General features: G+C 50.4%; 4 protein-coding genes across 7 annotated transcripts; 3 read left to right on the plus strand and 1 right to left on the minus strand.

The window, feature by feature from the left end:
• Positions 1 to 48,564: 48,564 nt before the first annotated feature.
• LOC142002476 (uncharacterized) lies at positions 48,565 to 50,566 on the minus strand. Its single transcript, XM_074978617.1, has 2 exons — positions 50,028 to 50,566; positions 48,565 to 49,211 (listed from the first exon to the last, which is right to left on the minus strand). The coding sequence occupies exons 1-2, from the start codon at positions 50,506 to 50,508 to the stop codon at positions 48,634 to 48,636; spliced, it is 1,059 nt and encodes a 352-aa protein (XP_074834718.1). The 5' UTR covers positions 50,509 to 50,566; the 3' UTR covers positions 48,565 to 48,633.
• Positions 50,567 to 54,068: 3,502 nt separating this feature from the next.
• Positions 54,069 to 66,469, plus strand: ANGPTL4 (angiopoietin like 4). Its single transcript, XM_074978503.1, has 7 exons — positions 54,069 to 54,907; positions 55,173 to 55,283; positions 55,720 to 55,852; positions 62,523 to 62,636; positions 62,733 to 62,828; positions 63,118 to 63,393; positions 64,621 to 66,469. Exons 1-7 carry the CDS (start codon positions 54,419 to 54,421, stop codon positions 64,800 to 64,802), a joined length of 1,401 nt encoding a protein of 466 aa, XP_074834604.1. The 5' UTR covers positions 54,069 to 54,418; the 3' UTR covers positions 64,803 to 66,469.
• A 6,173-nt stretch (positions 66,470 to 72,642) lies between these two features.
• Positions 72,643 to 110,199, plus strand: RAB11B (RAB11B, member RAS oncogene family). The gene is made up of 5 exons (XM_074978050.1): positions 72,643 to 72,795; positions 85,709 to 85,904; positions 88,273 to 88,466; positions 89,714 to 89,794; positions 105,205 to 110,199. Exons 1-5 carry the CDS (start codon positions 72,756 to 72,758, stop codon positions 105,348 to 105,350), a joined length of 657 nt encoding a protein of 218 aa, XP_074834151.1. The 5' UTR covers positions 72,643 to 72,755; the 3' UTR covers positions 105,351 to 110,199.
• Positions 110,200 to 117,343: 7,144 nt separating this feature from the next.
• MARCHF2 (membrane associated ring-CH-type finger 2) lies at positions 117,344 to 218,857 on the plus strand. Of its 4 annotated transcripts, none has more exons than XM_074978151.1 (6): positions 117,344 to 117,484; positions 118,132 to 118,208; positions 151,869 to 152,098; positions 170,483 to 170,678; positions 208,606 to 208,815; positions 217,924 to 218,857. In XM_074978151.1, the coding sequence occupies exons 3-6, from the start codon at positions 151,908 to 151,910 to the stop codon at positions 218,080 to 218,082; spliced, it is 756 nt and encodes a 251-aa protein (XP_074834252.1). In that variant the 5' UTR covers positions 117,344 to 117,484; positions 118,132 to 118,208; positions 151,869 to 151,907; the 3' UTR covers positions 218,083 to 218,857. The 4 variants fall into 4 exon arrangements, with proteins under 4 accessions (XP_074834252.1, XP_074834254.1, XP_074834253.1 ...); XM_074978153.1 differs by having other exon boundaries at positions 118,132 to 118,191; XM_074978152.1 differs by lacking the exon at positions 117,344 to 117,484 and adding an exon at positions 117,505 to 117,531.
• The last annotated feature ends 24,936 nt before the right edge of the window (positions 218,858 to 243,793 follow it).

A 243,793-nucleotide genomic window follows, 5' to 3' on the forward strand; every position in this document is an offset into this window, starting at 1 on the left:
AGGCCTCTGCTCTAACCAATTCCCACCCCCACAGCCAGGCACCCCCAGGCTCCTGCTCTAACCCAATTCCCTCCCCTACAGCCAGGCACCCCCAGGCCCCCCCTCTAACCCAATTCCCTCCCCTACAGCCAGGCACCCCCAGGCCCCCTCTCTAACCCAATTCCCTCCCCCACAGCCAGGCACCCCCAGGCCCCGCTCTAACCCAATTCCCTCCCCCACAGCCAGGCACCCCCAGGCCCCCTCTCTAACCCAATTCCCTCCCCCACAGCCAGGCACCCGCAGGCCTCTGCTCTAACCCAATTCCCACCCCCACAGCCAAGCACCCCCAGGCTCCTGCTCTAACCCAATTCCCTCCCTCACAGCCAGGCACCCCCAGACCCCCCTCTAACCCAATTCCCTCCCCCATAGCCAGGCACCCCCAGGCTCCTGCTCTAACCCAATTCCCTCCCTCACAGCCAGGCACCCCCAGACCCCCCTCTAACCCAATTCCCTCCCCTACAGCCAGGCACCCCCAGACCCCCCCTCTAACCCAATTCCCTCCCCCACAGCCAGGCAGCCCCAGGCCCCCTCTCTAACCCAATTCCCTCCCCCACAGCCAGGCAGCCCCAGACCCCCCGTCTAACCCAATTCCCTCCCCCACAGCCAGGCACCCCCAGACCCCCCCTCTAACCCAATTCCCTCCCCCACAGCCAGGCAGCCCCAGACCCCCTCTCTAACCCAATTCCCTCCCCTACAGCCAGGCACCCCCAGACCCCCTCTCTAACCCAATTCCCTCCCCCACAGCCAGGCACCCCCAGGCCCCCTCTCTAACCCAATTCCCTCCCCTACAGCCAGGCACCCCCAAGCCTCTGCTCTAACCCAATTCCCTCCCCTACAGCTAGACACCCCCAGGCCACTTCTCTAACCCACTTCCCACCCCCACAGCCAGGCACCCCCAGACCACCCTCTAACCCAATTCACTCCCCCACAGCCAGGCAGCCCCAGGCCCCGCTCTAACCCAATTCCCTCCCCCACAGCCAGGCACCCCCAGGCCTCTGCTCTAACCCAATTCCCTCCCCCACAGCCAGGCACCCCCAGGCCCCCTGCTCTAACCCAATTCCCACCCCCACAGCCAGGCACCCCCAGGCACCCCCTCTAACCCAATTCCCACCCCCACAGCCAGGCACCCCCAGGCCCCCGCTCTAACCCAATTCCCTCCCCTACAGCCAGGCACCCCCAGGCCCCGCTCTAACCCAATTCCCTCCCCCACAGCCAGGCACCCCCAGGCCCCTGCTCTAACCCAATTCCCTCCCCCACAGCCAGGCAGCCCCAGGCCCCCTCTCTAACCCAATTCCCACCCCCACAGCCAGGCACCCCCAGACCCCTGCTCTAACCCAATTCCCACCCCCACAGCCAGGCACCCCCAGGCCCCCGCTCTAACCCAATTCCCTCCCCCACAGCCAGGCACCCCCAGGCCCCCTCTCTAACCCAATTCCCTCCCCCACGGCCAGGCACCCCCAGGCCCCCCCTCTAACCCAATTCCCTCCCCCACAGCCAGGCACCCCCAGGCCCCTGCTCTAACCCAATTCCCTCCCCTACAGCCAGGCACCCCCAGACCCCCCCTCTAACCCAATTCCCTCCCCCACAGCCAGGCAGCCCCAGGCCCCCTCTCTAACCCAATTCCCTCCCCCACAGCCAGGCAGCCCCAGACCCCGCCTCTAACCCAATTCCCTCCCCCACAGCCAGGCACCACCAGACCCCCCCTCTAACCCAATTCCCTCCCCCACAGCCAGGCAGCCCCAGACCCCCTCTCTAACCCAATTCCCTCCCCTACAGCAAGGCATCCCCAGACCCCCTCTCTAACCCAATTCCCTCCCCCACAGCCAGGCACCCCCAGGCCCCCTCTCTAACCCAATTCCCTCCCCTACAGCCAGGCACCCCCAGGCCCCCCTCTAACCCAATTCCCTCCCCCACAGCCAGGCACCCCCAGGCCCCCTCTCTAACCCAATTCCCTCCCCTACAGCCAGGCACCCCGAGGCCCCCCTCTACCCCAATTCCCTCCCCCACAGCCAGGCACCCCCAGGCCCCTGCTCTAACCCAATTCCCTCCCCCACAGCCAGGCACCCCCAGGCCCCTGCTCTAACCCAATTCCCTCCCCCACAGCCAGACACCCCCAGGCTCCTGCTCTAACCCAGTTCCCTCCCCCACAGCCAGGCACCCCCAGGCCCCCCTCTAACCCAATTCCCTCCCCCACAGCCAGGCAGCCCCAGACCCCCCCTCTAACCCAATTCCCTCCCCCACAGCCAGGCACCCCGAGGCCCCCCTCTAACCCAATTCCCTCCCCCACAGCCAGGCACCCCCAGGCCCCTGCTCTAACCCAATTCCCTCCCCCACAGCCAGACACCCCCAGGCTCCTGCTCTAACCCAGTTCCCTCCCCCACAGCCAGGCACCCCCAGGCCCCCCTCTAACCCAATTCCCTCCCCCACAGCCAGGCACCCCCAGACCCCCCCTCTAACCCAATTCCCTCCCCCACAGCCAGGCAGCCCCAGGTCCCCTCTCTAACCCAATTCCCTCCCCTACAGCCAGGCACCCCCAGACCCCCTCTCTAACCCAATTCCCTCCCCCACAGCCAGGCACCCCCAGGCCCCCTCTCTAACCCAATTCCCTCCCCTACAGCCAGGCACCCCCAAGCCTCTGCTCTAACCCAATTCCCTCCCCTACAGCTAGACACCCCCAGGCCACTTCTCTCACCCAATTCCCACCCCCACAGCCAGGCACCCCCAGACCCCCCTCTAACCCAATTCCCTCCCCCACAGCCAGGCAGCCCCAGGCCCCGCTCTAACCCAATTCCCTCCCCCACAGCCAGGCACCCCCAGGCCTCTGCTCTAACCCAATTCCCTCCCCCACAGCCAGGCACCCCCAGACCCCCTCTCTAACCCAATTCCCTCCCCCAAAGCCAGGCACCCCCAGGCCTCTGCTCTAACCCAATTCCCTCCCCTACAGCTAGACACCCCCAGGCCACTTCTCTAACCCAATTCCCTCCCCCACAGCCAGGCACCCCCAGGCCCCGCTCTAACCCAATTCCCTTCCCCACAGCCAGGCACTCCCAGGCCTCTGCTCTAACCCAATTCCCACCCCCACAGCCAGGCACCCCCAGGCCCCCTCTCTAACCCAATTCCCTCCCCCACAGCCAGGCACCCCCAGGCCCCCTCTCTAACCCAATTCCCTCCCCCACAGCCAGGCACCCGCAGGCCTCTGCTCTAACCCAATTCCCTCCCCCACAGCCGGGCACCCCCAGGCCTCTGCTCTAACCCAATTCCCTCCCCCACAGCCAGGCACGCCCAGACCCCCCTCTAACCTAATTCCCTCCCCCACAGCCAGGCACCCCCAGGCCTCTGCTCTAACCCAATTCCCTTCCCCACAGCCAGGCACCCCCAGGCCTCTGCTCTAACCCAATTCCCTCCCCCACAGCCAGGCACCCCCAGGCCCCCTCTCTAACCCAATTCCCTCCCCCACAGCCAGGCACCCCCAGGCCTCTGCTCTAACCCAATTCCCTCCCCCACAGCCAGGCACCCCCAGGCCCCCTCTCTAACCCAATTCCCTCCCCCACAGCCAGGCACCCCCAGGCCTCTGCTCTAACCCAATTCCCTCCCCCACAGCCAGGCACCCGCAGGCCCCCTCTCTAAACCAATTCCCACCCCCAAAGCCAGGCACCCCCAGGCCTCTGCTCTAACCCAATTCCCTCCCCTACAGCTAGACACCCACAGGCCACTTCTCTAACCCAATTCCCTCCCCCACAGCCAGGCACCCCCAGGCCCCCTCTCTAACCCAATTCCCTCCCCCACAGCCAGGCACCCGCAGGCCTCTGCTCTAACCCAATTCCCACCGCCACAGCCAGGCACCCCGAGGCCCCTGCTCTAACCCAATTCCCTCCCCCACAGCCAGGCAGCCCCAGGCCCCCTCTCTAACCCAATTCCCTCCCCCACAGCCAGGCAGCCCCAGGCCCCCCCTCTAACCCAATTCCCTCCCCCACAGCCAGGCACCCCCAGGCCCCCCTCTAACCCAATTCCCTCCCCCACAGCCAGGCACCCCCAGGCCCCCGCTCTAACCCAATTCCCTCCCCTACAGCCAGGCACCCCCAGGCCCCCCTCTAACCCAATTCCCACCCCCACAGCCAGGCACCCCCAGGCCCCCTGCTCTAGCCCAATTCCCACCCCCACAGCCAGGCACCCCCATGTCCCCCCTCTAACCCAAATCCCACCCCCACAGCCAGGCACCCCCAGGCCCCCGCTCTAACCCAATTCCCTCCCCTACAGCCAGGCACCCCCAGGCCCCGCTCTAACCCAATTCCCTCCCCCACAGCCAGGCACCCCCAGGCCCCTGCTCTAACCCAATTCCCTCCCCCACAGCCAGGCACCCCCAGACCCCCTCTCTAACCCAATTCCCTCCCCTACAGCTAGACACCCCCAGGCCACTTCTCTAACCCAATTCCCTCCCCCACAGCCAGGCACCCCCAGGCCCCCTCTCTAACCCAATTCCCTCCCCTACAGCCAGGCACCCCCAGACCCCCTCTCTAACCCAATTCCCTCCCCCACAGCCAGGCACCCCCGGGCCCCTGCTCTAACCCAATTCCCACCCCCACAGCCAGGCACCCCCGGGCCCCTGCTCTAACCCAATTCCCACCCCCACAGCCAGGCACCCCGAGGCCCCTGCTCTAACCCAATTCCCTCCCCCACAGCCAGGCAGCCCCAGGCCCCCTCTCTAACCCAATTCCCTCCCCCACAGCCAGGCAGCCCCAGGCCCCCCCTCTAACCCAATTCCCTCCCCCACAGCCAGGCACCCCCAGGCCCCCCTCTAACCCAATTCCCTCCCCCACAGCCAGGCACCCCCAGGCCCCCGCTCTAACCCAATTCCCTCCCCTACAGCCAGGCACCCCCAGGCCCCCCTCTAACCCAATTCCCACCCCCACAGCCAGGCACCCCCAGGCCCCCTGCTCTAGCCCAATTCCCACCCCCACAGCCAGGCACCCCCATGTCCCCCCTCTAACCCAATTCCCACCCCCACAGCCAGGCACCCCCAGGCCCCCGCTCTAACCCAATTCCCTCCCCTACAGCCAGGCACCCCCAGGCCCCGCTCTAACCCAATTCCCTCCCCCACAGCCAGGCACCCCCAGGCCCCTGCTCTAACCCAATTCCCTCCCCCACAGCCAGGCAGCCCCAGGCCCCCCCTCTAACCCAATTCCCTCCCCCACAGCCAGGCAGCCCCAGGCCCCTCCTCTAACCCAATTCCCTCCCCCACAGCCAGGCACCCCCAGGCCCCCCTCTAACCCAATTCCCTCCTCCACAGCCAGGCACCCCCAGGCCCCTGCTCTAACCCAATTCCCTCCCCTACAGCCAGGCACCCCCAGACCCCCCCTCTAACCCAATTCCCTCCCCCACAGCCAGGCAGCCCCAGGCCCCCTCTCTAACCCAATTCCCTCCCCCACAGCCAGGCAGCCCCAGACCCCCCCTCTAACCCAATTCCCTCCCCCACAGCCAGGCACCCCCAGACCCCCCCTCTAACCCAATTCCCTCCCCCACAGCCAGGCAGCCCCAGACCCCCTCTCTAACCCAATTCCCTCCCCTACAGCCAGGCACCCCCAGACCCCCTCTCTAACCCAATTCCCTCCCCCACAGCCAGGCACCCCCAGGCCCCCTCTCTAACCCAATTCCCTCCCCTACAGCCAGGCACCCCCAGGCCCCCCTCTAACCCAATTTCCTCCCCCACAGCCAGGCACCCCCAGGCCCCCTCTCTAACCCAACTCCCTCCCCTACAGCCAGGCACCCCCAGGCCCCCCTCTAACCCAATTCCCTCCCCCACAGCCAGGCACCCCCAGGCCCCCTCTCTAACCCAATTCCCTCCCCCACAGCCAGGCACCCCCAGGCCCCCTCTCTAACCCAATTCCCTCCCCCACAGCCAGGCACCCCCAGGCCCCTGCTCTAACCCAATTCCCTCCCCTACAGCCAGGCACCCCGAGGCCCCCCTCTAACCCAATTCCCTCCCCCACAGCCAGGCACCCCCAGGCTCCTGCTCTAACCCAATTCCCTCCCCCACAGCCAGGCACCCCCAGCCCCCTCTCTAACCCAATTCCCTCCCCCACAGCCAGGCACCCCCAGGCTCCTGCTCTAACCCAATTCCCTCCCCCACAGCCAGGCACCCCCTCCCCCTCTCTAACCCAATTCCCTCCCCCACAGCCAGGCACCCCCAGGCCCCTGCTCTAACCCAATTCCCTCCCCCACAGCCAGGCACCCCCAGGCCCCCCCTCTAACCCAATTCCCTCCCCCACAGCCAGGCAGCCCCAGGCCCCCTCTCTAACCCAATTCCCTCCCCCACAGCCAGGCAGCCCCACACCCCGCCTCTAACCCAATTCCCTCCCCCACAGCCAGGCACCACCAGACCCCCCCTCTAACCCAATTCCCTCCCCCACAGCCAGGCAGCCCCAGACCCCCTCTCTAACCCAATTCCCTCCCCTACAGCAAGGCACCCCCAGACCCCCTCTCTAACCCAATTCCCTCCCCCACAGTCAGGCACCCCCAGGCCCCCTCTCTAACCCAATTCCCTCCCCTACAGCCAGGCACCCCCAGGCCCCCCTCTAACCCAATTCCCTCCCCCACAGCCAGGCACCCCCAGGCCCCCTCTCTAACCCAATTCCCTCCCCTACAGCCAGGCACCCCCAGGCCCCCCTCTAACCCAATTCCCTCCCCCACAGCCAGGCACCCCCAGGCCCCCTCTCTAACCCAATTCCCTCCCCCACAGCCAGGCACCCCCAGGCCCCCGCTCTAACCCAATTCCCTCCCCTACAGCCAGGCACCCCCAGGCCCCCCTCTAACCCAATTCCCACCCCCACAGCCAGGCACCCCCAGGCCCCCTGCTCTAACCCAATTCCCACCCCCACAGCCAGGCACCCCCAGGCCCCCGCTCTAACCCAATTCCCTCCCCCACAGCCAGGCACCCCCAGGCCCCTGCTCTAACCCAATTCCCTCCCCCACAGCCAGACACCCCCAGGCTCCTGCTCTAACCCAGTTCCCTCCCCCACAGCCAGGCACCCCCAGGCCCCCCTCTAACCCAATTCCCTCCCCCACAGCCAGGCAGCCCCAGACCCCCCCTCTAACCCAATTCCCTCCCCCACAGCCAGGCACCCCCAGGCCCCCCTCTAACCCAATTCCCTCCCCCACAGCCAGGCACCCCCAGGCCCCTGCTCTAACCCAATTCCCTCCCCTACAGCCAGGCACCCCCAGACCCCCCCTCTAACCCAATTCCCTCCCCCACAGCCAGGCAGCCCCAGGTCCCCTCTCTAACCCAATTCCCTCCCCTACAGCCAGGCACCCCCAGACCCCCTCTCTAACCCAATTCCCTCCCCCACAGCCAGGCACCCCCAGGCCCCCTCTCTAACCCAATTCCCTCCCCTACAGCCAGGCACCCCCAGGCCCCCCTCTAACCCAATTTCCTCCCCCACAGCCAGGCACCCCCAGGCCCCCTCTCTAACCCAACTCCCTCCCCTACAGCCAGGCACCCCCAGGCCCCCCTCTAACCCAATTCCCTCCCCCACAGCCAGGCACCCCCAGGCCCCCTCTCTAACCCAATTCCCTCCCCCACAGCCAGGCACCCCCAGGCCCCCTCTCTAACCCAATTCCCTCCCCCACAGCCAGGCACCCCCAGGCCCCTGCTCTAACCCAATTCCCTCCCCTACAGCCAGGCACCCCGAGGCCCCCCTCTAACCCAATTCCCTCCCCCACAGCCAGGCACCCCCAGGCTCCTGCTCTAACCCAATTCCCTCCCCCACAGCCAGGCACCCCCAGCCCCCTCTCTAACCCAATTCCCTCCCCCACAGCCAGGCACCCCCAGGCTCCTGCTCTAACCCAATTCCCTCCCCCACAGCCAGGCACCCCCTCCCCCTCTCTAACCCAATTCCCTCCCCCACAGCCAGGCACCCCCAGGCCCCTGCTCTAACCCAATTCCCTCCCCCACAGCCAGGCACCCCCAGGCCCCCCCTCTAACCCAATTCCCTCCCCCACAGCCAGGCAGCCCCAGGCCCCCTCTCTAACCCAATTCCCTCCCCCACAGCCAGGCAGCCCCACACCCCGCCTCTAACCCAATTCCCTCCCCCACAGCCAGGCACCACCAGACCCCCCCTCTAACCCAATTCCCTCCCCCACAGCCAGGCAGCCCCAGACCCCCTCTCTAACCCAATTCCCTCCCCTACAGCAAGGCACCCCCAGACCCCCTCTCTAACCCAATTCCCTCCCCCACAGTCAGGCACCCCCAGGCCCCCTCTCTAACCCAATTCCCTCCCCTACAGCCAGGCACCCCCAGGCCCCCCTCTAACCCAATTCCCTCCCCCACAGCCAGGCACCCCCAGGCCCCCTCTCTAACCCAATTCCCTCCCCTACAGCCAGGCACCCCCAGGCCCCCCTCTAACCCAATTCCCTCCCCCACAGCCAGGCACCCCCAGGCCCCCTCTCTAACCCAATTCCCTCCCCCACAGCCAGGCACCCCCAGGCCCCCGCTCTAACCCAATTCCCTCCCCTACAGCCAGGCACCCCCAGGCCCCCCTCTAACCCAATTCCCACCCCCACAGCCAGGCACCCCCAGGCCCCCTGCTCTAACCCAATTCCCACCCCCACAGCCAGGCACCCCCAGGCCCCCGCTCTAACCCAATTCCCTCCCCCACAGCCAGGCACCCCCAGGCCCCTGCTCTAACCCAATTCCCTCCCCCACAGCCAGACACCCCCAGGCTCCTGCTCTAACCCAGTTCCCTCCCCCACAGCCAGGCACCCCCAGGCCCCCCTCTAACCCAATTCCCTCCCCCACAGCCAGGCAGCCCCAGACCCCCCCTCTAACCCAATTCCCTCCCCCACAGCCAGGCACCCCCAGGCCCCCCTCTAACCCAATTCCCTCCCCCACAGCCAGGCACCCCCAGGCCCCTGCTCTAACCCAATTCCCTCCCCTACAGCCAGGCACCCCCAGACCCCCCCTCTAACCCAATTCCCTCCCCCACAGCCAGGCAGCCCCAGGTCCCCTCTCTAACCCAATTCCCTCCCCTACAGCCAGGCACCCCCAGACCCCCTCTCTAACCCAATTCCCTCCCCCACAGCCAGGCACCCCCAGGCCCCCTCTCTAACCCAATTCCCTCCCCCACAGCCAGGCACCCGCAGGCCTCTGCTCTAACCCAATTCCCACCCCCACAGCCGGGCACCCCCGGGCCCCTGCTCTAACCCAATTCCCTCCCCCACAGCCAGGCACCCCCAGGCCTCTGCTCTAACCCAATTCCCTCCCCCACAGCCAGGCACCCCCAGACCCCCCTCTAACCCAATTCCCTCCCCCACAGCCAGGCACCCCCAGGCCTCTGCTCTAACCCAATTCCCTTCCCCACAGCCAGGCACCCCCAGGCCTCTGCTCTAACCCAATTCCCTCCCCCACAGCCAGGCACCCCCAGGCCCCCTCTCTAACCCAATTCCCTCCCCCACAGCCAGGCACCCCCAGGCCTCTGCTCTAACTCAATTCCCTCCCCCACAGCCAGGCACCCCCAGGCCCCTGCTCTAACCCAATTCCCTCCCCCACAGCCAGGCACCCCCAGGCCTCTGCTCTAACCCAATTCCCTCCCCCACAGCCAGGCACCCCCAGGCCTCTGCTCTAACCCAATTCCCTCCCCCACAGCCAGGCACCCCCAGGCCACTTCTCTAACCCAATTCCCTCCCCCACAGCCAGGCACCCCCAGGCCCCCTCTCTAACCCAATTCCCTCCCCCACAGCCAGGCACCCGCAGGCCTCTGCTCTAACCTAATTCCCACCCCCACAGCCAGGCACCCCCGGGCCCCTGCTCTAACCCAATTCCCACCCCCACAGCCAGGCACCCCCAGGCCACTTCTCTAACCCAATTCCCTCCCCCACAGCCAGGCAGCCCCAGGCCCCCCCTCTAAACCAATTCCCTCCCCCACAGCCAGGCACCCCCAGGCCCCCTCTCTAACCCAATTCCCTCCCCCACAGCCAGGCACCCGCAGGCCTCTGCTCTAACCCAATTCCCTCCCCCACAGCCAGGCAGCCCCAGACCCCCCCTCTAACCCAATTCCCTCCCCCACAGCCAGGCACCCCCAGACCCCCCCTCTAACCCAATTCCCTCCCCCACAGCCAGGCAGCCCCAGACCCCCTCTCTAACCCAATTCCCTCCCCTACAGCCAGGCACCCCCAGACCCCCTCTCTAACCCAATTCCCTCCCCCACAGCCAGGCACCCCCAGGCCCCCTCTCTAACCCAATTCCCTCCCCTACAGCCAGGCACCCCCAGGCCCCCCTCTAACCCAATTCCCTCCCCCACAGCCAGGCACCCCCAGGCCCCCTCTCTAACCCAACTCCCTCCCCTACAGCCAGGCACCCCCAGGCCCCCCTCTAACCCAATTCCCTCCCCCACAGCCAGGCACCCCCAGGCCCCCCTCTAACCCAATTCCCTCCCCCACAGCCAGGCAGCCCCAGACCCCCCCTCTAACCCAATTCCCTCCCCCACAGCCAGGCACCCCCAGGCCCCCCTCTAACCCAATTCCCTCCCCCACAGCCAGGCACCCCCAGGCCCCTGCTCTAACCCAATTCCCTCCCCTACAGCCAGGCACCCCCAGACCCCCCCTCTAACCCAATTCCCTCCCCCACAGCCAGGCAGCCCCAGGTCCCCTCTCTAACCCAATTCCCTCCCCTACAGCCAGGCACCCCCAGACCCCCTCTCTAACCCAATTCCCTCCCCCACAGCCAGGCACCCCCAGGCCTCTGCTCTAACCCAATTCCCTGCCCCACAGCCAGGCACCCCCAGACCCCCTCTCTAACCCAATTCCCTCCCCCAAAGCCAGGCACCCCCAGGCCTCTGCTCTAACCCAATTCCCTCCCCTACAGCTAGACACCCCCAGGCCACTTCTCTAACCCAATTCCCTCCTCCACAGCCAGGCACTCCCAGGCCTCTGCTCTAACCCAATTCCCACCCCCACAGCCAGGCACCCCCAGGCCCCTGCTCTAACCCAATTCCCTCCCCCACAGCCAGGCACCCCCAGACCCCCCTCTAACCCAATTCCCTCCCCCACAGCCAGGCACCCCCAGGCCTCTGCTCTAACTCAATTCCCTCCCCCACAGCCAGGCACCCCCAGGCCCCCTCTCTAACCCAATTCCCACCCCCAAAGCCAGGCACCCCCAGGCCTCTGCTCTAACCCAATTCCCTCCCCTACAGCTAGGCACCCCCAGGCCTCTGCTCTAACCCAATTCCCTCCCCCACAGCCAGGCAACCCCAGGCCCCCTCTCTAACCCAATTCCCTCCCCCACAGCCAGGCACCCGCAGGCCTCTGCTCTAACCTAATTCCCACCCCCACAGCCAGGCACCCCCGGGCCCCTGCTCTAACCCAATTCCCACCCCCACAGCCAGGCACCCCGAGGCCCCTGCTCTAACCCAATTCCCTCCCCCACAGCCAGGCAGCCCCAGGCCCCCTCTCTAACCCAATTCCCTCCCCCACAGCCAGGCAGCCCCAGGCCCCCCCTCTAACCCAATTCCCTCCCCCACAGCCAGGCACCCCCAGGCCCCCCTCTAACCCAATTCCCTCCCCCACAGCCAGGCACCCCCAGGCCCCCGCTCTAACCCAATTCCCTCCCCTACAGCCAGGCACCCCCAGGCCCCCCTCTAACCCAATTCCCACCCCCACAGCCAGGCACCCCCAGGCCCCCTGCTCTAGCCCAATTCCCACCCCCACAGCCAGGCACCCCCATGTCCCCCCTCTAACCCAATTCCCACCCCCACAGCCAGGCACCCCCAGGCCCCCGCTCTAACCCAATTCCCTCCCCTACAGCCAGGCACCCCCAGGCCCCGCTCTAACCCAATTCCCTCCCCCACAGCCAGGCACCCCCAGGCCCCTGCTCTAACCCAATTCCCTCCCCCACAGGCAGGCAGCCCCAGGCCCCCTCTCTAACCCAATTCCCTCCCCCACAGCCAGGCAGCCCCAGGCCCCTCCTCTAACCCAATTCCCTCCCCCACAGCCAGGCACCCCCAGGCCCCCCTCTAACCCAATTCCCTCCTCCACAGCCAGGCACCCCCAGGCCCCTGCTCTAACCCAATTCCCTCCCCTACAGCCAGGCACCCCCAGACCCCCCCTCTAACCCAATTCCCTCCCCCACAGCCAGGCAGCCCCAGGCCCCCTCTCTAACCCAATTCCCTCCCCCACAGCCAGGCAGCCCCAGACCCCCCCTCTAACCCAATTCCCTCCCCCACAGCCAGGCAGCCCCAGACCCCCTCTCTAACCCAATTCCCTCCCCTACAGCCAGGCACCCCCAGACCCCCTCTCTAACCCAATTCCCTCCCCCACAGCCAGGCACCCCCAGGCCCCCTCTCTAACCCAATTCCCTCCCCTACAGCCAGGCACCCCCAGGCCCCCCTCTAACCCAATTCCCTCCCCCACAGCCAGGCACCCCCAGGCCCCCTCTCTAACCCAACTCCCTCCCCTACAGCCAGGCACCCCCAGGCCCCCCTCTAACCCAATTCCCTCCCCCACAGCCAGGCACCCCCAGGCCCCCTCTCTAACCCAATTCCATCCCCCACAGCCAGGCACCCCCAGGCCCCCTCTCTAACCCAATTCCCTCCCCCACAGCCAGGCACCCCCAGGCCCCTGCTCTAACCCAATTCCCTCCCCTACAGCCAGGCACCCCGAGGCCCCCCTCTAACCCAATTCCCTCCCCCACAGCCAGGCACCCCCAGGCTCCTGCTCTAACCCAATTCCCTCCCCCACAGCCAGGCACCCCCAGCCCCCTCTCTAACCCAATTCCCTCCCCCACAGCCAGGCACCCCCAGGCTCCTGCTCTAACCCAATTCCCTCCCCCACAGCCAGGCACCCCCAGCCCCCTCTCTAACCCAATTCCCTCCCCCACAGCCAGGCACCCCCAGGCCCCTGCTCTAACCCAATTCCCTCCCCCACAGCCAGGCACCCCCAGGCCCCCTCTCTAACCCAATTCCCTCCCCCACAGCCAGGCACCCCCAGGCTCCTGCTCTAACCCAATTCCCTCCCCCACAGCCAGGCAGCCCCAGGCCCCCCCTCTAACCCAATTCCCTCCCCCACAGCCAGGCCCCCCCAGGCCCCCCCTCTAACCCAATTCCCTCCCCCACAGTCAGGCACCCCCAGGCCCCCGCTCTAACCCAATTTCCTCCCCTACAGCCAGGCACCCCCAGACCCCCCCTCTAACCCAATTCCCTCCCCTACAGCCAGGCACCCCCAGGCCCCCTCTCTAACCCAATTCCCTCCCCCACAGCCAGGCACCCCCAGGCCCCCCTCTAACCCAATTCCCTCCCCCACAGCCAGGCACCCCCAGGCCCCCGCTCTAACCCAATTCCCTCCCCTACAGCCAGGCACCCCCAGACCCCCCCTCTAACCCAATTCCCTCCCCTACAGCCTGGCACCCCCAGGCCCCCGCTCTAACCCAATTCCCTCCCCTACAGCCAGGCACCCCCAGACCCCCCCTCTAACCCAATTCCCTCCCCCACAGCCAGGGAGCCCCAGGCCCCCCCTCTAACCCAATTCCCTCCCCTACAGCCAGGCACCCCCAGACCCCCCCTCTAACCCAATTCCCTCCCCCACAGCCAGGCACCCCCAGGCCCCCCCTCTAACCCAATTCCCTCCCCCACAGCCAGGCACCCCCAGTCCCCCGCTCTAACCCAATTCCCTCCCCTACAGCCAGGCACCCCCAGGCCCCCCCTCTAACCCAATTTCCACCCCCACAGCCAGGCACCCCCAGCCCACCCCTCAGCTGTATATTCTGGTGACTCACCAGAGCTGCTGCCAGTGCAGTTGGGGACAGAGCACCAGCCCTGGCCACAGCCACTCAGGCACAGGCAGCATCGGGCTGCAGGAGTCGTGTCAGGGAAACAGCAGCAACAGGGGCCTCTTCCTCTGCTGCCACCTCCCCCCCGTGTCCCCCCCGTGGTGGGATGCAAGTGCGGAGCAGTGGGAAGGTGTCCCACCTGTGCAGCTCTTCCTGCACCGTGCACCTGAGGCCAGGGCTGGCACGCTGCTGAGAGGCACCAGGCTGTGCTGCATCCGCTGCCTGTCCCCAGCCCAGCCGGGGCCTGCCGCATGGCCCAGGACTCGGGGTGAGGGGCGTAAGGCGGGTGAGGGCAGGCGAAGCCCTTGTCTGTGCCCCCTCAGTCCTGCGCCTGAGGCAAGTACCTCACTTGCCCCTCCCTTGTTACAACCCTGGAAAAGGGGGGTCCCCTACTCCCCTGCCAAAAGGCAGATCAGCACAGCCCCCTCCCCAGCAGCTACAACTCCCAGCAAAGGCCCCCGGGGGCGGGGTGGGCAGCAGCCAGCAGGAGAGCATGGGAACAGGACCTGGCCCAGAAGAAGATCACCAAGGCTCCACACACCTTGGAGCAGAGGGGAAGGGAACGTGCCACAGGATCAAGCTATAGGAGAGTGGCAGAGGCAGGTATATTCAGCCTCAGATTAAACGGATCCCTTTTCCCTGGGTAAGGTACAAAGGGCTAACCCAGAACAGTCAAGAACATGCTAGAGCCAATTCCAACATGCTGATCAGGACACCTGCCACCAATTGAAAACCAGCTGGTGCTGGTTAAAAAGCTTCCCCTCCTGCTAGCTCCCGGCGTGAGAGATGAGGGTGGGGGTAAGAGTGTGCTGGCTGCCCTGGGCAGTACAAATGGTATCAGCTCTCAGGTGGCAAAGCTGTTGGGAGGAGCTGTGGAGAAGTGGCCCAGGGAATCATGGCTACCATGCAGCTGACGCAGGGAATGTTACTGCTATGCACAGCCTCCCTGGGATGGGCTCTGCTGGGGCTGGGTTCTCTCCATTCCCCCTATTCCCTGTGTGCCACAGAAGAGCTGATCTGCAGCGAGCCACACCAGAGGGGAAAGGCTATTTTGGAAAGGAGTCTGGTCTGTCCCTGCCCACTCAGAGGGCAGCAGAGACCAGGGGGTTTGGTTGTCTTGCTTCCCCCCATGCTGGCCAATGATGAAGGTGGCTCAGTAAGTGACAAGTCTGTGGCCATGGGAAAAATGCCTAAACTGGGAATTCCTGTAAGGCTATTTCTACAGGGGCACAAATCTTCAAAAGAGCTGTATTTTGAAGATTACTAATGAGATGCTGAATTGAATATTCAGTGCCTCATTAGCATTAGGACGCTTCTGGCCCTGACGCTTTGGAAAGCGCATGGCTTGGCACGGCTACACAGGCTCCTTTTTGAAAGGATCCTGCACCTTTTGAACTCCCCTTATTCTGATCAGTGATCGGAATAGGGGGATTTTGGAAGGTGAGGGTCTTTTTCAAAAGGACCCTGTGTAGCTGTGCCAAGCCACAGGAGTCGAAAAGGGGCGCTTTCAAAGTGCTGCGGCTGGCAGCGTGCAAATGCTAATGACATGCTGAATTGAATATTCAGCACCTCATTAGTATTCTTCAATTTGGCCATCAGCATGGCCATTTTGAAGTTTCGGCCAAGTGTGGCCACAGCCCACTTGTGCTCCGTATTTCTTGACCTTCCTTTCTAGGGTTACGTAATCCACCATGATCTCATCAAGGTTGCTCTTGGCTGTATCATTGGTTCCTACATGGAGATGTAGGTAGGGGTAATAGTCTACAGGTTTAACCATTTTTGACAGAGACTCTGTAACACCCCAGATTCTAGCTCCCAGCAAGCAGCAAACTTGCCAGGATTGTAGGTATGGGTGGCAGATGGATGACTCCATCTCCCTTAGGAGGGAGTCCCCCACCACCACCACCACATGTCTTCTTCTCTTACAGGTGGTGGTCACAGAACCCCCATCCCTGAGACTGTTCATCCCATGCCTTAGAAACCATGGGGTCTCTTTCTGATCCAATCCCCGTGAGGTATCAGGCCCAGCTCACTTCACCGTATCACCTGTGCAGACAAGCAGTTACTTAACTCCACTGGAATTGGAGAGACCCAAACTGGTTTTCTCCTCCTTGTTTTGAGCAGCCTGCTGTTCCTGCAGTGCCTTCTATCCGGAAAGTCTTCACCACCTCTGATGGACCTGAGGGTTGATATTCGTGTCTCAAGTCCTCTAACCTTCTCTTCCAAAATGGCTCCCAGCTTGCATTTAGTACATAGAAAATCCTTTTTATCGTCTGGGAGGAAGACAAACACGGCACATACCGTGCAGGTCACAACAGCAGACTTCTCACTAATCATGTCACTGTCCATTTTTTCCCTTTTCAGAGAGATCCCTTAGATGTTTCTAGTGCTGCCTTGAAGGGCACAAGAGAAACAAATTATAAGAAAGGGAAAATAGATATGGGGCTCCCCCATAAGGCCCCTCTCCTGAAAACACATGCTCAGGCACACAGGCAGCTATTCAAACTGCCCCTCCCTGCAAAACCAAACAAATGCTCAGGCACACAGGCAGACAGTCAACCCACCAGCTCACAATGCAGCCCCCAAATGCCACACTCACATGAGCTCTTCTAGGTGCTTTCCCAGGCAAACTCCCTGCTAGCTGCTCCTATTCACTGCTCACAGTGGCTACGTCTACATGTGCAGCCAACATCGAAATAGCTTATTTCGAAGTAGTGACATCGAAATAGACTATTTCGATGAATAATGTCTACACGTCCTCCAGGGCTGGCAACGTCGATGTTCAATTTCGACATTGCTCAGCTCAACATCGAAATAGGCACAGCGAGGGAACGTCTACACGCCCAAGTAGCACACATCGAAATAGGGATGCCAGGCACAGCTGCAGACAGGGTCAACGGGCGGACTAGCGCTTCCGGGGCAACAGCTAGCCGCTCCCTTAAAGGGCGCCTCCCACATACACTCAGCCTGCACAGCACGCGGTCTGAGGAGCCATATAGGAACACAGACCCCGAGCGCCGCAGTCATGGACCCCCAGCAGCAGGAGCAGCAGCAGCAGCAGCAGCAACAGCAGCTACAGGTCCACCCAGCCCTCCCGGCAGGAGCAGGGCTTGCCCTGGCTCATGCCATGTTGGGGGCAGCTAAGCACCTTCTTGCCCCAGGGGAGGAGATGCCCCCAGGGCAGCAGGGCTCAGCCCCTACCCCTGCAGCACCCTGCCCCCCCCCGCCTCACACGCCGGCGGCTGTGGAGCTACCCCACCAGCACCGACTGGTGGGAGCGGCTGGTGCTTGGGGAGTGGGACGACGACCACTGGGTCAGGAACTTCAGGATGACCCGCCAGACATTCCTGGAGCTGTGCCAGTGGCTCACCCCCGCACTCAGGCACCGGGACACTGCTGTGCGGCGTGCCCTCCCTGTGGAGAAACGGGTCGGCATCGCTGTCTGGAAGCTGGCCACTCCGGACAGCTACCGATCCGTGGGGCAGCAGTTTGGTGTCGGAAAGGCCACCGTCGGGGCTGTCTTCATGGAGGTAAGAGAACCCACAGGGGGAGGCCAGGGCAGGGCAGGGGGGCCAGAGCAGGGCAGGGGGGCCAGGGCAGGGCAGGGCAGAGCAGGGCAGGGAAGGGCAGAGCAGGGGGACCAGGGCAGGGCAGGGCAGGGCAGGGGGGCCAGGGCAGGCCAGGGTAGGCCAGGGCAGGGCAGGGGGGCCAGGGCAGGGCAGGGCAGGGCAGGGGGGCCAGAGCAGAGCAGGGCAGAGCAGGGCAGGGCAGGCCAGGGCAGGGCAGGGCAGGGGGGCCAGGGCAGGGCAGGGCAGGGCAGGGGGGGCAGGGCAGGCCAGGGCAGGGGAGGGCAGGCCAGGGCAGGGCCACGCACACCCTGCTCACCCCTCATTGGGGCTGTCCCATGTGCTTTCTCTGCAGGTCGTGCGTGCCATCAACGCCATGCTCCTGCACAGGCTCGTGAGGCTGGGGGACCCACAGGCCACTGTCGCTGCCTTTGCCACCCTGGGCTTCCCCAACTGCTTCAGGGCTCTGGATGGGACTCACATCCCCATCCGCGCCCCGGACCACAGTGGAGGCCGATACCTCAATCGGAAGGGCTACCATGCAGTCGTCCTGCAGGCCTTGGTGGACAGCCGGGGACGGTTCCAGGACATTTACGTGGGCTGGCCTGGCAGCACCCACGACGCCCGGGTTTTCCGCAACTCGGGCCTGTGCCGCCGGCTGGAGGCGGGGACCTACATCCCCCAGCGGGAGATCCCTCTGGGGGACACCACCATGCCCTTCTGCATCATCGCGGATGCGGCCTACCCCCTCCGGCCGTGGCTCATGCGCCCCTACATGGGCCACCTCTCCGCCAGCCAGGAGCGCTTCAACGAGCGCCTGAACCGTGCACGCCAGGTGGTGGAGCACTCATTTGGCCGCCTCAAGGGACGCTGGCGATGTCTCCTGACCCACCTGGATGCCAGCCCCAACAACATCCCCCAGATTGTGGGTGCCTGCTGCGCCCTGCACAACCTCGTGGAGAGCAAGGGGGAGAGCTTTCTTCAGAGCTGGGCCGCCGAGGCCGACAGGACACACGTGCAGCCACCTGCTGCCCCCAGTCGGCAGGTGGACCCAGAGGGGACCCGGGTCCGGGAGGCCCTGTGGGCCCACTTCGAGCAACAGGCCGCGGGGTGAACTCTGCCCAGGCCCCCTACTGCCCGCCCCTTCCTCCCCCACACTCCTGCCCCAACGCCCACACCATGGAGCACCCCACCGCCCCCCCGCACTTGTCCAGGAGAAATGACAGCACAAACTTGTGGGTGAACGTAAAAGTCTTTTTTGTCTTAACGAATAATTTTTTTTTTTGTACATAAATAAATATCTGACACAGAAACCAAAAAGGAGGGACAAACGTTCAACCAAATCAAGATGGGCAAAAATAAAACAATACAACCACAAAGCAAATAAAAGTGTGCACCATCAACAAAAAAGAAAAGCAGGGAGGAGAACGGGGCGAACTATTTACAGAGGGGGGACGGGGCAAACAGGGGAACCCAAAATAAACCAGTCCCTAAAGTCTGTCCAACAAGGGGGGGGGGCCACGTCCCGGGCCCCTCGCCCCTACAGCCCAGCAGTGGGCGTGCCCGGCTGGGAGCTCCGCCGGGCCTGCAGTCTGGTCCGCGACTGGGTGGGAGCGGGCTGGACTGGAAGGTAACGGCGCCGGCGAGTCTCGGGTGGCTCCAGGGGTCCCTCGGCGTGGTGGCCCTCGCGGGGAGGTGGTGGGGTGACGGCGGACGGCCCGGCAACGGCTGGAGCAGCTGGTGGTGGGGCTGCAGGAGCGGGCATGGCGGGCGGTGGCTCGTCCGGCGCGGCATGGGGGGCCAGGTAGTCAACCAGCCGGTTGATGGTCTGCATATAGGCCCCCCATGCCTCCCTGCACCAGGCCAGCGCCTGCTCCTGCAGCCGGAGGTGCTGCTCCGACACCTCCAGCTGCCGGCGGAGGATGGCCAGCAGCTGGGGGTCCGTGGCCGCCGCTGGTAGCAGGCGCAGGGTCCGCCTTCTGGCCCTCCGCGGGGCCGGTGGTTCCTCGGCCGAGGGGCTGCCCTGGAGCAAGGGTCCCGGAGGGGTCTCCAGGACGACCAATGCCTCGCCGGCGCTCTCTTCCGGTCCTTCGGATGGTGCAGGTGCAGGTGCAGGACACAGGAGAGGAGGGGGGAAAGAAGAATGGAGACAGGCGTTAGTGTGGGCCCCGAGCCGTGGCCTCTGTCCTCGCCTCCCTGTGCTGCAGGTTCCCCATCCCCGTCCCCGGGAGATGCTGCTGTGATGGATGGGGTTCAGGGGTCCCCCTGCCCTGCAGCCCGTCCCCTGGTGGGAGCGACTCTCACTTCACCCCGCAGGGTCTGAGAGCAGGAGAGGTTTCTTAGGCCACAGATGCCCAGTTTCTGGCAGGAGTGACAGCACCAGCTGTCGGAAGAGACAGTCCTTCCAACCCGTCGTGGGGAGAAGACCCCAAGGGGGGCCCCTCTAGGATGCAGCTTTCCCCCTCCTCAGGCTGGCTGCCTACCAGCTCTCCCTTCCCCTAGCCTCTACCTGTGGCCCCCGCCCTCGTCCCCCAATTCCAAGCCAGCTCGGCTCCTCCCTCCTGTTTGCTCAGGGCAGAGGTGTCACCTGCCAGCTGTAGCGCCAGGATCCTCCTTTGGCCCTGGGAGCTCCTCGGCTCGGGTGGCTCATATGTAGGCTGAGCCTCCCTTTGGCACTCCCCCCACTCCATCACATGCTGCTGCTGCGGGGTGTCCCACCCCCTCTGCCCGGGGGCCCCTCGAGGTTCCACTTCCCCCTGGCCCGGGGATGGGGCATGGCACTGTCATGCAGGGTTGGGGGGACAGGGGCTGATGGCTGCAGTGGTGTGAGGGCCATGGCCCTGGTGTCCTTGGGGCCATGGCCATGTGAGCATGTGGGGGGCCCTGGACACATCTCTGTTACCCCCGCCCCTCCAGCCCCGGGGTGTCCACCAGAGAGGGGTACCTACCTGTGGGTCTGCTCCCAAGGTCCGGAGATCCCCGGGGGTCGGAGGCCCTGCTGCTGCTCCGGGATGGCAGGAGGAGGATCTGCAGGCTGGATTCTGTGGAGGAGGAGCCCCCCTCCTCCTCCTCCTCCTCCTCCTGCCGCGATGTCCCAGGGATGGCCTCCGGGGGGGGACCCCGGGGTGCGGGGCTTGCCTCCGGGTCGGACTCCGGCTGCAGGGCCAGCTGGGGCTCGTCAGCCGAGGTGTCAAGGGTGGCCGGAGGGGAGGAGGTGTGCCGGGAGCCCAGGATGTCCCTGAGCTCCCTGTAAAAGGGGCAAGTGACGGGGGCGGCCCCAGATCGGCTGGCCGCATCCCGGGCCCGGGAGTAACCCTGCCGCAGCTCCTTGACCTTACTGCGCACATGGTCAGGAGTGCGGGCAGGGTGACCCCGGGCAGCCAGGCCGTCGGCCAGCCGAGCGAACGCATCCGCGTTCTGCCTCTTGCTCCCCATTACCTGGAGCACCTCCTCCTCGCTCCAGAGCCCCAGCAGGTCCCGCATCTCGGCCTCCATCCAGGAGGGGCCCCGCTGCCGCTTCCCAGACTGGCTGGTCCTCTGGCTGGGCTGGCTGCCCTGGTCCCCTTGGGGGGGGTCCCCTGGGGGCGCTGGGGGGGCTGCTGGGCAGCCATGGCCGGTGTCAGGGGCTGAGGGCTGTGCAGGCTCACCGTGTGTGCAGGCAGGAGCCTGCAGGTTGCCTCAGCCTCCTGCAGTCAGGGCGGGGGAGGGGACCTTTAAGGGGCCGCTCCACGCGGCCACCAGTGAGCTGAGGGGCTGGAGAGAGCCTCTCTCAACCCCCCAGCTGATGGCCGCCATGGAGGACCCGGCAATTTCGACGTTGCGGGACGCGGATCGTCTACACTGTCCCTACTTCGACGTTGAACATCGAAGTAGGGCGCTATTCCTATCTCCTCATGAGGTTAGCGGCTTCGACGTCTCGCCGCCTAACGTCAAAGTTAACTTCAAAATAGCGCCCGACGCGTGTAGACATGACGGGCACTATTTCGAAGTTGGTGCCGCTACTTCGAAGTAGCGTGCACGTGTAGACGCAGCCAGTGTTTGCTATGTTGTTGTTAACTAATTGTTCTTCATGTTGTTACTTACAGATTGTGATAGTCACCCTTAAACTTCTCTGCCCTGCTCAGTCTCTGCAGCTGAGTTTCTGACTGCAGAGCGAGTTTTGATTCACCCTGCCTGGTAGAGGGACTGCTTTCCAGCCATGCCCAGTGGAGGACACAAAATGGGCTCAGAAGAATGGGAACTGGTCAGTGCAACCAGTGCCTGCTGCGAATGTTCCTGAGTTAATGTGGATGGCGTAGGACAGTTGTGGCTGGTATTACAGGCAAAGACGGGAAAATCAACTGTGCAAATGGGTCCAGACTCCAAGCTCTCTTAGAAAGGCATGTCGGGTCTTAAGCTCGGGCCTCAGCTGGGGAGGATTTTGCTGCATGCCTTTGTTTACTGATGACTGAAGGGCTGCAACAAATTAAGGGTTGCAAAGAATTTTCTCTTGGTCCCTTAAATGGTTCAGCTGAACAAATCATTGCTGAGCTGAGCAGCTCCTGTGTGGAGTAGCGGGCTAAGGGAGATGCTGTCAGAGTAGATTTATAGATGGTGAGTGGAGGCTGTGTGCAGAAGGGATACAAGCTGCTGCTCTCTCTGGCAAGGCAACATTCCTGCCCTGTGGTTGCAATTCCACATCCAGCTGGCTTCCTGCAGCTTCAGCAGGTGTCTCACAGGGAGTGACCCTCTGCACGCTAGGGCAGGTGCTTCCAGCCCCCTGGGGGCACAGTGCAGGGTTTCCTCCCCAGCACCAGATACCTGGGACCTGCACCCAGATTTCTGCTCAAGGGAATTTCCTTCTGCAGTTTGTTCCCACTCTGTGCAGGACGGTGGGGCCTGTGTGCCACAGAAGTACCTGCCACTTGCTGGGCGCTGCTTTCCACTCCTAACAGCAACAGCCCTGCCAGGATATCGCTGACCACTTGCACTGTGCTAGGGAGCTCCTGGGCGCATATCCTGATGTCTTCTGTGATGTGACAGACAAGAGCTGTTCTTGACTTGGGGCTCCGCTCTTGGCCTTGGCCCAGGGCTCTGTGGCTGCCTCCAGCTCTGGCTGGGTTGCCAAGTCACTCAGACTGGGTGTATCAGAGGACATTTTCAGCAATGGCATCTGCTCCGTCTGGTCTGGGAGAGTTGGCAGTCCTAGGTATGACCTCAGCCTGGGGCAGTGAAGGGGCGCAGCCCAGCACCTCCAAGCTAAAAATCATTTCCATGCTACTCGATTCTGGGGTGGGGCAGGAGATGGTACAAGAAGCTGGGGTGTAGGAGGAGGTTTGGGGTGCAGGAGGGGTCTTAGGCTTGGGTGTGGGGTCTAGGGAGGGAGTATCCTATGTATCAGGTCTGCAAAGAACAGCTCTGGTTTTGGTTCTGAGCATTTCCTCAGGGCTCTCCACCCAGGTTTCTCTCAAGAGCTCAGGGAAGATCTGACTTTGCTAAATAGAGGGGGGAGAAAAAAAAGAGGTGGGGGCATCAGTGGCACATTTGATCTCAAAGCCACTTAGGTCACTGGGTCTACAAGAGGAGATTTCAAGTGATGCAACCTCAGCAAAGCTCCGTGAGGGAAGGTTCTGATGTAAATACTCATGTTTCGCACACCAGATGTCACCTGACTACCCTGCAGTAGTCCCAGGAAAGTCACTGTTTTTCTGTAGACTCACTGGCTAGAATATTCATGCAAAGGGAATGAGACAGGGCTGTGAACACAGGCGACACAAAGCAAGTCTTGATCACAGGGAATATTTGCTAGATGTTGTTTGAAAGATTTACCCTCCCGCTCCAGGGAACGCTCTGAAAAGAAAGGGATTCACCAGCTAGCAGTTGTGTTGTGCTTTCTTCTACACTTTAAAAACAAAACCTACTTTGAACCAGTCTATCGTCTATTGTATGTCTATTATTTAAGGAAATGGATACAGCTCCCGCTTGGTATGGACTGTAGATGCAATGGTGCTGAGAGCCACAGGAATGCCTGGGGAGGGAGAACAAGGTTGTTTTGTTGGGAGTTCAGATTTTTATGTCCTCATGATGCTAAAATCATCTAATCTACATTGCTCAGCTGATCATGCTTGTTGGTTTTTTTTGTTTTTTGTGCTGTTTTTTGCATATAAGCCAATGCACAGTGGGATTAGCACTTTGTCGGCTCTTCACTTTGTCAAAAGTGCATGTGCTTTACCTGGCAGAGCTGTGCTGAGCCACACTTGAGACTGGTTTGGGGTTTTGCATTTCTTGGGCATTGCACTTAACACTCCCTTCTGGGCAGAGCCTATCTCCACTCAGCCGCTCAAAAGATGGGAAACTTCTCCCTTCAGCACAAGTCCGTGTTGGTGCTGAGCCTTGATTAATTGCGCTCCATTGGTTTAACATAAAATAAATCCTCCTGAATCGTCTGGCAAGGCTATATGGGTTCAGCCAGGGCTGGGCTCTAAGCTTCGGCCATTTCTTTTCACAGGCTGCTTCCCGCTGCTCTTGCTTGATCCTTACAGTGTATTTGGCCCAAACTGCCTAGCCATGGGTAGGAGCCTTGCCTCAGCAGGTGTCGTCAGCATCACACATCTTCACTTGGCGAGAGGTTCAGAGAGCGCCCCAGGGGTATGATTTCTATCATCTGGCATGTGTGACTGCCACTAATATTCACAAGAGTTTGTGAATAGCTCCTGTTCTCACTGCCCTGGAGCGTGCACCTTCACTCAGGGTTTTAGGAGGGGGCAGATGGGCTCTGACCTTCCCGTGACCTGAGCTCTGCCCTGTTTTCTGCAACTCAGCTAATGGGCTGTCCTTGCGCACGTCTCCAACACCTTGCTCAGCGCTGCAACCCTCACTGTGTACAGCACATACACGTCAGCCTGCGTAGGGAAGGGCAGGGAGAGGATGTGAGTCAGCCTCAGTACTCTGTGCAGGGTCACAGCCTCCCTTGCAGGACATGCATTCATTCACACCCATGTCGGGCGCGAACGCCAGTGCTGTCAGGCATCACCAGGCTGTGAATATTGGTGTGCCTGGGTGTGAGCCAGACAGTGTGGCAGAGGATAGCTCACTGGCCCCCAGCGCAATGGACCAGAAGTGACCTCACAGGACTTGTCCATCTGCAGCTGCCGGGGCTCCACAAGAGCCGAGACAAAGCAGCCCCTGATGTCCCCCTCTGAGCACCTAACGCCCTCCCCTAACCACTTTCCCTGCTCCATCCGCCACTTGCAGCTCCAGGCTCAATAATTCAGCAGCCTGGTTTCTGGTTACTGCTCCATTTTGGCTCTTGGCTGAATTTCACAGTCACCATTTTCCAGGTCAGGGCCAGCAAGAAGTTTACGCAACGAATCTGGACGAGGGGATCCCAAAGCCCAGTCCCCCCGCGTACCTGCTTTTAAATTCCAGCACTTGGGTAATATTCTGTGTGTTTTGAGCGCAGACAGAGAACAAATATGGGCCAAGTGCCAAATGCCACTGACTGATATTGCTAGTAGGGGTGGGTGAGGTAGCAGCCAACTCCCACATGCAGCTAGACTGCCGTGGCACTGTGCTGCCTTCAGCCCCTGGACAGACACAGGAGGGGTTACCAGTTGTGGAGAAAGGATCATTCAGAAGTTGATGCCTTTTGTCATATTGTCATGAGACAAGGGGAAAAACACCCCAAAATCAAGCACTGTAATGTAAGTGTGGGAGCTGGCAGCGGTGGAAGAAGGCCATGCCCAGCTCAGGCCCCCTTGTTCAGCCTATGCATTATTCTTCTGCTGTTTGTATGCTTGGTTTCGATTTCCAACCTTGCAACTGGATCTCATGAACAGACCCTCAAGCCTGCCCAGAGCCCCGCTGATGTCTCTGGGCATGTTCCTGGGCTGCTATGGCTCTTATTGCAGGCCTGGGGCCCAAGTATTAGTCATTTCTTTCTTATAATCATTTTCACTCATGTACTATCACAAATGGAGCAGTTCCAAGACACACAGGGTCAGGGCTTTCAGGGGCTCACCTTAGGCTCTGATTCACTGTTTCTTTCATCATCACAATCCAGCGCCAGGCAAAGTCCAACAGACCGAAAAATCTATTTACAATTAAAAAATGCAGCACAATTCCTTTTCCAAGAAATGTAAAATAAACAAAACATCTCTATTTTTAGTGCATATCCAACCAGCGTGACTTTGTCTCCTTGTGTCACCTCTCAGCTGTGCATCAGAGTAACAACCCCCCTCAGAGCTGGGCACTTTCCTTTATTAATAAGGATTTCTAGGAAGGTGTCTCACAAAGGCTCCAGACAGGATTGAAGGCATATTGTGCTTGGTGCTGAACAAGATGGAGTGGGTCAGTCTCTACCCCGGAGGCCTTACACTCTGAATTGTGTGACTGACAACATAGTGGTGTACAATCCAAGCTACAAAATGGGACTGTCTTCACTGCTAGCACCTTAGAAATAGGACAGGGAAAATCCATGTTTGCCATACAGAAAAGGTCTAGAGAGATGGGGAGCAGCTGCAATTTTAATGTTAAGGGTCTCAAGGGTGGGGGTGGGGTTGGGGTTGGTTAGCTCCAAGCACCAAAAGGCAAGGGAAGGGTCTCTGAGAAATTAGGATCCTGAGACTGACAGCCCCCAGGGACAATGGGAAGATACCAGTCCTCCAGGTCAGCCTGATTGCCAGGGCAGACAAGCCAATAAGGGAGTAAGGAGTCTGGGGAGAGTCCCATCCTCTGGCTCAGCTAAATTTCCTGGGTCAGACTGAGTGGGGCAGCTAAGGAGACCAGGTGTGCCTGAGCTGAGCTGAGCTGAGCTGGGAACAGAGTCATAGCAGTCAGAGGGAGCCGGAGCCAGAGCCACAGCCCAGAGCAGATCCATGCTGGGAGGAAAGCTGCAGCTGGAGATCCTGAGACAGCGCAGAGGGCCAAACCTGGGACAGATCCTGAGACACGCACTCCAGCACCACCCCACCAACACCCTGTGGGCATTGTGCCACTTCCGATGAGGCTGAGGGCAGTCCGGAAGCACCATTCCGAGGCCCCGCCACTCGGTGGAGGGTTGCACCCCATGCCCCGGGACCGGTGCAGCACTTCCATGGGAAGAAGTGGGAGCAGAACAGGGGTGGGACATGGGCTGGACAGGGGTTAGCGGGGGAGGGACATGGGCAGGAAAGAGGTGCAGGGGCACATGGCCAGCACCCTCCCCCCGAATCTCTGCACGGAGCCAGAGGGGCTAGAGAAACAGCCCAGAAGCTGGAGAAAGTGCAGCAGAGAGTGGAGCTGGGGCTGGACCCTGCTGGAGCTGGGTGCAGCGGAGAGTTGAGGGGAGGACCCTGCTCAGGGAACTTCCACCAATCATTCCTTGCAGGTCAGACTGGAGAGGGGCTGATACTGCCACCCAGAACAAGTGACTAACCGGCAGCACAGCCAGACCTTGAGAAGGAGGCCTGGGAGCTGCAGTGATCAGGCTGTGACCTGTCCTGAGAGTCCAGAGACACTTTGTGAGGTCTCCACACCATGGAGCAGAGTGATGTGTTTTCCCATTAACTTCTTCCATTTGTCCTTATTCCCTTTTTAAATGATTTTTGTTTAACAAATTGTATTTGCTCTGAAGTGTGTGTAACCATCTGTGGGTCAGAGAAGTGGTCAGTGTGAAGAGCTCCCCTGCCCCCTGCCCTAGGTGACCACAACAAGATTGAGGGTTGAGCCCTCAGGGATCCTGGGCCTTGTTGAGGTTATACGGACTCTGCCACACAGGAGAGTGGAAGAGGAGCCCTCAGGGTCAGGGCTCCTCCACTGAGTCAAGCATGGCCCTACCTGCCCCAGCCTTCACCCTCACCCCTCAGAGCCAGCACCAACCGCATCCTGCACTCCTGGCCCAGCTCTGACCCCACTCCAAGAACCAGGATCCACACCCCTCCCGCTCCCCAATCCTATGCCAGTGCCCAGTGAAAGTAAGTCGGGGCGGGGACACTGAGCAACCAAGGCGGCAGAATGGAGTGAATGGGCAGGGCTTGGGGAGAGGGCAGGGCCTTGGAGAGTGGCAGGGTGGGGCCTGGCTTACCTTTAAAATCTGAAACTGATCTTGTGCATACCAAGGTTGGGAACCACTGCCGGGGCTCCATCAGAGCTCCTCTGGGCATGTCTCCGAGAGCCGGAGGCACCCCCCAGGTCCAAGGGCAGGCAGAGCCCGAGGGGACATCCACCCCAAGTGCTGCACTGGTGCCGCTCTAGCACACTGATGAAGATACATTAAGCTGACAGGTGAGCTTTCTCCCAGTGGAGGAGCTAAGCCCTGCCCAGAGAGGAGGAAGTGAGGTTGTGGAGAGACGCTTGCCTGGTGACTGCTCTGTTCACACCGGGGTGGTGGGGCAGGGCCTGGGTAACATAATCTGGAGGGGAGAAACTTTTCACCTCCACTAGATCAATGCAATGATGCTGTAGTGCAGACCAGACTTCAGTGGTTTTCGATGGGTATATGTGCAGAGTGAGGTCCATCTCAGTGCAAGCGAGAGGGGATTTGATCAGGCCTTTGCGCAGAGGCATTCTGCACCAGCTGGAGTCCCCAGCCATCCCAAAGGGTGGCTCATTCAGAGTGTGCTGCGGTAGCTGAGCTGGAGGCAAGAGCAGCAGGGAAAATCATGCCCTCCTAGCCACCTCTGGAAGGAAAAAACGCCTGCTGCAGTTAGCGATCTCATATGAGCCTGATATGCCTCCCTGCTGGAGCAAGGGCAGACTCACCAGCCAGCCGGCATAGCCACAGGGCACTGCTTCCACCAGCTCACTCCCTTCCATGCCCTGTCATAGCCATGCACTGGCAAAGCAAAGGGACTGCGGTGCACATGCAAGGTGAGACAGGGATCTAGGGTGAGGTTCTGTGGTGGTGGAGAGGGAAGGCAGACCCTGACACCTGTGAGCAGCTACCCAGCAAGGCTTCTCCAGAGGGTTACGTAGACTTGTGGAGATAAACTACAGAGGCAGATGCCTCTTGCAAGGGCCCATCAGTTTTCCTCACGGCCTGTGATTGGTCCAGGTGCCCTAGTTAACCCCAGGAGGAGTTACAGGAAGTGTCTGTGCAGTAAGGGAGATACCCCCACCAGCTGTCCTGATAGATCTGCCCCTAGGATCACTCATGGCCTCCTGATCCCACTCTCACCCTTTTCTCCGGCTCCTGATTCTTGATCCTGGACCCTCCAGCCACTAGACCTGACCACCCAAGCCCCCATCAAGACACCTAGAAGTGTACTTCCCCAGCTATACTGATGTGACTGCAACCTCAGCCACCGGCAGTGGAACACCCTGTGTGGGACAGACTGAAAGCAAATGAGCAGTTGTCTATGAAAGGCCCTGGAATCTGTCAAAGAGCAAACACAGAGTCCCTGCAGGGCAGCTCCAGTCTCTCTTCCCAAAGTGCACAGGTGAGTCCAGAACCTGCTTGGCCTGCAGGGGTGAAGGCTGGTCGGGGCCTTGTAAAACTTAGCATAGGCAAGGGACCTTTCTCCATGCTCAGAGGAGCTCACTGACCAATGGACCCAGCCCTTGAGCTACAGTAAACACCAGAGTGAACAGGATCTGGGACAAAGAGCTCCTTTGCTACGACTCGCTGTCACCCACACAGAAAAAAGAATCTTGTGGGATGCTTAATAACAGTCTTATATATGGAGCTTAAAAAGTAGACCACAAATAAGTAAGGATAATAATAAACAAATGCTAAACAAGATCATGTAATCAACATTTAGTTTAATTACACATATTTAAAAACAAAAATCACATACTGGCTGCGTCTACACGTGCACGCTACTTCGAAGTAGCGGCAGTAACTTCGAAATAGTGCCCGTCGCGGCTACACGTGTTGGGCGCTATTTCGAAGTTGAAATCGACGTTAGGCGGCGAGACGTCGAAGTCGCTAACCCCATGAGGGGATGGGAATAGCGCCCTACTTCGACGTTCAACATCGAAGTAGGGACGTGTAGACGATCCGCGTCCCGCAACATCGAAATAGCGGGGTCCTCCATGGCGGCCATCAGCTGGGGGGTTGAGAGATACTCTCTCTCCAGCCCTTGCGGGGCTCTGTGGTCACCGTGGGCAGCAGCCCTTAGCCCAGGGCTTCTGGCTGCTGCTGCTGCAGCTGGGGGTCCGTGCTGCATATACAGGGTCTGCAACTAGTTGTTGGCTCTGTGTATCTTGCACTGTTTAATGAAAGTGTGTCTGGGAGGGGCCCTTTAAGGGAGCGACTTGCTGTTGAGTCCGCCCCGTGACCCTGTCTGCAGCTGTGCCTGGCTCCCTTATTTCGATGTGTGCTACTTTGGCGTGTAGACGTTCCCTTGCTGCGCCTATTTCGATGTTGGGCTGAGCAACGTCGAAGTTGAACACCGACGTTGCCAGCCCTGGAGGACGTGTAGACGTTATTCATCGAAATAGGCTATGTCGATGTCGCTACTTCGAAATTAGCTATTTCGATGTAGCGTGCATGTGTAGACGTAGCCTTAATGTGTACAAAAATAAAGCGCAAAAATGAATAGGCATTATATTGGCAGTTTTCAAAGCAAAGAGTGTTTTTTCTTCTTTTCTTGGCAAATTCTCTTTATATGTGGTTTAATACTGGAAAGTTGGATTCACATAACTGGCGCAGCATTCAGTTGATTTCTGTATTTTGTTTTTGTTGCTGTGTAATTCGAGAACGCAGTTTCACACAAGTATGTACAGGCGAAGGGTAACAACTGACAAACTGCATGTCTTTATAAAGCTGAATATTCTTGACATGGTATCAGAGAGGTAGCTATGTCAGTCTGTATCTTCAAAAACAATAAGAAGTCTGGTGGCACCTTCTAGACGAACAGACATTTTGGAGCATACGCTTTCATGGGCAAAGACCTGCTTTGTCAGATGCGTGAATCATGAAGTGGGTCTTTGCCCACGAAAGCTTATGCTCCAAAATATCTGTTCATCTAGAAGGTGCCACAGGACTTCTTGTTGTTCTCGACATAAGCTGCCCCAAAAGGTAATCAGAGAAGCTGCTTCAAATGTTTGTATTGTCACAATCACATTTTTAAATCCACCAAATCATGTGAGCATGCTGTGTTTGTGTTCAGTCACTCATGTAATCCACGCTCCCTGTGAGCGAGTCGGGGGATTTCCAGCGATCGCACCACTGACTGACTGCACATGCAGCACTGAGTAGTGACATCATCGTCCCCACTCTGGCTAAGCCGGCATTACACAGGCACCCTTACCGTGGCAAACACAAAGGAAAACTGTTTTTACTAAAATTCATAAATTCTCAAATATTATTTTTAATCATGAAATGTAATGCAATTTTCTCACAGACCCTTATTTTCACTCCTCAGAACACCACTTGGGAAACACTAATACATGGCCAGGAGCGGGGCAGACATCTTGCTGTCCAATAGTCTCTGGAGAAATCTGAGACCCTTCCAAATCCGTCATTCTCTAGGGGTGAAGCCCAAATGAACCCTGACCTGCGTCTGGAAAAAACAGTGCCAGAATGACATTTGGATCCCCAGGCAGCCATTCGCCAAGCCAGCCCAAATGCTAAATGCGCTGCATCCTCTGAGCTCTTGGAATGGTTTGCAGACAGGTGTTTTGTGGCAGTGGTGTCAATAACGCTACAATTCTGTGGTATTTGTGACAGGGAGACAAGTTGGAAAAAGCATTTCTTTAAAAGAAAGATTCATCCTCAAAGGTCCACTGGTGCTCAACCTGGCTCCTGGAAATGAATCATGTTTACACCAGAAATACAGAACTTTCTCTTTACCCTCTGTCCTGCTTGGAATTAATTCCAAGTCCTTCTCGGTTGCAACAACAGATCTGGTGGAGAAGAAGTCAAGGCTATGGAAGGGCTGATCACGCACTTTTAGGGTGGCACTCACAAATGCCAGCAGAATACAACTGTTTCCTTACAAAAATCAGCAAACAAACAGGATCGAGTGGCATTGAGTTCCATCTGTAATGTAACCGAATTAAATGGAGGGCTGGTGATTCTGATATGGCATTTCCTCCTTGCGGGGCCTCGAGATCTCTGCATCTGTGAACCATGAGCTCCAGCTCAGCAGGGGTCCGTAATGTGAAACGCATGTTGTTTAAATTGCAAGAAGATTGTAAAAATAAGGGACTAAATTCTCGAGCTGCCAAGCCTCCCACGTCCACTGAAGACCTCAGTTTGTCTGTCTTCCGGATAAACACAACCTTTCACACAGTAACCTTAGAGTCCCAAAGTGAGTCCAAAGAGAAAAGGGCAGGAAGAATAAAGAGTAGCAAAGAACTGCATAATTTCCATTCAATCCAGCCAAGAAAATACGGGTGAATTGATGTAAATGGCCCTTCTCTATAGTCTTTTATCTCAGCTTTCAGCTTTTGCCACATAACCTAGGGTTCTTGTTTCAGATTATTGTCAATAGAACTTATTATGTGCAGCCGAAGAGGAACCTTATAAATATGTCATTGCATGGCAAAGAGTGTACTCCACGTCTATCCTCCCAGGACCCCTCAGAGAACAGCAGTGTCTAGATTATAAAAAAACACAATTAAATGGCCCTGGGAATAGATATCTGATAGGGTGGCAGGTACAGTAGGCACAGAGCAGACACTAATGACAAAGATGCTTGATGAGTCAGGTACCTCTAACTAGCACAATGCTCGAGGGTCTGATTTTCATTTACCCTGAGGCAGCTTTATGCCCTGTGGCATATGCCCACTTATAGATCCTTGTACACTGGCAGAGTGCTTTAAAACAGTCTCAGTACAAATGAGAGTCAGCTCCTTGAGAATTTCTCATCGGGCCTGCATGGGCTGGCCATCCAGTAGAGCTGGGAAGTCTGCATGAGAGCAAGTCCTTCCCAATCAGCCCAGTGGACATTTTAGTGACATCTTTTAGCACCAGAGGGAGAGAAATCAGCCTCGCAAGTGCCCAGTTTAACAGAGGAGAGGGGGAAGGATAATCAAGTGGTTAGGATCTGCAGAAACCCAACTCCAATTCCTGCTCCACCACAGGCACCCTGTGTGACTTGGAGCTAGTCAGTAAGAGTTAAATTTCAGAAGCACCTAAGTGACTTCAGAGCACTGAAAATCACTAGGACCTAATCTATGAAGTGCCTAAATCCCCTCTGACAAGGTGGTTCTGTGCTTTTGAAAGTTTTATCCTTATTCTGTCCGGGATTCAGTTCCCATGCGGCTAGGGGAGTTGGGCCATTCCCTGCAGAGGAGAGGAGAGCTCAGCATTACTGTAATGGTACCCACCCTGACAGGAATGGCCTCCTGGGCTTGTGCAAATCATGGAAGCAGACTAGGGATAGGAACTCAGAGTTAAAGAGCTGCAAAGTCACAGTACAGCTGACTTCCACAATCATTGGCCTCTAAGTAAGCTGAGTGGCTGACTAATGAAATCCCCTTTCTCTGTTCTAGATTTATGCACAGTTCTCAAAGGAACATTGCAAAATATCAGCCCTTATTATTTAAATAGCAGTCCAAGTGCCGTGAGAAACTGGGTGTTCTGCTCATTCACCCTTGGGTCCCTCTGCCTGCAGAAGGCAGCTTTGATACAGGAGTATGGGGGAGGGGTAAAAATCAGAATCTGGCCATTACCCGTTCGGTTGCAGTCAGTGAGATGTGCTGGACCCACCTGCACCATTTAGAATCTCATTTGACACTAGAGCCTGCTTACGAGTGATGTGCATGTGTTGTGTCCCCGCTGCACTTGCGCGCAAACAATGCAGCTCTCCCACGTGGTTTGTTCTCTTGAAATCAGAATCACAAATCATAGAATCCTGGGGCTGGAGGGGACCTCAGGAGGTCATCTAGTCCAGCCCCCCTGCCTAAAGCAGGATCAACCCCAGCTATGTCATCCCAGCCAGGACTATGGCAAGCTGGGACTTAAAAACCTCTAGCGATGGAGATCCCACCTCCTCTCTAGGTAACACATTCCAGTGCTTCACCACCCTCCTGGTGACATAGATTTCCCTAATATCCAACCTACTCCTCTCCCTCTGTAACTTCAGACGATTGCTCCTCGTTCTGCCATCTGTCACCACTAAGAACAGTTTCTCTCCATCCTCTTTAGAGCTCCTGTTCAGGAAGTTGAAGGCTGCTATTAAATCACCCCTCAGTCTTCTCTTCTGCAAACTAAACAAGCCCAAATCCCTCAGCCTCTCCCCACAGGTCATGTGCTCCAGCCCCTTAATCATTTTTGTTGCCCTCTACTGAACCTGCTCCAATGCATCCACATCCTTTTTATACTGGGGGCCACTGAACTGGATGCAATACTCCAGATGAGGCCTCACCAGTGCCAAATAGAGGAGAATAATAACTTCTCTAGATCTGCTGGAAATGCTTCTCCTAATGCACCCCAGTATGCCGTTAGCCTTCTTGGCTACAAGGGCACATTGTTGACTCATATCCAGCCTCTCATCCACTGTAATTCCCAGGTCCTTTTCTGCTGCACTGCTACTTAGTCAGTTGGTCCCCAGCCTGTAACAATGCTTGGGATTCTTCTGTCCCAAGTGCAGGACTCTGCAGCTGTCATTGTTGTACCTTATCAGATTGCTTTTATCCCATTCCTCCCATTTATTTAGGTCGTTCTGGACTCTATCCCTACCCTCCATTGTATCTACCACTCCTGCATCTTAGTGTCAGCTGCAACAGTACTGGCCCTAGAACTGCTCCTTGGGGCACTCCACTTGAAACCGACTGTCAACCAGTCATTGAGCCATTGATCACTCCACATTGGGCCTGACCATCTAGCCGGCTTTCTATCCATTTTACAGCCCATGTATCCAATCCATACTTCCTTAATTTATCAGCAAGAATGTTGTGGGAGATTATATCAAAAACTTTTCTAAAGTTGAGGTATATCACATCCATTGACTTCCCCATGTCCACAGAGCCAGTTACCTCATCATAGAAACTAATCAGATTGAAATCAAATTGAAACAAAAAATGTTCATTGACCTGAATCGTTTGGTTTGGTTAGTTTTGGGGGGTTTTTTTGGGGGGGGGGGCGGAGGAGAGGGGATGGGTGGCAGTGCAAAAGTTTCTGAGATATTTTTTCCCAAACCAGGAAGGGAAATATTTTGTAGGACGGGAAAGCAAGTTTCCTGGTCTGCTCTGGTGGTAAGGGTTGGGGTGGGCCTGGCTTCCTGCAGGACTCCATCCTCCCGTCCTCCCCCCAGACTACCAGCATCCTTCATCCTGAGCTGGATGACACAGCTTTTTCTAGGACCAAGTGGGGAGGCCAGTCTCTAGGTCCATTGGTTCATCTATGGGATGCCTGAATGGGTTGCTAAAAGCTGAGGTATGTGCTATGGGGATTCCCAACCCATTTGATGCAGGAGGCCCCAAAGGGACCATATGGCAACACCTTCCAGTCACAGCTAACCTGGGCTAGATTTGAACCACTGCAAGTTTGTTAGTGCACAAATATTGCATCATGTTACCTCCACTGGTCTAAACTGATACAATTCCCTAGCGTAGACACAGTAACATGGTTATAAGGTGCACATATCAATATCGCTTCCTCCTGTCATTGTAGGAGACTAAACTAATTCGGTACACGGTGCCTTTGCTCCCATATAACCATGTCCTTTCTGCAGTTTGTACCAGTATTGCTACACCCCTTACCAACAGCGTTCCCAGCTTTCCACTGGCAGAAAACCAAACACCTTTGTCTGCCCGAGGCTCTGCCCACGCCACGCTCCTTCTCCTTCCTTCCCCTGCTTACGCCATCCCCCACTCCATCCTCTCTCACTTGCTCTCTCACTGGCTCAAACAGCCGAGGTACAGGAGGGGGTGCAGGCTCTGGCTGTGGTATTTGCTCTGGGGTGGGGCTGGAGATGAGGAGATGGGCTGGAGGCTCTGGTCAACACTTACTTCAAGCAGCTCCCAGAAGCAGGGACAGCTCCCGCTTCTTGCTCCTAGGCAGAGGCACGGCCAGGCAGCTCTGTGCACTTTCCCATCTACAAGCACCACCCCTACAGCTCCTGTTGGTCACAGTTCCTGGCCTGTGGGCATGTTGCCAGTGGTGCTTAAGTTGGCGACAGCATGCAGAGCGTCCTGGCTGCCCCACATGTAGGAGCCACTGCTTCTGGGAGTCACATGGTGCAGCAGCTAGCGGGGAGCCTGCCAGCCCCTCTGTGTGGGGCTCCCTTCTTGACTGGTTGTTCCAGATGAAAACAAGGCAAGTCATCACTCTACTGGCCTGAAAAACTTGTGTAGAGCTGGACTTGAGCTGAGTCAACCCTGCTTAGTTTCTGCTGGGCCTGGCCATGAAGCATGTGTTTGGAAGCTTCTCTGAGCCCATATTAGGCAGCCCAGTTTCAGGAGCATTTTTTCTTGAGAAAGATCTGAATTTATCCTCCATACCCAAAATGCCCTCTTCCCTGGTTTATTTTAATCTTCTCCGTTACATGTGCCTGTTGCTAACAATAAAGTAGTATTGTGATTAGCCTTCCTCTAAATCAGCATGTTTCCCGGCTCACTCAGTGACGTGAATAAGCAGTCACCAGGCTTGGCGGCTGCACAAATTCACTCAAGTTCAGATCATGCTGAACTCTTACACAACAACCACTAGAGTCAGCAGAGGAAGGAACTGTATGGAGAAAATATCAGAACAAAGACAATAACCCCTGACCACTTCTCCTGCCCTCCATGGCACACAGGCAGAACCAGCTCTGCACAGAGAGACCTACTGCAATATTACCATGTGCAACATGAGGGTGCCAATGGTGTTTAACATAGGCTGGCTACCCCGGCAGTTAGTTATATTTAGGGTCCTACCAAATTCACTGCCATGAAAAGTGCATTAGGGAACGAGGTATCTCATGTGCCTCCAGGAAATCAGGTCTTTTGTGTGCTTTTACCATATCAGATACAGATTTGACAGCGTCCAATTTGTCTCCAGTTGGGGTTCCTGACCCAAAAGGGAGTTTCTGGTGGGGGAGAGTCATGAAGTCATAGGGGGTTGCAGGATTATCAGCCTTACTTCTGTTCTGAGTGGCCAGACAGCAGCAGCTTTTGACTGGGGGCCCAGCTCTGAAGGTGCCACCACACCAGCAACAGCTCAGAAGTAAGGCTGGCAATAACATATTATGCCTTTTCTCTGCTCCACTCCCTTCAGAGCTGGGCAGCTAGAGAGTGGCTACCGTTGACCTAGAGCCCATCTGTGCCGACAGCAGAGCAGAAGAATGGCAATGCCATGCCAAGCCATCCTGACTTCTGTGGTGCTACTGGTGACAACTTTGCTTTCCGAGCTGGCTTCTAGCCAGCAGCCACTGCTCTCCAGCTGCCCAGCTCTGAAGGCAGCACTGCTGCCAGCAGCGGCACAGAAGTAAGGGTAGAAGTACTGCAATCCTCCACTTGCCCCTCTCCACACTATAATTTTGCAACCCCCTCAACTCCTTTTTGGATCAGGACTTAGCACCACTTGTGGAGCAAGCGCTTCTTGCTCCGGACTGCCACTCTCCTCTCTTGTGGCTCTGCATGTTGCACAGGCGCCTCTGTCTGGTTAAGGACAGGTGCAGAAGCAGAGAGGAGACAGGGCATGTCCAGGGGAAGAGTGTGCAGGTCAGAGGTATGATCAAGGTTGCACATATTTATTCCCCTGAATCCCCTTCCTCCCCATGCCAATCAACACCCAGGCCTCCGAAAATTGTCAGCAGAATATATCACATCCCCAGATTTATTAAATCCCCACAAAGTCTCTGGCATATGGGGTGGAATCCTTGGCTCTCTGGGAATCAGGAAACCCCAAGAGGTGGTGCCAGGGGCCAGCACTAATGAAAGGCACTTGACTACTGCCTGGGTAGCACCAGCTGTCTGAGAACTCTCAGGGGTTGGGGTAGGGCTCTCGGCCTCCACCACAAGGCCAAACCAGGACAGTGGGATGGGGAAGACCCTTGCTGGTGATCTCCTTCCCCAGGATCCTTGCCCCTGACTCACACTGGGAAGAGCCTAACTCCAGGGGTAACTCTGTGGGGGTGAAGGATCACCCTCTGTCCACTGGATGTGTCCTAGCCACAAGTCCCTGTTCTTTTGGGGGCAGCTCTGGGCAGCCCTTCTTCATGTCCATCATCAACATGAGGATGAGGTACCAGCGGCCTACCCAGCCCATGCCAGGCCAAGTAGGAGAGCACCAGTGGCTGTTCTGGCACAGCTCCTCCAGGGATACATGCTGAGGAGCCAAAGTTGGGAAACTTTTCCCCCTTTCTCTTCACCACCAGGTTTTGGGACAGAACTAGCCAGCTTCGTCCAGAGAGGTGTGTGGGTCTGGTCTGGGAGTGGGGATGTACTCCTCAGTACTGGGTAGCTCTGGGAAGTGTGGGGCACCAGGTCTCCACAGGACCCCTGGTGCTGGCCCAGCACAATGCAGCTCTAAATGTTCTCTGAATAATTAGGGCCCTGCCAAATTAATAGTTCATTTTAGTCAATTTCAAAGTCACAGGATTTTAAAAACCATAAATTTCATGGTTTCATCTATTTAAATGTGAGAGTTCTTGGTGTTGTAACTATAGGGTCCAGACTCAGAAAGGAGCCTGGGTGGGGGTTGTAGGGATATTGTAGGGATGTTGAAGTATGGCAACACTTCTGCGCTGCTGCTGGCAGTGGTGCTGCTTTCAGAGCCAGGCAGCTAGAGAGGCGAGGCCGTTGCCTGGAAAGCCAGCTCTGAAGGCAGAGCGACCACCTGCAGCAGCACAGAAGTAAGGATGGCCTGGTGCGGTATTGCCATCTGTACTTCTGCTGCATGCAGAGCCGGATCATCAGACAGCAGCACCCCAATCTCTGGCCATCCAGGCAATAATGCATGTGTGCTATTGCCACCCCCACTTCCACACTGCTACTTGTGGGGCACTGCCTTCGAAGCTGGGCACCCAACCAACAGCTGCTGCTCTCTGGCCAGCTGCTGGGTCTCAAGACTGTGCAGAAGTCAGGGTGGCAATACTGCAATTCCCCTCCAATTACTTGGAAATCCCCCTACAGCTCCCTTTTAGTCAAGGACCCCCACCTGAGAAAGGCTGGTCTCCCCAGTGGAACCTATGTAGCATGGGGTAAACACACACAAAAGACCCAATTTCATGATCTATGAGGCATTGTTCACAGCCATGAACTTCGTAGGGCCCTACGTACAACATACTCACGTTGCTGATGCACCTAGAATATCCTTCATCCACTGGGTGAGAAGAGACCCGCATGGAAGAACCCATCCCAGATACATCATTCAGGCACCTTTGCTGCTCAGCGCCCCGTCTCTCTGTTGTGACAGTCACTGTCAAGGTTGAGGGTGGATAATGGGAGGGGCTGTTGCTCTGTACATCATAACTGCTGCTTGCACACCCTGGCTACGTCTACACGTGCACCCAACTTCGAAATAGCTTATTTCGATGTTGCGACATCGAAATAGGCTATTTCGATGAATAACGTCTACACGTCCTCCAGGGCTGGCAACGTCGATGTTCAACTTCGACGTTGCTCAGCCCAACATCGAAATAGGCACAGCGAGGGAACGTCTACACGCCAAAGTAGCACACATCGAAATAAGGGAGCCAGGCACAGCTGCAGACAGGGTCACAGGGCGGACTCAACAGCAAGTCGCTCCCTTAAAGGGCCCCTCCCAGACACACTTTCATTAAACAGTGCAAGATACACAGAGCCAACAACTAGTTGCAGACCCTGTATATGCAGCACGGACCCCCAGCTGCAGCAGCAGCAGCCAGAAGCCCTGGGCTAAGGGCTGCTGCCCACGGTGACCACAGAGCCCCGCAAGGGCTGGAGAGAGAGTATCTCTCAACCCCCCAGCTGATGGCCGCCATGGAGGACCCCGCTATTTCGATGTTGCGGGACGCGGATCGTCTACACGTCCCTACTTCGATGTTGAACGTCGAAGTAGGGCGCTATTCCCATCCCCTCATGGGGTTAGCGACTTCGACGTCTCGCCGCCTAACGTCGATTTCAACTTCGAAATAGCGCCCGACGCGTGTAGACGTGACGGGCGCTATTTCGAAGTTAGTGCCGCTACTTCGAAGTAGCGTGCACGTGTAGACGCAGCTCCTGTGTGCTGAGTCGTGTTTTTCCACTGAGAAGATCGGAGCATTCACAGACAGCAACTGCTTAAGCTACAGTGGAAGTAAGGACAAGTCTACTCATTTCTAAGAGCAGAGTGAACGTAGAGGAAGACCACAGCTGCCAGGGCTAAAGTTTGGCCAAGACTCTGTGGCTAACACTGAAAAGCACCATGGGCTTTTAAGTGACCCCCCAGTTACTGAGACCTCCATTTTATAACTCCTCTAAAAGGTAGCATCCCCAGCTGCATGGCCACACACTGCTGAATCTGTTCCTCCTTACTTGGAAGAAGACTCCCAGTTACATTTCTTCTTTCAGCATCTGAGACCTTCCCACGTAGAAGGATTTTGGAGGATCATAGCTCAGGTGGCTTTCAGACAGTCTGAGCCCTGCAATTTCAGCCATGACTGTTTGCCTCTGTGAAAGAATGGAGAAGAAACCAGACCTGTATTGACAGCCATGTAAAAGTATATAGTAGGCAACAAGATGCACACAGAAGCTACGTTTACACGTGAAGCCTACATCGAAGTAGCTTATTTCGATTTGGAGACATCGAAATAGGCTATTTCGATGAATAACGTCTACACGTCCTCCAGGGCTGGCAACGTCGACGTTCAACTTTGACATTGGGCAGCACCACATCGAAATAGGCGCTGCGAGGGAACGTCTACACACCAAAGTAGCACACATCAAAATAAGGGTGCCAGGAACAGCTGCAGATAGGGTCACAGGGTGGACTCAACAGCAAGCTGCTCCCGTAAAGGGCCCCTCCCAGACACAGTTGCACTAAACAACACAAGATCCACAGAGCCGACAACTGGTTGCAGACCCTGTGCATGCAGCATGGATCCCCAGCTGCAGCAGCAGCAGCCAGAAGCCCTGGGCTAAGGGCTGCTGCACACAGTGACCATAAAGCCCCGCAGGGGCTGGAGAGAGAGCGTCTCTCAACCCCCCAGCTGATGGCCACCATGGCGGACCCCGCTATTTCGATGTTGCGGGACGCGGATTGGCTACACGTGCCCTACTTCGATGTTCAACTTCGAAGTAGGGCGCTATTCCGATCCCCTCATGAGGTTAGTGGCTTCGACATCTCGCCGCCTAACGTTGATTTCAACTTCGAAATAGCGCCCAACACGTGTAGCCTTGACGGGTGCTATTTCGAAGTTGGCGCTGCTACTTCGAAGTAGCGTGCACATCTAGACACAGCCCTACACGCCAAAGTAGCACACATCGAAATAGGGATGCCAGGCACAGCTGCAGACAGGGTCACAGGGCGGACTAGCACTTCCGGGGCAACAGCTAGCCGCTCCCTTAAAGGGCCCCTCCCAGACACACACAGCCTGCACAGCACGCGGTCTGAGGAGCCATAGGCACACAGACCCCGGGCGACGCAGGCATGGACCCCCAGCAGCAGCAGCAGCAGCCAGAGGTCCACCCAGTCCTCCCGACAGGAGCAGGGCTCACCCTGATCCATGCCATGCAGGAGGCAGCTGAGCACCTCCTTGCTACACCGGAGGAGGAGCTGCCCCCAGGGCAGCAGGGCTCAACCCCGCAACCCTGCAGCACCCCGCCCCCCCCCGCCTCACACACCGCTGCCTGTGGAGCTACCCCACCAGCACCGACTGGTGGGAGCGGCTGGTGCTTGAGGAGTGAGACGACGACTGCTGGCTCAGGAACTTCAGGATGAGCCGGCAGACATTTATGGAGCTGTGCCAGTGGCTCACCCCCGCACTCAGGCACCAGGACACCGCCATGCGGCGTGCCCTCCCTGTGGAGAAACAGGTCGGCATCGCTGTCTGGAACCTGGCCACTCCAGACAACTACCGATCCGTGGGACAGCAGTTTGGTGTCGGCAAGGCCACCGTCGGGGCTGTCCTCATGGAGGTAAGAGGACCCACGGGGGGAGGGCAGGGCAGGGGAGGGGGGCCCGGGCAGAGGAGGGCAGGGCAGGGGAGGGCAGAGGAGGGCAGGGTGGGGTAGGGCAGGGCAGGGCAGGGTGGGGGAGGGCAGGGCAGGGCAGGGCAGGGGAGGGCAGAGGAGGGCAGGGCAGAGGAGGGCAGGGCAGGGGAGGGCAGGGCCACGCACACCCTGCTCACCCCTCATTGGTGCTCTCCCATGTGCTTTCCCTGCAGGTTGTGCACGCCATCAACGCCATGCTCCTGCACAGGCTCGTGAGGCTGGGGGACCCAGACGCCACCATCGCGGCCTTTGCCACGCTGGGCTTCCCCAGTTGCTTCGGGGCTCTGGATGGGACTCACATCCCCATCCGCGCCCCGCATCACAGTGGAGGACGCTACATCAATCGCAAGGGCTACCATTCTGTGGTCCTCCAGGCCTTGGTGGACAGCCGGGGCCGTTTCCAGGACATTTATGTGGGCTGGCCTGGCAGCACCCACGACGCCCGGGTTTTCCGGAACTCGGGCCTGTGCCGCCGGCTGGAGCGGGGACCTACATCCCCCAGCGGGAGATCCCTGTGGGGGACACCACCATGCCCCTCTGCATCATCGCAGATGCGGCGTACCCATTCCGGCCCTGGCTCATGCACCCGTACACGGGCCATCTCTCTGCCAGCCAGGAGTGCTTCAACCAGCACCTGAACCACGTGCGCCAGGTGGTGGAGCGCTCATTTGGCCGCCTGAAAGGACGCTGGAGATGTCTCCTCACCCGCCTGGATGCAGGCCCCAACAACATCCCCCAGATTGTGGGTGCCTACTGCGCCCTGCACAATTTGGTGGAGAGCAAGGGGGAGACCTTTTATCAGGGCTGGGCTGTGGAGGCCGGCAGGGCCGACCTGCAGCCACCCGCTGCCCCCAGTCGGCAGGTGGACCCTGAAGGGACCCGGGTCCGGGAGGCCCTGCGGACCCACTTCGATGATGAGGCCGCGGGGTGAACTCTGCCAGGCCCCCCACTGCCCACCCCTTCCTCCACAACACTTCCTGCCCCTACGCCCACACCACGGAGCACCCAACCGCACCCCCCCACCACTTTTCCTGGACAAATGACAGCACGCACTTGTGGCTGAACTTAAACTGCTTTTTCTTTTAGAACTTTTTTTTTTTAACTATAATTAAAACAAGAACAAACTATATACAAGACCTCTTCTAACAAAAGCATTCTGTACAAATAAAACAATAATAAAAAGTATTGCATGTAACGGATACATTGGTCAATAAAAAGAAAACCAGGGATGACAAGGTGTGATGAAGTGGGGGGAGTGCATGTGTGAGTCAGGCTGGATGTCTGAGGCAAGCAGCAGCTCCCAGTGACTAAGGATGACCCTGGGGATACAACTGGCAGGTAACACCTCTGCCCTGAACAAAGAGAAGGGAGGAGCCGAGCTGGGTTTTGAATCGGGGGCGGCAGTTAGGAAGCTGGGGAAAGAGGAGCTGGAAGGCAGCCAGCCTGAGGAGGGGGAAAACTACACCCCAGAGGGGCACCCCTCGGGGTCTTCTCCCCAGGACGGGTTGGAAGGACTGTCTCTGGCTGCTGTGCTGTCGCTTCTGGGAGAAACTGGGCATCTGTTGCCTAATAAACCTTCTGTTGTACCTGCTGAGTAAAAGTCAATCCTGCCAGCAAACGGGGTGCAGTGCAGGGGGACCCCTGAACCCCATCACACTGGTGTCAGGAGTGGGATGCACTGCACCCATGGATGAGCTCCCAGCAGTGGCTGTCTGAGCACAAGAGAAAGAAGAAGCCTCACAAAAGCCAGAGGGGGAGCAAAGCAATTCCTGCAGCTGCTGCTGGTGAGTGGATACCCCAGGAGGCAGCGGGGAGATGGATTATACCCAACTCCTAAAGGCAGAGCTAGTGGGGCTGTGCAGAGAGAGGGGCCTGACCGTGGGGAAGGCAACCAAGGCCCAGCTGATTGCCCAGCTGGAAGAGAATGACCGATCCGGGGGGGCAGACCCTGTCCCGGCAAAAAGTGGCTGGTCAGCCTCGGGAAGCGTTTCAAATTCTCCAACAGGAGCAGGGGCTCGACGCTGTCAGACAGACGCGGTACCCGCCAGGTCGCGCTCAGCTAGCGGTGGTCCATCGCGGGCAGAGTCCCCCGCCGCAAAGCTGCGACGGCTGGAGCTCAAGGTGAAATTAAAGGAACTGGAGCGCCAGGAACGGGAAAGAGAGCGTGAGCACAAGCGCCAGGAACAAGAAAGAGAGCGTGAGCACGAGCGCCAGCTACAAGAGAAACAGCAGGAGGAAAGAGAGCAAGAGCGGGAGGAGAAAGAACAAAAACGGACGGAGAAAGAGCAAGAGCGGGAGCATGAGCGGGCAATGGCAGAGGCGAGACGCCAAGAGGCCCCAGCTGCAGTAAGCAGGGAGAGGGCCAGACGGCTTGGGGTGGCCAGTCACTTGAAAACGCATGTGCTGGCCCAGTGTCAGGACCCAGGGGACATGGACGAGTTCCTTACCGCCTTTGAGCGAGCCTGTGAGTTGCATGAGGTTCCCCCAAATAAGTGGCTCCGGCACCTCACCCCCTTGCTGGGCCAGAAGGCCGCAGCAGTGCTCAGCCAGCTGGAGGGGCTGCAGCCTGGGGACTATAAACGGTTCAAACAGGCCCTGCTGCATAAGTTCGGGCTGACTCCGGAGATGTACAAAAAAAAGTTCCAGGAGGCGCAAAAAAGGCCAGAGGAAACCCACGTAAATACAACCGCCCGCCTGAAGCAATACTACCAGAAGTGGGCGTTTGGAATGGGAGTCTAGTCCGTAGAGGACCTGATCGAGCTGGCGGTCATGAAGAAATTCTACAAGATGTGCGCACCTGACCTGAGGGTGTGGTTCGTGGACCGGAAGCCAAAGAATTCACACAATGCAGAAAAACTGCCAAATAACTTCACAAACAGCCGGGCCAGGTTTGAAAGTAAGCCCCACAAAAAAAGTGAGCCCCGGGGAGAGAGGGAGTCCCGGAGAGACCGAAAATCTCAAAAAAACCGGTCCCTAACTGTACGACAAAGGGGACCACCTCTTGGGCGAGCCCAGGAAAGAGGGGCCAGCCACCTACCCCCCAGAGAGCCAAACAGAGCCCGGACAGAGCAGCCGGCCCAAGGGACACAACAAGACCCAGGCTGTTATCGCTGTGGGCGAAAGGGGCATAGAGCAGCCCAGTGCCCCAGGCTCCCAGACAGGTTGAGCAGGCCGGGGGGTCGTGGAGTCAGCTGGGTGAAGTCCCAGAAGCCAAAAAGGCTGGCGGCCAAGGCGGGTGGTGCTGACAATAGGCACTTGGATTGGGCTAAGTCCGCCCCACAAACCAGCTCACCAGGGGGACCAAATGCTCAGAGGCCAGTTTACAGAGTGGGGGCAGCGCTACCTCTGTGGAGCAAACGGCTCAAACACCTCAAGGTAAACGGGAAAAAGGTCACGGGGTTCTGGGACACAGGCACTGACGTGATGCTGGCCCGACCCGGGGTGGTGGCACCGGGCTGCATGATACCCAATTCCCACCTGACAATAACAGGAATTAATGGAACCCCTTTCAAGCTGCCCATGGCGAGGGTGCACCTGAAATGGGGGAAGAAGGAAGGCCCGAAGGAGGTGGGCGTGCACAGCCATTTGCCGGCGGATGTACTGATGGGGGCTGACCTGGAGAACTGGCAAGGTAAACGCCCTCGTGCCCTGGTCCTAACCCGTAGCCAAAAAAAACGAGGGGTACGCTCCCCAGATTCAGGGGTACAAGCCCAGCCAAAGTCACAGGAGACACAGGGGCCAACCCTGAAAAAAGGGGGCCCCCAAAAACCAAATCTCACAGGCCAGGGGTGCTGAAGCCAAACAGGGATGGGAAAGTAGCATCCGCCCCTGCCCCAGCCAAAAAATTTCAGGCAAAGCAGCAAAAAGACCCCTCCTTGCAAAAGCTGAGGGAACTGGCCAGTCTCAGCTCAGCTCCCCAGCTGGGGGAGGGCTGCAGGGAAAAATTCCTGTGGGAAAAGGGATTCCTGTACCGGGAATGGGCTCCCAGACGCAAAGCGGAGCCATGGAAAGTCCAGAGGCAACTGGTGGTTCCCCAAAAGTACCGGCGCAGGTTGCTGTACCTAGCCCATGATGTCCTGCTCGCAGGACAAAAGGGGATCCACTGCACCAAAAGAAGGTTGTTACAAAACTTTTTTTGGCCAGGAATCTTTGCAGCTGTCCGTCTGTATTGCCTGTCCTGCGATCCCTGCCAGAGGGTGGGAAAAACCCGGGACAAGGGGAAAGCTCCCCTAAGGCCACTGCCCATCATAAAGAAGCCTTTCCAAAAAGTGGCTATAAACATAGTGGAACCCTTCAGCAAGGTAACGCGTTCGGAGAAGAAATATACTTTAGTAGTGGTAGATTTTGCCACGCGATACCCCAAAGCAGTGGCCTTAACCTCTATCAACACTGACACCGTGGCGGATGCACTGCTGTCCATTTTCAGCAGAGTGGGGTTCCCCAAGGAGGTCCTCACAGATCAGGGGTCCAACTTCATGTCAGCCCTACTGCAAAGCTTGTGGGTCAAGTGTGGGGTCCAGCACACCTGGGCCACAGCCTACCACCCGCAGACCAATGAACTGGTGGAAAGGTTCAATGGGACTCTGAAGCAAATGCTAAAAACCTTCATAAATCAATACCCCCATAACTGGGACAAGTACTTACCCCACCTGCTGTTTGCATACAGGGAGGTGCCCCAGGAATCCACGGGGTTCTCCCCGTTTGAGCTGCTGTATGAAAGGAGGGTACGGGACCCCTTGGACTTGCTCAAAGACGAGTGGAAGGGGACGGACTCTCCTGAAGGGGAGTCAGTGGTACAGTATGTACTGTCCTTCCGGGAAAAACTCACCAAGCTCATGGGCCTGGCCAGGAAAAACCTCTCCATGGCCCAAAGGAAGCAAAAGGTCTGGTATAACCGTAACGCCAGGGCCCGAGCCTGTGCCACCGGGGACCAAGTGATGGTCCTTGTACCTGTGCAGCGGAACAAGCTGCAAGCGGCCTGGAATGGGCCCTTCAAGGTCGTCAAACAGCTAAATGACGTAAATTATGTGGTGGAACTGTCAAACCGGGCCCACAGCCATCGGGTCTATCATGTAAACATAATAAAACCTTACTAAAACAGAAAAAACTTGGTGCTGGCCGTGTGCAAACACTAGAAGGGGCAGGAAAATGATCCCTTGGTGAATTTACTCACAAGGGCTGAAGCCAGCTCCTTGCTGGAGTCTATTCCCCTCTCAAACCAGCTAACCTCTGCCCAGCAAACGGAAATCAAGGAGGTGCTGCATTCGCATCAACAGCTGTTCTCTAACAAACGTGGACGCACTAACCTAGCTGTCCACCGAATAGAAACAGGCACCCATGCCCCTATCAAGTGTGTGCCATTCAAAATCACAGGAAAGACGGCTCAGGACATAGAGCAGAAGGTTAAAGACATGCTGGCTCTGGGGGTAATCCAACCCTCGTCCAGCCCCTGGGCCTCTCCCATGGTGTTAGTCCCTAAAAAAAATGGGTCTGTTCGGTTTTGTGTGGACTATCGCAAGCTTAATGCCATCACTGTATCGGACGCCTGCCCCATACCCAGGCCTAATAACCTTTTAAACAAGCTGGGGGAAGCCCGTTACCTCACCACGGGGTACTGGCAAGTGCCATTAGACGACGATGCCCAGCTCAAGTCAGCTTTCATCACCCCTGTGGGGCTCTACAAGTTCCTGGTCATGCCCTTTGGCCTCAAGGGGGCACCTGGTACCTTCCAGTGTCTGGTGGACCAGCTACTGAAAGGGATGGAGAGCTTTGCCCTGGCGTACATGGACAACGTTTGCATCTTCAGCCAAACGTGGGAGGACCATGTGTCCCAGGTCAAGCAGGTGCTGAACCAACCCCAAAAGGCTGGTCTAACTATCAAGGCAGGAAAGTGCAAGGTGGGAATGGCTAAGGTAACCTACCTGGGCCACAAGGTGGGCAGCGGCTGCTTAAAGCCAGAGCCAGCTAAAGTGGAGGCTGTCAAAAATTGGCCCATACCCCAGACTAAGAAGCAGGTCCAGGCCTTCATTGGAATGGCGGGGTACTACCAGAGGTTTGTGCCCCACTTTAGCTCCATCGCAGCCCCCCTCATGGAGCTGTGTAAAAAGGAAAAGCCTAACAAGGTGGTCTGAACTGAGCAGTTCCAAGAGGCCCTCTGCGCGCTGAAGAAGGCTCTGGTCAGGGCCCCAGTGCTGGAAAATCCAGACTTCAACAAACCCTTCCTGGTGTTCACCAATGCCTCAGACGTGGGGCTGGGGGCTGTGCTAATGCAGGTAAATAACCAAGGGGAAAAACACCCAATCGTGTACCTAAGTAAGAAGCTGCTGCCCTGAAAGCAAAACTACGCAGCCATAAAAAAAAAATGTCTGGCCATTGTGTGGGCGCTGGGGAAGCTGCAGCCGTACCTGTTTGGACGGCGTTTCACCGTGTACACCAATCACTCACCCCTAACCTGGCTGCATCACATAAAAGGGGCCAACGTCAAGCTCCTGCGGTGAAGTCTGCTCCTGCAGAACTACAACATGGAGGTGGTCCACATAAAGGGAAACAACAACACCATAGCCAATGCCCTGTCACGCAGGGAGGGCCCCGAACTTCCCCAGGTCACTGGCTAAGTAACCCCGCTCAGTTCAGTCTGGAAGCGGGGAGAGATGTGATGAAGTGCGGGGAGTGCATGTGTGAGTCAGGCTGGATGTCTGAGGCAAGCAGCAGCTCCCAGTGGCTAAGGATAACCCTGGGGCTACAACTGGCAGGTAACACCTCTGCCCTGAATAAAGAGAAGGAAAAAGCCAAGCTGAGTTTTAAATTGGGGGCGGCAGTTAGGAAGCTGGGGAAAGAGGAGCTGGAAGGCAGCCAGCCTGAGGAGGGGGAAAGCTACACCCCAGAGGGGCACCCCTCGGGGTCTTCTCCCCAGGACGGGTTGGAAGAACTGTCTCTGGCTGCTGTGCTGTCGCTTCTGGAAGAAACTGGGCATCTGTTGCCTAATAAACCTTCTGTTGTACCTGCTAAGTAAAAGTCAATCCTGCCAGCAAACGGGGTGCAGTGCAGGGGGACCCCTAAACCCCATCACATAAGGAAGGGGAGAACTATTTACATGGGGGGACGGGGCAAAGGGGGGGCACAAATATAAATGAAATGGGTCAATAAAACAATCCTCTTTTCGGACATATATAACTATATACAAGGGGTGGGCACGTCCCGGGCCCCACTCCCCTAAAGTCCGGCACTGGGGGTGGGCGGCCGGGAGCCCCGCCTCGGCTGCAGCCCTGTCCGGGGCTGGCTGGGGGCCGGGCGGACCAGACGATATGACTGGCGAGTCTCAGCTGGCCCCAGGTGTCCCTCGGCGGTCCGGCCCACGGTGGTGGGTGGCGGGGCGACGGCGGACGGGACGGCGACTTGCGGAGCAGCAGGTGGTGCGGCGGATGGAGCAGGCAGGGCGGGCGCTGCGGCGGCTGGCATGGCGTGGGGGGCCAGGTAGTCCACAAGATGGTTGAATGTCTCCATGTAGGCCCCCCATGCCTCTTGGCACCAGGCCAGCGCCCACTCCGGCAGGTCCAGGCCGTGTTGGTCCACCCGCAGGCGCTGCTCCGCGACCTCCAGCTGCCGACGATGGATGGCCAGCAGCTGGGGGTCCGTCGCCGTCGGGTGCTGTTGCGGGGTCCGCTGTCTAGCCCGCCGTGGGGCTGGCCGGTCCTCCGTCGAGGGGCTGGCCTGGAGCGATGGCCCCGGAGAGGATTCCAGGACCACTGATGCCTCGCCGGCGCTCTCTTCCGGTCTTTCCGATGGTGCAGCTGCGGAACACAGGAGGATGGGGGGAAGAAGAATGGAGACAGGCGTTAGTGTGGGCCCCGAGCAGTGACCCTTGTCCCCCCACCCCTGTGCTGCAGGTTCCCCATCCCCGTCCCCGTGAGATGCTACTGGGATGGATGGGGTTCAGGGGTCCCCGTGCACTGCACCCCGTCCCCTGGCGGGAGTGACTCTCACTTCACTCAGCAGGGTCTGACAGGAGAGGTTTCTTAGGCCACAGATGCCCGGTTTCTCTCGGGAGTGACCGCACAGCAGTCAGAGACAGTCCTTCCAACCCGTCCTGGGGAGAAGACCCCAAGGGGTGCCCCTCGGGGTGTGGCTTTCCCCCTCCTCAGGCTGGCTGCCTTCCAGCTCTCCCTTCCCCTAGCCTCTACCTGCGGCCTCCGCCCCGATTCAAAGCCAGCTCGGCTCCTCCCTCCTCTTTGTTCAGGGCAGAGATGTCATCTGCCAGCTGTAGCCCCAGGATCATCCTTTGCCCCGGGAGCTATTCAGCTTGTTGCTCATATCTAGCCTGAGTCTCCCTTTTGCACTCCCCCCACTCCATCACATGCTGCTGCTGTGGGCTGTCCCACCCCCTCCTCCCGGGGGACCCTCGAGGTTCTGCTCCCCCCTGGCCTGGGGATGGGCCATGGCACTGTCGTGCGGGGGGCGGGGGGGGCAGGGGCTGATGCACTGCTGTGAGGGACATGGCCCTGCTGTCCTTGGGGCCATGGCCATGTGGGCATGTGGGGGGGCCTGGGCACATATCTATTACCCCCGCCCCTCAACCCCGGGGGTTTACACCAGAGGGGGGTACATACCTGTCGGTCCACTCCCACGGTCCGGAGATCCCCGGGGGGCGGACGCCCGGCTGCTGCTCCGGGAGGGCAGGAGGAGGATCTGCAGCCCGGACTCTGCAGAGGAGGAGCCCCCCTCCTCCTCCTCCTCCTGCCACGATGGCCCGGGGGTGGGCTCCAGGGGGGGCCCCCGGGGTGCGGGACTTACCTCCGGGATGGACTCCGGCTGCAGGGCCTGCTGGGGCTCGTTGGCCGAGGTATCAAGGGTGGCTGGAGGGGAGGAGGTGTGCCGGGGGCCCAGGATGTCCCTGAGCTCCCTGTAAAAGGGGCAAGTGATGGGGGTGGCCCCAGATCGGCTGGCCGCATCCCAGGCCCGGGCGTAACCCTGCCGCAGCTCCTTAACCTTACTCCTGACATGGTCAAGAGTGCGGGCAGGGTGACCCTGGGCGGCCAGGCCCTCGGCCAGCCGAGCGAACGCATCTGCGTTCCGCCTCTTGCTCCCCATTACCTGGAGCACCTACTCCTCGCTCCAGAGCCCCAGCAGGTCCTGCAGCTCGGCCTCCGTCAAGGAGGGGCCCCGCTGCCGCTTCCCAGCCTGGCTGCCGGGCTGGCTGGCCTGGCTGCTCTGGCTCCCCTGGGGGGGCTGCCAGGCAGCCATGGCAGGTGCTGGCCCTGTTCTGGGTGGCTGAGGGACGTGCAGGCTGGCCGCGTGTCTAGGCTGCCGCCTGCACGTTCCCTCAGCTTCCTGCACAGGAAGGGAGGGGGAGGGGACCTTTAAGGGGCCACTCCACGCGGCCACCATTGAGCTGAGGGACTGGAGAGAGCATCTCTCAACCCCTCAGCTGATGGCCGCCATGGAGGACCCCGCAATTTTGACGTTGCGAGACGCGCAACGACTACACGGTCCCTACTTCGACGTTGAACGTCGAAGTAGGGAGCTATTCCTATCTCCTGATGAGGATAGCGGCTTCGACGTCTCGCCGCCTAACGTCGAAGTTAACTTCGAAATAGCGCCCGACATGTGTAGCCGTGACGGGTGCTATTTCAAAGTTAGTGCCGCTACTTCGAATTAGCGTGCATGTGTAGACACGGCTAGAGGTCCACAACTGGGCAAAATAATAAGCTGTGCTCGCCCAATGCTCAGAAATTTCATTCCCATGCAGATAATGGACAGAGCAATAAGCAAAGGGCAGAATCTGCAGATCTTTGGCTGGAGCTCAGAGTCAATACATTTATGTGTATTTCTCTACAAAAGGACAGAAGTGAAGTGGACTCTGAGAAACCTAGGATCCTAGAGAAATACATTGAAAAACAGAACAGCTTCTGACACTCCTGATAAGCGTATCTGACTTTACAAAGACCAAGGATCTACAAACCTCCGTGATTTACAGCTTGAGAGCCTTGGGCAGGGGGTTCATTCTTGTTAAAATGTTTCTCTTGGCATATCAAAGATTTTTCAAGAGAAAAATCTCAATGATCTTCAGAAATCTGCATAATACAAGAACTAGGGGTCACCAAATGAAATTAATAGGTAGCAGGTTTAAACCAAATAAAAGGAAATTCTTCACACAACCTGTGGAACTCCTTGCCAGAGGATGTTGTGAAGGCCAAGGCTATAACAGGGTTCAAAAAGCACTAGTTAAATTGGTGGTGGATAGGTCCATCAATGGCTATTAGCCAAGATGGGTGGGGATGGTGCCCCTCAACTCTCTTTGTCAGAAGTGCGGAATGGGTGAAAGGGGATGGATCACCTGATTCCCTGCTCTGTTCACTCCCTCTGGGGCAGCTGGCATTGACCCCTGCTAGAAGACACGACACTGGGCTGGGTGGACTTTTGGTCTGACCCAGTAGGGTGGTTCTTATGTTTCAAAACACACACAAAGTAAAATGCTGAACTTTTGTGCTTTCTAAACAGTATTTTGTATCTTCTATTATCTTGCCTTTATTTCAGATCCAGCACTAAAAATACAGAAAGAAACTAGAGGGAAAAATAAGTCTGACTAAATACATGAACCAAATTGACTCATAAGGGAACTCCAGTAAGTCAGTGGAGTTACCCCAGGAATTCATTTACTTAATGGCTACAACCAGATACGATAAAGAAACTTTCTCTGTTTGTCCCATTCGACACCCCCCCATGTATTCTCTGATTCCTATTTTAACAAGCTCTCAAGAGGTTGCTGAGAGGCTAAACCAAATCTTAAAGGCATTTCAACATCAAATGCACTCTCAAAAGGAGCACACTTTTGCACGCCTGGTGGCACTCCTCCGCAAGAACACCGTTTCTCCAACAAGCCCAGGCTCCTTCTTCCTCCCATTTCCACGTCCCTGACTCAGCCCTTCCCCTCACCCACCCCAGTCTTATGTGCATGTGGCTGGCTGTTGGCAGCAGCAGGAGGGGAGCAGACTACGTGGCTCAGAGCTCCCACTCCTCAGACAACTGCCCCCCAAAGGAAACCAGGGACCAGTCCAAAGTAGGGTGGAGACTGGAATGGGCACCTGCCCCTGTACTTCTCTTCCTATTCCCAGGCCAAGCCCCTTCATCCTGTTTCTCTCCAGCCCACGCCCATCCATCCTGCTCTGGGGCATTTGTTTCCTGTTCCCTTCTACCTGCCTTCTCTCTTTATCCATCTCCTCCCTTAGGTCCTCCAAGGTTTCCAGGGACCTGGAGAGAGAGGTTTTGAAGGCACTAGGTCACATGGCAAGGACTCAGCAAGAATTAACCCTGCAGGAATCAACAGGATTTCCCAGGGCTGATGGAACATGGAGGGATAGGGAAGGTGCTGGTTGTGGCTGCGTCCCCCCGCAGGTGTGACAGAGACAGAGGAAAGCAAGCAAAGCAGCTGTTAGTGTGGTCCTGGAGAAAGTGGAGGGAGAAAGAGCTGCTTTTGCCAAGGGGACTCCATGCAGAGTCAGATTGTGACCATGGAAACTGCTCCTGCTGCTGCTATTTGTTTCTGCCGTGCTCAGGGAACTAGAGCTAGGTGGACCTCCCTTGTGAACGAAGAGGGCCACACCAAAGCAAGGCCTTACTCACCCATTCCTCTTCCCCACAAACAGCCAAGCAACGCCCTCCAAAGAGGCTAATGCAAGTGGTTTGCAGCTGTCCCTCCCCAACCCCTCTGAGTAGCCACGTTTGGTCGCCCACACCCCGACGCAAAGCAATGACACCTGCCCCTCCCCACACAGGCTCTCGGGGTGGGGAGAGGCACCTGCGCTGCTCGCGGGGGGGGAGGAGGGCAGAGCCTGGGCTGGTCACGGAGGCTGCCGGGAATGGAAATCCGCAGGCCCATGGTGGGTGCTGACGCTGAGCCCCGGGCTGGGACGCTCCCTACCGAGCTCCAGCCTCGTATGGCCACTCCCGCCACCCCGACTGTTCCTCCCCACATCGGAGGGGCAGCCCCAGGCCTGGATCCCTGGGCCCAGCTGCGAGCCGCTTCCCCTCCCCTAAGGCCTGTGGCTTAGTGCAGGACCGGGCGGACACCAAGGCGAGTGCGAGGGGTTTGCTCTTGGGGGACAGGACTCCGCCAGCGCACACGCGTCCTGCCGCTCTTAGCAGGCCAAGGGGCTGTTCCCTGCCTCCTGCCGGGGGCGGCTCCAGGGGACCTTCCTCTGCGGCTGCCCTGGGGGAAGGAGCCGGGGGTCCTGGGCTGCTGGGGGGCGCTGCCGATGGCACGTCGGGCCTCCAGCGGGGACCTCTGCCTCTTCCAGCACCCGCACCGTTCACCCACTGCCCCCTTCGGACCAGCTCCGAGTTCGTCAGGGGCAGCGGGCAGGGCCGGGACGCCCCAGCGCTTCCAGCCTCGCAACCGAATCAGGGCCCGGCCCCGGAGCTCCTGCGGCCCGGGAGATCGCAGCTCCAGCCTGACGAGACACGCTGAAGCGGAGTTTCGTCACCCTCGCCGGGCCGGGCCGGAGGGGAAACCGGAGACTCTCCCTGGCCCCCTCCCCCGGGCACTCCCCCGCCATTATGCAAAACGAAGAGGCGAGGTGCGCTGGGAGGCTATAAAAGGGGAGTGGCGGCGACCGGGAGCCCAGGCTGAGCCAGCTCTGCATCCGGCCGGCTGCGCTGCGCTCCCCCGAGCCAGGCACCGGGCTGCGCTGCGCCCCGTTCCGCAGCGCTGCGCCCCCCCGAGCCAGGCACCGGGCTGCGCTGCGCCCCCCCGAGCCAGGCACCGGGCTGCGCTGCGCCCCCCCGAGCCAGGCACCGGGCTGCGCTGCGCCCCGTTCCGCAGCGCTGCGCCCCCCCGAGCCAGGCACCGGGCTGCGCTGCGCTCCCCCGAGCCAGGCACCGGGCTGCGCTGCGCCCCCCCGAGCCAGGCACCGGGCTGCGCTGCGCCCCGTTCCGCAGCGCTGCGCCCCCCCGAGCCAGGCACCGGGCTGCGCTGCGCCCCGTTCCGCCCGCGCCGGGTGCCATGCGGCTGGCGGGGACAGCCCTGCTGCTGTGCGCGGCCACCTGGCTGGCGCCCCGGGCGGGCGGCTTGCCGGCCAGCAGCAAGGAGCGCAAGGCGCAGTTCGCCTCCTGGGACGAGGTGAACGTGATCGCGCACGGGCTGCTGCAGCTGGGCCACGGGCTCAAGGAGCACGTGGACAAGACCAAGGGGCAGTTGCGCGAGCTGGGCAGCCGGCTGGGCGCGCACAACGGCTCGCTGGGGCAGCTGCTGCTCCAGGCCCGCGAGGAGCAGGAGCAGGGCGCGCAGCTGAGCGCTGCCGTGCGGGAGCTGCAGGGCGCTGACCAGCAGCTATTCAACCTCTCCGCGGCGCTGCGCCACCGGCTGCGGGAGCTGGCCGGGGACAAGGCGGAGCTGCAGGCCCGGCTGGAGCGACTCGAGGGCCGGGTCCGGCAGGTGCTGGAGGGGCGGCCCGCGGAGAACCAGAGCGCCAAGGAGCTAGACACGCTGCAGGTGAGCGGCCGGCTGCTTGCTGCCCTCCTGGGGCTGCGGCGGCGCCCGGTCCCGGGTAAGCGGGCAGCGCGGGTTGGGCGTGGTGCTGCCGGGAAGCGGGGGCCGCCCCGGGGCGCCGGGCTGCGCTGTCAGCAGAGGGCTCCTGCGCTACGTGCCGGACGAGCCGCCGAGAGTCGGCTGGGAAATTCCAGCCCGCGTTTGTGGAGCGGGGGACCGGGGCCTCGCCTCCCCTCCCCTCCCGCTCAGCCGTGTCTCTGCCTTGCAGTCCCTGGTGGATGCTCAGAGCGCGCGGATCGAGGCGCTGGTGCAGAAGCTGAAGCAGCAGCAGTACAAACTGGACAAGCAGAACCTGCAGATCAAAAGCCTGCAGAGCAAAGTGAGTTCCCACCTGCTCCGCGCGATGCCGGGAGGGAGGGCGCAGAGCGGGACCCCGCGGCCCTCCCTGCAGGCCGGGGCCTCGGGCTGACCTCGCACTTCACAGCCCAGCCGGCGCGCTGGAGGAGGAACCCGCCAGCTTCAAATGCAGGGAAGGGGCCTGCAGCCGCGCAGCCTTTGAAACAGGTCGGTGGATGCGCTGCTCCACCCCCTTTCTGTGTTTGCAAACTAAACACCTACCTGACAGGCGTTCAATAGCGCAGTCACACCTGGCTCCAGCCAGCCTGTCCAGATGACTTCAGCCATGGCTGAGGGCTGAGCCCCTGGCAGGCAGTGTCCCCACCAACTGTGTTGCCCTTTCAGACCAGCTCACCTCTGGGGCTGGGTTCAGAGTCTGCTGCCTGCTTTGTGCTAAGCTGTCTGTGTTTTTGGCCCAGGTCAATCTGTTGATCCCTCTGCATCTTAAGGACAATAAAACTCAGAGTCTAAAATGGAGGCTAAGCCCCAAGAAAAGCATCAGACCCACCAGCCAAAGTCAAAACACCAGTGTGGAGCCTGCACAGCCAGAGAGTGAGTAATCTACCAAGTCATTTCCTCCACCCTGTTCCTTACCCGTACACAGAATACACAGCTACATGGGGCCCCAGAGGTACCGAAGAGGTACTGAAGCCATTAGTAAATAGGCAGTTTCAGAATTTACTGTTCTGTCTACAGGACCTCTGTTTTAAAAGAACAGTATGTTCCTGAAGATCATCAAATCACATGTTTAAAATCCCCCCACCCCGCCTGCCATTGGGCGTAGTGGCACCCGTTCCATAGTACTGCATAGGGGCCCCATAAATCTTCCCTCTCCCCATCTCCCCTAGCAAAGTTGTCCTGTCAGCAATTTCAGATACAGCCCAGAAACAAAAGGGTCAGTTGTCCTAACTCTGCATGTGAAAGTGACTCCCAGGGAAGTTGCATGGAGCTGGAAGGATGTGCTGTGTGGCAGGCCTTGCCCTCCAGGACCTAGCATTAGTAAGCCAGGAATCTAAGGATTTTGCAGGAGTGTTTCCAGCTCATACGGAGAATGTCCGTGGGAAGCAGCTGAATGCTGCCCAAAGGTGTGTGGCTCAACTGGTAAAGTGGGTGAATGAGGCTGGCAGGTTGGGGGGAAGCACTTGGTCACTAGTTTTGTGCAGAGAAGACTTGTTTATCTATCTAGGGGTTGAAATGCAGCAGGCATCTCTTCCCATATCCTGTGCCTGTCAGTGTGGACCTGGGGCTTGTTGTCTTTTGCTAATGGCCAACAAATCGATGGGAAGCTGTGGGTCTCTCCCAGGACATACTGTGGTGCCTGAGCACCTCACCATCCAGCACCGCCAGGAACAGGGCAGTGGTGTGGCTGTCTCCACTGTACAAGAGGGAGTATGGTGCAGGGAGCCAGTAGCTGAGCAGGGATCTGAATTCAGGGCCATGCCCTGAAAGCTGGACAATTTCCCTGCATGTGCACACGCTTTCACTGGCCTGTGACCCTTGGATCATCCCCCTTCAGGCTGTATGAAGACCCTGGCTCTGCTCCTATCACACAGGGGGCTCCCGCAGAGTTCTGGGAAAGCAGGCCCAGAGTGAGTGGGCTGAGGGGCCCCCTGGGTGGGAGCTCTGGGTATATAGACTCAGCTGCGGTGACTGGGCTGTGCAGCTGGCTGTGTAGTATCTCATTCAAATAGGAACTGTCAAGCAGAGGAGGCTCTCCAGGTAGAAAGGGTGCGGGGGGTGGTTAGCTATCATGTGGAAAGACTGAACCAAGAAAGTGCTGTTACCTGGCTGCTGCTGCTGCTGCTGCTGCTGCCGCCACTGCAAAAACAAAACAAAGGGCAGGGGCCTGGGCAGAGAACAGAGGATACCAGACCAATCCAGACAGGGAGAGACAGAAATATAGCAAACCTCACATGGGGGACTTCCAGTTAGCTTTCAGCTGCTCCTTGTGGGGCCACGCTGGGTTAGCCATCACTCTCTCTGGGCTCTTGCAACCAGCATCCTCTATACAAGAACATTTGGGAGCAAACTAGAGAGCCACATTCCTAGAAACTTTTTCCAAGTTCTCCTCCTTCCCTGGCTGGCATGAAACTGGTCAGAGACAGTGTCCCTGGCCTCTGTTTACCAGCGCTGGGAATGGGGAACTGATTAGATCACTTGATTGCCTGTTCTGTTCATTCTCTCTGGGGCACCTGGCACTGGCCACTGTCAGAAGACAGGACTAGGCTACATGGACTTTTGGTCTGACCAACATGTCCGCTCTCATGAGGCCATCATCTCCCCTTGCCTGTCTCAGTGCTGGTGGCAAAGACTGCTCGGCAGAACTCAGAGTGGCAGAATCTTGGGTCTCTTCGCTGTGGAGCAGGCCAGGGCCCTGCTGTTGCTGCTAGTGGCAGTTCCCCTTTCAGGCTAAACGTCAAGTTCCTCTTCATTTGTGTAATCACTTTTGTTGAGAGGAAACTGCAATTCAATTTCCAACCTGGTCAGCAAGGCAAGCAAGCCTTCTTGCAAGTGTTGGCCCCACGGCCCTCTCTGAGCTGTTTGCTCGCTGGTGGGCCAATGCTCAGAGCTGCTCCCCGCCTGCAGACAGCCAGCCTCGCAGTGCTGTTGTGCTGGGGGTCGTGTGGGTAACAACCCCCGTAAGCAGCTTCCTCAGAATGGGCCTTTTATTCTACTGCCACAAGGACAAGTTAACAGACTTCAGTGTGGCACTCGGCCAATTGTGCGAGAGGTGAAGTCTTGAAACAACCTCAAGAGCAAGAGGTTTAATCACTTGCAGAGGGCGAATCATGTCTTTAGACGCTGCAGACGCTTTCCTCCTGGCAGCTCGCCAAGTAGGCGAAAGTTAAACCCTAGTCTCCCAACAGAGCTGGGATTCCAAAATAATTTGGTTGGGGAGGGTGGAGCGAGGGAAGCAAATCAAACAGTTCCTAGTGGGAGGAAAAGGAACACTTGAACAACTGAGCCTGGAATGCAGCCCTGTGTTCAAGGAACAGTGTTTACTCTCAGGTGGGTGGTGGTGACCTTCGCGTTCCATAAATACACAGCAATCCAAGGGGTAATTCTGCTGGGCCCTGTTCTTTTAATGTGCCTTTATGCATTTCTTGTTTAAAATAAACACGTTTGCACTTAATTTTTAGCAGCCTGTGGGCTTGTGCACTTCCACTGATGATTTAAAGTTGCACAACTAACAACGCTGAAAAGGGACGGCAGAACTACCCTTTGCATTTTTCTAAAGCAAAATGAGCTAGAGTTACGGAGCCAGTTGCATCTCACTTGTTTAGTTGGAACATGGCTGCTACAGTTGGAGGTGCAGAGCAGTGTATCTGGCAAAGCCGAGCAAGAAGGAGCTGTTCAACAAGAGCTGCTTAGGGATTCTTGGCCCCAGCAAATGACACCGTTTTGGAGGCAGATGATGAGCTCTACCTGACTCACAGTTTGGCATGTGATCCAGGCATCATTCCTGCAGAGACTTACGCTAGATTAGAGAAGGCAGCAGTAAGGAGTCCTGAGAAAATGAGTGTATAATCTCTTCTGGCCTCTGGTTCTGTGTCCCAGAGTGGGAGGCAAGCCCACCCTGCTGGAATTTCTGCTGGCTCACCTGAGGTGTGGCCCTGTGAAAGAGACACATCTACTAGCCTGCTGGTCAGAAGCTTTAGGATAACTTTTGCTATATTGCAGAACACTGTGACAGTCCGGGCTTGCACGCAGCCCCACGATGAACTGAAGTAATGGATAACTCTAAGAACCCTGGCTGGGAGCAGCCTGGTCCAATTTGGACTAGTCTGCAATGATTTGGTGGGACTCTGACCTGTTCTGAAAGCACCGATGTCATAGCCCAAGTGCTAGCCCTAATACAAGAGGGCCAAGCAGGAATGGCCACTTGTTCTAACGATGGTGTCTGTGCAGGCTTGAGTCCCGTGAGTGGGAGAGGTGACCCTGCTGCGTCTGCTGTATCTCTGGGGTAGATAGCGATTTAACCCACCACCTTGCCGCGCTCAGTGCATCTAGTTTCATGGTGGTGTGGGGGGGCAGCAACGTGCCCAGTGCCAAGTAGGTAAAAGTTCAGCCCTTAGCTAGAAAGCAGTTATTATGACAAAGTCAGTGTGCAGCCCACGCTGGTTGGGGGATGGGGGAGCCTGGCTGATCTGAATGCAGCATGGTGATTGGCTGGAAGGAAATGAGGTGAAAGTTAACAGTCCCATCTAACTACCCCTCCCTCTCCTGGAGCAGCCTTGGCTTCTTTGTCTTGGGAAGAAACCCCTCCCCCAGCGCATTCCCAGGCTGGGCTCACCTTTTCCCTACTTCAGACTCAGACACTGATGTCAGAGCAGGAACCGTGGAGGAGAGGTGTCAGCCTTTCCTGAAGGGTGGTGCTTAGAGCCTGGCTTCCGTCCCTGCAGCATCTCCATGTCACTGGCTTTGGAGTCCAAGCAACCCCTGGTGTGACCCAGTGGGGAGTGTGGGGCTTGTCTGCCTGCTGGCCTGGGACACATGGCAGCATGTGGCTGGCATGGAGTGCCACTCGCTGTGCTTCCCATTGGATCTGCTGCCCAGACACAAGTGAGAGGCCTTAGCAATACTCTGTACCATCCATTCTGCTCAGGGGGCACGGGAAGTAGGAGCATAGGGGATGCTGCTGCACCCACAGTTTTTGTGCAAGTTCCATTCCAGGCCTGGGGCTCTGCTCCCAGCTCTGCGCATGGGCTGTGAAGACAGAGTTGTCATCCCCAGGCTTGGGGCTTTATTCCTGGCAGGTGGGGTTCCAGCCGCCTCCAACCCCACACCCAGGGTCTGCTCCTGGCCTTGCACTCAGGGGCTCAGCTCCTGGCTCCTACCAGCTCTATGCCCAGGAACTCTGCTCCCGGCCCCACACACAGGGACCCAGCCCTGGCCTCTTTAACAATGTCTGTGCCCCACCTCCTGAGTCACAGCCCTGCTCCTGTCCCAGTTCTGGGGGAGGCTTGGACAGACCTAAGGGGGTGAGGTAAAAAGTTGGGACTGGGGAGCACTGGCACAAATGTTCCAGCGCCACTGATTCTGCTTGAGCTCTGAGAGCAGGAGCTCAGCCTGGCTCAGGGGCAGCTCCACCCCAGGAGCCAGTGCTGGGCAGAGCTGAGCAAACAGATGCTGTGTGTGTGGCGGCGGGAGTGTTCTTGGAAACCTCACTCCTGTGGGGGCAGCAACAGAAGAGTCTCACCAGCACCACTGTGAGATGGAAATTGAGACGGGCCCCCTGATTCCCCACCATTGGCGGGGAGAGAGAGTACCATCCTTCCCACCCAGCAAGGGGACAGCCACTCCTGCTTTCCTTCTTTGCACAGCAGCTGGGAGGGGCGAGTGGCTGGGGCTGTGTCAGCAGGTCTGGGGCTGAAGTGAAGGTTTCCTGGCATCACGCCCTTTTCAGCTAGCTCCAGTGTTCAGAGGCCACCCAGCCCAGTGCCATCATGGTGCTGTCTGAGCGGGGCCCCAGGGTGATTTCTGAGCCCTCAGCATGGGGCCAGCTTCCTGTTGCAACCCAAGATCCTCTGTGAACCGCTGCCCGCATCCCCAGGAGTTCATCTGCTCTGCATGATGCAAGGCATACTGTGTTTGCTTTGCAGTAAAGCTCCCGGAGGCATGGAACTCAGTGCTGAGCACAAGGGGCTGTCTGCGGCTGTGTCTTCCCTGTGCTCCCCAGTGGAGGCACAAGGCATTGGAAGCGGGGGGGCAGTTCATGTTTACTCTCAAGTCTCAGCAGTTGCTCCTGAACTCATGCTTATGGCAGCTGCACAAGAATCCAAGCTAGAGTGAGCCAAACCCAGAGGAAGGGGTTGCCTGAGTCACAGACGTATGTGTTTCCCAGCAGCTCCAAGGAACAGAGACAACATGTTTCAAAGCAAAATGCAAAGGGCACTGTCCCAGCTTCCCCCGGCCAGCTCTGTTCAGAACAGACCTTGCTTTGTTTGGGGGAGATGCCAGGAAAGGGGCTTTTGCCACCTGTTGCAGGCAGACAAAGAGCTGCTTGACTTTTGCGTCTGTTCCTTGATGCTCTGCAAAACTGGGTAAAGTCCTTACACATCCTGACGTGTTCCTGGCCTTTCAGTGTAGGCTTTTCCTTTGGCTGGTGGATTGTTCCGAATGGACTTTTACCCATTCTGTGGAAGTAGTGCCTTGCTGGCACTTACAGTAAAGTTGAGGGCAAAGTCTAAGCATCTGGGGGGAGGGGGAGCAGCCCTTTCCTTCCTTTTACTATTAAGTCTTGCTCATTCTATGCACAGAATGATCAGAGCCTTTTTCTTTAGTGGCAGCCAGGGGCTGGTGACTTCCAATAAGCACTGGCAGTGCAGCTCCTTGGTTCCTGAGCTACTCCTGGCCTGCAACTGGGAGTCCCAAAGAGTTGTGCCTGGTCCTTCACTCCCCTTCCCCATGAGGCACTAGTCTTACGGGGCTCTGGGCAAAGTGGCCACCATATGCTGATGGAACTCAGCTCTGCATCTGCTTTAGTGTCAGTCAGCAAGCAGTCTGCCCGTCTGTATGGCAGTACATCTTTTCACTAACACTGGGAATAGCTGGCTCAGGTGATGATTGAAATCCAGGTTGAGAGCTAGAGAGAACTTGCAAGGGGTTGGTGCATTACTGGCAGTCAGGGGGTGAGTTAGGATGGTATTCTGCAGCTGTTGCCCTCTGCAGAGGAGGGGAGGAAAGGGCATTACCTCTTTTCCTGTTTACCTTCATCATGTCCTGACTTAGCTTTCCCGTAGCTAGTGTCTCGAAGCTGCACTGTGTTGTTGCCTGTTTGCTCCTGGTCTGCCCAATTTTATCTGACCTGTCTTGCCAGGTCTGCCACCTGGCTTACCTCTTGGCCTGCTTTTCTGGTATGATATTAGCTGCCTGTTATTATCTGTTATGATATTAGCTGCCTTGGCTCTTTGAGTCCAGCATTAACTTCTGTACAAAATAAGGCAGAAGCCCAAGGTCTAGAGATGGGTGTCCCGGAATATTACAGGGCTTTATTTTTTATTACTTATTTATATTGTCATAGCACCTCTGAGTGCCAGTCATGGACCAGGGCCCATTGTGCTAGGAGCAGTATAAGCTGTTTCTAGCGTTAGTAAACTGGTGATTAAGCAGGGACTGTTTTAGAAATGTGTAGCCACAGGGATTGTGGTGTGAACAAGCTTGCTTAGAGAGCAGCATGCCCACGCGGCTTCTTTTAAATTCCCAATCTGCTTTTCTGCAGAGCTCCTGTTGGACTGCCAGCAGCTCTTCCTAGCAGGGGAGAGAAGCAGTGGTGTGTTCCAGATCCAGCCCATGAGATCTGAGCCATTCCAAGTCTACTGCGACATGACTGCTGGTAAGCGAGGGGTGCACCATGGGCCATTCTGAGCTCTGCAGACTAGATCTTGCAGATAACAGAACTGAAAAGTTGAACACTCTCTCCCACCCATAGAAGGTGGATGGACAGTGATCCAGAGGCGTGTGGATGGCTCTGTGGACTTTGACCAGCTTTGGGACGCCTACAAGAATGGCTTTGGAGACCTTAGTGGTAAGCAGGTGGTGGAAGGCTTTTCTTTTTATTCTGACTTTCCCAAACTGGCAAGTAAAATATGTTTCCACACTGAGCCATTCCCCAGGCAGATGTCTCCAGACAGCACATGGCTGGACTGGTGGTCACAGCTGGTCTGAGAGGGGACTAAGGAAGTTCATCTGATGGGTGGACACACACTGACTCCCTAGGCATTTTGTGTATACCAGAGAATCTGGAGTGCTCCTACTATTGGCTTGCATAGACGTGTGTGTGATTTCCAACTAATTCAAAGCGCTTTGTGTTTCAGGTGACTTCTGGTTGGGCCTGGAGAAAATATATCACATTGTCCAAGAGAGAAGGTACAATCTTTTGATTGAGCTGCAAGACTGGGAAGGAAATTCACAGCATATTCAGTTTCTCTTTAGCTTGGATGGCGAGAACACAGCCTACACACTCAGTCTCTTAGGACCTCTGTCAGGAGAGCTGGAAAATGCCCTTGGGGACTTCAGACAGCTGCCTTTCTCCACTCGAGATCAGGACAACGATCTCAAAGCTGACACTAACTGTGCCAAGCACCTCTCAGGTCAGTACTGGCAAAGGCATGATGTTGTCTTCCTAATGAAGAGTCAGGCCCTTCTCACAGGCAGGAGCTAGCTTGTAGCAGGCTTTCTCCATCTGCCCCAGGCAGTCTGAAGTCCAGTTCTCCATTTCCAGCAGCTCTTTGCTGTGTAAACAAAACATCTTCAGACATCTTGGGGCTGACAGCACTGCTGGAAAAGGTTCATTTGGGTATTCTGATGCTGACCTTGTCCCCTGCTTCACCCTCCTGCTCTATGGGATGGGGCTGTGTGATCCACAGCAGGAGCTGTGCAAGCAACTCTAATCAGACATGACATCTGGCGAAGTTCTCATGGTTCTAGGTTCTGTTACAAAGTCAAGGTTTGGCCCAGCTTTTCCAGCTTGTTCCCCATGACTCAAACTTCCCAGGCAAAGGAGGAGGCCAGATCATGGCTTCATCATGGAAACCAGAGGAATTCACCTGTGTCTGAAAATTTGGCTTGTTTGAACATTAAGCTGACTATAAACAAAACAGCTAACTTGTGTAAACCCAAACAAGGCATTTCCTGCTGTGCTAGCAGTGTAAAGACCCACGTTGTCTCTGGAAGAGTCTATTCCTGTCTCTTGGTGCCACTCCTTATCTTCAGCTGTTGCATGTGTTCAGCTTTTGTACCCTGTAGTGACCAGAGACCACATATATGGAGCTTGTGCTCTCGGATGGGAGGGGAATGATCCTGAGGTCACAGCACTGGAGTGGGACATGTGGTGTCAATTCCAAGTGTGCATGCATGCATGGGCCCCCAGCATCCTGGGTGATACTGGGCAAGTTGCTGTACTTCAACCTCCTTTCCCGAAGTGTAAAATGACACTCATAGCATGTTGTATCACGAGTGGGTCTGCCCTAACCCTGTATGACAGCATGGTGCTACAGAAGTATTTGCACTCATTTGGCCTCTTTGATAGCCATGGTGGCCTTGCTGCCTACATGGCTTGATCTTGCAACCTGGAAGTTGGACTGGAGTTTCTTGGAGCATGGGACCCTCTGAAACCCTGTCACATATGCACTTCAGGTCTTTTAAATTTCAAGAGCTCTGAGAGGGAGGGTGGTGGTGAAGAGACTGTGCTCAGAAGGAGGAAAGGAGGTTGCAGCAATAGCTCTGAATACAGGGTGATTTTCTTATTGTGTCATGGGACTTTCTAATTGTGAAAATTCCCATTGGCTGAAATCTGCCTCTTCCTTCCTTCTTTCTAGGAGGCTGGTGGTTCAGCACTTGTGGCCACACCAACCTCAATGGAAAGTATTTCCACTCCATTCCTCGCCAGAGGCATGAGCGAAAACAAGGCATCTTCTGGAAGACATGGAAAGGAAGGTATTACCCACTGAAATCTACCACCCTGAAAATCCAACCCGCAGATCTGGAAACAGAATCCTAAATTAGCTGCCACATGAAAGGTTTGATGAACTTTGCTCCCTCCAAGGAGCCCAGATTTGCATCTCTGTCACTTGGTATTTACAGGAACCAGAAATGCAGCCCTCCCAGTGACTGGTCAGAGGGAAACTTTTCTTCACATTAGCAGCTCTTTAGCTGGCACAGCAATGCAGCAACTGGCTGTTCTTGAAGGTATAACCACTTTGTGTTACTGGGGTCCAGCGAACTCAAAAGGATGGGAGCTCCCAGAATGGGAGAAGGATCACTCTGGAACATAGAAGCTGGGGGAGCAGTCATAGACCATCTCTGCTGCTGCCTGAGTCAATGCTGTACAAAGTTTTCTGTCCTGAGTCTTGGCTGATCAGTTAACTCTGCTGTTTGTGTTCTCAAAGGACTTTCTTGGTCCCAGGCACTGAAGCCAGGAAGAGGTGAGGGATATGCAGTGCTCTTTCATCTTACTTAGAAGAGCTGCATGCTAGGTCCATAGGTCACCACCTTCTCCTCTCACTGGGATTCCCACCTGGAGGAGGCTCACTAAGCCCCTATGAGCTGTGAGTCTGCTGACACGGTCTGCTGCTCAGCTCTGATGTTTGGAACCTCAGTAAGGTGCTGCTGCCAACACCCCATCCCATTCCCTCCAGAACAGCTGACCACAGACCCTGCTTTCCTGCCCCCATCCCCAGCCATGGTAGGTCAGTTACACAGAAGCACCAATAAAGGTAGGCAGCAAATGTAACTCATCTGATCCCTTGTTTCTCCTGGTCCATAGCTGGGGCCCTCTCTTGAGGAATAGAGACTGAGGTCCTTCCAGCTTTCTACACCTTCAGCGTTTACATTGTAAATTTGCCTTCCTGGCCTCCTCACCTGGGAAGAACACTTTCCTCCTCAGGATTCAACCCAGCAGTTTCTCTGATTGCCTGTGCTGCCAGGAGGCCAGATTAGATTGTTGATATCCATTTTGGCTCTGACTCTAGAACAGCCTGTCAAATGGAATGATGTGAGTCCTGCTTCCACCTGAGGTCCACAGCAAGTGCTGTGCTTCTCTGCCATCACTTTATCCTGAAGGTTTAGTTCCTTCATGAGAGATTCCAAAATCCCAGTGTGGAGAAGAGCTTGTTCCTTGGCTGCAGCCTGAAACTGAAAAAAATCTACTCTGAAAGGTGAGGTACTGAAGTGTTCCATCAAGATGCTGGGATACAGGGTATCTGCCCCTAAATACTACAGATTATACTGTTCTCTTCAGAGACTGCACTGGGGGATTTCCTGGTGTCCGAGAAGAGGAGTGCATGGTTGGTGGGATGCATTTGATCTTTGGGGAGACCATGGATAAGGTGGTAATCACCAAAAAACTGTTACAGGCCAAGTTTCCCTCTTGGGTGTTCCCAAGTATCCTGCCTTATTTAAGTCATATTGACTGACTTGCTAGAGCTCTTAGCTGCTGGATACTGTAAATAGTCATTTGTAGAATGCTGGATCTTTTTAATAAATTTACTGTTTAATTTGTGTCTGTATTTAAATGCAGTGTTAATAACAATGTGGTGTAATTTATAAATGTTGGGTTTGAAAGAGCTCATCAGTAGTTTGTATATTTTTAGCTCTAATGTTTTTGTACTGATATCTGACTTTCTGCAGATATTACCTTTTAATAAAAAACGACCACCAAACCTGTAACTATTGCTTGTATGTTCCAATATAAGAATAGCCACACTGGGTTAGATCAAAGGTCCATCTAGACCTGTATCCTGTCTTCCGACAGTGGCCAATGTCAGATGCTCCACAAGGAGTGAACAGAACAGGTCATCCCTCCAAGTCTGTGCTAATGAGTTAGTGGTGGGCACAGCTACGTAAGGGTCTTGCCTCTTCGTCCTAGCTACGCTAGGTCATTTCTGGTGTTCACATATTAAAGAATGTCAGGCAAAACTGGGGAGGGCTCAGAAGGACTGCAAGAATGATCTGAGATCTGGAAGACAGGCCCTGCAGTAAAACGAAAGAAGCTCAATCTTTTTAGCTTATTGGACAGAACGTTGGCACTTAATGTTACTCCTAGGAGCATTCAGTGCCAAAAATTAAAAATTCTGCACACAAGATTGTAACATTGTGCAAGTCTTATTTGTCAATAAATAAAGGTGGAGGTGCCAACATAGCAGTGGGGAACACAGGTCACTGGCTGCACTAAGGTTGAAGATCCCCTTGCAGCACCCCATACCCAAGGACATGGACTCATATGTGAGGCTTCACCTAACCCTGACAGCACAGGGTCTGGGCCCTGCCCCTCTGTGCCAGGTGCACCATGTGTGGGGTAGGCAAAACCCAGTCAGGAAGGTGCATGTGTGGAGGGGTTCTGTGGGTGAGAAGGTTCTGTGTGGGACAGTCTGGGTGCTGGCAGCTCAGTGTGGGGTCTAGAAATGGAGGGATCTGGATACACAGAGGCCGGGTTCAGGGGCTTCCAGATGAAGGCTGTTGTGGCTCAGCAGAAGGAGGTAGTCTGGGTACTGGGGAACTGGAACTTGTGGGGGGTGGGGAATCTGGTTTCAGCCATTTTCTGGTCAATGATAGGAGGATCTATATGTGGAGGCTCTAGGTGGGGCAGTGGGTGGAGGGTTGAGTGTGGGGTGCTCTGGGTGCAGGGGTGGGGATCCTGAGACGGGGTTCTGGGTGCAGAGAGGCTCTAGTGGCAGTGATTGAGATTCAGTGGAGTGGGGTTGGGTATGGAGGGCTAGGGGAGGTGTTCTGGATGTACCAGGTGACACCCAGCTAGGGAGTCTGGGTCTGGGAGGTCTGAAAGCATAGAAATTGGGTGGATGGGGGAGGAGCTCTCCTTATACCGACTCCACCCTCCCACAGGTGAGAAGTGATGGGGAAAGGAAGCAGCGGAGGATGCTGAGTTTCCTGCAGATGGGGGAGGTTTCTGGGGGTTTGTCTGACACAGTCCCAGCCTCTTCTTTTCGGGAGAAGAGGAAAGTCCTGCTCTCTCCTACCTCCAGCCCAGCTGGGAATAGCAGGAGATCCTCGGCTCAAGGTAGGAGCCACTGGTGGGTTATCCCGAGCCCTGTGGAGATTTACCTCTCTGCCAGCTGTGCTAGGTGTCTAAAACATTGCACCTGCACTGCTAGGGAATAGTGCATGATTTTTCTCACAGCTTCCGTCAGTCATTTTCTGCAGGGAAGCAAAAAAATCGGTGGGAGAGATTAATTCTGCCCTTCTTGTTTGGGCCTGTCTGGTTAAGCCAACCAGCCCTGCACCTGGCATGGAGGGGCATGGCTCTAGGGTGTTTTTGGGGCAGGCCCAGACTTTGTGCTATGAGGATTAGGTGCAGCCTCACATATGAGAGTGTGGGGTGCTGCAGGTGATCTTCCTCCTTCGTGCAGCCATGGGCCTGTGCTCCCCCCACCATGCTGAAGCCTCAACTTTTATTTGTTGGTAAATAAAACTTGAAGAATTTTAAAAGATTGTGTGCAGAATTTAATATTTTGGTTCCAAATGCCCTCAGGAGTGTACAAACTGCAACATGCACCTCCCCACCCACCTTAGCTATACCCACTGTGTTTTGAAATAATACTTTATTGGGCAGATAGAGGGAAAAACCCATGGTGCTAGTTTCATTCAAAAGCAATTTCATGCCAGGGTGGGTTATGATGTCAGGCCACATGCTTTGTGCTGTGCACTATGTTGATGAAAGTAAGCTACTCATACAAGTAAAGAGCAATGAAATGGCCACACCCTTACCTGTTTCTTTCTGGGTTTTCATTCTGTGGCAATTGGAATACATTTTCTAGTTTTATTATCCACTGATTCTCAATCTTTATTTCCAGCGCCAGCCAGAAATAGCTCCTGGCATGGCAGGCCTAATGTGCAGAAACTGGCTTTCTGGAAGACCCCAGCCAAAAGTGCAAAGTAAGCAGACAGTCCAGCTGTTTACAAAAGACTAGCATTAGGAAGGTTGCCCACTAGCCAAAGGAGCTGATGCCTGACCAGCTGGAGAGCTATGCCTGCCATTTTCACTTAGTCCTTAGTCCTGAAATACCCTATGGTGCAGTTCCACCTCCTGCTGTGAAGGATGAGGCCTCACAGGCAGAGACCATTTGCAAACTGAACGTGCAACTGGACTTCTCAGTGATTTTTCTCTGGGAAAGTTAGCTATTCTGACATACCTTAGTGAGGAAGGGAAAGTACTGTACTTGAAGTCGTAACTGGAATGCCCTCTGACACCCCCACCCCACAAACCTATTTTCCAATGGATGCTTTGAATTATGAGCTTGGTTTTAGTTCAAATGAAAGAAGAAAGCTCCCTCTAGTGAGGAGAGAAAGGACACTCCATGTAGTGCTACTAGGAACGGGCAGTTGTAAGTATGCCTGTTCAACTGTGGCTGTGAAATGCCCCCTTCCCAGGAAGTGGGCCAGCACCAACTTACCACATTACTGCAACCACTATCTGATGTTGTGGCCTTATGGCAATTCATAATTACAAGCACTTATGTAGCAGCTTCTGTCCACAGATTGCAGTGAGTTTGTTATTTGTGCAGCACAAGTGTGTCCTGAGCCCTAGCACACAGTTCCACAGAAGGGCATGAAGCTCCACAGCATTGCTGGAAAAAGTTGACCATTTTCTCACCCAGCCTTGCGAATGGACTGTTACTCCTTCAGAACAGGTCCTCTGCCGTGGCTATCTGAATGGCAGCTCTGCTTAAAACCCTCCAGCATTTGAAAGTGGTAAGAGAATCTAGGCCCAGCTTTACACAGACTGGCACAGTGTAAGGAAGCTGTGCAGCCTTAAAATCCTTGTCTTTACTGAGAGAGACACACAAACCCAGGTCTCCACCCAAGAGATGTGACAACTGTGGGCCAGAAACCTGAAGTGGGTGCCCTTGAAGAATAAGAGAGCAAACTGCAGGTACAGTTACCCTGAGACTGTGACAGGACCTAAACTCTGCTACAGTTTTCTTCAAAAATCATGTTTTAAGGCATGAGGTTTCTTCTCCCAGGGTAGACAGGGTCTGAGACTGAGAGGGAAGAAGTGATGTGTTTGTTTGATCCGTGAGGAGGGGAGGCAGAAGTACAGCAGACAAGTGAATTTATCATTGTTTACTTATTTCTCTCTTAAAGGATACCCCAGCTGAGTTCTTTTCCAGCTCCCCTTAGCAAAACAGCTCCTCATTTTGCAGCATCTGTGTCCCTAGGACAGAGGTGCCAAACACTTGCTCCCATTAGCTTCACATTCACAACAGTCACTAATTAGTCACATAACTGTTGCTTCCTTTGCACAGTCCTTTACCAGGGCTAGTGATGACACACAGGTTGTACAGAGATCCCTCAGTGAGAAGATTAACAGGTAAGTGATTTTTCTTTTTTTTTGCTAGCCAACTTGAATGTAGGACTTTTGGGTCCCCATCATTCTCTGAGCAGGCCTCGCTGGGCTTCTGGGCAAAATGTGGTGAGAGGGAGCTGTTCTGCACTCCTGGAAAGTTAGGCCCTCTGGTAGAAGGGGCATGCCCGGGGACAGCCAGCCCTCAGAGCCTCCTGGACTGTGCCCCCCCACCAAACTCCAGAACTGTTGAGAGCATGCCACACAGCATTCCAGCAGCAATGTAAAGGTCCCATGGCTCCCGCTGCTACTGCAGTAGCAGCACCAGTAGATGGGAATTCTGGGCCTTTTTGTATCACCAGAACCTGGGTGGGGGGACTGCCCCCTTTGCCTCCCCTTCCCCCTTCCACTAGCAGGCTTGCATTCTCTCAGTGGCTACATCTACACTAGCCCCAAACTTCGAAATGGCCACGCAAATGGCCATTTCGAAGTTTACTAATGAAGCACTATATTCAGCGCTTCATTAGCATGTGGGCGGCCGCAACACTTCGAAATTGATGCGCCTCGCCGCTGTGCAGCTCGTCCTGACGGGGCTCCTTTTTGAAAGGACCCCACCTACTTCGAAGTCCCCTTATTCCCAAGACTGAGGGGTGATTTAATAGCAACCTTCAACTTCCTGAACTGGAGCTCTGAAAAGTATGGAGAGAAACTGTTCTTAGTTGTGACAGATGGCAGATCAAGGAGCAGTGGTCTGAAGTTACAGAGGGAGAGGAGTAGGTTGGATATTAGGAAAAACTACTTCACCAGGAGGGTGATGAAGCCCTGGAATGCGTTGCGAGAGAGGTGGTGGAATCTCCATCCCTAGAGGTTTTTAAGTTCTGGCTTGACATAGTCCTGGCTGGGATGACTTAGTTGGAGTTGATCCTGCTTGGGCCAGGCGGCTGGACTCAATGACCTCTTGAGGTCCCTTCCAGCTCTGTAATTCTATGATTCTGGCAAGCTCAAAGAAGGAACAGAGCAGAGGTGGTGGGGGAAGGGGTGGGCTGGGCTGGGGTGGGGTGGGGTGGGGTGGGGGCAGGCCTGGGACAGAATACCCGTTGGCACTTTGGAAAGTCAGCATCTATAATCAGAAAGCAGTGAAAGGGAAGTAATGGTGGTTGGCAAGCTTCATAAAAAGCCCTCAACACAAGAGCTCAAGAACTCTGTGTGCAGGCCCACTACATAGACACTGCTGGCCAAACGAGTCTGAACTGTAGCACGTGAATACAACTATAGCAACCAAAGCAGGAATGGTCTTGTTGAAAATCAGCCTGTATCAGCTCAACCCTTCTTGGATGGTACTGGGAAGCAGAGGGCTGACTTTTGAGTTCCGAGGCAGTGCTTGACCCTGGCTCCACTCGAGGCCTGACCCCCATTCAACCCTTGCCCCAAGTCTTGCCCTGCCCCTTTCTGCCCCCACTCCAAATCATGATCTACTTTCATTGCACTCTCTGCTTCCCACTGCTGCCTGCACACTATAACAGCTGATACCAGCTGGGTATCCTCTGGTGCCTGCCCACTCTGAGGATTGGGCAGTTCTCAGCTGGATACCTCAGGGCCAGCATTTCCTCTAATTTTTTACATCCACGTGCAGTATAAATGTTATGTGCACCAAGGCATGTGCAGATGTGCACCCCCAATAGAAACACAGGGTGGCTCTGGGCACTCTGTTAATAAACTGGGTGGTACCTGGGTGGCTGCCCGTGTACTCAGGTTACAGTGAACGCTACTCAGGGCCTGTCAAGAGTGGGGGTTGGACAGCTGGTCCCCAGCTGGGTGTCTCTGGGCCTGGCCAGGGTCCAGCAGTTCCCCACTGGGTACCTTGGGACTGGCCTGGCCAGGGTGGGGTTGGGGCAATTCCCAGCAGGGTACCTCGGGCCTGGCTGGGGAAGGGGTTGGGGGGGTTCCCCACGGGGTACATCAGGGGCTTGGCTGGGGGGGTTGGGCGGTTCCCAGCGGGGTACCTCAGGCCTGACTGGGGAGGGGGTTGGGGGGTTCCCCGCGGGGTATATCAGGGGCTTGGCCGCGGGGCACCTCGGGCCTGGCTGGGGGGGTTCCCCGCAGGGTGTCCTAGGCCTGACTGCGAGGGTTGGCGTACATCGGGACTTGGCCGGGGGGTGGGGCGGTTCCCCGCGGGGTACCTCAGGCCCGGCCCGGCGGTTGGGGCTCGGGGGTGGGGCACCACTGTCCCACCCCCTGAACGCTCTCAGGCTGTGTCCGGGGGCAGGCGGGCCCATAGGGCCGTACTATGTGAGCCAGGCTGGCGCGCGGCGCTACGTCACACACCGGGCCGTGCCCACGGGCCGTGCCCCGGGGGCTCCGCCAGGCAGGTGGTGGGCTGCTGAGGGCAGCTACTCCCGGGCTGACGCGAGGTCTCCCTCTTTTCCCAGGGTCCAGGACGGTTCGCCCCCATTGTCCTCGACTGATTGGTTCGTTCGCCTGTCAGTCGTCGTGACGGAGTCTCCCATTGGGTGGTGTTGGAGGAGGTCGCTCTGTGGCCAGCCCCCGGCGTCTCTGGCGGCCGCTGATAGGCGGCGACGGGCGTTGTTCTCTCCCCACCCCCGCCGTCCAGCGTCGGTGCTTGGCAGCGAGAGCATCGGCCCCGCCGCCATCGCCATGGGCACCCGGGACGACGAGTACGACTATCTCTTCAAAGGTACCCCGGGGCGGGGGGCGCCGGCCTGGCTCGGCCCCGGCCCTCCAGCGTCTGTGGCCTCCGCTCCGGGCGGCGGGCCTCGGCCCTGCTGACACCGTGGTTCGCCTGCTGGGCGGTGCGGGTCTGAGCCGCTGGGCCTGTGTTGAGGGGCGGGTGGCTGTGGGCCGCGGCCTGCTGGGAGGAGACGGAGCCCGCTGGGCTTGGGTGCCGGCGGCGGGGCGGGATACGCGGTCCGCCGTAGGCCCTGAGCGCTTCGCCTGCCCAAGGCTTCGGGACTCCCGCTGGGCCGCGGATGGCCGGAGCGTGTCGGCTTTGTTTTGCCCAAGGCTGGGGCGGGGGCACAGAGCGCCCATGTCACTCTCCTGTGGGGATCTCGGGCCCCTTGGCAAACTCAATACCGTGAATTTACTGACCCTCCTGTGCCTCGTTGAGAGCTTGTGGGTGGAGAAAAAACGAAAGTGTTGTGTCTGTTTGTGTTCACACCTAACAACCTCCGTCTATTGCTTGGCTGACTTCGCAAGAACGGGTTCTGTTAGGGGTGTGTGTGTTAATGTAAATTTTAAAAACAAACACTCAAGCTGTCTTTGGGTGAGACCAAGCACAAACAACTTAAACTCAAATGCAGAACTTTTTCTTGAAAATCTCTAAATGGAAGTGGGGTTTTGAATAGAAGACCCCTATCATAACTCTTGAAACAATAATTTTGGCCTAGTACAGTTATCTGGACAGTTCTGCAACTTTCTAACTTCTTGACAGCATTATACTGGGATTGCTCATTATGTACTTAATCTCAGCATGAAATGAATCCTAATGTTCTCTAACCCAGTTGCTAAACATCTGCACAAGTCTTTTTACATCATTGTTGCATCTTTGCTGGCAGCATCAGTGATGGTTGAACTGGTGCTGACAGCTGTCCTTAGCTGTGACACTGGCAACAACAGCACTCTGGCTTTTGTTACCACCAGTTGAGTTGCAATAGTGGGCTATTCTAGGAGAATAAGCTTGGGGGTTGATGCCATCTAGGCATGTAACTCAGTTGTGACTTTTCTCTGGTGTAAACCTTCCAAAAGATTTAAGGTTGATGATGTGTATTGTAGGGCAGTTGTAGATAGCAGAACTGCAAGTGGTGCTCTAGGACTCTATACTGTAGAGCAGTTGTGTCCACAGGCTGCCCCTCCCTCAGCCAGGCGTTCCCTGGAAACTGCTGGTGACTCACTGGAGCCACCCACTGTGTGAGCTGCACTGGGAGCCACAGGAGCAACAACCTCTATCTCTGCCACCATGTGCTTGTCCCACCAAATGGTGGGGCATGTGTGTGGAGCAGGTGGAGTGTCATCATAGCGAGTTGTTGTGCAACAAGTCTGACTGACTTGCCATTCTGGGGCTCAGTATATAAACAAAGCCCTTGTTCCATTCATTGCTGCTCGTGCATATATTGGGCTTGCTGGGGAAATAAATTCCAGCCCCCTGAACTTAAATTAGACTTCATGTTTTCAGGGAAGGACTATGCTTTTGTATGTGTTTACTTAGCTATAGCCCCAGCAATTTAAAACAAAACCATTGCGCTGTTCCCCTTCTAGCTGCAGGTTCTTGATTCTGGCACAGAAAGAGATGAGGCTGCTGTGTAGACTGTGCCCCTAAAAGTAGTAAGGCAGTGGGTGAGACCAGCTCCAATCTCTACCTTCTTGTTGTATTAAGTTTCATGCAGCCACTGAGGAAATGGTTGGTGTCAGAGAGAATTTTTTGGCAGTATTCTGATCTGCCCTTATTTTTGTCTGTGCACTGGCTTCTTGAGTTATCTTTACCTCTGTTGCAGCATCTACACCATGGTCTGAGCAGGAAGGAGAACTGCATTTCAGGATTTTTTTTAAATTTGTCTGTACAGTAGACCCCTGATTTATGCAGAGGTTGTATTATTGTGCAGCCCCACAAAAGTCAAATTTCACATAACTTGGGGAGCTGGGAAACTGACCAGGGCTACTGTGCTGATCAGTTTCCCCACCCCTGTCAGTGGTGGGCAGCTCAGGCAGCCTGATTCTCATTGGCCCTGACAGGAGCAGGGAAATGGCTCCCAATAGAGGCGTCAAGAATCAGGCTACTGCCCCTGACAGCTGCTGTTCTGATTCTCTCTCTGAATGGCAGGGAGCTGGTGCCTGGCTCCAGGCTGCCCACCATTCCTGTGAGCCAGGAAACTGACCAGGGCTGCTTCACTGGTCAGTTGCCCAGCTCCCCTGAGTGACAGAGAGCCCTGAGGCAGGCACAAGCTCTCAGTTGTGCTAACCTGAGATATGTGCTCTCAAGCTGCATGTATCTTGGGGTTCTACTGTATATGTAAAGGATACAGAACACACACAAATTTTTCTCTGAAAGGGATCTGGTATTTATCTCCTGGTGCATTTTTAGGGTACAACTTAGCTTTAATTTTAGTATTACAAACACATTTTGCCAAGGAAGGATATGTACGAGTATCTTCCCAATTCACATAGAAATGACTCTTAATAAACCCAAGGAGGTTTAAAAACTTCAGAATCACACTCAATTGTTAAGATATTCACTGCTCTAGAACTTTCTTTGTGTAAAATCTTGACTTTACTAACTTTTTTGTTAGCAGAAAGATACTCAGCAGCTTTAAGAAAAATGATTTATTTAGGTTTAAGAACTTTAAATTGGGCTTTTCTCTCTCTAACACCCTGATGGTCACCCTACTGGTCAAAAGAAAAATAACATTAATGAGAAATTTTTGCATAATCCTACTGTTCAGAATTTGAATATGGCTAAAACTTGAGCATGGATTGTTGCTACAGCCAGTTCAGTCTTTTATTGTTTCCTCACACAAGAATTGGCCATCTCGTGTATATGGGAGTGGGTGTTTCAGTAAAATGACTATAATAGATGGACTCAGAGGGGTAGTCTGTAGCTTCACAAATAGCAAGCAGTCCTCTAGCTCCTTAAAGCCTAACAAATTTATTAAGCCATGTGCTTTCATGGGTAAGACTCACTTCTTCAGATGATTGTAGTAGACACTTTAGATCCAGGGTTTGTATAACAGGAAGGGAGTGGGGGCAGGGTTACCTGTCACTAGTAGGACTGGCAGAGGAATCAAATTAATTTAGAATGTGTCTCATTCCTGAGAACATCAAAAGTGGGGAAATTGCCCTTGTAATGCTTAAGATAACTGAGATTTCTGTTAAGGACTAATTTAAATGTGTCAAATTTGCAAAAAGAATTCCAATTTGGCTGTGTGGTAATGAAGAATGGGTGTTTCTAAATCCATTATTGAACTTCCACAGAGGTAAAAGTGTATTCCTGTTCCCATTGTCAGTTTTCTGTCCATTCATCCTTTGGTGCCGAGAGTGTCTGGTTTGCCCAATGTATGTGACAGAAGGGCATTCCTTGCACATGCTGGCATGTCTCATCAGTAGATGTGCAGGTGCCTGAGCTCTGATGGTTAGGGATGTTAAAGGTTAACCAGAAAGCCTCATCATAAATGGATTAGAGCAGCTCCCTGCCTGCTGTGGGCAGAGGATTGCTCTAGCCCTGTGAGGCTGCAGCAGGCTGGGTGCTCCATCCATGTCGGAGTAGCCCTGGTGGCTGTAGCCCTGGGGGAGGGGTAGCTGGGAATGTCACTCCCCACCAGCTGGGTGGGAGCAGCTCCCTGCCCTGAACAGGGGCTACTCTGGCTCTGCTGGAGTGCTCTTCCCTCCACCCCCCCCACCCCATGGCAGCAGCAGCACTGTATGCGGGCATGCTTCAGCCATCCCACTTAATTGGTTAACCCCAGTCCACTTAAGTGGTTAACCCAAGGGTTGGCAACCCCATCATGTGTTCCATGATTGAATGCTGTATGACCTCAGTTCTCCTCCTCCTCCCACTCCCCCCATACAGCTGGGGAGTAGAGAGGGGTGGGTGAGCCCCACCCCTGAGCCAGCTGAAGGGGCAGGCATAGCACCTGCAGTGCCAGCCTCACTTCCTGTTTCCTCCATGTGGAGCCTGGTAAGTTGGGGTGTGGGGGAGTTCTGGGGGTGCTGCTACAGGACTGCCAGCGGGGTGGGGGGTGTTTTGGAGAGGTGGAGCTGCAGAGCTTGCTGGGCAGTGGAGGGAGGTTCTGGGGTGCAGCTGTGGGGCTGCTGCAGGGCTCTGTGCACTATCTGGCTCCCTGACTTGGGGCTGCTGGCAGGGCACCCCTAGACCTGGCTGGGGACTGTGGGCCTGCTCTGGCCCAGCTTTGGGGCCTGGCCTTGGACCTGGGACTCCCCAGAGTGAGCTGCCAGTGAGGATACCTGCCACCAGCCAGGCTCCGCTGTGCCCTGCATAGCTGGAGCACTCTGGTCCAGCAACATCCATTGTCCTGCCAGCCAAGGTGTGTTGCTGGATGAGAGCATTTCAGCCTGTACTTGAACAGTGTTTTCCCCCCTGTGTCTCACACTTCCTTCCTGTTTGCTGACTCAGTCTACAGTAGGAAAGTAAGAGAGGGGGGTGAGGGCAAAGAGGCTCACCTTGATCTTTTTTTCTGATTTGTCCTCCTTGATTACTGTTTTTGTTCTGTGCCTTAAACAGTGAGTCGGTTCTGGTCTGGCTATGGTCTGAAGAAGTGGGTCTGTCCCATGAAAGCTCACCTAATAAATTATTTTGTTAGTCTTTAAAGTGCTACTTGACTTCTTTTTTCTTTTTATAAGTTCTGTTTCTGAAACTGGTCATGGGAAATGTCCTCTGCATGTTCAAAATACAACAGGCAAAAAGTTAACAGATGTTAATGAAATGTATGGATGAATTCCAAAGCCAGACAGGATCATTTGTAATCATCTGGTCCAAACTTACATATTGGGAGCCTTCTGTATTCACAGCCATGAAATCTGGTCTTTTTGTGCTTTTATGCTATACTATACACATTTCCCCCCCACCCCCTGCCATTTCTAAATATATTGGAATGTTGTTCTGTTTAACAGCATAATAGTGATTCTTTTAATCACTTGGCAGCTTTAGTTTCAATGTAAGCAGTGTATCCAGAAACACACTCCCCCATTGTGTAAGTCTGGTTTGTCTGTGAAGCATGGATTCTGAAAAAGGTTTGGGGTGAAGATGGATAATCAGCTGAATCTTGAGTTCTCAGTATGGTGCTGTGACCAAACCAGCCAGTGCAACTTTGTGCTGCAGCATCTTTGCAGTTAGGAGACTGTCCTCTGTAATGTTTAGAAATTCCAAGGATAGTGTAATACTGGCAGCATGAGACTTCCAGCATATGCTGCTCTAATTCAAGTCCCCTATGATCATGCAACTTTTTCCCCCCTATACATTTATAGATAGGTGCGTAAGGAGGTCATTATCAAATTCCTTAGTGGGATGTGGTAGTTTGTAGAAAACACCAATACCCCATCTTGTGCTTTATCTGTTAAGGCAAGGGTCTGCAACCGAAATAGTGAGAAGAGCCATTTTTTTTTTCAAATTCAGGTACAAAATCAACACTTCAGGAGCCTCGATTTGTGCATGAATACAAGACACTACTTAATAACATCAAATGGTACTTTCTTTCACCCCTATTTTAAGAACAGTGCACACACAATAGTTTTTGTATCAGTTAGAAAGTTTTTAAATAACTCCCCCAATCTCCAGGCTTAACTGCTTCAGGCCCCAGATCCACTCTTATCCTCAAGCTTTACCCCTGCATCCCGCAAACTGTCCCCTATCCCCAGGCTTAACCCCTGTCAGTCCCAAACCAGCCCCTTGTGCCCCCCCCAGGATTTACCTTCCTGAGATGACTGTTTGTCCTGCTGCTCCCCCCTGCCGCTTGGGTGTTTTTGTTTTAAGGGCTGTTGGAAGGGAAGTGACTGATTTCAACTGGGAGGAGCAGAAAGCCCAGGGTGGGGCATGCACACACAGCAGTGCCCTGGTTTTGCGCTGGTTTGAGCAGGGTGGGAGGGTTGAGCAGCCCTTCTCATTGGACAGCAGCTTCTATGTGACTGGGAGGCAGAGCCTTCTCACCCTCCCTCTGTCTCCTGGTAGCTGCCCAGCCTCTTCTTCCTCTTCCCCAGTGCGGCTCCAGCGGGGCAGGCTTGGCTGCCCCTCTGCCCTGCTCTCCTTCCCCTGTGTGCAGCACATGGGCAGCTGCTGGCTTCTGTTTCCAGGGCTCCCTGCTGCCACTGACTCCACTTGCTGCTCTGGAGGCTGCTGCTGCTTAAACAAAAAAGCCTAAAGCCTGTTTTAATGGCGGGTATTGTCTTAAGCAGCGTCAGCTTCCGAAGCAGCAAGTGGCTCCTTCAAGAGTCGCAAGTTGCCAACCCCTGTGTTTAAAGCATTGATCTATAAGCATTTGAGATCATTTTCTTCGGAGCTGTCCATGGGTCTAAAACATGTAATGTGACTTTTTTGACGTTGTTTCCTTATGCCCACTTGATCCTTCCTAACTAAGTAGTAACCTGTAATGATGACATTGCAGTAATGAGTATCGGAGAGGTAGCTGTGTTAGTCTGTAGCTTCGAGAACAACGAGAAGTCTTGTGGCACCTTGTATCTGTTAGTCTATAAGGTGCCACAAGACTTCTTATTACAGTAATAGGAACCATCCCACTAGGCTTTAAAATTGGTTGATTCCAATTCTTGTTTGTTACCCAGACACCTAATATTGGTGCACAGGGAATTTAAGGCTAGTGAATGTCTCCAAGTTCTTTGGTTCATTTGTTAATTTTATTCTCGACATCTCAATTTTTGTGCTGAGTGTTCATATCTTACTGCTCTTTATCCATCACTTTTATTATCATAACCCCTCCTGCCTACTCTAGCCAGACTGTCTCCAAGGAGCCTGGTCTGCCTTTTACTAAGATGGCAGGCATCCAAACCATATAGTCCCTTCTTATAGAAAATGGACCAATGTTCCACAAAAGCAAAACCTCATACACTTCTTGCCTATCCAATGGTTTGCTTCTTGACTCTTGTGATTGCGGGGCAGGAAGGATCTCTGCTTGAACTCTTGTTTTCAAACTTCTTAATGTGCTTGCTTTTTCTCAACTCGTATGCTATCTCTGTGAGTGAGTCCATGATGGTGGCATTAGTGTCAATTTCAGCTGCTCTACTGTAAGGAAATCAAGTTTGTCTTAGTATTTGAATTTTTTAATTTAGTTGTCCATCCTTTCTCGTCTAGCTCTGTTAGGAGATGTGTGTTTTTAAAGTCAGTATATCTGTTTTATATTTGATCCTTAGTGGCTGAATTTTGACCTTGATACTTCCATTATCTGGAAGTGAGTATGAGACTTGACATTTAGAAGAGATTATGATACAGATGAAGTGCCATTCCTCCTAGCAGGACTAGTCAAGACCACAGAACTACATAAGATTTTAGGAGGTCCCTGAAGTCTCTCATTGTGAGGGTTGTATGCAGTGATCTTCTCTCTCACGCACGTTGTCTGTGCTTCTGTTACCTAAAAATGTTGACATATCTAGATCAGTGTGTTAATTGCCTAGGAACAGGGCAAATTCCATTAATGGATTGTGTGGGCTAATCAGTTTTAAGTTTCTCCAGAGGAGAGCGTAACTTCCCTGGGACTCAGTGGGAGGTTTGGACAATGACGAAAGTTACAGTTACCCATTATGTATTGACTAAACTGCAAGGGCTGCATGAAGCTGACTTGGTGTCTAACACACCTGTTTTTATTTATCCAAACAAATCACAGCTAAATATACATGTAAGAAGCTTTTGTAACTTTAACCAGTCTTCCCCTTCACTGCTTGGGTCTTACTGTGCATCCCAGCTATTGAGAATATTTCCTATAGGCAATGACTTAAATCCTTGAAACCAATCAGAGCAAACTTTTTATGAAGCTTTTTTTTCTTTTACATCCAAGCTTTCAGAAAATAATGTATCAATTCTTGTTCAAGTCAATTAAATAGAACTTGGAATTTTTAGACAAAATCACTTTTCAGTGTTCTAGTAAAATGTTGTGTACATAACTTTATTTCCATCCTTCCCACTTCAAATTTCTAAACAGGTTTTCCTCAGAGGATCACTTGGGGAAAACATCAGGCAGACTAGTGCTAAGTTTTGGCACTGGTTTTTTGTGGGATAGCCTCAGAATAGGATTTTACAGTCATTGATTTGTTAAATCTTTAAGGTAAGAGGAGACCACTAGGTCACTTAGTAATTTGACCTTGCATATAAGGTAGATTTTTGGGCAATTTGATAGCAGCCTTCAACTTCCTGAAGGGGAGCTCTAAAGAGGATGGAGTGAGATTGTTCTCCGTGATAAGACAGGAGAACAAGGATCAATGGTATGAAGTTAGAGGGAGAGGTGTAGGTTGGATATTAGGAAAAAGTACTTCACCAGGAGTGTGGTGAGGCACTGGAATGCTTTACTGAACGAGGTGATGGAATCTCCATCCCTAGAAGCTTTTAAGTCCGGGCTTGACATAGTCACGGTTGGGATGATTTTAGTTGGGGTTGATCTTGCTTTAGACAGGGGGCTGGACTAGATGACCTCCTGAGGTCTCTTCTATCACAGAATCCTAGTGCTAGATCATAGAATTTCACTCAGTTACTCCTGCGTTGCCTCTAATAACTTAGTTCAGATTGTGACTGATTCTTCATTCTACTTCCATACGTATACCGATAGAATGTTAGGGCATGCATAACATACCAGGTTAAGCCTACTTAATTTAGGCAATTCTAACTATATTGTTCATGTAGCTTGAGTCAGTGTCATTTAAGCTGACTTATTGCGCTGTCTATGCCACATTGGGTTGACAAACTCTTCTGTCAACTTACCTTATATTTCTTGTCCTGGCAGCATCAGTAATTTTTTTTCTTTAAACGGGTCCTGCAACCTGTTAAAATAGACCTCCACTGGATCAGTCTCTGCAGCATCAATTTCCTGGTAGTGGAGACAAGCCTCAAATGTCACAGTTGGGCACTTGGATTAGGAAATGCCAAAGCTAAGGTTGTATACATCCTTAACTCTGCCCCTTTTTGCATGTGTAAAGGCAGTCATAAATATATGGTCTCATTTCTCAAATAACAAATCTATAGTATACAATCACAGAAATTTATCATCTTGGAATATCTCGCCATTCTTTGACTTCTGTGGCGCATAGCAGAGTGGTGAACAGTGTTTCTACGAGGCTCTTCGGAGCACTAAAACCTTCTTTCTTATAATTTCTTTATCAGAATACTGGAGGAATAGGCCTTCTCGCATCATGCAAACTACATCAGCCAATGAGCTATGCCTCTCCAGGACGTGGAGTTTCATTTGGGCAATGAGCAGCTTATATTGGTATTGTATTGTAGACAAGCTACGTTAGTGCAAGCTGCCTTATGTCCCCTTCTGGATACATATAAAAGCTTTACTTTACTAACAGTGTGTTTTTGTTTATAAATGTCTTGTGCATTTTTAATTTGAATTTACCGTCCAAATGCAGATGGTACAGAAAAATGAATCTTAAAAATAAAAATTCCCATTTTAACAATGTAAAAATTAAGTGTATGCCAAGCAATATGATGGCTAAAATGTGTATAGATTTGGTGTATGCTCCTGGATAGCTAGTGGAAATGCTGCCTTTGGTGAAGAGGAAGTCTGAGTCCACCTAAGACCCACCCATTATAATTCATCCTTGTTGCAGTAATGGGATGTCCCACATGTAGTCTGTCCTGTGCCTTTCTGGATGATTTTTGTTGGTTTGACCGCAGATCTCCATTTATTAATTACTTGCTAACTTGCACATTCCCTAATATAAAGTTCTAAACAAAACAGAACCTGTATTTCCTGCTCAAGTTCTCACGAGAATATCATCAGCCAGCACCTCTTTTTGGACTGAGATCTGCATCTTTGTCCCTCTTCATCAGGGCTTATCCAGACTGTACAGTAAACCCTTGAAGCGCAAATCAACATCGCTCTTCAACTTGCATTAACGCAAGTTAAGTGCAAATCAAAACTGCCTTGACAGTCTGTGGCTGCCCCAAATGGAAGAGCCTGGCGGACACACAGCTGCTTGCGATGTGGTTTCTCCCAGCTGGGAGAAATGGTGTCCCAAGCAGCTGTGTGCCCCTGCAGCTGGGAGAAGCCGCATTGCCCCCACCACAACTTCCCCCAGCCAGGGGAATTCTGGGGATCTCCCCAATCCCCCCATCAATTTATATGAATTTGATTTATGTGGAGGTTACCCAGGACGCAACCTCTGTATAAATCGAGGGATTACTTTATAGTTTTTGCCTGCACTGGGAGTTGCTTCAGAAAGGCAGGCTGCCTACACAGGCCCATAACTGCACTTTTCCACCTCCTTAGACTATCCCCACTCCAATTTAACCTTTTTTTTAAAATGTCAGGGAGCCAGTGAGCTACAGAAAAATCAGCTGGGGTCATGTGAAAGTGTGGTTTTTTGATTTCTGTTTTGTTTTTGCTTCACAAGTGCATCAGTGTGGCCCTCACCCATCCCAACTGAAAAGCAGATATAAGAGCCATTCACCTCTGGTTTTCAAGCTCCACCCCAGAAGGAGAGAGTGCAGGGTCTGGGGAGGAAATAGGGATCAGGAGGGGGCTGGGGATGTTTGGGGCGGGGGAGGGAGGATACATGGGTGGGTTTGGGTTCAGGAGTGGAGGAGGTGCTGGGAAATGGGTGTGGAACAGGGTGTGGGAGCATGGGGGTCTAAGTGGGCAGGAGGTTGAGGGGAGGTTTGTGTGCTGGGTCTAGAAGGAAGAGATGCAGGAGCAGAGGGTGGTGGGGGTTCTGGGTGTGAGGGGACAAGAGATGGGGGTGCAAGTGCTTACCTGACTCAGCAGTAGATGGGGGCAAAGGGTCTGGAAGGTGGATGCAAGAGCAGGTGGCAGGGGAGTCTGGGCAGGCAGGAGGGTTCAGGAGGGGTTTGGGGGTGAAGGGTTGGGAAAGGAAAGGGATATGGGTGCCTACCTGGTAATTAAATGTTTACATCCCTGGCTGATTGCACCCTAAATGGATGAGGCTTACTGGTTACAGTTAACACCAGGAGTTGGAGCAGCCCCCATCCTTCAAGGACAGGGTGTGATCCTCTGGTGTGGGGGTGCTCCATCGGGGCCCAAACAGCCCCCTGTCCATACTGGGCCTGACCTGGGAGTGCTGTAGGTGGGGCTGCTCCAGTCTGCTCCTTCCTGTTCCCATTTAACTGGTTAAATGTGATATCAATGGGTTTTAAGGACAGAGGCCCTCCCCTTGGACAGAAGTCTGATCCTGTCATTTGCTGGATCAAAGCCAACTGAGTCAGTTTAAACTCATGCTCTTTAGTCATTCCTTTGTCTGTGTGGTCTGTGGAATCTGATGATGTGGGTCTAGGATTACCATAGTAGAGGACACCCCTGAGAAGCAGTGTCTCTATACCCATACCTACCAACTCACGTTGTAGTAATGAACCATATGTGCTGTAACACATTACTACCATGTGAATTGGTAGATAGGGTTACAGAGACACTCCTTCTCAGGGGTGTCCTCTTTTTCTGAAAGGTCAAATATGGGAACTCTGTCACAAAAATGCATGACCTGATAAATAAAACTGTTAGTCTTTAAGGTGCTACAGGGACTGTTTTTTGAAGCTGTAGACTAAGGCGGCTACCCCTCTGAGACTGTTTGGAGAATCCAGTTTGAATTAGTATGGGGAGCCTCTCTGGAGGTGTTACAACCTGAATGAATTTGTTTCATTAACCCTTGTGGCTCATAGTTCCTAAAGGGGATGTTTTGTCTCCTCCGTGTCCTGTTAGGATAAGATCTCATAAAGAGATTGCAACTGCTAAAAGGTCTGTCAAAGTTCCTGTAACTTTTCTTTTTAGAACCTTGTGTGACAGCACTTGCCAAGGGTACATCTTCACTACAGGGAAGATAGACCTCAGCAGGGTTATCTTCCCTGTAGTGAAGATCAGCCCTGCCATGGTCAGTCTTCCTGAGTTTGGTTAGCGTGTCTGGTAAGGATGTGTTAAATCAAACTTAAAAGGTGCCTGCTCTGCTGCCTCTCATTACGAGTAAGAGAAGCTGTCATCTCCCTTAGTGGAGGTGGTGCTGAAGCCCGAATTGAGGTACATTGACTCCAGTTACATCATTAACATAGTTGGAATTGAGTACTTAAATTTGACCTTCCACTGTAGTGTAGACTTGCCCTGAGAAAGTAAGCAGTTGTTCTGGGGAAGGGGAGATTGCATTGGGAGCCCAGCGATTGACCAAAGAATAAAGGGAGCAACGTTTTATCAGTTTGGAGTTAGAGCAGGGCAAGGCTTGTATCAGACTACAAAAATGTGGCTGGTTCCAGATGCAGGAAGTGGCGCTGGTACCTGGCATTCATTTGATTGTCATCTAACTGCAAGTATTGTGTTAAAACTGGTAGGACTTCGCAGTAAAGATCTCTTCAGTTCTGCTTATACCAGCAGTGCTCAAACTGTTGTGGGCACGTGTTTTATGGGCTGCATTCAGTATTACCCATGTGGTTATGATGATGTCATGTGGGCTGCAGCTGTTGGCTGATTGGGTCCTGTGTTGAGAACCTTTCCATGTTCAGGTGGAGTCTTCCTAATGGTCCCTTACCAACAGTGATGTAACCTATGAGAAACTAACTGGATGAACTAGAAGTTTTATTCTAGGAAATGTTGATTTCTTTCAGATATTAATCATAATGATAAATGTTTGACTATCTACTTTGTGAATCTTTCTTATGCTTAGCAGGAAAAAACTTGTTAAAATGAAACCTCTACTGAAGGGATTACAAACAGTTGTTTTCTTCTAGGAGTCTTGTACTCCACATGTGGGCAGGCCTGTGACCTGATAAAATTGTGTTGATTTGGGGACTCTGAAGTAGGGAAGAGTAATCTTCCACCACATTTCACGTGCAATGAATTGAAATTTTCCAAGTCATAAAATACAATTGTTAATTCCCTCTATAAATCTCAAGATAAAGGATTGATTCTGATTTCTTCCAGTTGTGTTGATTGGAGACTCTGGGGTAGGAAAGAGTAATCTTCTGTCACGCTTCACGCGGAATGAGTTCAACCTTGAGAGTAAGAGCACCATTGGGGTGGAATTTGCCACCAGGAGCATCCAAGTGGATGGGAAGACAATAAAAGCTCAGATTTGGGACACTGCAGGGCAGGAACGATATCGTGCCATAACCTCAGCGTGAGTATTGTCCAGCACCACTCTTCTGTTGGTGGAGATGCACGAGAGAGAAACCAGTTTTATTCTGTGCTCCCAGGTTAATCTGCACAGTAGAGCAGTGGTTCTCAGCCTTTATATGCTACTTGTACCTCCTTTCAGAAGTCAGCTTTGTCTTGTGTACCCCAAGTTTCACCTCAGTTGAAAACTAGTTGGTTATAAAAGTGCAAACATCACAACACATGCAGTGACAAATTGCTTGCTTGTGCGTTTTTGTCTGTATGAAACTTTTTTTTTTTTTTTTTTTTTTTTAGTTTTTTACTGGCTTTTTCCATTAGAGCTTTCATGTAGCCTGTTGCAAAACTGCAAATATCTAGATTTGCTGATGCAACCCTGGAAGACCCATACACACTCTCTTTCCCCCCCCCCGCCATCTGCTTCCCTCCTCCCAGGTTGCTGTTTGCACACTGGAGCACTATGCTTTCCCACCTCCCTTCTCCGCAAGTGCCACCTATTAATCTGCTTCATATTTTGTCCCCTTTCCTTCCCCCACACCCCACTTTGAAGAGCTGCAAACAGCTGACTTACAGTGTTCCAGCTGTGTGGGAGGGAGGGGCGGGGGGGGGGAAACTGGAATTGACCTCCAATCAGCCAATTTTGTGGTGCTCCAAAAGTGCTGGGAAAGAGGCGGAGTAGGAAATGTGGGGCTCTAGTGCCCCAGTGCTAGAGATCTGTGTGGGGGGCAGGGCAGCTGAGAGTGGGTATATGGGCTGATAGTGAAGCCCCAGTGGGCTGCATGTTAACTGCCTCTGTTCTAGGTGTGGGAGTTAAACCACATCACGCAAAGCATCATGCTTGTATGTGTACCTCCTTCCCTCCAAAAGATGGTCCCTTCATCGCTGAGCTTACCACCAGTTCAGGCCACTAAAAGAGGAATTGCATCAGCTGTCCGTGAAACTTAACGGTAGCCAGAAAGTCTGAAACCCCTGCAGGCAGGCAGCAATCTTTTTTTCTGTTGCATTTTAAAAAGAGGATAATTTAAAAACTGCAGTGTACATGGACTCTTTCCTTGTAGTGGTGTGTACTAACATGCCCCAAACTAATACAATCTGCATGCCTTGCTCTAGAAACTAGGTCCTGACTGCCGCAGAAAGTGCTACACCTTAGAGTAGGAGTGCAGTACTGTTTTCAGATGCAGTGTGAGATGCAGGTAGAGTCAACCAGAAGACTTCAGCGTGAATATAATGTTCTGTTTTACAGAGTACACCATAGAGATTGGAATCTCAATTTGTCATGTACAAGCAGAATTCTGACATCCCTAAAGACAGGGCCTGGGTCTACATGTGCCCCTTCTTTTCGAAAGGGGCATGTTAATGAGCAGGTTTGAAATATGCTAGAGGCACTGCAATGAGTATGCAGCACCTCATTAGCATAGCGGCGGCAGCAATTCGAAAGTGCAGCTTTTTGAATTGTGCGCCGCCCGTGGAGACGGGACCTTCCGAAAGGACACCCCCCTCCCGCAGTTTTCAAAAGCCCTTCTTCCTGTCTGGTGATCGCAAGAAGGGCTTTCGAAAACTGGGGGGGGGGGGGGAGGGCGGCTGTCATTTCAGGGGATCCCATCTCCATGGGTGGCGTGTGATTCGAATCGCTGCAGCTGCCGTTATGCTAACGAGGCACTGCATATTCATTGCAGAGCCTCATTAGCATACTTGAACCTACACATTAACATGCCCCTTTCAAAAGGAAGGGGCAGGTGTAGATCCAGCCAGGATTTTCTTCTTTTTAGAGGAAGATAGTTAATGTGGTTGGGAGACTGATTATCCAAAACCATATTCTGATTAGGTGGTTGAGCCTTTCTACTGTCATTAATGGAGTTTGTCCCTGAATTGTGGACAAAAAGCTTCCATGTCCATTGTGTAAAATTGGATGGGTGTGGGGATGAAATGTTGACTTTTGAGAGTTGATGGCATTCTTTGGGGGTGTACATGAAGAGGAAGTTTGTGGGAGCAAAGAGAAAGCAAGAAGGAGTGACTTTTTTTAAAAACCACTTTCCCTTGACGAGGGATTAGTCATGTCCATATTTGGTCTCTTCCCACCCTTCCTCCTCCTGCCAGGGTCATCACTTTTGATAGTGGAAAGAAACAATAGTGAGTTTCCCTTTTTGCTGCTAATGTCCTGTGTGAAATATCCACCAGCATAGTTGGGGTTTTTTTTACTGAATACATTTTTTTTTTGAAAATCCCATTTTTAAAGTTGAAACTTTTTTCTCTTTAAAAGAAGCAAACAAACTTGATTCTCTTTCTTTAGATGATATTAAAGTAGGAAAATGGTGAAATTTCTCTGTAGATCTGAGTGAATTCCTTCTAACACAGCGTGTTCATTGTGGTTTCAGCTATTACCGTGGTGCCGTTGGAGCCCTTCTTGTCTATGACATTGCCAAACATCTGACCTATGAGAATGTTGAGCGTTGGTTAAAGGAGCTCAGGGATCATGCAGACAACAACATTGTCATTATGCTGGTAGGAAACAAGAGTGACCTGCGCCACCTGAGAGCTGTGCCCACTGATGAGGCCCGGGCTTTTGCAGGTTTGGAGTGCATGTTACATGGAAGGGTTGTGTGTGTGGGTTCAACTCCTGCTGTGTAGGAGACTAAAGTACCCTGTCAGACAAGGGCAGCCTTCCATTTGGAAAGTTTGACTAGAAGTGAGATGTACAGAAAACCCTCCACAATGGAAAAAGTTCACTTGAAGGTTAAACAGCTGTGTTTGGTGAAATTTTTAAGACTCAGAGTTAGGATCTTAAAAGTCAATGATGATCCTGTCACTGGGCTTCCTGGTATCTGAGGCACAGACCCTTCTCGTGTCTCTTATCAGGCTACGAAAAAACCTGGATGGCTTCAAAATGTTGCTGCTATAAAATCAGTTCCAAAGGATCTTGAAGCATGAATAAAGCATTACACAAAACGCCAAAAAACTAACATTTCTCTTAATGTTCCATTCACTAAAGAGTGAAACGTTTGGGCTGAACAGAGCTTAATTTTTGGCTGTGGAAACTTTTGAAACCCTTCCCGCCTTGAAGTTGGGTAACAACATGATGTGCCTAAATAAGTCACAAATCTTGGTAGTCAGAATGTGCTTCTGAAACCTGCTGCAGTTTCTATCTCGGCTGTTCAGCCATAGTGATGGGGCAGGGTCTGCAGTGTGAACTCCCAACTGAAGGTCTTGCCTTTTAGCAGTTAGTACTGTACCTTGTGCATTTTAACATGTGGGATGGCAGTGAGACATGGTCTCTGAAGGGAAGGCACTCCTTTTTCATTGTTTCCTGCCCTTTCTAGTGTGCTGGTTCCAAGTCATTATTTGATACGGGATCATAGGAGTCGCACTCTTCCAAGTCAGTCTCTGTGGGAGTGGAATGAGGGTGAATCCTGAAGCTACCCATCTCCATGACTGTACCTGTGTCTCTTTCGTCAGAGGCACTTCTGTGTTTCTGGAAGCTGCATCAAACTGGTAGTTTCAAGCTGCTGTTAGTGACTATAGTCAGGAATAATAATGTGCAGGACAGGGGACTCTGCATTGCAGAAGAGGGAATGAAAGAAGGGGAGTGGGCTCAGGCTCTGGGGATTTCTACCACTGATAGGACTAATAGTTAAATAAATAAAATGGGGTGCCAAATCCATTTGAACAAGTAGTGTAGCTTCTCCTCTAGCTCAGAAAACAAGACTGAGGTCCTGGCCATTTAAACCAAGAAATCCAAGTTAAGGTCTATAGCAGCACTTTTTTTTTTTTTTTTTTCCTTAATTTGTCTTTAACAGAATGACCTCTTCCTTTTTACAGAAAAGAATAACTTATCTTTCATTGAAACTTCTGCCCTGGATTCCACAAATGTAGAAGAAGCCTTCAAGAATATCCTCACAGGTATGGCATTACTTTCTGATGTGCCTGTCTGCAGTATGGCACACTAAAGGATTTTATGGGCGGGGGAGCCAATGAGAACCTCTCATAGGAAGGGGACCTACCAGCTTGGATAAGTCTGGAGTTTTAAAAACCTAAAGATGGCTACAGTGGAGACACAACATTAAGGATAACAGTGGCATTTCTGCAGACTTTTTGCTGGTTTGTGAAGCCAAGACTATCTTTGTGCTCTTGCAAATCCTACTGAGGGATACAAATAAACAGAAGTTCTCCACTTTTGTTTTACTCCCTGGGTTCTAAGGATTAGATTTGTTTTGCTGGAACTCAAGCATGTGATGATCTCTTGGCCCTGTAGTGTATTGATGCCCAAATTTCTTAAGGAATACACCAACTGTATTTTCTCTTTTTGGAGGCCCACTATTTTATATCTCTCTGACACGCGCGTGCACGCACGCACGCGCACACACACACACACACACACACACACACACTCTCTGTGTGCGCGCATGTGCGCTGATACGGACACACACCGCTTTCTTTCAATTCAATTAGCTCAAATTTCACTTTTATTTATTTTTTTTTAAATGTCTTTGAATTCAAACTCAACTCCCTTTCTCTTGTTATGTGTTATCCATGTTAGCAATGTAGGTGGTGGTATAGGGCTGTGGAGCCCCATGTAAAGGGCTCAGCGGGCCTGCTCAGCCCTCCTTTACTGTGTGAGCTCTGCTCCCTTTTGTGGGTAGAGAACTCTAATGCAGCTTTTCTGCAGTTTGTCATCACAGTTTTCTTTATGGGGGAGTGAAGGACAGGATATGTACAATAAAACAAAGGGAAATGAAGAACATTCTATAGGATGGCCTTGTTCTGGCAGAGAATTAGCCTCGCAAAGATCCTTCTGTATCTGGGGGACCCAGCTGAAGCAGACGCCAAACAAGTATCCCATCCCAGTGACTGGGGGCTTGGGGGAGAGTGGCACCTAGTGCCAGACTTCTCACAGTGATGAGAAGAATGCTCTGATGCCTTGCTCCCAGACTTCGTGGGTGGCTCCTGCAATGCTTTGCTCTTGTTCTCCCAGCCCTTCCCCTTTCTGTGGCTCCTGTCACCACCACTGGCTTTGTGGATGGGCCATGATCACCACTGACTGTCTGCTTGTTGGCTCTGGCTGCATGTGCCACACTGCTGTCTGAATACCACTGCCCAGTTCACTTCTGTTGCCTTGGTAGAGTGGTGATGGTGGTGACAGCAGCATGGCCAGAGCTGTCCAGCTGACAGTCAGCAGCCTATGCATGTTATGAAGGCACTTCCTGTGCTGTAGCTGCTGCTGTCCCTATTCTGCACGCTGTTGCCCAAGGGCTGCAAGAATGCAGTGAGGGTATGCTGCTGAGGCACGTGCAACCCACGTAGATCTTTCCTGAAACCCAGTGGCAAATTGAGAAGTTTTCGGTAAGATTCTCTTGGAGAGAATGAAGATAGAAATTGATAGACTGCTGAGGGAAGAACATGCAAGTGAGAGATCTTGTACTGACCAAATAGCAACTCTGATCGTAGAATAGTCGCTTGAGTGGAGCTACCCCCGTATGTAACCTTCATAGACTTCAAAAAAAAGTCTTCAACAGCATTCATAGAGACACTTAGGAAACTACTGCAACGCTGTGGCATCCCATCCAAAATTAACCTGATTTGTTCAGTGTACGAACCCTCGACATGCCAAGTTGTTCACAATGGTGTCTTGTCAGAACCCTTCAGCATGCTCTCAGGAGTGCGACAAGGATGCCTATTGTCATCTTTTCTATTCTTGATCACAATGGACTGGATTATGAGCAGGATAACAGATGGCCGTCAATGGAACATTCAGTGGACACTTCTCAAACAGCTGGGGACATTGATTTTGCTGCTGATGTCGCCCTCATTTCACACTGACATGAAAGCATGGAAGAAAAGATCACAACACTAGACAAAACTGCCTCAGTGACTGGACTGAGCATTAACAAATCACAAGCTACGGGACATTTAATAACCAGAAGTATGAGGTGCATCCTTCACATCAAATGACAAGACTTTGTCGCAAATGAGGAGCTTTGGAACAGAGCAGGACAAGAACCACCTGATCTTCAGATCAAGAGAAGAAAGTGTGGGGATGGACAGGCCCCAGTGTCTGAAAACCATAATCCTGCATTAGTCCATCAAGCTGTCAGATGGAACCCACAAGGAAAATGGAAAAGAGGAAGACCTCTGTCATAGTGGAGAAGATCTACTGAGACTGAAGGACAGTCCACTATAAGTTTGTTTTTGTTTTTGTTTTTGTTTTTGTTTTTTTGTTTTGTGTGTTTTGTCCTGAGATGGAGTGAAGTGGAGGCTTGTAGATGACCTATGCTCCACTTGGAGTACAAGGGTTTCATTCAAGTCACCCTAGTGAAAGGGTGGTAGTGTTGAATCTTAGATCAACCTATGATCTTGACTTCACTGGTTTGGGCCAAAGTAATGTATGAAGTTGATGCATTTAGAACCAGATACATTGCAGGAGTTGTCCATACAGGGGAGATCTTCCACTTATGTTTTTGAGGCTCCACTTCTAAATTTGGTTATCAGCCAGAACTGGAGGGCCTGGTCTGTCATGTGTGGATGCTGTTGGCAAAAATGCTGAGTGAATCTGCTATTCTACTTTTTGATGGCATGTCCACCAGCAAGAGTTCCATTTACCAGCCACTCGGCAGCTTGAAGACATTGGTGCTTCTTGAGGCTTCTGGGTTAATTAACCAGCAGTCAGCATTGACTAATACAGATTGTACCGCTTACGGTCGTAGTGATACCTCCTTCACTATTCTGACCTGCCACTCCTTGATTATTCGCAAAAGCTACTTAGTAAGCCCAAAATCAATGCTCTTAACACCTGTAACCAGAGAAAATTTCAGAAGTTTCTGAAGGTCTTTGAACTTCAATGATTTCCTAAAATTCTTCTGCCTTCTTAGTAGGGATGGGAAGACTTAAAAGCACAAATACATGAAACAGCTTTTGCAGTCTCTTTTCCCCAAATGTAGCCAAAGGACTAGTTTGAAGAAAATGAAGCAGAACTGCTACCTCTCCAACATTAAGAACATGGTCTGGCTGGAACACAAGAAGCCTGCAGATAACATCAAAGTGAAACTTTGACATGCAAAAACAGAGAGGTATAGTTAGCAAGCACATGCTTTACAAATCATTAGTAGATCAAACTCTGTTACAGAAAGCCTGAAACATAGGAAGCCTTGGTGCTATGTACTCCAACCTGAAGAAAGCTCTAGGTCCCACTGCAACAAAGTTGCTCTTCTCAAATTGCACAGTGGTGAAATTAAAGTAAGCAGTTGTCTCAGTTGTGCTGAACACTGTTTAGAGCTATATGCAGAAGAAACATCACCAGCAGATTACTCAACCAAATGCCAACTTCACAGGTCATGCCGGTGCTAGATGTGAAGCCCACTGTGGGAAAGCTAAGCAAGACCATGGACATGCTATCTAGTGGCAAGGCTTCTGAAAAAAGATGGCATCTCAGCAGAAATCCAAGTGCAGGAAAGACAGACTGTTACCATAACTTCATCTGTCACTGCTCAAATACTGGAAAGAGGATGTGGTACTGCAAAAAAGTGTGATACAGACATCACTTTGCTTTTATGCGGCTTCAACAACTATAGGGCTATCTTGCTCATAAGTGTAGCAGGATAAGCTAGACATAAGAATGGCCATACTGGGTCAGACCAAAGGTCCATCCAGCCCAGCATCCCATCTGCCGACGGTGGCCAATGCCAGGTGCCCCAGAGAAGGAGAACAGAAGACAGTGATCAAGTGATTTATCTCCTGCCCTTGTTCTGAAGGCTAGGGCACCATACTTTATCCCTGGCTAATAGCCATTTATGGACCTAACCTGCAAAAATTTATCAAGCTCTTTTTTAAACCCTAATAGAGTCCTGGCCTTCACAGCCTCCTCGGGCGAGGAGTTCCACAGGTTGACTGTGCGCTGTGTGAAGAAAAATTTCCTTTTATTAGTTTTGAACCTACTACCCATCAATTTCATTTGGTGTCCCCTAGTTCTTGTATTATGGGAAAAGGTAAATAATTTTTCTATATTCACTTTCTCCACACCATTCATGATTTTATATACCTCTATCATATCGCCCCTCAATCGCCTCTTTTCCAAACTGAAAAGTCCCAGTCTCTCTAGCCTCTCCCCATATGGGACCCGTTCCAAGCCCCTAATCATCTTAGTCGCCCTTTTCTGAACCTTTTCTAATGCCAATATATCTTTTTGGAGGTGAGGAGACCACATCTGCACGCAGTACTCAAGATGTGGGCGTACCATAGTTTTATATAGGGGAAGTATGATATCTTTTGTCTTATTATCGATCCCTTTTTTTTTTTTTAATAATTCCTAACATCCTATTTGCCTTACTAACTGCCGCTGCACACTGCATGGATGTCTTCAGAGAACTATCCACTATAACTCCAAGATCCGTTTCCTGATCTGTCGTAGCTAAATTTGACCCCATCATGTAGTACGTGTAATTTGGGTTATTTTTTCCAACATGCATTACCTTACACTTACCCACATTAAATTTCATTTGCCATTTTGCTGCCCAATCACTCAGTTTGCTAAGATCTTTTTGTAGTTCTTCACAATCTGTTTTGGTTTTGACTGTCCTGAACAACTTGGTGTCATCTGCAAACTTTGCCACCTCACTGCTTACCTCATTTTCTAGATCATTGATGAACAAGTTGAACAGGATCAGTCCCAGGACTGACCCCTGGGGAACACCACTAGTTACCCTCCTCCATTGTGAAAATTTACCATTTATTCCCACCCTTTGTTTTCTGTCTTTTAACCAATTCCCGATCCATGAAAGGATCTTTCATCCTATCCCATGACCGCCTAATTTACATAAAAGCCTTTGGTGTGGGACCGTGTCAAAGGCTTTCTGGAAATCTAGGTATATTATGTCCACTGGGTGCCCCTTGTCCGCATGTTTATTAACCCCTTCAAAGAATTCTAATAGATTAGTTAGAAACGACTTCCCTCTGCAGAAACCATGCTGACTTTTGCCCAACAATTCGTGCTCTTCTACGTGCCTTGCAATTTTATTCTTTACTAGTGTTTCTACTAATTTGCCTGGTACTGATGTTAAACTTATCAGTCTATAATTGCCAGGGTCTCCTCTAGAGCCTTTTTTAAATATTGGTGTTATATTGGCCGTCTTCCAGTCATTTGGTACCAAAGTGGATTTAAAGGATATGTTACAAACCACTGTTAATAACTCCGCAATTTCACATTTGAGTTCTTTCAGAACCCTTGGGTGAATGCCGTCTGGTCCTGGAGACTTGTTACTATTCAGCTTATCAATTAACTCCAAAACCTCCTCTAATGTCTTTTGCAAAAGTAGGTGCACTAAGGTGACAACAGCTGGTGAATCATGTCTATCCTGAACCGCAGGATGGATTAGTGTCTGGAAGGTCAGCCTATTTGCATCAATTGCAAGAAAAGTGTAGAGAGTAAAACTGACCACTGTATGTTTGTGAACCTAACCAAAAAGCATTTAGCAGAGATGATCTGTTTGAAATACAGTAATCCCCCAAGGTACACGAGGGTTGTGTTCCTCATAACCCTTGTGTACCCTGAAATTTGCGTAAGTCAGGGGCTTGGGTGGTGGGTTGGCGTGTGGGAGAGGCTGGTGGTGGGGTTTAAGCCTGGGCTGGGTTAGGGCTGCAGGGGAGGGTGGGGGTGGAGTTGAGCTGGGTCTGCAGGGATTGGAGCTGGGGAACATGGTGGTGACTGGAGCCCCTTGCCCCTGGCAGCACTCAGGGGAATGATCGCCTTTGACAGGGGGATCTCCTCCCCACCTCACACCTGGGCATATCTGGAGGGTTTACTCTATAAAGCATGAATTTAGGGATTAGCTGTGTAAGAGCGGGTCACATACTCTAGATTCACATACTGAGACCTTAATGTACTAGAAAAGAGGGGATGCCAACCAACCCATTTTAGTCTTTTATAAGTTTATTCCATAACATGAGAACAGTAACAGAGAGGTAGCCGTATTAGTCTGTACTCCAACAAAACGAAGCAGCAGAAATGTAGCACTTTAACGACTAACCAAATGATTTATTCGGTGATGAGCTTTCGCGGGACAGACCCACTTCTTCAGAGCAATCTCGCTTTCAATATAGGCTGTAAATGTCAGTCTGTATTGGAAATGAAATTCATCTGAAGAAGTGGGTTTGTTCCACGAAAGCTCATCACCGAATAAATCATTCGCTTAGTTGTTAAAGCGCTACATTTCTGCTGCTTTGTTTTGCTAACATGAGAACAGATACCCAGTTTGAAGGCTGCATGCGAGACTGCTTTGAGAGGAACAGTGCTATGAAGCCCCTACAATCTCTAGAATCTTCTCAGTACTCTTGAACTGCCTACTTAAGAACATGAAAGATGGCCTGTATCCCTGCACAAGATTGGATGGGAAACTTTTTTTTTTTTTTTTTCAACCTGTCCTGACTTTTGTCAGAAAGGTGCTCATCGGGGCACTTTTCTTTGCTTATAATGCTGTCCTTCTAATCCAAGTAGAAGACTTATTACAAGAACTCATGGACTTTTGTTCAAGTTCTTAGGCATTTGCACTCACCATCAGCATTTAAGAACTTGGTTTCCACAAGATCCTTCATTTACTTTACTGGAAGTAGTCCAAAAGGTTCAGCTATTTTGGTTCTATGGTGACTCCCAGCCTCTCACTGGATGAAGAGCTAAATGTTTGCTGAAGGTGGAGACAGCCTTTCCAATGCAATCTAACTAAAAGCCTACCATTAAAAACAAAAATGCTAGGATACCAACCTTGCATCCTCTGCACACACGTGGGGAGGGAAACGCCTTTTTCTCTTGATGAGCATAGGTTAAACAGTTTTTCCTTCTATGTTGTTTGATGCATACTCAACATCCCTGGCAAGAGAGTTGCCAAGACAGATTCTTCAAAGGGCAAATCTACCAAGTGTGATAGCCCTGCTGAAAGAAAGACAGCTGCATGCTGGGCCATCTGAGTAGGTTGGACATGCTATACAGGAAGCTCTTGGAGGACGAGAACAAGACATCTCAAGCTTTGCTGTAAAGACGCATGCAAGTGAGATATGAAAGAATGTGAAGCTAATCCTGACCTGTGGAAAATCCTGACAAATAATGGTCAGAAGTGGGACCGCTATCTCCAGTGGGGTATAAAAGCCTAGGATAGAAGCTTCTTGCTACAGCTTGAAGAGAGAAGTGCCTGTGGGAAGCAAGCTGCTCCCAGCCAAGATGCATACATTTTGCAATAACTGCCAAAGACCATGCAAATATTGGATTTGATTATTGTCTTAGTTGAGGTTGATCCTGTTTTTGAAGCAGCGGGCTGGACTAGATGACCTCCTGAGGTCCTTTCAGCCCTATGATTCTATGAGAACCCATGGGAAACAAGTGTTAAAAGGAAAAACTATTGAAGACAGTGTCTGTTCCTCTCCCCCTTCCCCTCCCCCCACCAGAGTTTGCTCTTGTATGCTTAAATAATGTCTATCACGCCATATAGGAAAGATAGGAAGTATGGCAAGAGACCATGCTGATTTAATCAGGACATCTTGAATATCTAAACATTGAAGGAGTCCCACAAGAAGGTGGAAACTAAGTTAATTTACAAAGGCTAAATATAAACAAAATGCAAGCAGGGCAAATTTAGAAAGGCCATGGCACAAAACAAAATTAAATTAGCTACAGACATAAAGGATAACAAGAAAACAACATTCTACAAATACATTGGAAGTAAGAGAAAAGCCAAGGACAGGATAAGCTTGTTAATCAATGAATAGGGAAGAATAACGGAAAATGCCAGAGTGGCAAAAATGCCTAATGACTTTGTTTTGGTTTTCCACAAGAAGGCTAGTGGCAGTTGGGTGCCTAACATCATACTGAATGCCAGTGAAAGTGGGGTAGGTTCAGAAACTAAAAGAACCAGTTTAAAAATTGCTTAGAATGCCTTCAAATCATGAGGGCCTCATGAAATGCATCCTAGAATACTCAAGGTGTTGACTAAGGAGCTATCTGAGACACTAGAAATTATCTTTTGAAAAGACACACAGAATACAGGAGAGATTCCAGCACATAGGAAAAGGGCAAATATAGTGCAAATTGCATACCATTCAATTTAACTTCTGTATCGGGAAAGATAAGGGAAAACATAAGTTATGGAAGGTTTGTAGACATCTGGAACATAATGTGATAAATAACTGTCAGCTTAGATTTGTCAAGAACAAATTGCGTCAAACCAACCAACTAGCTTTCTTTGATGTGATAACAAGCATGGATGGGAGGGAAGCAGTAGATGTGCTGCATCTTGACTTCATGGACAAGATTGTATTAAATGCCTTACTGAAGACAGATACAAAAAAAAAACCTGAGTACTTCAGCTCCTGCTACTCTCAGACTGAGAGGAATTGGTAGGGAAGGTACATGTGGGTGGACGCCTGGGCAGCTTCAGTCCTAAAATGGCCAAGTGTAGGATCTTGACCAAAGGAAGAGGAGAGCAGTAAAATCAGACCCTGGGCTTCAGAAGAGCAGACTTGGCTCCCTGAGGGAGCTAATGGGCGCAGGATCCCTTGGGACACTCACATGAGAGGAAATGGAGTCCAGGAGAGCTGGCTGTATTTTAAAGAACCCTAGAAGGTGCAGGAGCACACCATCCCAGTGTGCTGTGAGGAAAAGCAAATGTGGTTGGTGACCACTGTTAAGCCAGACTGAAGCCTTTTTAAGTTTCCTTTTTGTGTTTAAGCTCACCAAGAAGTGTAAACTTAGACAGATTACTAGGGAAGAGTATGAATATATTGTTTGAGTATGCAGGGGTGTGTGTAATCAGGAAGGCCAAAGTGCAATTGGAATTTAATTACCTTGTACATCCCTTGCCAGTTCTGAGGTTTATATGGCTCTGTTAGCAATAAGGTGGTGGTCAGGGCAGGTGAGGGACCCTCAATGAATGGGGGAGGTAACCTAGTGACAGGTGATGTAGAAAACACTGAAGTATTCAATGCTTGCTTTTTTTTTTTTTTTTTGCCTCTGTCTTCACACACAATGTAAGCTCTCACGCTGCTGCAGTAGACAGCCCAGTATAGTGGGGAGATGTGAGCAGCCTTTGGTGGTGAAAGAACAGGTTAAGAACTATTTAAAAAAGCTGGACATGTACAAATCCATGGGGCCGGCCAGATTTAATGCATCTAAGAATGCTGAGGTAGTTGGCTGATGTGATTGTAGAGCCATTGGCTGTTATCTTTGGAAAACATGTGGTATTCAGGAAAGTCCTGGGCACCTGGAAAAAGGCAAATGTAGTGAGATGCCCAAAGGGACTGCATCTCTCCCCACTGTATAGACGCTTCAAAATATTGCCAGGGATGTAGTCTGGTGGGGTCTTTAAAAAAAAAAAAAAAAAAAAAAAAAAAAAAAAGGATTTTGATAGCCCTTATTGAACTACACTCTGCTCCTGTATGCAGCTTCTTATGGACTATTTGCATTGGTTAAGACTCCTAATATAGCCAACTTAGAGACCCAGGTAGGCTGCATGCTCCAGAGCATTTCAAAAATTCAGCTGGTTCTGGAGATGCTTGCAGATGGACTCTCCCAGCTATTGCCACTGGGAAGGTGATGGCCCTCGGGACAGACCAATAGGTAGTAAAGACTGACTGCAAAGCAGACTCTTTCTTTGTCTGTCCAACTGGCACAATGAAAGGGTTTTTAAAGACCTTTAATTCAAATATTTTACTCTGCAGGGTTCAGTCTGAGTCTGGTTCTGTTCAATATCTTCATCAGTTATTCAGATAACTGCATAGAGAGTACACTTGTAAAGTTTACAGATGGTCTGAAGATGGGTGGGGTTGTAAGTATTTTGGGAGGATAGGATCAAAATTCAAAATTATCTAGGCAAACTGGAGAAATGATCTGACATATAGATGAAATTCAGTAAGGACATATGCAAAGTACTTCACTTGGGAAGGAACGATCAGTTGCACGCATACAAAATAAGAAATGATTGCCTAGGAAGGAGTACTTCAGAAAGGGATCTAGGAATCTTAATCAGAGGCTAAATATAAGTCAACAGTGTAACTCTTTGGCTATGTCGACTATGCAGCACCTCATTAGCATATCCCAAAGTGTCTCATTAGTGTGCCCCTTTTTGAAAGTGGGGGCTTGTGTAGATAAGCCTTTGTGTGGTTGTCCTCCATCTCAACACTACCCCCCCCAGTCTCAGTCTGGGATGTATTACCAGACTGTTGTGAACAAGACCTAGGAGTAATTTTTCCATTCCACTCTCGTGTTGAGTAGGCCTCAGCTGGCATATAGTGTTTAGCTCTGGGCGCTACATTTCTGGAAAGGTATGGACAAATTGGGGGGGGGGAAAAGTCTGGAGGAGAACAACAAAATGATCTAATGATTTAGAAAACATGACCTATGACAGAGAACTGAGGGGGCACACATCTTCAAGTACTTAAGTTTTTACAGCCCCACTGCCTTGTGGGTTATCCTGGGAAGGAGCAAGGCTAAGGGAGTAAACCCTGACAGAAAATCCGGAGGGGAGTCCAAAGGCGGTTCTGTGCCAGCTTCTGGCATTGACCCAGCAACTCCTGCAGCTGAGCTGGTTATCCTCTCCTTTGGACTATAGCGGTAAAGCCAAGAGGGGAACACTGGTGTCTGGGCAGCTCAGGGTCCCAAAAAATTGCCCAGGCTCACACCTGGAGAGGTATTCCAGCATTGCTTAACAGCGTTGAACCAACACAGGAGGTAACAGATACTGGTTATAAACGCTCGGTCAATTGTCGTAGAGAACGAGTGCCAGGGGTCGCCTTTGACGGTGGGAGAGAGCATCGCATCTTGCTGGGCAGCCCCCAGCCAGAAGGGTACTGTCCCTCCACGGTTCACCTGCCACACTGGGTGCGTGAGGCTTAAGGTTCCCAAACCTGACAAGTGACTGAAATTTGAGCACCAGGCAAACCGATAAGAAAATCAACAAGAAAAAGAAACCATCAAAGTTTTAAGCTTGCTTGCTGGAATGTGCGGACCATGCTGACCGGTTTGACTGAAGATCTTCAGGACATCAGCGACACCCACGACACCCGAAAGACTGCTGTCATCAATGAGGAACTGAAGAGGCTCCAAGTTGACATTGCTGCTCCACAAGAGATGCGACTCACAGATTTGGGATCCCTAAAGGAAAAGGACTACACCTTTTTCTGGCAGGGTAAAGCCCAAGAAGAACCCAGGGAGCATGGTGTTGGCTTCGCCATCAGAAACACGCTTCTACAAATGGTGGAATTAGTCATGGGCAGATCAGAAAGACTCCTTCAGGTCATACTTCAAACTTGCGCAGGTCCTGTCCACCTGATCAGCGCTTATGCTCCAACCCTGTACGCCACACCGGAAGTAAAACAAGTTTTATGATGTGCTTAATGCTGCCATAGTGCAAATACCTGCTCGCGGACAACTGTACATTTTGGGTGACTTCAGTGCACGAGTTGGAGCCGATCGTGACTCATGGCCTTCCTGCTTAGGCCACTTCGGTGTGGGGAAAAATGAATGAAAATGGACAGTATCTTCTCGAACTTTGCACGTACCACAATCTGTGTATCACAAATACATTTTTCCAAACCAAGCCACAGCACAGTGTCATGGAGACACCCACGCTCAAAACACTGGCATCAACTAGACGTGGTCATTGCTAGACTTGATAACCTCAAATGTCCTTCTGACACACAGCTATAAAGTGCCGACTGTGATACAGATCACTCGCTAGTTTGCTCCAAACTCAAGGTGATTCCCAAGAAGCTGTACCGCTCTAAACCAACTGGAAGGCCCTGCAGTGATGCCAGAAAGACAGCAAACTGGGAGAGAGCCGAAACACTCGGAGACCCTCAGAGAATCTGTGCAGCAGCCCTGGGGGTGCCGATGTGACATCCAGATGGCAGCATCTGAGGGGTACAATTTACAACACGGCCTTGTCGGTGTTTGGAAGAAGAGCTAGAAACACAAATGATTGGTTTGAACCAAACTGCAATAAGATGATTCCAGCCATCAAAAGAAGCATGCTGCACCCCCTGGAGTACAAACGTTTACTGAGCCAGAGTACCCTGCAAGCACTCAGAGCATCCAGAAAAACAGTACAGCAGACGGTCAGGCGCTGTGCCAACAACTACTGGCTCGAGCTATGCAGCAGCATCCAGACCAGTGCTGACTTAAGTAATCTCAGGGGAATGTACGAGGGCATCAGGAAGGCATTAGGACCCACCCAGAACAAGATGGCACCTCTGAAATCCAAATCTGCTGAAGTCATCGCTGACAAAGCCAAACAGATGGAGCGCTGGGTCGAGCACTACTCCGAGCTGTACTTACACGAGAACGTTGTGGTTGATACAGCCCTTGATGCCGTTGAGCTCCTACCACTAATGGATGAACTGGACCAGGAACCAACTGTGGATGAACTGAAGAAAGCCATCAACAGCACTGCAGTAGGAAAGGCCCCTGGCCAGGATGGTATACCACCAGAGGTAATCAAGTGTGCCACGGAGACCCTCCTGGAACCCCTACATGAGCTACTGTGCCTGTGCTGGAGAGAGGGAGATATTCCACAGGATATGTGCGACGCTAACATCGTAACCTTGTATAAGAACAAAGGAGACAGAAGCGACTGCAAGAATTACTGTGGAATCTCCCTCTAAGCATCACTGGTAAACTGTTCGCTGGTGTCATCCTCGGCAGACTCCAGAAGATTGCTGAGAGGGTGTATCCCGAATCACAGTGCAGATTTCACGCAGAGAGCTCTACTGTTAACATGGTCTTTTCTCCTGAGGCAGCTGCAGGAGAAATGCAGGGAGCAGAGGAAGCCACTCTATATATAGCCTTCATCAGCCTGACCAAGGCCTTTGACTTGGTCAGCAGGGATGGACTGTTCAAACTGCTCCAAGATAGGCTGTCCTCCACGGTTACTCAAGATGATCCAGTCTTTCCACGAAGACATGAGAGGAACCATCCAATATGGGAGCACGTTATCAGATGTTTTCAGCATCAGGAGCAGCATCAAACAAGGATGTGTCCTTGCTCCGACATTGTTTGGGATCTCCTTCATGCTCCTCCAGGAGCATGCCTTTGGATCTTCAACAGAGGGCATCTTTTTGCACACGAGATCTGATGGGAAACTGTTTAATCTTGCAAGGCTGAAAGCTAAATCTAAGGTACAGGAAGTCCTCGTCAGAGAGATGGTGGTCTCAGATGACACTGCTGTAGTGTCACACACAGAAGACCAGCTTTAGAAACTGCTGGATCAGTTCCCCAAAGCATGCAAGGACTTCAGGCTTTCCATCAGCCTAAAGAAGACAAATGTACTTCCTCAGGACAGTGCTGAACCTCCATCAATCAGCATTGACAACTATGCGTTAGAGGTCGTCCACGAGTTTGTTTACTTCCGGGTCCACCGTCACTGACACCCTGTCATTGGAGTCTGAGCTAAATAGGAGGATTGGAAAAGCAGCCACAACTCTGTCCAGACTGAGCGAGAGAGTGTGGAATGACATCAAGTTGTACACCCACACCAAAATGCAAGTCTACAGAGCCTGTATCCTCGGCACCCTCCTTTATGGCAGCGAGTCTTGGATCGTGTACGCCTGCCAGGAAAACAGGCTGAATGTCTTCCACTCGTGCTGCCTCAGGTGCATCCTTGGAATATCATGGAAGGACAGAGTGCCCAACACCGCTGTCCTTGAGCAAGCTGGAATCCCAACCATGCATACCCTCCTCAGGCAGTGTCTGCTCCACTGGCTTGGCCACGTCCACCAGATGAATGATGGAAGGATCCCAAAAGACATCCTGTATGGCGAGCTAGCCTCTGGCAAAAGACTTCCCAGACACCCCCAGTTGTGCTACAAAGATGTTTGCAAGAGGGACCTCGGGGAGGTAGACATTGAGCCAGACAGCTGGGAGGAGCTGGCAGATGATCTGAGCAAATGGAGGCAGGAACTACACGAGGGCCTTCAGAAGGGTGAGATGAGGATCAGACAGCTAGCAGAGGAGAAGCGAGCCCACAGTAAGGACCTGCCAGACACCCATTACACATGCAACAGATGCAGCAAGGACTGTCACTCTCGTGTGGGCCTTCACAGTCAGTCAGCGCTGCAAATGATGATCCCAAATGGAACTAACAAGGGCGCGATCCATAGCCTATGTAGACTGAAGGATGCTGCTGCTGTTACTACTACTACTACTACTACTACTACGTTTTTACAGGGATGAGGGGGAGAAACTTCTTTTTAATCTCTGATGATAGGACAAGAAGCAACAGTCTTAAACTGCTGCAAGAGAGGTTTAGGCTGAACATTTGGAAAAGCTTTCTAACTGTCAGGGTGATTAAGCACTGGAAGAAATTTCTTAGGGAGATTGTGGAATCTCACTTTTTAAGAGCTGGTCGGACAAATATCTGTCAAGAATGGCCTAGAGGATAACACTTCCTGCCACCAGTGCAAGAGACTGGATTAATGATCTCTTGACACCTGTTCCAGTGTTAGCTACAATTCTGATTCTAACAACACAAGCAAAGAAGTATATTTCTGAAACAGGCTCAAGTTTCCTCTGAAGTGTCACAAGATCATTAATGCTCTCACTTCACAGTCTAGTTGATTAGTTTGAATAGGAAAGAAATAATTTTGCTTTATGATGTAGTATTGCACTGTTATGGGACGCTCTTGCTTCCACTAATGTATCTGCTCTAGACCACCATGGGGGAGACAATGGCTGTTACAATGCAGCTGTAACAACATGATGATGATCTTGTAGCAGTTGACTAGAGTTGAAGTGTCCAGGAAGCTTTGGAAAGAACTGCTGGTTGCATAAGTGAAAAGTTATCAAATGTCCTGTTGAACAATAGTGCTTCTAGAAGGTGACTCCTTTTTAATTTAGGACAAGCCCTTAAACAAAGAGCTCACTTGCAGGGAATTAATCTTTCTTCCTGTACCCTACTAAAACCCCATCCACCATATCCACTGCAAATTGGTGGAAAGCAGGATTTTGGAGGAGGAGTTGGCAGCAAGAGCAGATTAAACAAAGAGCTAGTTTCCATTATGCCCTTATTAACAGAGCATGGCAGAAGGATACAGCTATACAACTGATGAGGAAGCTGTTAAAAATAATGGTTTTCTGAGGTGTCCAAAGGGTCTGCTATGGGAAGCACCAGAGTACATCAGACTAGCTACCTTTTTAATAAGCCATTGATTTACTCTTGAAATTCTTCAGCACTCATTTTATCTGGAGTCCTTTGGAGGTTTATTCTGTGGAATGTGCAGATAACTTGTTGGAGCAAATGTGCATGAGTCTCGGCCCTTGGTAACACTTCTGTTCTCACTTACAGAAATCTACCGCATTGTGTCTCAGAAGCAGATTGCTGATCGATCTGCACACGATGAGTCTCCTGGCAACAATGTAGTTGATATCAGCGTCCCACCAACCACCGATGGACAGAAATCCAACAAACTCCAGTGCTGTCAGAATCTGTGACCTCCTGTAGAAGCTGTCTGTGCCCCTCCCATTGTCTGTGCTTCAGTTAGAAACTTATATGGGCTCATTTCAAATATTTCCTGTGATTCAGTGACTCCCTGTGTCCCTCTTCTCCACACCTGTCCCCAAACCCGTTCTTTCATCTTAGAGCTTTAACTGTAGGGCTAATATTCCCATTCCTCTGAAATTCCCTCTTGAATGTGATGACTTCTGGGCTTGAAGTGTAGGCACTGATCTGGTAAACGTATTTGTTGTGGAACATCTGCTGCTGGCTATTATCCCATGAAGCACTCTCCTCAAATGTATATTTCTATTTTTGTGTGGGAGAGAAAGCATGGGGACTTGGTTATAATGGCTGAAGAAATAACTAAATTTAGGCTTTAATTTTCCTGTCAGACTTTCTCACAGCCCTTTGTTTATGTAAACCTGGGGGAGAAATTTAAAAGAAAATATCTATTCTACTAAAAATGTTCTGTTTTTCTGTCCAGATGAAGCATCATGGTGAGGTTTTTAGTGGCTGCACACAAGTGGTATTGAAAATAACCTTACTTGTCATGTAATTCCCTTGAAATGAGAGTTAGTGTGGCCTGTGCAGTTTTACTGTTTTCCTGCCTGGGAAGTCTTTTTACTCTTCATTTTGTTTTTCTTGGGATCAATGAAGTATGTCTGTATTGCATTATTTGCCATGATGGTTGCCTGTCAGATGTGTGCAGGCAGTATGAAGTGGCTTAATATTTATTCTTGGCTTATGTTAATTAACATTAATGTACAGTAAGTGCCAGCATATTAATTTTAAGGTCGTCTTGCAAGCTGTAGAACTAAGTTCATTTTATACTGTAGATCAGTGTCTGGAGGAGAAATCCTTCCTAGTCCTAGAATTTTTTTGCATGCTGCTTTCTCACTAGGTCTGTCCCTAAATCTGTGAGGTGAGAGTAAAGCAATATTTTCATGTCATGTACATACCTGCACTTGTTAAGGTTTTTGGTTATTGTAGAGAAACACAATACTTTCTATATTTTGTAAAGCTTAAGCAGAATCCCAGCATCTTGGATTTTCTTTCCATTATCATTCACTATTGACCTTGTGCTTAATGTTTTCGTTGACTTCTACTAAACTATAGAAGATTCTGCATAATGCACAGTCTTGCCAGTTCACTCATAGCCTGTTCTCCAAATTGCAGGCTCTAACTTCCAAATGATTGTAATTCACATACTATGGCTGATTCTGTCGTCATTAGGACTAACAACTATAAAACTTACTTGTTAGTTGCTTGCTAGTTTGTGAAAAACCTTTTGAGTAAGGCTTCATCAGTCACCAGCTCTGCTATTGTTGCACCTTTGCAATAAACAGTATTGTGTTTGAAAGAGAATACCAAGTGAAATGAGGAGGTGGGAGCATCAGCTGTTCTCTAAGTTAGCTAAAGCAACTTCCAGCGATTTTCTTCCCCCCCCCCCAAGTATATTTTCAAATTCTGAGTTCGTGCCTCATTTGACACCCGCTGCCTTGCATGTCAGTGAAGGGATTTTATGATTATGAAGTGAATCTGAAACTGTATGTTGTGTGCTTGGGTGGGATTGGCATTCCAGTCTCAACTGTTTTGTATCTGGTTATGTAATAAAATCAAGGGCAATTAATTTTGATGGATTTTCTTTGTACAATATCCAGCCAAATGTATTGAATTTTTCATACAGAAAACCTAAGTGGTCACATAGTCTTAGCACTTTGTAGTTTATCATAAATTCTTTAAATTTAACCTGTTTTCTAGTACATTCACCAGTCACTTGCAGGATTCATTACAGGCTGTGGTATTAGCTTTTAGCTGAAAGGTCCCTGTCTGATGGTGAAGGTATTTATCCTCCTAGGAAATGAAGTATACTGTCCCTGCAAATTCCCAGCACTAGTATACTCAAAGAGCGATTCAACACTCTCACTAATAACATCCTGAGAACAGCACTCTTAGCAAGACCTGAGCTGGAACCTTCTCCTTTCTGGTGTGTCTGAGCTGTTGTGTGGAGGGTGGCCAGATCATAGTATACTGAAAATTCTTACAGCGTTTTGAAAATGCCCCTTTCATGAGCAGGCATCCACTCTTCTAGCTGGAGTCGACTTTTTAAAGCTCATTCAACAGAACACTGTATGAAGGACTGAGGAGCAATCAGAGAGTAGTTTGTGTTATGACAGAGAATTGTGCTGCTAAGAAAGAGACCTTAGTCCAAAGTAACTTACTAATGTGGTGATTTACCCTGCAAAGCCTTTGTTTCTAAAGGTGAACTTCACCACCCTCTCGTTAGGTGATGAGATTTTTCTGCAGGCTAATTTGAGAAGAATGGAGAGAAGCAGGAAGTGCCATGCTATACTCAAATTCATAGGCTCTGGAATAAACTTTTTACTTTTGTGATTTGTCCAGATTGCTAGGATTTGGCTCAGTGTCCTAATAGGACCCAAGCACATCTGTCTCATTACTGAAGAGATCCTGGGCTACTTCCTGTGCAAACTGGTCCTAGCATAATCTGCTGAATTGTGGACGCACTGATCCCATCCCCAGTACTGAGAGTTGTGGAGGGAGATACTTCTGAGAACTCATCTGTGATGTATGGAAGATACAGAATCCCCCAATACAATCTGAATGCCATGCTCCTCTTCTGCTGCAGAATTGTGGTGATTTGATCCCTTTAGGAATCACTGTGCTCAGGCCTGGGAGCAGTGTGGATGAAGGATTTGCCTTTTACTTTTCTGGCGCACTTCATTCCGCATTTGACATGATGTTTTTGTTTTGCCTTGGTTTGTTGCTTCATTAGACTGTCTGGATTGTTTCCCACCTGCTGTTCTGCAATTGCTTGCAAAGTCAGCAAAGCACAAACCTTTCCCCTTCCTGTGGGGATGAGATGATTTTGCCAAAGGTATTCCAGAGGCCATTAGCACTAGAAAGGACACTTAGGCTATGTCTGCGCTTACCAGGAATGTCAACAGCTGCTCCGCACTTTTAGGTATGCCAGTTGCATACCTAAAATCAATTTTGTAGCTGTTGACTTTGGTCTCTGGTTTCACTGCAGAATGTCGACTAATAACTAGCTAATAGCTATGTATTGAAGCTGTTTTGGAGAGGAGGCAAAAGACCAAAATTGATAAACACTGGCTGCGTTACTGAATGTATGCACAATGGAACCTTGTTAAATTGGCTTATCCTATTCTGAGTAGGGTTCTTTATTCAGTCTTACATTCTTTTCTGTCTCAGATGAGGATGTTGCAGTAAATACCCAGATATCTGTGCGTTCAGTGAAACGTACTCTGACTGCCTGTGGAGTTCATCTCTGGCATGTAAAGCAGGAAAGTGTAACAATTTTAATGATTTACTGGAAAAACTCCACAAATGACTGTCTGCTGTAACTGTTAAATCTGTTAAGAGGACTCTGTTTTGCCATCACTTGGCAGAGAAGAAATGAATATGATTTCCCATCCTTCCTCCCCCTCATCCCCTGTTCATCAGAGCTATATCAGAGGCAGCTGACTATACTTGGTACGCCTACAGAACTCCCAGCCTGTAAGAAAGAGACCTAGGCTATGTCTAGAGTACAGTGATTTGTTGACAGTTTTTTTTTTTGTCAGAAGGTATCTTCCAACAAAACTTCTGTTGACCAGATCACGTCCAAACTGCTGAATGGATCACAAGATTCTGGCTGCGCACTCAACAAAATGGCACAGTAGAGAGGGCTGCCCAGTGTCCCAGAAACTCTGTCGACAGAGGGTCCCCTAGAACATCCAGATCGGCTTTCTGTCAAGAGGTGTTATGCCTCGTGGGGAGTGGGATAAGGCTGTCGACAGCAGTGTTGTGTTCTATCGATTTTACTGTTGACAGAACACCTTGGGAATCTGACACTCTAGTGTAGACGCAGCCCTTGTGGTTTTTTTGTTTTTTTGTTAAGTCATTGAGAAATATCTGTACATTAAGAGGTATCCTCATGCTGAAGGACAACTGCTCTTTCAACTGAGAATTGTTAGGTTGCTATTGTTAGGTTAGGTTGTTAGTTTTTTGTGTTTTTTTTTTTTTTTTTTTTAAAAAAGATGGCCTGTTTTTTGCTGTCTGCACAGATCACCCATTGAACAACTTATTTGAAATCAGCCTTTCTATTTGGCCAGCAAGATTTCTCAATTGTGTATCCTCAAATCTTTGAGTGCTAGCTCTGTGGGCACAGAACACTGAAACAGCCTTGATCTGTCAGCAGTGTAAAAGTGTTGTTGCGTTCATCTCTGCCCTCTGATTGTCACCTTGTGAGCATGAAGTATAGGCTCTCTATACATTTTTTGATCTGTTTGAAAACAACATAATAAAACGCAGACCTAATGAGGTATTTCATAGGCACCTACTTGGGCTTCTCTTTTTTTCCCCTTCATAACGTTAAAAGAGACTATGCTAATTAAGGGCCTGCTTCCCCCCGCCCCCAAAGGGGCAAAAGTCAGGCAACTTCTCATGAAGGCTGAAATCTGTACTTACCTGGGTTACAGTGTTTTAGAGGTGAGCCTGAACTCCCATAGCTTCTAGAACAGACCCTTACCAGGACTGTAAATGTAGAATTTTGTAGTTCAGAATGGTGAGCAGTGGTATTTCCAGACAAATGTTGTGAGCTCTAAAGCTGCTTTATTGCAGTTATTTACATTCTTTTTTTGTTATCTATTGGGTTTTGTGGACTATAGCACTGGACATTTATGCAACTGAGAAGAGGTTTCTTTCACTTTTACTCATGGTTCCTGTGTTCAGTTAAGTGCAATTCACTTTGTAAATATATGTATTCATCACTTGATTTTGTGCATGGTTATTACGTACTGTGGCTATAAAGATTGCCAAACCAAATGGGGAGTATGTGTGAATTATTTTGTTCTAAGCATTCTTAAACTAAGAGGGGAATCTGTTGCTTTTGGAATTGGCAAGATAAGAGGACAGCTACCAAAACTGAGTGTGATGGAGTGGGGGGAGTGCATGTGTAAGTCAAGCTGGATGTGAGAGGCAAGCAGAGCAGCTCCCCATGGCTAAGGATGACCCTGGGGCTACAACTGGCAGGTAACACCTCTGCCCTGAACAAAGAGGAGGGAGGAGCCGAGCCGGTTTTTGAATGGGGGGAGGGCAGTTAGAAGCTAGGGGAAGAGAGAGCTAGAAGGCAGCCAGCCAGAGGAGGGGGAAAGCTACATCCCAGAGGGGCACCCCTCGGGGTCTTCTCCCCAGGACGTGTTGGAAGGACTGTCTAACTGCTGTACTGACGCTCTGTGAGAAACTGGGCATCTGTTGCCTAATAAACCTCCTGTTGTACCTGCTGAGTGAGTGTCACTCCTGCCAGCGGACAGGGTGCAGTGCAGAGGGACCCCTGAACCCCATCACACTTAGGTTAATAGATGTTCTGCTGACTTGGCCAGTAATAGGAACAGTTTGGAGGATGTCATATTAGCATTTGATGTTGAGTCAATAGGAGTTCAGACACACAGCTATTAATGACCAATGGCATTTGTGGAGCAGCCATTGGATTGACCCTTTCCCCAATGCTCCAAGGATCCACTCACTCTCTACTTTGCACCACAACCTTTCCAGCTGAACATTTGGAACCTATTCTGACCCCTTCTTGCTCAGCCTATTGGGGCTGCTGAACAACACCAGACACTTCATCTTAATGAGGAGCTGAGTGTGTTAACATCCAATGATGACCGGGTGTGGGTAAGAGGGAATCCACCTGAAGATGTGCAGAGCCCTGAAGTCACTGGGAAGGTGTTCCTCTCTCTTTCGGATCAGATCGTTTTTTAGTTAGTTCTGCTGCTGCAACCATGACTTCACATGGAATGTGTGTGCTTTATACAGAGCTCTTGTAGAGCCAGTGAGATTCTACCTTGAATAGACCTGTTGGGATTTTGTGCTCTTTTTCTACCACTCCCTACTTCTTCTCCAAGATGATGCTTTCAGGTCCCCTTTTACCTTGAGACTTTTTTCTTCTTTTGAGTGAGCTTACTGTCATACACATGCTGACATTTACAGATGATTATGCACCCCACCAATCAGCTTTGTCCCCCTAAGCCTGTCATTTTTGCCCCAGACCATCATCAAGCATATCTTTACACTCCCATGTCAACTTGTGTACACATACATCCCCAACATGCCCTGTAGCACACCTGCATGCTTTCAGGAACTGTGAAAGCTCTTAGCCCTGTGTGAGGGGGGGGTGGTACTTTCAGGATTCTTTGCACATTTCTCCTAGGCCCTAAGTGGCGGTCAGCTCTAGTGGGAGGTTAATCTTTGGTTTCCCAGGCTTGATGCCATGAAGCAAGGGAAGGGAACTGAAAATAGTTTTTGTATGTGCTCTCCTGGACAGAATTTCTACAGGCCCTTGATGAGTGCTCTGTTAGTCTCGGGTAGTGGCTATCATTGTCTCTCTTCCTCTTTAAGTAGGATAGCCAGCTAAAGGTGGCTTCTCTTTCAAGTCTGAAATTGGCATGAAGGGCTGGAGCTCCTTGTGGCACAAGACAGACTGCAGTAGGGGCCAAAAATCAGAGATGACAATAAACACTTGCTGCATTCTGAGTGTTTAAAGTTCCTTTTTAAGAGTTACTCTTCCTTTGTGGTGGTAAAACCAAAGTAGTTTGAACTTTTCCTTAGTGTCTCTTCCTTGTTCAATTCCATTGTTGCAACAAACTTGGAAACTCGGAAGATGAGAGCCACTATTGTAATGAGGAGAAAAATGGCTTCTATTGTGTTTGTTGCAAGATAATTTCTTTGCAGAAAGTGTGGGCATCTTGCATATTAAGGCGTGTGTAATTTCTGCCTGGAACCGTTAGTTTTTAAGGGAGATTAGCAGTAACTGTTGCCGGACTGTAGTTGGTCACCAAGCCATGGCCCCATCACTTTTTATGGGCTATAAGGATGAGCAAGTGAGAGGATGACTTCTGGAGCCTCAGAGCTGGCTCCAGTGATGAGATCTCTATGAAGAAGCAGCCCATCTCATCTAGAAGGAGGCATAGCTCACCTTAGTGAACCAACTCTTGGGAAACCTCAGATCCTGTAATGCATTCCACTGAGACTCTAGCTGATACCAGTATTAAAGCTTTGTTACAGGTTCAGCCTCCCTGGTCTAGCGCCTCTGGGACCTGAGTGGTCCTGAACCAGGGAATTTGCCAGATCAGAGGTGGTAAATTCTGCTCCCACCTCCTCTCCCCTGCTTCTGGGCTCCCTGCCTACAGCTTCCCAGCCTTCTCCCTCTCCCCCTGTGCAGGCTCCCCAGCTGCCAGCTTTCAGCCCCAGCCACCCCTCCCTAGCTGCAGTTTCCCACAGCTGCGGCTTCCCACATGGCTCTGGCCATGGCTTCCCTGGGCCACAGCTTCCTGCACAGCCCTGGCACTGAGCTGCCAGCTTACCAGTCCAGACCACTGCTCCTAGCCCAGGCTCCCAGGTTGCTGCTAGTTTCTTCTCGCAGCCATATCAGCTGTGGCTGCCCTCTTTGGGCTCCTGCCACTGGTCTGATTGGCTCCTCCTCTTCCCAGCGCTGGGACAACAAATGTTGCCAGATGAGAGAGTGCTGGATTTGGGAATTTTAACTCATACCTAAGAGATCCTACGCAGAGAAGCCTTCATCTAAGCAGCATCAAGAAGCCCCTTCCTCAGAAGCATTTCATGTCTCTTGGCATCAAGGTGGGTCTAAAACTGGAAACCATCCAAACTGGCACTTGGCCCCCCCAGTACCATTTTTTTTGAATCTTCACTGCTCCATATTCAGAGACATTCTTGTCAGAATCTCCAGTATAGCAGAGATGCAGATGGTGCATGCACCAATTCCCCCTTCTGTGTCCCTTTACCAGCTCAGACTAGAACTCTAAGATATGATAGACCTCCACCACTCTTCAGAGTCTTCTCTCCTGGGGAGATCCTCCTCTTGAAGGCCCATTTCCTGGTTCTACCTTGTCAGTTAACAACTTGCTTCTGCATCATATCATCTCTCCACATCCCTTTTCAGCTCAGTGATGACATCTTCACATTCAGTCTCAGATCTTCATACAGAGCTTTGTTTTTGGTGTCATCTATCTATATTCCTCAAGGAACCTACGCTTCCCAGAGCCCATCACATCTTAGGTCCCTTGTACACTAGTACCATTGCAGACCCATTAACCACCTCCTCACTGATATTACTGGAACCCCTGGGCATACAAGAGACCAGTTTTGTATTATTTCTTCCAATCTAGTGTTCTTTCACGGTCACTGGAACCACAAGATGACTTGCAATATTATATGCTCCCTTGCTATCTGGTGAGATTCAAGAAGACCAAGAGGCACCAAAGGAAGGCTTAACCCCTTTGGACAAGTCCTCATTTCCTGAAGAGGTAGTAATGCTGCCACCGCCCACCCACACTGATGCCTTTGGGGTTTTGCAGGACTTAATGAAGCATCTAGTGAAATCCCTCCTGATTTGCTTGAGAGGAGATCCAGGAGTATCAATATTCCCGGGTGGATGTATTATGCAATATGACCATCTGCCAGAGTAAGATCATATTGTTCATTAATGAGTCACTGTTATCACCTGTATTCAAGGTAACCACCTGCCAGCATTTCAGTCACTTGGAAAGGGGCAGATAAAAAAAAGTTACACTCCAGCCAAGAGAATGGGATACTTCTTTTCCCATCCTTGATTATAAACACAGTCACTGAAAAGGAATTGTCAAGCATGCGTCATTCAACAAGGACTCCCAGTCTAGATGCTTAGATCTTCTGGGTAGGAAGAGCTGCGTGGTGTTGACTCTTCAATTTTGAGTCCTAAATTATCAGGCCTCGATAGCAAATTGTGTTCACAGTTGTTCATCGTTCACTTTTTATTGAATATTTGCCACAAGATCAAAGGGAATATTTTCAAGCCCTCCTTTTTGGAGGGTCCCTTAATCACCAAAGCTGCCCTACTGGCTACCCTTGATGCTTCCAATATCACTTCATGGTTTGTAGCCACAGGTGGCGCTACAGTGAGCACGCTGGCTCTAGTGCTCTGGCCTCTTGAAAAAGGTGCAAAATGCTCTGTGCACCTCTCACTTGAAGTGTCCAAGTTCTTTAGAAGTGACGAGTCCTTGTCCCACCCTTTCCAGCCTCAAGGGCAAGACTGGTTCCTAGGAATATATATACCTGCAGTAGAGACACTTCAGGAAGTCCCAAACATCACAGCCCTTCTGACCATTTCAGTAGAAACCACAACAGGCCTATCACGCAGATTTTCAGAGCCTCCTAAGGAAATGTCCAGGCTCCAAAAAGCTTCTCCACCCAGTTCACCAACCTGGTCTCTTTAGTGGGAGGTACAATCTGGTCAAGGGTCTCAAACAACTTCTACTGCACAACTGCTCTCTTTCTCCCTGTGGGAGACCACTTGTCCTACTTGAATACCTAATTAGGAGCACATCACCTCAGACAAATGGATACTGAGGCGGCTGCTAAGGGATACTGTATTAATTTTCAAAGTTCCTCCCTTCCCCCTACCACTTCATATCATTGGTCATCACAGAACCCTCTTAAGCGGATTTCCTAAACCAAGAAGTCTAGTTCTTCCTATACTTAGGGGTAATGGAGCTGGGTTCCTTCAAATGTGTCCAGAGAGGGTTCTTTGGTTACCAAAAGAAGGAGCAACTGCAGGGTGATTTTTGGATCTCGGAAACTGTAACATCTATGTCTTACTGCAGCGGTTCAAGGTGATTAATATCCACCATAATCTCATCCTTACCTCCAAGGGATGGGTTTGTTTCCATTGACCTCCAGACCATCTGTTTTCGTATAGGTAGCCTTCTCTCCCACAAGTGCATTCTATGCTTTGCCATTGACTTGGAACAATAACAGTACTGTGTCCACCCCTCTAGGCACTCTGTGCTTTATGAAGGCTTTCTCAGAAGAAGTTACGTCACTTGGTAGGGTATAGCTGGTTAACTTGTTTAAGGGCTGCTCTACTGGAGGGTCAGTCAGCAACCAACAAGGCACAGTCTCTGAGCTTTTGTATCTATCGAAATTGACATGCCTCGCTCATGGGAATAAGGGGACTTCAAAGTAGGCGGGGTCCTTTTGAAAAGGAGCCCTCTGGGGACAAGACACGCGGTGGCGAGGCGTGTCAATTTCGAAGGGCCGTGGCCGCCTGCATGCTAATGAAGTGCTGAATATGCATTTCAGCGCTTCATTAGTAAACTTCAAAATGGCCATTTGCGGGGCTATTTTGAAGTTTGGGGCTTGTGTAGACACGGCCCATGAGTGAGATCACTCCACAACAGTGTCTTTGAACTAAGGGTAGTCAACAAAGTCTGTGATCACTTCCTTCAGGACTGAGAGGGCTGCTCTGGTGGGACTGACAAAAACCATCATGACCTGTAACAGCAACAAAGAGTCCTGTGGCACCTTATAGACTAACAGAAAAGTTTTGAGCATGAGCTTTCAGGAGCACAGACTGGTAGGACAGCTGGTCACTGTTGTCTGCGGCCCCTCCTACGGGCTGCCTGCCTGCCATCATTGCTCCCAACCCCACTGCTTGGGATTGCCCTGAAGCAGAGCCTTGTGATTTCAGCTCTGTGTCTCTAGTGGGGGGTTTCACAACCACCCTCATATCCAGCTCTATTTTTCAACATAGGGGAGAGTTAGTCAAATCAGTCTTACAGTTATATGGCCGAGGCATAGGCAGGACCAAGACACTGAGCAAGCTGGCTCAACCAGCATCCCTCTCCTTCACAGTACTTTAAACCAGGGAGCCCTGTGTAATCAATGTCTTATGCAGGTATGGTGACTGCCCTCTCTCCCACAACAACCCAGAGCATTGGTGAAATCTCACAACTCTGCTTAAATTGTGATTTTACAACTACATGTTTACAATAGACCAAATCTCATGGTTTACTTGCTACCCATTAGGCTTTGCCTGAAAAGGTATCAGACATGAACACCTTTTCATTCTTATGCACGTGATCTCTGGGAGACACATTCCTCCCGGCCTTAGCATCACACCTGCAGCCCTTTGCACTCTCGTGCAGATAGCCACTTTTGGAAGCTGCCTGAGAAAAGCACTGTCACCCCTTGCTTCCGGTGAGCTGATGCTATACGCGCTCATCACATCGAGCTGGAAGGGACCTCGGGAGGTTGTCGAGTTCACTCTCCTGCCCCCTTGGCAGGGCGAAGCACCTTCCCTTTAGAAATCTATCAGCCCCAGATCTCGAAATGGCCCCCTCCAGGCTCGAGCCCACAACCCTGGGTTTAGCGGGCCAAGGCACAAGCCGGTGCGTTATTCCCCCACCCAATCGTATCCCGATCTCCTGTCCTAAGCACTGTGCCCGGAGGCCACGCCCAACCCCCTCCCGCCTTCACCTCTAGCCCTGCCCGGAGCCCCCACCCCGCCTGCTAAAAGCGAGGCGGGGGCAGCGCTCAGGCGAAGCGGCGCTGCCGGAGACGGGCCAAGTCTTGAGGCTGCTGCGGGGCGGTGGGAGCCTGACGCTGCCAGAGAGCCTTGCCGGGCCCGCGCGGGAAACCCGTCCGCCGGCTGCCTTGCCCCGCCCCGCCGCGGGGCCTAGCGCGCACTGGCCACTCACGTGCTGAGCTCCGGCCAAGGGCGCCCTCAGGCAGCCCCTCCCCCCCGGCTAGGGACAGGGCTCGCGGGGGAGCAGCGGCTGCACGCGATGACCCCCTGAGGTCCCTTCCAGCCCTCGGAGTCTACGATTCTGTGGGGGAGGGGATCAGCCCCTGCCCCTGGCTCTAGGTCCCGCCATCTCTATCCCTGGGCGGGCCGATCCTGACCTGTCCCTGCCCCTCAGTACTCTGCAGATCAATGGCCGGATTGCGCTGTTTCCCAGGTTGCTATTGGCTGTTGGTTGTGTCCATCAGGTCTGTACCATGACGTCTACAGTGAGCTGTGGCAGACGATTGGGTGCTATATCCTGCCGTGTGTGTACTTCCGTGTCCTGATTGGCTAGTACGGGCGCAGGTGGCCCTCCGCCTGCGTTGTTCCGTCTGCCGTGACAGCGGGGGGGAGGTAGCGGTAGCGGTAGGCGGCGCCCGGCGGCCGCAGAAGCCGGGATATGGGGCGGCTGAGGCCCCGCTGAGGCTCAGCCCGGGGCACCGGGACCGGCCGGGAGTCACGTGGCAGGCCCCGGGGGCGCCTGGGATGGTGAGGGGGGTGCAGTGCCGGGGAGGAAGCGTGCGGGGCCCCCGGGGGTGAGTGGGCTCGTGGGGAGGAGCGGGGCTGGCGGGCCGTGCCGCGGGGTGGTGAAGTAGCAGAGCTGTGCGCGGGGCGGGGCGGGGGACCTGGGATTGGCGGGGTGCTGACAGGGCCCCGAGGGGGCTTAGAGTGTTCTGGGGAGCTGAGGGGAGCCTGGGTGGGTTCCCCCCGGATGGAAACGGGAGAGCTGAGAGGGGAGGGCTGGTCTAGAGGGCTCTGGAGCCCCAGACTGGTGTTGGAGAAGCTGCTGCTATTCTATACGCTATTTGAGGTGCTTCCTGGCCTGGAGTAGCTGGTGGGGGTAATGTCAAGTCAGTTGTATCTCAACTAGATACTTCCAGCCTTGAACGTCCTTAGGCTAAGGCAGATTTTCTGGGAGGCACAATACAAGAGCTGGTTGTGCTAGCATTGCCCCCAGGTTGCTAGGTTGTTAATCTGTCCAGTTGTCCAGTGAAATTTGGGATTCCTATCTGCTTGGTAGAGCATTTAATGCGTTGTTTTCCAGCTGTAGTTGTTCCCCATCCATTTAAGGTTCTGGTATTCTGTCTTTAATGCTGCCATTGATCTGAATGCTGCTTCTTGGTCTGAATTTTAAGGTTCCCGCTTTGGCATGCTGGATAAGATTTCACGCCTCTCCTCTTCAAAACATCTACAAAGTCAGTAGTGGGTTGTTGTAAGTATATTTAGTTCCATGATTAAAATGTGTAATATAGTGCTTAACTCTTACAATTCTTTTCATTAGATCTCAAGGCACTTCACTCTTTAATGTATTTCTCTTCCCAACATTCCTGTGAGCTATGGAAATAAAACCCATAGGTTCCTCCAAGTGTCACTTTTAGATTAGACCTTTTGATGTTTGTCCTCTAGTGTTCTGTGTTTTGGGGTTTTTTTTTTTAATTGTAAGACTCTGGGGGTGGGGAGCACTAGGATCTTATTTTCTTTGCAGTCTGTGAAACCCAGCATAGTCTAAATTAATTGCGTGCACCCTCAAACTTCTCTGGGGTTCTGTCGCCAAATAGAGTAAGATTGTTCTTGTTCTCCATAGTGAACCCTGCTCTTCAGCTGTAGCCTGTGGTCAATGTGAACAAATCTCCTTTTGTCTAGGTGTTGACTTCACATAGGCACTTTAAGGTTCCACCAGACTCCTTGTTGTTTTTGCTGAAACAAACTAAAATGGCTACATCTGAAACATACAAGCAGTGTGGCACCTGGTGGTGTTGAGTCTATAACCTTTGCTGAGGAGATACAAGACTAGGTGGTATTACATTATTGATAGTTGAGCCTATGTTTCCTTGCAACTTATCCATGAGCTCTCGTACTGGAGTGGAAGGAAGCAGAGGCAGTACTGGTTACTGCAGATATGTGCATGTGCATACTCTTGGAGATGGGCAGTAGCTACAATCTATAAGAGAAATTGCAGCCACGATAATGCTGCACCGTCCACACAGGATAAGCCTTGTAAGATCTACATCATCTTGTAATTGACTACCTTGAATACTGCAAAGTGATTGGATGGCATCAGTTTCAAGGTTTGTTCTTTCAGTTGCCATAATGAGGTTGTTGACTAGCTTTTAGGGCTTGTCTCTGTGTCGCATCATAGATTGAAACCTGATTGTGGAGATTGCACATCAGCAAGGCTAAATGGGGGAAAGTTGGAGACAGGGCACTAGTAGAAAGTGTGTGTTGGTATCAAGGTATGGCTTCTTAAGACCTTGTGGACTGTTTCATTCTCCAGGAACCTCATAGGTTGCCTACTCTGAAGAGGCTGTATTATTTGTTGTATGGATCCATTGTTGTTGACTGGCTTTGCCTACTCAGAAGGAACAAGGATCTCTTTCTGAAGTAGGATCCAGATGTGTTTCAGAGCAATCTAAAGTGTGTATGTGCTTAATAGGACTGAATTTATTCAGTGGTGTCAGAATGAATACTGCTGTCTCTTCTAATCAGATCCTGTTATGTCCTCCAAAATGCACACCCCTGAGCAATATGGCTAATACTGCTTCTACACTAGCACTTTTGTTGGAAAAACTTTTGTCAGTTGGGATGTGGAAAAACACCACCAATGTACATAATTTTCACCTACAAAAGCACCAGTGAGGATAGCGCCGTCAGCAAGAGCCAAAATAAACCATACTACTCCCAATAAGAAGTAGTTATGCTGGAAGCAGAGCAGCTGCACAGCAGACCTTGTAGCAGCTCAGTAGTGACACAGTAAGGTCTCTAGTGTAGACATATGAAAACAAAAAAGCAGCCCAGTAGCACTTTGAAGACTAACAAAATAATTTATTTAGGTGAGCTTTCGTAGGACAGACCCGCTTCTTCGGACCACAGCCATACCAGAACAGACTCAATATTTAAGACACAGAGAACCAAAAATAGTGGTCATGGTTGACAAAAATTTGATTAGTCAACTATGACTACTATTTTTGGTTCTCTGTGTCTTAAATATTGAGTCTGTTCTGGTATGGCTGTGGTCCGAAGAAGCGGGTCTGTCCTACGAAAGCTCACCTAATTATTTTGTTAGTCTTCAAACTGCTACTGGGCTGCTTTTTTGTTTTCATAGTATATAGACTAGCACAGCTATCTGTCTGGCTATGTCTACATTAGTAACAGACTTAACCTCACCCCCAGTGCAGACAGCACTAGGTTAATGGAACAATAGGGTTTAAATACAGCAATGGGAGAACCCCTCTATCATTTAAAATGATACAGCAACAGAACTGTACCACTGCACAGTTTAACAGGCTTCAAAGAGAGCCTCAGAAATGTGAGCCAAGTATAACCAATGCAGAGAACATATGAGTGGCCAGACTGGGTCAGACCAAAGGTCCATCTAGCTCATTATCCTGCCTTCTGAGAGTAGCCAGTGCCAGATGTCCCAGAGGGAGTAAACAGAACAGGCAATCATCTAGTGATCCCTTTCCTGTTACCTATTCCCAGCCTCTGTTTGTCAGAAGCTGGAAACGCCATTTCTATGCATCCTGGCTGATAGCCATTGATGGATCTTACCTTCATGAATTTATCTTGTTCTTTTTTGAGCCCTGTTGAAGTTCTGGTCTTAATAACATTCTCTGGCAAGGAGTTCCACAGGCCTACTGGGCTCTGCATGGGGGAGTTGGGACGACTTCCTTTTGTTAGTTTTAAACCCATTGCCCACTAATTTCATGTAGTGAGCCCTAGTTTCTGTGTTATGGGAACAAATAAATTATATTTTCCTTACCTGCTTTTTCCACACCAGCATCTATCATTTCCACCCCCTTAGCTGCCTCTCTTCTAAGCTGAAAAACTCTTATTTACTGGTTATGATGTTAGACTTACGGGTCTGTAATTGCCAGGATCACCTCTACAGCACTTTTTTAAATATTGGCATCATATTAGCTGTCTTCCAGTCATTAAGTATAGAAGAGGATTTGAAGGATAGGTTACAAACCACAGTTAATAGTTGTGCAGTTTCACATTTGAGTTCTTTCAGAAGTCTTGGTGAAGGCCATCTCATTCAGTCCCAGTGACTTGTTACTATTATGTTTATCAATTTGTTCTAAAACCTCCTTTTAATGACACCTCAATCTGCAACAGTTCCTCAGATTTGTCACCTAAAAAGAATGGCTCAGGTTTGGGATTCTCCTTTAGACACATAACTTATTTAGTTTCTCTGCAATGACCTTTATCATCTTTGAGTGGTTCTTTAGCATCTCGTTCTAGTGGCCCCCCGGCTATTTACCATGCTTCGTGCTTCTCATTTACACTCATTCCCTCATTAAACAGTACTTTTATTTACGAGTACTCACCTAAATAAGGGACACACATACCTCCCTTAGTTCACTTGACCAGTGAACTCCCCACCACTAATATGAACATAACCCACCCCCGTGGCCCCGTACTGCAGCAGCCTGAAAGCTCTGTGGCTCCACAGCCCCAAACTGCGGCAGCCAGACCCTCTTGCAGCCCGACCACCCTGCTGGACCCAAACCATGGCAGCTTGACACCCTGCAGGCCCTGCGGCCAGACCCCTCTGCCGCCTGTATCCTCCCCCGTGGCTCCAAAACATGGCAGGCAGACCCCCTTACCGGCCCTGCAGCCTGACCGCCGCCCCCGCCCCGCCCGTGGCTCTGCAGTCAGATCCCCCTGCTGCCTGTACCCCCCATGGCCCTCCACCCAGACCTCTCCCGTAGCCTGACCCCCCCCCGCCCCCGTGGCCGTGCCGCCAGACTCCCCTGCTGCCTGTGCGCCCCCCAGACCGCAGCAGCCAGACCCCCTTATCAGCCCCACAGCCTGACCCCCTCACAGCTTGACTCCTCTGCGGCCCCACAGCCTGATGCCCCCCGCGGCCCCAACCTGCGTCAGCCAGATCCCCCTCCCCCACTGGCCTCACAGCCAGACCCCCCCTAGGCTCTGCAGCCTGACTTCCCCCTGCCCTCCCACTGCCTGTACCCTACCCGCAGCCTGACCCTCCCACCAACCCCGCAACCCCGAGCTGTGGCAGCCAGACCCCCTTACTGGCCCTGCTGCCTGTACCCTGCTGCTGCCTGTACCGCCCCACCACCTGACCTCCCTCCCCACAGCCTGACCCTCCCTCAACCTCTGTACCCCCTGCAGCCTGATCCTCCTCCTCTCCCCCCCACCCACGGCCCCAGACCACAGCAGCCTGAACTGCCCCCCCCCATGGACCCAACCCAAGTTTTTCACTCTCCCTCCCGCTTACAGCCCCAAACTACCCCCAGCCTTTAACCCTCTCCAACCCAAGGTTCACTCACCTTTCAAAAGCACTGCCACCTGCTGCCACTCCTTTTGGGCGTTAGGAGCCCTAGGAACCAATCAGAGACCTTTACATGTATTTTAATAGGAAGTTAGTGTTCCTCTTATGAGTTTTTGCCTATGAGCAGAAATTTGGGAACCAACCGCACTCGTACAGTGAGGGATGAGTGTACTTAAAAATGTTCTGCTGTTACTTTTTAAATTTTTGACTGTTTTTCAGACTCCATTTTGCATTCCTTATTATATTTTTACTCTTCATTTGACAGCATTTATCCCTGCCCATCTCACCCCAGTGCTCACCCTGTTCACTGACCCACACTCCCCTTCCAGGTTGCTTTCTATTTTCCTTAATAGGATTTAACTTCCACTTTTTAAAACAAAGCCTTTTTATCTCAGTTGTTAAGCCGTGGTGGTGGTGGTGGTGGTGGTGGTGGTGGTATCTGGGACAAATTTCCATGAAGCTTGCAGGAATTTTGGCAGTGTACCTTTTTAATTTCTGTTTAACCTCCTCATTTTTCTGTCATTTCCCTTTCTGAAACTAAATGCCACAGTGTTAGGTTGCTATGGTGTCTTTCCCACCACAGGGATGTTAAATTTTATTGCATTATTAGCAGATGTACCTGTCTTTGCTTGGGTCCTTAACTGAAGTGGGGTTTTTGTTTTTGTTTTGTTTCCTGTTCATGGGCTCCCCTTGCTTGTTCTCAGAGTGGTGGTGGGTCAGGCTGCAGATCCCAGCCCCCGACACCTGTCCTTGTAGGGTGGGGGCGCAGTTTGGGATGTGGCTACCAGGACCCTTGCCTGTCCAGGAGTGGAGGCTGGCTTGGGCTTCAGCTCCTGGCCCCCCTCGCCTGTCCCACAGTTGGGGGAAAGAGTCAGACTGTGGCTCCCCCCTCCCCCAGCGCCTTGCCTGTCTCTGGTTTGGGGTTTCGGTCACTAGTCCTAGCCCTTCCTGCTTGCCCTTAGTTGGGGGAGGACAGTTTGGGGTATGGTTTCCTTTTTACTATTAAGTGCCAACAGTCTGGTTCCATGTTGGTTTAGGTGGAACCCATCCTTCCTCTATGCGCTCCAACTTCCTAAAAAGTTTCCCCAGTTCCTAATGAATCTAAACTCCTCCTCCCTGCATCATAGTCTTATCTGCACATCGAGACTCTGCAGTTCTGCCTGTCTACCTGGCCCTGCAATGGAACTGGAATAATTTTGGAGGAAGCTACCATGGAAGTCCTGGATTTCAGTCTCTTTACTCGCACCCTAAATTTGGCCTTCAAGACCTCTCTTTTTATCCTTCCTTTTGTCATTGGTACCTATATGTACCATGACCACTGGTCCCTCCCCAGTACTACGCATAAATCTATCTAGATGTCTTGAGAGATCTGCAACATTCACATCAGGAAGGCAAGTCACCATATGGTCCTCCTGGTCACTGCAAACCCAGGTGTCTAAGTTTCTAATGATCAAGTCCCTATTACTAACACCTGTCCTTTCCTAATGACTGGAGCTCCCTCCCCCAGAGAGGTATCATCAGTGTGAGAGGATATCCCAATGTCATCTGTAAGGCAGGTCCCAGCTATAGGATTATTTCCCTTTGCTCCAGATGAGTTTTCTCCTTTCCTGAGCCTTTCACTCCTCCTCAACAGCACAGAGCCTGTGTGACCAAAGGTGGAACTTTTGTGGTGTCCTGGAAAGCCTCATTGACAGAAGTCTGCAGAGTGCCTGCAACAGTAGCTCTGAGATGTGACCTGTACCCATTACCCTTCATATTTTAAAAGACTTCTTTTTTTAACCATTTCATGGCTCTTGTGAGAAAAGAGTATTTCATGGTAAAAGACCGCCTTGACTTAGCCAGGAGATCTTGCATGATCTCAAAATCAAAAAGACATCATATAAAAAGTAGAAATTAGGACAGATTACGAAAGATGAATATAAGCAAACGATACCTGTACACAAGATTAGAAAGGCACAAAGCAAGCTCAAACTAACTAGAGACATAAAGAGTAACAAGAAGACATTCTATAAATATATTAGAAACAAGAGGAAGACCAAGGACAGGGTAGGCCCCCACCACTTGTGAGGAGAGAAACAATATCAGGAAGCTTGGAAATGGAAGAGATGCTTAATGACTTCTTTGTTCGGTCTTCACCAAGAAGTCTGATGAAGCAGTGCCTAACATAGTGAATGCTAGTGGGAAGGGGGTAGCTTTAGAAGATTTAAAAACAAAAAAAAAAACTACTTAGAAAAATTAGATCTCTGCAAGTCGCCTGGGCCTGATAAAATGCATCCTAGAATACTCAAGGAGCTGATAGAGAAGTTTTCTGAGCCTTTACCTATCATCTTTGAAAAGTACTGGAAGTCGAGACAGATTTCAGAAGACTGAAAAAGGGCAAATACAGAGCCCATCTATAAAAAGGGAAATAAGAACAACCCAGAAAACTACAGATCAGTCAATTTAACTTTGATATTGGAAAACACAGAATCATAGAATCCTAGGGCTGGAAAGGACCTTAGGAGATCATCTAGTCCACCCCCTGTCTAAAGCAGGATCACACCTAACTAAATCATCCCAGCCAGGACTTTGTCAAGCTGGGACTTAAAAACCTCCAGGGGTGGAGGTTCAACCACCTCTCTAGGTAAAGAATTCTAGTACTTCGCCGCTCTACTGAAAGTTTCCTAATATCCAGCCTCCCTCTCTGTAACTTCAGACCATTGCTGCTTGTTCTGCCATCCGTCACTACTGAGAACAGCCTCTCTCCATCTTCTTTAGAGCCTCCCTTCAGGAAGTTTGAAGGCTGCTGTCAAATTGCCCCTCACTCACTCCTATGCAAATTAAATCAGCCCATATCTCTCAGCCTCTCATAAGTCATGTGCTCCAGCCACCTAATCACTTACGTTGTCCTCTGCTGGACCTGCTTAAAGCATCCACATCCTTTCTATACTGGGGGGCCCAGAACTGGATGCAGTACTCCAGATGAGGCCTCAGCAGTGCTGAATAAAGGAGAATAGTAACGTCTTTAGGGGTGCTGGAAACGTTTCCCCTAATGCACCCCACTATGCCGTTAGCCTTCTTTGCTACCAGAGCATACTATTGACTCATCTCCAGCTTCTTATCCACCGTAATCCTCAGGTCCTTTTCTGCTGCACTGCTGTTTAGCCAGTTGGTCTCCAGCAGCATGTAACAATGCTTGGGATTCTTCTGTCTCAAGTGCAGGACTCTGCACTCGTTGTCCTTTTTGAACCTCATCAGATTTCTTTTGGCTCAATCCTCCAATTTATTGAGGTCACTCTGGACCATATCCCTACCCTCCAACATATCCACCTCTCCCCTTTGTGTCATCTGCAAATTTGCTGATGGTGTAATCCATCCCCTCATCCAGGTCATTAATAAAGATGTTGAACATTATCAGTCCTTGACCCGATCCTTGAAACACTCCACTTGAAAATGATTGCCAACCAGACATTCACCCATTGATCACTACCTGCTGGGCCCAACTGCTTAGGCAGCTTTCTGTCCATGTTACAGTCCATTTATCCAATCCATGCTTCCTTCAATTATGGGCAAGAATGTTGTGGGAGATTATATCAAAAGTTTTGCTAAAATCAGGGTATATCCCATCCATTGACTTCCCCATGTCTACAGAGCCAGTTTCCCCATCATAGAAGCTAATCAGATTGGTTGGGCATAACTTGCCCTTGGTGAATCTATGTTGACTACTCTTGATCATTTTCCTCTCTTCCAAGTTCTTCAAAATGGATTCCTTGAGATCTCCCCCATGATTTTTACAGTGACTGAGGTAAGGCCGACCGGTCTATAGTTCCCTGGATTGTCCTTTTTTTCCTTTTTTAAAGATGGGCACTACATTTGCTTTTTTCCAGTCATCTGAGACCTCTCCCAATGTCCACAAGTTTTCAATGATAGTAGCCAAAAGCACAACAATGACCTCTGCCAATTCCCTCAGTACCCTTGGATACGTTAAATCCGGATCCATGGCTCTGTGTGTCATCTCGCTTTTCTAAATAGCTCTTAACCTGTTCTTTCCCCACCAAGGTCTCCCTAGCTCCTTTCTACACTGCATTGCCATAGTCTGGGAGCTGACGTTATCTGTGAAGACTGAAGCAAAAAAAGCATTTGAGTACTTCAGCCTTTCCTATATCTGTCACCAGGTTACCTCTCTCATCCAGTAATGGTCCCACACTCTCCCTAATAACCTTCTTATTGTTCACATTTCTGTAGGAAACCCTTCTTGTTACCCTTCACGTTCCTTGCTAGCTGCAATTCCAATTGTGCTTTTGCTGTCCTGATTTACCCCCTGGCATTCTCCAGCCATATATTTATACTCCTCCTTAGTCATCTGTCCAAGTTTCCACTTCTTACACACATCTTTTGAGTTTAAGCTCACCAAGGATTTCCCTTGTTTGCCTGCCATATTTGCTTTTCTTATTGCACGTCAGGATTTTTTTTGTCCCTGTGCCTTCAATAAGACTTCTTTAAAATACTACCAGTTCAGCCCTGTCTGGGCTGATCTGATGGGCTTGGCCCTGTCGAGGGCAGGGGGCTGGATTTGATGGCTTCTTTTTTAGGTCTCTTCCAGCTCTATTTTTCTATGATTCTCGTGAAAACTCTCCCCCTTCATGTTAACTTCCCCCGGGATCCTGCTCATCATTTCTATCCGGGAGTCAGTCTGCTCTTCTGAAATGAAGGGTTTGTATTTTACTGCTCTCCTTTCTTCCTTTTGTCAGAATCCTGAAATCTCATGATAGCTGCAGCCCAGGTTGCCATCCACTTCTGTTTCTCCTACTAGTTCTTCCCTGTTTGTGAGCGGCAGGTCAAGTTGTGCATGACCTCTGGTTGATCCTTTCAGCATTTGTACCCGGAAGTTATCCCTGATGTTCTCCAAAAAGTTCCTGTAGTATCTATGTGCTGCTGAGAGGAGAGTGGGGGATTTTGTATGTCTGAAAATTGTGGGTATTGGGGATACTTACAACTTATCTTTTATTTTGAAAGAGGGATACTTTAAATAAATACTTATTTTAATAAAGGAGTTGGGTGGGGAGGGGAGAAACACTGGAGCAGAACTCCATTTAGCTGATTTGATGGCTGGCAGGAGGGATCCAGCCATTAAACCAATTTAATTCAGTTCTAGTCTTTCAGTGTGGCAGGGTACTGGCATCTCCTCCTGCTGCTGTGTTTGTAGTTGGGGAGTAGGAGAGCTGGGGCAACCACGCAACTGCAGTGAACAGGAGATGGTCTGGGGAAGGAGCAGAGGGGACAGCAGCATGCAGACCTCCTGAATAAGTTAATCATGGGGTTAGGGGGGTGGTTTGGGGCTGCATAGGGTGTGGGGGGGTTAAGCATGGGGGCAAGTGGGGAGCACTTTGAGGTTGCAAGTGGCTTAAGCCTGGGGGCGAAAGGCATGGTTTAGGGCTATTTTGTGTTCAGTCCCTGAAACATGTAATAAAATTCCATGTGTCCCTGATGGAAAAAAGGTTGCACGCCCCCAGTCTAGACTGTGCTTGATCCTCCTGTGAGGGCAGGGGGCTGGATTCAATGACCTCTCAAGGTCCCTTCCAGTTCTAGTGTTCTCTGTTTACTCAATTAACTGTGAGTGATATCTTGGGCCAGATCTAAAGCATTTGATGATCTCAGATGGCATTCTTATGAGTAAACTAGGAAAATACAACTTAGGGCTAATATAAGGTGGATATATAACTGGTTGAATAGTCATGCTGTAAGGGCGTAACGATTGGGGTCCCACAGTGGTCAGCTTGGGACTGGTTCTGTTGAGTACCTTCATCAGTGATTTAGATAATGACATAGAAAGTAAAATGACAAAGTTTGTGAATGTTATTAAGCTAGAAGGGGTTGCAAGTGCTTTGAAGGATAGGATTACAATTGGAAAATGATCTGGAGAAATGGTCTGTGGTAAATAGGATGAAGTTAAGTAAGGACAAATGCAAAGCTAAATATGAGTCAGCGGTGTGACACTGTTCCAGAAATAGGTTGTTATGAAAAAGGGGAAGAAATAAATTTCTCCTTAATCTCCAAGGATAGGACAAGGAAGCAGTGGTCTTAAATTGCAGCAGTGGAGTTTTTGGATGAATAGTAGGAAAAGATTCCTAATTGACAGGGTAGTTAAGCACTTGAACAACTGGTTGAGAGAGGTTGTAGAATCTCCAACATGGGAAGCTTGTAAGAACAGGTAGACAAACTTCTGTTGTTAACTGTCTAGTTATTTCTTGGTTGTGCCTTGAATGTGGGGGACTGGACTAGATCTTTTGAGGTCCCTTCCAATCTGATGCTTCTAGGGTTTTATGACTACTGTAATAAGCATTTTACGGAAAACAAACTTTGGGACCTTGAGTGTTACAGACCACATGCTGGAAGACTTACTGCCTAGAAAAGATAGCTGAGCCCACTGTGCTGTTTAGTCTAACCATGTGAACAGAGTTAGAAATCGTGGGGTTTTGTTACTGACTTTGCCATCTGTGTCTGTCTTCTCATTTTGCAAAGAAGGGCTATTGGGCTCGTAAGACTTACTTTTTGTGGTCTTAAGAAAACTGATACAAGTGTGAAGTATTGTGACCTGAGGTTAACCTACTACTTCTTAGTAAATTGAAGATTCTGGTGCTTAGGCAAGTTGAGTATTGCTTTTTTGACCTTTAACAACGAATCAAGTGAACTCCCCCCACATCCCTCAAAAATCATTGATGTAAACATCCTACAGAGAGAAGTATTTATGACATAATGCTGATAACCTCTTGTAAGGAACTGGAGATTTCTTTTCCTTCAAAATGTATCTTTCCCAGAATTAAAGTAATTCCAACAATTTTTAGCCCCTCCTCGGAAGTCTTGTTACGTTTAAACAGGGTATGAACTGTTAAAATGTGGGCTATCATACATGCTGGCTACATCTACACTTAGGAAAAACTTCGAAATGGCCATGCTAATGGCGAAATCGAAGAATACTAATAAGGTGCTGAAACAAATAATCAGTGCCTCATTAGCATTCCGCTGGAAGTGCCATGATTCTCTTGCTCTAGGCTCGTCTATACGGGGGTCCTTTTCGAAAGGACCCTGACAACATCAAAATCCAACTGATAGGAGTAAGGGGATTTCGATGTTAGCAGGGTCCTTTTGAAAAGGATCCCAGTGTAGACAAGCTGCAGGTGAGCGAACTGTGGCACTTTTGAAGTGCTGTGACTGGTGGAGTGCAAATGAGGCACTGAATATTCATTTCAGTGCCTCATTAGTATTCTTCAGTTTGGCCACTAGCATGGCCATTTCGAAGTTTTTTTTTTTTTCGTAAGTGTAGACGTAGCTGCTCTGTTTAACACTAACTAGCTAAGTTTTTGAAAGCATTGGAATTAAACATTCTGTATCCAATGCTATACTTGAAGAATACCTTGGGCTTAATTATTGAAGGTGTTGATAATCTTGGATTACTATTGACTTCAATCGGAGTTGAGGGTGTTAACCTCTTTCCAGAGTCTTTCAGCATGTTATTCAAGTGGTCTATGAAGGATGGATGCTGTAAGTGGCATAGGTTTTGGAAGACAGTATAACATTCTTATTTTCTCTTTGTTCAAGAAACTAATATGATGCAGTGACACCAGATGAAGAAAAGCACTTGGAAACTCATTCTTCATTCTTAAATTTATGCAGACATAAATACTATGTCTGTATTTGAAAGGATTTTTCTTATAATTGTTTGTTTTTTATGCCAGTTCTCTCTTCCTGACTTTGTGGACTCCTACTGAATCTCATGTCAGACTATGTTGCTGTTGATTTAGAGAATTGTCTGGCATAACTGGTCAAACTTATGAATGTACAGAAACACACGTGCTAGTTTGTAGAATAACCTGTCAAGGCTCATTTTCACCTTCCTGTGGAGCAGGACACATTGATCACTTGCAACTTGAGACTAGTGTAAATGGCAGATTTTCTGAAACCTTAAGTAATTAAATGATTTGAGGACTTCGGTAACTCAGCTAGAGGTAACAGTCTATTACAGTAATGCAGGGGTACACATTTCTATAAAATGCAAGGTGTCACACCTAGGTCTAGTGGACACAATGGACTGAGCTGGAATAACACAGAAGAGATGGGGCTATGGATCTTGAAAGGACCCACACTAGTTATAAATTATGAAAGGAGTCTGATTCCTGTAGGAGATAGTTAAGCCATCCCTGGGATACACCCCATTAAAATATATTCTAATACATTTCACTGTATGGCTGTCCATGCTTGGATAGTTATGCCTGTGTGGTTGAGCTTGTTTCAAAAAGGCATACTTGAGGGGCTTCCTTTTTTTTTGTAAGGTGGTATTACGCTCCTTGACTGAACAAACTCAGAACGAGGTTGGCTGTTACCCAGTTCACGGTCATATCCTCAGATTAAACACAAAACAGACCTGGTAATGAACACTAGTGTTGCACAGTTCAGAGTTCACGTCAGGAAGTGCCAGTGCTAACTTAAGCTTGTACAGAGAACTCCAGCTCTCTATTGTGCATGTGCATTTTGTCAGTCTTCAGTTGCGTGATCTCATACGTGTGTATGTAATGCCATAGAAAAGATGGAATAGATCAAATTGGGTTCCCCTTGCTGGCAGTCCTGCAGATTGGTATGAAGGGATCCCTTTGAATACTCGTGGGTCTGTAGTATCTGGAGGTTGAACAGAGCCCAGTCTTGAATCTCCAGGCTCACTCTTTTCCACACACACCCCCCCCCCCAGCTCCCTTTGCCCCTCACTCTTTGAGCAGAGACCTGGCACTAATGCTGATGCTTTGAACTTCTATATCTTAAATGCAGCCTGCCCCAAAACCCAACCCAAAGTGTGAGCTTTCTGTCCCACTTCTTCAGGGGACTGGTGGTAGGTGTGAGCTATTCATTTTTAGAAAATGCTTTCAGTAATTTGACAGATAAATTAAAATTCTTTTAGACTCCCCCTTCCCCCCACTTAACTTGCTGCCTCCAAACTTTTTGTTTATCTGTACTGTTTCCTCCATGCAGATCAGCAAGGCTTTTATTCTCAGAAAGACTGGAAATGCCATGTAGTCAAATATAATACAAATTGAACAGGGAGGGGGAAAATAGTATTTCCGAGCATGATTATAATATTGGAGAGGAGCAGCTTGGCTTCCTGGCTGCCAGGGCAGGAGCAGGGGAGGGGGAGGGAGTGTGGGGGGGGGGGCGGGGGGGGCAGGGAAATGAGTCAAGCCCATGTCCCACTGTGATAAATGATCCTAAATAAACTGCATATGTGTTTTAAATCTCTCCAGTTGCTGGGGAAGTGAAACTAAGAGGTGTTTGCTGGAAAACGGTTCCAAAATACACTCATTGTGGAAAGCTGTGTATTTATTTAAAATAGTTGTATAGTTACATTTTTACTTTAATCATATAAATTGACTTCAGTTTAATACTCGCAGGCAGCAGTTTAGGAAATCCCACACTATATGGCTATTGAGAAATAACCATTAATCCTATGGCTGGAAGGAAACTTAAGAGGTCATCTAGTCTAGCCCCTTCCCCTGCCTCAAGCAGGATCAACTTTAATTAAATCATCTTAGCCAGGACTTTGTCAAGCTGGGACCTAAAAACCTCTAGGGATGGAGATTCCACCACCTCTCTAGGTAAAGCATTCCAGTGCATCACCTCTCTCCTGATAGTTTTTCCTAACATCCAACCTACACCTCTCCCCCTGTAACATCAGACCATTGCTCCTTGTTCTGCCATCTGTCACTACTGAGAACAGCCTCTCTCCATCTTCTTTAGAGCCCCCCTTCAGGAAGTCGAAAGCTGCTGTCAAATCACCCTTCACTCTTTTCTTCTGCAAACTAAATAAGTCCAAATCTCTCAACCTCTCATAGGTCATGTGTTCCAGCCCCCTTATAATTTTCGTTGCCTTCAGCTGGACTCGCTCCAGTGTATCCACATCCTTTCTATATGGGGGGCGGGGGGCGGGCAGAACTGGATGCAGTACTCCAGATGAGGCCTCACCAGTGCCAACTAGAAGAAAATAAAACTTTTCTAGATCTGTTGGAAATGCTTCTCCTAATGCATCCCAATATGCCATTTAGCCTTCTTTGCTACAAGAATGCACTGTTGACTCATCTCCAGGTTCTCATCCATTGTAATCCCCAGGTCCTTTTCTGCTGCCCTGCTGTTTAGCCACATGGTCCCCAGCATGTAACAACATTTGGGATTCTTCTGTCCCAAGTGCAGGACTCTGCACTTGTCATTCTTGTTGAACCTCATCAGATTTTCTTTTGGCTCAATCCTCCAATTTATCTAGGTCACTCTAGACCCTATATCTACCTCTCCCCCTAGATTAGTGTCATCTGCATATTTGCTGATGGTGCAATCCATCCCCTCCTCCAGGTCTTTAATAAATATATTGAATGATGTTGGCCCTAGAACTGATTCTTGGAGCACTCCACTTGAAACTGATCGCCAACCAGACATTCAGCCATTGATCATTCCCCGTTGGGCCTGACTGTCTAGCCAGCTTTCTATCCATCTTATAGTCCATGTTGCCAATCCATACTTCCTTAACTTATGGGCAAGAATGTTGTGGGAGACTATATCAAAAGCTTTGCTAAAATCAGGATATATCACATCCATTGACTTCCCCATGTCCACAGAGCCAATTACCTAATCATAGAACCATAGAACACTAGAACTGGAAGGGACCGGAAGAGGTCATCGAGTTCAGTTCCCTGCCCTCCTGGCAGTCCCAAACACCATTTAGACCATCCCCAATAGGTGTCCGTCTAATCTGCTCTTAAATATCTCCAGCAATAGAGATTCCACAACTTCCCTAGGTAACTTATTCCTGTGTTTGACCACCCTGACATTTAGGAAGCTTTTTCTTAATGTCTAACCTAAATTTCCATTGCTCCTTGTCCTATCCTCGGATACTTAGGAGGAAAATTTTTCTCCCTAGTGCTTGTAACCCTCTTTGAGGTACTTGAGAACCACTATCATGCCCCCTCTAACTCTTCTCTTTTCTAAACTAAACAAGCCCAGTTCTTTGTCTTCCTTCATAGCTCATGTTCTCTAGACCTTTAATCATTCTTGTTGCTCTTCTCTGGACCTTCTCCAGTTTTTCTACATCTTTCTTGAAATGTGGTGCCGAGAACTGGACACAATACTCCAATTGAGGCTTACTGAGGGCTGAGTAGAGCAGAAGAATGACTTCTCGTGTCTTGCTCTCAACACTCCTGTTAATGCATCTCAGAATCATGTTTGTGTGTTTTTGCAGCATCGTGCTGTTGACTCATATTTAGCTTGGGGTGCACTATGACCCCTAAATCCCTTTCCGCAGTACTCCTTCCTAGACAGTCACTTCCCATTCTGTACATATGAAGCTGATTATTTCTTCCTAAGTAGAGTACTTCGTATTTGTCCTTAGAAGCTTGCCGTTCTTGAATCCATGTTGACTACTCTTGATCACTTCCCCTCTTCCAAGTGCTCCAAAATGGGTTTCTTGAGGATCCCTTCCATGATTTTTCCAGGGACTGAGGTAAGACTGACCAGTCTATAGTTCCCTGGATTGTCCTTTCCTTTTTCAGAGAGGGACCCTAAATTTACCTTTTTGCCAGTCATCCAGGACCTCTCCCAGTCTCCACAAGTTTTTAAAGATAATAGCCAAAGGCTCTGCAATGACATTTGCCAATTTCCTCAGCAACCTTGGCTACATTAAATCCAGACTCATGGATTTGTGTGCATCTAGCTTTTCTAAATAGCTCTTAACCTGGTCTTTCCCCACTGAGGGCTGCCCATTTCCTTCTCATACTGCATTGTCTAGCCCATAATGTGGAAGCTACCCTGGTCTGTGAAGACTGAGGCAAAAAAAGCATTGAGTACTTCAGCCTGCCCCACATCATCTGTAACCATGTTACCTCCTTCCTCCAGTAATGGCCCCACATCCTCCATGATCATCCTTCTACTGTTGACATGCCTGTCAAAACCCTTATTGTTTCCCTTCACCTTCCTTGCTAGCTGCAGTTCCAATTGTGCTTTCTCTTTCCTGATTTAAAAAAAATTGTTCAACATCTTTATTAATGACCTGGATGAGGGATTGGATTGTACCCTCTGCAAGTTTGCAGATGACACAAAACTAGGGGGAGAGGTTGATACGTTGGAGGGTAGAGAGAGAATCCAAAGGGACCTGGATAAATTGGAGGACTGGGCCAAAAGAAATCTGATGCGGTTCAAAAAGAAGTGTAGAGTCCTGCACCTGGGACAGAAGAATCCCAAACGTTGTTATAGGCTGGGAACCAACTGCCTCAGCAGCAGTATAATGGAAAGGGACCTAGGGGTTATGGTGAATGAAAGGCCAGGTATGAGTAAACAGTGTGCCCTTGTAGCCAAGAAGGCTAATGGCATGCTAGGGTGCATTAGGGAGGAGCATTTTGAGCAGATCTAGAGAAGTAGTTCTTCCCCTCTTTGGCACTGTTGAGGCCACATCTGGAATATTGTGTCCAGTTTGGGGACCCCCCCAGTACAAAAAGGATGTGGATGTGCTGGAGCAGGTTCAGTGGAGGGCAACAAAAATGATTAAGAGGCTGGAGCACAAGATCTGTGAGGATAGGCTGAGGGATTTCGGCTTGTTTAGTTTACAGAGGAGAAGACCTAGGGATGATTTAATAGCAACCTTCCCCTTCCTGAAGGGGAGCTCTAAAAAGGAGGGTGAGAAACTGTTCTCAGTGGTGTCAGATGGCAGAACAGGAGTAATGGTCTGAAGTTTGAAGAGGGAGAGGTATAGGTTAGATATTAGGAAAAATTACTTCACCAGGCGGGTGGTGAAGCATTGGAATGCGTTGCCTAGAGAGGTGGTAGATTCTCCGTCCCTTGAGGTTTTTAAGTCCTGGCTGGACACGGTCCTGGCTGGGATGACTTAGTGGGGGTTGATCCTGCTTGAAGCAGGGGGCTGTACTAGATGACCTCCTGAGGTCCCTTCCGGCCCTATGATTCTATGATTATCACTGGCATTCTCCAGCTATATATTTATACTCCTCCTCAGTCATCTGTCCAAGTTTCCACTTCCTATATGCATCCTTTTTGAGTTTAAACTCACCAAGGATTTCCCTTGTAAGCCAGGCTGGTCTGGTTGCCTACCATATTTACTTTTTTTACTGCTCATTGGGATGGTTTGTTCCTGCGTCTTCAGTAAGACTTCTTCTTGAAAATACTGCCAGTTCTCCTGAACTTCTTTCCCCTTCATATGAACTTCCCAGAGGATCCTGCCCATCTTTTCTCTGAGTTGAAGTCTGCTCTTCTGAAATGAAGGGTCTGTATTTTACTGCTTTCCTTTTTTCCTTTTGTCAGAATCCTGAAATCTACTGATGATCATTGCAGCCAAGGTTGCCACACATTCCTATTTCTCTTATTAGTTCTTCCGTGTTTTATGAGCAGTGGGTCAAGTTGTGCATGGCCCTTGGTCAGTTCCTTCAGCCCTTTTACGTGGAAGTTGTCCCCCACATTCTCCAAAAAGTTCTGTTGTCTGTGTGTGGCTGTATTGGTCTCCCAAAAAATATCAGGGTGATTTAAAGTCTCCCATGAGAACCAGGGCCTGTGATCTGGAAGCTTCTCTTAGTTGTCTGAAAAAATCCTTGTCTACCTCATCTATCTGATCTGCTTGCTTATAGCAGATACCAACCACAACATCACCTCTATTGCTTCCGCTTCTAAAGTTAACCCAAAGACTGTCATCTGGCTTTTCTCCCTCCATATACTGGAGCTCTGAGCAATCCATACTGCTCTCTCACATATGGCTTCACTCCTCCTCCTTTTCTCCCCTGCCTGTCCTTCCCAAAGTTTATACCCTTCCATGACAGCGCTCCAGTTATGCGAGTCATCCCACTAAGTCTCCATTATTCCAATCACCTCATACTACTTTGACTGTGCTAGGGCCTCTAATTCTTTGTTTGTTTTCCAGGCTTCTTGCATTTGTGTACAAACATCTTTGATAATTAGCTGATTGGCCTGCTTTCTTCTTTCAAACCAGATGTTCTCCTTTGTTCTTCCTTCCCCACTTACCTCGGGGCTTGTGTTGTCATCCCCCAACGAACCTAGTTGAAAGCCCTCCTCAGGAGATTTTCAAGCCTGCCAGTAAAAGATGCTTTTCCCTCTCTTTGTTAGGTAGATCCCATCGCTTCCTAGCAATGCTTGTTCCTGAAATAGAATTCCATGGTCAAAGAAACCAAAGCCCTCTCTTCAACACACCTGTGCAACCACACATTTACTTCCACGATTTGACAATCTCTACATGGACCCCTTCGTTCAACAGGGAAGATGGACGAGAGCACCACTTGTACTCCATATTCCTTGATCTTTCTTCCCAGAGTTACATATGGTTTACTCAGGGTCCTTCTTTACTGTGTCATTGGTTCTTACATGGGGAAGTAAGAAGGGGTAATTTTCAGGTTTGATGGTTTTTGGAAGACACTCTAAGTTCCTGGATTCTAGCTCCTGGTAAGCAGCAAATGTCCTGAGACTTCAGATCTGGATGGCAGATGGATAACTCCATCCCTCTGAGGAGGGAGTCCCTGACCATCGCCACCTGTCGTCTTCTCTTGGGGGTGGTGGTTGTAGAACTCCCATTCATAGGCCTATGCATCCATGCCTTCCAGTCAGTGGGTCATCCCTCTGATTCTTTCCCTGAGAGGTCACTGCCACAGCATTCTTTGCTGTATCACCGATGCAGAGATCCTGAAAATGGTTGCTTACCTCCACCAGAACTGGAGATATCTGAATTGACTTTCTTCTCCTGGAGGTTACATACTTCCAGTTTTCTTCCTCGGTTTGTACTGCTCTCACTGGTTGCTCAGCCTGCCATGCCTGCAGGACTAAATGCTGCCTTCTGTTGAGGAAGTTTTCACCTTCTCCGATGCACCAAAGGGTTGATGATTGCACCTCAAGTATTCTAACAGTGACTTCCAAGATGGTGACCAGTTTGCACTTGGTACGTACAAAATCCCTTCTGTCTTCCAGAGGGAGGGCAAACATGGCACATGCTGTTCAGGTCACAGCAGCTGACTTGTCAGTAGACTTGTCACTATCTATTTTTTCCCTTGCTTCAGAGAATTCCCTTAGAAGATATTAGAGCTGCCTTGTGATCAAGAACAGGCATGGTGATGATAAGCACCCTTGTCACACTCCCAACAGTATGCTGGAGGAGTCTGCCAAGACACTGTTGAACAACTTAGTACGTTGAAGTTCACACCTTGAATATACCAAGTTAATAAATGTGGATGGGGTGTTGCAGCAGTTTCTCTATCAACGCTGTCAAAGGCTTTCTCAAAGTCTATGAAAGTTATGCTCAGGGGCGAGTTCCGCTCGGCGACTGTTCTGTGATTACACTGAGTTACTATTTGGTCAGTGCAGGAGCTCTCACTTGGGAAGCCGGCCTGCTCTTCCCTGAGCCATCTATCAATTTCTGTCTTCATTCTGTCCAAGAGAATCCTATTGAATGCTTTTCCTGGAATCGACAGTAACCTGATGCCCCTCCAGTTCTTGCATGCCTTCAGGTTGCCTCTCTTTGGAAGCTTGATAAGGTAGCCATGTTTCCAGTCTTGTTGGATCTATTCAGTGTCCCAGATTTTCTGAACTAGATTATACATCATGATGACTAATGTCTCACTACTTGCCTTTATTGCTTCTGCAGGGATGTTGTCTGAACCATGTGCTTTTCCGCTTTTCAGATGGACAGTGGCTTTTCTGATTTCTTCTTTTGTAGGTCTGCTGCTGTTTAATCTGCAGCAGTATGTTTGCAGGTGGTAAATCAGGTAGTTCCATGTGGGCAGGGTGGTTCAGTGGCTCTTTAAAGCATTCCTTCCATCCACTGAGCTGCTCACTTTGGTTTGTTAACACATGCCCCTCCTTATCCTGTACTGGCTGATCCACTGTATGCCATGACACAGCTAGCTTCCATGTGATATAGAGCTCTTTCAAGTTTCTCTGTTCTACAGCTTGTTCGGTTTGTTGTGCAAGGTTTTCCACAAAGTTCTTGTCCCATTTTACAGCCTTTTTAACTTCTTTGTTGGCTTCTGAATAGAGTCTTAGCTTCCATGTTGTCTGCTCTTGTTTTGCTGTTTTGTTTGACTGCTGCTTTTCTGTCCTTTCGTGCCTTCACTTTTCTCAGAGTTTCTGCTGTGATCCATTCTTTGTGACATCTTGTCATCTTTCCCAATGTTTTACCACAGGTTTCTTTCAAGGTTGTCTTGGTGTGTTCCCAAATTTGTTCCATGGTAGCATCTTTCGGGGTGAGGTTTGCCAGAAGTGCATATCTGTTAGACAGCTCCACTTGGAAACTGCTTCTTGTCTCTAAATCTTCAGCTGCTCCATGCTGATTCTCAGTCTCAGGTTAGTCACTGTTGTGGTGTATCTCTTGAACTTGAATTTGAGTTTTATTGTGACCAGATGGTGGTTTGAACCTGCATCTGCTCCTCTTCTAGCACAGACATCCTGCATGGGTCTTCTAATGCATGGGTCTTCTGAAATAACTGCTGATACAGATTTGGTCAATTTGGTTTTCTGATTGGTGGGCCAGTGAAACCCAAGTGAGTTTATGGATTCTTTTGTGTGGAAAAACACTACCACGTGTTGTCAATCTGTTGAAGGAACAAAAGTCACTGAAGCGCTCTCCATTTTCATTCGTGTTGGCTAGGCGTTCTTTTCCCATAGTCTGTTCTCTACCTTTATTTATGTGTCCAGTTTTCACATTGAAGTTGCTCATCAAAATTAACATATCCTTTTTTTGCTTTTCTGGTTCACCACACTTTGTAGTTTCTCAGACAGTTTTACATTCCTCAGCTGCTTCATTGGTTGGTTCATAACATTGCACAATTAGTACCTTTTGCACTTTGGTGTAGATTCTGGCTCTGATACTGCTGTCCACTCCATTAAAACACCGGATGCTTCTCTTGATAACATAGAGCCCACATCTTATGTGTGTGATGCACCCTCTTCTTCACGTCCTCAATAAATGAGGTTTTCATCCATTGCCACGCATAGCTGCCCAGATTGTAGCCATCTTGTCTCACACAAGCCCAACTGGAAGCTTGTCCAGTTTCATCTAGGCTGCAATCTGTGCTGTCTTTCCCCCCTTGATATATGGTCCTAACATTCCATATACCAAACTGAGTGGTTGTCTTGGGTGAGAGAAGAGTCATCTGCAGGGCAGCTTCCTTTTGGCTTTCCTTCCCATGCTTCATACTAAATCCAAGTGGATTGTCAACTCCTCCCATGACTTGTATAGTTGTAGGCTTCTTTGTAGATGTTTCAATAACCCTAACTGCCCCCTCACACCCTGCAGGTGGTCCAGGCCGTCAACAACATGCTCCTGAGGCAGCTGGTCCACATTGCCATCTGGGCTCCAGAGCACCGCTGTGGGGCCCATGCAAACAGCAAGGGCTACTGCTCATTGGTCCTGAAGGCACTCATTGAGGCCAACAGTCGCTTACAGGACATCTGCTATGCCAGGATGTTCTGGAACTCAGGGTTGGGATGCTGCATGGCTGAGGGAAGCTCCATTCCCTGGTGGGAGCTCCCCCTTGCAGACACCATGATGCTGCCCTGCATCGTGGCAGACGCAGCCTTCCCCTGCAGGCCTGGCTGATGAGGCCATACACAGGGCACACACAGCCTAGCTAAGATGTTTTTAATGAGCGGCTGAACCAAGCCCAGAATACAGTAGAGCAGATGCCTCCACCCTAGGCTGCATGTGGGCCTCCCCAACATCCCAGCAGTGGTCGGAGCCTGCAGCACCCTGCAAAACCTGGTGGAAGCAAAACACGAGCCCTTTGTGGAGGTGTGGGCTGCTATGTGGGGCATGGGTAGGAGCAGCCCCATGTGGGGCCCAGCAGGACGGGCTGTGGGTATGGGAGGCTCTGTGCCAGGCCTTCAAGCAGGGGCCATGGTGACCACCCCCTTACAATCTGCACACATGCACGCGGAACATGGTAAAACGCAATAAACTCTTTATTGAACATTAACTGCGCCCTTCTATGGCTGAGGGAACTATTTACAGGTGGGAGAGGGGACAGTTATCAGGGGGCCGAGGGGAACTATGCGCAGGCAGGAGGGGGAACAGCTAATGGGAGGCCGGAGGGAAGTATTTGCAGGGGAGCAGTGGCCCTGGGGGCGCACCCTGCAGGCCCTGGGGGCCTGGGTTCGAAGTGGGGAGCCTTACCCTTCAGTGGGGCTTGCCGAGGTTGGCATGGGGGAAGCGGGTGCTGGGGGGGCCAAGGCTTCCAGCTGGCCAGTGATGTGTGGGCCAGGCACACAAGGCTGGCTGGGGAGAGGTGGGGTGGGAACAGGACATTGAGGTCGGGCTCATGGGGCGGGGGGTAGTGGCATGGGGGAGCAGGGTGGTCGGGATGTGCAGGCAATGGAGGATGGTGGGGATGGGGGCGGGAGTGACACGCAATGGGGCAGCGGCTGGGCCAGGGGCCGGGTGGCTGACCACAGCCTCTGTCGGGGCATCCGGGCCTGCTGCTCCATGGTGAGCCACTCCTGCATCACACTCGTCAGGTCCTGCAGGGCCTCCATGTGGGCTGCCTCACCTGCTGCCGCCACTTCCTCCTCCCCCTCCCTGCCATGGCCGGCGGCCGGTTTGGTGGTGGCTCCATACTTTTCTCCAGTTGGGGTCCAGGCCGCTCTCCCTTGCCCTTCGTCGTTTGGGCTTCCTAGGACCGTCATGAGGCTGGTCTGGCTGCCAGCTGCTGGAGCTGTGGAGACATAAGCAGGAGAGGAACGAGTCATTAGTCCCCAGCAAAGGCCCCATTAACTTCCCCTCCCCTCCATCCTGGGGGGCCCTGCAAGGACCGCATCGCAGAGTTCCCCATCTGGGTGCCGGGAGCGGCCCGTGGTGCTGTCCAGGCTGCATGGTTCTGAGTGCTGAACGTCGGCTCTCTGAAGTCAGGGGAGTGGGGCTCTCTGGCTTGCCTGTGCCCTGGGGCCGATGGTCATGTGGGTGGGCTGCAGCCACCCTGAGCGGGACCGTGCACCCCTTCCCCGAGCCCCGTGGTGACTGGTATGCATGGCACAGGTGTATGAACATGATTGGACAACTGAGCAATAATTTGCTAATGTTCTTGAAGAAGGCTTATTAACATTTAAATAAAGTTACACAAGAAGAATGCAAATACATTGGGTTTGCTTAAAATACTTAAACAGTAACTTTTGCAATTATTATGGAACTGTAATGCAGATAGCGATAGCTGGTAAGATAATTTCCGTTTAGTGTAATTTTGATAGGTAAATGACAGTATTTATCTATATGTACCTCAGAAAACTGACCCAGGGATAGGATTGTGTTTTATATGCACCAATATCAATATAAGGTGATTTAAAGAAAATCTCTTTCCTTTTGGGAGTAAGTGTACACTGTGAATGTACATTGGGCTCCAGGCTGAGGAGTAAGGTGTGGTGTGTAAACCTGCACTATAAGCTCTTTGACAGTGCTGTTGTAGTAAAATGCACTGCAACCTGCAGGCAGCTGCTAGTTCCAGAAACAGACAATTGAGATCAAGTAAACTAAATAGCAGTTCGGGATGAGCAAGGTAACCGTAGGCACTGCTCTCCACCTGGTAAAGCCTGTCCCACTCACAGCTCTGGTACCAGGACTGGTGAGGCCCAGCCCTGGCCACCCATGCTGCCCCAGGCGGAGTTGGGCCTGCTGCTAGAGGTATTGTCACTGCAGGGCCTGTGAGTGGTGGGGTTGGAGACTGGGGTCACGGGTAAGGGCAGGAGTATGCCCAGCCCTGAGCATGTCTGCACTCCATTCTTGCCAGATGACACACCCATCACCCACACGCTGCTCCAGAGGCTAGTGCGCGTTGTGGACCTGGGCGAGGTGGTTGTGGGGATCACGGGCCTTGGCTTCCCACACTGCTTTGGTGTACTCCAAGCGATGCACGTTGCCATCCACACCCCAGCCAGAGCCCCGACTGCACCATGAGCTACACAGCTATTGAGCCATCCTGCTGCAGGGCTTGGTGAACCATCTGGGCCACTTTACAAACAACTGCTTGGGCAGCCTGGGTCTGGCTCCTGAGGTGTGTGTGTTCCGGATGACCTCCAGCACATACCGCAGGATGGAGGCCAGGGCCTTCACTCCACAGTGTGAGCGCTTAGTTGGGGATGTGAGCATGCTCCTGTGTGGTGGGAGCTGCCCCCTGCTGCCGTGGCTGATGTGGCCCTAGGCTGAGCGCCTGAGCCCTCCCCAGGGCTCTTTGTTGGGCATGTGGCCTGTGCACTTGCCCCCTTGGAGTGTGCCTTTGCCTGCTTGCAGGAGCACTTTTGGAGCCTCCTGACATTTGTGAATGTCGGGGTGGAGGACATCCCCCACGTCATGTTGGCCTGTTGCGTTCTACAGAACCTCACTGAGGGCAGGGAGGGCGCCTTCCCTGAGGCCTGGCCGGATATGGCCGTATCTGCCAATAAGGAGCCAGAGGCAGCCCCTGGGCCTGAGGACAACCTCGCAGCACTCCATGTTCAGGATGCCTGCCAGAAGGAGTTCGTCTGCAAGGCCCCGTGAGCAGTCCCTGGGCAGCTGTGGCTGGCTCCTCATGGCCGCTGGCTGCTGCGCTACCTCAGCCCTCCTCACCTATCCTCCCCTCAACCCGGCCTACTCTCCCTGGGCACCAGGTACATGTGGTTGCTGGTTCCTTGAGCGGGGTTTACGTATATTGTTCTGATAGCCCTTTCAGGGCACTGGGTGCTGTAGCTGACTTAGCTCTTCATATGCCATAAACCATGAGGCTGAAGCAGGTGCACTGAGGTCTGGCTGTGCCATTCTCTCCCACATATGCACAGGGGTGTCCTGTGTGTGTTGGGGGTATCGTAAGATGGGGATGGGGATATGGGTCCCTGTGGGGGAGTCCTGCATGGGGTGCAGTGTGGGTTCCCATGGCGGTTGGGAGGGCAGCAATTCCTCTAGCGGTGTGGTGGATGGGTCACCCCTGGGTCTCAGGTGATATGGCTGGCTGGGTAGGGGGAGATGGAGTGTTGGTTGGGCGGCGGGGCACTGGGGCCTATGCCTCTCGCCCACCCATGGAATGGGCTGGTGGGTGGGTGGCATGTGGGCCATGCAGGGCGGGTCCATTCATGAGGCGCTCCCTATGGACATGCAGTTCACAGTGCTGTCCACGGATGTGGGAGCTGGCTGTTGTGTGCGTGTGAGCCTGCATGCTGAGGCAGTGCTTCTCCATGGGATCCCTAGGGTCAGGGCATGGCCAGCCTGCCAGAGGCAGCTGGGGTTTTCTGTGAGCCCATGCCTGTCTCCTTGCATGGCCCCACCATGTGTCGGGGCTGAGGCATGCTGTCCAGGGGGAAGAGGGCTGGGGGGCGTGGGTGTGGGGAGGTGTGGGCACCCAGCCCATGTCCCCTGCTTGCATGGCACCATTGCCTTCGGGTGTCGGGGTCTGTGGGACTCTCTGATGCTTTAAGGGCAGCTAGAGCACTGAGCCATAGAGCTCCCCTGTTGCTGTGTAGAGCAGCTTTGTGCTCCCTGCAGCTGCCATGGCAGACTGCTCTTTTGGAAGAGGGGCTCACAGAGCATCTACATGTGCTTTCTTCTGGAGGAATCTTTCAGAAGAGGATACCCTTCCTGACAGGGGAGCAGACTCCAGACTCCAGAGGAGTCACTGCATTCTTCCAGATTCCTTTTGGAAGAATGGGTTTTATGTGTAAACATTCCCAGGATCTTCCAGAAGAGCTCTGTCTTCTTCCAGATGAATTTGCCAGTGTAGATGCAGCCAAGGAGACTAACCCTCTCGTTTCCTGACTTCCGGTGTCAAATCTCTTTGACTTTATCCACATGGGACTGCTCAAACAGGATTTGGCCAATAATCACCGATATAATGTTGCCTGAATAGTTTGTTTCAAGGAGCTAAACGCTACAATCTGCTTCTCCACTCCCAAAATAGATATAAATTGGAGCCAATGGAATTTATTCTGCTTTAAAAGTGAAGTAAGCTACAACTATGTAAATGCCGCAGTGTATCTGCCATGGGATAGATGCCAGATATCTCTGGTGTGGACAGGCTGTGCAGCACCCCCTATTTCCCTTCTCACACTCCTAAAGAAGGAGGTATACAAACCAAGGCATTTTTGTCACACATCTGTTCAGGTGTTGTGTACAAAAATCCCATCTGTAACATTGCAGAGACTTTTATTCCCATTCAAAAACTCAGGTAGCTGAGGGATCTAGCTTTGTAAACTAAAAAACCAAACCAAAATAAATACCCTCCAGAAAGACATGGGCATGAAAAATGTCATCTGTGAAGGGCTGACTGAAATGATGGGTGTGCTTTTTAAAAACAGCACTTGTCATTTGCCCCTACCTCTCGCTCCTTGGTGCTCCCATAGGAGGATTGGGTTTGATATGGTGAACTGTAGAAATTCTGGAGGAGATTGAGGTCCTTAGGAAGTTAGGAAAGGAATAAAGTCACCCTTGCATGTAATACATTCAGCTGGGCTTGAAATTTGTATTGGAGTGTACAAAAGATATTATCTTTGGACTTCAGTTATTTCCCCTCAAACTGTTACCCCACTAACTGTAACTGTGAAATACTAACTGCATTTCCTTTGCATTTGTTGGATGGCATAAATCAGATGCATATTAATATAGCGACTTTAGGCTACACCCTGCTGTGGACTGTGCTGAGAAAATCCCAAATAATTTGTAACAGATCATCCATTTCCTGACATGCTGTGTGTGTCAGTTCCCTTGTAGCACTGAATGACGGCATGGCAGTGGGGAAGATTGTGTTGCATGTATTTCAATGAGAACCAGAGCATGAAGAAATGCTGTTTAATGATCTTCAGGGTGTGAAGACAGAGTGCAGGATCTTGTGTGAATGCACAGAGGAATTCTCCTCTGGATTTAAAACAAAGAAACCATGTTTTCACTGAGCAACTGGAACTGACCTTTCAAGTAAAAGCAAACCATTTTCCCGCTCATGTAGTAAAGTAAAAAATTAAAGTATAAAACTCAATTCATTTTATATCCAAAACAGCTAGTTTGATAATGCAAATGATCATTTAGGTTGATCCTGCTTTGGGCAGGGCACTGGACTTGATGACCTTCATTGGTCCCTGCCAGCCCTATGATTCTATGATTTCTATTATTGGATTTACTTTTCACTTCTTTAGACTCTGGGAGATACTGTGCCCCCTTTAAAAGAGGAGGGTGGGGGGGAAAGTGCCACAAAAATGTACAGTAAAAGCTTGTTTATCCAACGAGTTGGAGAGTGCCAGTAAGTTTCAAAAAATCCAGTGAACTATGAATGAGGACGGGAGTTCAGGTGCAGGAGGGGGGCTGTGTTCCAGGGGCTGTGTTCCAGGGGCTGTGCAAAAACAGTTTTGCTAAAACAGTTCAAATCAGAAACACTAAAAACTGTTCAAGTGCCTGACACTTTCCAGAAATGTTCAAATGAGGTTCTTCTGGGGTAATCAGTAAAACCAGCTCTGTGAGTGTGAGGATTGGGGTACAGTGACTAAATGAATTATTTATGAGTTACTCAGAATGTGAATGTGATTTGCTAACTGCTGTTGCCTGTCAAAAGGAAGTTGGATAGAGATGCAGATACACTCCTGGGCAGTGTTCTTTATAAGCTTTGTACTTGTGTTGCTGCTCAGGAGAGATTCAGATGCTGCCCACGTAATTAACAGAGCATCCATAGTTAAGTTTTATTCTACTCATAGTGCACATTCACACATGCCTCAGTGCACATTAAAATTTATTATGCACATGGTTGGAAAAGATGAGAAGGAATATTGGTCTTGAGAATATTCAAAGCCAACAAGTCATTCTGAGAAGTGGTTACCACTGTGCAAGGCTCACTAAAGTTGTTGCAAATTCCTGAAAAGCAAAGTTCTTCCATTTTTAACCTTGTGAATAAGTTGTCTTAGAATCTCCTGAGTAGTCATGTCCTTGTGTTTTCTGTGCATGTCGAGTCATGCTTGTAACCAGAGAACACTCTCTATTTACTTTCTGTTGTAGTCTGATTTAGGTCCCTCTGGCTGATAAATTATACTGGTTCAGGGTCATGGCTGAATTTTGTAATGCAGAAACTTGAAAGCAAAATAATTTCACTTCAGCATAATCAGTTATTTCAGACTCTCCCATAGGTCCTGAGCCCTTTCTGAATGTGCCACTCAGCTGTCAAACACTGACTTGTCCCAGTAACCACCCACCCAACTTCTCCTTTCAGCAACCTCTCATTTACATCAGGTCTACCTGGCACATTTCATGCTGCTTTCTGTCCTTCCCTGCCAGTGCTTCAGATAGGGTTTACTGACTAAATGCTTTTAGTAGCAATTTTTTTGCAAATTAGCTTATCAGACCAAAACTGGACAACTAGGAAGGAAGCTGAAAAAGGGTAGGGGTGGCAATTCAGGGGTGTGCAGATGGCAGACTGGAAAGGAGCAGAAAATGACTTAGGAGGTGCAGGGGATGGATAATGTGGTATGCAATGTTTCAAAAGGAAAAAGAGTGAAAATTTGGGGCTGGGAAAATGTAAACTGGAGGCAGAACATTTTTGGAGAGCCTGGAAGGGGATGTGAATAAAAGAGGAGACTGAATGCACTGGAGAGGCAGACGGAGAGCGGGGGTGGGGAAGGAGCAGTTATAAGTGGCAGGTACGTAGAAGAGTAGAATGGTTTTGCTTATCCCTACAAGGGGGAGCTGCCAAAGGAATGTCTTCGAGGAAGCCAGAATGATACCGTGTTTTTGTGTGTGTATGTCACCTTGAGTTTTGACCTGAAATACTCACACACACTGAGGGGTAGAGGAGGAGCTGCAGCACAGATGGTTCCTCCCCCTACTCTCAAACGATCAGATCAGAAGGCGAAACTGAAGTGAGTGACTGGGTGAATGGATGTGACTCATTAATCTTGGTGCCTGGATCCTGGACAGAATGACTTCAGTTGCCAGTGCTTTCAGGCAACTTCTTTGCAGACCCTCAGTAAAGGATTTAATGTAATGCTACCAGCATTGGTTTCTTTGAATGTCGATCCCAGAGCAGCTTTTGTTGTAATTGTTGCTAATTTTTCTTTGTCAGCTTTGGAAGAGCTGCTGTTTTTTCTGGAGCCAGGAAAAAATCCCCCTTGGTCTGTGAGGATAATTTTTAGCTAATATAATAAACAAGAAATTGCCCATGTTCTGCATTGATTGGCCTCAGCTGGAGTATTGTGTCCAGTTCTGGGTACCACATAAGAATGGCTATTACTGGGTCAGATCAAAGGTCCATCTAGCCCACCATCCCGTGCGCCAGCAGTGGCCAGTGCCAGGTGCCCCAGAGTGGGTGGACCAAAGACAACGATTAAGTGACTTGTCTCCTGCCGTCCATCTCCAGCCTCTGACAAACAGAAGCCAGGGTCACCATTCCTATCTCCCCAGCTAATAGCCTTTTGTGGACTCAACCTCTATGAGTTTATCTAGCTCTTCTTTGAGCTCTCTTATAGTCTTAGCCTTCACAGCCTCCTCTGGCAAGGAGTTCCACAGGTTGACTGTGCGCTGTGTGAAAAAGAACTTTCTTTTATTAGGTTTAAACCTGCTACCCATTAATTTTAATTGGTGTCCTCTAGTTCTTATATTATGGGAACAAGTAAATTTTTCTTTATTCACCCTCTCCACACCGCTCATGAGTTCATATACCTCAATCATATCCCCCCTCACTCTCCTATTTTCAAAACTGAAAAATCCCAGTTTCTCTAACCTCCCCTCATATGGGACCCGTTCCAACCCCCTAATCATTTTAGTTGCCCTTTTCTGAACCTTTTCTAATGCCAAAATATCATTTTTGAGGTGAGGAGACCACATCTGTACACAGTATTCAAGTTGTGGGCGTACCATAGTTTTATAAAGGGGCAATAAAATCTCCTTTCTTATTTTCTGTCCCTTTTTTTAATAATCCCTAACATTGTATTTGCTTTTTTGACAGCTGCTGCATGGATGTTTTCAGAGAACTATCCATAATAACGCCAAGATCTCTTTCCTGATTAGTTGTAGCTAAATTAACCGCCATCATATTGAATGTATACTTGGGTTTTTTTTCCAATGTACATTACTTTACACTTATGCACATTTCAAGAAAGATGTGGAGAAATTGGACAAGGTCCAGAAAAGAACAACAGAAATGATTAAAGGTCTAGAAAGCATGACCTATGAGGGAAAACTGAAAGAATTAGGTTAGCTTAGGTTGGAAAAGAGAGAAGACAGGGCATAACAGCTTTCAAGTATCTAAAATGTTTTTTATAAGGAAGTTGGTGGAAAATTTATATTCCTTAACCTCTGAGGGTAGGACAAGAAGAAATGGGCTTCAATTGCAGCAACCAAAGTTTAGGTTCAACATCAGGAAAAACTTCCTAACTGTCAGGGAGGTTAAGCAGTGGAATAATTTGCCTTCAGAGGTTGTAGAATCTCCATGGTTGGAAATATTTATGAGCAGGTTAGGTAAACATTGATCAAAGATGATGTACAGCAGTGCTTCTGAAAGTATTTTTTGCAGAACACTGGTGTTCCATGAAGATCTTGCAGGTGTGCCATGAGCATTTAGAAAAATAAATCAAAGTTTTACAATAAATGACGATTTTATAACATTAATGGAAGATACTGAAACAATTTTATTTTTGCATTTCGTGAGAGTAGTAGTAGTCTGGCAATACAGCGAGGCGGACTAACACACTCTAATCTTCTCCTATCTGTATGATGTGCGACATGTATACTAGGCTGGTGTGTGAGCTATACTGTCAGTCATCTGCTTGATGTCAGCCAGGATGTGTGTGATGATTTGATTAATTTATTATTTCAACTGATACTCAGTTTACTCATAAGTTGCATTTCTTTTTAAAAAGGCCAGAATTGAGTGAAAATACTACTGCTGAGGAACCAGTACCGTCAACAAGTGACATGAATTTTCATAGGTGTTCCCCATTAAAAATATTATTGTTTGGTGTTCTGTGGTCTCAAAAAATTTAAGAAACACTGATCTGTATGGTGCTTGGTCCTGCCATGAATGGAGAGGACTGGACTTGTTGACCTCTGGAGGTTCCTTCCAGTTCTAGTATTCTTTTATGATTCTATAACTCCCCGTGTTATTACGTCTGTTTCTAAAAGCCTTGCCTGTCTTTTTATTCCCACTTCTAATTTCTCCTGCCCAGTGCTGGAAGGTTGGTCACCACAGAGGTGAAAAGAAACACATGAACACAGGCCAGGCTGGGCAGGTCATCATTAAATGATGACTTTAGTTGAGTGACTGAGGCCCCAGAAGTCTGTAAGGCTGCTTCAGATTGAGTGAGAGGACATACCCAACATTACAGCAAACTGGCTTTTAACAGATGGTGCAAGTGTGTCAGTTCTCAGAAGCTAAACAGAGTCAAATCAAGCTGAGCAAGTACTTAGGAACCAGCTATGTGCTGCAGGAAGTGCTGTTGGTGATTCAATAGAGGATCTTGTTCTCTCTAAATTTCCATCAAGTCAATGCCCCAGAGGAGTACTTGGCAGCATAACCGAAGGTATTGAGTCAGACTTGAGAGGAACAGTAGAAAGAATTATGTGATTCAGTTGTATTGTTCCTTGCACTACATGCAAGGGAAAGATGCTATGTTTGGCTTGGTTTTTAAGCAGCAAAGAAGGTATGTAGAGAACAAGAGAAGAATCTGAGGAAATAGTGAACAAAATCTGTCATAATTCAGGGGTTTAATCCTGTGGTGGCTATTAAAGAGATGTTTGGTGATATACACTGTATTTTAACCAGCCAGGCTTTTCAAGAAAAGTTCTGCAGGGTAGCCATGGTCTTACTCTCTCTGAAGTGCCATTTATATTTGTAGCTTCACTGGAGTCCTTAATAATAACAACCTGTGATTTGTTGAAACAGGTCACGGGGACAGCGAAGTGAGGCATATAGACAAAGAAATTGAAACAGAAATTAGAGGAGGGGAAAAGTCTTGTTGGATCATGTTGTTCATCTGGGACATGTGCAGAGGTGCTAGAAAGAGGACAAAAACTATGAATAAAAGTCACAAAGCTGTGTGTTTGTAGTGTCTGGGGCGGGAAAAACTGGCACAGGCTCGGGAAGAGCTGCTTAAAACCTGTTAGGAGTGCAGATCTTAAAACGTTTTACTGGGAGAAGGACAGTGACTTGGGACCTTGTTGCACTTCAGGAATGGACCTAAATGAGGAGAATGTAAGTGGAATGTTCACCTGCAGAAGCTGTGATTCTCCTCTGAGAAAATGAGCTGAGTGGTGTGTGTGGTTCTGCCTTTAAATGGGAATGTAAAGGTGTGGTGTTAGTGAACATGATTCCACAGACAAGTGTAGAGTAGGCATGTTGCCTTTAAACCTTGTAATGTGGTCCACTTGAGGTCTCGGAATGGAATGGAGGGTGGCTTTAATTATATAACATACGTAGTGTGCCTTCTCTGCATGAGACTCTTCAAACACGTTAGCAAACACGTGCATCACACTTTCAAATCCTAGCGTGGATAAGGCCAAAATGGCCCCGTGGAGCTCTCCGTGTACTTTGTTCTAAAGCTAAGGTGCTATGCTACTTGTGGGTGCCATGAACTCTCCCTGGAGGCGTGGGTGGGGGTGTGTGTGCATGCGTGCGCATGCGGAAATACTTAATTTCCTCCCCAAAATGGATAAGAGGGCTGCTTCAAATGAAGTTTTTCAGTGTTTCCTGTAAGCTGTGTGCTTGGGGAGCTGCCCAGGAGAGATTCATATACTACCCAGCTGCTTAGCAGAGTACCCACAGCTAGGTTTTTCTATTACCACTGGTGGGGTGCACACAAATTATTCTGCAGATTAATGGAAAAGATTAGAGGGAATATTATTTGCAACCTTAATTTTATTTTAAGGCAGCCTTACAAAATTCTGCTTCTCCATCTCAAGGGCAAGTACCAGCTAATAAAATATAAATAATGGCCTTTCTTTATCACCAGGGTGGGCAAGTCAGTTTTATGCCTGGGTCAGTGAGGACAAGTGTGTAAGGCTGTGTTTAGGGTTCCAGTTCCCGTGTATGTAGGATAGCAAGGGAACAGTGATGCTAACGCCAGAGCAGGTTCATAAAAGACTGGGACTCAGGCTTCCCCAACCACATTCCCCACTGACTGCAGGTAACTAATTCTGTAGGTATGTCTGCACTTCTGGGAAGATTGACATGCTCTTTGTCAATCTTCCAGACTTTGCTTTAGTGCGCCTAGTGGGGACACATTAAATCAAACTATCGTTGATCCCGGTATTTCTGGCAGTCACGAAGAGTAAAGGAAGACCTGCTGCTATGGATGGTGGCAAAAATTGATTTTTAGATAAGTCCATTCCAGCTACATAATTCCTCTGCTGGATTTGCATATCTAAAATTGATTTTTTCCTCCCAGCGTAGACCTGGCCTGTGTGACAGGTATGTAGGGCAGGTAAGAAACAGCATACTGTGGGAGGGAATGTCTGGAGGCATGGGCACTGTATTCTGCAGGAGAATGGGGAGAGGCTTGACTATGAGAGTAGCTAGCCAGAGCTTGAGCAGGAGTGAAACGGCCTAGAAACCTCTTTATCAGTTTTGTCTTGTTTTGTTCCAGGCCTCTCATGACTGTGTGATTCAGTCTGTGAAGGAATAGATGCTCTTTGTTGCCATGACGACAGGCGACTGCTGCCATCTACCTGGCTCTCTGTGTGACTGTCCGGGAAGTGCTGCTTTGTCTAAGTCAGTGGAGGACTCCGATATTGGGCGACCACAGTATGTCACCCAAGTGACTGCAAAAGATGGCCGACTGCTCTCAACAGTGATCAAAGCACTGGGAGCACAAAGGTAAAGGCAACACTGCTCATTGCTTGCATTGGACTGCATCTGCCTTTTGCGCATAACTATTGCTATATCCCAGCCCATTGGCCCCAGGAGCTTAATGGGAAGCTAACCTTGGCAATCGCAGCTCTTCAGCCAGACATGTCTGGGGAAATTGACCCAAAATGGAACCTAATACTAATCAAATACATACAGTTAATTAGGCTCTCAACTGTGCATTGCATCTTAACCAGACTGCTTAGAACTGACCAAGCCTGGACCCTATGTGCTACAGCTGGCATCAGCTGGGGCTGCAGTGAAGGCGGGACATCCACCACCAAAAAAGCCAAGGATAAAGCTAACTGTCAGTTATTTAAGCACCAAAGACATAAGACAAAGTACAGTACCTCTTCCAAGAAGCTTGTGTTGTAAAAAGTGCACATGCAGACTGCATGCCCTTCCTACACAGCATATTGGAATGGTGGGGCACCTATATTTGCAGAAACTATGGTTTCCAAGTGTAACTAGTGTAGAATTCTTGTACATTTGAATGTTCCAGCTATTCACAGAAATGGGCAGGTAGAACAGAGGGTCAATATGATATGCCTAGGAACCATAAAAGGTGATGTTTGTCACTTGAGCCCTTTCATGTCCTTGGGTGCAACCTAATCAAGCTAGTAAAATTTGAAGCCGTGTCTTTATAGAGCACTTACCATTTTTCACATCTAATTTAGTTTGTCAATTGAAGATTGGATTGTGTTGTAATAGACCTGCAGGGTTGTAGATTCAGCAAACAAATGGCAGCAAAATGTGCTGACACTTTTTTGGCTCAGCAAAGCTCAAAGAAGGTAGGTCATCTCCTACTACAGAGACCACTGGCCTCATGTTCATCTTAGCTAGTGATTTGTTAGGAGATCTTAGTTTCACGTCCTACCTGGCACTGCTAATGGGAGTTCATGTTCTTCTCTGTAAACAGACCATTTTGGATTTATGGGCTGGGATGTATGAAATCTGTCCTAGTAGTCAGAAAAGGAACCAGACCTAGTGGGAATAGCAGGCATCTGGGGAGCAGAAGGAAGCCAAGTGTCAGTGTCGGAGTTGACGTCAGTTGCCAGAGCCAAAATCAGAAACCAAAGTGGAAGGCCAGATGCCAAATGCCAGGGCCAAGGGTCAAGCTGGACTTGCACCCAGGACTGGTTAGTGAGGATGGAGGTATGGCAGGGAAGGAGCCAGGAACAGGAAGAGTGGTAACAATCAAGCGTGAAGCAGATGGACAGTGACAACAGGAATACGGCAGGCACAAGCAGGGACCAGTGCAGCTGCAAAAGGAAACCACTTTCTTGCTTGGATAAACTTTGCTCTTGGTTTAAATAGCATAACTGGACCAATCAGTTCAGCCAAGCAATCCTCCAATCAGAGATCCCTTGGCTGAGTCTATAGCTCTAGTAGCTTCTGAGCGCCCATAGGCCATGGCGAGGATGTGGCAGCTGTCTGGGGACCTGTAGGTCTGGCTTCAAGACCTGGGAAATCCCATCACCCTCCTTTCTAGGGCAGCAAATGGCCAGGCTTTTTGAGATTGTTCTTTGGAGGGGTTTTATAAGTATCAAGAATGGATATTTTAGATGGGCTTCCTGGGAGGTTCCTGTAAACCTCCCAATCAATCAAATACCACATCTTACCCTGCTTGGTTTTAGAAGCAGGACTGTTTGTTTTCTACAATGAAATCGGGGCCTTTTTCTTGCTATCCGTCCTCATATCGCTGCTTGTCCTATTTGGCTTCCTTTGGGTGGGTCTTTAGGTCCCCTTGGGTACAATGGATCAGTTGTACCCACTGTAAAATGGCTGGAGCAGGGGAGGTTGTGCATGGTTCAAGACGGAATTGAGGATTGATTGCATAGTTTGCAATAAAAGGGCTTTGTCCTGTGGAAGCATGTGAACTCTGAAGAGGATAGTGATGAGGAGTAGTCATTCCAATGCTAGTTGCTGTACTGTGGAGATACTGCTTTTGGATTTGAGTCGCCTTCTTGTCTGGCCGTTCATATGAAGGCCATGAGATGAAGAAGAGCAAGAGAGTACTCCCAGAAATCGGAGGTCTGCCGTCCAGAAACAAGCAGTTAACAAAGCACCATGGTCAGAAATAGTGTGCAAAGGGAGTCCAAGGGGACAGAGGACCTGATTTCCATACAGCTGGCAATCTCCGCGAAGGAATGTAACCAGATGGAGGGAATCAAGTGGGCCATCTTCAGGGGGCGATTTATAATTAAGATGGCTACAAACCTGTTGTTCTCGGGTAGCATCGTGATAAAGTTTAGGGAGACAGTTGCCCAGGGTTGGGCAAGCTCACGAGGTTTGTCGTATGGCAATTCAATGCCTATACATAAGTAATAGGAGGCTACATATGCCTGCATTGTGGTGCATGTGTGAGGCCACCAAAAGAAACAGAAGGCCAGGTGCTGGGTTTTGGAACAGCCTACATGTCCCACTGGCTTGCGGGGGGGAAATCACAGCATATGCACAGGCCTGCCTCATGCCAGCTGCCATAGGCAACATATATGCATACCTTTACAAACTAACATCTTGAATCTCATGCACTTCCTGGATGATGGCTTCTTGGTTGTTGTGGGGAAGACCCCTTGACAGACTTTAGAATGTAGGAGGTTTCTTGGTTAAATTGCTTCTGGTCAACATAGCACTCCACTTTTTGGGACAGGGCATCTGCTTTGCCATTCCCAGCACCTGGATGATAGGAGATTGTAAAATTAGAGAAGAACAGGACCCATCAAAGCTGTCTCTGATTGAGGTCTTTGACTTTCCATAAATATGCCAAATTCTTGTTGTCTGTTTACTTAGACTGGTTGTCAGTCCTCTTCAAGGTAGTGTTGCTAGCAGTTCATTGTCTAGGATTTCATAATTTTGCTTGTTGGGAGTGAACTTTCTGGACTAAAAGGCACACAGATGCAGCACTGGGGCTCAGGCCTCTGGGAGAACACTGATCCAGTTGCTATATGGGAGGCATCCACTAACACAGTGAAGGCACCTGTAGTATCAATGTGGGCAAGTAAAAACAAGTTCTAGGTGTTCAAAGGCACATTTGGCCCAAAATGAACTGGATGGTCTTATGAAGGTAAGAGATCGGAGAGGCAATCTGCTATGAAAATTTCAAGGTGAACCAGCTGTAGAAACACATGATGTCCAGGAGCTGCTGAACATGCAGGATGTTCCAAGGTGCAGCCCTATTGCAGACCATCTTTACCTCTTCTGGATCCATTTTAATTCCTTCCAGGGATGGGGTGAATCCCAAGAAGTCAGTAGAAACACCTTTGAGGGCGTGTTTTTTCCAACTTGGTCTACAAACCATGTTAGCAAAGCCAGTCCAAGACAGTTTCAACATGAGTCTTGTTGGCGTCAGCGTCATCATCAATAACCGTTGGCTCAGCGCCCATTGGTGTCTGATGCCTCTCTCACTATTTCCTTCCATCTTTCCCTATCCAGCACAGAGTGGCTTAGTTTCTGTAGACTAGCTCCACGCCAATCTACTACATCATCTATCCATTTTCTGTGGGGTCTGCCTCTCCTATTCAAACCATCCATTTTGCCGAATACTAGGGTCTTGATTTTTTTCATTCGTTGTTCATTCTGCAAATATGTCCAAATAGTTGTAGCTTCCATTTTATAACCTTCTGCAGCAGGTTCTCTTTCGGCTGTATCTTCCTATATGATTCCTCCTTGGTGACCACCTGCATCCATCCTATTCTCAGAGTCTTTTTATAATAACTCCTTTTGAATGCCAACATTCTTCTTTTCGAATCTTTCATTATCACCCATGTTTCACATCCGTACAACATGCTGCTGAATGCACACCTTTTCAAGACACCCGGCTTCCTCCTTAAGCTAATTGCTTTCTTTTCCAGATCTTATCCATTGCCTTCAAACTCGCTTTCGCTATTCTAGTCACTATTTCCTTCTTACAGTCTAGATCATACGTTATGTTGCTCCCCAGGTACGTGAACTTCTCTCCGTTTTCTAGTTCAATACCATCCACGCTGATTTTCCTTCATATTTCCTTATCTCCAAATACCATTGGTTTTTGTTTTATCGATGTTCGAAATCAGTCCGTACTGCTTCCCTTCGCTTAACACCCGCACCTTTGTCACTAGCTTCTCCTCATCTTCCTCAATGATGACTATATTGTCTGTGAACCTCAAGTTGTTAATTCCTTTCCCGTGCACAGATATCCCTTCTACCTCTTCCTTGATCTTGTCCATCGCTCTCTCCAGATGTGCGATGAAGATACTTGGCAATATTGGTTCTTCTTCGAGTGTCCCCGTGGGTGCTCCACATTAGGTGTCGGGCTCGCCCGGCGCCGCAGATCGGATCCTCCAAGCAGTCTCTGCCGGACCGCGCATGCGCCGGCGCGCGCCGCTCCCCCGCGCGCTCCCGGCCATGTGCGCGATCCGGTCCCCGCCAGTTCCTCTTAACCGCCGTCGGCTGCAGACGGAATCCAACTAGGCTAAGGCCAAGTAGCGTATTCAATGTCTTTATCTGTTTTTCTTTAAAGTTTTTTTCAGGCACTTAGGCTACTACGAGTTAGCCGGTTGTTATTTTGTAAAAAAAAAAAAAAACAAAAAACAAACAACAACGAACAAGCTACGAGCGGGACAGCTCAGCCAGTCCCAGTAACAAGCGCCGGAAGCCAGGAGCTAGGGCCATCAGCCCTCCTGCTAAGGCAGGCCATCGGATGGGGAAAACGGCACAAAGAAGGTGCTAAGTACCCACTTAAAAACTCAAAGACTCACCAACAATGTCCTGCTGAGAGGCGATGCCAGTGTCCGATGGGCACAGTCTATGCATAAGGTGCCTGGGGGAGTCCCATGTGGCACAGAAATGCGCCTTCTGCGCTAAATTAACAACCAGAGCACGGAGGGACAGGGAGATGAGGATAAAAATGCTGCTTCTTGATAAGGCCCTCCAGCCAGAAGCGCCGGAGCGGCCGCAGCAGGAGGGACCCTCCGGGGCCCTTAAAAGGAAAGCTGCCTCCCTCACTCCATCAGCGCAGAAACGGAGGAAAGTATCTCCAGCCCGATCCCTGCCGGCAGCAACAGCGAGCGGGACGGGAGGAGCAAACAGCCCCCAGCCGCAGCAACAGCTGATCGGCGGCAGCACGGAGAGCCACGTGGAAACGGCTCAGCCTCCGATACTCAGCCAGCCACCCCGCACTGCAGGCAGGGCGGCGGCTAAACAAGCGCTGGTACCGGCGGCACCGCAGGCAGCGGCACCGACCCCCGGGGAACCGGCGGTGCAGAGCGCGCAGGCACGCAGCCTGCCGGCACCGGAGGACACCGCACATGCGGCACCGCCCTCGAGCGTGCCGAGCTCGGTGCGGACGGGGCCGAAATCCCCTGTATGCTCCCCAGCCCGATCCCTGCCGGCAGCAACAGCGAGCGGCACGGGAGGAGCGGGCAGCCCCCAGCCGCAGCAACAGCTGATCGGCGGCGGCACGGAGGGCCACGTGGAAGCGGCTCAGCCTCCGATAATCAGCCAGCCGCCCCGCACCGCAGGCAGGGCGGCGGCTAAACAAGCGCCGGTACCGGCGGCACCGCGGGCAGCGGCACCGACCCCCGGGGAACCGGCGGTGCAGAGCGCGCAGGCACGCAGCCTGCCGGCACTGGAGGACACCGCACGTGCGGCACCGCCCTTGAGCGTGCCGAGCTCGGTGCGGACGCCGGAATCCCCTGTATGCCCCCCAGCCCGATCCCTGCCGGCAGCAACAGCGAGCGGGACGGGAGGAGCGAGCAGCCCCCAGCCGCAGCAACAGCTGATCGGCGGCGGCACGAAGAGCCACGTGCAAGCGGCTCAGCCTCCGATAATCAGCCAGCCGCCCCGCACCGCAGGCAGGGCGGCGGCTAAACAAGCGCCGGTACCACCGACCCCCGGAAAACCGGCGGTGCAGAGCGCGCAGGCACGCAGCCTGCCGGCACCGAAGGACACCGCACATGCGGCACCGCTTTCGAGTGTGCCGAGCTCGGTGCGGACGGGGCCGGGATCCCCTGTATGTCAGGGGCGGAGTTACCTCCTCAAGGGAGGGGGAAGACTGCACACAAGAGGAGGCATTGCAGCCCCTCTCCGCACAGGGCTGTGGAGTTGCTTTCTCACAGCCCTCCGCTATGTTGCAGACTCCAACTAGAAGGCAGGGGTCCCCCCCCAGCCTACCCAGAGCCCCCTTCTCCATTTCTGCAACCAGCCTCACCCTGGCTGGGACCACGCAGGGCATAGACACCATCGGCAATCTACTAGGGAAAAATCCCTACAAACGATCTCGTACCCCCGAGGGCAATTGCTACCGGGGACAGAGACTTAAGCATCTCAGGGGGGACTGGTTATGGAACCCCGAGATTTTTCCTCGCAAACCTCTAGTGAGAGGGTGTACCATCATCAGCGGGAACCGGAAGGGTCCAGGGAGACGTACCCCAGCGGTTCCTCGCTCTCCTCCCCGGATGAGGCTACGGCCCCGGGGGACGTCCATCCTCCGGACGATCTCAAACAGTTCCAAGAGCTGTTTTACGAGGGTGGCCTTCACGCAAGGCATCCAGACAGCAAAGGTGCAAGAGCAACACCATAAGCTCCTCAAAAATCTGAGACCTCCGGCCTCCTCCAAAATAGCAATACCGCTGATGACGCAATCTTGGAGTCTGCCACTATGATATGGCAGACTCCTGCGACTATTCCGCCTGTCCACAACAGAGCGAAAAAAAAAAAAAAAATACTTCGTGCCGACGAAGGGCATGGAGTTCCTGTTCAGCCACCCACAACCAAATTCTTTGGTGGTGGAGTCGTCGCAACGTGGGGGAACAGACAAACATGCCAAAAAGCTAGAGCTGTTGGGCAGAAAGGTCTGCTCCTCCTCCACGCTACTGTTGCCAATGGCAAATTACGCAGCGCATCTAGCGAACCATAATTTCGACAACCACATTAGGTTAACCTCCCTCATGGACTCGCTTCCAGAGGGCACGAAACCAGTGCTCAAGGCCATCATCCGACCATTTTATAACCAGTGGCAAAGGATCACCACAGACAAATGGGTGCTGGAGATCATAGCCACGGGGTACGTCATCCCCTCCCAGTTGCTCCCACCGCCATGACCTCCACCCGGGGCACCACCTCCAGGAGGCCTCCCATGTAGCGAGGCTCAAGCAGGAGGTAGACCATCTCATGCTTGTAGGGGCAGTGGAAAGAGTGCCGGAGCAACTGCAAGGGAGAGGGTTCTACTCGAGGTACTTCCTCACGGGGAGGTCCATCTTAGATTTTCGAGGCCTCACCGGTACCTGCGCAAGCAACGCTTTCGGATGATCACAAACGCCTCCATCCTTACGGCACTAGACGATGGAGATTGGTTCGCAGCCCTCGACTTACAAGGTCCTACCGTTTGGGCTCTCCTCAGCCCCCAGAGTCTTCACCAAGACCTTGGCAGTGGTGTCAGCCTACCTGCACAGACAGGGGGTATTTATATTCCAGTATCTGGATGACTGCCTACTCAAAGGGGCCTCGAAGGAGGAGGTACTACGCATAATATGTGTCACAGCAGGCACGTTCTCTTCGCTCGGCCTGCTTATCAATCTGACAAAATCAAAGATAGACCCCACACAGGACATAGAGTTCGTAGGGGCACGCATAAATTCTATTACAGCGAGGGCGTATCTCCCAGAGACTCGCTTTCGGGCCATCGGCTCCCTCGCGCAAGGCTTCACCTTCAGCCCTATGGTGCCGGTTCTGACGTGCTTACAGCCGCTGGGCCACATGGCAGCAGCGACGTTTCGTAGAACAGAACGCCAGGTTACACATGCGCAGCATGCAGCATTGGCTGGCGAGCGTATACAAACCGGCAGCACACACTGTTCACAGGATGGCGTCGCCCACAACAGAGGTGCGCAAATCCCTGCAATGGTGGGTAAACCCCGGGAACCTGCTAACAAGGGTACCCTTCCACCAACCACACGTATTGGTTTTCCTTACTACAGATGCCTCCCTCATAGGGTGGGGAGCACACATGGGCGAAGAGGTGACGCAAGGGCTGTGGTCCTCCATGGAGCAGTCACTGCACACAAATATACTGGAGCTCAGAGCAGTGTTCAACGCCTGCAGACACTTTCGAGACCAAATGAAAGGCAAGGTAGTCGGGATCAGTACAGACGATACCTCCACCATGTTTTATATAAATCGGCAAGGAGGAGCTCGGTCCCGTGCCTTATGTGTAGAAGCAGTCCGGTTGTGGAACTGCTGCATCGCCAACAATATAACCTTGAAAGCCTCGTACTTACCAGGCGCTCGCAATGTGAAGGCAGACCAGCTGAGCAGGCGTTTCGCACTCACGCACGAGTGGCAGATCCGTCCCGATCTGCTGCAGCCGATTTTTCCACGCATGGGGTTTTCCCCAGATAGACCTGTTTGCTACTTAGCACAACAAGAAGTGCCCACGATTCTGCTCCAGGGCAGGACTGGGACGGGGGCCCCTGAGGGACGCCTTCGCGACCTCATGGAGGGGCCCCCTGCTTTACGCTTTCCCTCCCACAGTGCTCATCCACAAAGTGTTGCACAAAGCCAGGAGGGAAGGAACCTGAATGATCCCGATAGTCCCAACGTGGGATCGACAGCAATGGTTCCCCCTACTCCTGTGCATGTCGGACCGGCCACCGATGTCCCCTCCGGTGGCGCTGGATCTGCTCACGCAAGCCCAGGGGTCCATAGTGCATCCGCACCCCCAAGGCCTGCGACTACAAACGTGGTTAATCCATGGCTCAGCTCCCTAGAGAGCACATGTATGGAGGAAGTGCAGCAAGTCCTAGAAAGTAGCAGGAGGACTTCCACCAGGAAGACCTACAAGCAGAAATGGACTCGCTTTACGGCATGGTGTTCTACCAAACAGCTAGCCCCCTTTCGGTGCCTATGGCTGTGATATTAGAGTATTTACTGGACCTCAAGAGAGGAGGACTCTCGCTATCCTCGTTTCAGGTCCACCTGGCCGCCATTTTGGCATTCAGACACGAAGACGAAGGGCACACGGTGTTCGCCCATCCCATGGTTACCAGGTTCTTCAAAGGGCTGGTAAGCCTATACCCCCCTCAGAAACCGCTTCCACCTCCGTGGAACTTGGACCTGGTGCTTAATGCGAAAAGGGGACCACCGTTCGAGCCTTTGGCCACGGTTTCCCTCCGCCTCCTTATGATGAAGACGACCTTTCTTCTCGCAATCATGTCAGCTCGCAAGGTGAGCGAGCTTGAGGCAGTTATGGCAACGCCACCCTGCGCTGTTTTTCCAAGGAGGCGGTAACCATATGGCTGCATCCAGCCCTTGTTCCTAAAGTTTCTTTCTGAGTTTCATACTAACGAACCTATTGTTTACCCTTGTTTATCCAAAGCCTCATAACTCTAACAAGGAGGCACGCCTACACCTCCTGGACGTGAGGAGGCGCTAGCTTTCTATATGGACAGGACCAAGTCCTTCCGGAGAACGGATAGGCTCCTAGTCTCTATCGCTCCCAAATCAAAAGGAGAATGTCTCTCTTCGCAGAGAATCTCTAAGCACATCGTATCTTGCATAAAAATGTGCTACGAACTCAAAAAGACTCCTTTACTGGCCACGCCCAGGGCTCATTCCACTAGGGCGGTGGCAGCATCAACAGCCTTTTTTTTTTCAAGGGCGTTGCGCTAAAAGACATTTGCAGAGTGGCGACCTGGTCATCCTGTGACACCTTCGCCAAACATTACGCCCTTCACAGGGTATTCCAAGAGGATACCCGTCTCTCGGCAGCGGTCCTCTCGGGGACAAGCTGCACATAATCCGATTACCCACCTCCTATCTTGGGTTACTGCTGGGTAGTCACCTAATGTGGAGCACCCACGGGGACACTCGAAGAAGAAAGAAAGGTTACTCACCGTAGTAACGGTGGTTCTTCGAGATGTGTCCCCGTGGGTGCTCCACTACCCGCCCATCCTCCCCGCTCCGGATCTCTGTTTAGTGTTTTGCAGGAGCATCCGAGGCGGTTGGTCAAGGAACTGGCGGGGACCGGATCGCGCACATGGCCGGGAGCGCGCGGGGGAGCGGCGCGCGCCGGCGCATGCGCGGTCCGGCAGAGACTGCTTGGAGGATCCGATCTGCGGCGCCGGGCGAGCCCGACACCTAATGTGGAGCACCCACGGGGACACATCTCGAAGAACCACCGTTACTACGGTGAGTAACCTTTCTATCTCCTTGTCTCGTACCTCTACTTCTTTTAAACCAACTTTCCAACTCCCCGCGTGTTCTCACTGATGCCTCTGCGTTATCATCAATATTTTTCAACAACCGTATTAGTCTATCCATTCCGTATGACTCCAACACCACCCAAGTCACTTTCTGATCTCGACTGTCAAATGCCTTTTGAAAATCGATGAAGCAAATATATACATTTTTGTTCTTTCATTGAACTTTCTCTATCAGTCTTAGTGCCAATATCTGCTGTATGGTACTTCTATATTTTCTGAACCCTGCTTGCTTATCTGATATATGTTCCTCTATCTGTGATCTTAATCTCTCAGTCAGTATCATCATCAGCACCTTACCTAGATAACTCGTTAGGGCAGTCGTTCTGTAGTTCTTGCACTCCAGTGTACTTCCTTTCTTGGATATTGTCACTAACATAGATCTTGTCCATTCCTTAGGTGCCTTCCCTTCTTTCCATGCTATATTACATAGTCAGTGTATTTCCTGAATCATACTTTCTCTGCCATATTTGATCATCTCTCCCGTGATCTTATCATTTCCAGGGCTCTTGTTGTTGTAGTTTAGTTGTTTCACTGCTTTTTCTGCTTCCTGCTTTGAAATATCGGTCTTGCTCTCGATGCTCGGGGGAGATATCTCTTTCAGTTCTTCAATCAGTCTCTGAGACACTCGGGTCCAACTGTGCTTTGTATAGATCAATGCAATATCTCGTCCATCGCTGCACGATCTTCTCCCTGTTCATGAGCACTTCTTCATTCTCATTTTTGATCACCATCTGCTTTGGTTGCCATTTCCTATTAATATTCATAATTGTCTTATACACCTCCCTGGTCTTAACATTCGCCATAATACCTCTCAGTATCTTCACATTGCTCTTCTAACCGTTTCTCCTTATCCTTTCTGGTTGCTTTCCTTACCTTATTGTATTTCATCCTGTATTGCTGTTCTGCCATCTCAGAAACATCTCTTCTGATCTTCAATGCTCTTTTCTCTTGAACAAACTTCAGTGTCTTCTGGGTAATCCACTTCTTTTGTTCTTCTGGAACAGTCTGCTCAATTGCCTTTTCTATAGCAATGGCTATCCCTGCGACTCTCTTATCTAGGTCTTTCTCTGTGGCGATATTCTTAATCTTCTCTTCGAGCGCTGCTCAATCTCTTCCTCCATACTGTCAGAATGAGTTGTGTGCTGTCTGAAGGAATAACTATGTCATCAAGGGACACTATATGCTGATCTAGGATTTCACAGAATACATTGTTGAAGAAGTGCTGGAACATAGCGGGGGCATTTGACAGCCCAAATGGCATCACCAAATTTTCAAAATGGCCATAGCGGACCCAAAAGGTGGTCATTTATTTATATCTAGCCCTAATATATATGAGGTTCTATATAAGGTAAAGGCCTAATTACCTAAAGGCCTAATTTTGTAAATACTCTAGCAGCCCCTACTGCCCTGAAATTAGTGGCAGTGGGTACTAATTTCTCACTGTTATATGATTCAAGGCCTGGTAGTCTCTATAGAGATGGAGGCTGCTGTTTTTCTTCTGTCAGAGAGAAGGCACCTGATCAGATGAGGTGATTTTTATGGATGGAAACTCTTGGCCAAGTACTCCTGGAGGTACGCACGTAAGGTAACTAGCTCAGGTTCAGACATGGCATAAATGTGGCCAGATGGGACTGTCACTCCAAGCTGTAACTTGGACAATTGTAGTCCCAATGGAGTGATAGAGAGGTCTGCATTTTTCTTATCAAATATATCAGCAAAATCTCTGTGTTTGGTGGGGAGTTAAACAAGGATTCCAGCTCCCATCTCTGTCAGGCCACTCAGAGCTTCCTATATGATTAGAAACAACAAGAAGTCCTGTTATAGACTAATAGATAATCAGTGTGTCTTCTGGGTGTTTCCCATCCATAAAATCCCAGTGCTCATGATTCCTGTAGGTAAACAAGAAGGTTGTGACAGGTTTGCCAGGAGAAGCCCAAAATAAGGGGAAAATGTGGGGGAGTGTAGTGTGCTAAATTGCAGTGTCTCTCGGTGCTCCCATATTGAAAATATTCCACTGGATGTCAGTATCTATAGGCCTTAAGGATACTGAGGACCCATCAGTGGTTTCTGTTAAGTCTGGATAGCCTTGCACTGTCAGGGGACCTGCAGAGTCTGGGCTGTTCTCATCCAAAAGTTGTCTGTGTTGCGCAAATTGATGAGGGCCTTGTGGAATGGGTGGACTACCTGATTCCACCATTTGTGTCTGATGCCAGTTGGCAAGTGTGGGTTACATATGTGGCAGCAATACCATGTCTCAGCTGGAGCTTCCCTGAGGTCAGCTGGCACCATTTGAGTAATGGTGGGGGTCAACAGTGTCTGTAAGGTGTTCCAACTGGTTAATAGTGGACTAATTCCCTGGTCCAATCCAGTGCCTCCCCTGTTAGCCTGCTGACTACCAGGCCTACGTTGGCCTGGTACGAATCCTGAATTCAAGAGCTGGGACACCATACTGGCTGGGAAACAGCCTGTGCTTTTTGAAACAGGTGGGTGAATGATGGTCGCTTAAGCAACATCTGCCTGGGATTCCAGAACGTAAAAATGTAATAGTATCTGTAAATTGTGCTGCTTCAGGGCAGTTGATGTGAGGATGTCTATATGGCTGTTATGGAATCTTACTCAGTCATGGCTATTTCAAATCTTTGTATTTTTACAACAGCTTAATGTGTTGGTAAAGTCAAACAGAGCCATGTGGCTGAACATGATTGTGAACACGGCCAAAGCAGAACAAAGTAATCACAGAAGCATATGAAGTGCTCGTTAACCTCTTAAGGTCCCTTCCAGCCCTATGATTCTGTGAAATACAGTAGAGCCTCTAAGGTATGGACACCAGAGTTACAATCAACTGGATACTTTCAGGCAGCAGTGGAAACAAATAAACAAACAACAAAAAAAATACCCCAACCCAAAAACAAAACCCAAACCAAAAAACCCTACTAACCACAAACAAACCAGCAGTTACAGTACTGTGCCTGTCTTAGAGGGGTAGCCAAGTTACTCTGTATCTTCAAAAACAACAAGAAGTCCTGTGGCACTTTATAGACTAACAAAATATCTGTTAGTTTGTAAGGTGCTACCAGACTTCTTGTTGTTGTGCCTGTATTGCATCTTCAACATAGGCACATCTGGGCTGCCTGTCTTGTTCCCATTCAGACTCCCTACTCGCCATAGATTGGGGTCACTTACAGGTAGGAGGTGGTGAATGTTGTCTGGCTGGCAGGGAGACAGGCTTACAAGCTCAGAGTCCTGAAAAGAAACTTATTAAGCCACTACTGCAGCATGACCTGTAGTATAAGCTGTTGGAGCCTGAGCTCCAGCCTGAACGCTGTACTCTGGAGGAGCGGCTCAGTTTGAAAGACCTATACACTACACTGTGCATCCACTGACCATAGCAATGCCCCAGAGCATCTCACTCCTCACTCTTGAGATCAGTGGGTTAGAACCAGCTGCCTGTCCCCATCCCCACCTGCCAGGCAGCTACTGGAGAGCTGTGAGCCCCCCACTCTGAGCAGTCTACCCTGAGAAGTACCCCATAATGGCTTGTTCAAAGTTATGAACAAGTCTCTATTCCCAAGGTGTCCGTACCTCTGAGGTTTTACTGCACTTAGGCTATGTCTAGATTCCAGGCTTCTGTTGGGAGCCCGAGGTCTCCTGGCAGAAGTCTGCTGCTCCAGGATCCTTTCCTGACATCCTGGGAATCCTCATTCCATGAGAAAGAAGAGAAGTGTCAGCAGAGAGGGGTTTTCACAACATTTGGCCCTATGTAGGTGGGCCAAATGTGGGTAAAGGTTCTCCTGACAGAACCATCACCAGGAGATAGGCAAGTGCTTTGCACAAGCTAGACATACTTTAGTTATTTGGCTCAGATACTAGAAGTAGGTGAAGTGGAAGAGTTGTAGAAAACAAAATAGGAAGAGATGGAAGGAACCACACTACTGATAGCGTAGACCGGGGTGGCCAACCTGTGGCTCTGGAGCCACGTGTGACTCTTCAAAAGTATGTGGCACCTTGCACAGGTACCAACTCTGGGGCTGGAGCTACAGGTGCCAGTTTCCCAATGTACTAGGTGTACTTGATGCTCAGCCCTCAGCTCTGGCCCAGGCCCTGCCCCAACTCTGTCCCTTATGGCCTAGATCTGTGGCTGTTTGCCTGGTTGAGTGTGGCTAGCTGGCTTGAACAGTAAATATATTTTCAGAATAACGTCTAGTTCTCTATAGCAGTAGCCACTATAGTGATTAATGCTCCAAAACTAGTTGGACACCATAGGTCTAGATGGTGCTAGGTCTTGTCGTGAGTTCAGCAGACTGGATTGATGACATCTTGGGGTTCCTTCCAGTCCTATGACTGTAATTCCCCAAGTTCTGCCCCTTTCTGCCCCCACCTTTGAGCTTGCCACATTCTCTCTCCTCCCTCCTCCCTAGAACCTCTTGTATGTTGTGAAAGAGCTGATCGCAGTGAGGAGGTGGCACAGGGAGGGAGAGGAAAGCGCTGATTGGCAAGAGATGGGAGCTGATGTGAGCTGCTGACATGTTACTGTGACTCCTTGGCAATGCAGACTGGTAAATTCTGATTCCTTTCCCTGCCCAGGTTGGCCACCCCTAGAGACTGTGTCCTGCCACAGTAACTGACCTCAAGATTTCATGAAACCAAACAATGCCAAGACCAGCATGGATGATCTTTAAAACCACAAGAGAGCGACAGGCTGGGTCAGGGTTGCAATATCTCCACAAAATGGAGTCACTTGAAATGTTTCCTTTGTATTTCCAGGAAATACAGCTTTTCCGATATTATCCACTGGGCTCAAGTATCAGAGGGGTAGCCTGGTTAGTCTGTATCTGCAAAAACAATGAGAAATCCTGCAACACTTTATAGACTAACAGTCTATAACTGTTAGTCTATAAGATGCCACAGGGCTTCTTGTTGTATCCTCTGGGTCGTTCATTGGTAGCCAGGGAAACTGGAAATCTGAGACTTCTTAAACAGAGAGTAGATAAAATATTTCAGTTTCAGTTCATAGCAAATAACAGCGGGATGAGAGTATCCAAGGTTTGGTGGTGGGTGGGGGCGTGTGTGTGGTTTTTTTGTTTTGTGGTTTCTTTTTATAAACTATCTCGGTGGTTATAGATTATCTCAGCCATATTTATATGCACCATAACTGGCCTTGGTGCTTGCCTCAAATGAGCCACTGTGCAGGCCATGGAAAATTGCATCCTAGATAAAAGGAAAGGCAGAGAAGTAGGGAGATGAAAGATATTATGTTGTATGTGAGGCTTCTAAGCTTTGGAGGGAGGGGTTCAACCACAGCCTGTCTGGGGCAAGAAGAGAGGAGTACCTGGCCCAGGAATGAACTCAGGCAGCATCAAAGAGGAGGAGAGCAAGGGTTTGTGGCACACTGGCAGAGAGTTCCAGGAGCAAGGGGCAGAAGGAGGGGAGAGTATGAGGAGCATATGGAGCAAGGAAATGAGTCAGGCAGAACACTGCTGGGGATGTGTTCACATACAAAGCCCTTGGGAGCATGGAACTTGATGTTCTGGGGCAACATGATTAAAGTAGCAGTAAAGTGCTTTGAGCACATCACCACCTCCTGGCGTCACTTCATCAACTCCTTGTCACCTTCCACATAAAGTTCAGAGCTCTCTGAGGCACTGCACATGAATGTTGCATGGCATGAGGACCTGACAATCCTATGGCCAGAGAGGAGCAGCTGATGGAAGTCTCAGGGACCAAACAGCGGCATGAGCAGTAAGGGGACAGGGAGATCTTTAGCGTTAGCATGGACTGGGTTGGACAGGGCTGCACCTCCCTAGTCCTACCCACTGGCAGCAGTGGAAAGTTAGTAGCAGGGATTAGGGAGGGTCAGCACCATCAGCCAAAGGTGGCACCTGCTGCCTCCTCCTCTCCCCGCTCCCTCTCCCAGCTCCTCTCTCTCTCTTTGGATGTTTTAGGGAACCCAATATTGCAGTGTCTTGGCATGTGCACACCCTTCCGTACCCTTCTGGAGTAAAGGATTTCTTGTGTCTGTGGCAGGTTCCCATCTCAGTAGTGGGGAGCTCCTGCCAGCTGCTTCTCACATACCTCTCAAATGTTGACTCCCAACAGCAGGGGAAGGAAGGTCATTAAATGTAAACCCAGCCTTGGAGCAAGCAGATGAAGCAAGTTGTTACAAGATAGAAAGCCTTCTATTTATGGAGTGTCCTGGAGCACTACCAAGAAATCATACAGTAGGAGAACAGGCTAGGACCTGGCTTCCTACTCTCCTACTTGGTACCATAACGAGTTACTAATTTGGGCCACTTAAATTAAACTTACTAAGTACTCAGCTGGAACTGGGAGCAGTTTTGTGGGATTGTGTCCGTCTGATCACCCCTTCTCTCCAAGAAGAGCACTTTCCTGAGCAGGACTTTCCTGCCTTGCTACTCTGCCCTCAACTTGTTGCACTTTCCCCCAAGATGGTCTTTCTATTGCGTTTTCACTGTGCTGTTTTCCTGCTGCTGTGGAGAGGCACGTGGGAGAATTCCAAAATGACATTTTCTGTTTCTAGCCTTTAAATGCTGGTTATAGTTCCACTGAATTTGAACCCTTTGCAGTATAACTGACACTTAAATTTAAGACCATATGTGCAAGAAGGGGAAAGAGCAACATAGCTCTTCAGTCAGCATGACCAAGCCAGGCTCCTTGAAGAAGGATTATTTGCCTTCTTTGTGCAGGTCAGTTTCATGCATTACATGGATTCATCTCTGAAGATGCAAATTCCACCTAAATAAACCATTGTGAATCTTCGAGGAAGAAATTCTACCTCATTTTTCCAGAGTTCTCTGTAGATTTTGTTGTTGCAACCCCTATCTTTCTGCTTCTCTGCCCCTTTTTTCTGTAAGTGTTATGTTGAGCAGACTTGGACTGTGCTAACAGAGCACAATAACATAATTCCGGAAAGACCCAGGAACATGTGACCTCAGGAATATATGAACAGGCTGAACTTTCAATCAATGTTTCAGGACCATTGCTTGGAAAACTTAAAAAGCCCAAAAAGCATTTGTATAAGTCTTCCGCATAATTTCTAGTCCTGGCTGGTCACAAGATACTGGGCCTTTAAATCAAATATTTCTGATTACTATGTTATTTTCTTCCACATTTGATTCCAGTTTGGATTGCTTAGGTGAGATTTCAAACCATTAGGGAATGAATTAATGCACTGTTATTACTACACTGCTATCTGTGTGCAAGGCCCAGCCTTGCCATAAGTGTAAGAAGAAATAGCCCTCAGACCCTTAGAGTTGACACTATACAATGGACAGTGTACAAATGGAAAGTGGAGTTGTTTGCAGTGCGGTGGACAGAGGAGCTTAATATGCTACTAATTTTGCTGTATACATCTTTTATTTATTGGCGCATGGCTTCTGTTTTTATTTTGAGTGCAATCTTGGTCCTTGGTGTTTGCTGATCTGGAGAGAGCAACTGCTGAAATCATATCTGAATTTGAGTGTGTGGGAGGGGGAAATCAAGTGGTAGTCTCTCGATTATATGATCTTTAAAACTGTAGCTTCATGAGCTGGATATACATGATTTCTGTGTACGTTACTGAGCTGAGACCCTAATTTCTTTTAGGGATGTGAAATCTTGTTTAATTAGTTAACCTGTTAAACATTAGATTTAACTGAGAGAACAACAAAAAGTCTTGTGGCACCTTATAGACTAACAGATATTTTGGAGCATCTGATGAAGCAAGTCTTTGCCCACGAAAGCTTATGCTCCAAAATATTTGTTAGTCTATAAAGTGCCACAAGATTTTTTGTTGTTCTCGAAGCTACAGACTAACTGATGGATTTAACTGGTTAACTGATTAAAGGGGGCTGTGGCTGGGGAGGCTGCTCTGCATGCAGTACACCAGGGACTCAGACTGTTGTGGCCCAGCTGTAGCGTCCCTGCCCGCAGTACCCCACATGTGCATGCACATGTCACGTCTTGATTGTATTCAAGTATCCAGAAGTGAAATCAGCTGCACTTTTACTCAAGTAACTTTTGGGGTATTTTCCCCACCTCTGGTTCTCTGGACATGTCTGTACTATTCTGCCCAGTCTGACAGCGGTTTCATCCCATTATTTGCCTCTTTCCTCAGTGATGGTCCCATCTGTCGAATCTGCCATGAAGGTGGAAATGGGGAGGGGCTGCTTTCTCCCTGCGACTGCACAGGAACACTGGGGACTGTGCACAAGAGCTGCCTGGAAAAATGGCTCTCCTCCTCCAACACTAGTTACTGTGAGCTCTGCCACACTGAGTTTGTCGTGGAGAGAAGACCAAGGCCACTCACAGAGGTACCACTTTTCTCCTACTTGGCTTTCATATATACTTTACCCTTTGAAGGATGTAACAGTATTTAATACAGTACCCTGAGGTACTGTCAGGTCTGGTAGGCTATGCATTCAGCCTGTCCGTAAAGCTCTGTATTTAGCAAAACATGAATCACTTCCTACCTTCAGAGAGAGAGAGAGAGAGAGAGAGAGTGTGTGTGTGGTGTTTGTTTTTTTTTAAATTAACTTTGAACCTGCGTAGTTAGTTTTCTAAAAGCTGAATGACTTGCAATAGGTTCCACACAGTGCTTTGTTTCTAGAAAAAAAGGTGGAGGAACTCAAGCCTCAAACCACCTCACAGACCCCTGACCCATTCCAAGGACCCGGCCCGCCCCCTGGTGGTCAGAGTGGGGGGGGCACTGCATGTGTGCAGCTCTCTTGGGCCACATTTCTTCACCCTCTGTTGCCCCTTTCGCCACCACATGTGACGAACAGGGAGCGCAGCCCAGCTGCCTTCCAAAATGGCGGCGGCAGTGTCAGGGGGGAAAAAAGGTGCCTTCTAGCAGAAAAAAAGCCCTGGTTCTACAGATAGATGAAACAGTCTCCCAAAGTCACATGGTGTATTGTTCTCAACCAAAGCTTTGTTTTGGATATAGACAATTAGATCATCTCCTTTTTAATGCCCGATAACCAGCATTGATTAAAAAAATTACCGGGAAAATAATTTTTTGTCAATTTTAATAAAATTAATATAGTATGAGTATATATGACACTATAAAATGCCTTGATGTAGTAACATGAAATGTAAGCAATCCGTGGAAGAGCAGAGTTCATGCCTCTGGTCTGACTAGGAGTTGGCTGAGAGCCAGATAAATTCTGTAGGGGAGAGTTGGAGAATGGGGGTAAAGTTAAGATATTTGTTGTTAGTCTCTGTAGAGAATGCCACATTTGGGTGAATGAGGTGGTCAGAGAACTATAAATCTCTCATTATGGTAGAGACCGCAAACAAAAATGCTGTGGAATGCAGAATTGTTTCTATTTGCTCTGTTGGCCATACCTAAGTATAATTCTGTCTTGTTGAATGTGATGTCCCATTTATTAAATTAATATTCATGTGCAGTGTGGCTTCAATAAATGTTTTTTTTTCTACGTCCTCCCCTGTACTTTGGCATCTAATATCTAGATGTTGCTTTTCTGTAGTTAAGAACATAAGAACATAAGAATGGCCATACTGGGTCAGACCAAAGGTCCATCCAGCCCAGTATCCCGTCTGCCAACAGTGGCCAATGCCAAGTGCCCCAGAGAAGGAGAACAGAAGACAATGATCAAGTGATTTATCTCCTGCCATCCATCTCCTGCCTTTGTACTGAAGGCTAGGGCACCATACTTTACCCCTGGCTAATAGCCATTTATGGCCTAACCTGCAAAAATTTATCGAGCTCTTTTTTAAACCCTAATAGAGTCCTGGCCTTCACAGCCTCCTCCGGCAAGGAGTTCCACAGGTTGACTGTGCGCTGTGTGAAGAAAAATTTCCTTTTATTAGTTTTGAACCTACTACCCATCAATTTCATTTGGTGTCCCCTAGTTCTTGTATTATGGGAAAAGGTAAATAATTTTTCACTTTCTCCACACCATTCATGATTTTATATACCTCTATCATATCACCCCTCAATCGCCTCTGTTCCAGACTGAAAAGTCCCAGTCTCTCTAGCCTCTCCCCATATGGGACCCGTTCCAAACCCCTAATCATCTTAGTCGCCCTTTTCTGTACCTTTTCTAATGCCAATATATCTTTTTTGAGGTGAGGAGACCACATCTGCACACAGTACTCAAGATGTGGGCGTACCATAGTTTTATATAGGGGAAGTATGATATCTTTTGTCTTATTATCTATCCCTTTTTTTTTAAATAATTCCTAACATCCTATCTGCTTTACTAACTGCCGCTGCACACTGCGTGGATGTCTTCAGAGAACTATCCACTATAACTCCAAGATCCCTTTCCTGATCTGTCGTAGCTAAATTTGACCCCATCATGTTGTACGTGTAATTTGGGTTATTTTTTCCAATGTGCATTACCTTACACTTACCCACATTAAATTTCATTTGCCATTTTGCTGCCCAATCACTCAGTTTGCTGACATCTTTTTGTAGTTCTTCACAATCCCTTTTGGTTTTGATTGTCCTGAACAACTTGGTGTCATCTGCAAACTTTGCCACCTCACTGCTTACCTCATTTTCCAGATCATTGATGAACACGTTGAACAGGATCGGTCCCAGGACTGACTCCTGGGGAACACCACTAGTTACCCCACTCCATTGTGAAAATTTACCATTTATTCCAACCCTTTGTTTTCTGCCTTTTAACCAATTCCCAATCCATGAAAGGATCTTTCATCCTATCCCATGACCGCCTAATTTACATAAAAGCCTTGGTGTGGGACCGTGTCAAAGGCTTTCTGGAAACCTAGGTATATTATGTCCACTGGGTGCCCCTTGTCCGCATGTTTATTAACCCCTTCAAAGAATTCTAATAGATTAGTTAGAAACGACTTCCCTCTGCAGCAACCATGCTGACTTTTGCCCAACAATTCGTGCTCTTCTACGTGCCTTGCAATTTTATTCTTTACTATTGTTTCTACTAATTTGCCTGGTACTGATGTTAGACTTATCGGTCTATAATTGCCAGGGTCTCCTCTGGAGCCTTTTTTAAATATTGGAATTATATTGGCCATCTTCCAGTCATTGGGTACCGAAGCGGATTTAAAGGATAGGTTACAAACCACTGTTAATAACTCCACAATTTCACATTTGAGTTCTTTCAGAACCCTTGGGTGAATACCGTCTGGTCCTGGAGACTTGTTACTATTCAGCTTATCAATTAACTCCAAAACCTCCTCTAATGTCACTTCAATGTGGGAGAGTTACTCAGATTTGTCACCTAAAAAGGCTGGCTCAGATTTAGGAACCTCTGTAACATCCTCAGCCGTGAAGACTGAATCAAAGAAATCATTTAATCGCTCCGCAATGGCACTGTCTTCCTTGATCGCTCCTTTTATATCTTTATCGTCGAAGGGCCCCACTGCTTCTTTAGCGGGCTTCCTGCTTCTAATGTATTTAAAAAACATTTTACTATCGTTTTTTGAATTTTTGGCTAGCTGTTACTCAAAATGTTTTTTGGCTTTTCTTACTATGTTATGACACTTAATTTGGGAGTGTTTGTATTCCTTCCTATTTTCCTCACTAGGATTTGACTTCCACTTTTTAAAAGCTGCCCTTTTCTCTCTCACTGCCTTTTTAACATGGCTGTTAAGCCATGGTGGTTCTTTGTTAGGTCTCTTACTGTGTTTTTTTTTATTTGGGGTATTCATTTAAGTTGGGCGTCTAGTATGGTGTCTTTAAACAGTTTCCATGCAGCTTCCAGGGATTTTAGTTTAGTTACTCTACCTTTTTAGTTTCTGTTTAACTAGCTTCCTCATTTTAGTGTAATTCCCCTTTTTGAAATTAAATGCCAGAGTGTTTGACCATTGCGGTGTTCTTCCCAACACAGGAATATTAAAAGTTATTATATTGTGGTCACTATTTCCAAGCGGTCCAGTAACAGTTACCTCTTGGACCAGATCCTGCATTCCAGTCAGGACTAGATCGAGAATTGACTCTCCCCTTGTGGGTTCCTGCACTAGCTGCTCCAAGAAGTAGTCATTTAAGGCATCAAGAAATTTAATCTCTGAATCCCGTCCTGAGGTGACATGTACCCAATCAATATGGGGATAATTGAAATCTCCTATTATTACTGTGTTTTTTATTGTGATAGCCTCTTTAATCTCCCTTAACATTTCAGCATCACTATCACTGTCCTGGTTAGGTGGTCGGTAATATATTCCTAAAGCCATATTCATATTAGAGGAATGAATTGTTATCCATAATGATTCTATGGAACATTTTGATTCCTTTAGGATTTTTGTTTCATTTGATTCTATATTATCCTTCACATATAGTACCACTCCGCCACCCGCACGACCTGTTCTGTCTTTCCGATATAATTTATATCCCGGTATGATAGTGTCCCACTGATTGTCCTCATTCCACCATGTTTCTGTGATGCCTATTATGTCAACTTCCTCCTTTGATATGAGGTACTCCAGTTCACCCATCTTATTAGACAGACTCCTAGCATTTGTGTAAAAGCACTTTAAAAAACCACCACTATTTATATGTCCACCTTTCACAGACGCCTTGGATTTTTTTATATGCGATTGTTTCACATTTGATCTTGCCCATATATTATTTCCCACGTTCCCTATCTGACTAACTTCTAGGGCATCCCTATCTATGGAGCCTCGTGTAAGAGAAGTCTCCATCCGATCCACGTCCTCCCCCGCACCAATCGGCTTTCCCCCACCTCTTAGTTTAAAAACTGCTCTACGACCTTTTTAATGTTTAATGCCAGCAGTCTGGATCCACCTTGATTTAGGTGGAGCCCATCATTCCTGTATAGGCTCCCCCACCCCAAAAGTGTCCCCAGTTCCTAATAAACCTAAACCCCTCTTCCCTACACCATCGTCTCATCCACGCATTGAGACTCTGAAGTTCTGCCTGTCTATCTGGCCCTGCGCGTGGAACTGGAAGCATTTCAGAGAATCCCACCATAGATGTTCTGGATTTCAGTCTCTTTCCTAGTAACCTAAATTTGGCCTCCAGAACATCTCTTCTACCCTTCCCTATGTCATTGGTACCGACATGTACCACAACCACCGGCTCCTCCCCAGCACTGCCCATAAGTCTGTCTAAATGCCTCGAGAGATCCGCAACCTTCGCACCAGGCAGGCAAGTCACCATACGGTTCTCCCGGTCATCACAAACCCAACTATCTATATTTCTAATGATCGAATCCCCCAGTACTAAAACCTGCTTCTTCCTAACAGCTGGTGCTCCCTCCCCCGGAGAAGTATCCTCGGCACGAGAGGATACCATAGCACCCTCTGGGAGGAGGGTCCCAACTATGGGATGGTTTCCCTCTGCTCCCATTGACTGCTCTCCTTCCCTGAGCGTTTCTTCCTCTGTAACAGCATCAGGACTGTCAGATTGGAGGTGGGACAACCCTACTATGTCCCGGAAAGTCTCATCAACAAACACCTCTGCCTTCCTTAGCTCCTCCAGTTCAGCCACCCTGGCCTCCAAAGCATGCACTCGGTCTCTGAGGGCCAGGAGCTCCTTGCATCGAGTGCACACATACGCCACCCGCCCACAGGGTAGGTAGTTATACATATTGCACTCGACACAATAAACAGGATAGCTCCCACTCTGCTGCTGGGCTTCTGCCTCCATGTCCTATTCTAATTATATATGAGGGTTTAATTAAATGTTTCAGATAGAGGTTGTTATAAAGGATTTAAGTTTAAGGGCAATAGAAGTCACTGGCTCCCTCCAAGCTCCCCCTCTAAACTCCCCTCTCAAAACTCCCTCCTGTTAGCACTCACCCTGTTCGGAAGCACACGGTCGCAAAACTCCCTGGTCGCTTACTAGCGGGCTTTAAGTGCTCGGCCTCCCTGAGAGCTCCTCCCTCTGCTTACAGCTCAGCCAATCAGCACACGGCGTTTCAATTCAAACCTAATCGAGACTCTCAGCTTCCAACTGCCTGCCTGAGCACACGGCCTTTCAAACAAACACTCAGCTCAGCACTCCAAACTCCAAACAAACACACACACAAGCCCAGAACCCCGCAAACACAAGCAGCCACTTACCCCACCGTGCTTTAGTTTGCTCCTTCCTTCTCCTCCTCCAGGAGAGCCTCTCAAAACTCCCTCCTGTTCGCAAGCACCCGGTCGCAAAACTCGTAGTTTTCTTATGCCCAGGAAATTATATGCATCTTGTCCAAGACATATGAGGCATGATATATTTTTGATGCTGTGTGTCATGGACCCGTCCTTAGTGCATGACCCTGACACACTTGAAAGGATTTGGTTTGAAGGTCAGAAAGTCCAGTTCCTTCCCCTCTTTAGCTCTGTTCTGCCTATTTGCAGTGTCACATCTCCAGCTCATTAGAAAGGTCTTTCCGTACAGGATAGGAAGGTGTCTTGGAGCAGAGGTCAGCAACCTTTGTACAGTCCAAGTGCTTGTGATACTTTTTAAAGTCACAAATAGTCCTACTTACAATAGTTTAATTAATAAATAAGTTACAGAGCTTTACCATTTAAGTGGTGATTGGTAGCATTAGCTGTTCTTTTGTGAATCCACAGGTGGCCTGGCTTTGTGCAAGCTCCCAGCTGTCTGAGGGAGGAGGGCTGGGGCTGAGCTGCCTGTTGTGCTGATGAAAATCAGCTTGCTTGCCATTCTTAGCATTTGTGCTAGGCATTGCTGATCCGTGTCTTAGACGAACTGATCTTTCAGAATTATCAAATCTCTGTGCAGCTACTATGTTATATCTACTGAAGACTTTGGCTCTCAAGCTGAGGATGAGCATTGCTCAGTGATGTTTTTAAATTGCAGATGTTTCCTTTGAGATGAATAAATAACCTGTGAGTTACAGTGACAGGGGACAGAAGCTGACTTTGTCAGAAACCTTTATTACAAAAGAGACTTGATGAGGTTTCAAAGACAAATAGATTTGAAAAATCATTAGAATCATGGCGGGTAGGAGGGACCACAAGGCTCATCTAGTCAGACTGCCTGTCCAGATGAAGGATTTATTATGTCTAAACCATCGAAGACAGATCATTAACCAGCCTCCATTTGAAAACCTCCAGCAAAACACTTCCCACACCCCTGTAGGCAGGCTGCTCTATTTTCCGAACAGGAAGTTTTTGCTGAGATTTAATCTAAATCTGCTGTGCTGGAGTTTGAATCCATTACCTCTTGTCCTCTCTGTGGCAAGAGAGAGCAACTTTGTTCCATATTTTTATTGCAGCCTTTCATATATGTGAAGAACATTTATCACGTTCCCCACAATCTCCTCTTTATCCAAATTAAACATGCCATGGTCCTTCAACCTCTGCTTGTGTGGCTTGCATTCCATCTTTGATCATATCTGTGGGTCACCTTCACATCCTTTCTATACATTGGTGACAAAAATTGGGCACAGTAATCCAGCTGAAGCCTCGCCTGCACTGAAATAGAAGTTGGGGGGGAACCTGGGCTGCAGCGACCATGAGAGCGTAGATTTCAGGATCCGGATGAAAGGAAGAAAGGGGAGCAGTAACATACAGACCCTTGATTTCAGAAGAGCAGACTTTGATTCCCTAAGAGATCAGATGAGCAGGATCCCTTGGGAAAAGAAGATGAAGGAGAAAAGAGTTGAAGAGAACTGGAAGTATTTTAAAGAAGTCTTACTGAAGGCACAGGAACAAAAAAATCCCGCTGCGTAGTAAGAAATGCAAACATGGTAGGCAACCAGCTTGGCTTAACAGGGAAATCCTTAGTCAGCTTAAATTCAAAAAGGATGCATACAAGAAATGGAAACGAGGACAGTTGACTAAGGAGGAGTATAAACATACGGCTGGAGAATGCCGGGCAGTAATAAGGAAGATGAAAGCACAATTGGAACTGCAGCTGGCAAGGGATATGAAGAGTAACAAGAAGGGTTTCTACAGGCATGTGAACAATAAACAGGTTATCAGAGAAGGTGTGGGGCCGTTACTGGATGAGGGAGGTAACCTAGTGACGGATGATGCAGGAAAAGCTAAAGTACTCAATGCTTTTTTTGCCTCAGTCTTCACAAAGTCAGCTTCCCAATGATGGTCCTAGATGATGCAGTACAAGAAGGTGGAGGGCAGTCATCTGTGGGGAAGGAACAAGTTCTGAGCCATCTGGAAAAACTAGATGTGCACAAGTCCATGGGTCTGGATTTAATGCACCCCAGGGTACTGAGGGAATTGGCAGAGGTCATTGCTGAACCTTTGGCCATTATCGTTGAAGACTCTTGGAAATCGGGGGACATACCGGATGACTGGAAGAAGGCAAACGTAATGCCCATCTTTAAAAAAGGAAAGAAGGACAATGCAGGGAACTATAGACCCGTCAGCCTTACCTCAATCCCTGGGAAAACAATGCAGGGAATCCTCAAGGAATCCATTTTGAAGCACTTGGAAGAGGAGAAAGTGATCAAAAGTAGCCAACATGGATTCACCAGGGGCAAGTCCTGCCTCACCAATCTGATCAGCTTCTATGACAACATAACAAGCTCTGTGGACATGAGGAAGTCAGTGGATGTGATATACCTTGACTTCAGCAAGGCTTTTGATACGGTCTCCCACAACATTCTTGTCCATAAGTTAAGGAAATATGGATTGGATCCTTGGACTATAAGATGGATAGAAAGCTGGCTTGATGGTCGGGCCCAACGGGTAGTGGTCAGTGGCTCAATATCTGGATGGCGGTCTGTTTCAAGCGGAGTGCCGCAAGGCTCGGTTCTGGGGCCGGTGTTATTCAACATCTTTATTAATGACCTGGATGAGGCACTGGATTGCACCCTCAGCAAGTTTGCAGATGACACAAAACTAGGAGAGAGGTAGATACGTTGGAGGGTAGAGAGAGAATCCAGAGGGACCTGGATAAATTGGAGGACTGGGCCAAAAGAAATCTGATGCGGTTCAATAATGAGAAATGTAGAGTCCTGCACCTGGGGCGAAAGAATCCCAAACATTGTTACAGGCTGGGGACCAACTGGCTCAGCAGCAGTATGATGGAAAGGGACCTCTGGGTTATGGTGGATGAAAGGCTGGATATGAGTAATCAGTGTGCCCTTGTAGCCAAGAAAGCTAACGACATACTAGGGTACATTAGGAGGAGCATTTTGAGCAGATCTAGGGAAGTGGTTATTCCTCTTTATTTGGCACTGGTGAGGCCACATCTGGAATATTGTGTCCAGTTTTGGGGCCCCCCAGTATAAAAAGGATGTGGATTTGCTAGAGCACGTTCAGCGAAGGGCAACAAAAATGATTAAGGGTCTGGAGCACAAGACCTATGAGGATAGGCTGAGGGATTTGGGCTTGTTTAGCTTACAGAAGAGAAGACTTAGAAGTGATTTAATAGCAGCCTTCAACTTCCTGAAGGGGAGCTCTAAAGAGGAAGGTGAGAAATTGTTCTCAGTGGTGTCTGATGGCAGAACAAGGAGAAATGGTCAGAAGTTGAAGAGGGAAAGGTGTAGGTTAGATATTAGGAAAAACTTGTTCACCAGGCGGGTGGTGAAGCATTGGAATGCGTTGCCTAGAGAGGTGGTGGATTCTCCATCCCCTGAGGTTTTTAAGTCCCGGCTGGACAAGGTCCTGGCTGGGATGACTTAGTGGGGGTTGATCCTGCTTGAAGCAGGGGGCTGGACTAGATGACCTCCTGAGGTCCCTTCCAGCCGTGTGATTCTGTGAGTAGAGCAGTACTATTACCTCCCATGATTTGAATGCTTTGCCTGTTAATGCCACCTCAGGGGGTAGTGGTTTGGGGTTGTTTTGCAGCACAGCACTTCTGACTCATGGTGTGGTTACGATCCACCACAACTTCCAGATCTTTTTCAGTTATGTTGCTGCCAAGCTCGTTATCCTTTCACTTTGTAAATTTGGCTTTCTTCCTTAAGTGTAGCAGCTGTGACAAAGCTCCAAACTTGTCCGCCTTGGGTCCTGCACTTCATGGCAGTTTAAGTACGGCCTCAGAGACTCACCAGATCCGTGCTACTGCCTGGGTCATGGCCTCACTGAGCCATTCTCATCATTGGTGCAGTCCAAAATATAGTAATTAGTGTAGGAGACCCCCTTAGGTGTGCCCGGTCCTTTCCTACCCTCTAGGGCTGCCCTGGGGTGTGGAGTGGTCTGGGAGGAACCCAGACCCCTCTCACATGTACTGGATTCTGGCCCAGAGACCCTCGGCATCTGCAGCGGCTTCCCTCCCTGGGCCCTCCTGGCACAGCAACTGCCTCCCTGGGCCACTTCTACCAGATGCTTCCCCAGGTGGTTGCAGCAGCCCTCTCTTGGGAGTTCTTTCACACTCCTTGCTTCCTCCTCATCTGTCCTGTATCTCCTTCCCCCTGGTCACCTGAGGGAGGCCCTTCTGAAGGGTTCTGCAGGCCTTAATTAGCTCCAGGTGCTGAATTAGTAGCAGGTGCTGGTTTAGCCTGCTGCTGCTGGCTGATCCTGAATAAGCCTCAGTGTGTAGGGAACATACCCCCAAGAGGCTGCTGTAGCCTGCTGCAGGCTGTGGTCTATCACGTGTCCTCCCCCACAGCTCAACCCATAGGGGTTGGGCAACTTGGGATGCGCAGCAGTGCATTCAGGAGAGGCCATCAGCCTTTCCATGGTGGCTTCTTACCCTCTGTTGTACTTGGAACTGAAATTGTTGGAGGGAGACAAACCACCAGGTCACTCTAGTATTTGTTTTCTTTGTGTTGCATCCACTGGCGTGAGGCATGGTCTGTCACCAGGGTAAAATTGCATCCAAGGAGGTAGTAACATAGCACCTCCATGGCCCACTTCACAGCAGGGCACTCCCATTCAACCATGGTGTACTTACGCTGTGTCAGGATCAGCTTTCTGCTGGGGTAGAGAATTGGGTGCACCTCTCCCTCTACTGTTTGGGACATGACCGCTCCCACCCCCACCTCTGATGCATCAGTTTGTAATATGAATTCTTTTGAAAAGTCTGGAGTTGTTAGGACTGTGTTGTTGCAGAGGGCTGTCCTTAGGTCCATGAATTCTTGTTCTGCAGCCTTTGACCGTTTTACAGGATGAGGGCCCTGAGCTTTTAGCAAGTCTGTTGGGGGCTAGCTTGGGTAGTGAAATGTGGAATTAATCTTCTATAATACCCCACGACCCATAGGAACACTTGGACCTGTTTCTTCCATTGTGGCTGGGGCCATTGCTTGATGGCTTCTAGCTTATTTCTCTGGGGTCTCACCAATCCTTTTCCCACTATGTACCCTCTGTAAACCCTATGGTGCATTTGGATGGATTTGCTGTGAGGCCAGCTTGCAAAGAGGCACCCAGAGCTGCCTTCACCCTTTCAAGATGGGTCTCCCAGGCTGGAGTGTGTGTGATCACATCATCCAAGTAGGCAGCAGTGTACCTTGTATGGGGTCACAGTAGCTTGTCTATCAAAAGGTTGCTGGGGCCCCAAGGAGGCCAAAAGGGAAGACCGTGTATTGGAATAGGCCATCTGGCTTAGAAAACGCTGTCTTTTCCTTGGGATCTTCTGCTAGGGGGATTTGCCAACAACCTTTGGTCAAATCTAAGGTAGTTAAGTACTGAGCATTACCTAGTCAGTCTACCAGTTCATCTATGCATGGGATGGAGTAAGTATCAAATGGGGAAATCTCGTTTAGCCTCCAGAAGCTATTACACAACTGCATGGCGCCATCAGGCTTTAGCACTAACACAATGGGGCTTGACCACTGTCTGTGAGACTCCTCTATAAACCCCACCTCCAACATACTTTTTACTTTGGTCTGTATCTCCTCTCTTTTGGCAGCAGGTGCCCAGTATGGCCTCGTGGTTACCCAGGCCCTGGTGATACAGTGGATGGCTGCGGACATCCGCTCCAGTTTTTCTGAGAGGACGTCATGGTTTCTGTGGATCATCTGTGACACCTCCTTCTTTTGTGCTGGTATTAGATCTGGCCTCACTCTTACTGGTAATGGAAGCTCTGCAGGGGCACTTAAGGCAGACTTTTTGGGCTGGTCACACACAACTCCCTTTCCTGCCAAGGCTTTAGGACATTAATATGGTATATCTGCTCTCCTTTTCATTTCCCTGGTTGCCTCACTTTTATAGGTTTCTTTCCCTACTTGTTCAGTCATTTCATGGGGCCCTGCCACTGGGCTAGGAGTTTACTTTCTGCAGTGGGCACCAATACCACCACTCAGTCCCCAGGTTAGAACTGCCAAAGCTTAGCCTATCGATTATAGTACATTCGTTGGGCTTCTTCCATATGTTTCCCCACAATGAGGGTGACCTGAGCTATTAGGTTCCTGAGTTGCGCTACATTCGCTGTTTTTCCCTCACTGGACTCCTCCTCCTTTCATACTTCTTTAAATATGCCCAAAAGGCCTCAGGGATAGCGTCCATTTAATAGGTCAAAGGGGAAGAACCCAGTGGAGGCCTGAGGTACTTCCCGGATGGCAAACATGAGGAATAGAAGTAACATGTCCCAGTCCTTACCATCCTTATTTGCCACCTTCCTGATTGTGGCTTTTAGAGTCTGATTAAATCATTCCATGAGGCCGTCTATCTGGGGATGATATCCCGAGGTGTGCAGCATCTGTACTTGGAGTAGGAAACATAGATCTTGTATTAACCTGGACATAAAGAGCGTTCCCTGATCCGTTGTTGTTTCTTTTGGGAGCTCCACCTTAGGGAAAATGCCCAGCGTTTTTTTTTTGCTATGCCCTTTGAAGTCGCCGTTCACGGCAGGATGGCATCTGGGTAATGAGTGGCATAGTCCAGCACAAGAAGTATGTATTGGTGACCCCACGCCATCTTCTCTAGAGGGCCCACCAGGTCCATCGCAATCCATTTGACTGGGATCTCAAATGATGGGTAGTGGAACTAGGAGGCCCTCAGGTGGTGGTGTGGGCTGTGCAGCTGGCATTGTGGGCAAGATACACAGTACTGGTGTACATCCTCATGTATCTCTGGCCAGCAGAATCAGTGCAGGATTTGTGCCAGCGTCTTTTCTATTCCAAAACGTGCCCCAAACAAGTGGTGATGGGCTAAATTTAGTATGGCCCATTGATGCTTCCGTGGTGCCAATAGGTGGTGCACCTTCTGGCCTTGTATACAGGCGACCCGATAAAGGAGGTCTTTCTTCAATATAAAATAGGGTTTGGAGCCTCAGGCCTTGCCCTCTACTGGCACCCTATCTATTTCTACTACCTCCCGCCAGGCTTTTTCATACTGGGGTCCTCGGTCTGGTCTCACCTGAAAGTTGCCCGTCCCTGGTTCACTAATTGGAACCCCAAGTGGTCCCTTTACTCACTCTGCACAGGCTCTCCAGAATTAGGGTCCACAGTCCCTTTTGCCTCTGTCTCCAGGACTTCTCCTCCTGGCCCCTCTGAGCCTTGCCCTGGGGGGCGGGGGCAAGGTCTTTCGCTAATGCAGGCAGCTTTCTGGGCCTGACACAGGATGTGGGTGCCCAAGGCCTTGGTCTTTCTCCTCTGCTTCCTCGATTTCCTGCCCTTCCTAGGGGTCAGGAACAGCTCTTGGGCCATTTCCTCAAACACAGGGGGTAGGGTCCATCCCTGATTCCACCTCCCTTTTGTTCAGGGCTTCCCCCCTCATCCTGTCATGTGGTGAGGAGAAGGTCATGGAACCCTGGGAAGTCCCTCCCAGTGAGTACTGGATAGGAGAGCTGGGGGACTACCCAGGCTCCTAGCGCTAGTCCCTTGGGTCTCCATCTTTGCCCATGCATTGGGTTAATAATTTATTGTCCCATGAACGCAGGTGACCACGGTGCAGGCTGCTGGAATTAACTGATGGGCTTTTACCAGACTTCTCAAAGTGAGTGTTACCACACTCCCAGAGTCTACCAGTGCCATGGTCTCTTTCTTCTTTCCCGAGACTGACATGATAAAATTGTGTGGTGTAACTGTCACCCCACCAGGCTGGATAAGGAACATGGGTCCCCCAAATCCCTGAGGTTGCACTGCATGGGTTCCTCAAGGTTAGGGCATTGGGCTGCGATGTGTCCCAGCTCTCCACACCTGTAACACCAATAGTTCCCTCTTGGGTTCCTGGCCTCAGGGTGGCTCGTCCTCTGGTCCGCGTCCTCTTTCTGGACCTCTAGGGGACCTTCTACTCATCTCTCCCTCCTTTGTGTGCTCCCCAGGCCTTTGGGTGTCAACAACCCTGAGGACAATATGGGTGAACTACCCCAGTTTGGGAACCCCCACCTCTGGAACTGTGCGAATTCCCTCTCTGCCAGGGCCACAGTTTTGTCATAGGTGGTTGCGTCATGTTGGCCTACCCAGGCTTGAAGGTTGGGAGGCAGCTTTCTCATTAACTGGTCAATGACCAGGATTTCTAGGGTTTCCTCGGGGCTGCGTACTTCTGGGTGCAGCCACTTCTGTGCTAGGTAGACTAACTCAAACAGCTGAGCCCATGGGGGCCTACTGTCCTGGTACTTACACCCAGGGTGCCTCTGGGCCTGGGTGGCCATAGCTGCCCCTAGCCATGCCAGGATTTCCTCCTTCAGCCAGGGGTAGCTGGGTACATCTTTGACGGACAGGTCGTAGTAGGCCTTCTGTGCCTTCCCACAAAGGAACAGGGCAAGGATGCTGGCTCGCTCCCCTTTGGGCCAAGCCTCTCGCTGCGCAGTTAGTTCGAATGCAAGGAGGTAGGCCTCAGCATTGTGGCCCGGCGTCATTTTGGGGAGGCAGTCTGTGGTCCTACATGTACTCGGACCTCCAACCCCAGGGGTCCAGGCCACAAGTACTTTAACCTGCTCAACCATGTCTCAGAGGAGGGCTCGATCTGAGGCAGCCTGGCTCGTTAATAAGTTGTTTCTTGCTAGAGCCAGGTGGCCTCCTGCAAAGCTATCCTCTGGACCTGCATGGCCCCCTGTTGGGTAGCTGTGGCTTGTACTAGTGCCTTCACTACTTCTTCCTTCTGGGTGCCCCCTGAATACCTTGATTATGGGGGAGTGGGAGGGCAGAGACCAGACCGCCTTCACCCTGCTGATTTCCCCCACCTTTTTGTTTTTCCTCCTTTGTGTGGTATCCCTCACCGCTGTGCTAAACACATCCCACCCCTGATGCCAGTGTGACAAAGCCTCAAGCTTGTCCACTTGGGGTCCTGCACTTCATGGCGGTTTAGATGCAGCCTCAGAGACTTGCCAGGTCCCTGCCTCTGCCTGGGTCACGGCCTTATTGTGCCATTCTCATCATTGGCGCAGACCAAAATACAGTCATTAATGGAGGAGACCCCCTTAGGTGTGCCCGGTCTCCTCCTATCCTTGAGGGCTGCCCTGGTGCGTGGGGTCGTCTGGGGGACCCCAGACTCCTCCCACATGTACTGGGTTCCAGCCCAGGAACACTAGGCAGCTGCAGCAGCAGCTTCCCTCCCTGGGCCGTCCTGGCACAGCAACTGCTTCCCTGGGCCACTTCCACCAGAAGCTTCCCCAGGTAGTTGCAGCAGCCCTCTCTTGGGAGTTCTTCCACACTCCTTGCTTCCTCCTCATGTGTCCTGTATCTCCTTCCCCTGCTCACCTGAGGGAAACCTTTTTGAAGGGTTCCACAGACCTTAATTAACCAAAGCTGCTGAATTGGTAGCAGGTGCTGGTTTACTCTGCTGCTGCTGGCTGATCCTGGATCAGCCTCAGTCTCTAGGAAACAAATGCTCCCACCTAGATGCTTACATATTTACCCTCCAGGAAGCTGCTGTAGTCTGCTGTGGGCTGTGGTCTATCACACAGCTTATATTTGTCTTCATTGAATTTCATTTGGGTTATAGCCCAGTTCTCCAATTTATCAAGATCCTTCTGAATATTGGCTCCATTCTACAATGTGTATTGGCAACACCCCACCTTTTGTATCATCTACAAATTTAATCATGATGCATCCTATTATAACATCCAGGTCATTAGTAAAGACATTATGCAACACCCAAACCAGAAGAGGTCCCCATGAAAACCCATTTGAGACCTTCATCCAACCTAATATCATCCCATTAATAGATACTTTTTACTAGGGTGGTTTAATCAGTTACATAACTACCTAATACAAGTTCTTCCAAGCTTGGATTTCTTCAGTTTACTTATCAGAATGTCATGGGGGACTATCAAAACAAAAAAGCAGTCCAGTAACACTTTAAACACTACCACCTAATACATTTATTTTGTTAGTCTTTAGTCTTTAAAGTGCTACTGGACTGCTTTTTTGTTTTGCTAGTGTATAGACTAACAAACACGGCTATCTCTCTGTTACTATTCATCATGTGAGACTGTGTCAAAAGCCTTGCTGAAATCCAGTTATATCATGTTGACTTCATTCCTCCATCAACCAAACAAGTTACCCTATGAAAGACGTAAACCAAGCTTGCTTGGCATAATTTGTTCTTGGTGAATCCATGCTGGCTGCTAGCGATTTATGCCTTAATCACTTAAGTGTTTGCAAATTGACTATTGCTCACATTGCTCTAGTAGCTTTGCAGGTATTTAAGAGATGCAGGCTGGCTCCTTGATCCCTGGTTCCTTCATTTCCGCTCCCCCCCCCCACTTAAAGATGGGCACTACATTTGTCATTCTCCAGTCATCTGGAACCTCTCTTGTCATCCATGCATATGCAAATAATATTGCCAGTGTCTCTGAGCTTTCTTTAGCTAATTCCTTCAGTACCCTAGTTTGAACAGAATCTGGCCTCACAGATTTGAATTCATGCAAATTGGGCAGAGGATCTCCTGTTCTTTACTATCCTGATTGGCATCCTTTCCGCTTTATTAGCCATGGTTATTTCACCAGTAGTCTTGCTATATGTTCTTTTTTTGGGAGAAGACTAAAGCAAAGTAAGCACCAAGCACCTCTGCCTTCCTGCCGTCTTCCTTTACCAGCTCACCCTCACCATTGAGCCGCAGATCCGCACCATCAGTGATGGATCTTTTCTTTTTACTGACAAGTATGAAGATCATCATCTTGTTGTCTCTACTGTTCTGTGCTAGCTGTAACTCATATTTTGGCTGGGCTCTTCTGATTTTTGTCCATACGTGCTTGCCTCATTTTCATGTCTGCTTCCTTGTTGACACATCCCTCCTTCCATTTCTTGTCTGAATCCTTTTTGTGTTGTTTAGCCTCTACCCTGGAATAGCTTGATGTTGAGCCTCTAGTATTACATCTTTTAGTAACTGCCAACCCCCTTTGACTCTTTTGCTTCCTAATTGATCTTCCAAGAGTTGTTGCCTTCTAATTCTTATAACTGACTGAAGTCAAGTGTCCTTTGTTTTGCTATTCTCACGTCCTCCTTGCCTTAGGATCTTGAATTCATAGAGCAGGATCACTTCTTCCCAAGTTCCTAACCATCTTTACATTTGCAACTAATATTGCAAATAACTAAATTATTTAGTTAGTCTGTACTTGACTGCTTTTTTGTTTTGATTTGCAACTGTCTGTTAATCATAACCAGATCAAAAATGGATGATTCCCCTTGTATCTTCACCTTTGTGATTCAGGAAGTTGTCCTCTACACATGCTAAGTGTTGCTATAATTTCTGAAAGAGATCAGGGATGTTTAAAATTCCCTATTAATAATAGTTTGTGAGTTAGCTAATTTTATTACCTGCTTGTAGAATGGCTCATCCACTTCTTCCTGATTTGGTGGACTTGTCAAACAAATGGTCACCTCAGAGAGAAACTCAGATATTCACCCCATCAGCACACAACACAGCTGCCCTAATGTAGCAACTATGTTGAGCAGTCACTGTAGCTCCTCTTGGATGCTTCCTGGGCAAACTCTCTCTGTTTGCATCTCCTCTGTTTGCTGCTTTCTAGGTTCACAACTGGCTGCCTTTTTATAAAGCTGCTGGCTTAAAGAAGCTGCTAAGGCTCAAAATTTCCTCTGGTTCACACTTCAGTCAACCACTCGAGGCCCACCTGGAACAAAGCACTCCCAGTTCACACTTTTTGAATGTGCATGCATTCGTGCATCCTGTTTAGGCACCTTCTGTCTGGGAGCCATCTATTGTTAGTGGCACTTTCAGGTTTGTGATTGGTAAAGGTTTTGTGGAGATACAAAATAGCTTTGTAAAAGCTAATGGTGGAGAAACACATCCCCATCCATATGATACAATTCTCTGGTGATGTGGAAGCCGGTTTTTGCCCTCTGTAGCTCAGAATATTCCCACCATGCCACCAAACAGTGCACTAACCCACAGAAACCATCCGACCAACACCAAAAAAGAATAATTCTGCATGGACTGTGCCTGATGGGTAAAGCAATAGACCCAATTTCTTCATAGTGTTTCCTCTGATGTGCACAGACTGAAATTGTGGACAAGCAGCAGCACTTGTTCGATAACCGTGGATGTGCAGAACACAACACTGTCCATAGCCTCAGAAACAACTTTAACATTATAATCAAAGAGGCTGACAAAGGAGAGTGCTATAGTCATCATGAATAGGTCAGATAACAAACAAGAAGCTGCTAGACCACTGTATTTCTTGGACACTACAGTGCAAATAAGTGATCGTCACATAAACAGTATCCTATATCAGAAACCTATTGACCACCCTATTTACCGACACTCCTCCAGCTTTCATCTAGAACACAGCATACTATCCCTTGTCCACAGCCAAGCCCTAAGGCTGCAACTACATTTGCTTCAATCCCTCAGAAAGAGACAATGCCTACAGGATGTCTATTGAGCATTCTTAAAATTACCGTGCCCACCTGGGGAAGTGAAGAAACAGATTGCACAGCTCTGTCTGTCAGATACCCAGAAGTCACCTACTACAGGACCGACACAAGAAAGAAAGCAGCAGAATGCCACCGGCTGTTACCTACAGTCTCCAGTTAAAACCATCGTCAAGTTGCTGCAAGCTATCCAAATGACGATCGTTCACTCTCTGATGCTGGCAGGCCAGGCCAGTCCTCGCTTACAGAAAGCCCCGGGAGAAACATACCTCCAAATTCACACCCCACCACAGAAACACAATCCAGGAACCAATCCCTGCCAACTCTGTCCACACATCTACCCTAGTGACACCATCATAGGGCCTAACCACATCGGCCACACCTTCAAGGGCTCATTCACTTGCACATCTACTAATGTGATATATGCCCTGGTGCGCCAGCTATGCCCCTCTGTCATGTACATTGGAGAGACTGGACTGTCTCTGTGCAAAATGTTAAATGGATACAAATCATACATCAAGAACAATAGCGTACAAAAAACAGTAGGAGAGCAGTTTAACTTTACTGGACGCACATTTACTTGAAAATTACCTTTATTCGGGGGGGGGCGGAAATCAAAAACAGACTGAAAATGAAACTGCTGAGTTGGAATTCATATGTAAAAATGACTCCAACAGAATGGATCTGAATAGAGGCTGGAATGGCTAGCTTATTACAATAAGTAACTTTCCCTTTTTAGGTATTCGTTCCTTCTTATCACTGTTGGAAGTGGGCCACATCCACCCAGATTGAATTAGCCTCTTGAACACTGTTGTAACATTCCATCTCTGTATATACGCATGTATCCCTGCCATCAGTTCTTTCACTTCATGTGTCTAATGAAGCAAGCTCCAGCTCATAAAAGCTTATGCCCTAATAACTTTTATACTCTTTAAGTCTCTAAGGTGCTACAGGACTGCTTGCTGCTTATTCTTTAAGGTACCACTGGACTCGTTTTTGCTGAAACAGAACATGGCTACTGCTTTGAAGATTGCCAGTTGTGCTATTTATTCAACTGCACATTGGGAGAGGTCTGCATTTGGGTGTAATTCTCCACAGAACCATTGTTTGTGATCATGCAGGCACTTCTAGTGGCCATTAAGAAGAGTCCAGAGCATGTGCGAGGATGTGTGGGTTAAATTCCAAGGTGGATGAATGAACAGCAAAAGATAAAATTTTGACCCCTGTTGATGGCTTCAAGGAACACTCTGACAGTCATGATGACATAGTATGGCTGCATTCTAAAAACAAAGAGATTGAGACAGGAAAGAAAACAAAGTTACACTGGAGAATTGTCAGATACAAATAGACACAAATGCCAGTTGTGGCCCCAATGAGGTGATGAGTGCCCTTCCCTCCGCCTACAGTAGACCCCCCCCCCACCACCTGCGTAAGTCAAATTTTGCGTGACTCGGGGGAGCCAGGATACTGACCAGTGCAGCAGCATTGGTCAGTTTCCTGTCTCCTATGAGTGGTGGGCAGCCCAGAGACTGGCTCTGGACTGCTCACAGGAGGGGGAGACTAACCAGCTCTGCTGTGCTGGTCAGTTTACCCGTTGCTGTAAGTGGTGGCAGCCAATAGTCAGGCTGCTGTCCCTGACAAGAGCTGGGAAATTGCTCCTGTCAGGGGTGCCAGCGTGACTCTTACCACAGTAGCTCTGGTCAGTTTCCCCACTCTTGAGAGTGGCAGAGAGCTGGTGCCTGGCTCCCGGCTGTCAGCCACTCACAGAAGATGAGAAACTGAGCGGGGATGCTGTACTGGTCAGTTTCCTGGCTCCCCTGATTGGCAGGCAGCCAGGCACCAGCTTCCTGCCACTCAGTCATGTAAACCTGAGATGCGTGCAACTCAAGTGCATGTATCTCAGGGTTCTACTGTACACCCTTCAGTATAGATGTCAAGCTGGGATTGTTACCCTGTCAAAGAAGGTAATCGGATTAGTTTTGACTTTTTGTGTTCTTGACAAACCCACACAGACTGTTGTTTATCACCTTATCTTCTCAGCGTCTGCAGACTGCTTAATTATTTGCTTTATTATCTTTTCAGATACAGAAATTAAACTGACTTGCTCTGTAATTCTCTGGGTTTGTCTTTATTTCCCTTTTCGTAAGTGGGCATTTATATTTGCCCTTTTTTGGTTCTCTGAAATCTCTCTAGTCCTCTATGCCTTTTGGAAGATAATAGCTAATTGCTTAGATGTTTTCTCAGTCAGTATTTTAGGGTTTATTTCATCAGGTCCCTGGTGATTTGGAGACATGTAACTCCATGTAATTAACTTTTTCATTTCCTATTTTAGCCTCTGATCCTACTTCATTTTCACTTGCAGTTGCTATGCTAGATGTCCAGTCACCACCGACCTTGGTGAAAACCAAAGCAAAAGAAGTCATTTAGCACTTCTTTCATTTCTGCATTTTCTGTTATTCCCTCTCACTCCTACCAGCACCACCACAGCACACAGTGAATAATAGGCCTATGCAGTATGTGGTTTTCCTCTTGCATCTAATGTATTTATAAAATGATTTCTTGTTACCCTTGATTCACCTAGCCAGGAACATATTGTTTTGAGGCTTGGCCTTTCTGATTACACTCATCCCTCACTATACGAGCACGTTGGTTCCCAACTTTCTGCTCATAGGTGAAAACTCATAAGAATGTAAAACACTCTGATCAGTTCCTAGTGCTCCTAACTCAGCAAAGCAGTGGCAGCATGTGGCGCTGCTTTTGAAAGGTAAGTGAACCTTGGGTTGGGGAGGGTTAAAGGCTGAGGGGTAGTTTGGGGCCATGAGTGGGAGGGAGGGTTAAAACCTGGTGGTGAGTTGTCTGTGGAGCAGATGGGAGGCATTAAGGCTGTGGTGGGTTGGGGATGTGGGCCGGTGGGGGGGTTTCAGACTGCGGCAGTTTGGGTCTGTGGGGCCGGTGGGGGGAGCGGTCCAGGCTGCAGTGGTGTGGGGATGCAGGGCTGGCAGAGGGGGTTCACACTGCGGCAGTTGGGGGATGGGGGGTAGGTTCAGGCTGCGGCGGTTTGGGTCTGTGGGGCTGACGGGGGTTCAGATTAAGGCAGTTTGGGGCTGCGGGGCCGGCGGGTGGTCAGGCTGTGCCAGTTTGGGGCTGCGGGGCCAGCAGGGGGGCAGGTTTCAGGCTGTAGCAGTTTGCGGCTGGTGGTGGAGACAGGCTGCGGCGGTTTGGGTCTGTGGGGCTGGCAGGGGGGTTCAGACTATGGTGGTTTGGGCCTGCGGGGCCAGCGGGGGGGGGGTCCAGACTACGGAGGGTTGGGTGTGCGGGACCGCGGGGGGGAAGGGGTCAGGCTGTGGCAGGTTGGAGCTGGGGGGGAGGGAGCGGGCTGCAGCTGCTTGGGGCCTCTGGGAGGGGCGTAAGGCTATTAGCAGGGGGAGTTCACTCATCTAGTGAATGAAGGAAAGTATGTGTGTCTCTAGTTTCAGTGAGTACTTGTAAGTAAAGTATTCGTTTAACGAGGGATGAGTATATACTCCTGCATACTTGTCTTATTTGTTTATATTCATCCTTTGTAATGTGACTTGATTTTCACTTTGCGCAGGACTCTTATGATCTGAAATCAGAAAATGAGGTCCCCTGACCAAGACAGGTTGGTTTTGTGTCAGGCCTCCCAAAGGGGTGAAGGCGAGGTGCAGGGCCAGGGATTCAAAGGGGCCCAGAGCTCCCAGCCACTTTTAATGCTACTGTGGCAGCGTCTGGAGCCCCGAACCCCTTTGAATTGCCTCCAGAGTGCTAATCAGTGCAGCTCTGGGGGTGTGGAGTGCACCATAGTCTGGCCAGTGCTAGGGGCTGACCTCACTCTGTCCTTTCCAGGGGCATGGCATGGGACCTCCCCACATCTTGCCTCAGGACCCACAGTGAATGTCTGCCCCACTCTTTCTTGTCACACTTCCTGTGTTTCCTGTGCATTGCGGTGATTTGCTGTTGTACTCTTAATAACATTCCTCAGGAAAACCTGCCAATCCTCTTGAGCTGTTTTTCCTCTTAGAAAATCAGAGGATTGCAGGAAGAGAAGGAATGGTCTCATGGATTAGGTAGTTGAATGCTGCCCTCAGAATTGGATTCTATCCCTGCCTCTCTCTTGGGGTTCCTGTGCAATGCTGGACAAATCACTTCAACCAGGCTTTTCACATGTGGATTGCCATCATGTGGGCCATGGTTTCTGGTGGCTTGAATCAGAGCCTTATGGACTGAGCCCTCACAACTGAAATCTCAGATTGAACACGCAGAAAGCTTCAACTCTCTGAGCCTCAGTTCATCCGTAAAATCGGGACCATATCCAGTAATCTCCCAGGAGTGTTGTGAAGATAACTAACGTAACATTTGTGAATCCCCCAGATACTGTAGTGATGAGAATCATGGAACAGCCCTTGAAGAAATTAATAATTTTCTGTTCAGAGCAGGATTTGAATAGCGTTCAGTATAGAAGTCCTGGGGTCACACACTGAACAAAACTAGCAAAATATTGACTGTCTTCTCAGTAAGTGAGCACTATATGGCCTGTGCCCTGAATGAGGCAGGGGTTGTATGAAAGAAAGATTTTAGTTACGTTATTGCAAACTGTATCTTACACACACACACGGGAACTGAATGTTGTATGGACAATCTTAATTCTGGCATTTCCTAATGCGTGCTTGCTTTTGCATCATGAGTGATCTTTAAACATAGTTTTTGTGTTACTTGTAGTAGTGATCTGATTTCCATTGATTACATTGGTTTCCAGCCAGTGTTGCACAAGTTTACTCAGTCTTTCAAGGCCTTAAGAATAGACTGGAAACAATCCTTTAAACTATAAGAAATGAAAGCACATAGAATAACTTTGAACCAGATAATTCTATTTTCGTAAAACCATATCGGGTGCAAAGAAAAGGCAAAATTACTCTGCAGGATTAATCATAATAAACCAATCTAGTATTTCAGATGTTTAGAGAGGTTTTGCAATACCAAACAGCCAACCTCTGAAATAATGATCTGCCAATGGAAAGAATTCTTTGGGTCTGATCAGTTGTAATAGCCTGGTATCAATTACTCTGTGTGTCTACTGCCTGAGGTGTCCCATTGCTTCTATGGGATGCACCGTGACAAACGTAGAAGCACTCTCTCTCTCTCTGGCCTTCAGGCAAAACTATGTGATCTGAGCCATTCTTTGCTGAATCTTTGCCTCCTTTCTCCCTAAGGATCCTCCTCCAGATGCTGCTAAATCTTTGTTTATATTGATATTAGCAGCCTTTTCTGGGCAGATATCACTATTCTTCATGGACTTCAGTAATCTCTCTGGCTGGGTCTACACTAGAAGGTTCTTTTGAAAAAGCTGGGCCCTTTTCGAAAGAACCTGTGGAGCATCTACACGCACAAAAGATGTTCTTTCAAAAGTAAATTGACAGAAGGTGCCCCTTCTTTTGGAGGTGCTTTTCTGCTCCAGGATCAGGAAGAGTGCCTTCTTTCAAAGAAAGCGTGTGTAGACGCTCAGTGGGCCCCTCTTTGAAAAGAGGACTCTCCTACATGTTGCCAGCCAGCTGAAGCACAGACACACCCTGGCCAGTGCTCACAGAGCTCTATGCTCCCTGCATCTGGCTGCCTTAAAGGTGCGGGCAGCCCCAGAGACCCTGTGGCAGGAAGCAGAGTGTGTGGTGGCAACGAGCAGAACTGCTGCTGACAGCCACACCCTCTCAGCCACCCCTGCAGCAGTGGGAGCCAGCATGGCTGAGAACCAGCCACTGTGCAACCCCCAGGGGCTCCTTGCTGAGCCAGCAGAGAGAGGTCCCAGGAGCCAGCCCCTGTCACAAAAAGAAGGGTGCCCTCCTAGACCGAGCCAGAGATCAGCTCAGACTTGCTGGGCCTCTGGCATGAGGAGGAAGTCCTCCGGACAACCGGCAGGAAGAAGTGGAACACCCCTGCCTATGACTGGCTGGCCAATTGACTAAGCGCCTGTAGACAACCCTGGCCGCACCTTAGAAGAGGTATGCTACAAGGTGAAGGAGGTGCACCAGGGCTACGTTCAGGCAAGGGATGCAGCCAGGTGCTTGGGGACAGGTCTGGCCACCAGCCCCTTCTACAAAAAACTCAATGCCATCCTCAGGGGGGAGGGCAACTCCCTGCTCCAGGCCTCAACACAGCAGCAGAGGAGCCCCCTGCAGCATCTGAGGAGGGGCCAGGGTCACCCGCAGACCAGCCACCCAGACCTGAAGACTGAGGCTCTGTTGAACCGCAACAAGTTAACCAACAGGACCTTGGTCATCGCATGCACCAGCTGGGTGGGTGTCTCCTGACATCACCCTGGGACCCTCCAGTAAGTGCTCGGTGCATTGCACCACCCAGGGGTGGGGGGCCCGCCCCTGCCACAACTGGAAGTGGGCCAGCCACACAGGCAATGGCCTGACCCTACAAGCTTCACCGAGGAGTGTGTCCCTGGCACATGGACATGCTCGCAGGTAACACTCAGCACCCGCCCCAGTGGACAGCATGCATATGTGGGGGGGGGGGCCAGGGAAGGGCCAGGCTGCAGGGGCCCCTCTGTGGCCATACACACCCCACCTTGTCTGCCAGCCCGTATCCTGGTGCAGGGGAGGCCCTCAACAGTCAGCCCCATTCCCCAAGGAACCGCGAAGTTTTTGAGTGGCAGGGCCCACTGTGCAGGGCACACAAGCTACTGTTCCTGCGGCATCCCTGTCCCTCTGCCCAGGGGTAGGGACTGCTGCCCCTGGGGGCAGGTGCCATGGCCTTCAGTGCTGGGCTGTCTCTCTTCCCTTTCATCCCTACAGGTGCATCGGCCAAGGGCTGGGAGAGCCCCACCTCATCCCTGGGACCAGCCAGCCCCATCTCTGACACTGGGCCAGGAAGCCCAGGACTGGCAGCTGAGAGGGCTGGGTTACTCCACCACCATTGCCTGGAAGGGCCCACAGCCAGAGGGGCTGTCTTCGTGGCTCGAACGCAGAGGCTGCGGTGTATACTGCCGCCCTCTGCAAGCAGAACCTCATATTGATGGAACAGGTGGCAGTGGACCAGGCCAACCTGGCCTGGTGGCAGAAGGCATGGGGAGAGGTTGTGTTGACCCTATGCAGTATCAGCAGGGCGCTCAGCGACCAGCTGGCACCCCTCTCCCTGCCCTGCTCCCGATCACCTGACCTCTCCTCTGCTACCATACAGAGTCTGGTGAGTGGCTCATGGCCAGGGTGCACCCTGGCCCCTTCCCCCCCGACCCCATGCCGAGCTGCCTCCCTGCTGTCCGTCCCCACCCCCGCCCAACAGGCCAACCTCCCTGTGATACCTGCCTCATCCCAGCCTGAACAGGAAACCCCCACCTGGGGTGGGAGGGGCTCCTGTGGCTGCCACAGCTCATGGTCCCTGCCCCTCACTCCCTGTCCAGAGACGCGCCCACCCTTTCCCAAGCTGCCCCCCTTGGTAAATTGTTGTGAGCTTGTTTTATTTGTTTGCACAGTTTTAGTTTAAGTAAACTTTATTTTTACACACACACACACATCCATCCCTCGTTGTTGGGGGGGATGGGGTGAGGAGTGGATGGATGGGAGGGGCTTGTGGGGGGATGGGCTAGGGTTGTGGGCTGAGGGAACCTGAAGGGGGTGCTTGGGGAGGAGTCATTGGGGCCTGTGGACAAAAGCCTCCCAGATATGGAGCCTGTTGCAGTGGACCTGATGGTCAGGGGCCCTGGCAGGCTGCTCATAACCGGGGCCAGCCTTGACTGTTCATCCTGGAGAAAGGTTTCCCCATTCAACTTGATCACGTTGTGGAGGGCACAGCATGCCCCCACAAGCTGGGGGGCGTTCTGCAGCCCAACATCAAGGCACATGAGGTGACACCTGAACCTCTCCTTCAAGCACCTGAACACACACTCGACCGGGTAGCATGCCCAGGTGAGACAGCTGTTAACCAGTTTCTGGGAGGGGTTGGGGTGGCCTGTATACAGCCACATAAGCCAGGGCTGCTCGGGGTAGGCCAGGTCACCCATCACGCACAGAGGCATGGTGATATCCCCAAGCATGAGCTCCTGCTGAGGGACATAGGTCCCTGCCTCAGCAGAGGCTGGAGTTGCAGAAGACCAGCATGTTTTGGGCCCGGCCCACCAGCCCATCTAGATGTCCATGAACCGGACCGAATGGCCCACCAGGGCCTGCAGCACCACCGAATGGCAGCCCTTGTGGTTATGTATTGGCTGGGTGCTGTGGGCCGGGGCATGGATGGCGATGAGGGTGTCATCAATCATGCCAAAATAGTGCGGGAACCTGAGGGTGGTGAGCCCTGCACTGGCTGCATCCAGGTCCTCAACGCCCACAAGCCTCTGGAACAGGACCTGGTTGACTTGCAGGGGGTGGTGAGCGAGCGCACTTGAGACCCTTCAGATCCCATTTCCTGATCATCTTTGCACCCGTTCTCATGTGCTCTTTTACTCTCCGCCTTGAACACTCACTCTTCTCTGCTTCTTCCCCTTCACAGGACGAGCATACTTTAGGTTTTCCCAAAACAGAAAACAAAATTCTCTCCGTTGACCCAATTTGCCATTCCAGCTACTACCTCATTTCCCTTCTCACTGGCTCTAAGTCCTTTGTACAAATTTGACAATTGTTGTGTGGTGTTACTCTCTTTCAGTTTCTCTCCAATTTGCTCCATGGAAATAGCTCTTACTAAAATCTCTAACATTCACTTCAAAGCTGAAGTTCAGGCCTAGTGCTTCATCCTCATCTTCCTCCACCTGTCTGCTGACTTATGGCAACATCAGCCAGGCTCCTCCTCTTGAAGACTTGTTCTCATGTGGTTTCTCTGACTGTCCTGTTCTAGTTCTCCTTCTGCCTCTCTGTCCATACAGTGTGTCCTTTGAAGGACTTTCAACAGAGTGAATAACCGTTGGAACCAGGGTGGATTGATTTAAATTAAGGTGATTTAAATAATTGCTTTAAATCACAATTTAAATCAAGTTATCAAAAACACTAAGGCTGCCTGCAGTAACAGAACACCTGATTTTAGAGTAAGCCTCATTGAACTCATGGGCATTTGTGGATTTTTTGAGAAGACAGGCATAGACTAGGGTTGTCTTTGAAAAGCTGAGTTATACTGAGGTAAAATTAGGGAACAGAATTATGGTATCACCACTGTGCTCTGTGACCATGATATTCCAAAATAAGGGGCATGTAGTGTGTAGTGTAAAATAAGAAAATGACGCTCAGCTGCAACAGGCAACTTTAGATTTATCTTACTTCAGTTTTCTGTATTGTATATTTGAGTGAAAGATTCTGCATTTAATTAACTAATTAAACAAGCCCTAGGATTAGCTCAGCTAACCTTTTTATTCTACTGCAGTGCACATGTAGCACTTTAAAGACTAACAAAATTATTTATTAGGTGATGAGCTTTCATGGGGCAGACCCACTTTTTCCTTTTTTTTTTCCAAGCAATATCCAATGCCACAACCAGCTTGGGAATTTACTTAGAGAATCATAGAGGGTTGGGGCTGGAAGGGACCTCCGGAGGTCAAGTCCATGCTCCTGCCTAAACCAAGATCAACCCTAATTAAATCATCCCAGCCAGAATTTTGTCAATCCGGGCCTTATAAACCTCTAGGGATGGAGATTCCACCCCCTCTGTGTGTAACCCATTCCAGTGCTTCACCACTCTCCTGGTGAAAGATTTTCCTGATATCCAACCCACACCTCCCTCTCTAATTTGACACCATTGCTCCTTGTTCTGTCATTTGTCACTACGGAGAACAGCCTTTCTCCATCCTCTTGGAGCTCCCCTTCAGGAAGTTGAAGTTCCTATCAAATCGCCTGTCACTATTCTCTTCTGCAAACTAAATTAAGCCCAAATCTCTCAGCATCTAATCATAGTTCATGTGCTCCAGCCATCTAATATTTTTTGTTGTCCTCTGCTGGACCTGCTCCAATGCACCCACACCCTTTCTGTACTGGGGGGCCCAGAACTGGACTCCAGTATTCCAGATGTGGCTTCACTGGTGTCAAATAGAGAGGAATAATAATTTCTCTAGATCTGCTGGAAATGCTCCTTCTAATGTACCCCGATATGCTGTTAGCATTCTTGGCTACAAGGGCAACTGTTGACTCATATTCAGCCTCTCATCCATTTAAATCCCCACATCCTTTTCTGCCATACTGCTGCTTAGCGAGCCAGTCCCCAGCCTATAACAATGCTTGGAATTCTTCCATCCCAAGTGCAGGACTCTGCACTTGTCCTTGTTGAACTCATCAAATTATTTTTGGCCAAATCCTCCAATTTATCTAGGTCGCTCTGTACCTTATCCCTACCTTCCAGCATATCTACCTCTCTCCCTAGCTTAGAGTCATCTGCAAATTTGCTGAGGGTGCAATCCATCCCCTCATCCAGGTCATTAATAAAGATGTGGAACAATACTGGCCCTAGAACCAGTCCTTGGGGGCACTCTCCTTGAAACCAAGCAGACACTGAGCCATTGACCATTACCCATTGGGCCTGGCTGTGTAGCCAGCTTTTTATCCACCTTACAGTCCATGTATCCAATCATAGTTCCTTAACTTATGGGCAAGAATGTTGTGGGAGACTGTATCAAAAGATTTTCTAAAGTCAAGGTATATCACATCCATTGACTTCCCCATGTCCACAGAGCCAGTTACCTCATCATAAAGCTAATCAGATTGGTCAGGCATGAGGGAGGTAGCCTGGTAACTTGCCCTTGGTGAATCCATGTTGACTGCTCTTGATGACTTTCCTCTCTTCCAAGTGCTTCAAAACTGATTCCTTGAGGATCCCCTCCAAAATTTTTCAGGGACTGAGGTAAGGCTGCCCAGTCTACATTTCCCTGTATTGTCCTTATTTCCTTTTTTAAAGATGGGTGCTACATTTGCCTTTTTCCAATCATCCAGGACCTCTCCCGATCTCCGCAAGTTTTCAGAGATAATAGCCAAAGGCTCTGTAATGACATCTGCCAATTCCCTCAATGCCCTTGAATGCATTAAGTTTGGACCAATGGATTTCTGTATGTCTAGCTTTTCTAAATAGCCTTTAACCTGTTCTTTTCCCCACTGAGGGCTGCCCATCTCCTTCCAATACTGCATTGTCTAGTACCATAGTCGGAGAGCTGACCTTGTCTGTGAAGACTGAAACAAAAAGAGTACTGAGTACTTCAGCCTTTCTGACATCATCTGTCATCAGATTATTTCCCTCATCCAGTAATGGTCCCATACCCTCCCTGATAACCCTCTTATTGTTAACATGCCTGTAGGAACCCTTCTTGATACTCTTCACATTCTTTGCTAGTTTACAGTTCCAGTTGTGCTTTCACCTTCCTGATTGGTTCTGATATAGTTACAGGCAACTATAGACTGGTCAGCCTTACCTCAGTCCCTGGGAAAATAATGGAGGGAATCCTCAAGGAATCCATTCTGGAGCACTTGGACGAGGGGAAAGTGAATAAAAGTATCCAACATGGATTCACCAGGGCAAGTTACCAGGCTACCTCCCTCATGCCTGACCAATCTGATTAGCTTCTATGAGGAGGTAACAGGCTCTGTGGACACGGGGAACTCAGGGGATATGATATACCTTGACTTCAGCAAAGCTGTTGATATAGTCTCCCACAACATTCTTGCCCATAAGTTAAGGAAATATGGATTGAGTCCTTGGCCTATAAAATGGATAGAAAGCTGGCTTGATGGTTAGGCCCAACGAGTAGTGGTCAATAGCTCATTATCTGCGTGGTAGTTGGTTTCAAGCGGAGTGTCACAAGGCTCGGTTCTGAGGTCGGTATTGTTGAACATCTTTTATTAATGACCTGGATACAGGACTGGATTGCACCCTCAGCAAGTTTGTGGATGATACAAAACTAGGGGGGAGGTAGATACGTTGGAGAGTAGAGAGAGTATCCAGAGGGACCTGGATAAATTGGAGGACTGGGCCAAAAGAAATCTGATGCGGTTCAACAAGGAGAAGTATAGGGTCCTGCACCTGGAACGGAAGAGTCCCAAGCTTTATTGTAGGCTGGGGACCAACTGGCCTATACAACGGAAAGAGACCTAGGGGTTATGGTGGATGAAAGGCTGGATATGAGTAAACAGTGTGCCCTTGTAGCCAAGAAGGCTGACAGCATCCTAGGGTGCATTAGGAGGAGCATCTCGAGCAGATCTATAGAAGTAGTTGTTCCCCTCTATTCAGCACTTGTGAGGCCACATCTGGAATATTGTGTCCAGTTCTGGGCCCCCCAGTATAACAAGGATGTGGATTTGATGGAGCAGGTCGAGCAGGGGGCAACAAAAATGATAAGGGGGCTAGAGCACAAGATCTGTGAGGTTAGGCTGAGGGATTTGGGCTTGTTTAGTTTAAAGAAAAGACTGAGGGGTGATTTAATAGCAGCCTTCAACTTCCTGAAGGGGAGCTCTAAAGAGGAAGGTGAGAAATTGTTCTCAGTGGTGTCTGATGGCAGAACAAGGAGTAATGGCCTGAAGTTAAAGAAGGAAAGGTGTAGGTTAGATATTAGGAAAAACTACTTCAGCAGGAGGGTGGTAAAGCGTTGGAATGCGTTGCCTAGAGAGGTGATGGAATCTGCATGCCTAGAGGTTTTTAAGTTCCAGCTTGCCAAGGTCCTGGCTGGGATGGATTAGTGGGGGTTGATCCTGCTTGAAGGAGGGTGCTGGACCAGATGACCTCCTGAGGTCCCTTCCAGCTCTATGACTCTATGATTGTTCCCCGGCATTCTACAGCACTATATTTATACTCCTCCTTAGTCATCTGTTCAAGTTTCCATTTATGTACATCCCTTTTGACTTTAAGCTTGCCAAGGACTTCCCTGATAACCAAACTGGTTGCCTACCATATTTGCTTTTCTGACTGCGCAATGAGGATGGCTGTTCCTGTGCTGCCTTCAAAATAGTGCCGGTTCTCCTGAACTCCTTTCCCCTTCATTTTAGCTTCCCAGGGGCTCCTGCCCATCGGTTCTCTCAGGGAGTTGAAGTCTGCTCTTCTTCAGCCATATCCACAGCTTTATACACATAATTTTCTCCCAATAATTAATTTTCCTTATGTTTCATCCTTGCAGCTAGGCCCAGCATGGTCTTCTTACATTGCATACACTGGAAACATTCTTTCTTTATCTGGGGGAATTAATTCCAAATATTCTCAGTTAGGTCTCTCTGATGCCCAGAAGCTGTGATGGGTTGTCTGTGGCAAAAGTGTGTGTGTGCTGAATAGTGTCTTCCCTTTTTCTTGCCAATCTACTCCACTCTACTACCAATATTTCTCTGCTTGAGACCTGTCTCCTGTCCCAGCTCAATCTCTGCCTCTCACACTGACATCCCCTAGATGCCTAGCCCTCAGAAGTTGAAACAGGAAAAGAATAAGTTAAAAATGACTTTGAAAAGTTAGATGTCTTCAAGTCACCAGGCTCTGATCAAATTTATCCCAGAATACTCAAGGAGCTGATAAAGGAGATATATGAGCCATTAGCTATCGTCTTTGAAAAGTCATGGGCAGAATTGATTTCAGGAGACTGGAAAAGGGAAATTCCAAATGTGGGATAACTGGCTTGGCAGTAGCACTGGGAAGGAGGGTCTGAGAATTGTGGTGGATCTTAGCTTCAACATGAGTCAGAATTTGATAGTTACCCTTCCCCGCTACTCCAAGGGGGGAAAAAAAGGCAAATGCAGTATTAGGTTGCATTAGCAAAGAGACTGAATGCATCTTATGGGAGGTGATAGTACCATTCTGCTTGGTGCTGATTAGGTTTCAGATGGAGTATTTTGTCCAATTTTGGTCACCGTCCTATAGAAAGGATGTGGAGAAACTAGAAACAGAGGCAAGCAACAAAGATGATGAATGGGATGGAATGCAGCCACGTGAGCCAAGTCTGAAGGAACTGGATATATTTAGTTTGGAAAAGAGGAGATTGAGGTGGGACAGGATAACGTTCTTCACATACTTGAAAGGCTACCATGAAAGAGAGCAAAGTTGCTCTCTTGCTATGGAGGGCAGGACAAGGGGCTGTGGATCCAAGCTACAGCATAGCAAGTTTAGATTAAATCTCAGGAAAAGCTTTGTAACTGTAAGAGCAGCAGGACAATGGAACAGGCACCTAGGAAGATCATGGAAGCTCCTTTGCTAGAAATTTTCAAAAAGAGGCTGGGCAGCCATCTGTCTCTGTTGGTTTAGAAATAATGAATCCTGCATCTTGACACGCCTTTAGACCAGGTGACCCTTGTGGTCCCTTTTAACCCTGTGATTCTAAGTTTACATGGTAATGAGACAGCCCCCCGCTGCTCTCCCCTCCCCCTTCTGTTTCATATCTGTTCAGGATGCTTCCTCAAAGATTGTGGTCCTAGACTGTTGCTTCGACCATGTCTCTGTTACTCATTTGTCACATCAGACATACACTGCTTATGTTCACATTCATTGCCCTTTGCAGCCTATCCACACCCTACCTGTGTTCTCTAACGTTATTCCAGTTTCCCATGGGATCTCCTGCTGCAAAGGATTCCCTGGGTACCCACTGCTGCCGAGGCAGACTGAGCCAACAGGACAGGGGTTAGGCACCCTCAGGTACAGGCTGAGCACAATGGCAACAGGGCTGGCGATTTGCTAACAGAAGGAGAAATGAGTGGAATAAATACACTAGAGCCACCAACAGACAGCTGCTCAGAGAAGTAGTTTTCATCGATACACTTTTGTCTCCCTGATCTTCGGAAGTGGTTTAAGAGGCTTATGTCTCCATCGCCTCTTCTCACCCATCCATCGCTGCCACCCTTCAGGCCAGTGGACAGCAACGTGCTGCCTCAATTGGAGAGTGCAGCCTGAAGAGGGCTGGTTGGAGGGATCCTGGACTGTCTGTGGGGCACTGGCAGAAAGCAGAACCCCAGAAGCCAGCCTTTTCTTGCTCAGCCCTCATTCAGCAACTGTGCCACTGCTCTAGGTCATGCCCAGCTCCCTGTCCTCTTCTTCTCCCTGCCCAAGTACTCAGCTTGCTACTCCCTCCTCAGTGGATATGCCTTCAGCTGGAATCCTAGCAAAACTGCACTTCCCTCTGGTGGAATAGCCAGACCCACGTGATGTGAATGGGGTTTGTAGCATTGCTTGGTGCACTTGGTGAAGGAGGTATTGAAGGAAGCAGAGGCTGCAGCATGGCTGATTGAGGCACACTGCAAAGAGAGAGGGTAGTGAGCAGGATCTCACCTGCATAGAATCATAGAATAGTAGGACTGGAAGGGACCTCGAGAGGCCATCGAGTCCAGCCCCCTGCCCCAATGGTAGGACCAAGTACTGTCTAAGCCACCCCTGATAGACATCTATCTAACCTGTTCTTAAATATCTCCAGTGATGGAGATTCTACCACCTCCCTTGGCAATTCGTTCCAGTGTTTGATCACTGACAGTTAGGAACTTTTTCCTAATGTCCAACCTGAACCTCCCCTGCTGCAATTTAAGTCCATTGCCTCTTGCTCTATCCTCAGAGGCAAGGAAGAGCAAGTTCCCTTCCTCTGCCTTATGACACGCTTTTAGATACCTGAAAGCTGCTATCATGTCCCCCCTCAATCTTCTCTTTTCCAAACTAAACAAGCCCAGTTCTCTCAGCCTTCCTTCATAGGTCATGTTCTCTAGACCTTTGATCATTCTCGTTGCTCTCCTCTGGACCCTCTCCAATTTCTCCACATCCTTCCTGAACTGTGGTGCCCAGAACTGGACACACTACTCCAGCTGAGGCCTAACCAGTGCAGAGTAGAGTGGGAGAATGACTTCTCGTGTTTTGTTCACAACACACCTGTTTATGCATCCTAGAATCATGTTTGCTTTTTTTTGCAACAGCATCACACTGTTGACTCGTATTTAACTTGTGGTCCTCTATAACCCCTAGATCACTTTCTGCTGTACTCATTCCTAGGCAGTCCTTTCCCATTCTGTATGTGTGACACTGATTGTTCCTTCCTAAGTGGAGCACTTTGCATTTGGGCTTATTAAACTTCATCCTGTTTACCTCAGCCCATTTCTCCAGTTTATCCAGATCCTTTTGAATTATGACCCTATCCTCCAAAGAAGTTGCAACCCCTCCCAGCTTGGTATCATCTGCAAATTTAATAAATGCGCTTTCTATGTCAATATCTAAATCGTTAATGAAGATATTGAACAGAACCGGCCCTAAAACAGACCCCCTGTGGAACCCCACTAGTTATACTTTTCCAGCAGGATTGAAAGCCATTAATAACTACTCTCTGGGTACGGTTATCCAGCCAGTTGTTCACCCACCTTATAGTAGCCCCATCTAAGTTGTATTTGAGTAGTTTATTGATAAGTATATTATGTGAAACCATGTCAAATGCTTTACTGAAGTCTAGGTATATCACATCCACCGCTTCTCCCTTATCCACAAGGCTCGTTATTCTATCAAAGAAAGCTATTAGATTGGTTTGACATGATCTCTTTTCAACAAAACCGTGCTGGCTGTTCCCTATCACCTTACCACCTTCCAATTGCTTGCAGATGATTTCTTTAATGACCTGCTCCATTATCTTTCCTGGCACAGAAGTTAAGCTGACTGGCCTGTAGTTTCCCGGGTTATTCTTGTTCCCCTTTTTATAAATGGGTACTATATTTGCCCTTTTCCAGTCTTCTGGAATCAGTCCCATCTCCCGTGACTTTCCAAAAATTGCATAGTGTGGTGAGCAGCAAATTAGTCCAAGGGGAGGGAAGAGTGAGAGTGTCACTGCTGTGGCTGGTCAGGCGGTGCTCAGGTGGCAGCACTATAGCCATGCTGGTGGAGTCCTTGAGCAGTGCGACCCAGGGGACAGGGCTGTAGCCTACTGCTATCAGATAGCTTAGGGTAGTGGCACAACTCCTACAAGCGAGCAGAGGAAGAAGACATCAGCTGCTGGGGCTCTGCCATCCTGGGCAACTGTAAAATACCCCAGTGGCCCTGCTAGCAGCACAGTGAGGCCAGAGCAGCTTCCAGATGCTTGCTCACCCTGGCTGCTGGCACGCGCATCCCTGCAGCCACAAGGTCTCTAGCTCTTCTCCAAGCTTTGCCCTTCGCCAAACACCAGCCTGTCCAGCTGAGTTCTGCCCAGTGACCGGTGAGGGAGTGGGTCTGTGAGGCACATGGGAGGTGAGGTTCCTCTGGCCCTCTTGCTATCATGCTCAGCCTGTACCTGCGGGTGCCTAACCACTGTCCTGTTGGCTCAGTCTGCCCCTGTAGCAGTGTGTACCCAGGGAATCCTTTGCAGAAGGATCTCCTGTGGTAGACAGGGGAGACATAAGCTTAAGCTCTTGTTATCCTGTGGTGAATTTTTAATTATACCATTAACTATGGCGCAGTTGCTTTTCTGGACTCTTCCTTCCCAGTGACCCTACCATAGAACTGTCCTCACTGCAGTCTTCTCTGTTACGAGTCTTATGGCTGCATGGCCACTGGTTCTCTTGGGCTGTCTTTCCTTCCCTCTACTGTGACAATTTCGTTATGTGACAATTTCTTTCTTCTTTCTTTTGTTTGTTCAATAATTTTTGAATGAGAAGAAACCCAACAGTCCTGGAGCACAGGAAGCCGAAAGCTTGGTCTACGTTACACTTCATCGTGGAAACTTGGAGTGTGGCTCGCACCCATGGCGTCCTTCCTTCTTTTCTTTTCTTCTTTAAACAAGGTTAAATATAATACAGCCCTAGAGAAGAGCAATTCCTGTTGTAAAACTTGGTGTCCAACATAAAGATTACCCAGCACTTTTACCAAAGCAAGACCATTCACAAAAAACAAATAACGTGGTACCAGCATCCTCTGTCTGGGAAGTCGGAAGGAACTGGGTTCATACTCAAACAGCTTCCTATCTTCGGATTGATTAACTAGAAGGAGAACATTTACACAGGTTTATGCTCGTAATACAGAACAAGGGTTCTTTGTGGGGGAAATCACTCTGTCACCAAATGCATAGCGGGTGAAGGGGAGCAAGGTCACAGAGAAGGGAAGGAGAATCATGGCAGTGAGTTCTTTGTCTGGTGAGTCTCCTGATCCATGTTTCTTGCTTTGACTGGCATCTTGGAGATGGTCGTGCAATGTAGCTGCAGATAGCTCATCCCAAAATGATGGAAATGACAAAGCTCAAAGTCAAACAGGTTTTAGTTTCTTTGCCCATAGCTTTATTTCAACAAATAGCAGCATCCCTTCCCCAGCATTGGAGGCTTGCCTGAGACCTGTTGGAAGAGCAATTGAGCACTCTGGGGAACGCTTTTCTAGTACTTGGAGTTGTTTTACAGCTCAGTCAGAGCTTTTGGCAGAGGGCACGCTAGGAGAGAAGGTGGGTCTGAGTTGTCTCACCTGTCTGGACTTGGTTTGCCAACACTCAGCAACCAACCTGCTATGTTCAGACAAGAAGCTTTCAGTGCACGTCCTATGTGGTCTCTTCTCATCCTGGTGGCCAACTTAGTTTCTTCATCATGGATTGTTTTGCTCCAGTTTGGTGCCTCTGAGGAGATGACAACATCCCGAATTCCTTGCTTGGAGTGAATTGTTCCTTCAGTGGGATTGATCCTGCTTGGGGCAGGGGGTGGGACTTGATGACCTCTTGAGTTCCTTTCCAGCTCTGTGATTCTATGATTTAACAGAAAGCTCTGGCTCAGCATCGACAGGGGCATAGGGCTGCAGGACCTGGCTGAGGCCCAAGGTGATGCAAAGTTTTGGAGATCTCACTGTTTTAGAACTTGCAGAGAAAGACAGTTCGATTTCATGAAAGGCTTCATTAGGAATAAATCCCAGAAACATTTAGATTCTCCAGACGGGAACAGCGTCTTACCCCTGGGCTGTCTGCTTGGTGGGCTGTGACAGGGAGCCCAGGGTGGACAGACTGCTGGAAAACCAGGTAGGTTTCTGTCAGAGCCATGCCAAGTTCCATCAGATTTTCGGCAAAATCAAACTGTGTCCATGATTTTGTTAGAAATGTTCTAACCAGCTCTGCTGTGTTCTGACTGTTGTGGCATGTTTGAGATCACTCAGGTTCAGCACCCTGTGGAGGATGTATTTGCGCTCTAATTCAGTGAAAGAACTGTCTGATGCTGGCAGAGTGAGCAGAACTCCTGCCTCCTCTCAGCTCCCTGCCCCGGTTCAAGAGCCAGCTAGATTGGATTCCGGGCCTAAAACAAAATCTTTTAATCCAAGAGATTAATCCTCCTTGCCAGAGCAATGAATCCTGCACAAACTGTGGAGGAAGAAAAGGCTGGTTCATTCCCATTATAAGATTACAGTAAACATCTCTTAGAAAGATCTGCACTCTGTGTCTGAGATGCCATCTCCAGCAGCAGCAGGTTGTCCTTTGCTGCTCTGTCTGCAGAGCAGCAGCACTCAGCTTTGAGCACTCTTAGTCTGGTGTTTCCCTCGAGATCCACAGATGTGTTAGCACCTCCTACATTTGTGGTTAGTATTGAAAAACATGTTCTGCATTTTTAACCAGATTTCATAAGGCTTCAGGAAGCATTGCTGTAAAGCACCAGGTGCATTTAAAGGGCGCAAATAATGAGAAGCAAACTCTGCAGAATAGCAGCCTATGTTTTGCTTCCGCACGTTTGTTTGCATTAGCTCTTGTGTATCACTGACTAATCACTGTTCCCTTTTCTTCTTGCAGTGGCTGAAGGATCCTGGCCCTCGTAATGAGAAGAGGACCCTCTTCTGTGACATGGTGTGTTTTCTGTTCATTACTCCTCTGGCAGCAATCTCGGGCTGGCTGTGTCTTCGGGGTGCCCAGGATCACTTGCAGTTCAACAGCCGGCTGGAAGCCATTGGGCTCATAGCACTTACTATTGCACTTTTTACTATCTACATCCTTTGGACACTGGTGAGTGAACAGCACAGTGCAATAGATGCTAAGTGCCAGCCAGTACCTGAACCCAGGGCCCTGTTATATTTAAAGGAGTTTCTGAGCTACAGGAATTCAGAGCACAACATCTGGTGAGCTGTGTACTCAGAGTTCAGTCATGGCTGTGTCTACAGGTCCTCCAATAGCTACCAAGCCTATCCCAAATCTTAGAACAAATAAATGAAATTTTAAAATGTAATCTGCTGAGGTCAATACCACGTGAAAATGGTAGCTCATGGCACACCATTGGAAATGTCTGCTGGCGAGGGAGTGGGAATTTGATAGCAACCTTTGACCACCTGGATGGGGGGTTCCAGAGAGCATGACGGTAGGCTATTCTCAGTGGCAGCAGATTACAGAATAAGAAGCAATGGTCTCAAGTTGCAGCGGGGGAGGTCTAGGTTGGATATTAGGAAAATCTGTTTCAGTAGGAGGAAGATGAAGCACTGGAATATGTTACCTAGGGAGGTGGTGAAAACAACAAGAAGTCCTGTGGCCTTATAGACTAACAACATTTTTGGAGCATGAGATTTTATGGGTAAAGACCCACTTCATCAGATGCATCACTTGCAGTTCAACAGCCAGCTGGAAGCCATTGTGGTCCTAGCACTTACTCCATCCTGATAGGTTTTTAAGGCCAGGCATGACAAAGCTCTAGCTGGGATGATTTAATTGGGTTTGGTCCTGTTTCAACCAGGGCCATTGACTAGATGGCCTCCTGAAGTCTCTTCCAGCCCTAATCTTCTAGGATTCCAACATGCCCTTTGGGTGTACTGTGTGCAGTGTAGGATGTAGAACTGGGCAGACCAAGCCGAATATCACCATGGGGACTGGTGTGGTTAGTGAGCTTGGGGAGAGAAGTACAAGGTCCGGCAGTTCTGTGTCTTCCTGCTTTAAATAGTTGAGCGTTGACCCTACGCTCAATCAGGGAGGATGAAGATTTCCTTGACAGAAGGGAGCGTTTAATCTTGCAAGCAAGGCAGGCGGAAGAACCAGGGAAGGTGGTAAGGGATGAAATGGAGAATTGACAGCATGTAACTTCTAGAAGAAAAAGTAGGCCGGTACACGAGTCCCCCATTGATATAGAGATAAATAATCACTTTCAGGCACTCTCCACTGGTTCTGCAGTGGTGAATGCTTTGGAAGGAGCCTCACAGGAAGAAAATCGCAAAAGAACTGCTTCTACTACAGGACAGAGGATGTGTAGTCCTAGGGATGGGGGTTCAATGACGACCACCCCCAGAAAAAAAAGATGGGTGGTGGTGGTAGGGGACTCCATCCTAAGAGGGACTGAACCATCCATCTGCCGACCGGACCTGCAATCTCGTGAGGTGTGCTCTTTACCAGGAGCTCGAATTCAGGATGACTAAGAGCCTTACAAAACTGCTCAAGCCTTCAGAATACTACCCCTTCCTACTTCTACATGTGGAAACTAATGATATGGCCAAGAATGACCTTGAGCGCGTTACTGCAGATTATGTGGCACTGGGAAGAAGGGTCAAAGAATTTGGAGCACAAGTGGTATTTTCGTCCACCCTTCCTGTTGAAGGGGAAGGGCTAGATAGGGACTGTCAAATTGAGGAAGTAAATGCATGGTTACGCAGGTGGTGTTGGAGAGAGGGCTTTAGATTCTTTGATCATGGGATGCTGTTCGGGCACAAGGATTATTGGGAAGAGATGGGGTCCACCTAACAAAGAGAGGAAAGAGCATTTTCGCAAGTAGGCTTGCAAACTTAGTGAGGAGAGCTTTAAACTAGGTTTGCTGGGGGAAGATGACCAAAACCCTGTGGGTAGAAAGGAACTTGGAGGCCGGGAAGAAATGCAAAGAGGAATGTACAACAAAAGTGGACCTTTGGTTCAAGTAGTGAGGGCGGGGAGTGACTGGTTATCTAAGGTGTTTGTACCCCAATGCCAGAAGCCTGGGTAACAAGTAGTAGGCATCCTTCAGTCTGCATAGACTATGGATCGCGCCCTTTAAAGTTTCAATTGAGGACTTCATTTACAGCGTCTATTGTGACTATGAAGACCCACACGAGAGTGACAGTCCTTGCTGCATCTCTTGCAGATGTAGTGGGTGTCTGGCAAGTCCTTACTGTGCCTTTTGTGCGCTCGCTTCTCCTCTGCTAGCAATCTGGTCTTCATCTCGCCCTTCTGAAGGCCCTTGTGTAACCCCGGCCTCCATCTGCTGCGGTCATCTGCTAGTTCTTCCCAGTTGTCCAGCTCGATGTCTACCTCTCTGAGGTCTCTCTTGCAGACATCTTTGTAGCACAACTGGGGGAGTCCGGGAGGTCTTTTGCCAGAGGCTAGCTTACCATACAGGATGTCTTCTGGAATCCTTCCATCATTCATCCTGTGGACATGGCCAAGCCAGCGGAGTTGACGCTGCCTGAGGAGGGTGTGCATGGTTGGGATTCCAGCTTGCTCGAGGACGGCGGTGTTGGTCACTCTGTCCTTCCATGATATTCCAAGGATGCGCCTGAGGCAGCGCAAGTGGAAAACGTTCAGCCTCTTTTCCTGGCAGGCATACAGGGTCCAAGTCTGGCTGCCATAAAAGAGGGTGCTGAGGATGCAGGCTCTGTAGACTTGCATTTTGGTGTGAGTGTACAGCTTGTTGTTATTCCACACTCTCTTGGTGAGTCTGGACAGAGTTGTGGCCGCTTTTCCGATCCTCCTATTTAGCTCAGTGTCCAATGACAGGGTGTCAGTGATGGTGGATCCGAGGTAAACGAACTCGTGGACGACCTCTAACGTATAGTTGTCAATGCTGATTAATGGGGATTCAGCAACATCCTGACCGAGTACGTTTTGTCTTCTTTAGGCTGATGGTAAGCCCAAAATCCTTGCACGCTTTGGAGAACTGATCCAGCAGTTTCTGAAGCTGGTCTTCTGTGTGAGACACTACAGCAGCATCGTCTGTGAACAGCATGTCTCTGATGAGGACTTCTCGCACCTTAGACTTAGCTTTCAGCCTTGCAAGGTTAAACAGTTTCCCATCAGATCTTGTGTGCAGCAAGATGCCCTCTGTTGAAGATCCAAAGGCATGCTTCAGGAGGAGTGCGAAGAAGATCCCGAACAATGTCGGAGCAAGCACGCATCCTTGTTTGACGCCGATCCTGATTCTGAAAGCATCCGATAATGCGCCGTGATATTGCACGGTTCCTCTCATGTCTTCGTGGAACGACTGGATCATCTTGAGTAACCGTGGAGGACAGCCTATCTTGTGGAGCAGTTTGAACAGACCATCCCTGCTGACCAAGTCAAAGGCCTTGGTCAAGTCGATAAAGGCTATGTAGAGTGGCTTTCTCTGCTCCCTGCACTTCTCCTGCAGCTGCCTTAGAGAGAAGACCATGTCAACGGTAGACCTCTCTGAGCGGAATCCGCACTGCGATTCGGGGTACACCCTCTCAGCAATCTTCTGGAGTCTGCCAAGGATGACACGAGCGAACAGTTTACCAGTGACACTTAGGAGGGAGATTCCACGGTAGTTGTTGCAGTCGCTTCTGTCTCCTCTGTGCTTATACAACGTTACAATGTTAGTGTCGCGCGCATCCTGTGGAACCTCACCCTCTTTCCAGCACAGGCACAGTAGCTCATGTAGGGGTTCCAGGAGTGTGTCCGCGGCACATTTGATTACCTGTGGTGGTATACCATCCTGACATGGGGCCTTTCCAGCTGCAGTGCTGTCGATTGGCTCTCTTCAGTTCATCCACAGTCGGTTCTTGATCCAGTTCGTCCATTACTGGTAGGAGCTCGACGGCATCGAGGGCTGCATCAACCACAGGAGGAATTATAAGCCCTGGCTCAGTCCAAGAGCTATGACTTGCTTGGGATAACAGAGACTTGGTGGGATGACTCGCATGACTGGAGCGCTGCCATGAAAGGGTATAAACTGTTTAAGAAGAACAGGTAAGGGAGAAAAGGAGGAAGGGGTTGCACTGTATGTAAGAGAGCACTATGATTGCTTGGAACTCCAGTACATAGAGGGAGAAAAGCCTGTTGAGAATCTATGGGTCAAGCTTAGTGGTGTAGGCAGCACTGGAAATGTGGTGGTTGGTGTCTGCTACAGGCCGCCAAATTAGGATGATGAGGTAGATGAGGCGCTTTTTTTAGACAACTGAGAGAAGTTTCCAGATCGCGGGCTCTCGTTATCATGGGAGACTTCAATTACCCTGACATCTGTTGGGAGATCAATACGGCGGCACACAAGCAGTCCAGGAAATTTCTGGAGAATGTTGGGGATCACTTCTTGGTACAAGTGCTGAAGGACCCAACCAGAGGTCGTGCATGGCTCAACCTGCTGCTTACAAACAGGGAGGAACTAATAGGGAAGGTAGAGGTGGGGGCAACCTGGGAAGCAGTGATCATGAGATGGTAGACTTCAGGATTCTGACCAAAGAAAGGAAAGAGAGCAGCAGATTACGCACCTTGGACTTCAGAAAAGCAGACTTAGAACTCCTTCGGGACCCTGATGGGCAGAATCCCCTGGGATGCTACCATGAAGGGAAAAGGAAAACTGGCAGTATTTTGAGGAAGCCGTATTGAAGGCGCAGAAAGAAACTGTCCTGATGCGCAGCAAGAGAAATAAATATGGTAGGAGACCAGACTGGCTTAATGGGGAAATCCTTGGAAAACTTAGGTACAAAAAGGGAGCTTATAAAAAGTGGAAACTGGGACAGATGTCTAGGGAGGGGTATAAACGTATAGCTCGAGAATGTAGAGCAGTAATCAGGAAGGCGAAAGTGCAACTGGAATTGTGACGCGTGAGGAATGTGAAGGAGAACAAGAAAAGTTTCTACAGGCATGTTAGCAAGAAGAAGGTGATCAGAGAGGGCATGGTACCCTATTGTGTGAGGGAGGTAACCCAGTGACAGATGATGTAGGGAAAGCTGAAGTACTTAATGCTTTCTTTGCCTCTGTGTTCACGGACAAAGACAGCTCCCAGACTAATGCGATAAGTGATGCATTGTGGGATGAAGGTGGACAGCCTTTGGTGGGGAAAGAACAGGTTAGGAGCTATCTAAAAAAGCTAAATGAACATAAAGCGATGGGCCTGGACCTAATTCATCCTAGGGTTCTGAGGGAGTTGGCGTATGTTGTTGACGAGCCCTTGGCTGTTATCTTTGAAAATTCATGAAGATTGGGAGAGATCCCAGATGATTGGAAAAAGGCAAATGTAGTGCCCATCTTTAAAAAGGGAGGAAGGATGATCCAGGGAACTATAGACCGGTCAGTCTTACATCAGTCCCTGGAAAAATCATGGAGGAGCTCCTCAAGTACGTTATTTTGAGGCACGTGGAGGAGGGGAGAGTGATCATGAATAGTCCGCATGGATTCATGAAGGGGAAGTCATGCCTGACCAATCTAATTAGTTTCTATGATGAGATAACTGGCTCTGTGGATAGGGGAGAATCAATGGATGTGATTTATCTTGACTTTAGCAAAGCTTTTGATACGGTCTCCCACAATATTCTTGTTGGCAAGTTAAAGGAGTCTGGATTGAATAAATGGATGGTAGGACGGATAGAAAACCGGCTAGAAGGTCGGGTCCAGCAGGTAGTGATCAACGGCTCGATGTCGGGATGGTGGTCGGTTTCTAGTGGAGTGCCCCAAGATTTGGTTCTGGGTCCTGTTCTGTTCAACATATTTATCAATGACCTGGATGAGGGGTTGGATTGCACCCTCAGCAAGTTTGTGGATGACACTAAGCTAGGGGGAGAGGTAGATACACTGGAGGGTAGGGACAGGGTCCAGACTGACTTAGACAAATTGGAAGACTGGGCTGCAAGAAGTCTGATGAGGTTCAATAAGGGCAAGTTGCAGAGTCCTGCACTTGGGCTGGAAGAATCCCAAGCATTTTTACAGGCTGGGGTCCAACTGGCTCGGTAGTAGTTTTTCAGAAAAGGACCTGGGAGTTGTAGTGGACGAGAAGCTGGACATGAGTCAACAGTGTGCCGTTGTAGCCAAGAAAGCTAATGGCATATTAGGTTGCATCAAGAGGAGCGTTGCCAGTAGATCCAGGGAAGTGATTGTTCCCCTTTATTTGGCTTTGGTGAGGCTGCATTTAGAGTACTGTGTCCAGTTCTGGACCCCCATTTATAGGAAGGATGTGAATACACTGGAGAGGGTCCAGCGGAGGGTGACCAAAATAATAAGGGGGCTGGAGCATATGACTTATGAAGAAAGGTTGAGGGAATTCGGACTGTTTAGTCTGCAGAAGACGACTGAGGGGGGACTTGATAACAGCTTTCAACTTACAGAAGGGAGGGTGCAAAGAGGCTGGAGAGAGGCTGTTCACAGTGGTCACGGATGGCAGAACACGGAACAATGGTCTCAAGTTGTGGTTGGAAAGGTCCAGATTGAACATTAGGAAAAACTTTTTCACTAAGAGGGTGGTGAAACATTGGGATGGTCTATCCAGGGACGTGGTGGAGTCTCCATCACTGGAGGTGTTTATGTCTCGCCTCAACAAAGCCCTGGCGGGGCTAATCTGATGGGTTTGGTCCTGCTTGGAGCAGGGGGCTGGACTCAATGGCTTTTTTAGGTCTCTTTCAGCTCTGTTGTTCTATGAAATAAGACAAATCTCAGGTTCTCAGTGCTTTGTTTCAGACTTTATTGTGGATAAAATAACTGTCCGAGACACTTGAAGAGCACAGGAATCTGCACTCCTGTCAGCCTCGTCTAAGGCGCCATGAAATGTGCCAGCAGGAGCTAATCGGGGGCTGTGCAAGAGTAGCGTTGTCATGGCAAGGGGGGAAGGTGCATTAGGCTATAGAATGGTCTCTTGGAAATCAGCTAGGATCACTGAAATTCAAGTGGGAAGCTACCAAAAGGATTTCATATAAGCTGTAAGAAATGGCCAGGGGCCACAAGGTAGTCTATTTAAAAGTAAGACTCAAGTCAAGCTGGAGAAGACCTGCCTTTCCCTTCTCACTTGAGAAATTGTAACTGTAAGCTTCCATTCTTACCCACAATATGCAGAGCTCTCTATTTTAATAGACCAGTCCAACAATACTGCTTTAAAACTGTCTGCTACTGCCTTGGAGTTAACAAAGCACCACAGACTATGGGAGAAGTTTCAACTGCAATTGTTTCTGGGCTCTCTGCCGCAGGTTTGCATGGGATGCTCAGGGCAGTGTTACTGGAACAGCTTCATTCTGCATGCTGCCCACTTGCAGCCCTCCAGGGCATGTAGAATCAGTCAATCGGGAGCACATAGCCTGGGAAGGGACAATCTGTCTGAATTTGACATCTGAATTCAGAGTTGTGTCCCATGGTATCTGTGTGCTCACCCCTGCTTCCTAACTCATAAAGAACTGACCAAAGTTCCCAGCCTTCTTTAGCTGGAGGCCCCATAGATTGCTGCCCCTTTCCTTCAGTATTATGCCCCTCCCTGTGTTGTGGTTCCACAGTTTTCTGTCCAGTTTTTCTGTGGGTTTTTGGATGTAGGCCTTTGTTTTCGTTTTGTGTCTCCATCCTTTTTGCATAGTGCATGCATGCACACACACAAACACACTAGAGAGGGAGAACTTTGGAAGCAAGGAGGAAATAGGCGGTTGGTGGTTCACAGGTCTGTAGGTGGGCCAGAACAAGTATGTTCCACTCCCCTTCAACTTTGGGAACCCCAGGTCCGGTGTGAAAACAGCCCAAGGCTCCCTGCAGCATCCAGATTTGAAACAGTTTGTGGAGTCCCATGTCCACTGTCCCAGCCTGCTTCAGGGATTCCTGGTCCATCCTGCCATATAGCCTGGCAGGCTTCAGTTACCTCACTTCTGGATTCAAACTGAGACATTGGCTCAGCTGTAGGAGAAACTACAAGTCCCTCTGGGAACAGAAATGTTTTCAGAGAGAAATTAAGACAGACTGAAAGTGTAGTCATGGCAAACAGGGAAACAAGTTACTGCAAGAGCTTCAAAAACCAGAGCATGAGACCAAGCTCCAACATCACCTGCCAATTGTAGGGATTTGTCCTTGTGAGTCCCTCACCATACCGATCCTGCTATAGGCCAGCCTTGTCAGATGTCCCCTTCCAGAATGCCTGCAGGGGTCGTTCATTCTAACCCCAGATCTGGTGCTCTATGTCAGTGTTTATCAACCTCTTTTTATAAAGCACCCCTCTTTCAGGGGGAAAAAAAAAAGTTCCCCCAGTCTTCTCTTGCATACCTCTCGTGTACCATCAGTTGAGAAACGTGGTCCTAAAGTAATCTGAGGTCTTGAAACAAGTGTCATTCAACCTTTGCAGATTACCATACCCTTTTCAGGAGTCAGATATGTTTTGCATACAGTCAATTTATACCTCACTTAAAAACTACTTAATAAACATGCAAAAATATCACAGAAGACTACTGAAAATGTGCTGATTTCCTGCCATTTTACTATCAAATAAATGAATTAGAATAGAAATATTGTATTTACATTTCAGCATAAGGCATATGAAGCAGTAGAAACAAATCATTGTGTAAATTAACTTCTAGATAATATTGACTTTACTAGTGTTTTTTATGTAACCTGTTGTAAAAGTAGGCAGATATCTGGATGAGTTGATGTAGCCCTGGAAGATCTCAGTGTACCCCCAAGGGCACATGCACTCTTGGTTGAAAAACATTTCTCTATTTCACTCATGCACAGGAATAAGATTCCTGTTGCAATCCCTTACACTGGTACCCTGAACTATCTCCATTGACCCTCTCCAGAGGGCACTGTGGCCGGTGCCAACCACATCAAGCAAACCCTAGCCCGGAAATATGGTATCAGCAAATCCAGCTCTCTGTAGTACTAGTTAGGGACAGTTTTTTTTAAAATAAAAAACCCTACAGAGCCCCATGTCTTGAGTTTGTAACTAATCAGTGAAATTCCTTAGCACAGGCCTGAAGTGATATGTCCCAGCCATGTCAGGCCCAGTTTTGTCTCCCTTGGCTTTGCTGGCATGTGGAATGTGTGCAGGAATATGTTTTGCAGGGATGAGTGCTGTCATGATGTCCCACTAGCTCTCCCAGCTTTGTTCTGTTGAGCACAGCCATTTGCCTCCCAACCATTCTGTGGCAGACCCAGGCAGCTCAGTAATTAAACTGATACTTTGTTGTCCATCAGGTTTCATTCCGCTATCATTGCCAGCTGTATTCAGAGTGGAGAAGGACCAATCAGAAAGTCCGCTTAATGATTCCGGACTCCAAGAGCCCTCATCCTCTCCAGCATTCCCAGCTCTCCACCAAGCTCATGAAGAAGAATGCAGATGAAACAACTGTGTGAGTTATCCCATGTCACGTTGCCCCCAAATGGGGCAGCTGTGAGCAAGGTGAGGCAGAGAGTGGCTCTGCAGGAGCATCAGCAGAGAAGCAGATTGAATCTTTTGCTGTGGACAAAGTGTACAGTGGCTGCAGGGATCTGGCAAAACAATCATCCCAACCAAAGGACTTTGCGCTCAGCGCCTACTTGAGTTTGAGACAAACAGTTGATAAACATCTGGCTGTGTGAGATGGCCCCCAAGGGCTCTGAGTCCACAGAGACAGAAAGCCAGAGGTGTTTATATGCCAGAATTCTTTCTTAAAACTAAATACATTGTGTGGAAATAATCCCTCTATGTATCTATATATAAATATTTTTAATGGCCATGCATATTGTGTTTCAGTCCGTTTATGTTGATATAGACATTGTTCTAAGCTTCAGTATGGAAGCTGGCAGCCTGATCTCATTCAGAGGTTGACTCTATGCCGTTTCTCAAAATGAGCATTTAAAGAACACTTCTCATTGGACGTTTCTAAAAGTTCCCACCTCCTTTGCACTAAATGGGTTTTGAGATCATTGCAGTAAGTTTTCTCCTTTGTTCTCTGTAGTGATGGTATTGTCCTTTTGAGAAGGTGCTGTGTTTTATAATAATTATTATAGTCCCAGAAGGAGTAAAATGCTATAATACTGAATGGAGACATTTTATATTGTAATATACTGTAATCTTGCAAATATCACAGTGTTTCAGAATATGAAGACTCTGACTTGAAGCTGTGAGCTCATAAAATATGAAATTATCACTTTATCCCCACGACTCTCCTGTGTCCAACTGTTGTGTTACCACCCGTTAGCCATAACACAGTGCGAAGATGATAGGGTTCTAACAAGTAGTGCCTAGGTGCTTATTTGCATAAAACTATCTGAGAGAGGAACTTTTGCCACCCCCTGAAGAGTAAGGTTGGGTTCTCAGTGGCCGGTGTAACCCTTTCAGGTTCTCTGAGATCAACATTGTGCACAGGGAAAAGTCTGACCACAAACTGCTGCAGGGCCCTTACTGGGCATACTCATGTTCTGCATCCTGAGGAGCAGAGAAGGGGCTGCTATTTGGAGAGAGTCACTGAAATTGTGGCCTGGGATCTAACAGCTTTTCAGGGTAGAGTGGGCTCCTGGGTCACTCTAGTCTAGTCCAAGGCAGGAGTTACTCCCTTTTCCCGTCCCCAGCCCAAAATGCACCCCGTTGCTTTCACAGTGTTTAGCGAGTGGCCCTTGGCACTTTGCTATGTCAGATCTGCCAAGTGATTTCAGCAACTCCTCCTGCATGTCTAATAGAAATGTTCCTCTTCCTGGCTTTGGCCGTCAGTCCTTGCCTCATCCCTTCTCAACCTCCAAAGAATCCTGCCTATATTTAATATTCGGCTGGACACAGCGCTTGGTTTCACGCCCCGGAACACAGTGCTAGTCTGCAGGAGCTCTGTAACTCAGGTTCAGCAAGTGTGGCCTTTGCAAGTGCTCTGATTAAGAAGAGCTCTTTTGGAGAGCAATATTCTGAGATCCAAATAGTGCAAGTGTGAAGGGCACTAATGAAGAGCAGGCAGGGTTGGATTATGGGTCTGTACTTGCATCCATGCGCTGATTCTCAGACTCAAGTCACTGAACCCACAGGTAACATTTAGCTTGGCTAGCACAGTACTGAGCCTTAGCCCTGCAGCTCTCAAACTCAGGGCAGTAACTAGCTAATTTTGCGCCTGAGTCAAGAATAGAAAATTGCGCCCCCCTTGTTGCAGTGTGTGTGTGTGTGTGTCGTGTCGTGTCGTGTCGTGTCATGTCACCTTGACCTCTGCCCTGACTGCAGAGCTGGGCTTCCAGCATGTGGTGGCTGTTAACTGGGCACCCAGCACTGAAGGCAGCGCCCTTCCAGCAGCAGTGTGGAAGTAAAGGGGACAATACACTATCATACCAGGCCCTCTGTTAGTCTGCACTGCTGCTAGCATTGGTTCTGCCTTCAGAGGTGGACTCCAGGCCAGCTTCTGCCACTGTCCAGCTGCTCAGGTCTGAAGGAACATTGCCACCAGCAGTAGTGTGGAAGGGTCGCTGCACTACAGCCTGTTTCCTGTAGGCTGGGCAGCTTCCCATTAACATTACTCTGGGATTTAGGGCTGCAGTGGGGAGAGATCTCTCTGCCTAAGCCCTGTAGCTGCCAAGGCTGGTGAAGGGGGGCACCCTTCCCCACCAGCCACAGCTGGCAAGAGGGGAACCCCTCCCTACCAGCCCCTGCAGAAATCTGCCCAGGTAAACCTGAGCCCCAGCCCTTACCCCACCTAGCCTGGAGCACCCTCCTGTACCCCAAAGCCCTAATCCTCAGCCCTACCGTAAAGCCCACACCCCAGCCCAGAGCTCCTCCTCAAACCCAAAGCCCCTCTCTTGCACCCCAACTCCTCTTCTCCAGACCCACCCCATAGCTTGCACTCTCCCAGCCAGAGCCCTTGCACCCTAACTCTCTGCCACAGCCCTGAGCTGCGTCCCACCCTCGGAAGCTCTTGACCTCACTCCCGCCACATCCATTTGATTATGTGCACATCAGCTCCAAAATGGAGGTGCACATAAAAGCTGTGTCTACATGTGCACAAAACATCGAAATAAGCGGCCCTCTTTCGAAAGAATGGGAGAAGCGGCCACTTGCGTAACGCCCTCTTTCGAAAGGAAATCAATGGAATGGGGCGCAGACGTCACAATCCAAAGCCTGATCCCGTATCAGGAAGATAGGCCCCTTTCGGAAAACTAAATCGAAAGAACAACGAAGGGTCCTGTGGCACCTTATAGACTATCAGAAAAGTTTTGAGCATGAGCTTCCGTGAGCACAGACTCACTTCATCAGATGCATCTGGTGAAGTGAGTCTGTGCTCACAAAAGCTCGTGCTGAAAACTTTTCTTTTAGTCTATAAGGTGCCACAGGACCCTTCGTTGCTGTTACAGATCCAGACTAACACGGCTACCCCTCGATAAGTTGAAAGAGTTCACCTGTGGATGCTCCACATTCCGCTTTTTTGAAATACGGGTCCACCATGGTGCCGGTCAGGTGGAGTGCAGGGCCGCTCCAGCCGGCAGTAGCGGGGCTCTGTGGTCCCTGCGTCCATCTGCCTTAAAGCTGCACACAGGCAGGAAACCTGTGGCAGGAAGCTGAGAGTGTGCTAGGAGCAGCCTCCGCATATGCTCCAGCCTCACGCTCCAGCACCGCAGCCATGGCCAGCAGCCAGCCCCCGCGCGAGCCCCATAGTCCCCCCTCCAAGTCCCCACAGGGCTCCCAGAGAGAGCTAAAAATAAAGGGCCGCCTCCTGGATGGAGCAGGAGCTGCGGGACCTCCTTGAGCTGTTGGAGGAGAAGGTCCTCCATGAGATGGGAGTGAAGTGGCGCAATGATGCTGCTTTTGGTCGCCTGGCTCAGGGCCTCCTCGCCCAGGGCCACCCAGAGTGTACTGCGGAGCAGGTAGGCTCCAAGGTTGAGGAGCTGCGGCCGGGCTATGCCCAGGCCAGGGACTGGGGCAGTTGCTGCAGGGCTACTCCAACCCACATGCCCCTTCTTCCGGGAGCTCCAGGGCATCCTGGGACCCTGGGACAGCTCCCCACCCACGGCGTTCCTGGACACGTCCGATGATGACCTGCAGCCGGAGGCAGAGGGGCAGCCTGGACTGGTAACCCAGGAGGGTGAGGGAACTGCTGAGTGGTCGAGCTAGGAGGGGGACCTTGCCATCTACATCAAATCCCACGCATCCAGCTGGGCAGCCCCGGACATCACAGAGGGATCCTCTGGTACATACACAGAGGGTGGGGGTGATGCAACAGCTAGTGGGCCGCACACAGGACCACTGGTCCCAGGCTGCACACATGCCAGCCCACCATATTATGCGGCACCCCGTGGTGGCCAACCAGTGATGCCCAGCACCCACCCCCAGTGGACAGCGCCACAAGCCACACGTGGGCAGTGGCTGCTCTGTGCTGGACAACGCCCGTGGACTCCACACTGCAGGCCAGGCTGGGCCACCCACACGAGACCCCTCTGGATGCACCCCCATTGGATGGGGTGCCAAGCCTGGGGGGGGTGGGTCAGTGCCCCTCGGGAGGGTGGGGGCCCCATGCGAGGGGCTTGAGCAGGTGGGCATAAACCAGATCCCCCTCCATCCAGGGCACATTACTCACATGCTGTCCCCCCTCTCCGTACAGCTGCACCATCCATGGGCTGGGAGAGCCCAGTGCCATCACTCGTCCCCAAGAACCCCCCAGCAGACATCAGAGGTGCCTGGGCACCACCCTATGCCGTGCACCAGTGGGGCCGAGGCCAGAGGGCCCCCACTGGGCCAAGGAAGACCCTGACAGCCAGTGCCAGGCCGCGGTGGCCGAGCAGCACCTGTGGCTTGCTGAGGCTGAGATGGAGTGGCGGAGGGCAGCCTGGGAGAGGCTGCTGCAGACCCTTGAGGGCATTGGCCAGACCCTCTGGGACCATGTGGCCAACGCTACCTGCCTCCTGGCCCCTCCAGCAGCTCCCCCCACTGAGCCTGCCCCCTCCGCCCCCACTGAGCCCGCCTCCACTGAGCCTGCCCCCAACTGGGCCCACTCTCGAGCCTTACCTGCCGGTGTTCCTGCACCTTTTCCTCCCCTCCGGGGACCCCGCACCTGGGGAGACAGGGGCTCCAGGGGCCAACAGGGCTTGCAGCCCACCACCCCTTCCCTGGAATCAGCTCCCCACCCCTGCCAAGTTAGGTTCCTCCCACCTGTACATAGTTCACAACACATGGTCTCGATAAATGTTTATTTACTCTTCACCACTCCGTACTGTGCTCCTCGGGGATGGTCGGTGGTGGTTGTGTGGGTGCAATGCTGGTGGGGGTGGGGGTGGGGGTGGCAGGGACAGGGGGTGGTGGATGTGCATGGGATGTGGGTGTGCATGCGGGTCAGAGGTGGCCATTGGCAAAGGCCTGCCTAAGGGCCTCCCTGATGCAGTGGCCATCCCGGTGGGCCTGGCAGATGGGGTCGGTGCCCAGTTGCTCATAGCTGGGCTGGACACAGGCTCCCCGCCCGCCCCCCCCGGGGACATAGGCATCCCCCTTTCCCTCCACAACATTGTGGAGGACACAACAGGTGCCCACCACCTGGGGCACGTTGAGGACCCCAACCTCCAGCCGTGTGTGGAGCCACCTCCACTGCCCCTTTAGGTGCCCGAAGGCCCGCTCCACCATGTTGCAAGAATGGTTGAGGCACTGATTGAACGCCTCCTGGGTGGGGTCGAGGTGTCCCATGTACAGCCTCATGAGCCACAGCTGCAGGGGATACACCGCATCTGCCACCATGCAGAGTGGCATGATGACATCCTCCGCCACCGGGATCTCCCGCTGGGGGACGAATGTGCCAGCGCCCATGCACCGGCAGAGCCCGGAGTTCTGAAAGATCCGGGCATCGTGGGTGCGGCCGGCCCAGCCCACATAGATGTCAGTGAACTGGCCCCTCACGTCCACCAGGGCCTGGAGTACCACCGAATGGTAGCCCTTCCTGTTGATGTACTGGCCGGTGCTGTGTGGTGGGGCGTGGATGGGGGTGTGCGCCATCCAAAGTGTCGATGCAGTTTGGAAAGCCCAGGTCCTGGAAGCCAGCGATGGTGTTGTCCAGATCCCCCACGCGGATGACCCTATGGAGCAGCATCGTGTTGATGGCTCTGATGACCTGCATGGTGGGGGAGGGGGACACATGCTCTAGTGCAGGTGCGGTGGCTGTCTCCCCCCCCGACCTCGGGCCCATTCTGTCCCCTTTCCCATCTGGCCGCAGCACCTCCCCATCTGGCCCCTTGCAGCAGTGGGTTCCTCTCGCTCCAGCCCCCCGCACCCTTGGGGGGGCGTGTAACCCAGCCCTAGCTTACCTCCATAAGTACAGCCCCGACGGTGGCCTTGCCCACCCCGAACTGTTGTCCCACAGAGCAGCAGGAGTCCGGGGTGGCCAGCTTCCAGCTGGCAATTGTGACCCGTTTCTGCAGGGTGAGGGCTGGCCGTGTGCAGGTGTCCTGCGGCTGGAGTGCGGGGGCGAGCCAGCGGCAGATTCCTCGAAGGTCTGCCTTGACATGCGGTAGTTCTGCAGCCACTTCTCCTCGCCCCACTACCCCAGCACCAGGCGCTCCTACCAGTCAGTGCTGCTGGGGTGGGTCCAGAGGCGTCGAGGCACCCAGTGGTGCCTTGGGTGGGGGAGCCCCATGGGGACTGCCCAGCCACCCGATGAGATCAGGTGCCCCTGCGGTGATGGAGCACAGCACTGCCAGCAGTGTGTCCATGATGAGGGTGCCCCTTGCAAGAGCTGTCGCTGGGCCTCCATCTTGCTCACGAGTGGGCTCTGCCGGGCTGGGAAAAGCTGGGCAGCACTTGGCTTGTGCGGAGTTGGGTAGGGGGGACTTTAAAGGGGGCGGCTGGCTGTGGCCCCGGAAGGGATTGTCAGCCATGGGTCCCAGTCTGTGGCATTTCCTGCCTCCCTTTCGAAAGAGGGCTTGGAGCTGTGTGGACAGTCTCTTTCGAAAGACCGCGGCAGCACTTCAAAAGAGCGGAGCGAAATGTCGATCCACTAATGGCGTCGGGTGCTCCCTTTTGAAAACCACTATTTCGACCACCGAATGTCAATTTTCGCCCTTTCGACAGGGGTCTCCCCTGTAGACCCAGCAAAGAGAATTCTTTCCACTTGGGAAACGTTGCAGGGAACACAGACCGCAACCCTGCCTACAAGACCCATGTGACAGCTCTCCCCAAGACTCCTTTTTGGTCACAACCCCAATGATTTCAAGGCTGTGAAATCGGAGATTTAAGACACCTGAAACCATGAATTTTACAATTTTTAAAATCCTATGACCAGGAAATTGATCAAAGGAACCAAGACTTTGGTAGTGCCCTACTAACAAGAGACGTGCTAGAGCACACAGCCCTCCGGGGTCATCAGCATGTAGTACCTGTAGTGTACAGTTCTGCTTACAGCACATTCTAGTTTAAATCAATGCAGTGGCAAGCAAAGCTTTGTTCCCCTCTGATCACCAGAGGAGAGGAACTGATGGTATCAAGTTAGATAATTTCAACATTATCTAATTTGGGCGACGTAGAAGATAGTGTAAATAAGTTCAGAGGGGATGACTGTAGTTACACTATTGTGAGACCTTATGGTTTCCTTCTCTTGGGTTAGCACCAGCTGGCAGAGCACCTGGAATGTTATAGGAACAAGATCACATACATGTTCTGCTGTTATTACTACTGTAAGGAGAGAAAGAGAGAGCCCTCTTCCTGCTGCTGATTCCTTAAACTTTTGTCCTCTCAACCAGGCAAGAAGCACCCACTCTCCTGACCTTCTTTTCAGAGTTTACTTCCTTGGTCCAGTAACCCTCCCTTCTGGGAGAAGACACACCTTTTAGGGGCTGTTTGTGGATGAGCCACACATATACCCTGTGTCTACACGTGTCCCTTCCTTTCAAAAAGGGCATGTTAATGAGTGGGTTTGAAAGATGCTAATGAGGCACTGCAATGAATATGCAGCGCCTCATTAGCATAATGGCGGCTGTGGTAAGTCGAAAGTGCGGCTTTTCAAATTGCGCGCCGCCTGTGGAGACGGGACCTTCCGAAAGGACACCCCCCCCATCCCCAGTTTTCAAAAGCCCTTCTTCCTACCTGGTGATTGGAACTTGCTCATTAACATGGCCCTTTTGAAAGGAAGGGGCACGTGTAGAACCAGCCATAGAGACCCAGCCAGCACAGTAATTTGTTTTACAATTTACCCCACACACATTAGATTTCATCCTAGTCTTTAATAGTTAGCAGTTGGTTCATACATAAAGGATAAGATTTAATCTCTCTTCCAAAAATGTGACAATAAATTGACAAGTACCAATTTCCAGAAGTTACAGAACTGTCCAATCTCTCTTGGAATGCTTTTTAGGTTTTTGGCCTCAAACACTTCTTGTGGCAGCAAGTTCCAGAGTCACATTACAGGTCACAAACTTTCCACTTTTCAACTTGGCCCAGTGTCCCCTTGTACTTGGATTCAGGCACTCCTGCTATGCTGTCACTAGAGCATCTGTTACTATATACGCTGATCTCTTCCCCAGCCTTGCAAAGCCACCCGAGCTCCCTTCCTCACAATGGCTACGTCTACACTAGCCCCAAACTTTGAAATGGCCACGCAAATGGCCATTTCGAAGTTTACTAATGAAGCACTGAAATGCATATTCAGCGCTTCATTAGCATGCGGGCGGCCGCGGCGCTTCGAAATTGACGTGGCTCGCCGCCGCGTGTCTCATCCCAACGGGGCTCCTTTTCAAAAGGACCCGGCCTACTTCGAAGTCCCCTTATTCCCATCAGCTCATGTGAATAAGGGGACTTCGAAGTAGGCAGGGTCCTTTCGAAAAGGAGCCCCGTCTGGACAAGCCGCACGGGGGCGAGCCGCGTCAATTTCGAAGCGCCGTGGCCGCCTGCATGCTAATGAAGCACTGCATATGCATTTCAGCGCTTCATTAGTAAACTTCGAAATGGCCATTTGCGGGGCCATTTCGAGTTTGGGGCTAGTGTAGACATGGCAAATCTGAGTTTATCCAGGCTACTGTTCATTTTCCTTGTTCTCTGTGCTCCGCTTAGGCCTGCAAGAAGTGAGCCAATATTGCCTATGGCAACGTTCTGATCAGCAGCACTATCTCACCCTGCACTGATTCCCTGCCCAACTCCCCAAACACAGAGGTGGCAGGTTACACAGGCACTTGGGTTCCAGGAACTTTCTTGGCCCAGGAGTCCAGCTCCAACAAAATTCAGGGCCAGGTCTGTCCCCTGCCCTGTCTGCCACCCCCACATACTTGCCCACAGAAAGTGTCCTGATTCCACCTCCCAAGCCCATGAGATTTTAAAGGGCCTAGGCCCTCACAAGGCTAGAGTCTGCACTTGCTCCACAGATGACTGACAGCACAACATTGCAGCTCTTATATGGGGCGGGGAGCACATCTCAACATCCTGCCCCCTCCCCAAGCACTCCTGCAGCCAATGGGAGCTGTGGGGGGCAGTGCCTGATGGCAGGAGCACACAGAGAGCATGGTCTAGAGACCCTCACCTAGAAACCACTGCCACAGGGTGATCTACAGCACTACACCTCTCACCCCACCCTCATGCACCCCTCTTGCACCCAGACTTCATCCCAGAGCTTTCATCCTCACCCATCCTGCATTCCCACTCCAGCCCACACCACTCCCCAGCCAAACTTCCCACCCAGAGCCTAAGGCAGGTAGGGGGAAGAGGGGCTCAAATTTGTCCTGGGCACCACCAAGATTTCTGCAGACTCATGCAGCCTGGTGCTTGCCCCCCACAAACCCCACCAGTGATACACGTTACCCCAATCCAGGGGTCAGCAACCGTTAACAACAGGAAGAGCCATTTTTTCAAATTCTGCTACAAAATCAACACTTCAAGAGCTGCAATGCACATGAATATGAGACAGTGCTTAAATAACCTCAAAGCCTACTTTTTGTAACCCCCAGCTAGAGGAACGTCAGGGCACTGTGCCAGGGAGCCCTCCCTCCCTCCCCCTCAAAAGTAGGTGGCCCAGCCAAACTAGGTTTGGGGAGCAAAGCCCACACGTAAGTGGAGAACATGGAAACCTGGGAGATGGGTTGGAAATGGGAGGGAGTATGGGCAACAATGTCCAAGTAAAAAGAGGGTCAGGGCAAAACGGGGAGGCAAGATTGAATCAATATCTTAGATGCCTGTATACAAATGCAAGAAGTATGGGTAATAAGCAGGAAGAACTGGAAGTGCTAATAAATAAATACAACTATGACATCGTTGGCATCACAGAAACTTGGTCGGATAATACAAATGATTGGTATGTTGGTATTGAAGGCTACAGCCTGCTTAGGAAGGATAGACAGGGAAGAAAGGGAGGCAATGTTGCCTTATATATTAAAAATGTACACACGTGGACTGACATGGAGATGACCATAGGAGATGGACGTGTTGAGTCTCTGGGTTAGACTAGGAGGGGTAAAAAACAAGAGTGATGTCCTGCTAGGGGTCTACTGCAGGCCGCCTAGCCAGCTGGAAGAGGTGGATGAGGCTTTTTTAAACAACTAACCAAGTCATGCAGGGCCCAGGATTTGGTGGTGATGGGGGGACTTCAACTATCCAGATATATGTTGGGAAACTAATACAGCAGGGCAGAGACTATCCAATAAGTTCTTGGACTGCATTGGAGACAATTTTTTATTCCTAAAGGTTGAAAAAGCTACCGGGGGAGAAGCTGTTCTAGATTTGATTTTAACAAATAGGGAGGAATTGGTTGAGAATTTACAAGTGGAAGGCAGCTTGGGTGAAAGTGATTATGAAATCAGAGAGTTAAGGAAGGGTAGAAGTTAAAACAGCAAAATAGAGATAAAGGATTTCAGGAGGGCAGATTTTGGTAAACTCAGAGAGCTGGTAGGTGGGGGGAAAAACAGCTGAGGAGAGTTGGCAGTTTTTCAAAGGGACATTATTAAGGGCCCAAAAGCAAGCTATCCTGCTGCGTAGGAAAGATAGAAAACATGGCAAAAATCTGTCTTGGGTTAACCAGGAGATCTTGCACGATCTCAAAATAAAAAAGGAATCGTATAAAAATGGAACCAAGGAAAAATTACAAAGGTTGAATATAGGCAAACAACACAAGAATGCAGGAGCAAGATTAGAAAGGCAAAATGAGCTCAAACTAGCTATAGGCATAAAGGGAAGCAAGAAGGCTTTTTATAAATACATTAGAAACAAGAGGACGACCAGGGATAGGGTCGGACCATTGCTCAGTGAGGAGGAAGAAACAGTAACAGGGAACTTGGAAATGGCAGAGATGCTCAATGACTTCTTTGTTTCGGTCGTCACTGAGAAGTCTGATGAAGGAATGCCCAACATAGTGAATGCTAGTGGGAAAGGGGTAGGGTTAGAAGTTGAAATAAAAAAACAAGTTAAAAATTACACAGAAAAATTACATGTCTGCAAGTCACCAGGGCCTGATGAAATGCACCCTAGAATACCAAGGAGGTGATAGAGGAGGTATCTCAGCCTTTAGCTATCATCTTTGGAAAATCATGGGAGACAGGAGAGATTCCAGAAGACTGGAAAAGGGCCAATATAGTGCCCATCTATAAAAAGGGAAATAAGAATAACCCAGGAAACTACAGGCCAGTCAGCTTAACTTCTGTGCCAGGAAAGATAATGGAGCAGGTAATTAAAGAAATCATCTGCCAGCACTTGGAAGGTGATAAGGTAACAGGGAACAGCCAGCATGGATTTGTAAAGAACAAATCATGTCAAACCAATCTGAAAGGTTTCTTTGATAGGATAACAAGCCTTGTGGATGTGGTATATATAGACTTTAGTAAAGCATTTGATACAGTCTCTATTGATATTCTTATTAATAAACTAGGCAGATACACCTTAGATGAAGCTACTATAAGGTGGGTGCATAACTGGCTAGATAACTGTACCCAGAGAGTAGCTGTTAATGGTTCTCAATCCTGCTGGAAAAGTATAACAAGTGGGATTCCACAGGGGTCTGTTTTAGGAGTGGTTCTGTTCAATATCTTGATCAACGACTTAGATATTTTCATAGAGAATACGCTTATTAAGTTTGCAGATGATACAAGCTGGGAGGGGTTGCAACTGCTTTGGAAGACAGGGTCATAATTCAAAATGATCTGGAAAAATTGGGGAAATGGACTGAGCCAGGTGGGGTGTGGCTCCTTTGCATTCTGCACCTTAGCACTGAGCCACAGGGTTGCCACGCAACTTCCTGCTCTGCTATACCTCTCCCAGCACCTCACATGAGCCTGCCCCGACTTCCGCTCACACAAGGCACCCACCTGCCACACGGGGCACCCTGTTACCGGCGCAGCCACTCTGTGCCTTCAAGGGATGGAGCACAGCAGCCCTGGCACTTGGTGCAGGAAATGGAGAGTGCCAAGCGACCACGCTTTTGGCAACACCACAGCTTACCCTGGGGTGAGCAAATATTTTGTGTTGGGCCCCACTTTTTGTCCTTGCAACTATCAGAGCCCCCACCAATGTCCCAAGAAGTGAGCAGAGGTCTCCCCAAAGCGACACACTGTGCTTCCATGGAGGGGGTGTGGGTTGGGGAAGGCAGCAGAGGCTGCGGGGGAGGCAGGCCAACTGCGCTGCCCTCCCTAGAGAAATGGCATAACTCCCACCTTTGCGCACACCTGTGCTAGGGCATCACATTTAGCAGGGCTCACACTGCAGGCAAATCTCCTGGCAGCAGAGAGGCATCTCCAGCCTCTGGGGTCCCTCACACACTGTCCCAGGCACAACTGGGGCTCACCTCCTGCCCCTCTACACTCCCCCCATGCCTAGAACTTGCACCTGCGCCCCTGGCATCTCCTCATGGGGCATCCAGAGAAGCCCAGGTAAAGCTGGCTGCACAGTTCAAGGCTCCCCATGCCCCCTTCCCCTGGGCGGGCAAGGCAGGAGTGGAGTGGTGCAGCTCGCTTACCCATGGCTCCCTCTCCTCCCCCACAGCCTCCAGAGCACATCAGGGCTGCTCAGCAGTGGCCTTCTGGTGCCCCCCACCTGGCTCCCTGGGGTGCAGGGCCCGGTTGCAGGCAGCAAGCTCAGGTTTCACACCACGCAGCAGCTGCCACTGCTTGCACACGGCTGGCTGGCTGTGCTGGGATGGAGGACCCGGGAGCCAGCGGAGTTCCTGGAGGGAGGGGGTAGGGGGCTACACCCCACTCCTGGGCCGGGGCTTTACTGCATCCCTTCAGTCCTGAGTCTGAGGCAAGTCCTTGCTAAGGCCCGGCTGAAACTGCTGGATTTTAAATCCAACCTGTCCTCTTCCTTTCTCTCTCCTGCCTGGCAGAGCAGGGTTCTTTCTCCACGGCAGCTCCTCTCCGCCCTGCCTTTTCATATGGATGAAATTAAAATGTCTTCGCGCATCAGAGCTTGCCTGAGTCGTCACGCAAAATGCTGAGCTCTCTCTTGCTGGAGCTATGGCTATGCTAACGCCCATTTTCCAAAGGCCCCTTTTGAGAATGACAACTTGAAAGACGCCCTTGTGAAGCAGAGCGTCCACACACGAGTGCAGGCTGGCACTGCCCACCCACCCTATTGAAAGGGAACATGTACACTGTCCCAAGCGCCCCTTCAACAGAAGGGCCAGGAAATGCTACGGACAAGGTTGCATGTCAGACAAGCCCTTCCGGAACCACAGCCAGCTGCTTCTCTAAACCACCCCTCCCCAGCACCCTCACCCTGCACGTCACAAGGTCTGCGGAGCTGCCACGAGCCCAGCAGATGCCAGTGCTCAGAGGGCTAAACATGGAGCAGCAGCAGCAGCAGCTGGAGATGTTTCTGGCTGTCATCAGCTGCATGGTCGCCCTGTTGTCCACAGCAGTGGAAGCTGCCCTTCACCTCCTGCCGGGCGCCACCCCTCTGGCAGAGCCATGGACCCCTTGATCCCTTGACTCCTCTGTGGCCTGCCCCCTTGGGTTCTCTGCCAACTCAGGAGCTACCCCACTAGCTCCAAGTGGTGGGAGCATCTGGTGATGGGGGAATGGGACAACGACAGGTGGCTCCAGAATTTCCAAATGAGGTGGCAGACCTTCCTGGAGCTCTGCCAGTGGCTAGCCCCTGCCTTGTGACATCAGGACACCTGGATGAGGGGTGCCCTCCTTGTCAAGCAGAGGATCGAGGAAGCTGGCCACTGCAGGCAGCTACTGCTCTGTGGGCCACCAGTTTGGCATGGGCAAGGCCACAGTTGGGGCTATTGTAATGGAGGTAAGGAAGGCTGAGCCAAACACCCACAAAGGGGCGAGGGATCCCAAGAAAAGGGGGCCAATTGGGCCCTGGGGGGGGGCGGCATGGGGGCCTGGCACACCCCACATGCCTTCATGGGTGCAAATAATTGCGGTCCCTTGCAGGTGGTTTGACCATTGTATACCATGCTACTGCAGAGGGTAATCTGTGGGGGTGGGGACCTGGACATGGCCATCTCTGGCTTCACAGCGCTCGGGTTTCAAACTGTTTTGACACCCTCAGCGGGCTCCATATCCTGGAACACAGTGGGGGGCCAACATATAAACAGGAAAGGCTACCACTCTGTGGTGCTGCAGGTCATGGTGTACAGCAGGGGCCAATTCCAGGATGGCTACGTGAGCTGGCCTGGCTGCACCCATGATGTGTGGGTGTTCAGAAACTCTGGCCTGTTCCACTGCATGGAGGCAGGAACTTATATCCCCAGAGGGAGAGCCCACTCAGGGACACCACAGTGCCCCTGTGCATGGTGGTGGATGCTGCCTATCCCCTCCATGCCTGGCTCATGTGGCCCTATAAAGGCCACCCCAACCCCAGGCAGGAGCACTTCAATGCCCAGCTAAACCACACCCAAAACATGGTGGAGCACATCTTTGGGCATCTGAAGGGCCGGCGGCACTGTCTCCTGGCGCACTTGGAGGTGGGCCTCCTGAATATCCTCCAGGTGGTGGGTGCCTGCTGTACTCTCCATAATAGTGTGGCGAGTAAGGGGGAGGCATTCATCCAGGGGTGGGTGGTTGTGTTCAGCCTGGGCTACCCACAGCCAGGCGCCACCCCAAGCTGTCAGATCTACCAGGACGGAGTCCGTGTACTGGAAGCCCTGCGTGAGCACTTTGCTCAGGGGCCGCAATGATATCAGCCCCAGCCACCCCCATCTGCACGCTCCCCTTCCCCGGCTCACATTCCCCTCCATCCCCCATCCCAAGTACACAGGAATGTGAGCTAAATAAAATATATTCCTTTGAACAGAACAATGTGGTCATTAACAGCAACATAAAACAGAACCATTGAACTATTTACAACAGAGCAGGGGACATGGGTGCAGGGAAGGGGTGAAGGGCCTCGAGCCATGCTGTCCGGGATCTGCAAGACCACCCACCCCAGATTCGGGGTCCCTGGCGGGGCTGGGTTGGGGAGGTAGGACCAGGGGTGCACCTCAGCCAGGGGATTGGTTGTGATGAGGGTCTCTTCAGGGGGCAGGCGGGGGCGGGAGGGGCGGCAGGAGGGAGCATCCAGGCCAGAAGCTCCCTGCAGATGCCCACCACATCCCTCAGGGTGCCCATCAACCCCCACCCCCAGGCTGCCCACTGCCAGGTCACCTCAGCCTTCTCCAAACAGAGGCACCACTCCGCCGCCTCCGCCTGGTGCAGGACGGAGGAGGTGAGCTGGAGGTCCTCGGTGGTGCACCTCTGCCCCTCCTGGAGCAGGGGTGCCCTGGTGCTGGTGGTGGGGGTCTCCGTCCCTCACCTCTGGGGGACTGTCCAGGACCACGGATGGTTCTAGACTCTCCTGGGCCTCTGATGGCTCAGGAACAGGAATGGAAGCCAAGAGAGAGATAGTCTGTGACTCCCGACCCCTTGCCCTGTGGGCCACACCCCCATCCCCTTTGGGCAGCAGGTCCCTGTCCCCGGTCCGACGGCGTGGCTGGCCTGGGGGATCAAGGAGGCAGAGGGGTCCCTAGCCCCCTGGGGGGCGACACCCTTGTGAGGTCTGGCCCCGCCCACCCCCTCCCCCCAAGGAACAGGCCGCACTGCTATCCATGTAAGTGTGTGCTGAAGGCCACTGGCAGCTGTGACATCCTCCTTAGGGCCACAGACTGACTGGGCTGTGGCTGGCCAGGGTCTGCAGGGAGTATGAGGGCGGGGGGGGTCCTCTGGTGGGTATGGAGCCCCTCTTCTGTGGTCTGGGGTGTGTGCCCTGTCAGGTATTTACATGAGGGTCCACTGCTGAGGTTAGGGGATGCCTGGCTGCCAGAGGCATGGCTGGAGAGGAGCTTGATGACCAGCTCACCCTCCTTGCTGGACCACTCTGGAGCTGGCTCTGGCTCTGGCTCTGGCTCTGGTCCTGGTGTGGTGGGGCTGGCTGCAAGTTCCATCTCGTTGGTGTCCCAGGGTGGGGCTCCTTGGCGGCGGTGTCGAGGATGGGGGTGTGTGTGTGTGTGTGTGTGTGTGTGTGTGCGCTCCCTGGGCCCAAGGAGGCCCCGCAGCTCCTTATGAAAGGGGCAGGTGTCATCCCTGCTCATCTGGCCGAGTCACTAGTCTGGGCATATCCCTGTCGCAGCTCCTTAACTTTGCTCCTGACTTGGTCAGGAGTATGGACAGGGTGGCCCCAGGAGGACAGGCCCTCGGCCAGCTGGGCAAAAGTGGCCGCGTTTCACTGCTTTGTGCCCATCTCCTCCAGGACCTCCTCTTCCTCCTCCTTCCAGAGGCCCAGGAGGTCTCTTAGCTCATGTTCAGTCCAGGAGAGGGCTTGCTTCCCCCCCACCCTCCCAGCTAGACCCCTGCAAGCCCTGGGCATGCTTGGAGGTGGGGTCCTGAGGCTCCTTGTGTGGCTGGGCACTCGCCATGCTGCTCTGGGAGCTGCTGGAGGTCTCACTGGGGCGTACAGGGGCAGCACTTGCAAAGGTTGCTGCCCACATGCTCTCAGCTTCCTGCAACGGGGTTTCTGGGTCCGTACAGCTTGACGGGCTGCTGCATGCACAGACCATAGAGCCCCACAGCCTCTGGGCAGCAAGTATTTGCATCCCAGCTGGCTGGTGCCATGGTGGACCCACTCTTTCAAAAGAGCAGGTCATGGAGCATCTCCAGGCGCTTTCTTTCAGAAGAGCCTCTTGAAAGAGGGAGCTGTGCCCATTTCCCGTTTGGAAGAGCGATTTCGAAAGCGGGGCACATCCCTGCGGTTGCCCTTCTGAAGGAGCGCGCAGTGTGTGTAGATGCTCTGTGCTCACTTTCCAAAGAGGGCCTGAAATTTCAAAAGTACTCGCTAGCGTAGACGTAGCTTTGAGGTTGATGGTTCCATCTGGCCAGGGCTGTGCTGTGTGGCCAGCTCCCCAGCTGCACATGCCTTGCACTCTTCAGCTCTCCTCTCCTCACCTAGCTGAGCAGGTGTCTCCCACTCCTCGGTACCTGGGACAATGGCGCCCTCCTGCGTCACATCCATACACTGCAGAGCCTTTGCGTCCCCTCTTCCTACTGCTGCCTTTCTTCCCAACTGCCTGGAAAGGCCCTTCTCTCTTCCCTCCTGCTGGTTACCCTTCATTCCAGGAACAGCCATTCCTTCCCTCTTCAGGCTGATCAAGACTCTCCCAGGCCCCTGGCATATGTAACACACACACTGACTGGCTGTGGTTCACTGTCCTTTGCAGTGGCTCTTAGACCACCCACAGAGAAAGAAGAAATGCATCTCCTCTGCAGCCTTAGCTGAGAGCTGGCTGCTTTTAGCTCAAATGGTAGAGCCTCCTGCAATAAGTTCCAGAGGCTCCAGGTTTGAGTTCTCTAGTGGCAGTTACGTACCCTACAGAACTCCTAGAGCCCCAGAGAGCTGTGAAAGGCTCCTGTAGCTGAGGGGAAATCTGCCAGGCTAGTGGGTGTCTGTGCAACTGTTTGCTTTTGTGTGAAATCACAAGGCATCACAAGGAGCTCATTCAGACTCCTACCAGCCCCTGACTGCAGTTGCTCCACTGGTTTGGCCAGAGCTTTCCAAGAGCTCGCTGACCCTGGCTGCTGTGTTACTGGAAGAGCACAGCCACACTTACAGGCTTAACTGCGCTTAAGCAGCAGCTGCCTCCCAGTCCTTGCTGTTTTCTGCAATAATCTGTTGCACATACCACTTCATTCCTCCCCCAGGGTGTGAGAGCTTATTACCACAATTCACAGTGCAGACACCTGTGTCTTAGGTATGCTTCCCTTTTATTTGACCTCCCCAGATCCCCTCAGCCTCTGGGAAGTGGTTGCTGTGACACATCTAGCCCAGAAATAAGCCTTCAAATTCAACCCATAGTCATATATGTGTTCATGATAACAGTAAAGCTGCTAATGTAACCAGTCTTTCCAATAGACAGCTGGTATTGATTCATATCGACAACTGTGAAACTTGAGTCTCTCTCGGTTCGGGGCATGGGGTGGGGGGGCTAATCCTCTCCCATAGCAGAGTAGCTTTATTTGCTCATGGCATCCTTGTATTTACAATACCTTCCAAGTAATCTGGGTTCTTGCATCTGCCCCTCTAAAATGGTGATACCAACTTTTGAATTCTCTAGAGACACTTCCTTCCCAGCTGTGACAGTTCACTCTTGTGGACCCCGGAAAATCAGTGTCTCTGCTCTCACACATTCTAGTGTCCTATATTACATAATACACCATGTCATTATGTAAATAAAAGCAAAACAACTTTTGTGATTGTTATGTCACTATTGGAAGAAGCAGCATGTGCTCAGTGGCAAATGGTTGCTATAGATGTAAGAGATGTACCTGCAGGGGCTCAATACTGCTGAAGGATTTGGAGAATGTGTCCTTTGGAGATTATTTGCATGAAAATGCAAAGTTGTGCATATGTAATACCTTGTAAACAAAGCCTGATGGGAGCAGGTGAAGCAATGAGTGTTGGCTTTTGTAAACAACATGTTTTTGTAAAGTCACAATTTATGCTATGACCCAGTGTAAGAATTGTGGAGTCTCACCAATGTTTGAGCTTGTTGTGGAGGTACAGGGCAGTCATCACCACTGTGCAAGATATGGATTGCAGAGGAATCCCTGTGTCTAAGCATTGTGAGGTGAAAGAATATTGGTTGAACTAGGTGGTTAGAAGCTTTTGGGGCATATAGCTGTAAGACTGGTTTGATTAGTTATTATCCTACTGCCCTAGTTCAAAAGTAGGTCTAAAGATAGGTCTACAGTTATTCTGTGAGAATCCAGCTTGGTAGCTACTGAGGTACTGTGATTAGGTTGGGAGCTAAACGCCATTTTGAGCTAAAATCAGGGGTAGCTGAAGTTGTGGAGACCTGGAATCACAAGATTTTGCCTACTGCAAAACCCACAAGACAGCAGTGGGTGACCAGGGGTAGCAGGTACAACTGATGGCTGGGTGGGAGGAGTGACTGGCTGATGGCTGGTGGGGCAGCTGGCAAGGAGCAAGTGGACGGCTGGACCAGCACAAAGGTGGCATTGCCACAGGTTCAATGACCTTGTGTCTACATGTGCCCCTTCCTTTCAAAAGGGGCATGTTAATGAGTGGATTCCTAAGATGCTAATGAGGTGCTGCAATGAATGGTCACGTTTTTCCGAATGGTGTTCCTCCAGGCAACTAATACCCCAGGACGCCACCATACCTACGATTCTGGATTATTTTCTACAACTCAAACAAAACGGACTTTCGCTATCCTCTATAAAGGTGCATCTGGCAGCTATATCAGCGTTTCGGCATGAAGAGGATGGATCAACCACATTTGCCCATCCTGTTGTCTCACGTTTCCTGAAGGGGTTGGTGAACCTGTACCCCACTCGGAAACCAATACCGCCGTCATGGAGTTTAGACCTAGTTCTACATACCCTCTCAGGACTGCCCTTTGAACCATTGGCTACAGTCCCCCTCCGACTACTTACCATTAAAACGGCTTTGCTCCTGGCAATCATGTCAGCTCGCAGAGTGAGTGAGCTTGCGGCCATAATGTCCACACCACCCTACATGATCTTCTCAAAAGAAGCGGTGGTCTTACGATTACACCCAGCCTTTGTTCCGAAGGTCTCTTCACATTTTCATATCAACAAACCAATAGTGCTGCCCTCGTTCTATCCTAAGCCTCACAACTCAAATGAAGAGGCGCGGTTGCACTTACTTGATGTAAGAAGGGCACTGGCCTTCTACATCGATAGAACTAAACCTTTCCGGAAAACGGACAGACTCCTGGTGTCCATTGCATCCAGGTCAAAAGGAGAAGCGCTATCTTCGCAGAGGTTTTCAAATCACATTGTGTCTTGCATAAGACTGTGTTACGAGATTCGCAAGACTCCTCTGCCAGTTCCGCCAAGAGCCCACTCTACGAGGGTGATGGCGGCATCAACGGCCTTCTTCAAAGGCATCGCGCTGAGAGATATCTGCAGAGCGGCAACGTGGTCTTCCTATGACACCTTCGCCAAGCACTACACCATGCACAGGATGCTTGATGAGGATACACGCCTGTCGACAGCAGTCCTTTCACGGGCAACCTGCGCATAAATCGGGTACCCACCTCCTTTTTTGGGGGGGGGTTACTGCTGGGTAGTCACCTACTGTGGAGCACCCACGGGGACCACTCGAAGAAGAAAGAGAAGTTACTCACCTGTGTAGTAACGATGGTTCTTCGAGATGTGTCCCCGTGGGTGCTCCACTACCCACCCGTTCCTCCCCACTTCGGAGCTCTGTTTGTGTGTTTTCAGGGGCGTCCGGAGCGGTTGATCAGGAACTGGAGGGGACCAGATCGCGCACGTGACCGTAAGCGCGCAAAGAGCCGACCTGCATCAGCGCATGCGCAACCCGACGGAGACTGCTGAACATTTTCCGAGCTGCGGCACCGGGGCAAGCCCGACACCTACTGTGGAGCACCCACGGGGACACATCTCAAAGAACCATCGTTACTACACAGGTGAGTAACTTCTCTTTTTCAAAGCATGCGCTGCTTGTAGAGACGGGACCTTCCGAAAGGACCACCCCAGTTTTCGAAGGCCCTTCTTCCGATCACCAGAAAGGAGGAAAGGCTTTCAAAAACTGGGGGTGGGGTCCTTTCGGAAGGTCCCATCTCCACAGGCAGCACACGATTCGAAAAGCCACACTTTCGAATTGCTGCAGCCGCCATTATGCTAATGAGGCACTGCATATTCATTGCAGCACCTCATTAGCATCTTTCAAACCTGCTCATTAACATGCCCCTTTTGAAAGGAAGGGGCACGTGTAGACCCAGCCTGAGGGAATGCATCAGGATGAGGTGTCAGGGCCTGCATGGACTGGATCAAGTTGTAAGTGGGGCATTTGAAGGGGGGGGCGGGGTACAGAGAAAGTTTGGGTGTGTGGATTGGCTGGTTACAGTATTGGGTTGGTGAGCCTGAGAGGCAAAGGACACTGCTCAGTCCATTTGAGCTGGGACGGCTACTTGAGGATTGTTATGTAGACCTAGCTCTACATACCCTCTCGGGACTGCCCTTTGAACCATTGGCTACGGTGCCGCTCCGACTACTTACCATTAAAACGGCTTTCCTCCTGGCAATCACGTCAGCTCGCAGAGTGAGTGAGCTCGCGGCCATAATGTCCACACCACCTTGCACGATCTTCTCAAAAGAAGCGGTGGTCTTACGATTACACCCAGCCTTCGTTCCGAAGGTCTCTTCACATTTTCATATCAACGAACCAATAGTGCTGCCCTCGTTCTATCCTAAGCCTCACAACCCAAATGAAGAGGCGCGGTTGCACTTACTTGACGTAAGAAGGGCACTGGGTGTGGTATTTTCCCAAGCTTATGCCATGTGACTTTTCTGTCTCTTTCATTAAAAGTTTCTTTTCTACACTCTGATTCTGTGCTTGCGAGTGGGGAAGCATTGCCTTTCCAAGGCACCCAGGGGGCGGGTGAATTTCCCAGGCTACTGGGTGGGGGCTCGAGCCGGGTCTATGTGAGATGGATGAAAAGGAACCCCTAGATGTTGAACCCGGCCCTGGTTGCTGCCGACTCCTTCCAGCAGAAGGGTTACATAAAGAAACAGCTTTCACGTCTCACATAGCCAATACATGATTGAAAGCTGCTAGGTCACAGTAGAAAGCTGCCTTCTGGCTAAGGCGTACAAATACAAGTACGTTCCTTTGCTTCAGCATCCAGAAGAGCACAGCTGAGGAAGACAGTCATGATGATTAAAAAATTAGCCTGGTTAAAAAGGGAAAAGATGGCAACTATAAAAACAATTTATAAAATAAATGGTAGAAAGGGGAAGTTGATAATAATGAGTATAAATCAGAAGTTAAGAATTCTAAAGCATTAAAAAAGGAACAGAGCGACATCTGTGGCCAGAAGACTTAAGGACAAGATGGAGGATTTTTTTTAAATATGTTAGGCACAAAACAACAGCTGGATATGGTGTTGGTCCATTAGTAGACAGAAGTGCTGGAATTATCAATAATCCGGAAAAGAGAGATGTTTTTAATAAATATTTCTGTTCTTTATCTGGGGAAATTGTTTGGTGGAAATGCTCTTTCCCTTGCACTAATTTCTCAGGGGGATGTTAAACAGAAGTTACTGAAGTTAGACATTTTTAAATCACCAGGTCTGGGAGTTTTAAAAGACCTGATGGATGAGGATGTTGTTGTTTTTCAGTAAATGCTAGAGCACTGGGGAATTTCTAAAAGGCTGGAAGAAAGCAAGTGTTGTGCTAGTTTCTAAGGCTACGTCTACACGTGCAGCCAACATCGAAATAGGCGCAGCGAGGGAACGTCTACACATCAAAGTAGCACACATCGAAATAGGGATGCCAGGCACAGCTGCAGACAGGGTCACAGGGCGGACTCAACAGCAAGCCGCTCCCTTAAAGGGCCCCTCCCAGACACAGTTGCACTAAACAACACAAGATACACAGAGCCGACAACTGGTTGCAGACCCTGTGCCTGCAGCATAGATCCCCAGCTGCCGCAGAAGCAGCCAGAAGCCCTGGGCTAAGGGCTGCTGCCCACGGTGACCATAGAGCCCCGCAGGGGCTGGAGAGAGAGCATCTCTCAACCCCTCAGCTGATGGCCGCCATGGAGGACCCGGCAATTTCGACGTTGCGGGACGCGGATCGTCTACACGGTCCCTACTTCGACGTTGAACGTCGAAGTAGGGCGCTATTCCTATCTCCTCATGAGGTTAGCAACTTCGACGTCTCGCCGCCTAACGTCGAAGTTAACTTCAAAATAGCGCCCGACGCGTGTAGACGCAGCTTAAAAGTGGTAACTGAGGTGACCTCATTTTTCCACTAGTGGTAAGGCAGTAACTTAAACCAGGGCCAAAATGCATGCGCTTGGCTTGCGCAGAAATTCCCATGGGAGCACTGCTCAGCTGTTGATGGCAGAATTTGGCTTTTAGTGGCAAATAGTTCCAAAACTCTACAATCAGCAACATATTTCAAGCTGGATTGTTTCCTTCATGTTCAGTAGTAGTAGTAGTAGTAGGCATACTTCAGTCTGCATAGACTATGGATTGCGCCCTTTAAAGTTTCAATTGAGGACTTCATTTACAGCGTCTATTGTGACTATAAAGACCCACACGAGAGTGACAGTCCTTGCTGCATCTCTTGCAGATGTGGTGGGTGTCTGGCAAGTCCTTATTGTGCTTTCGGTGCGCTCGCTTCTCCTCTGCTAGCTGTCTGATCTTCAACTCGCCTTTCTGAAGGCCCTTGTGTAACCCCTGCCTCCATCTGCCGCGGTCGTCTGCTAGTTCTTCCCAGTTGTCCAGCTCGATGTCTACCTCTCTGAGGTCTCTCTTGCAGACATCTTTGTAACGCAACTGGGGGCGTCCGGGAGGTCTTTTGCCAGAGGCTAGCTCACCATACAGGATGTCTTTTGGAATCCTTCCAGCATGCATCCTGTGGACGTGGCCAAGCCAGCGGAGTCGACGCTGCCTGAGGAGGATGTGCATGGTTGGGATTCCAGCTTGCTCGAGGACGGCGGTGTTGGTCACTCTGTCCTTCCATGATATTCCAAGGATGCGCCTGAGGCAGCGCAAGTGGAAGACATTCAGCCTCTTTTCCTGGCGGGCATACAGGGTCCAAGTCTGGCTGCCATAAAGGAGGGTGCTGAGGATGCAGGCTCTGTAGACTTGCATTTTGGTGTGAGTGTACAGCTTGTTGTTATTCCACACTCTCTTGGTGAGTCTGGACAGAGTTGTGGCCGCTTTTCTGATCCTCCTATTTAGCTCAGTGTCCAATGACAGGGTGTCAGTGATGGTGGACCTGAGGTAAACGTACTCGTGGACAACCTCTAACGTATAGTTGTCAATGCTGATTGATGGGGATTCAGCAACATCCTGACCGAGTACATTCGTCTTCTTTAGGCTAATGATAAGCCCAAAGTCCTTGCACGCTTTGGAGAACTGATCCAGCAGTTTCTGAAGCTGGTCTTTTGTGTGAGACACTACAGCAGCATCGTCTGCGAACAGCATGTCTCTGATGAGGACTTCTCGCACCTTAGACTTAGCTTTCAGCCTTGCAAGGTTAAACAGTTTCCCATCAGATCTTGTGTGCAGCAAGATGCCCTCTGTTGAAGATCCAAAGGCATGCTTCAGGAGGAGCGCGAAGAAGATCCCAAACAATGTCGGAGCAAGCACGCATCCTTGTTTGGCGGCGTCAAACAAGGATGCATGCTTGCACCGACATTGTTTGGGATCTTCATGTTCAATAGATTTAAAAATTCAGTCCACCTATTATCTGGCAACCTCAAGCATTCAATCTGTCAGTTTGAAAATAAGACGGCTGGTGTCTACTTGTATAGTGAAGTATTTGTACACAGTATTCTACTAATGAGAAATCTGCAAACAAAATCCAAATCTTTATGTATAAACTTCAAAGCTGAGACTTGCTTTCCACCCATGCAGTCTGAAGATTAGAATTTCTATTAGTCGTCTTTAAAGTGAGTTATACGTGTAGGCTGCATTTACATGAGCCCCTTCCTTTCAGAAGGGGCATGGTAATGAGTGAGCTGCAAAGATGCTAATGAGGCGCTTCCATGAATATGCAGTGCCTCATTAGCATAATGGTGGCTGCACACAATTCAAAAGTGCCACTTTCGAATTGTGCACCTTGTGTAGATGGGGACTTTTCGAAAGGATCCCCGGCCTTCAAAAGCCCCTTCTTCTTATTTCGTGCTTCTAGAAATGTAGTATTGACTGTTACATTATTTCCATGGGTTGCTGCTTCTGCATATTGAACTAATTGTCAACATTTGCCAAATTATTCAGCATATCACATGCGAGTTTTTGCAACGGGGACAGGAGTCAGCATACAATGAAGGACCCAGCTAGATTAATACCACACCCCTTTACTCAAAACAGTTTAAAGTTTCAAAATCAAACAACATATCCACAAAGATCAGGCTTTCTCTGCCAAAGTTCATAAGAAACCACTGTTTCTGGATAGTGACAGAGAGATAGTCATGTTAGTCTGCATGCTATCACAAAAAAAAAAGCAAGCACTTCAAAGACTAACAAAATAATTTATTGGCTACGTCTACACGTGCCCCAAACTTCGAAATGGCCATGCAAATGGCCATTTCGAAGTTTACTAATGAAGCGCTGAAATGCATATTCAGCGCTTCATTAGCATGTGGGCGGCAGCGGCGCTTCGAAATTGACGCGCCTTGCCGCCACGCAGCGCGTCCAGACGGGGCTCCTTTTCGAAAGGGCCCTGCCTATTTCCAAGTCCCCTTATTCCCATGAGCTCATGGGAATAAGGGGACTTCGAAGTAGGTGGCTTCCTTTCAAAAAGGAGCCCCGTCTGGACGCGCCGCGTGGCGGCAAGGCGCGTCAATTTCGAAGCGCTGCTGCCGCCCACATGCTAATGAAGCGCTGAATATGCATTTCAGCGCTTCATTAGTAAACTTCGAAATGGCCATTTCGAAGTTTGGGGCACGTGTAGACACGGCCATTAAGTGATGAGCTTTTGTGCGACAGACCCACTTCTTCAGTTCTGAAGAACTGGGTCTATCCCACAAAAGCTCATCATCTAATAAATAGTTTTGTTAGTCTTTAAAGTGCTGCATGACTGCTTTTTTGTTTTGGATGTGCAAGTTCTTTATCTAGTCTCTTGAAGCATTATCTGTAGTTAGCATTTAAAGAGTTTCTAAGTGGAAACTTGCATCTATTTAATTTGTCATCTTTTACCACAAAAAACATCCTCCTCAATAGCCTGT

Source organism: Carettochelys insculpta, chromosome 27 (genome assembly GCF_033958435.1).
Source record: "Carettochelys insculpta isolate YL-2023 chromosome 27, ASM3395843v1, whole genome shotgun sequence".
NCBI lineage: Eukaryota > Metazoa > Chordata > Testudines > Carettochelyidae > Carettochelys > Carettochelys insculpta.

Coding starts and splice junctions, on each gene's coding strand:
- LOC142002476 (XM_074978617.1), bottom strand. CDS start 50,508: ATGGGGAGCAAGAGGCGGAACGCAGATGCGTTCGCTCGGCTGGCCGAG. Junction 49,212..50,027: donor CCGTGGGAGTGGACCGACAG/GTATGTACCCCC, acceptor TGTGTTCCGCAG/CTGCACCATCGGAAAGACCG.
- ANGPTL4 (XM_074978503.1), top strand. CDS start 54,419: ATGCGGCTGGCGGGGACAGCCCTGCTGCTGTGCGCGGCCACCTGGCTG. Junction 55,284..55,719: donor TCAAAAGCCTGCAGAGCAAA/GTGAGTTCCCAC, acceptor TTTTTGGCCCAG/GTCAATCTGTTGATCCCTCT. Junction 63,394..64,620: donor CTGTGCCAAGCACCTCTCAG/GTCAGTACTGGC, acceptor CCTTCTTTCTAG/GAGGCTGGTGGTTCAGCACT.
- RAB11B (XM_074978050.1), top strand. CDS start 72,756: ATGGGCACCCGGGACGACGAGTACGACTATCTCTTCAAAG. Junction 72,796..85,708: donor GTACGACTATCTCTTCAAAG/GTACCCCGGGGC, acceptor GATTTCTTCCAG/TTGTGTTGATTGGAGACTCT. Junction 88,467..89,713: donor TGAGGCCCGGGCTTTTGCAG/GTTTGGAGTGCA, acceptor TCCTTTTTACAG/AAAAGAATAACTTATCTTTC.
- MARCHF2 (XM_074978151.1), top strand. CDS start 151,908: ATGCTCTTTGTTGCCATGACGACAGGCGACTGCTGCCATCTACCTGGC. Junction 152,099..170,482: donor AAAGCACTGGGAGCACAAAG/GTAAAGGCAACA, acceptor CTCTTTCCTCAG/TGATGGTCCCATCTGTCGAA. Junction 170,679..208,605: donor GACCAAGGCCACTCACAGAG/GTACCACTTTTC, acceptor TTCTTCTTGCAG/TGGCTGAAGGATCCTGGCCC.